The sequence below is a fragment of the Urocampus carinirostris genome, chromosome 3 (genome assembly GCF_059441175.1).
Source record: "Urocampus carinirostris isolate Australia breed hairy pipefish chromosome 3, RoL_Ucar_1.0, whole genome shotgun sequence".
Taxonomy (NCBI): domain Eukaryota; kingdom Metazoa; phylum Chordata; class Actinopteri; order Syngnathiformes; family Syngnathidae; genus Urocampus; species Urocampus carinirostris.
The window spans coordinates 23,912,613-24,138,606 of NC_142351.1; the positions used below are offsets into that span (position 1 = coordinate 23,912,613).

Below are 225,994 nucleotides of genomic sequence, written 5' to 3' on the forward strand. Positions count from 1 at the left end.
CTGTCCAAGGGACTATTGAGCCAATCACAATGCAGGACACGCATAATGAAGCAACACAACCAGGCAAGGGAAACTGCGTTATAGCAAGGGATTACTGTAATCTTGTTGGCCTGGAGAGGGATGGGCATCCCTGGCCTGTACATACGCTGCCCTACTTACGAACGATATCCGGACAATTGTTCGTAAGTTTAATTGTTTCTTAAGTTGCTATCATAAGTGCTAAATTTTGTATGTTTAAGGGTTATATAAGTATGTTTAAGGCTTGTATAAGTAACCTGTCTTGTTTTGTACTAAAAAAATAAACATTTCATAAAATAATATGCTCTATAAAAATAAATAAAGTGAGGTTTAACTTACTTTTGGAAGATGGGCTTCAAAGGTCCTTCTCCGTGGTAAAGAGTGAACAAAAAAAAAAGCGATCCAACCATTTTCTCAACCGCATCAAGCTTTCTTGTTTCACTTTCATTTCAAAAGAAACAGCTCGCCTTTTTCTTTACATTTTACACCAACCATATCCAATGGATGCATGAGACATTAAACAAATAAAAATATCAAAGTTCTTAGAGCACTGGAGATACATTACACAATGTTTACACACAAACTAGGACGAGGAAGCCGGATTTCTTCTTCGGGGTGAATGCTGGGTGACATCTAACAGCGCCACACGCCAGCAGAGCCGGAAAGAAGCTCTACAGTAATGTCCTGTACTTGGAAAAAGGTGCACACAATACAAAATCTATATTACAGCAATGTTCGGATATTTTTCGACATCCCCCTAAAAATGTTCGTATCTACCATTTTCCTTAAGTCGAATGGTCGTAAGTAGGGGAGCGTCTGTACTAATACTTACTCTCCTAAGGACAGGTGAGCCAATCGCAATGCAGAACACGCATGATGAAAATCTGTGAAACAGCACGACCGGGCAAGGTGAACTGCGTTATACCAAGGGATTACTGTAATCTTGTTGGCCTGGAGAGGGATGGGCACCACCAGGCTGTACTTGCCCAAGAAACACCACAGGTAATTGTTCCTCTACAACCCTTGCGGTTAAGGGATCCAGCCACCCAACCACATGTTCTTTGAAGTCATAAAAAATGATAGTGTATGTCAGTTACTGTCAAGATAAACCTGTTCGCTTTTTAAAAATCCCTTGTTTAGACTTCTGGAGATTATTTTAAGATATACAACCTGAATGATAATCTCTCAGGGGACAAAAAAACTTATTCTTTGACTTTTTTGTCTATTTTAAGCTGAAATGCTGGACTGCGTTTTGGCATCTGTATTAAAGATGACAGCAGATGTTAGCATTGATCTATTTTCGCTTACTTCTCGTTCCCATTCCAATGTAAATGTAATTGTCTTTAAAAAACAGAGTGATTTTGAAAGGCATTATTATTGAGTTTTGTCACTTTTTCACAACTCTGAACACTTAAAAGGAGTGGAAATCATTAAAAATACAAACCCAAAAGTTAAAGGGCTGCACTACTGACATTTCAGATTGAGAATTTTAATAAATGCATTTTAGATCAAAGAATTATTTTTAGAACACTGGGGACAGTTATCAACTGTTTGAATGTCAATAACATGCCATAACGCATGGAGTAAATTGCAAAATAAATGAATGAGTATGGTAGAGGAGTTTAAATACTAACAACATGATGTGTCACTGGTGTGAACTCAATTTAAGATTGATACATTTCCTGTTCTTTTAGTAATTATATTACAGAGCTCTGGGTAAAGATGCAACCGTATATTTTCCATGGCACAGATCTTGAACTTAGACGGAAGTTGTTGTTAAATTTGTGGGTGAGCAATTAAGTACAGTACAAGTAAATGGAGTGGTGTGCAAGGGAGGGCTGTACTGGAAAACTAGCGCATGAGCGACAGAGAGAAAAATCAAGCAGACGTTCGTGTGCCCTGCCGGATCTTACCTGAGAACTATAACAGCATCACACAGAGCGTTTTGGCTTTAAGTTATGGTAAGGTGCAATTTTTTACTACTTGCTTGCAAATTGTTCTTTAACAAGTCGGTTATATTGAAATTGCTCAATTTATTTTCCATTTTATACCAAATTCATTTTAGATTTACAGTGTAATTGATATATATGTACAGGATTAAGTCAAACAAACATTTACTTTTGCATGTAGAATCAATGTTTTCACTCATTTGTTTCATTTTCTTGATATTTTTATATAAAAAGTCATCAGTTTAAAAATTCGAGTTCAACAGTCATATAACTTGGATTTACATATGGAGAAAAAGTATTCAACAAGCCAAATAGGCATATTTGGGAGTGGAGCTGGAAGAGAGATTAAATGGGAGATTATCCACTAAAGCGCAGTGAAGGCGTACACACTGCTTAAAAAAATCCCTAGGTTTGAACCCAAAACTTTGTCACATTAGGATAATAGCCAATTGTGTCTCTTTGATACTAAACAGAAAATGGTGTTGTGCTGAATTAAATTTAATTTAAATGACTGATAATGATAATCATAATAATGAAAATCATAATAACATATATAATGATGGTGATGATAATCAGTGACATGCAGTGAGGTTGGGATTTGGTGAGGCACAGTCAGATTTACAAATAAATGAACCTGCATCTTATTCACCCTTTGATTGGCAGAGTGAGAAAGCAATATATAAACTTTAGTATTGAGAAAAACTTTATTGCTTTACATGAACACTAAATGAAGTCAGTGTGCTTTCCTTTTCAATAAAAGCATCAATAGATAGGGAATCCTCCAATATAAAAAAGTCCATGTAACAAGATAACAAACACTGGAGGGCTTGACCTAATGTTAGCTCGTTAATACTATCAATATCGATATATTTATTTGATGATTGGTGACGCTGTGCCTCACCTGCCTCCCTTGACTGCATGTCATTAATTATAATAATATATAAAATAGATTAAATTAAATAGTATAACATCTGCTGTACTTCCGGACATAGGTCTCTCCACATCACAACAAGGAGCAAATGCTATCAGCACACTTGTGAGCTAAAATACTCCCTGTTAATGTTGACAAATTTGCAGATCTCACCAACTAGATAGCCCAGGTTATACTGTGACAGTTTAAGATTATTACATTTTGTGTTATTTTTTTGGGATAATCTAGTTCTTATTGCAGTTCTAAAACTATATTTTTCTGATTTATTCTTCTATTTATTTCATTATTACTTACTTTTAAGGTTGTTGTTTTTTCAAATCATCAATGACGTTACACAATAAACAGCTTTTAGTTGTTTCAAGCAGAAATATGTCTGTCTTTAGGATCCTTTGTGGTACCAATGAAGATCAAAAGAATAATAACTGCCATCTTCAAACATGGAGAATTATACTGATGATCAGAACATCACCCAGGTTGTAAATATAACAAGAATGCCTCTGAACCCTCTGGAAGAGCAGTTGGTCACCATATTCCTGACACTTCTCATCTGTGGGGTAGGGATTGCTGGAAATATCATGGTCGTGTTGGTCGTGTTACGAGCCAAGCACATGGTGACCCCAACAAATTGCTACCTCGTCAGTCTGGCAGTAGCAGACCTCATCGTGCTCCTGACAGCGGGCCTACCTAACATCTCCGACGTTGTTGCCTTCTGGATATATGGCTACACGGGTTGCTTGTTTATCACTTACATGCAATACCTGGGAATCAATGTGTCTTCCTGCTCCATCACCGCCTTTACCATCGAGCGGTACCTCGCCATTTGTCACTCCATAAAGGCTCACTTTTTATGCACTGTGTCCCGAGCCAAAAGAATTATTGCCGGAGTTTGGGTCTTCACGTCGCTCTACTGCATTATGTGGTTCTTTTTGGTGGACATCAATGAAACCGTGTACACTGACGGCGTTGTGGTTACCTGTGGCTATCGTGTCTCCAGGAGCCTCTACATGCCAATCTACTTCCTGGACTTCACTTTGTTCTATGTAATTCCGCTTGTGGTGGCTACCGTGCTGTACTGTCTCATTGCCCGGATTCTCTTCATGAGCCCCATGCCTCCACATCTCAACGCTGCAGGCTCAGTTCATAAGGGTCGTTGCATTAGCAAAAAGAAAGGCAACATGGCGGTAGTGTCAGCAAGAAAGCAGGTAGGCCACATACCTTTATTGCTAAATGAAAAAGTATACCATACTCACTCCTCACTCAGCTCACTCCTTGGCGTGAGGGTGCTTTCCTTTGTAAACCCCTACTTTTCGGTTAGGATTATGACAGCTTTTTGGCAGTTTTAGTTACACACACAATTTGAGGCTGAAAAAAGCTGTTTTTTAGAGCCGTTAGGAGTCAGTCTAGGTTGTAGTGTGGATAAACCAGTAAATATTTGCTCTGTTGATATGCATACTGCATGTTACAGTAATTTATGTAGAAATAGGGTGCATGCAGTTCCTCTAACACAGCAAAAATTAGAACCAGGTTTACTGTGCAATATTGCACAACCCTTACGATACCAACGGTATCACGACAACACTGTATGTAACATCCCACATGCCGACATTTCTTGTGTAAATACCATGTAAATTATAACTATAGCCTTATCCCCCTTGTTTTATAACCTTATCTTCTCTGTTCCTTTATCTTCTTGGCTCATACCTCACTGTGAATGTGTGAAACTGGAGTGTCATGCCCAATTTCGTTGTCACAATATGTTAACCCATTTTGTAACAATGACAATAAAGGTATATTCTATTCTATTCTATCTCTATTCTATTCTATTTACAATAATGCAAACAGCCAGTAAAAATAAAATCCGAAAAATATGAGAAAATTCTCATGTATTTGACAAATGTATTACACATTTTATATGAAAATACAAAGTAACCAAAGGGAATCTTTGATTAACAAACAAGTTCCATTCCTATGCTGGCCATGCAGTCTGAATTTCAAAGTGAATCTTTTTGTGAAAATACATTGAATAAAAGACAGCTATATAATAGGTAGTAATAGTAATATACTGGACTGTCTCAGAAAATTAGAATATTGTGATGAAGTTCTTTATTTTCTCTAATGCAATTAAAAAAAAAATGTCATACATTCTGGATTCATTACACATCAACTGAACTATTTCAAGCCTTTTATTATTTTAATATTGCTGAATTTGGCCTAAAGTTTAAGAAAACTCAAAAATCCTATCTCAAAATATTAGAATATCATGAAAAAGTATACAAGTAGGCTATTCAACTAATCACCTGAATCATCTAATTAGCTCGAAACACCTTGCGAGGTTTCCTGAGCCTTAAAAACACTCAGCTTGGTTCAGTAAACTAAATCACAAGTATGGGAAGGACTGCTGATCTGACTGCTGTCCAGAGGACCATCATTGATACCCTCCATCAGGAGGGTAAGACACAAAAAGAAATTTCTCAAAGAGCAGGCTGTTCACAGAGTGCAGTTTCAAAGCATATCCACAAAAAGTCTGTTGGAAGGGAAAAATGTGGCCGGAAACGCTGCACAACCAAGAGAGATGACCGCAGCCTTAAGAAAATTGTGAAGAAGAGCCGCTTCCAGAATTTGGGGGAGCTTCAAAGACAGTGGGCTGAAGCTGGAGTCCAGGTATCAAAAGCCACAGTTCACAGACGTGTCCGGGAAATGGGCTACAATAGCCGTATTCCCATGGTCAAGCCACTTCTGAACTCAAGACAACGGAAGAAGCGTCTGACTTGGGCTATGGAGAAGAAGCACTGGACAGTTGCAGAGTGGTCCAAAGTCCTCTTTTCAGACGAAAGCAAGTTTTGCATTTCATTTGGAAGTCAAGGCGCCAGAGTCTGGAGAAAGGCTGGAGAGGAGCAAAATCCAAGTTGCTTGAAATCCAGTGTGAAGTTCCCACAGTCAGCAATGGTTTGGGGAGCCATGTCAGCTGCTGGTGTTGGTCCACTGTGTTTCATCAAGTCCAGAGTAAATGCAACTGTGTACCAAGAGATTTTAGAGCACTACATGCTTCCATCTGCTGAAAAGCTCTATGGAGATGAGGATTTCATTTTCCAGCATGATCTGGCACCTGCCAACAGTGCCAAAACCACCAGTAACTGGTGCACTGACCATGGCATCACTGTCCTTGATTGGCCTGCTAATTCCCCTGACCTGAACCCCATCGAGAATTTGTGGGGTATAGTTAAGAAGAAGATGAAAGACACCAGACCTGCAAATGCAAATGAGCTGAAGGCCGCTATCGAAGCATCCTGGGCATCAATAACACCTCAGCAATGCCACAGGCTGATTGCCTCCATGCCACGCCGGATTGATGCAGTAATCCGTGCAAAAGGATTCCCAACCAAGTACTGAGTGCATCAATGGACATTTTCAAATGTTTGATTTAGTTTTGCTGTTATAAAATTATTTTTTTACTTGGTCTGAGGAAGTATTCTAATATTTTGAGATAGGATTTTTGAGTTTTTTTCAGCTGTAAGCCAAAATCAGCAATATTCAAATAATAAAAGGCTTGAAATAGTTCAGTTGATGTGTAAGGAATCCAGAATGTATGACATTTTTGTTTTTTTAATTGCATTACAGAAAATAAAGAACTTTATCACAATATTCAAATTTTCTGAGACAGTCCAGTACATGAATCACAGTTTTCTAAGGATACATGCATGAACATTAAAAAAGACTACACTCCATTTTAGCACCACCAATTTTAATTGAAAGCGAAGAGTCTAGTTGCCAACGAAAAATAAGATCACGGCTTGTTTTCAGCATAGAAATAGAGGACGCTTGTTTATAGTATGGAAGATGATGATAGATTTTGGCGTAGAAGATGATCACATTTCTTTTCAACGTAGAAGATCAAGAGGCTTGTTCATGGTGTAGAAAAGATGCTAGTGGCCATCTCAGAAGAATATGGCACTTATTTTTAGCAGATAAGAAAGGATAAATGTTTGATCTGCTCAAAGCAAAATGTGGCACAACGTAGAATATTATCTCCCTCTTCCACTATGTTTAAGTAAAAGGCTATTCATCTGTCAAAACCAGGAGTTAACTTAAACTCCTGCCGGATAGCGTAGCATAATATAATTATGCAAATAATCTATTCTCTGGAAAATCTCTAGATTTACATTATTTATTTATTTTTTCTTGTTTTAAAACTCACATTCGTAGAAGTTGTAATGCAGCAGAGCTGATCATGAGCCAATACTGTACATCGCACAATGCTACCTACAGAATGTCAAAACTTCACAGGTCAAGTACGTCGTAAATCGAGCACTCCTGTTATATTCTCAGATATATAGTTTAAATAATTGAATGCGTTTGTTCAATTTGCTGTACCAATCCGAATTTCAATAGCTACATTACCGCATTTCATCTCCTTTGTGTGTACTTTTACAGATAACAAAGATGTTGGTTGCCGTTGTCATCCTCTTCGCCCTTCTGTGGATGCCCTACCGCACGCTAGTCGTGGTCAATTCTTTTTATGACCCTCCATCCCACAACCCCTGGTTCTTGCTCTTCTGCAGGATGTGCATCTACACCAACAGCGCCATCAACCCCATCATCTACAACCTCATGTCTCAGAAGTTCAGAAATGCATTTAAGAAGCTCTGCAAGTGTCCCTGCCAACACCAGGAGGAGGCGGCTCAGTACAGCATGCCTATGTACTACAGTGTTATCAAAGACTCTTCCCATGAGAGCAATGAGCCCGTAACAGAGCATGTGGAGTTTGCAAAAATAGACCTCCGAGATTCAGCAGAGGAGGACCCTTAATCAGGGCCTTGAGTGGGTGCATTTTTGATGACACTTATTCTGTCTTGTAGAAAGATGTATCAAGTGGAAATTGTATTTTATTCATATTACTCACCTTGACAACGTCGATGATGTTTACGTTCCATCAATGTTTTAGTCAAGGTCAGTTTCAACATTGTTGTCATACCTGAGGCCATAATCAAAGAGATTGTCCCATACACTTTAACATATTCTGTATCTTCTAAGATGAAGGAGTTGAAGGCAATCTGTTCCCACTTCACAATGGGCATCCGACAATGTTATTAATCATTCATAAGTGGATATTTTCTTGCAGCCTTTTACAAATACAGTGGAACCTCGGTTCTCGACCATAATCCGTTCCAGAACCCTGTTCGAAAACCGATTTGTTCGATCACCGAAATCATTTTTCCCATTAAAAATAATGTAAATCGTTTTAATCCGTTCCAACACCCTGAATGTTTACCTTGAATGTTTAATGTAAACATAAAGCTAACCCAGGCTAATCGTACGTCAGAGTTATCGTAATCTTCCGTACGAAAGATTACGCTAACATGAACGTGTAAAAATAAATAAAGTCAGGTCGTTTACAAGTCATTTAGCACCCGGGTCTCCACAACAAGTGGTGAGCGGTTCATTGGAAAGGGGGCTCCGTTCCAACACCCTGAAAGTTGGGCTTCGTTCCAACACCCTGAAAGTTGGGCTTCGTTGCAACACCCACATTCGCGTTATCGTAATCTTCCGTACAAAAGATTACACTAACATGAACGTGTAAGAATAAAAAAAAGGATAAAGAAAAGAATTATGGATAGGATTTCTTACCTTTGTGGTGGTCAGCAGAAGGCGCAGGTAGACGGCCGTTGCTTGCTTATAGCACTCACTCGCTTAGCCACATCACTAGATTTCACAGCCTCTTTATTCTTTAGTATTGTACTGATCGTAGATTTAGCCATGCTGTATTCCCTAGCAAGATCAGACACTCGCACACCTCCTTCATATTTTGCTATTATTTCTTCCTTAAATGCAATAGTTGTACACACTACTTTTCTTTTTTCACCTGTGGCAACTTTGCTGCTTGCCCTGACTTTCTTCGGAGGCATAATAAGGGGATAAAACACCCGTACGCCGCTCAGCATCGCACCCAAGCGTACGCACTCACGCATTACCGGCGGTAAAACTCAGATTTTTTGACCAAACAGAGAAGCAAGAATTTCTCGAAATTTTTGGTCGGACTCCGATTTGTTCGAACTGAGAGGCGTTCGAAAACCGAGGTTCCACTGTACAGTGAATAAGTGCTTCACTGCAGGGTATTCTCAGTTTTTGTTTCCAGTGGTTCGGTGTTTATGGTTGTGTATTGATTAGATATGGGATGTATTTGCTTTTGTGGGGGTTGTTTTATCTAAAGCTTTCTGTGTCAACAACGCCTGCTCACTTTACTGCACATGTATCCCATTTATGGGCCGATGTCTTATAATGGATATTTAGGATGGAATGCAAAAATGTCTGTAATTCATTGTAATTCACAGGGTTGGGTAGGGTTACTTTAACTGGATTACTTTCAATTACTTTTGGATTACTCCAATACCCTAAATATGCTAATAAAAGACAAAAGAAACTAAATATGAATAAAATTACTAAATTTTGTGCAGGCTTGGGCAGTAACATGGAACGGCAAAAATGATGTTGGCAAGCTGTTTGGATTTATTTTCATTTTGTTTCTGTCGCATTTTATGTTCGTTTTGCCGGAGATCAAAGAGATCAAAGCCAGGAGAGAAAGCTTACCACGTGTTGTGAGTCATAATTGTATTCATATTTAGTTTCTTTTGTCTTTTATTAGCATATTTGGTATTGGAGTAATCCAAAAGTAATTGAAAGTAATCAAGTGTAAGTAACCCTACCCAACCCTGGTAATTCAACCATGATAAACAACACCTTGACAAGGAATGATGGATTAGGTGTTAAATGAGATGTCATACTAAGATGATCTATTGTTCCGGAGGACCACTATCCGTATTGCGTGACTACAAGTGCCCTTCAGGTGATCAAAATGCATCAGGATACGAAGCTCATTGAGGGCTCATTACAATATTCTGGCAAAATGAAAAACACAGGTAACAACATCATCACTCTTCGAGCTCTTTCAGTAATATTTAATAAATAAATATCACTAGACTGAATTGTACATAACAATAACATAAATTATAATGTCTCTTGAATATTTCTAATGGCTTGTACTGCACATACAAATGAATTGCAGAAATAGTAGTGCCTCATTCGCAAAGAAAAACAAGGGTGGCGTGTTTAACTCAGAACTTTTTTCATTTGCATTCAGTGACAGTATCAGTAGACACTGTAATTATTACTCTAGACTTTATTTTCGATGTGTGAATGATTTCACTAAATCATTACACACCTGTATTATATTATATTATATTATATTATATTATATTATATTATATTATATTATATTATATTATATTATATTATATTATATTATATTATATTATATTATATTATATTATATTATATTATATTATATTATATTATATTATATTATATTATATTATATTAGAGCAGCCCAAAAGGGGGCCCTGTTGGGCCTTTGCGCCCATGGACAATAAAGGACAAAGGAGGCTGAAGCTGTGGGCCTTAACCCCTCGGCCAGGAAGCCTGGCGCACTCCAAGTGCTGGATTTTCCATGGATCGTTCTTTCCCTCACGGTCAGTCGAGTGAGAAGTGTGCAAGATCAGTGTCCAAAAAGGTAAAAATACCCGTTTTTCTTTATAGACCAGATGGCCCTCCCTCCCCTATGAAAGGTTTTAGAATCAAAAGTAAGCCAAGAAAGGATTCCACAACAAACTTTTTTTTTGTTTTTTGGGGTAAATATTTTATTTTGACACGCAATGAAATCATTTCTGATCATTGAAACAAGTGATCAATTGTTTCAATTATCAACAGTGTCCATTGTTTTTTTTTTTATAAGGTTTTCCTTGACCAGTAAATAAATCATAGTTTGTTCAGAACCAAACCACGTTGCATTATTTGTGTGTTTATATTTTTCCTCTGAATTGATAATTTATTATCAATATCAATGAACTGCCAAATTCATCATTTAAATCTAAAATTCAATATGCTTGGAGTATTGCTTCCTTAGAGATAAAGACTAGAGACGAATAAATTATTTTGGACTTTTTCCGATGGTGGATTGTCAGCCCCACCTAATGGGCGATCCGGTCACCAGCAAATCCAATTTAGAGTGAGTGATTTGTCTATCTCTGTGTGCCCTGCGACCGGCTGGCAAACAGTTAAGGATTTCTCCTGCCCACTGCCCGAAGATAGCACTGCACCAGCACTTCTGCGACCCTAGTAAGGATAAGTGACGTAGAAAATGGAACAATGGGTGGATATCATGTTATAATACAATATATCACACAATATTTGTGTCATGATTGCTGATTCGGGGCACCTGATAATGCACCATTGGCGCCAACAGCCCTAGTCGCTGATCGGCTCCCTGATCCTTTTTAAACCCCCGTCTTCCAAAAGGAAGCTGTCAGACCGTATGCGAACCTATGCTTTCACCTAGGCACGCTCCACACTATCCGACATTCTTCTGCCCTGTTTCCTGCCTGATAGCTGTTGCCGACCTCTTTTCTGGACTCGTTATTGCCCTTGCTCCTCCGTCCCGGCCATCGACCTGTTTTCCCGCTGCCTACAACTACCCTAGCTCGACACGGAAGTGCTACTTCCGCGTTCCCGCCACAAGCTACCCGTGTCCGACGATCAGCGGATCGTGGAGGCAAGCACTGCTCTCTCTTTATCAATAAAACTGAGTAAAACGAACGCTATTGGGTCCTGTCTCCATTTCTGGCTTGTGACAATTTGAGTACATTTCTAACAAAACTATGCAGACTACGCGAGTAGCCATGTAGCATGCACGTTGAAAAAGGGTGGCGGTGTCGCGCTCATTTCTGAAAAAACGCTCAAATTTAATCCTCGTACCTCTAATAATTACAAGGCGTTTGAGGCTCTTGTGATGCGGTCCTCTCTATTGTCAATTTATGTAATAACTTTCTATCGCGCACCTGGGCCATACACAACTTTCTTAGACGAATTTGCTGAACTTTTGTCTGAACTAGTAACCTATGCAGACAAAATTATAATTATGGGGGACTTTAACATTCATATGAACTCCCCACTCAGTTCACTTACTATTGCGTTTCGGTCTCTAATTGATGCATTTTAATCAACTGGTTGATTTGCCAACACATAAAGATGGAAACATGCTAGACTTGGTTCTGACTCGAGGAGTTTTAACCTCAAACATTATGGTGTTACCGTGTATTACCGTTATTTCGGATCATTATTTAGTTACATTTGAGGTGCTAGCTAAATGTAGTGCTAAAAAAGCTGAAGGATTTAGCGGACGCAATATAAGCACTGGCACCGTTTCTGAGCTCTTTGAACTCCTTCCCGGAGCAGTTGCGTCCTTTCCTTCATACAATGGCTCGATTGACTCACTCATGAATGAGTTCAATACTACCCTGACTAGTGTCCTGGATTCAATAGCGCCCATAAAGCTTAAATCACGTCCTAAAAGACGCACGCCTTGGTTTACTGATGAAACTAGAACCCTTAAACAAGAATGCAGGAAATTGGAAAGAAAATGGCGCGCTACCAAGCTTAAGGTTTTCCATCAAACCTGGTGTGACACCTTGTTAAAGTATAAAGCGGCCCTTGCCTCTGCAAAATCGGCCTACCTTTCGAAGGTGATTGCGTCTCAAAAGAACAATCCCAAAGTCCTTTTTGACACTGTAGCATCGCTTACAAGGCAACAGACTATCGCAGATAGTTCGACGCACTCTGCTCATGACTTAATGGTCTTCTTTACTAAGAAGATTCAATGCATACAGGAAGAAATTGCTAAAGACATTATTAATACCACACATATTAAAGGGCTGAAATCTACAGATGCACGACAGGGTGGCTATCCAGGGAAATTGTCCAGTTTTAGTGAACTGTCACTTGATGATCTCAAACAGGTGGTGAATGCGGCCAAACCGACAACTTGCCAGTTCGACCCGCTCCCAGGTTCACTTATTAAAAGTCTTTTTGGCGTCCTTGGACCTTCAGTTCTAAATATTATAAACATATCACTCTCCTCAGGTGTAGTTCCAGCAGCTTTTAAGTCCGCCGTTATTAAACCCACACTGAAACGACCCAACCCTGATCCAGAAATCTTATGTAATTATAGATCTGTGTCAACCCTACCTTTCCTTTCTAAAGTACTTGAAAAAGTAGTGGCACAGCAGCTGAATGATTTCATATCCGAGAATAACCTTTTTGAATCTATGCAATCAGGATTCAGGGCTAACCACTCTACTGAGACAGCTCTGATCAAGGTAACAAATGATCTCCTACTGGCAATGGATTCTGGCGCTTCATCACTTTTGCTGCTGCTGGATCTTAGTGCTGCTTTTGACACAGTGCACCACAATTTCCTACTAGAACGGTTGGAAAAATGGATTGGTCTCTCAGGAACCGTCCTCTCGTGGTTCAGGTCCTACCTCTCAGATAGGACGCACTGTTAAATATGGCGAAATGACATCTAAGCCCTTTAATGTTACCTGTGGGTTCAGTGCTTGGCCCCCTTCTTTTCAGCATTTACATGCTTCCATTAGGTGATATTATTCGCAAGTACAATATCAGCTTCCACTGCTACGCAGACGACACTCAACTATATCTTCCGTTGGAGGAATCTCCCACACTAAACTGTGGAAATTTGGAGGCCTGCCTCATTGAGATAAAAGAGTGGATGTCACTCAATTTATTGAGTCTTAACTCTGAAAAGACCGAAATGTTAGTCATTGGTCCATCTAAATGCCGTGACTTATTCTCAAAAACTGCTGTGAACATTGACAAATGTCACATCACACAGAGTGACTCAGTTAAAAATTTACGTGTCATATTTGACCCTGATCTATCTTTTGAAACGCATGTAAAGAAAATTACTAGAACCGCTTTCTTCCATCTTCGTAACATTGCTAAAATCCGTTCAATACTGTCTCAGTCGGATGCGGAAATTATAATTCATGCGTTTGTTACCTCCCGTCTCGATTACTGTAATGCACTACTCTCTGGTCTCCCGAAGTCTAGAATCAAGCCTCTTCAGCTGGTACAAAATGCCGCAGCGAGGCTTTTAACTAGGACAAAAAAGTACGATCACATAACACCGATTTTGGCTAACCTGCACTGGCTCCCAGTGAGCCAAAGATGTGACTTCAAGGTTCTCTTAGTATTATACAAAATCATACATGGACTTGCTCCCTCTTATCTTTCAGATCTGATTTCTCCCTATGTCCCGGTCCGAAGCCTACGATCTGAGAGTGCCGGTCTTCTGGTGATCCCAAGAGCAAAGAAGTGTTCTGCTGGTTCGAGAGTGTTCTCCATCCGGGCACCGGTGCTGTGGAATGCTCTTCCCCCTGAGATCCGATCTGCAACCTCAGTGGAAATGTTTAAATCTAAGCTTAAAACACACTTCTACTCCATAGCATATGAATAACCTACTCTTCTCGTCGGGTGAAAAATAGTCTGTGTAATATAGTGTAATAATCTGTGAAGCCCTTTGAGACTCTTTGTGATTTCGGGCTATACAAATAAAAATGACTCGACTTGACTTGACTTGAGGGGCTTCAGTTGTACAATATACAACAACAAAAGTTGAAGGTTATGATAATTTAATCGATACGTTTTTTTTAGGAGTTTCAGGTTGTAAACAAACAATGGAATTTTGTAGGCTTTAACTTCAAATGAAATTACCAGGGATAAACATATTTTTTTTAGCATCAGAAAATATTTGACCAAAAATAAGGAAAGTGCATTTTTGGCCAGAAGAAAAACTAAAACCGAATAAATGTCCCCAAAAAACAGTGTTGCGATCACATCACGTCAAATGTGAGACAAGACTTGCGAAGCCGGCTTCACCTGGGGAAGGTTTGTTCATGACACGGCTGCTTTTCATTTAGCACATGAAAAGGTAGAAGAAAGACCGCCGTCAAAACGAGAGTTCCACCAAGTTTTTACTAACATGACATTTCAAGTTTGTGTGTGTCCATATCCTTTCTGTCAGCCGCTTTTTAGACTAATGTTTACGTGCTATCACTACAGAGCTAACAATCTGCAATCGGCAGGTACATTTACTCAGTTACATTTACTTGAGTGAGTTTTGAGATTTTGTTCTTCCAGGACTATTTTTAAATACCTATACTTTTACTTGAGTACATTTGTGTAAAAAAAAATGGTACTTTTACTTGGCTATATTAGACAACATTGAAGTCGTTACTTCTTTACTTAATAAATCCCCTCCACGTAAGTACACGTCTGTCTGTCTCCGCCAAGGCGCATTTATTATAACGCATAACTCCGCCAGGCTCTACCATGTTTAACCCATCAAACGTAGCAGCCTCGTCACTTGACCATATTCAACTTCAGTGAAGGAAATTTTGTTTACGGATTAAACTGATCGAAAATGTCACTATGCAACACCGACTCGGAAAACCCAGAAGAGGAGGAGCACCCCTTGCACACATCAAAGGCACGTTCCCCTTAAGACACCAGCTACAATATGCAACATCTCCTTTGTTCGAGTTCATGGGCTAACTTGTTGTTCTGTAAGGATAGAAATGTGCTAATTGGGGCTACATGTGCTTAATTTATTTATTTGATATATACTATTTTTATTTTATTGTTTATTAAAGCACGTGAATTTAAGTTGATTATTTTAATCTACTTTTGAATGTAGTTTTCTGTTGATTGGATGGAATTTGAAAATTTGATGATATTAGTGTTTGTTTAAAAAGAAATATTACGTTGCTACAGTTACTCAGCACTTGAGTAAAGTTTTTGGATACTCTACCGACCTCTGACTATTGCGTATATATACGTGTGACTTGTTGCATTATGCTGCACCGACTTCAACACCATCATTTTCAGTTATTTATTTCTCCCATTTTTCCTGTCCAAGAAAAGCTAAAACGCCCCGAAAAAATATTGGGAGAGATAGACTGTTTAGTGCAGCAGCTTCACGTGATTTATTTCTCATCATAACCAACCACTTTACTGAAAGTAAAGCTAGGCTCCATCTAATCATTTTGTAAATGTTCCATTTGCAATCTGTTTGGCCTCAGCAAACATATTAACATTGATATGCAGTTATGACTTCCTACTTTGCTCCACTTCCTTGCACAATGGGTTATAGTTATTATTGATAGGTCTTAAAAGTGTTCAATGTAACAATTTCCCCTATATTAGAAATCCATTAATGAAAAAATATTTTAAGCAGGTATACAATTAGCTTGCAGATGTGGATAGAATAACCAAAAACAAGTAAAAGTACTGTTACTTCAGAATAATATGACTCAAGTAGAAGTAAAAGTAGTCATCCAAATACTTACTTGAGTAAAAGTAAAAAAGTACTTGCTGAAAAACTATTCTAAAAGTATTGAGTAACTGTAGCAACGTCGTATTTACTGATTTAATAAAAAAAACTGATCCGATTTTCAAATGATCAAAGTCCATCCAATTAACGAAAAAACACATTCAATTTAAAAGTAGATAAAAGTTATTTAATAAACAATAAAATAAAATAGTATGAATCAAATAAATACATTAAGCACATGAAGCACCAAGTAGCACATTTAAATCCCCAATTAACCATCTCTGCAAGCAGTGCAACAAGCGCGCTAGGGTTTCGCACCCTTTCAAAGTAAACATGCTTTTGATGTGAGGCCAGGGGTTCTCCTCCTTTTCTATGTTTTCACAATTGGTATTGCTAAGCGACATTTTCGATCTGTTTCATTCGTAAACAAAATTTCCCCCGCTGAAGTGGAATATGGTCACGTGACGAGGCTGCTATGTTTGATTGCTTAAATAGGTTAGAGCCTGGCAGAATTCTGCGTCAAAATAAAGGCGCCATAGCGGAGACAGACAGACGGACGCGTACTTACCTGGAGGAGATTTATTAAGTAAGGAAGTAACGATGTCAATGTTGCCTAAGGTAGCGGGGTAAAAGTACTGTCTTTTCTTCAAATATTTAAGTAAAAGTAAAAGTATTGGGATTTAAAAGTACTCCTAGAAGTACAAATTCTCTAAAAGTTACTCAAGTATATGTAACAGAGTAAATGTGCTTCGTTACTACCCACCTCCGATAGCGTGTATCCTAGGCAATTGGGACCACACCAAAAAGGGAGGTGAAAATAATCAAGAGTCTAAGCAAGCCAATATCGCTTAGAGAGCAAAAGTGGCCTTGTGTGGGAAAACAATGATAAGAGGCAACACTGTTAACTCTCCATTTGCGGTGCGATTCTCCTTAATCTATTTTAAACCATGCACCATTTAGCTCAAACTCAAGCTTACCTTGGAAGAGATATTTACACAAGTGTTCCTCAAGCACATCATTATCTCATCTCATTAACTTCACCGCTTATCCTCAGTAGGGTCGTGGGGGTGCTGGAGCCCATCCCAGCAATCATCGGGCAGTGGGCAGGGGACACCCTGAACTGGTTGCCAGCCAATCGCAGGGCACACAGGGACAGACAACTCGCTCACTCATTCACTCTTAGGGACAATTTGGACCGGCCAATCCACCTGAAATGCATGTCTTTGGAATGTGGGAGGTAACCGGAGTGCCCGGAGGAAACCCACGCAAGCACTGGGAGAACATACAAACTCCGCACAGGAAGTCCAGTAGCTGGATTTGAACCCACAGAGGAGGTTCCCAAGACCTTAGAACTGAGCCTGCACACGCGCTAACCACTGCGCCGCCGTGCTGCCCGCCACGGCACACCTCATCTCATCTCATCAGCCGTACCGCTTATCCTCATTAGGGTCGCGGGGGGGCTGGAGCCCATCCCAGCCATCTTCGGGCAGTGGGCAGGGGACACCCTGAACTGGTTGCCAGCCAATCGCAGGGCACACAGGGACAGACAACTCATTCGCTCATTCACACCTAGGGACAATTTGGACCGGCCGATTCACCTGAAATGCATCTTTTTGGAATGTGGGAGGAAACCGGAGTGCCCGGAGGAAACCCACGCAAGCACGGGGAGAACATACAAACTCCACACAGAAAGTCTGGAGCTGGATTTGAACCCACGACAGGTTCCCATGACATGAACTCTGCCGCACAAGCGTTAACCACTGTACACTGTGCTGCCCGCCACGGCACACATTTTACGAAAAAAAAATTCTTGACGCACACAGGCGTCAAATATTATCAAAGAATGATTTCATTAGTCTCATTTTTTTTTGTTCTGGGGTTGAAATTGTCATGTTTTCTAAATTGGCAGTTTTTTTAATCATTAAAGCCACAATGTGTAACATTTGACCACTAGTTAGAAGATAGATGTCTAATGCGAGCAATACCAGGTGCCACAGCAAGCAGAAAGACGCCAGGCCAACATGGCGGACTACCAGGTAACACCGAAATACACATTTCTTGACCTATGTTTTTTTTTCATTACATTGTTATGATAATTCATGTATGTTTACCTTGTATTCAAATCAATGTTTTTCTCTTTACCGAATAAAAAAATGTTTTGTACCTCGAGGAGGCACGAAAAATTACACACTGTCCATTTAATGGTCACTGTGGCTCACGTGAAAATACACATTATTTATTTTGGTTCATAATTTTGCTATAATTTTTTTTAATGAACTTTTTAACCTGTTATTCAAACTTTTACCATATATAAATTTTACTATGTTCTAACCAAGAAATAATAATTAAAATCACTGAAATTATGTTCCAGAGTTTTAATTTATTTGATTATTTCATAATTTTGCAGTGCAATCGAAAACAGCTTATTCCAAGAAAATAAGTTGTCAAATAAATTTTTGCGTACTACCTCATGAGAAGATAATTAGTAAATAAAATGAAGAAAAAAATAGTAATCTGCAGCCACCTACTGATATTGATGAACGATATTGTGATCATTAGAAGAAAGCAAAGATACTGTACAAGGGCATGTTTAAAATTTGGCAACTTCCTTTGGCATACTAGACAAGGTCTCACTGCACGCTAGTGTGTCCAGGTACACTGGTTGAAGAACCCACATTTAGAATTTCCCAAAGACAGTAAAGTTACCCAACCTTTGTCCTTTTTCATTTTAATTGGAGCAGTGGTGAAAGCTTTTTTTGCCCCTGACTGCACACCGTTCAAACATTTAATACTTAGACACTTCATGGTATCAAATTTCATTTGAGTCTAAAGTGCTTTGTGCATCCATCCATTACCCGCACCGCATATCCTCATTAGGGTCGCGGGGGTGGCTGGAGCCCATCCCAGCAATCTTCTGGCAGTGGCAGGGGACACCCTGAAATAGTTGTGCTTTGTGCATATAATTTCTAAATTAGATCAAAATAGACATGGGTGTTGTATTAATATGCTGGGAGACGTGTGCATGCATAGGTAAGTTTTTTCAACTGGAAAACCAGGAAGATACAAATATGAATAAAAATATTTTACATATTTTTCTATTTGACATGATGTCATATTACCTATCGAACTGGATAGCAGTTTCAGAGACATTTTGACTACTATCACACCGGTCATTTTTCTTCTGCTGTGTCGAAAATATTTATTTAGATCATGGTTAGCACATCCACCTTGCACGTGAAAGGTCCCCGGTTCAAGACCAAGTGGAAACATATGTTGGCCTGGAGTGGGATGGGTGCCACCAGGCTGTACTTGCCCAAGATACCCCACAATAAATGGTTCCCCCTACGACCCTAGTGGTGAAGGATCCAACCAACCAACAAAACAACCAACAGTATAGCTGTACAATCTAATTTCTTGAGAGAGACATGAAAATAAATTAGTTTGTCATTTTAAAGATTGCTGGAGAACGATTTGACTGCTGTGTGAAAAGTTTCACAGTTTTTTTGGCCTTTAAAGCAATCAAGAGGAAAGAACAAATGTATTTATGGCGCTGAATGGTTGCCGGAGATCAATATCTACGGCTGTTCATCAAAAACTATTGCACACACACAGGTCTTGCCAATCGACCGCCAGTGTTCACATTTCAAAGTGCAGCAGGTTCAGCGAGTGCATGGCTTAAACTACACCAATTGGGCATCAATGCTGGCAACAATGTTGGAATAATAACGCAGTGTGAAATGAAAGTATTGTACTCTTCACAAAAGTAAGACAACCCACTTGAGAGAACAAGAAAATATTTATTGATGTGTGAGAAGCATTATTGATGAACACACTCACGTGCACCCCACTCCAACAGGTAAGCAATCTAACCTTTGTAAACACAAGGTATGAGATGTAGAATTTAAATCAAATCCATAATAAAACATGTTGCTGTTGTTAGCTATTAAAATATGCTTTGATATTTGATTAAAACATATTGTAAATTTATATTTGTTATTATCTATTTTGTTTAATACTACCGATAAATCTTAAAAAACTGAGTTTATAGATTACTTTGAGGCAGCACTCTAGCGCTCTCAAGTGACAGCAGCCATTGGCGTACAAATTGGACAAACTGCAATGCATTCTCTTTCTGTAACTGGCAAGCTGTACCACCAATCAATCAATCATTCTATCAATCAATCAATCAATCAGTCAGTCAGTCAGTCCGTCTGTCTGTCTGTTTGTCTGTCCGTTAATATACCATTCAATTATCAATCAATATATCAATCTGTTTGTCTTTCAATTTGTTCTTTTATAGGTATGTTTTTTTCTTTTACTTTAGCCAAACTGTTATTTTATTTTATTTCTTGAGAGTATATTGTTAAAATATTTTTTCTTGTTTTTCAAAAAATATTCTTAAGACGAACAAAACTTATGGATGGTATATAATGGAATGGCAATTTTAAAAAGACACAGTTTCGACATATATCGGGAAAAGAATGAGCAAAACATTAAACCATCTAATAGATATGACAATTTCCTTTATCTTAAGTACAGAGATCCTTCGTTTTTTACGGTTAGTGCGGACCAAAACCACTTGTGAAAAGTGAAAATCCGCGAAGTAGCTTTGCACCTTCATAAAAGCACCCAAGGGGTTAAACTTACCTCGAGATGACGCCATTACCGACTGAGAGTACACGACTGTGACATAAAAATAATTATAGATCTACAAATAATAACAGAAAACAGATGACAGTAGTGTATGAATGGTTTTCTCATCTCATCTCATCTCATTAGCTGCACCGCTTATCCTCAGTAGGGTTGCGAGGGTGCTGGAGCCCATCCCAGCTATCTTTGGGCAGTGGGCAGGGGACACCCTGAACTGGTTGCCATCCAATCGCAGGGCACACAGGGACAGACAACTCGCTCGGTCATTCACACCTAGGGACAATTTGGACCGGCCAATCTACCTGAAATGCATGTCTTTGGAATGTTGTAGGAAACCGGAGTGCCCGGAGGAAATCCACGCAACATACAAACTCCGCACAGTAAGTCTGGTAGCTGGATTTGAACCCACACAGGAGGTTCCCAAGGCCTTAGAACTGTGCCGCACACGCGCTAACCACTGCGCCGCCGTGCTGCCCATGAATGATCGACCAAATCGGTTTTCGAACAGATTTCTGGAACGGATTATGGTCGAGAACTGAGGTTCCACTGTATAATAAAAAGAAGATATCTGTCCTGTATTTTCTGTAATACAAGCCGCTCTGGAGTATAAGTCGCACCAACCAAAAAAGTGCATAGTTAGGAAGAAAAAAACCTACATGAGTCACACAGGGAGTATTGATCACATTTTTAGAAGAAATGTATTTGATTAAATCCAACACCAAAAACATATGTCATCTTGAAAAATAATCTAAAATAAAAAATAAATTAGAGAACAACAGGCTGAATAAATGTACTGCATACTAACGTTATATGACTGACAAGTCTTGTAATGTCAGTGACAACGTAACATAATCAGTTATTCAGAAAACTCTTGCATATAGAACATGCTTACCAAACAGATCGTTTCACTCAAAATCAACTAATCCAATAAAATCTTCATCCCGTGTCACAGTAGATATGCCGCTTCCTCCTTCCACTTCTACATTGCTTACATCAGACTCTTTGTCACCTCCGCTCTCCTCGCTAACTCTGTTACCGTTTTTCTGATGCATAGTTCCCTATTTGCACCTTGTAATCTGCAAAATATGATTTTCATTTCAGTCCCATTTTTTCAGCTCTTCTCAGTTGTTTTTACAAATTACCAATGTTGTGCTAAAAATTATTTAGTGTAGACCCACTTCCACTGTATACTGGCAAGGTTGGTGGCCAACAAATTTAAAGTGGGGTCGTGGCCCCCCCTGGACACCCCTATTGTCCACCACCCCCTCATTAACATAACAGAAATCACTAAACTGGGAAAAAGGTGCATCAAGCAAAAAAACAAGGTTTTCACAAACATTGAAAACTCTAGAGCAAGGATGTTAAACACATTTTAGCTTGGGGGCCACATAGTAAAAAAGAAAACTTTCATGGGAGCCGGAAGAATATATTAAAGAGAGAAAGAGAGAACAGAGAAAGTGAGAAGAGAAAAAAAGAGTGGAAAAAGAGAAGAAGACATAATGAAAAAGAGAGAGATAGAGAAAGAAAGAGAGGAAAAAAGAGAGACAAAGAAAGGAAGGGGGAGTGAAAGAGAAGGGAAATAGAGAGAAAAGGCAAGACAGAGAGATAGAGGTAGAGAAAGAGAGAAAGAAAGAGAGGAAGGAGAGAGAATGAAAAAGTGAAAAGAGAGAAAAATATATAGAGACAGAGAAAAAAAAAAGATATATATATATATATATATAGCGCGCGAGAGAGAGAGAGAGACTGAGAGAGAGAGAGAGAGAGAGAGAGAGAGAGAGAGAGGGAGAGAGAGAGAGAGAGAGAGAGAGAGAGAGAGAGAGAGAGAGAGAGAGAGAGAGAGAGAGAGAGAGTAATATATTTCCAGTTGCTTTGCTAGTGGTGCCTGGCTTTGTCAACATCAAGTGGACATATTTCAAACTACAGCTGATTTTTCTCTTGTGCTTCTCTAGCTGTGGTCTCGCAGGCCAGATCTAGCCCGCCTGCCGCATGCTTGACCCATGTGCTCTCCAGTGAATCCGTTTCATTCACCGGAGGCAGAGTTGTGTTGAGGATTATGGGAGGTGAGATTTGAACTCTCTGTCAGCTTGGCCTCGGATTTTCCAGCAGAAGCTTGTCGCTGAGGGCAGATGGTGCCTCCTGAGAGTCCACCATGCACCTGAAATGCTTACAAATAAACACACGCTTGTGTTGAAGAAATTCCGGCTGTGACGATGATAATGAGCATGCCAAGGAGGATGAAACCTTATTTCAACTGCCACAGGTAGGTCACATGTACTTTTAGGATATATGTTGATCTATTCACTAACTCATAGTTTAGAATTTAGTACATCATTAGTTAACAGGTTTTAAAATACACATTATCAGTTTATTCCAGCAAATGTTGGAACTGTCAGAAAAAGTATGTTTCCAAACAAGAGGATTTTGCATTTGAGGATGGCTCACGTGTTAATGCCACTCTAATTCCATCTGGCGAAGGTCAGCTTTGCGTCAACAGCTTACCTGGATCTCTTCTTTTGGACACGAAAAACTGTCAGCGTGGTCCTCAGTGTATAAAGTTCAAACATTCTATTTGCACATGGCTTTGGTAGAGTTTTCTGCACGTGATAAGACCTTGTTTGTACTCATTCTTTTGGGTCACAGTGTCATCAGTATACCGAATATGTGAACAAATTGTTTAGAAGAAGTCAGATATCCTTTTGTTTTTTTCTGAGGGTTGCCAAATGACTCCATGCCATGCACGTTTATTTGTGGATCTAAAGCAAGGGTCGGGAAACTATGACTCGCGAGCATTACATGGTTCTTTTCATGAGTACATAAGTAAAATAGAACATGAGCACAGACGCTGCCCTACTTATGAACGAGAGCTCCGGACAATCGTTCGTAAGTTGAATTTGTTCGTAAGTTGCATGAGTGCTATATTTTGTATGTTTAAGGTTTATATAAGTATGTTTAAGGCTTGCATAAGTGACCTGTATTGTTTTGTACTAAAACAAAAAACCTTTCGTAAAATAATATGCTCTATACTGTAAAGTGAGGTTTAACTTAATCTTGGAAGATGCGCTTCAAGAGGTCCTCCTCTGTGGTAAAAAGTGGCTGAAAAAAAGTGTTCCGACCATTTTCTCAACCGCATTGAGCTTTCTTATTTCACTTTAATTTCAAAAGAAATGACTCGCCTCTTCATTACACTTCACACCAACCATATTTAATGGACACGAGATATAAAACTATAAAAATGTCAAAGTTCTTAGCGCCCTGGAGATAGTATAGAAATAGACAGTATAGAATGTTTACACACAAACTAGGAAGAAAAAGCAAATTTTTCTTCTTCCGGGTGGTTGCTGGGTGACCTCTGACAGCGCCACATGCCGGTAGCGACGGAAAGAAGCACTACAGTACTGTCCTGTACTCAGACAAAGGTGCAAACAATACAAAATGTAACTTACAGTAATGTCCGGATATTTTTCGACATCCCGTAAAAAATGTACGTATCTACCGTTTTTCGTAAGTGGAATGGTCGTAAGTAGGGGGGCGTCTGTAATTATTCGTTGTATTGCATCAAACTGAGCCAATTGTTGCTCATGCGAAGCCAAGACTACATTTGCGGGCGAGAAGTTTGGTCCAGTGTATACAGGACAGAGATTTAAATACAGTTTAGAGTCAAGGTGTCACACCAACAGACCCCGTTGTGGCTGTAAATCGCTAAATAATCCTTTATATAGAATCTCTTTGAACAATCTATGTTCATTGTAATGAAAAGCCACATAACAAACGTTTCACCCAGAAGCTCTAGCAAAGATCCTTTCCATCATTCATTTTCAGGCAGTTTATATTATTTGTGTACATAAATCATAACAGAATGCCTGAAAGCGAGTTGGACAAAGAACACATATTAAATCCCACCTCTTTTCTCTACTATACAAAACTTAAAGCAATTTCAATTAAATTTCCAGCAACTTTTGTTGAACTGATATTCCCAGCAGGTGCGAAACAAGTTTTTACAGGAGCAAACAATGGTTTTTGTAACAGAAGAAAACATAATTGTTTTACTACAGGTAACTGACCGATAATATTGTAGAGTCAAGTCAAGTCATTTTTATTCGTATTGGGTGAGCGGTAGGAATAGGCGGAGCTATACACACCACCTGAACTCATTTTCCCTTGCCCAGTGCCGTTTGCACCGAAGGTAAATACATTGGTACACTCAATTGCAATATTTTGTGACATTTTTACATAGGAACTTTGCTTGCACTTTGTTTTGAAAGCTTTAGCTCGGACAAAAATGGCAGTCAAAATCCGCGTCAACACTCCTAAGTAACTTCTGGAGGGAGACCAATTTTAAGTGGTATATTTATATTGATATGGAACCCAGGCTCTGGCATAATTATTTTTTCATAAATTTCATCGTATCATCTTCTGTCACACAGGGAAATGCAATGCGTCGAAAAATAAGGTTTTGCCTAAAGAGACGATTTGGTTGTTTTGTTGTATTTTGACCAAAAATATGTGGTGTGGCTCGTGAAAGTTCCTGACCCGTGGTGTATGCTTTACCTACATTGCACTCACATTTGATTTTATTTATTTAATTGCAGTTGCACTTCAATATAAAAACAAAGACAAACAATATGCAGGAGAGTTTTTACACCCTGGACGTCCTGGATTGCAGTCCACTGTGAGCAAGTTGGAGTTACAAGATGGCATTCAACATGACTGTGGGGCCTGTTATTGATGTGGACATATGCGCGTGGGAAATTAATAACAACCATGAGGTCATCCCATCCATTGTCTGCTCAATCTGCATTTCGTTTGGCCTCATCTACTGCTTCCTGGGTAGGTCACAACAGCACACTAATTACTGTGATTTTAAATACACACATACACACAAAAACGTGCTCATATTGGCAGGTATTACAGATAACACAAAATGTGTATGAATGGTTATTTCGTATTGAACAGTAACGGACAAACCTTGCCAAGATAGCTTCTCCTGGTGTGTGAACCTTGGCCACGTGGGGGCAGCATTCGTAAATATACTACATTGCATGACGTAATCACACCTGAGTAGTTTTTAATTTTATCGGCCGTTTATAAATAGTCATTTTTTAAATATTGAATCAATTTAGTCAATATAATTAGGTTTCGTATTGAGATTTGTTCATTAATAAGTCAAGACTTTTAGTCTCTATTTAGACCATTTTGCCCTACTGCAATTATATAATGAGTGTCTATACGTCAATTATAAACTAAATGACGTTTTCGTCTAGTTTTAATCAGGAAATGATTTTTCACGTTTTGAATATTTTTTTAGCATGCAACTCTAAAAATATCCATCTGATTAGAAGGTTAATTTATGAAAATTGGTCTCAGTAAATTGTGTTAGTTTATACATCCCAAAACGGCCATTTTGTTTTTTGTCTTTGTGGCAGATTCAAAACTTTTGAACAAAATCCTCTACTTTCTGTCTCGTCTTCATTTCTAAATAAAAAATTCTATTTTATAGTTCAATCCTCTGGTTACAAGCCTTAATTTTTGTAAGGGACTTTTGTTTTGTTTTGTCATGATCTGATTTTATCAGGTAAAAAAATGTGTTGCGAAAAATATTTCCATCTAATTTTTGCATATCACTGCACCACAGTAAGCAGTCGTAAAGTAAAGTAATGTTGTTATCAGAAAAGACCATACATATCTGTTGATATCTGTTATTATTTACTTAAAATATTTTAACATCACAATGGACAAGGTGTTTTCATAAAGCTCCATTCATAGTTTGTCACCATCTATAAGCATGAAGTTGAATTGAAGCGGAATGCAGTGTTGTACACACAAGAAAAATATGTTTGTTTTTGTTTTTTGTTCAACACTAACAATAGTTATTCACATAAATGTGATGTATGATATTGAACATTTAAAAGGCAGAAATGCAATTTTCAAATAAAATTCATTACTTTTAATCATTATCATTATTAATATTTTGCACCAGGACCAAAAAGGAGAACTCTTTCAAACCTGCAGATTTCTTCTTGGCTCTTGGGACCACTCGCAGGCCAGCGTTTTTCAAGCCATGGCCTTGAACAAGAACATTGGGGAAAATTGAATCTGAAAGATAACAGGAGACAAGTCCATGCGTTTGAATTAATATTGGGTTTTTTTTGTTTAATGAACGGAATGTATTCTACCACTCGGATGCGCTAAAAAATACACAACGTCCCTTCAACAATTTAAAGACAAGGGATTAATTCAACTGTGCCCAAAAGTGTGACAAGTTGCACCATTTTGGCCACACACAAGATAAACAAAAAAAAACACACTAAAACGTTAGAAGTAACTTAAATAGAGTGCTTGGAAAGCAGCCTTATAAATCAGAAGTTTTATCTGTTATAGGGTATCGCTGTTTTAGGATGGTCATATTCTTTGCCGGCTTCCTGTTTGGACTAACATTCGTCCTTTGGCTGTACCACAACGAGAGCACGCTGAAACTTCAGCCAGTGGCCCAGAGCAAAACCGGGCTGGTCCTAGCTGTGGGACTGCTGAGCGGCCTGGTGAGCCTCCTGGTGTCCTCGTTGGGTCTCCTCCTATGCGGCCTCCAGCTGGGCTGCTTGATCTCCTGCTCTGTCATGGTGGTCATCGGCCAGTTTTACAGCATCACGCCGACTTGGGTGCCCATCATCTCCATTATGGCTGCCAGCGTTGCCACAGCTGTGCTCACACTTCAGTGGCAGAAACTGTTTCTTATCATGTACACTTCTGTCTTTGGTGCAATCACTGTGATGCTGTGTGTGGACTACTTGGTGGGTGCATTTACGCTGCTCGATCAGGTTTATGATACTTTTTGTGACTGTCAAGCCCTGATCCCTCTCTGCTGGTTCAACTGGGTGATTACTGGAATTGGACTTATTTTAGGACTCACCGGCGTATTGGCACAGTGGAAGTTTACAGCCCAGGGCATCTCACATACAGAGGGTAAGAGATGCTATATTATACAGATCAGTCGTCAGCAACCAGTGGGCCACAGACCGGTACTGGGCCAGGGATTGTTTAAAACCAGGCCGCACAGTAATACATAAAGTTGACTTATTTTAGGGGAATAAGAGCTTCATTTTTTGTGTATAACGTATATAATTCGCATTTTTATTTTTACCCGATTATTACTTTAAGTAATAAGTATAAGTTTGGGTGCGTGTTATACACAAGTTTTACTATAGTATTTTACTGTATTTGAGCAATGATTGGTCAGTTAAAACATATCAGCAGCCTCATTTGATCATTATTGGATGCTATGGGAATCGAACAGAGATCACAGTGTTGAAAGCACCAAATCCCAACTGTTAAACCACTAGGGGTTCAATGAAACAGAAGAAGGCAATCGATGTTATCTCATCGTCACACTATTTTTTACTCACGGTACAACGTTGTTGAATACGTTGGACGATGGATAAAATCCTTTATTGACAACCTAAACTATGAACACAATACAAAAATACTATATGAAATGTATTTAATATCCTTCAAAGTCTGATTAATCATCAGAAACGCTAAAGATTGTTTTCTTGTTGTGCTTTTTTGTGTTTTTTTTTACATTTCAGGTCGACTTTCTGTTTTCTCCATTCTCTAGTCTAACATTCACCTCTGTAACTGCAAGTAAAAACGGTGTGATGATGAAATAAAACCGAATGCCTTTTCCAATGTCATTTAAATTCCTTGTGGTCTAATAATTACACAAACGATTTATTATTATTATTGTCGTAGTACAGGAAATGTTAATATTGGGCCAGACCGCAAGAATATTGTCAGACATTAAACCAGTCTGTGGTACAAAAAAGGTTGCGATCCACTGACATAGAAAATGCAATCTATTTACTTATGTATCTATGTATCTATCAATGCATTTAAGAATCTATTTAAACATGTATATATTTCGACCAAAATAACAAACAATAACAAAAATATTGTCATCATGTTCATATCACAATCATGTTTTTATTTCCCACAGCTGCGCACAAAAAAATGAAGAAGTACGCCAGAAAGCATAAATATGCTGAGTCTAGAAGAAGGCCTCTGCATTATCGTCAGCGTAGACCTCCACCCCTTAAGCGATATGCTGGGGACGTACTTGCACCGGTGAGTTTAAAAAAGAAAAAGAAAAACAGACAAAAAAAAAAAAAGACCAGAATGTATATATATATATATATATATATATATATATATATATATATATATATATATATTTGTATAGTGGTACCTCGGTCCTCAACCAGAATGCGTTTCTGGCTGTTGGTTGAGTACCGAAATTTTTTTTTCCCATAGGAAACAATGGTATGTATTTTAATCCGTTCCACCCATAAAAAAAATACCTAAAACATTAAGAAAACGTGTATGTAAACAACATTGAAGGTCATAGTACAACGTTACATTTACTACTTTTGAGATATTTAAAAATGTTTCACCTGTTAAGGTCTGAGTATATTTGGGGGCTGCTCTCTTTTTTTTCCCCATAGTACAACATTTTAAAGATGAAATCAAATAGTTTATACGATACAATTTACAATCATTTAAAGGGCATATTAAAAAAACAAGAAAAAAAGTCAAACGAATACTGTATGTGTCAAGAACCGGAACAGGAGGAGGACCCAGATGCGTTATGTTTCTCACATAAGATTTATTTTACGGGAAATGGGGCAGTCATGCACGTTATCCCAAACGCCTTTGATTCAGCGATCGTTGGGCGGAAGACGTAAGGCAGCAGTCTGGCGTGGAATGACAGGAAGCCAGAGGCCGACGAAATCGATACCAATTGCACAGGCAGATTTCGGACAGATAGGGTCAATACCGGACAAGACGGGGCAGACAGGATTGATATCAGGCACTGGAGACCCGAGTCCGATAACAAGCAGGACGAGATGGACGGAAACGATACTAGACCCTGGAGAACGAAATCAAACCGGACAAACTAGACTGGAACACTACCAGACACTGGAGATCCATAGCAAACAGAACAAAATAGCCGGGAACTAAACAGGAGATCGATATTAAACTGGACAAAATAGACGGGAACGATACCGGACAGGAAACAAGCAGGAACCCGGACAGAGTCAAAACTCACGTCTTGCGGGTGCAGAGGTTTGTTGACAGACTGACAAAGGGTGAGTGAGAGCACTGAGCTTAAATAGGAGGAAAGCCAATCAGTCAACGAGCCGGAGCTGGCGCCAAACGGGCAGGGCCAATTGGGCGCCATGGGCAACCGTGACAGTATGACAATGTCAACTGGACAACTAAAATACCTTTGATTGCAAAATATTTTGAAGATGAAGGCAAAGTCCAAATTGCGTAAACAATAAAATGTAAAAGCCCTTTAAAAGGCCAGTGTGTAATATTTTGTGGCCCGAGTGGTACAAAAAACTTTCATCTAGTAAAATATAATAAAAAACTAAACAATATGTACTGTATTTTCACGCCCATTTGGATCGAACACCCCCCTTTCCTCTTTTACTGTAAAAGTGGAATTCTACAAAATGTTGTGAGTAGTTCATATTTGCAAGTCCAAATTCTCCCTAGAAATGGGTAAACGTGTAAATGGTTGTCTCTGTGTGCCATGCAACTGGCTGGAAACCCCTGTCCACTGTCCGAAGTCTGCTGGGACAGGATCCAGCAACCCAGCGGCCTTCATAGGGACAAGCAGTTTGAGAATAAACAAATGATATAATTTTTTTTGTGTGTTATTTCCTCTTGCAGAGTTACCTGCGCAGCCTGCAGGAGCGCCAATTGGGGACAGGTTCATCAAGCAGCAGTTCCGGCACTGGAACCGACATTCTCATTGACTTTGACTTTATGACCGGCTCCATGGTGGAGCTCACTTCAAACTCACCAGTTTGTTTAGTATGACCCATGTGTTGAGCATTTTATTATATAAAAAAGGAATAGTTATCGTTACTCACTACTTCTTCCAAAATGTAACTGGGTCAGTAACTAAATCACTTTTAGAAACAGTATATGTACCAGGGAAAGTAACGATTTATGTGACTTTAAAAAGAAGTTGTATGTCAAATAATTTGAAATTTTCTGAGCAGTATTCGAGTCAATTGATTGTAGGACAGGTATTTGTGTCATAGCTCAGGAGGTAGAGCACTCGTCTTGGGATCAAGGGATCCCGGTTCGAATCCCGGCTCGTCTGTGTTACATGTCGAAGTGTCCTTGGGTAAGACACTGAACCCCTAATACCTTCAATAAGCAGGTTAGCGCCTTACATGGCTGCAAGGCCGCTATTGGGAAATGTGGAGCACATCGTAAAGCGCTTTGGGAAGTCATTGACTTGAAAAGCGCTATATAAATGCAAATCATTTCATTTATGCTACACTTGAAATGCAATAAAAATGAACGATGAACAACATAATGAAAAAACAATCAGCAGTAAACAATAAAAAGCGAGTTTAAAAAAAGTATATCTAACTCTCAAAACCTGAGACAACTGATCAAGTACATTTGCATCTGAACTTAAAATATTTTCGTTACAACAAAAGTCGATAGCAAAACAACATGACGTTTAGTGGAACAACTAAAACGCTGTTCGAAAAAGGTTACACAAGTTTTTTAAGTTTTAAAATATCCTCCTAACACTAATTTCAGAGTGTTAAAATGATAATCCAGTATTTTTGTAACTTGTATACTTGTTCATAAATTGTTTGAATAAATTGTATATTTGTTTAAAGAAAAATCGTTTTGTTTTTTTGAATATATTTTTAAAAAATTTTGCACATGTTGACATTGACAAGAAAGTTATCTGCGTGAAAATCGGTTGCAAAAAAGCAAGTTATGATTTCAATGTACATACACAGCTTTGACGTGGACCCGACCAACATGGCCGCCACAGATGCACACTAATTAATAGGCTGCGAAAGCACACTGACGTATCGCCTGTTCTATAGACATGTGTGTTAATACCGTTATGGTAGGTGGGCGCAAGCATTCCTTAACCACTAAGATCGTATGAGCACCATTTCTTGAGGTGTGTCTTGGGCAATAAAGCCTGGTGGCCTCCATCCCTCCCCAGGCTGACATTTTTTTTCCATCTGGTCTCGAACCGTGGACCTTTCACACCAACAAATTACGTGCGCCATCTCATGGACAAAACAAGAATAACAATGAATGACACATACATTTTGCTACCGATGGGCGCTATTATCGAACGTCCAGAGATGCCAGATAAACAGCAGAGTGGACTCGTTACAGCAAGCAGTTACTACCATTTATTACTTTAATTATTATTACTTATTACTTTAATGCACCACTTTTGACCATCATTGACGATATCGGCGTTGTAGCGACAGAAAAAGTAATGAGTCAGATAACCCCGATACGGAAAAATATAACGCTGTTACATTATTCCAACTACTACTACAAATCTAAATCCCTTTGACTGCAAAGTACAATAATATATACAGTATGTCAAAGTGGACTTAACATTGGAACAATCTAATCACCAATTGTAATGTCTGTTACTTTTGTTGCTGTTGTGTTCATGTATGAATCCCGTAAGATGGGAAGTGGCGCGAGGGAGGAGGGAAGCGACAGATGCCGATGGTTTGTACCAGTACTTTGAAGTCAGCTCTGAGTGTGCACGTGAACGGTGTGAGTTACGACCAACAGAAGCTCTTTTGTGAATTTTTATACCGTTTCTTACTTTGTTACTTATTTGGCGACAAGACTTAATCAGCGACTGGGTGCATCATTAACAGGGTTGGGTAGGATTACTTTAACTGGATTACTTTCAATTACTTTTGGATTACTCCAATACCAAATATGCTAATAAAAGACAAAATAAAATGAATATGAATAAAATGACTAAATTTTGTGCAGGCTTGGGGAGTAACGGAATACATGCAAAAATGATGTTGGCAAGCTGTTTGGATTTATTTTTATTTTGTTTCTGTCGCATTTTATGTTAGTTTTGCCGGAGATCAAAGCCAGGAGAGAAAGCTTACCACGTGTTGTGAGTCATAATTTTATTCATATTTATTTTCCTTTGTCTTTTATTAGCATATTTGGTATTGGAGTAATCCAAAAGTAATTGAAAGTAATCAAGTTAAAGTAACCCTACCCAACCCTGATACTAATAATTATTATAAAAAAGAAAAAAGAAACCATACCTGTAGCATAGTGTTGGTGTGAACGTGGGGCCGCTGCTAGGACACGTTTATTTCCGGCTTGTTTAATTTTTGTACAGTTTTTTTTTTTTTAATTCCAAACAGTCAGGTTTATTTATTTTACTTATTTATTTTCGGGTGTGTATATTTTGGATACCGTACATTTTATGTTGATTTAATGAAGTGCTTTAATTTTATTTACTTGAGTTGTATTAAAGTATATAACAAAATCTACTTCCTGGTTGTGTTGCCTTCAGGATGAATCAAGTAGCATAGACAGTGTTATTCATTAAACACATTGAGGGTCATCACACTATTCTAGTGCTGGGCATTAAGTAAACACTTTAATTTTTATTACGGTAATCTCACACCAATATCAGTGTTAATCTAAATTACTCTAAATCAACGCTTTGCCCACCGGCAGGAGGTAGCCCTTTAAAACCAACTGAGGAGCCCACAGACTGGTTCTGAAAATATATCATGGCTCATTGTGATTTTCGAGGAATTTGATTTCCAATTGGCATGATGTTTAGTGGTTGGCCAAGCCTATATTAATCTCAAATTATTACAACATGCTAATGATAAGGTAACAATATAGTAATAAAATGTTATTTTAGAAATTCATATCAAACTGGTAGCTCTTTTTTCTAATCAGTAATGAAAAAGTAGGTCTCCTCTTAAAAAAAGATTAGTGATCCCTGATCTAGATTGACATGCGTTACTTTAAATTTTGTATGCATTTTTTTTCAACTACGGTATATACAGGACTATCTCTGTAAACTAGAGTATCGTGATAATGTTTTCTTTATTTTCGATTGTTCTCAGCTTAGGGATGCTGCTGGAAAAGTGAATTTCCCTTCGGGGATGAATAAAGTATCTATCTATCTATCTATCTATTTTCTGTAATGCGTTTAAAAGAAACAAAAATGTCAGACGTTCTGGATTTATTCAAAATCAACTGTAATCATCTTGTTATTTTAATATTGTTGATTATGGTGTGGGCAGCACGGCGGCGCAGTGGTTAGCGCATGTGCGGCACAGTTCTGGGGTCGTGGGAACCTCCTACGTGGGTTCAAATCCAGCTCCCGGCCTTACTGTGCGGAGTTTGTATGTTCTCCCCGGTTTCCCCCCACATTCCAAAGACATGCATTTCAGGTGAATTGGCCGGTCCCTAGGTGTGACTGAGTGAGTTGTCTGTCCCCGTGTGCCCTGCGATTGGCTGGCAACCAGTTCAGGATGTCCCCTGCCCACTGCCCAATGATTGCTGGGATGGGCTCCAGCACCCCCGCGACCCTACTGAGGATAAGCGGTGCAGCGAATGAGAGATGAGAATGATTATAGTGTACAACCCAATGGTATACTTTTTCATATTTTAATATTTTGAGATAGGACATTTGGGAGTTTTCATCATAATCAGACTTAGGAGAATAACTGATGCCTTTTTGTTACTCCATGCTATATTTCAAAAAAATAAAAACCCTCACAAAATCATTTTTTATGTGTGTTTTTATTTTAGTTTAGAAGTATGATAACATTATAGTATACAGCGCCGGTATGTCACCAAAACGTAATATTGGAGAGCCCAGAGCTTGACTCAATTAATTCTTACTTTGTCAATATGTTTAATACATACAGTGGCTTGCGAAACTATTTGCCCCCCTTAAACTTTGTGACCTTTTGCCACATTTCAGACTTCAAACAAAGTTATAAAACTAATTTCTTGTGAAGAATCAATAATAAGTGGGACACGATCATGAAGTGGAACACACTTTATTGGATATTTTAAACTTTTTTTTAACAAATAAAAACGAAAAAGTGGGTGTGCAAAACTATTCAGCCCCATTGAGTTAATACTTTGAAGTGCCACCTTTTGCTGCAAGTCGCTTGGGGTATGTCTCTATCAGTTTTACACATCGAGAAACTGATATTTTCGCCAATTCCTCCTTGCAAAACAGCTCGAGCTCGGTGAGGTTGGATGGAAAGCGTTGGTGAACAGCAGTTTTCAGTTCTTTCCACAGATTCTCAATTGGATTGAGGTCTGGACTTTGACTTGGCCATTCTAAAACCTTGATGTTTTTTGATGAACCATTCCATTGTAGCTTTTGCTTTGTTTTAGATCATTGTCCCGTTTGAAGACAAAGACCTTTTGCGAACTCCATCAGGTTGTCTTCCAGAATGGTCCTGTATTTGGCTTCATCCATCTTCCCATCAATTTTAACCATATACCCTGTCCCTGCTGAAGAAAAGCAGGCCCAAACCATGATGCTGCCACCACCATGTTTGACTGTGGGGATGGTATGTTGAGGGTGATGAGCTGTGCTGCTTTTACGCCAAACATAACGTCTTGCATTGTAGCCAAAAAGTTCGATTTTGGTCTTATCTGAACAGAGCACCTGCTTCCACATGTTGGGTGTTTGTGTCCCACTTAATGTTGATGCTTCACGAGTAATTACAGTTTTATATTTTTATGTTTGAAGTCTGAAATGTGGCTGAAGGTCACAAAGTTCAAGGGGGCCAAATAGTTTTGCAAGCCACTGAATAATATTTATATAAAAATATGATAGTATTGGCAAAGGAATACAATCATCCAAAAATGTAGTGAATATGTTTGGAATCTTTATACAGCTGTCCAGGACAGAAAAGTAACATATAATGATAGAGATTAAGACACTTGTTTCCGGACTGCGCCCGCATCACTCGTTAATATTAATCAAGGAGCGAAATCAGAATATTATAACGAGGACGAAGTGCTTGAAATCTTTGAAAGACGTCGCATTCTCAGAGAATGTCACCATGTGGTCCCCAGTTATTTTTTTCCTAATGGCTGATAACACTATACTATGATGTCAGAGTTATCGGCCCAATACGTATCGTGCTTCCCTCATATCGGGTGAGCTTTTGGGCTTAAAGGGAAACAAAGCTGATAGGAACCGAAGAGACCTCATACGAGGCATCAACGTTAGTGTAGGAGTGTGTAGAACAGGTGGTCTCTAACGTGGTGCCCCCTAAAGACAGCGGAGATTCCCTCAGACCTGTTCTGAAATAGATCAGAGATAATAGGCTGATGAGTCGATTTATAGCCTGTTAATAACATAGTGAGACCACAGTAATTACATGTTATTTTAGAAATGCACATCTTACTGGATGCTCTTGGTGCTAAACAGTAGCATTAAGTTGCTCTCAGGTTGTAATAAGTTGAAGACCCCTGGTGTAGATGGTGACTTGAGGGGTTGATCGCATATTTATTCAAAAATTAAGTAGTCATCTAGCCTGAATACAACTGATCATGGCTCAAAGGAATGGAACGGCCATAACACCGTTCCACATTCCCTTTTGTTTTAGTTATATAATTGTTTAAACAAATGTTTTTCATACAATGAACATGCAACATTTCAATTTACTACTTCTATTGTGCACAGTGCAGGCCACTTGGGGGCAGTGCAACGCTTACACTAGACGTAAGATCTAGAGATAGAGCCCAACATGAAATTCGGTCATGTCCAAATCGTCAAACCTTACGTTCACATTCAGTTCGGCGTTCCCTTATGCTGCCCGTTTGAATTATCCACCAGTCATTGTTCTTTCTCTTTCCTTGTGGAGGATTTGTGCGATGGTTTCCATTCCCCTCTCACAAAGCGCAGCCCCGACCATGCGTTGTTTGCGCCATCGAGAAACAAGCCCTCCAGAGTCTTCACAAATAAAACATGAAAATTCGGGTTTGCTCTGGGTCTTTCCCTAAGCCAATTTGTTGGGGTCGGGCTTAAATACCCGCGGGCCCGGTTCAGGCTAGATTTTTTCATAACCTGATTTTACCTCTAGTGTACAAAAACAACACCTTGAGCTGTAGTAATGGTGGTAGTACTTATACTATACATAATAGATGCCTACAATTTCACTCTACATTGAAATATCTGCAAAATGACAATGACACTATCATTTTTACTGGGCTCATTAACAGTGTTTTGCATTGTTTGCCATCTTTAATCTTAAATGACGTTTCTAAGCTACAGCTGAACACTTATGAAATTGTATTCTGTGTCTTACAAACTGTCCCGATATTATGAAAGAGATCATTAGTTTGTATTATGTTACATTATATACGGCGGTTGGACAAACACAAAAGTCAACAAACGACTTTTAAAAATATTTTTAAGGTACAAAATGAAGGGAAAAAAATAGATCTAACATGGTATTTGTTTTGCTTGGAAAATGTTTAAAAATAAAACTCAGGGCCTAGCTGAGAGTGAAATTTAAAATTATTGTGCAGCTTTTGGCCTGAGATGCGAGTCACTGATGATCACGAAGATGTTAAATTGGAAAATGGAATCGACTTGACCAAGTCATTCTTTCTCACGAGTGGCCTTCCAGCTTCTCCAATTCTTCCCGCAGCATTTTTGCTCTCGCCAACTTTTCCAATTGATCCGGTGTTGGCTGTTTAAGTTCCCCTGAGTCCACTTTCTGCTGCAGTTCGTCTACCTGACGCAGCTTTTTCTTGATATTTTTTATCTTCTTAGCTTGTTCTGCTATGAGAGAATCATCCAGTCTCGCCGCTTCAGGCTTGTCTGGCTGCTTGCCGCTCGCCGAGATGGTCACGTTCTCGACCGCGTCGGAGAGAGACGCCACATCAGACACGTTCCCCTCGGATTCGTGCTGTTGCTGTTTTCGTTTTTCTTTACGTTTTAGGTTGCGTTTGGCCGACTTGGAGAGACTGGCAGCGTCCCCCTCCACACATCCCGGGATCTTGTGCTGCTTCTCCTTTGTGGACTCACTGTCAGATGCATTTAGGCCTGGGGGGAGACCCGGTTTGCTTTTGAAGAACTTCACATATTTGTTTTCATATCTAAAACATAAAAAGGAAATTCAATCAATTAATAAAACCAAATTTCATCCACAATCCCACACATCCCTAATGAAAAGATCGTGAAAGCATTTACTTACACTGGGACCTCTTCTTGAGGGACGTAGCCTTCTTTAACCCGCCGCGGTTTCCTCCATGTGCCGTCTGGTCGCTGTGTGGAGGCAATGTATTTTCCTAACACACATTGAATGGACAGTTAATAACATAACCAATACAAACCCAATTAAGTCAAGTGGATGATGTTTTAAGTTGCAAGATACATTTAATTATGATGAACAAAATACCCTTAACAGTCAAAGCCATCATCCACAAACTGAGAAAACTGGGAACAGTAGCAAACCTTCCGACGAGTGGTCAACCAACTAAGAGTACTATCAGTGCGACGAAGGCTCATACAGGAGGATACAAAAGAACCTCGAAAAACATCCAAGGAACTGCAGGCCTCAGTTGAGGTCAGTGTTCATGACTCCACTAGAGGAAAGACACTGGCCAAAAATGGCATCACTGACTGCTGTCACAAAAGAAAACTGACAGTTGTCTCAAAAAAGCATCTTGATTGCCCTAAAAAAATCATTTTGTGAACTAGTGGGTCAAAAATGTAACTTTTTGGAGGGTGTGCAGTCCATTACATCTGGCACAAAAATGGCACAGCATTTAACCAAAAGAACATAATCCCACCAGTAAACCATGGTGGTGGTAGTGTGATGGTCTGGGTCTGCTTTGCCTCTTCAAGACCAGGACAACTTGCTGTGGTTGACAGAATAATGAATTCTAGTGTTTACCAGAAAATCCTAAAAGAGAACATCCAGCCATCACTTTACACCGTCATATTCAAGCGCCCCGTGGATGATGTTTTAAGTTACAAGAAACATTTCATTGAGATAAACAAAATACACTAAACATGTCATGGGAAAATTTGGTAACAACAAAATACCCATCCAGCCTAAAAACCTAATTATTGTCAATTATATTCCAACTCATGACACATGGAAAATCAACATCTTCAATTTGAAATGTAATAAGTCTTTAGCTGCCTGATTGAGTGGGAACACAAAACTATTTGGCTTCCTGTCCCTAGAGCATTGTTTGCTGGCTAAAATGCAGAGTAGACATGACGTGAGCAATATAGGGGTATCCAAGATAATAACTAAGCAGCAGCAGAATACTAATACAAATCTTTAAATGAAAATAAATATGACTTTGATTTCTGGTAGAAAATAAAACAAATTCACCACTCATGTAAATCAAACTTAAATACTGCAACATGTTGTGAAAAAAATGCTTGCGTGAGTTTCCTCCGGGCACTCCAGTTTCCTCCCACATTCCAAACACATGCATGTCAGGTTAAGTGACCGGTCCAAATTGTCCCTAGGTGTGAATGAGCGAGTGAGTTGTCCGTCCCTGTGTAACCTGTGACTGGCTGGCAACCAGTTCAAGGTGTCCCCTGCCCACTGCCCAAAGATAGCTGGGGTGGGCTCCAGCACCCCCGCAGCCCTACTGAGGATAAGCGGTGCAGATAAAGGATGGATGGATGGATTTATTGCATACAATGCTTTAAAATTGTCATTTACTTCTTGTGTAAATGTGTTGAAAAACTATTTACAGCAAGCAGTTAAAATTACAGGTAGCTCGATCTTGTTTTACAAAAAACAAACAAACCGAAAGTCAACCTAATGGATTCCTCAAACAATATTATGCTGTTTGGGCCCTGACTCGTCCGAACATTGAATTTGGTGTTTGGTGAATGAGTTAAAAGACAAAAGCCAGCCTTTTATCATCCACATATATCTAAAGAGTCATTTTGAGAGTCTGTCTCAATGAATGATGACATGGATGTAGCTCAGGAGTCAACAAATGACCAATCATGGCTCAGTTTCAGGAATCCGGTGAAGTCAAGTCATGTAATGTTTATTTGTATAGTGCTTAATCACCGAGAGTCTCAAAGGGCTGCACAGACCACAGATTATTGCACCAGACTATTATTACACCATCCCCTGATCTAAAACCTACATCCGGGCAAGGGAAATCTCAAAGACCTCCACATGAGGAAAATGAAGAAACCTTGAGAAGGGATCACGTTTGGGTGTTAGCTGTGTTAGCAATGACATTCATTTTTAATAATTAGTTTTTTAATTTTATTGTCATGACACACGCATAACAAAAGTGGAAGGTTTCTCCTTTCAGTGCAAGTAAAACGAAGTTTAAAGGTAGAAAACGTTAAACAAGATCACGTTTCCATATAAAAAATATGTGTATATTTATGATTGATTGATTATTTAGTGTAGAATAAGAGCCCATACAGAACAATATTTTCCTATACAGTAATTATGTGGGTTCACTTGCTATATTCGATACTGTGCTTGACGTTATCAGGAACATGTGCATGGCAATATGATATGCATAAACATCGATACATTGGGGCTGAATTAAATAGAGGAAACCCACGCTTATACTTTGTACACTAGCATGGCGATAAAATGATGTGCCCTGTTGGTACTCAAAATTACCAAAGGCCGCCATTTCTCTCTGAAAGCAAGTTTCTCTGATGAATAACAGTGCGATAGCATCATGCTCGTCGCAGCTAGCAACAACAAGGTTTCAATGGCATGAAAGCAACGCACCATTGCAAGCACTGCAAACGTTGTAACTGCTGAACGCGCAGCTGTAGGGAATGCGATTTTGAACAACGACAGCAAAATGTTACGAAATAATATAAGAAGTTAATAAGCAATATGTCACACGCACCGAGCTTACCAGATTCATCAGTTACATAGGGGGTTGCCATTTTGAAGGTCTCAGATCCCTTGGGTATATCCAAACGTCCCTTAAGCACCGCACTCGTTTCTCCAGAACAGGCAGAGAGACTAAAACGGTATTGTTCGCATTATAGTTACCTTACCTTTTAACCGAAGTGGTATTCCTTACGACAATAATAAACGATTAGGCGAGGAGGAAAAGGGTATGTGTTGAAAAAAGAAGTAAGTCCTAAACATTCTGAATGTATCAATCGGTAGGTGGGAATTGACAAAACGAACGAACGCTTTAACCGACTGCGGAAGTGACGACACGGATTTAGGGTTGCCATGTGTAGGTGCAAATTGTGCACATCTGGAATAGCGCTAAATAAAATTAGCATTTTGTGTTTGAAAAAGGAAAAAGAAGAAAACATCCATTTTGACATTTATCTGGTGACTTGAATGCATTGAATCTCTTCTTACTTCCCAGTTAAAAGCATTGTGACAGTACTCAACTCATTCATCACTTGCTCACTCACTATTTCAAATCAAAAACAATAACCACCATGTTAGTCTCAAATCACTATTAAACTTTGATACAAACAGCATTCTTAATCCAACCGTAATTATATTTGTAAAGCACCTCAAGACAGCCGTACAAAGTGCTGAACAAGTGATGAAATCAGGCCATACAAAAAATGACTAAGGTTAACAATAAATATAAAATCATTAAAGGTTGCCACAAATTTGGTGTGATTCTGTAGTGTAGTGGTTAGCACTTATGCCTAACACACGTAAGGGCCTGGTTTGAGACCACTAGGCTGTACTTGCCCAAGACACACCACGGGAAATGGTGCCTCTACGACCCTAGTGGTTAAGGGATCCAACCAATCACGAAGCATCATTATATAATTTGATGTGAATATTCATGTATCTTAATAGTTTTCCTTTTATATTAAACATTTAGGCACAACAACATTCCCTAAATTCTCAATCATCAAGACAACGATGCATGCGTACACTCATACAGTGAACAAAATACGTATTTGAACACCCTGCTATTTTGCTCACTTAGAAATAATGGAGGGGTCTGAAATTTTCATCAAAGGTGCATGTCCACTGTGAGCGAGATAAACTAAAAAGAAAAATACAGAAATCACAATGCATGATTTTTTAACAATGTATGTTTTGTAATACACTGGCAAATAAGTATTTGAACCCTTGTGTATCATCTAGAATTCTGATCCTGAAAGACTTTTTAGTCCGCCCATCAGAGGTCCACCTGCACTCCATGTATCCTGAATCAGATGCACCTGTTTGAGGTCGTTAACTGCATAAAGACCACTGTCCACCCCATACAATCAGTAAGACTTGAACCTGTAACATGGCGAAGACCAAAGAGCTGTCTAAAGACACCAGAGACAAAATTGTATACTTTCACAAGAGTGGAAAGGGCTATGGAGCAATTTCCAAGCAGCTTGGTGGAAAAAGGTCCACTGCTGGAGCAATCATTAGAAAATGGAACAAGCTAAACATGACGGTCAATCTGAATCGGAGTGAAGCCCCATGGAAGATATCACCTCGTGGGGTCTCAATGATTCTAAGAAAGGTGAGGAATGACCTGAAAAGAGCTGGGACTACCGTTTCCAAAGTTACTGTAGGTAATACACTAAGACGTCATGATTTTAAATCATGCATGGCACGGAAGGTTCCCCTGCTTAAACCAGCACATGTCAAGGCCCATCTTAAGTTTGGATATAACCATTTGGATGATACAGAGGAGTCATGGGAGAAAGTTTTGTGGTCAGATGAGACTAAAATAGAACGTTTTGGTCATAACTCCACTAAGCGTGTTTGGAGAAAGAAGAATGAAGAGTACAATGCGAAGAACACCATCCCTACTCAGAAGCATGGGGGTGGTAGCATCATGCTTTAGGGGTGTTTTTCTACACATAGGACATGACGAGTGCAGTGCATTAACGAGACGATGACTGGGGCCGTGTATTGTAAGATTTCAGGGAACAACCTCCTTCCCTCAGTCAGAGCATTGAAGATAGGTCGTGGCTGGGTCTTCCAACACGACAACGTCCCGAAGCACACAGCCAGGAAAACCAAGGAGTGGCTCCGTAAGAAGCATATCAAGGTTTTAGCATGGCCCAGCCAGTCTCTGGACCTGAACCCAATCAAAAATCTTTGGAGGGAGCTCAAACTCCGTGTTTCTCAGCGACCGCCGAGAAACCTAACTGATCTAGAGAAGATCTGTGTGGAGTAGTGGGCCAAGATCCCTCCTGGAGTGTGCGCAAACCTGGTGAAAGACTACAGGAAACATTTGGCCTCTGTAATAGCAAACAAAAGCTACAGTACCAAATGTTAACATTCATTTTCTCAGGTCTTCGAATACTTCTTTGCAGCTGTATCACACAAAGAAATCGTTAAAAAATCATGCATTGTGATTTCTGGATTTTTCTTTTTAGTTTATCCGTCTCATAGTGAACATGCACAGATGATAAATACATATTTTCTTCACTGTACGTACAGACATTCGTACAAACACACAGTGTTCTCACAGACAAGTTGTGTCCAGCCCCATGTTCAATTTAACTTCTGGGATTCAGAGTACTTGGATGAAGATACAAGAGCTGAAGTGAGCAGTTCTGTTGAGGACTTTTATTACAAAGAAACAAAATCAGAAATAAAGAAAACATTCTGCCCTAATTGACAGGACAAAGTCCTCCCTGGGCAAGCATCGACAAAATGGCTGACCAATGTTTTAATAGGAAAGGGACGCCCCTTTCCCATGAAAACAAGAAGGGAAATTAACTGTAAGCAAAGAAGTCAAACATTCATCTTTTTGGATTTTTCAGGTGGTATGATAAGATTGAGGCAGAATCCCCAAAACACCACTTATAAACAATGCTGAAAAAATATAACCACTGAATAAATTGATACAGTGAAATGTCAACACTATCAGTAAATATTACATTCAAATATATGGATATACATTAGGTGAATTTCTTACAATTAAATAAATAATATTATTATTGTAACAGAATTTTCCAGGCAGAAATGACGTACAGGACAATGGCGTGTGGGATTCGCAAGTGCACTGTCACAATGACTGACCTTTACTTTAATACTAGGAGGGCAGTTCATGACGAAAACAAGTGTAGAGGTAGGTGAACAATCTCTACTTCACTTTTTAGACTATGTCTGGCAAGTACTGATAAAATTCAAGGCCTTCTTTCAACTGAAAACTTACTGTCTGAATGGATAAACCAAGAAGTCGAGTTATTAAGACCAAGATAATCAGATTTAAATCCATCATTCATCATGAAGTGCAATAATTATGATTAAAGAAGTGAATAAGTTATAAATGACCGAAATAGTAACGTAATTATGTACGAAAATAATTTTTTTTTAAAAATATTCCTCGAATATAAAATACAGAAAAACGATTAACATTTTCAATATACGGATTCCATCTTACGATAGTTGCTGGATTCCCAACAAAATACAATCATAAGCATACCTGTCAACCTGTTCGTTTTTGCCGTACAAAGTACGTTTATTATGCAATTTAAGACGTGTACGACGTACAACAAAATCTGTACGGAAAATGCAAATTTGTCAATTATGGGTACCATCCGGCAACGGCAAATCAATCAAGTCAAACGAGTTCGCTGCGGTAGCCTCTATCTTGGTATCGGTTTTTTTCCGTTGCAAACGAAGCGAGCGGTTTGATGCAACTGTGTGCATGCATCTGCCGCCTCGGATTTCATGTGGTGGTTATGTAGTGAAAGGAAGTCCGTCTCTTTGTAGAGAACCGGCTGTTTCGGCCCAACTCATTAAAGAGAGCCGGCTCTCAAACGGCTCACTTGCTTTGATGCATTATATTACGAATCGTTATTGTTGTACAAAGAAGTTAAGAAAACACTTTTTTTTTTTTTAATAAACCTCATTCATGTCGAGCAACTCAGTATCTCATAACCAGGGTTGGGTAGGGTTACTTTAACTTGATTACTCCAATACCAAATATGCTAATAAAAGACAAAATAGACTAAATATGAATACAATTATGACTCACAACACGCAGTAAGCTTTCTCTCCTGGCTTTGATCTCTTTGATCTCCGGCAAAACTAACATAAAATGCGACAGAAACAAAATGAAAATAAATCCAAACAGCTTGCCAACATCATTTTTGCCGTTCCATGTATTCGGTTACTCCCCAAGCCTGCACAAAATTTAGTAATTTTATTCATATTTAGTTTCTTTTGTCTCTCCAAAAGTAATTGAACGTAATCAAGTTAAAGTAACCCTACCCAACCCTGCTCACAACAATATTCAGTATAGCAGTGGCTCAGGAGGTAGAGCGCTCGTCTTGGGATCAAGAGATCCCAGTTCGAATCCCGGCTCCTCCGTGTTACATGTCGAAGTGTCCTTCGGTAAGACACTGAACCCCTAATACCCCCATTGGGCAGGTTAGCACCTTACATGGCATGTACAATATAACATGTTAAACTACATAAATAAACACGTTTGAAAAAAAATGGTGTAAGATTATTTTGTATTTTGCAAGGGAGATACAACATTTTGTAAGGGCATGGAGCCGTGGGGGTTGACAGGTATGCATAAACAAAATGTAAATGCATTTAACAGTGTTTGCAGTTAGAGGAGAAATAAAGGCGTTTTTGTGCTTCTCCAATCTGGCAACCCTCGAGGAGCCTGGAACAACCCTATTACAACAGAGTGCGCAGCTGAACACAGAGCGACTAAGGAGCTAAACAGACGGTTGACTGCTTGTTCACAAGTCTTTCGGAACTGCGGTCCCTCTGCCCCGATTATTCTATCCTAAAGCATCACAAAGTAGGTATTTTTCAAACAAACTTGCAGGGTTAGCCAAACGAATTATAACAAAGCTACTAAGAGAGTGACCTAAATCGGTGCCAAATAGAAAGCTAATAGACCAGATGTATTCAAAACAAAATACATGCAATCCAGTTGTATGCTACCTAGTGTATTTTAACGACGTGTATATTGAATTAAAATGGTAGTTGCGACTGCCTTCGTGTTTCAATTCAACGCTGGCGAGTTGCTGGAAATGTTGCGCCAGAGGCTAATAATTGTAGTTGTTAACATGCAGCTGTTTGATGCTAACGCTGCGTTAGGTAACGATAGCAAGCTAACCTTAGCCCCGGAGTTGGGCTGATGGTGGGAAGGGAGTAAGGATAGCGTGTCTGCTACATTTTGCAACCTTGCATATGTCTTGTCATCTAAATGCCGCGCTTTAGTTGCCTTAAATGTTTGTTGGAGTTAAAAAATGCGAGTATTTTCTTTTTGGAGCATTTTCACTTCTAGTTCCAAAGTGTGCCTGTTTAGCATTTGCGCAGCTCGATTGAATCCACTGGTTTCATTTCACTCTGAGGTTTGCCTGGTCTGAGCATCCCATTGACTTGCCTGCGTCACTGCGTGGTTTAAAGTGTTCAGTTGTGAAGTTGCATGTCAAGTCATTTTTATTTGTATAGCCCTTAATCACAATCCCCCTGATCTGGAACCAACATGAGGACAAGGAAAAACTCAAAAACCTCAGTATGAGGAAAATGAAGAAACCTTGAGAAGGGACCGCACATGTGGTATCCCCCTTTCAGGATTACCAGACATTAAAGGATGTTGCAATTACAAATAATGCAGAGATATTGTCCACAAAAAGTGTCTCTTAAAGTGCCTCTTTAACCCCTGGAAGCCCCCACCCACCCCCGTTTTAATGCTGCTGCTACTCAGCCATATAATTTGGGATGGTAAGATTTTAGCTAAAATTACACGCTGATCCTCATAATAAATATTTCAGTTTCTAGATTTACACAAATAAAACGACTGGGGGGGATTTGCAACAGATTTACAGGCATGATTTGACCAATTAACTTCCTGGTTTGGTTACAACCAGCTCAGTAGCCTAGATGGTAGTGTGCCCGCTTTGAGACTGGGAGGTCGCTGGTTCGCGCCTCGACCGAGACATACCTAATTGGTATAATGGCGGCGCCCTCTGGCTGCGGCTGCATCGACTCGCTACAACGGGTCAGGTGTATCGACATTTCGTTCTGTGTACATTGTTACAAAGAATGACAATACAAAGGAAATTATTATTATTATTATTATTAACTGACGTTTTAACAATCTACATTGTGCCGTTTGCATTTCGACATCTTTATTTCTTTACAAGGATGTCAAACTCAATTTGGCTCTAGGGCCAGATCCAGACTTTTTGCCCAGATCTGTAAAGGGATGTCAACTAATTTTTTTTATCTGCTTTTTGTATTATGCTCTCTCATATAGCCTACACTAGTAATCTAACCTACATATATTATAATCATGGATAGCAATGGATGAATCCTAAACACAGCACATTTATTCGCAAACATTGGGGAAAATGTTTTCACGTTTGGCATTGATTGGGTTAACTGGTTTATTTTAACAGTTGACTGAATGCAGTTTTGCACCTGAACCAACTCACCACGTTATATAAACCCAACACTGCCCTTGTTGCAGTCTGAGAGAAAATTTGGTTTGCATTTGTGTAAAAAAGAAAATCATACGTTGATAGAAATGACCTAGTTGCTTGCTTTCCTTTTACATACTCAGAAATTTATGGCTGGCAGAGTTAAATCATCCAACGATCCGGATCCAGCCTGAGGACTTTGTTTGACATACCTGACTTAGTGGATCTTCTGAGAGGGAAGAGGCCTCTTAGTCTGTAGAATAGTATAGTGGGAACATTTTCCTAGACCTTAACTGTAATCAATTTTCTTGTTCAGGCCACTTTTGTAGGATATAAAATGGGCAAAACCTATCTATAAGATTGTACTGTAGGACATTATTTATAATCATATCAAGTTTTACTAGTAAAGATTAAACTACCTTTCCGCTTCAATGTGAAAGTTCACCAAAAGTCAAATTTTCCTAAACTCAATGCAAGCACTGCATATTTTTGCATTGGTGACTGGAGGACTAGGTTGAGCTTTCATTTTCTTGTGAAAAGCAATCCGTTCTTGTTTTAAGGCCAATATGAAAAAAGCTTTATGGCTTTTAGGTCAATCTTTGGTATTTTGCTAGCAACTAAGCCTATCACTCTTGGTGATGCATGGTCATCGTATTTTGATTTTGTACTGTCACTGCAGAGTTTGTTTAAAGCCTCCTTTTGTAAGTAATCTAATTTTTAATTGCTACTGCCACATTTGACTGATAAGTAAAATCGTAAACTTCCTACTGCATGTACACATGCATGACGTCACAGGCAAAGACTTTAGGGCAGGAAATTTAAACCTAAATTCTCTATAACAGAACCATGCAGTTATATCCATTGTAAGCAGCTACGGTGTGAATAAATACATTGGAGAAACTTTGTATAATACATTATCAAATAAGACTTTTTTTGAAACGATTGTAAGGCCAAATTAGTATATTTAGCAGCTCTAACTACAAATACGAGGTTTTTTTTAGTAGGCCCGGGTAATATAACAATAATTATCATATAAATTTAGCCCTGATAAATTATATAAACATTCGAAGAAAGTCAATAATTTAAACTATAATTACCACTTGGCCATCGAAAAAATTGGGGCTCCAAAGACAAAGGGCATCCAGCAGACCCACTCAAAACAGGCTGAAAGAGTCACAAGCAGTAGAGGCCACTCATTTTCACTTGTTTGTAGGTATTTTGGCTACTAAGGGTCTGATAAAAAATAAAAAAAACAAAAAACAGAGCGGCGATATGCACTGCAAACTTCGCCGACTAAAACAGGCAGCACGACAAACTTAGTCCACCATTTAAAACAAAATTGCCTGCTAGAATATGCTGAAGGAAAAACAATTCAGCCCCAAACGAGTGCTAGAGGACTTTAAACAAGCACTGGGTCCCCTCAAAAAAGGTCAGTTAGCAAGGTGCCACCTGTAACCAGTTACCCCTCTGCGAAAGGCATTTACTTGTTTAATGTTCTTTTGTAGTTGTAAAAATTCTTTAATAGTTTTTCACCTTCCGTCTTTGTTCTGACATTAAACATTGATTTAAGCAGTATTGGATTTTCTCAACCTTTACTCAGGGACAAAAATTAGGCTTAAAATGTGAAACAAAAAATGAGATGATTATCGCGATAATTATCAATATCAATCGATAAATGTTTTGTCGTGATAATCATTTTTGTCATATCGCCTAGGCCCGGTCGTGAAAACTCTTCATAAAATAAAGAATAAACAAAGTATTTGTACTTCATTATTTCCTGCTCATGCTTACTAGTCAAACACAAAATTATCTACGCGCTGCTTAGAAAAAGTAATCTATGTACCAATCTTTAAAGTGCTCCAAAACAAACTCGAATATTTCACACTTGACTTGATATTCTTACATAACAAATGCGTTACAAGATAAGGATAGCTATAAATAAAGATTTGTCTAGTTTAGAGCAGCTACGAAGTTAGTTACAGGTCTCTTTACGTTTTAGTGTTTCTGTCTTGTCTGTCTTGAATTTTGGGAAACACTCAAATATTCTGTAAAGTCACTGTTTGCTTTCTGACTATCATCAGAAAGGTCACAGTCAAAAAATGTCCGTAAATTAAGGTTTTTAAGATGGCATGTGGATTTGTAACCATCACCTCTGTTTGCAGCCTTGTTGTTGTCTCTTATGATAATGTTGTGCAAAGTTTAAATGGAACACCAACCCCGAAAAGGGATGTACAATAATGCGTAGTGGTCCCAGTAGTCAATACTCAGCTTCAAAATAACCAATTTTGTGGATATGAAAAATAATCGACCCTGCTCTGAGTTGGCCATTTTTCACTTGCTGTCAACAACCAATATCTTCAAATGTTGAGTTTTGTAGGGCTCTGGTAAAAAGGCTTACCTCCTTTGGTCTTGTCAAGTGTTTGGTCACGCGACAGCACAACGTGGGCTTTACACACTATAATTTTCAGTAAAAAACAAGGGGGCAAATAGCTGCCACTCATATGGATGCAATTGGGTGTTTTTGCCTCTTAAATCATATTCAACCTACACAACAATAATAAAAACATGTTTTCAATGTTCTTGCGGTTGTCCCCCCTCAAAGACCAACATCACTGGTTCAGTTGTTTAAGGCCTAAAGCTGCAACAAAATTCATGAAAATTTTCTCTTGACAGATTAGTGTGGACCACAAGAAAGAGAAGTCACGTCAACCTCTCAGCTGACAGGCAACAGTTAGTCGGAATATTTTCCTACCCACTACTCGCAGCCCCCTTGGGAGTCTCCAGCTTTCTTCATCAGAGCACAGTCTCTGAGAAAAGCCCCCCAGAAAACATCTGGCCAACCTTTGGATAGGCCACTTGAACAATCGAGGGAGCACATTCAAGTCAACCTCTTGAGCAAGTTGCAGACTCCTCACCACACGGATTCTGAACTTCACAGCATGGCAAAGAAGAACCAAAAGGGTGAGTGTTTGCTGGGTTGACGCATTCATGGCGAAGTCATTTTCAATGTTTACTGTCACTTTAACCTCTTTTCCTATCTGTAAATGATCTGTTAGACTTTGAACTTCCTTCTTACAGTCTGCTGATTGGGAATCTTCTTCCCAAGCATGATAAGAGGAAATATCCCTCAAGAGTCTTTTTGTTTGACATATATAAACTAGTGTTTAGAACCGTTTAAAATGTTAAAAATGAAAATTCTAAACACAGATTTTTGAAGCCTGTTGTATTTTTCTGCTTTTTGTAGACACTTCTGGGGTGGTGTTTGACACGCGCTCAAAAATGGTCATGTCCCAAGGAGGTCCGCCGGAGAGGATGAAGGAAAAGGTAAGCTATGTATAAATATAATGAAGAGGAGTGTGTCAAGCATGCACTCACTCTCTCCCTACTATTTGCACATCGGTGCCTCCTTGAGAATTGTTTATCATTTTACATGTCACTTCACCTGAAGATTTGGAAATGCATACCAAGGGCTTTTATCATTCCATAAGCCTGAGGGGCTATTTTAAGATAACGTTTGGGAACCCCGCTCCTTTAATGTAATATTCTTATTTGTCAAGAAAAGCCATTTCGTGATACAGAACACTATCTATCTACTCTGGTCATATCGCTCGAGAGGGGTGACCGACGGCAAGACAAACATATACACAATAAAAAAAGGAAATACAAAAAGGGAAAAAGTAACAAAAAACGCACACATTTTTTGGGGACCATGGCCCAAACACTCAAACAAGTTAAGCACCTCGGCACCCAAGTTGGTCATGCTTTCGTCCCTCCAGATGAAACGGAACACGAGAAAGCAGCCATGTCGCTCGGGTCAGGGTGACACAACACACTCTTTTGTTCAACAGTAGGGCCTGAGAGCTTTCACTGGTTTACCCCTGCCGCATCACACATGTGCCCTGCCCATCCCTTAAGTCAAGTCAAGTCAAGTCAAATTTATTTATATAGCCCTTAATCACAAAAATGTCTCAAAGGACTGCACAGGATTACAGTTACAAAATTACACAATTACCTGATCTTAAACCAGCATGCGGGCAAGGAAAACTCAAAAACCTCAGTGTGAGGAGAAAAGATAAACCTTGAGAAAGGACCTCACATGTGGTAATCCCCCTTCCAGGATTGACCAGGGTGAATTACAATTAGCATTACTGTACACATAATAGTAAACATAAGGTAAGATGTTGAAAATTTCCGGGAAGTGCATGACATCAACGACGCCCCCAGCCTGCAAACCAGTCCAGAAAGTCTATGACGGCCACGACGCTGCCTCCCGTCTCTGCCAGCTGGTAAATGCAGGGGTTGACATGCTGCAGGTCAGACGCCGGTCCGCTGACCCATTCCAAATCATCCTTCTCCTTCGTATCAGCCAGGCAGGCGTCGGAAAAAGACAGGACAAAACAGAATATGAGGTGGGCATCAATCATATGCTTTGGAATAGAAGTGTGTCTTAAGCCTCGATTTAAAAACTTCCTTTGAGGTTGCAGATCTTATCTCCAGAGGCAGGGCGTTCCATAACACCGGGGCCCGGATGGAGAACGCTCTCGAGCCCGCAGACTTCTTGGCTCTCGGAGTCACAAGTAGACCGGCATTTTCCGAGCGCAAACTCCGTGCAGGAACATAGGGGGAAATCAAATCGGAGCGATAAGAGGGTGCAAGCCCATGCAAACATTTATATGTTAATAAGAGAACCTTAAAGTCACATCTTAAGTGGACTGGGAGCCAGTGCAAGTGGGCCAATACAGGAGTAATATGCTCAAACTTTTTGGTCTTAGTCAAAAGTCTAGCTGCCGCATTCTGAACCAGCTGCAAACTTTTAATGCTAGACATCGGGAGACCAGAAAGCAATACATTACAGTAATCAAGCCGAGAAGTAATAAACGCATGAATTAAAATCTCTGCATCTGATTGGGACAGCATCGAACGAATCTTCGCAATATTACGGAGGTGGTAGAAAGCTATTCTAGTAATATTTTTCACGTGTAACTGAAACGACAGATTAGGATCAAATATAACACCTAGATTTTTGACCGAGTCACTATGGGTGATATTACATTTGTCTAGGTTCAGGGTAGTGTTTGAAAACAACTGACGACAGTGAGCTGGACCAATAATCAACATTTCAGTTTTTTCTGGGTTAAGGCGTAAAAAATTATTTGACATCCATCTTTGAATCTCAGTAAGGCAAGCCTCCAGATTTCTAAAACTTAAATGTCCAGTTTTTTCCAGTGGCACATACAGTTGAGTGTCATCTGCATAGCAATGGAAACTAATATTATACTTGCGGATAATGTCACCAAGCGGGATCATATAAATACTAAAAAGAAGGGGGCCAAGTACAGAGCCTTGAGGAACACCACAAGGGACATTAGATTGTTTAGAGGTCAGATTGCCATAGTTAACACATTGCATCCTGTCTGACAGGTAGGACCTAAACCACGAGAGTACAGTTCCTGAGATACCAATGCGTTCTAGACGAACCAATAATATGTTGTGGTCGACCGTATCAAAAGCAGCGCTGAGATCCAGCAGCAGTAACATTGATGAGGCACCAGAATCTATTGTTAAAAGGAGATCATTGGTAACTTTAGCAAGGGCTGTCTCAGTAGAATGATTTGCCCTAAATGCTGACTGGACAGTTTCAAAAAGGTTATTTTCTGACATGAAGTCATTTAGCTGCTGTGCAACGACCTTTTCAAGTACTTTCGCAAAAAATGGCAGATTTGACACTGGCCTATAATTACCTAGGCTTTCTGGGTCAAGGTTAGGTCGCTTAAGCGTGGGTTTAATGACGGCAGACTTGAAGGCTACAGGAACAATACCCGAGGATAGCGATATATTAATAATATTTAAAACTGATGGTCCTAAGATCCCAAACAGATCCTTCACCAGTGAAGCTGGAAACGGATCAAGCAGGCACGTAGTTTGTTTGGCCCTACTGACCATCTGTGTTAGTTTATCAAGGGACAAATCATTGAAACTGGAGAATGTTTCTGAACAACCGCTGACACAGTCCATACCTAGCACCTCCACATCTTTGATATAGGAGGAGGAAACAGAGCGTTCTTTTAAAATTTCATTCCTGGTTAGTTGAATCTTTTTATTAAAAAATTCCATAATGTCATTAGCAGAATAAGTGCAACCATTTGGGTTAAGTTGTTGTCTGGTAAGTTTCGCCACTGTGTCAAACAGAAATTTCGGATTATTCTTATGTTCAACAATAATCTTAGAGAAATACGAAGCTTTAGCTGAGGCAAGAGCTACTTTATATTTCAGCAAACTGTCACACCAGGCCAGTCGAAAAACCTCCAGCTTAGTAGTGCGCCATTTTCGTTCAATTTTTCTGCAACTTTGTTTGAATAACCTAGTTTCTTCAGTAAACCAAGGTGTATTCTTCTTGGGTCGGAATTTATACTTTAGGGGCGCCACAGAATCAAGAACATTTACCAAAGCAGTATTGAAGTTGTTTGTAAGTGAGTCAACAGACCCAGTGTACGAAGGGAAGGCTGCAGTTACCGTAGGTAATAATTCTTTTAAGGCTAACACCGTTTTAGGGCGGATATTGCGACTGCTAAAGCCTAAATTTTCCTTATCACAGTAAACATTAAACAGCACCTCACATTTAACAAAATAGTGATCAGAGATGGCATTAGGATACGGTAACACTGTAACATTTGAGGCTACTACGCCACGGGTCAGGACAAGATCTAGAGTGTTCCCATCTTTATGAGTGGGCACATCAACTATTTGATTGAAACCAAATGTATCAATCAGTGACTTAAATGCAATTGCAAGTGAATTTGATGGGGAGTTTATGTGAACATTAAAATCACCAATAATTACAACATTGTCCGCATAAATTACTAAGTCTGTTAACAGTTCCGAAAATTCTTTCAAAAAATTTGAGTATGGTCCAGGTGGGCGATACACAACAACTAAATAAATTGGTGTTGACATTAAGGACCTCATAACAAGTGCTTCAAACATTTTAAAACTAGTAGGGGTATTAGAAGTAAATTTCAACCTATCTTCCGATATAAGAGCAACACCTCCACCTTTTTTGCATGGTCGTGCCAAGTGCGAACTCACAAAGTTAGGGGGAGAAGCCTCATTTAACACTACAAACTCATTTGGTTTTAACCAGGTCTCACAAAGGCCAATAAGGTTAAGATTGTGTTCATTAATAAGGTCATTGACAAGTAAAGCTTTGGAGGCTAGTGATCTAATATTAAGAAGGCCAAGCTTCAGCACTGTGGACTGAGCTGAAACCTTTCGCGAGTTTTGAACCTTAATGGCAACCTTAGTGGTAACCACCACAGGATTAGACTGCCGGTCCCGGGTCTTGTGCCTTGCATGACGGCAGATGCGGCCCGAATTCCATACCACAGGAATATTGTTGACAGGTGGAGTAGCAGGATGACTATTGGTAGAAAATAATGTTATTTCATCTCCCTCCTCACCTAACAAGGGAGAAACAGAGGTAAGAAGCGCAGAAGAAGATGCTATAGAAGAGTATAAATCAGGGTGTATGGTGCAGTCAGTAGAACGCTCTAAACTACAAAAACTATGTGAATTGCATGAATCTAGCATAGCGCTAGTTAGCTCTAGCATTACAGACTCCACACCCATGGTAACAGGTTCACTAATCACCCGTGACCTGGCCTGCACTAGTGTACCCTGTCATGTAAGGCTTAAACAGTAATCTATATTTTTAGAAAGAGTGAGAGCACCTTCCCAGTTAGGGTGAAGGCCGTCTCTCCTCAGCAGGTCAGGTCGGCCCCAGAAAGCAGGCCAGTTATCCACAAACCTAAATCCCTTCTGATTGCAAAAACTTGCCAGCCACCGGTTTAGCGAGACTAGTCTGCTAAACCTCTCATCATTGCCTCTCGCAGGCAAGGTGCCAGAGACAATTACTCGATGCCGACTCATCTTTCTGGCGAGATTACAGGCCCTAGCAAAACTTAGAACACGTCTATTTGGCTAAAAATGGCGAAAGTATTTTTCATTTACTTGTATCACTGTGTGCAGTTCTGAAAATTGTTTCCCAGTGATGGGTCATTGTGATTTAATTTTTTTTTTCTCGGTAATTTCAAAATATAATCGGTGGAAAAGATTTATAACATGCTTTTTTTAGTGGTAATATTTGTTTTCTGTAATGTGAACTCTTTAACATGATTAGTGCCTTTACATACATGATCATGTTTTTGAATTCAGCTTATCGATAACACGCAACTATGTACCGTATTTTCCGGACTATAAGGCACACTCAAAAACCGCAAGTTGGCTAAAAAATTGAGAGCCCTACAACCTAACCTCTAGACTACCATTAATACAGATGACATATGAGAATGCATTCGATTTTATTCTATCATCACGCTATTTTTACTCGCAATGTTATTGTAGAAAGGAGAAAACAGAAAGTGGTTTCGAATGATTTTAAGGGAACACTTATTACGATTTGTCATCAGATACACCCATGAGTTATTCCCCTCATTTTGTTGTTTTGCGTTTGATTATATATTTCAAGACGACTTTGTTCTCTCCATTAAATAACATCAGTTTCTGGCACAGTGAGTAAAAATAGTGTGATGAAGCGTTAACAGTAAATCTTTTTTTTTTTTTCCTCATCTGTCAAACTCGCGGTTAAGTTTTTGTGCCTCGATTCCCATTGTATACAACGATTTGTGATTTTGGTCAGTGACATTTTTCGATTGGTCAATCATTGTAATAATATGCGCAAAACACACAAATACAGTAGCTCTTACTGTAGTATCTATTCCATGCACCTTAAAGTTCAGTGAGTCTTACGAATAAAAATAGACTACAAAATACTTTTCTTTTCATTTCATTTCATTTCATATGGGGATGCATCTTATAATCCAGTGGGCCTTAGAGAGCGAAAAATACGTTAATTGCCAAGTGTCCTTTTTGGACACATCAGTTGAGTTGAGCGAGGGGCCTGGGAACCCCCTCCTCTGTATCAATCTCCCAGAAAGAGTCAGGAATGTGTTCTTGACTCTAGCCACCTCCCATTTGGGGGATATTGGCTCCGGTGTTTATATATATATATATATATATATATATATATATATATATATATATATATACACACATATATATATTATTGCGTGTTTTGGAGTGTGAAGATATTTTACACGGTTGGATTTACTACACTCACGGATGTAAGAGAACCATGGTTGTGTGTTCTTAATAAACGTGATGGCTGCGAGACGACTTTGGTGAGCTACCCCGGCTTTATATTTTCCCAGTATCTTGTTTCAGTCTGATCTTGATGTTTCTGTGATGAGTCTCTTCAATTCAAAGTGTTTGTCATATGCACAGTAAAGAACCAAGTTTCCCTGCACAATGAAATTCTTACTTTTCTGTCCAAACAGTTGTCAACGAAAAAGAAAATGGAAATTGAGATATGGTTGGCATTTCTTGAATCCCCAGATTTTAACCTTCCTAATGATATGTGGAATGACGCATTTGAGTGAATGGTGACATTGTACAGACACCGTGTCTGAGACACGTATTTGCATCTTTGCGAGCCGGCGGAATGTTAAGGGGTTAATAAGTTTGACTCAACTATCTGACTGTTTTGGTGACGTTCCCACTGTGGGGCCTTTTAGACCGGTGCGCCTTATGTATGGACGATATAGGACAAAAAAATATTTTTGGGAGGTGCGCTTTATAGTCGTAAAATTACAGTACTTGCTTTATTTTCTTTGTAAACTCCACCCTAATATTAAAAACGGCTTAATAATTTTAAAATCATATGAATATATAATTGGTTATCAATAATAGTTATCCCTACTCTCTTCAGAGTAATCATTGCACTTGTAGGACAGATGAATGAATCAACAGCCAATTTTTGAGCCAGATCTGAGCATGCCCGCAATTTCTTGATTTGTTGTCTGATTCTTCTTCTTCTTTTTTTTTTTTTTAAACTTTTCAATGTTGCTCGAAGAAAGTCGGTAATAAAGGCGTGCTTTCAAAGGCTTCCACAGGTGTGCCTCTAATGTGTTCAAATGTCAACCCTGTCATTGACTTTTAAAATGTTGTCATTTCAGAGTAACTTGTAATTTTGAAGAAAGCATTCAAACAATTACTTGGTAATCTTAATGAAGCCAGAACAGGGAAGGTTAGCTGGTCTATTATTATCATACAATTATAGGCACCGCTTTAGTGTTGTTTGTTGTCACCCGGCTGGATCTCTAGTTTGTTGTGATCGGGCCAATTGATTCCTAATACTGCATTTTTTTCCTATTCATTATATTTGTGACTATGTGATGCCATACTCCTTTGATTACATTTTCAACATAAGTAGAGCTAGTAAATCATCTCTAATTGTGCCGACTGCGTAACTTTTGTTGTTTTTTTTTACTTTAAACCTGTTCTTCATCCATTGTGTTGCAGATCAGCGCCGTCAGGGCCGTCGTCCCTAATAAAAGCAACAATGAGATTGTTCTGGTGTTGCAGCATTTTGAGAACTGCGTTGACAAGGCTGTTCAGGCATTCTTAGAAGGTATGAGGTTTTCTGTTGTTGACCTAGAAAGCGTGTCTATAAAACATTTACAAGCTAGTGTTGAGCTTATATTTCCCTTAAAAGCCCCAGCTCAGAAATGCCCTAAAGGCACCATATATGTACGTCACACATGACAGCGGCCACATTTGGAGGAGATTGCAATGTTTCTTTTAAGCAGTTCCACCTTCTTAGAGTTAAGTCAGTTGTGACCAACTATTTGGCAGCATAGTGGCACTTGTGTCTACGTGTGTTCTGTCTGTCTCGCACACACTTGGTCTATTTAGGGCATAAGGAACTCCTCTTTTTTTCATTTAAGTTACATTTTGACATCAGCAAGTATCTCTCAAGCTGTCTAAGTACATTGGAATGTTTTGGGCTCGCCTATTTCTAGGTAGCGCAGTGGAGATCCTGAAGGAGTGGAGTGTCACAGGCAAAAAGAAGGTAGGTGCAACCTCATCAGTTATAATTGGGTTCAAGATTTGGTCTTTACTTAAAAGTACTATTAACGTCTGTCAATTATTGGGGATTTCCAATGGGCTGGCCTGTGAATTGTGAACATTCCTATAACTGATGGTTGTTGAATAATAATAATAATAATAATTTCCTTGTATTGTCATTCTGTGTAACAATGTACACAGAACGAAATGTCGATTGCACCTGACCCGTTGTAGCGAGCCGATGCAGCCGCAGCCAACATAGGGCGCCGCCGACCACTTTTTAGGTCTTAGGAATGACTCGGCCGGGGCGCGAACCACCGACCTCCCAGTCTCAAAGCGGGCGCCTTACCATCTAGGCTACTGAGCTGGTATTGGATTAGTAGAAATCTACTACTACAGTGGGTTAAAATACTTATCTACTTTAAAATGTGATTCACGAATGAATCGTAAGAACAATCAATAGATTAATCGATTATTAAAATGATCGTTTGTTGCAGCCCTAAAGGCATTTGAAATCAACTCACATTAGACCAAGCATTAGTGAGGAAGGTGACATTATTACACTAGTACGTATATCCTAAATTAGATATAATAGAAATAATGGCCTTTTTCTTTATTCATGAATGAATAGCTACTATTAGTTTTTTGCGTGTCGCATTTCTCCTGTCCTTTTGATACTAAAAAAAAGAAAATGTCAACAAAGCTCCCCGACATTTATATCTTGATCTGCAGCCCAACAAGAAAAAGAAGCCCAAGCCCCAGCCCGAGCCTGCAGCAGAACCAAGCCCGTCCGAAGTCACACCACTTGATGACAGCAAGGATAAGAGCAACGGCTTCCACCCAAACGGCTCCTTCGCTGAGGGGGAGTCACTTGATTCCCTGAGCGAACATTTAGACTCCGCTTCCTTGGATGCGTTGGAGCTGGACTCTGAGTTAACCACGCAAATAACGGGTAATCACAAAAGATGCTTGTATATTGGTGCGCCTTCTCTTGTATTGCAGTCAGAAGTAAGATCGGGCCGAAAAAATACTGCCCCAACCCGGCCGAAATCTATTTACTTGTTTTGATTGACCAAGCCCTAAAGTACAACAGAAAAATTCTCAAAATTTACATTAAGTAAGACTCTGACACACTGTTTGCCATCACCCCTTGCATGTACAAGTGTGACTTTGTTTACTTGACAAACATGTTTTATTTTATGGCAAAACCGGCTTGTTTACAATTTACAAAATACATAATAAATACACTTGCATCTGTTAACTTTGATCTCACTAATATAAACAGACACAATATATGTTTACTAGGCTAGCAGTAAATTTGTTGGAGTTGTATAAAATGTTACAAGCAACCTACAAGGAACTTTTTTGACCCAAAGAGCCATGAAAGCAAAAATAATTAGATTTTCTCTTTTTGGAGGGAGAGAACCACACCATGTAATTTTAAATAGAATTCAATAAAACCGCCAAACCTCTCTCCAGACATAGGCTAATTCTTCAGGGCACTATATTTCACGGTGTAATGTCTGATGATTTAATAGATTTATCAAACAATAATAATGCTAGAGCCTGTGTCCCATATCAGCATAAATATATCACTTGAACGCCGGATGAACGAATATTATAAACTTATCAATGTCTTTTCAAGTCTTGAATGCCAAATTCACATCTTTTTATAAGAGCCAATATTAGTGTTTAGTTGGGTATTTCTCACATTGCTTTCTAAATTTTGGACCCACAACTAAATACATTTGATTCGATCATAAATGGTTACAGTTGAAGCATATCATTGTTATGCATGTCTGATTTGATTTGATGTATTTCCAGTCTAAAAGGCGCACCTGATAATAAGGAGGACTTTCTAATTTCTGGCAATTTTTTGCAGGTGTGCCATATTGTCTGGAAAATATGTTATTACAAAAAAATGTTTTTTATTAGACATTTTGATCTTAAGAAGGCCCAAGCACAATACAGATGGGAGTATGCTCTCACTTATCGAAAACAAATGTGGATGCATCAGTGCACCTAAATGAATATACAGCTGAGAATTGCGGTCCTCTCCTAGGTGCAGAAGCAGAGAGTTCTCACCGGAGAGGCACCAAATCACGTGATTCCCAGCGTCAGAATTTCTTTGCACACCCCGATGGGCAAAGTCAGATACGGTCAACTACAGGCAAAAAGATTGGTAGGCGCTTTGACTCAATGCCCAGATGTGCTACTACTGTTAAGTTGACAATATAAAAACGTACATGCCTAATTGCAGTAAGTACAAATTAAAAATAATTTTGCCCTTTGTTAGATTCAATTCATTAGTAACACTCTCATTTTGGATAAGTAAAAAACATTTACTAGTTTGTAGTTATAACTGCAGACCCTTGTGTGTGTATGTAGGTCCTTAAAGTCCTTCTCTTGTTCACTTGCAGCACCAAATATCGACCGCTCTGCAAAGGACTTGCAGCGATGCGCTGCTTCGCTGAATCACTACAGGATGCTTGTGAAGGAGGAGATGGAGTCGTCCATCAAAAAGATGAAGCAGACCTTTGCTGAGCTCCAGACCACGTAAGGGAATTTTAATGACTAATGACATAAGTTTCTCAAAATTACCGACTGCTGCGTAAATGTTGTTATAAAAAAAAAGAGACGAATCTTGTATCTGACACTCAAACAATTGGTGTACAACAGACTTGTCATGCAGACGGTTGCAGGCCGGAACTGGCAAATCCCAAGGTCATTTTTATCAAAATTCATCATTAAAAAAAAGCATGAAAATGCTCTCTCAGGCTGCTAGAGAACAGTAAATGTGTAAAAGTTGTTGTCCAGCATGCAGACTGAGCGAGTTAGTAGCAGTAAAGAGACATTCACGTTTGGCACTATACTGTGTCCATCTAGCAGAATGGCAAGGGCTTTAAACCCTGGTTGCGTACCCGATGAGTAGGTTTAGGTTCTCAGGGCGGCCAGATCGCGATGGGACCAAGGGGGGGTGGACAGGCTGCAGACTAAGCTAGGACAGGGTTGAAATTGGGGTTCGAGAAGACAGGTTGACTGGAGGTGAGCCGCTGCCATCGGAGGTGCGGAGGGATGGGGCTGAAAACGACACACATTGAGAGAACGGGTACCCCCAACGTTACGCACCAGGTGACGGATGAGTGGGATGGAGGGAATCTCTTTACCTCCCCCAGCTGGACTTTGTTAAAAGAGTGCATCTGAATTCATTCCAAGCAAAACCTTTCATACCTGTTTATAATGTCTGGACGTGATGAAATTATGTCAAACATTTGAACTGAAGACTATGTTGTAATTCGATTATCCATCCAGTATCGGCACCGCTTATCCTCAATAGGGTCGCAGGGCTCATGGAGCCCATCCCAGCTGTCTTTGGGCATTGGGCAGGGGACTCCCTGAATTGGTTGCTAACCAGTCACACAAAGACATACAATTCACCTGCTCATTTACACCTAGGGACAGTTTGGACCGGCCAATATGCATGATTTTGGAATGTTTGGAGGAAACCCAGACAGGCACGGAGAGAACATGCAAACTCCACACAGGAAGGCTGAAGTAGCTGGAATTGAACCCTGGACCTCCGCACTAACCACCCAATTATTTACAGTGATTTAATTATCTGGTAGCAACTGGGCGTGAGGTTTATCTGGTATATCCTAAAAGCACCAATGATCTTTGGGGCCAATCCCTCTTCTTGCTTTCAGCTAATTACCCAGAATAACTGCAGCTGTTTCTTAATTCATCTTTCTGGAATTTTTGTATGCAATCAAATTAAAGAAAACTGATCGTCATATCCTTTCCCTCTTTTTTTGCAGCCTGATGGACAGAGAAGTGACGCTGCTCGCCGAAATGGATAAAGTGAAAGCTGAGGCCAGTAAGTGCCCTCTTTGACAGTGCTTCATGGCTACGCCTGAGAGGACAAGACATCTGTTTTTTGGGAAAGATCATGTAAAAAGAATCGTCGCAGAAGAGCTATACACTCTCGTTTTTGAGAGAGTATAGCCTTCAGGGGTCCGACTATACCTGGGGCATTTCAATATCTACCTCTATGAAAAGTAAAAAATAATTACATATACGGTAATCAAGATTCGATGTTTGCACTAGTTGTCCTTTCTGCCTAACTGGTCCTTGATCAAGAGTGCCAGCAAAAACGTAATGGTGTCGGGTGTCAAGGGAGTCTCTTGGCACTATCGTCATGCACAGAAGCGTGGGAAAATGTCTTTCTGACTTTTAGCGTTAAGCTTTTCATTATTTTTCAATCCCGCACTATTTATTAGAAAAAAATATTTTTATTAGCTGTGTTAATTGAAAATATGCTACTATAAGTTGGTTTTTTAACAGTTTTTTTCCCATGAATGAATCTTCTCTTTACCATTATGGTTTAAGAAGCTTTGCTTTGTAAAGTAAGTCGAAATACAATTGCAATAGTGGCAGGTAGTTATTATTTTTTTTGTGTGTTTCTATTTTTTAATTGTTTTTAAATTACTAAACTAAGTTTTCCCTATTTCAGTTAATTCCCAAATTTTGCTATCTAATATAAGATAATGTTCCACTTTTAAAGGATTTTTTCTTCTAGAAAAGTAATTTTAAAATGAAATGACACCTAAATTAAGCATATGATTGTGTCAATAAGACATGAATGTTTTGTAGTAAAGATAAGAGAGCAAGTGCTGCTATTTTGAATTGATTGTGCATTTGAGATCGTTTGAAAGAATCTCTACAAGGACTTCGCTTTGAGGCAAATTGTTGACTAGGTTGAAATGGATCTTGATGGTGGGCTTGCTGAGACTGCTGTAAATATATGCAACCTTACTCACTTACTAATTGTTGCATATTCATTGAATCCTTTATCGTTTTTGAGGTGGATGTTACCAGACACCAGTGAAATTGTTTCCAGTCCGTCATGAATGCTGCAAAAGACAAACGTATACCGCAGAAATGTGTCATTATCCCTCGCATTGTATTTTCAGTGGTAAGTCTCAACGCCCGACAGAAGCGAGCCGAAGAGCTGCGCAGGCTGACGGATCAGTCTGCATCCATGTCCGAAGAGCAGCTGACCGAATTGCGGGCCGACATCAAGGTGCTTCACTCACACTATGAAGACTCGTTATCGCTGCTTTACTAGTGATCAATTTCTGTCATCGTTTTGTCTTTGCAGCACTTTGTGAGTGAGGGCAAATACGATAAGGACCTCGGTAAAGCGGTCAGATTTACATTCGAATTGGAACCGCTGAAGTCAAGCATAGAAGAATTTGGATCTGGTAATCTCTTTTGTTGGTGCTTCTCGAGTTTTGTTACCTTGAAATAACGGACAATTTTTCAATACACTCATGGAATTAAATTGTGCACTATTAGTTTTCTTAGTTGACGATCCAAGTGAGGAAAGAAAACATCAATGAATTTTTATCTTGCAAGAACAGAAGAGGATCCAGACCTGTCAACCTGCCCTTTTTATTAAATCTTCATGGTTACAAAAAGCAGAGCTGTCCTAAATCGTGTGGAACACAAAGAACCGCAACATTATTGGCCGATGTAACAAAGATGTTAATGGTGCATAGTAGTCAAAGTAACAAACAAATGGGAGCAATAATAGTCAAGCTAAAGAACTGACATACTATGCAATTTCCTTTCCAGCTGTACAATACAGACTAAAGTAGTCAGTTAATGTAATCAGTGCTTTCTTTTTCGTAGTGTCATTAAAAGTTACATTTTGAACTCTGGTTAACTCAAATTGGCTAAAAGGAAAGTAGCTGTTTAGGCAAGTTAAGGCAAGTTAAGGTGTCCAAGCCACTTTTAGTTAACTGGTGTAAAAGCTTTGACTCTTTTCCTAAACCCCCAAATTTCTTAAGCCTTTATTTGAGCAGCGTATGGCCCCCAGAATTCAGATTCAGATTCAGATTTACTTTATTGTCATTCGTGTACACGTGTATACAGAACGAAATGTCGATCTGACCCGCACAGGTTCTTTGAACGTCAGCCGGGATAGATAAGATTAACCATGTCTTCGTCAGAATTTTAGCGCAGCAGTTCGTCATCTCGCGGTTCGATGCCACTTCCAGTTGTTAAATGGTCCAGTTTATTGTCCAGAGAGCGAACGTTGGAGAGCCTTTAGCCTAGCTGTTAGCCCGGCCCGCTTCCTCGTCACGCCGCTGTCTTGCCACTCTGAATGAACTTGACTTGTCAAAGCGATACATTATTGATAACAATTGATGTAGTCCTCATTCAGTTTAGGGGGAGAATTGTTGTCCGCATTTAACTTTTAGAAAAAGCCAAAGAAATTTGAGTTACTGAAGGAAAAAAATGCATGCTTGACAGTCCCCGCCTACAATTGTGTATGGGGAAAGAGCCAATTGTACGTCTTAGGTTTACGCGCCATTTCTTTCGAATTCCCGTTGAAATACTGTAGTTTCAATATTAAGTACAAAATTAACTGAAGCATCTATACATGAGTTAATGTAAAAACATAACTTTCCTAAGAGTTTCTTATTAAACGTGCGCCCCCTCTACAGTTTACCGACCTCGGACGGGTTACTCGGATCGTTCCCGCTGCAACTCAACGTCTTCCTCAGTAGCCAGCCCAAATATCGTGGAGACGCCGCCTACCCAAACCCAAAGCTCGCCTCCCACACAATATCGACCGCCGCCAAACAAACAGGTAAGCCTCAAAAAAAAATTCCTCCTCTTCCTGGTAAGGATGGCCCAGGGGCAAATTTAACCGCTCCAAGAGTTAAGATTTGTTTCCAAGAATACGCGTCAGGACGCAATGGGAATGACAGATCATGGCGTGGAGTGCTCCGGATACTATCCACTAAACCACTAGAAAAACAGACGACACATGAAAAGTCTTATCCCAATTTTTTTAGCCACGGTGCCAAATTATTGTTGTTGTTGTTATTGGGCCGAGCTATGAAAATATTGTCGGACATCAAACGATAAAGACAACCTGCTGAGTTTTTACGGATCGCACAGGATTCTGAGCCGGATGGCATTTGGGGATGTGATTCAGTCGTTCTCAACTGAATGAAGAAAATGGCATTGTGGGAAGTCATTTGGTTGTCCTGCGAGGTACAAATGGCATGGCGGCACTTATTCAAAAGGTTTGTCACTTACAATTTTTAATTTGAGCAATATCTGAAACTCATGACAAAAAGTTACCGGACACCAGGCAACTTTATGGCTGGGCAGACAACTCTGAAAAGTTGCCTGCCCCATTTTCCACAACTTGAAACACAATAAGACAACTAAGCGCAAAAAAACCCGTAGTTGCAAAGTATTAAAGATTTATAATCAGAACATATAACAGAACAACACTTTAAAATTAAGTTCATTATAAATCTACTTATAACATTCATTGCATATTATCCATCTGCCATCAGTATGTACCTGTATTTACTCATCTTCATTCATGCAATGTTTGAGTTGCGTCGTCTGCTACAAGCCACGTGAACTCCTCTTCCCACGATGCTTTTAATGTACGTTTACGTTCTGTAGCGTCATCAATTCTCACTACACTGATATCTCGTACCGTCACTAAAAATAGTGTGGAAGTTAGATGAGACCTAAAGCCTTTTCATGTGTCTTCTGTATTCCTAGTGGTCTAGTGGATATAATCCCGCCACAATTTTATTCAATGTTATGAAATCGTGAACAAGTCTCAACGTCCCGAGCTGTGGTTAGGATTTTGTGCTCTTACCATCGCTGTCCATTCTATCCCCGTTGCCAATATTGTTATATGTTTGTGGTCAGTGATAACGTTTATTGACTGATCAATAATTGCACAAATATTGAGATGCTATTGGCCAGAAAATGTGGTACTTTTTGTCACTGATCAGCAAAAAGGCCACTATTTTGATACTGCATTGTTAAAATGACACATTTTCATGTGATTTAATCAGTAGACGTAGGGTTCAGATAGGCTCAGTTAACCACTAAAACCATGTCTGTTGGAAGATAAATTATTGGGAAATTACGTTGACCCATCCCTGGTAAGCCGTTTTCAGAACTGTACGCGGGCTGCTCAGGTGTTATTTTGGTCTGGCAGCATATTGGAGACCCCTGGTCTAGAAATAAATAGGGCTTGATTGTAATGGCATTCATAAATAATTAGACCTCAGCTAAACTTAGAACTCTTTCTGCGGTCCTCAGATATTCCAAGGCAACCGGCGCACCTTCTATGGACCCGGCTACCAGTCCGGCAGCCCGCGCTACCATAGCGGCTCCAACCACGACCGACACGCCGCCCGTCCCGATCAACGTTACCGCGGCGATGCCGGCCCTTCCAACGACTGTCGGGGCGGGCGGCCCCCCGCCGCCGCTTCCTCATCCAACCAAAACCGAGCTTCCCACAACGGTCTCCCTCAGAGGCTTCCTCGGATGCCCTGCCCTTGACACTGGGATGTCCCACACGCCGCCTCCCGTTTTCCCTGAGCCCCTTTACTTATCGACCTCGCGCTCCTCGAGCTTCCGCTCTCCATCCCTGAAAGAAGTTTACATATTTTCATCGTCGGCTGTGCACCAATATTTGGCCAGAGTAGTCCATTTCGTCGGGCTTCTCCTCGCCATCTCCCGTCCACCTTGCGAGCACTTCAGCGAAACTTGGCTTTCTTTTGTCCCGTCCTGTTTGATTCATAACTCCATATCGAAGATTAAATGAAGCGTAAAGCGCTGCTACAAAACAGGGAGAACGACTCCATTAACTTGAGCTAGCAAGTAGCCGGTAACACTGGTTTCAATGTAGAACTATGGCTATTTGCCATCATGGTGTCTCCAAACAACAAATGGGCCTGGGCTCCCAGTTATCACGGGAAATATGTCACAAAAACTATAGAAAAGTCCTCTAGATTGAATTCCCTCGAGTTTATGTTTGGCCCCTTTTTGTATAAATGACAACAGGCATGTCGTTTTTACCTCCTGCCATGTTGTGAAATTGAAGGTATTTTGCGCCAGTCACTGAGGTCGCTGGAAATTCTACACTACAGATGAGATCATTTTGTAGACACATTTTTTAGCTTATACGCTGCCATATGATTTTGAGCATCTGCCGTTTTGTGGCATCTTTGTGCCAAGACACGAATGTGGGCAGATGTTTTGCTGCCATCTTGTGGCAAGTGCTGGCAGTCGTAGATTTTCACGATAGATTTTTTTGGCGCTTTGGCTTCAGTGAGTAATTTTCAGACCAGTTCAAGTAAAATTGGGAGATGCAATGGACATACCACCTTGAAACGATAGGAAGTTAGCACACACGTTATCTGTTTAGATTATAAGAAGTACTAGCCATCCTTGTTTTTTTGTGTGTAAAATTTGAATTGGTATGTTGCAATGTTGAGGATACCTGACTTTATTCATTTGGGCTATTTGCTGTGATGCCTTATGTTGGACACACATTTTTACATTGTTCAGTTGAACGCATGATGATTTAAGTTTGTGATTATGATCAATCTGATAACGGAATGGGCTTTTTTTTCCAAATACGGACAATTTGTGTTTGTGGTGCACGAGTAAAGTTTCTAATTTTGCGTTGCCGGCCCAACGAACGTGAAAGAAGCTAAATGAAATACCTCATCGCAGGAGCCACAGTTTGGCCTGTAACCTGGGGGAAATATAAATGTAAAAAAAAAAAAAAGATTTTGTTTTTTTTATTCTGAATCTAAGTTGAATGTTGCCCTACTTGTGGAATATGGGTTTGTGTTGGGGGTTTTCCAGTTATTTGACAGGGGGAAATACTTTTGGAAGTGAATATTGTATAGTCTATCTTCCAATTAGCATCAAAGTAAGGTGATGGGCAAGCCTAACTAGCATCTCAAAGTTCACCAATTAAGCAGTTAATAGTTGTTTTCGCCTCCACTTTTCTGTACGCGCCTTCGTTAAAATATTGAGTGTTTTCTTCTGATGGCTTTAACAATAATTATTGTTAAGATTAGCGTGAGCTTTAACAAATGTTTTCTTAAAACATTTTTTGTCACCGACGGTGAAGTTTTCCTGTTTCGTCTTAACATGTTTTTTTAAATAATTGTCGGACGCAAATTGTAGTTTATGGCCAAAGACTTCAATCCCTGTTAAATATCCCACTTTCTTCAACGAAAATGTCATTGAGGGTTATGAATCCAAATGCAATGTCTTGTTTTTTCATGGCTCTATTTTCTGTGTATATTCATGTACATGTATGTATTTTGTATGTTAATCTCCACGTTCGGCATTATTATCCAGTCGCTGAAACCGCCGCAAACTCAAGTGCCTTTTCTTCTATTTTCGCCCACAACCACTACGAAACATCCCACTCACGAATGGACTTAATATTTGCTTTATGACCACCCAAGCATTACCCTTCTCTTCAATTCCTCATTGACCCGATGGCACACTTCATTTATCTTGAATAAACCCTTTGCAATATGGACCAAGAGAGCTTTGAATTACAACTATGTATTGAAAGTTATGAATAATAAGCATCAAAATCTGCATGTGCACAAATATTTTGACAAGTTTGTATTTTTTTTCCCCTTGCATTCAAGTTTTAGAACTAATCATATTTCACCCTAGTTAAATGTGAAAAACGTATTCATTTATAACCTATTTGACTAAAGGGGGCGTGGGGCACAAAATGTGTATGACTTAATGGCAGATTTATTTTTCAAATTTTTTTATATGCTAAAATCTATAGCATTATACTTAAAATAAGCAACATTTTATTCCATGGGATATTTGTGCTTATTTAATTTAACTAGAATTTCCCTAATGTCAACAAACTGGCTATTACTTAAAATCTGCCTCGCAACCCAGTGTGCATGTGTGCTCCCAGCAACTACTCATGTCGCCATCACAATTTAGAAACATGGAGGGGTACCAGCAAGATAGCGGGGAGGGCGCTGCAGCCATTGTTCAATCTGCCCAAAATAGACATTTTAGCAAAATCCACTAAGTCTTAGGATTTGTGGAAAGGAATCACCAGGAAAAAGTGGACACATTGGGCTATCTCTCTGTCTGCCATGCGCATTCCTGATTGTCAAAAGCGGATGTCGTTGGACCAGTTTTTTATAAATGTATATAATATAAATGACCTGGAATGTTTTTTCCATGCACATATGTTTTTACAATGTTAATACATGAGCACAGTAGTATATATTACTCAAACACTCATGTTAACGGTGGTCATACCCCATTTTTTTTATTTACATGCACCCAAAAACATTCTTAGGCAATGAAAAGAGATCAGAGCTTTATAAAAACATCACTTTTCTCAGAAGCATTTCCAACGTGAACTGAAATGATGATGAAATATCGATGACGATCGTTAAGATTATTGCTGATGACATTCATGTGGGCTCACATTCCGATGACAGACGGAAATCCCGCGGCAGCTGCAAGAGGAATAAATCAGCATGTGTATTTAAGCCCTAACAAAGTCGGCGCACACTTCTCTGCATAATTTTCGTACTTTTTGGGCTTCCTCGACCGTCCCCGGATTCCCCGCCCGGGACTTTCCAGTCCATTTGGCGGCCCTTCTCATAGAGTCCCTTCAGGACCTTCCTCACTTCGTCCGATCTGCCTCCACGACTCAGATCTAAATACTTCCTGTACAGCTGCAGAGCTGTGCGAGCGTCTTCTATGCTGTCATGGGTTTCCCCTTGGATGCTCAGATCTGGCAACAGGACGAAAGGACAAATGTTTTTATTTTTTGCTTCAAAGGAAACCTAACGAGAACATCTGACTAATGATCATTGAAAACATTTCAAGACAGTGCAATCAGCCTCTGTGAGTGGGAAAAATTGGCAGTGAAATAAACACTTGCAGGAAGAATAAGACCGTAAATGCCTATCAAACAAACATAACAAGATAAAACAAGAATATTTTCCCTGCTGTTCTCACAGAGGTTGAAAACAAACTTGTTTTGACACTTTACAATTGTGATCAATCTGAAAAAAAGAACACCAAAACAGGTGTTAGACTAAGTAAAACAGACCCATTTGAGAGATTTTGGTGCACAATTTTATTAACCATACTTTGTGAACTACAGACTGCACCCGATTATAAGCCGCACGCACAAATTCAAGAATGAATCTCACTTTTGCTTTCGTACGGGCCGCGCCCGAATTTAAGCCGCAGGCTAAGACAACCATAAAAACAAACTCATTTATTTCCATTTCTCACATTTACAATAAAATCTGAAAAGTAACGCATTTTGCCTCAAAAACACTCCTCCTTTGAGGACTCTGTCCATCTAAATCAACAAGTGCAGCAATCAGTATCAATTAAATTGGCATAAGCATATACGCAAGAGTGCATCAAAAATCATTACACATAAAGTACTAGAATACTAAAAGTGTATTAGTATCCTAAAAGTACACAGTACTGTGCTAGCATACTAAAACAAGCAGTGTGGGATGATTGAATACTTTAGTATGGCAACAGGTGACAACTTATCGGGTATGTTCTTACGATCGGGCTGAAAACTGATCCATGTTAGGGAAAATATAGCCGATAATTAGTCGCTTGCTGATCAATTCTCTGCACATTTCCCCACTGATTCTGCCAAGACCACGGTCTTACTCCATAGGGACCGTGGGAATCTCGCTCACCCGTTCATCCGCGTCACTAATTAGATGACAAGTCATTTGGCTACCAAAGGGAGTCATCGTTACTCACACCCTTTACCCATACCCATGACATTCAGAGCACTTGGCAGAAATAGCGATGCTGCTTTATTTAAATCTAACAACCAAATTTGACACAGCAGTTCTAAGCAAGCTGCTAGAGTCAATCCGCAGAGGACAAATGGTCCCAACAAGGCACCGCAGCTGTGGATATTACAGGATCAGCGGTTATCAAGCTAGCTACACCTACACCCCAAAAAGCATCTTCCATTGTTTAAGTCCGCTGGTGTGGTCACTTTAGAGCGTCTTGTTGACAAGCGTGCGTGCGTGCGTGCATGTCTGTTAAACAGGGACTATCAGCACCCTGCAGAGGAACGAAAACATTTATCTCAGGAGGTAGAGCACTCATCTTGGGATCAAGAGATTGCAGGTTCAATTTCTGGCTCCTCTGTGTTATATGTCGAAATGTACTTGGGCAAGACACTGAATCCCTAATGCCCACAATAAGCTGGTAGATGCCTTACAAGGCTGACTCCTTATTGGTGTGCGAGTGTGTGTGTGAATGGGTAAGTGTGAAGCACATTGTAAAGTGTTTTGGGAGGTCTTCATTGACCTGAAAAGCGCTATATAAACGCAGACCATTTACCATTTATCTAAAGTATGATGACATGGCCACATTAATTGTAGATCACTTCCTGCTGCAAGTCTATTATGAGACAATTCTGTGCCATGCTAAAGGTAATGTAAGCAACAGTAGTAAACACAAGAGTAGGTAGAACAAATATGAACTCAAAGGTCTTAAACAGTCTTACCGAGAAAGTACCAAGCGAGAAACCGCAGCGATATCATCCTCTTCCGAGGCAAATGGAAAATGTAGACTGTGTCGATGACTTGGTCTTTGAGCACCTTAGAAAAAGCCATCAGTCATCATTGCACCCCACCTAACTCGAAAATTGCATCCCACGAGACACATAGCAAAAGAATAGAGTGTACCAATAAATTGATGACTCGGAAGTCCTTCTGTAAGCCGTGACCGACAAAGCGGACTCCTGTGTCGATAAGGAAGCGCAGCTTCAGGTAGGTGGACTTGAGGGTGGTCAAATGCTTGGAAGAGATCTTGGCATCCAGGTCACCTGGTTTGATCCCCGAATACTGAGTCAAGTAGTCCACCACCTGCAGGAAGATCAACATTCAGCAGAGTTGTCACAAGGGGTGCAGTAAAATATTATTTCGTTACTATCGCGTCTTAATTTTCCAAGTGATGCAATTATTATTTAGGGTACCCTTTGAGTGTTTATTCCAGTGTTTTAATGTAATAAAAACACTTTGAGTGTCTTTGGCAGGGGTCGGGCACATTTTTGATTCAAATAGCCATAAAAGCGAAAAATTTAGATTTTAAGACAAAATTAAAGTTAAGGTGTGTAGTTTGAGGTGTATTTAAACAGTTTAAAGTTAAATATTTTCTATACTAAGTATGTGTTAACAATGCCCAACTGAGTTCAAAGAGCCTTTATACATCATTTCCCCACCGCGCCATTTTTATTTTACTGTTAGCATCTGTGTTTCGACCGCAAAGCGCATGACGCTGAAGGGAAGGAGGTGGGAGGAGGGATGGGGAATACGAAATGATATCACACGGCTTGTGCTCGTAGTTTTCTTTGATTCCAGGATGAAAATTGAGAAAATAACAAAAGGATTTTTTCCAATACAGTCCAAATGTCAACCTGAACACCCAAAAATATGAAAAATTGAAAAGTTTATTTGAACCCGTCTCAGAATTTCACATACTTGCACGTGCAACAAAAGGAGCCTCTAAAAAGCTGTCAAATCTGATCTACGGACAAAAACAATCTTCAGTGCATATGTTTTCTCTGTGTGACATTTGATGATTTCATAAAATATATGAAAAAATAATAATAATGCCAAAGGCCGTTTCCCATAACAACAAATATCCCACTTATGTGTCTCTCTCCTAGTGGTAGAAAAACAGAGTTGCACTAAATGCGTTAAACAATTACTCAAGAAAAGAGTCACACCGAGCTCGCAAGTGTTCATTTTTCAAATGCTGTTTTCAAACAGCTGCAGCTGAGATCTTTCCTCTTATTGAATAGGGCTGCAGCGATCCAATATTCTGTGATTTAAATATCTGTTAAGATATATAAATCTTTGATCCAGGAGATCAAAAAATATTTTTAACTCTATAACGAGGCACCAACTGGGTTTCATTTTTGGAAACTCTTTTTGCCAACCAACTAGCTGCTGATGCTGGCGTCTGAAACACAGCGTCAGTGAAGCGAGACGCTAATGCTAGCATCTATGTCAGTAAAGCCAAACACTAATGCTAGTCTTCATGACGCTAATGTTATTGACTGTGTGGCTAATAGTGCTGCGACAAAGAATCAACAAAATCAATTAAAATCGATGGTTAAAAGCGTTAGCAACTACTTAGATAACAGATTCGTTGTATCACGTGATTTTTGAGCCACCAAGAACGTTAAATCAATACAAATTAGAGTGCACACCATTTTATTATGACGCTGGGAATTGTAGTACCACTTTGGTCAGACAGAGGGGGCCAAGACAGTTTTAGTTAAAAAATTTTATGTACTACATTTCGAACATTGCATCATTTACAAACAAAATTTAAAGGAACGTTTCAACTTTGTGGTGTTTGACTGTCTCATCATTAAAAAAAATTTCAAGGGAACAGACAGAAATACAGAGTAAAATAATCAGAAAATATGTATAAAATAAAGTTAAAACAATAATAATGACATGTTTAACTCAATCCAAGGGGCAAATTCTTGAGCATATATAATTTTCATATTGGCAATATTTATCATATTCCAAAATTTAACCCCTAAAAACAAATTTGTTGACAACATTTTGAAAAGTGGTCTTGTTTAATTTTTTTTTATTAAAAAAAGAATCACAAATTGAAATGTATTGCTCTTTCATGATAAGTACAAATTTAATATGATCTGTGGATAAAGTGGTAGGAAATTTTACATATTTGCAGGTGTATAGCAAACATTTCTATGCTTTTTTTGTGATCAAGTTACTTGACACAGACATACAATATTTTTATTGTTTAATATCATGGAATATTTTGTTTTGCGCAAAACTTCAATATTTGAATAAATAGGAGGGAAATAAAAAAAATAATCGACCAATTCATCGATTATAAACTTTAAAATTGAAATTTGAAATTGATTTTATGGAAAGATAAAATTCCAGCGGCACACTAGACAAGGTCTCACGGCACACTAGTGTGCCCCAGCACACTGGTTGATAAAACACTGGTATAACTGACCTATTTATCTTCCACTATTCTTGTTCATCAATTAACTAAAATATGAATGTGAACAACATGTGGAAAGGCCTGTAGCCATTCTGACTTCAACTTTTTACCACAAGACTTAACCAGAATCAACCATTCTTCATCAACTATAAACTACAATCTAAATACAAGTAATATGGTCAGCTATTATACCATTCATCAATGATATCTTGTTGCAGAAAATATCAAAACTTGAAATAACAGCAGCAATGCAGAAGGCAGGCGCGCGCACACATACACACGCTTCTTTAAAATATTCGCCATCAGTCAATGGTTTTCCGTGCTTTGCTATTCAGTGAGCAATTTGTTAGATAGCTTCAGTGGTGGTGTTTTTAGCAGCGACAAAGGTTTTTAGGGTCTGTGTTTGTTTGCTACCTGGACACAGCGCGTTTTAATTTCTCCGCCTTGAATTCATGTTCATGTTTCGTCTCGTAATGACGTTTAACACTTGATGCGCGAGGTACAACGCTCTCGAGGCATAATGCACAAAACAGCACGGTCATTTTTTGCACACAGCCGCAGTCATCTGTCCACGCTGGCTGGAAAGAACGCGATGTTTTCGCTTGAGGAGCCGTCATGATTCGTTCATTTAACGCACGCGTGTGTTTCGTTGGCTGGGTTAAGACACGGAGCTGTCCTTTGCATGGCGCCGCGCAAACACGCGTTGACACACGGAGGGGTGCAAATGGTCTGCATTTATATAGCGCTTTTCAAGTAAAGCTTCTAAATAACACGGTGCGCAACTGAAAATGTCTAAATTTCAGGTAAATGCGCTTCAACGCCGCTACACAGAGACACGAAAGCCGGGGGGAATCGGAGAGGAGGCGGACTTGCTAACACGAGGTGGTGTATCCCTGGATTTTCACAAAGAAAAGATTTCCATCTGCCGCAGGGATGTCGAACTTTTGGACTAGCGTGACGTCATCCACTCCGCTACAAGCACCCCTAGGGCATCATGTTAATAAACAACGGGGTAGACTGCTGGAAGTGTGAATTTCCCTACGGGGATGATCTATCTATCTATCTTTAAAAAAATACATTTAAAAAAAATCATTATTATTTCGCTCGCATGCCACTGCTGGGACGCGTGTCATAGGTTGCCGACTCCTGCACTAGAGTATCGATACTACAAAATTTAAAAATCAAAATATCGCCATGTCCTAGTTAGATCAGTATTCTTTGACTTGTAACATGTACAAAAATGATGTGAGAATCCTTTACGTCTAAATAGCCCGATTCTTTTTTTCAAAATCATCTGCGTATAAAACAGTCGTGGGACATCACCTGCTCCTGCGTGGAGATGTAGTCGTCGATGAAAGGCACCCCCTCGTTGGGCCCCTGCCCCCGGACGCACGTGATCCTGGCCACGGACATCTGACTTGGCTTGATGGTCGACTTGGTGCCGTCACTGCGCAGCTCCGCCTCTTCCTGCGCACAGAAACGTCGTTCAAATCCTCAACGGGTTCTTTGAGGACATCTGGTGCTCACCTGGTTGAGCGTCACAAACTCTGCGTCCAGCCCCACCAGGTCGCCCGCTTGCGGCATCTCGCTGACCATCAGCGGGATGAAAGTGGCGTGACTCTTCCTCTGTTTGCGAGCCAGCGAAGCTTCCGTCAGCAGAACGCTCGCGTCGATGGGGTTTTTGACTGGAGGAGCGGACCAAAGCGAGAGACAACTATTAAGATGTTCTTAACCCTCCCTCCTCTTGTGTTAGAGTCGCCAGAGGCTCGTTTTGAGATTGTAATACAAACAAAAACTACATACATTTGTTTATAGCATTAAGGCTGATTTGAACAAAAATCAAGTTGGAAAAAACTCACTACATTATGAAATACTCTGAGATTGTTAGGGTCGTTTTGGACCCAGCTAGAAAAATAACTATATAAAAAATGATCAATGGCCAAGACTTAAATCATATGTGGACTAGACATATTGTGCATCAATTGCAAGTTAGATCACTGCAAACAAAAACACTGAAGGCGTTACCTTTTGGCCACACATACATCTTAACACATAAGGTACTTGCATGCATACTTAAGCATTTCCCCACAGAGACTTTCACTCCAATTTTGTATTTTTATTTGTTTTTGTAATTAACATCTTGATCCTTCTCAGGTGTTGTTCTTTGGATCTTTCAAATTTATATACTCTGTTCAATGAGTCTAAACCACGGGTCGGCAACCTATGACAAACGTGCCAGGACTGGCACGCGAGGGGTTAACCAGTGGCACGCGAGCGAACGGCAAAATAATATTTTATTTATTTTCTTTTTTTTAAATTTAAGCACATTTACCTGAAATTTAGACATTTTCAGTTGCGCACAGTGTAATTTAGAAGCTTTGCTTGAAAAGCCCTATATAAATACAGACCATTTACCATTTATGTTAGCGCCCCTGTGTGTCAGTGCGTGCTTGCGCGGCGCCTCGCAGAGGAGAGATCCGTGTTTTAACCCAGCCAACGAAACACCCCCACGCGATAAATGAACGAATCATGACGGCTCCTCGAGCGAAAACATCGCGTTCTTTCCAGCCAGTGTGGACAGATGACTGGGGCTTTGTGCAAAAAATTACCGTGCTGTTTTGTGCATTATGCCTCGAGAGCATTGTACCTCGCGCATCAAGTGTTAAACGTCATTACGAGACGAAACATGAACATGAGCATTAAAACGCGCTGTGTCCAGGTACTGCAAACAAACACAGACCCTAAAAACCTTTGTCGCTGCTAAAAACACCACTGATGCTATCTAACAAATTATTCCCTGAATAGCAAAGCACGGAAAACCATTTACTGCGCATGTGTGCGCGTGCGTGCCTTCTGCATTGCTGCTGTTATTTCAAGTTTTGATATTTTCTGCAACAAGATATCATTGATGAATGGTATAGTAGCTGACCATATCAGTTGTTTTTTGATTGTAGTTTATAGGTGATGAAGAATGGTTGATTCTGGTTAATTCTTTTGGTAAAAAGTTGAAGTCAGAATGGCTACAGGCCTTTCCACATGTTGTTCACATTCATATTTTAGTTAATTGATGAACAAGAATAGTGGAAGATAAATAGATCAGTTATACCAGTGTTTTTCAAACAGTGTGCCGGGGCACACTAGTGTGCCGTGAGACCTTGTCTAGTGTGCCGCTGGAATATGCCCAATTTTATCATTTCAAAAAAACATTATTCAGTATTTTTGCAATCTTCAGACGAGGAACTGTAATAGTCATCCATATCAGCAGGTGGCAGTAGATTCTTATATACTTTTTGTGTATTAATTATCTGCTCTTGTAGGACAGTACATTTAATGACTTAATTTGTTTAACAAAGCAGTTTAAGATTGCACTGTAAAAAATAAAAACAAAGCACATCATTCTTTTTTATTTTAAGTATTATTTTATTCTTTTTATATACTAATTATCTGCTTATGAGGTAGTACAGTGAAATATTTGACATAACTTCATTTTCAAACATTTTCAACGGACGGTGTGCCACGGAACTTTTTTTTTAAATAAAAGTGTACCTTGGTTCAAAAAGGCTTGAAAAACACTGAGTTATACGATTAAAATGTCTATCCATGTTGTATATTTGGACTGGTTTAAAATGACAGCTCTGTTTGATATTAAAAAAATGTTGTGCGAAGCATTAATCAAGTGTGGCACACTGATTTACAAGGAAATTTGAAAGTGGCACTCCGCAACGAAAAGGTTGCTGACCCCTGGTCTAAAATAACCCAAATAAATCTTATATAGTTAATAACATTAACATAAAGAAAAAAAATATTTAACAGGTGTTGCCATAGGGTTGTGTTTGTTACACTCATGTCGTATTAGGCCACAAAAACAACCTTTTATAAATTTATATAATTCTTTTGAGGTTTATTTGAACAATTTTCAAAATTGAGGGTTATAATGGCAGAGAAAAGGCCCAGAGACCCACAACAAAAATAGAAAAAAAACAATATTTTCATAGATAAAGAAGCCTAACAAAAACGAATGACCTATTGTACTATTGTTTCCTATGAACTGAACACCTGTCTTTTAAACGGGTCGCCACTGAATCGCTAACATGGAGCATGTTACCTAAAAAAACTAACACAAGAAGAAGGTTAAGGTTGGACGTGTTGCACGCGATGTGAAACTCACTGCGAAGATCATATTTGGTGTGGTAATTTCTCTTGGCATAGTACAGGATAGCTGGAACTTTCCAGCTCATGTCGAACTGAGCCGCTTCCGTCTGGGAGAATCATGTAAGAAACAGGGAGAGAAGAAAACTTATAACATGTTTTAACTCCATGATAGTGTCGCTCAACTTAATGTCACTCACTCTGTGGCATTTTTTTGTCAGTTTTAGTAACAGTGTTCCGCTGGGATTTTTCCATTCAAATTTAAGACTTTTTAAGACCTTTTCAAGACCACATCCAATAAAATTTAAGACCAATCTCGCAGTCGTGGAACCGAACCCCACCGGCGACGACCCCTTCGCCCCGACCCCTAAGGCCCACAAGCGTTCCCCGTCCTCTTAGGCGGGTGCGCGCCGAGGCGGGTGACTGTGTGGGGGCGAACCAAAACTTTCAGGGGTGGCGGAGCAGCACCCCGCCTTGACGGATTGTGGATGTCAACCGGACGAGCCCATGACCGAGGCCCACGCCCGACTGCCGCCGTTATCCCCACTGCGCCAGACGCCCTTTCCGCAAGAAATCTAGATTTCCCGACCAACACATTGTATTTATTTGTCAGAGATCAATAGTTGAAGAAAATTAAAAAATATTTTGTGACACATGGTTCCATACTTTTTTTTTACATATAAAACAAAAATTAAACATTTAATGCAGACAAGACAGTGAAAAGACATTTGATGGTTAACTTTAAAATTTGTAGCATATTTTCTCGAACATAGGTTGCACCGTGTTAAAAAGGGCAGTCTCTGGTAGCTGGTACTATTTCTGTATTTACCACATAGATAGGGCGCACTTGATTAGTGCCTGAGGGTGCCCTCTGCTGCGGCCGCCTTACAAAAATACTGACAAGCATACAAGTCTGAATATTAAAAAATACAGTGGGAGCAAAACGGAATTTAGTTTATTTATGTATTGATTAGAAATAAAAACACACGGATAAAACAACATGTTAAAAACGAGCACCGTAGTGATACGCACAACAGGGCCTAAGAAGTCTGTGTGCCTAATGGTCGTGAAAATACGGTGGACAAAATTTAAGACATTTTCAATGCCTTACTTTGTAGTTATCACAGTTAAGACATTGGGGCAACCCTGAATAATTACTGTATGTACTTGCATATGAACCAAATGTATAACCACAAAATACTGAAATCAGGGGGTCAGCTTATACACGCCTACAGGGGCCCTCTACATAAAAGCTAATCGACATACAAGAAATTCGATGCGCAAGATGTTTTTCGAGAAAAAATATTGCCCTACATACGAGAGAAAATCCAAGTTATGAGAATTTCCAGATACTACCACTAGAGACTGCTCAAGACCGCTTACCGCCAAAATTAGCTCTTCCCATTTAGCACATGCGTTTCCCGCCATACAGACCTTATCGCTCATACTTGTGTTGTTTCTTTTTCCCTGATAGCTTTCCAACGGATCGGTCCCCACCCTTTAAAATCCGGGCGCTGGGCGGGCGGGATAGAGAGAAGAAACAGTCCAGGGTGGCGACACGACAAGCAGACGACATTGAGTCGACCCCTTGGAACCTAAACCTAGCCGCAGAGTACGTAATACTTTCCCCGCTTCTGTAAAAGATTTAAAATCATTTTTTATTAAAATCTTTATCTTATTCCTTTATTTCTATGTTCAATTACTATTTAATGGGTTTTTAGTGATCAAGAAGATGTGTTTTATCACGTTATAGGTTTAACTCGGATGCTGTTGGAAGGCCGGGAACAGATTAGTTAGTTTTCATTTATTTTGTACCGAGGAAATTCGTTTGAGAAAAGAGAAATTCGAGATGCGAACAAGATCTGGGAATGAATTCATCTTGTATGTAGAGGTATCACTGTTTTTGGTTGCGTGCCATCAGTAACGAACCATAAGCAGCGGGTGAGAAAGGGGCGTGGCTTACAGAGGAACAGCAAACCAACGGGAAACCAATAATGCAAAGGTAAAAGTGTGCTGAATTGTAATCATTTCTGTTTTCTTTTTCTCTTTATTTTTTTGCAATACTCAACGTCGTACACTGACGTCAAGCTAAAAGTGATAAACAGAAGGAAAAAGCAACCGGAAAGCAGCGAGAAAGTTGGGTGTAGATGAAAATAATGTGCGAAGATCAAAAAAGGATACTTCACTGGATATTGCACATAAGGCCAAATGGGCGAACAGGTGATTTAAAATCATGGCCAATACCTAGAAATATAGAAGAATGTCTTTAAATGGTTTGAACAGGGACAAAATGGATATCGAGTGTCTTGGCTAAGTGTTCGTTTGTGATCGCTCAAGATTGCACAAACCAAGAAACATGAAGGGTTCACCGCTTCACAGGCATGTTTACATGTTTTCTTCTATTTCTTTGAGTATGTAGCTATTTCAAAAGGTTTTAGGGTATCAACCTAATCAACTGTTCTGATCATTAAAAAAGAAGGAGGTTGGCTTCACTATATAAGTATTCACCTTGTCGATGGGCTCAATGAGGAAATCGTTGAAAAGATACCACTGCTGGTGCGTGACTCCCTGAAACAGAGATTCTTTATGTGGTTTCACTTCGATCAAAGGAAAACATTCTTTGTGAGCTGCACGTTTCCCTCACCTCTTTTCTCTGATGATACGTTTCCCCCACTTTAATGTGTGCCACCAAGTTTCCACCCGTGCGGGCGTCAAGGATATGAGGCACGGTCACCACCAGGTCATAGAGGGACGCGCCGTCGGCCTCCTCCTTGCCGCTCAGCTAGTCGCAATTTGGACAACGACATCACCCACAATCAATGACAGCTCCTTCATTAAAAACGAACTCATAACTGACCTCCTCTCCTTCTGGCCAGCTGCTGATCTCCAGCCCTTGCGTTTTGCTGATAGACATCTTCAGTGTGAGCGGGATCCACATGTGTCTCAGGTCCTCTAAACGAGTAAAGCCCCCAGTGCTGCAAACATCTTCGCTACTGAAAAAGGTCAGGAGGTGGATAAAGTAAAGGTATGATCATTAAAGAAAAGGAAGACGTGCGTCTTACTTACTCCAGGCACCACTCAGTGGGCATGGATGGCGGTTCTTTCGGTATTGCAGGCTCTAATTTTTCTTTCTGCCTGGCTTTACTGTAGGCATACTAGGCAGAGAACCAAAACACAAGTAGGTGTTTAAGAGAATGCTCAAGGACTTGGTAAATATACACAGCTTTGATATGCATGCATGCTGCAGGGTATCATATTTGAACCCATGTCAGCATCATTTTAATGTACTGTTGCTGTTTTAAGATTGGAAACTACAAAAGCCCGTTAAAATCGAATCCCTTTAAGTAATGTGTAGAAACCAAATATGTAGACTGGAAATTGAATATTACTTTAATTTTTAGGAAGCAGCTATTGGATATTAGTTTGTTAGAGTATGAATATGTATCAAAAGTCCTGGTTACTTGTGTTTTTTACATTGGTATTACATTGTTCTCATCTGAAACTCTGGGTCCATCATAAAGTTTGTTTTAGAAGTTACATATAATAATAATAAAACTATTATTATAAGTAACTCCTAAAACAAACACTTTAAAGAAAAAGTAATGATACAATGCCCAATGAAATAGATCAATATTAAAGGGTTTTAGGAAACTAATAAACGGACAACTTTATGAACAAAGCTGAAAGCCAATGGTTTGACTTAAAAGTAGTTTTATCTGCTTAGCCAATGAACTCGAATTGTAATGCACTTCATGTTAACTTTCAAGCAAATGGATACCTTAGATGATTGGTTACTTTGATGCCAATGGATATATTCCGAAAGTGTCTGGGTTACCGTCTAATGCACTTAAGCCCACTTTCTAAATGGGCAGTACTAAATACCAGTAAATAATTGTTATTATGTAGAGCAGAGGGAGTGACAAGATGGGACTCAAATTCTGATTGAAAATGAATGGGACATAGGTAATATTCATTATTCAATTGTATGAAAACCATTAGTACATGAATTAAAAGCTAGAGTTTTTCTGGTGTGTGTGTAAATGCTGTTATTTCTCGTTGAATGCAAGTCAATGGACGCTTCTTAATATTCAAAACCTAATTTTACGGGAACTAAGTATGGCGGATAAAAGAAAGTTTCCAACAGAGTGGAATTCAAACGGTGTAAATCGAATATTTTACGAGGAATTTAGAGCACTGAGAGTTTGCATGATAGAAACAAAAAGACTAAGACTAAAACAAAAATGGCGAGAAATACCTCCGCCTGGACTTTCCAAAATTCTGCTTCCTTCGCACTGTTAACCTCACAGTTTATCACCAAAACATCCGGGAGACATCGGATGTTTCTGGTCTGTACCTGCCATAAGCAGACAACAGTGTCAAGAGTTCCACCACAGAATTTAGTCATTAAAGTGGGCCGGTCGTGGCACTCACTGTGGGTTGATACTTTTCACAGTTTTCACACCACGCCTGCGTGCTCTGCTCCAGACAGATGCTCTTCTTTATGATCTCAGCAAAGTCGTACTCCTTTATTGTTTTATCTGGTTAGTTGAGGGAGCAGCATTTCAAAAGCACTGTGTGCTGTATGGCGTGTTCTGTGTAGAATTCTGACTAATGTATCCAGCTTTGGAACAAGGTCAAATATTAAACACTTGCTCTCATTAATTTCAGGATGAACTATATATATTCTCTGACTTTTACATTATGGTGCCGAGGAGGTAAGAGGAACTTCTACACTCACCTTGAGAGTTCTGCTCTGGGTAGTGCATAGTGAAGAGCAATGTGAGTGAAGACCGTACAGTCTCTTTGCCGCAGCGACACATGCTGCAGTTTTCCACCTCGCATCCAAAAAGTTTCCCGACAGCAGATTCGCCAGCCGAGCCCAGTGAGCTGCAAGCCAAAAATTGTGTTTTGGTTTCACTTTCATTGGTGTTCCTTTAAGGATATTAATATTTGGGAAAAACATGACAAAAACACCTTCATGCCTTATCCCTAAAGCACTATTTGGATAGGTTACAGTGAATCCCCCCAAGATTACTCAAATAATAGGTACTGGTGTTTGTGGATAACGATCTGCCCCTGGTGATCTCATTCCCATTCCTCTTTTAGCTTTGTAAGATGAGTAGATGGATAGGGACCTCAATGAAATTGCTTCTGGTGAAACAAAAAAAGATGGCAAACCAGGGGAAGACCACACTTTTGCCTGAGCCAGCACCTCCTCCCCCCCAATTCTTTTTTTGCTGTTTTTCAGAATGCTGTGTTGCTTAGGATGGAGTCAGGTAGCACACTGTTACATCAACTATTCACCTCTGTGGTTTTCCTGACTACTTGAGTCAGTTAGGAGTTGAAAATACACGGGGAAGGCCGAAGCCTTATGAAGAGTTCTTCTAAAGAGCACGAATGCACGCACACACATACGTACGCGCACACAAACTTTAAAAGAAAAAGAAAAAAGTATTTTATGTTTGCTTGGAGAAAAAAAAAAAAAAAATAGTGGAAATTTTGTAGAGTGGAACCGCTCAAAAAATGACTTTTTCAATCAGGGTCACTACAGCTCAAGATAAGTTAGATTCAGGACTTTTTTAAAATGCTTTTTGAAATCAAATTTAAGACCAAGTCAACAAAAGAAAACAAACTTTTGTTTGACTTTTTTTCCCAAGCTTTCAACCCTGCAGCTTATGCATAGATGCGGCCAATTTATGCATTTATTTCTAACGGCCGCCCTATCAGTCAAAGTAAGAGTGACAAACTTCAAATAGATGTGTCGAGAAAGACACAAGTTTAATGTAACTTTGTGCTTTGTGCATAAATAAAACTAGCATGGACAAACACTGTAAATCGAAAGGGGAGCGCTTACGGTCATACATATCTGTTTATTTGTAAATGAAAATAATGTGGGGGAACGAACGTATAACAAGAAGCAACGTCCAATGAAGCAGAAATGTTCGAGGCGGATTCCTTTTTATCTGTCAGCGTTATTGTGTGTTTTGGAGTAAATATTTTACAGTTGGATTTTATCGATTGTCCTTGATGTACAAAGCCATTTTCTTGGACATTCAACGAAGTTGAAGATGGCCTAGGGGCCGTACTGTTGAGTTACGCCGGCTTTATAGTTTTCGGGTATCTTGTTTCAGACTGATCGTGATGTTTCTCTGATGAGTATATTTTGAAGTGGACATTAAATCTTGAATCCCAAATGTTTGCACTTTCCAGTGATATGTGGCATGACGTATTTCAGTGACTGACATACAGACACATATTTGTTTATCAAAAGTCTGGCAGCCCATGTTAAGGGCCTAATGAAGTTCCTATCTGACTGTTTCGTTGATGTTCCTACTGTAGAGCCTTACAGTCCATATATGACCAAAGCACTTTTCTGGGGGGCGCACTTTATAATCTGGTGCGCCTTATAATGCAGAAAATACGGTAATGTCTTTACCGATCCAATCAGTGGATGGCTCAATTTTTGACCCAACTGATTTCTAAGAGTGTCTTATGCCTCTGACCTGCTGCTGGCACCCCTGTAGGCCTGTGGCCCCTCCTGCTCTTGAGTCTCCTGGTGCAATTGTGTGAGAATAAAGCGGTTCCAACTTTGGATGAGGCGTCCCAGTCTGGCCTTTCCAGTTTGCTCGTCAGAATCCGCGAGGATCAGACCCAGTGCTGACGCTTCAGGGATGGTGCGAAAAGCACGTAGGAAGTTACTTGCCTTGATGAGGAGACAAAATAGGATACTGTAAAGCAGCGGATGCTTCCCAACATATTAATCTCTCTTCCCTGCAATAATGTATCAGATGTTATGCATTTAATTTAGATGTATTTTCTGGACAATATGTGACAGTTTTTTTTCATGGTTTGGCCGGGGGGGTGACTTATGTGAAAAATTATTAACACGTTATTATTCAATGTCACATGTTATTTGCACACCAAGTCTTGTGTGTGAATTTTTTAACAAATTATTATATCATTTCACATGTTATTTTACCGCTAACCCGGAATAGAGCGCTCTAGGCCTGAGTTGATCATTTCAACATTGCCTTTAATTTATAAAAACAACTGATAAGAATTGAACAAAGATGGCCCCGAAATTAAAATCATAATCTGCAGATTACACGCTGCAAATAGCGAAATATGCAACCAAATCAGTAATTGAGCAGCATAAATTTTGGGGGAGTTGGCGAGAAACGGACTTGGGAAAAGCGGAGGTGAGGATGAGTCTGACGTAAGCGACCTGGAAGAAGAAGCGGCACATCGTCTACCTACCCACTCGGGAGTTGTTTAAAAGTGACACTGTGGATGAAGATTAAATTGAATTTAGAGATTTGGAGTAAAACTGAGTTTAGTAAGCATGTTTTTTTATGTTAGAGTTATCTGAATAACTTTAAAGATGTTACGACCTTACTGACATAACCAGGCATGTCAATCATGTAACGTTGGTTCACCGTACACTTATTCAACCTATTGTTCTCTAGTTTATTTTAATTTTAAATTGCCTTTCCAGATGACATGTATGTTTTTGGTTTTTACCAAAGAAATGTCCCCAAAGAATGCATTTTATGTTTTTTCCTTCTTAATTAGGCAGTTATTGACTATTTATTATCCGGTTAGCAGTCTGGAAAATATAATAATTGTTTTTTTTTTGGGTGTGTTACTTTTGGACAGCAATAATTAAAAAGAGGCCTTTTTCATTTTTTATAAAGAAACCTATTCATCAAAGATCACAAGGCAGGACGATGCAAATCAAATGGAAGCAAAGCTGACCTGACATGGATCTCCTCGTGACAAATCCAACATGTGAAAGAGGAAGCCAAGTTCGCAGGCCAAGCAAAACTCCTTCTGACAAAGATGATTCTGCACTAGACAGCGAATCGGCTCCAGGAAATATAAAACCTAAAGACCCCAAAAATAGTTTTTAAAAAAGGTGAGGATTTAAAAAGAAAAAAGATGCTGTTAACAATAATCATAGGGAATGACAATATCTCACTTGGATCATGCAGTTACAGTATGCATTGGGAATGTGAGGCTCCAGGCCGGCAAACAACGTTTTGTTGTAGTGTTTGAAGTCAAAGTCCTCCAGTCCCAGTTTGGAATATTTAATAGTCACCTAGTCAGGAATAGGAATGATAATATGAAGTAAAAGAACAATGCCTTATAGAGAAATATCTTATCCCACCTTTCTATATTTTTTGGGCACCATGTAGAGATGTGGTTCTTCGTCACGGCCAAGTGGTGACTCCGGGACCTGGTTGTAGCTGTCAAAATCTTGCTCCACGTCTTTGATTTTGTACGGAACCTCAATGAAGAGAGAAAAAAATGTGAAACTGAAAGATACAAAAAAGAAAATCTATTATCGACATAAGCTTTTAACATACCTGGTTCCTGGGCCGAGCACGAGGGTTTGCTGCATATCCGATGAATCCGACAGTCTTCATTGTGCGCAGGATTTCTGGGTCGACGGGAGGGGCACGTCTACGCGACAAGAAAAAGAACATGAGGTGTTCAAAAATATATCTAATAGAAGGAAGAATTATTTTGCATAGCCTGGCTGCTGTCATTGTGGTTAACACTTTCACTTCTGTTGCTGACAACAGAAGTGAAACACTATTTTTAACTAGGCTGGCAATGAATTAATTAATGCTGAAAATCAATACCACTGTACCGGAAAATAAACTACAGATAAGGAGGGTTCCTAAATTCACTAGAATTTAATTACTTTTACTTGATCCTATATGATTAATTTCAGTTCACTTTAATCCACGATCTCAAATTTCAAAGACATGAGAACATCTTATTGCATACCCAATGACTTTGTGTGGAGGTACTTGTAGTTAAAAGATTTTGTTTATGTTTTAGATAATTGAATTTGAGTCAAGATGATTCAACTCCAAAGTTAATGTGGATTAATGCCAACTTAGCAGTTAGAGCTTTATTTTTGGCACCAAAACTGGACAATTAGTTTTTGTTTTTTTTTTAAATTAAAAAATCTATATTTTTAGGCGCTTTGTTAAATTATGCGAGTACTTTAAAATTTGTGTATACAGCAAATTACAAGATACAAAAAAGGCTTCATAAACATGTACAGAATGAAATGATCTGCATTTATATAGCGCTTTTCAAGTCAATACCGCCCCTACTTATGACCATTCGACTTACGAAAAACAGTAGATACGAATATTTTTTTCGTGATTTCAAAAAATATCCAGACATTGCTGTAAGTTAGGTTTTGTATTGCGCACATTTTTTTGAGTACATGACAGCATTGTAGTGCTTCTTTCCGCCGCTATCGGCGTGTGGCGCTGTGAAAGGTCATCCAGCATCCACCACGAAAAAGAAATCCGGCTTCTACTTCCTAGTTCGTGTGTAGACATACAGTACTACGTGTACTGTATCTAGTGCGCTAAGAAAGTTTGACTTCTTTTTTGTTCAATATCTTGTGCATCCATTCAATATGGTTGGTGTAAAGTGTAAAGAAGTGGCGAGCTGTTTCTTTGGAATTGAAAGAGGAATAATAAAGCTTGATGCGGTTGATAAAATGGTCTGAACTTTCCGCAACTTTTTACCACAGAGGAGGACCTTTTGAAGCGCATCTTCCAAAAGTAAGTTAAACTTAACTTTATTTATCTTTGTAGAGCATATTATTTTAGGAAATGTTTTTTTTAGTACAGGTTATTCATACAAGCCTTAAACATACTTATATAACCCTTAAACATACAAAATATAGCACTGAAGCAACTTACGAACAAATTCAACTTACGAACGATCGTTCGTATGTAGGGGAGCGTCTGTATTGGAAAATTAATCTTTGATTCATTTGTTGATTTATGAATTAAAACCGTATTAAGAAAAGAATGACATTGTTTACTCACTGCATTAATATCAATTTTTGTCAGAAAAACTGTTCTGTAAACAAAATGTTGATGACTTTATTGTGCAAAGACTTGATTGGCAATGTTATAATGCATCCATACAAAGTGCTAAATCATATTAGATTTTTACAAAATTCAAAATAACATTGGTGCACAATGACATTTACATTCAGCTTAATTTCAAGGTTCAACCAGCTTTTTAAAATATTTTTTGTAACTTTTTATCTGACTCTGTGATATATTTTATCAATATTGATTCCTTCTAAAATAAAAGGCTGATAAAAATACTTTTTGACAAATAAAGTAAAAGCAAATATAAATCAACTATTTGTACTGCTTGTCCAAAAAAAACTTTCCTACTTTTGTAATGTTACAGTTATTAAACTACAATGTGACGTTATGTTGAGACACTTTTTAGATTTTGATGAGACATCACAGATACAATCAATACTTACTTATCCACCATTGCTCATCAAAATGGGGGTGGATGACATGACTCAAAACAAGACTCACAGCTATTTGACCATGACTGCAGATAAGAGAACTGACTGAACTCCCACACTGTAAAAATTCACAATATTTCTCGGCAGTAAGTAAAGACAAGATACATCTCCTTTCTGGATGGAGTGAAAGTCAGTATCAGGCTCCACCCATTCTGACTTCCCCATCCACTGTGACTCATCCCACAAATTGCTAGCAGCTTTGTCTTTCTACACTTTCCAAATTAAAACAGGCCGGAGTTGAATATGTTGGTAAGTATTCCTGGGAGAATGACATTGATTTGATTATTACCATATGTTCCACACTATATAAACCGCAGCCCAGAAAAATAGCCTTTTGTCATTTATTTTTCATACATAAGGCGCACCTGACTATAAGCTGCATGACATTGAGACTACCGTAAGGACTCCTGTATGTACAGAACCGGGCACATATGATGTGCTGCTAACCCAAATCGCAAAACATTGTATGCAATGGGACTCGAACAGAGTAATGGTAGTGAGAGAGCAGACACATTACTACCAGACCACCAGTGGTACAGATGACTCGAGAAAAGGCATTGGAACTTATCTTAGCACTTTTTTCCATGGTACCTCAACCCTGTTTTGTCCATTGCATTCTGATAGGTTAAACAATTAATAAGTATCTCCACTTCTTCACCTGTGCGTCAATAATCTCTCGGTTTAATACATATGTATTCATAGCCAAAGTAACGCTAGTAGCATAAATGGTTCAGTCCAGTATATATAGAGAACAGTCCTCACTAGTTTACAGTCAAGCTGTCAAACTAACAGACCCTGTTTTGGCAGTACCTCGCTACAGAAACCCTTATATATATAAGCTCAATAAAAAAATGTACGCTAACTTTTGAGACATTTTATGGTGAAAACCCACAGAACAAACTGCAAACAACCAGGAACACCAGCCAAGCACACAGAGATTTGATTGGGGGAGCAGTAGGGATGGGTTGAGCTATGGACGCAGCGCACTTGTACATGCCCACGGCCGTCAGCACTGAAGGGAAATACGTCAGTCCCCTCGTTTCATTTTTTTGTGAAGTTTTTACAAAAGAACTGCATCTTGTTTTGAAACCATTGTTAATGAAAAAATGAAGGTCGAAATGAGCCTCATTGATCTTAAGTAATTGCGGAAGGGAGACAAGATTAAAGTTGTATATTTGTTAATATGGGACACAGGCTCTGGCATTGTTCTTATTTCATAATTTTTATCAAATCATCTAAAGTCACACAGTGAGATGAAATGCGCTGAAAAAAATGACTTTGTGAGTGGCTTTGCTGAAATTTATCTTAAAATATAATTCAATTTTTTTTTGCTATTGTGGCTCTTTGGGTCAAAAAGTTTCCCAACCCTGATATAAGGTCTAATGCCTTTTCATCTGTCATTTGTACAAGTGGTTGTTTAATTACCGTTGCATACAATTTTATGCAACTAAGGTCAGTGATGTTTATCGTATTTGATCAATCATTGTACAATGATTGCTCGAATTCGGCATTACCGTAAAGCCTTGTATGGTAGCACATACAAATGAATACTGTATGCATTTCCAATCGTATCCGCCGTAATCTGCAATATGAGGTCCACTGCGCCAAAAAGCGCACTTTCACATTTCTGGCCAAATTGTGGTTTTTCGGTTTGTCTTTTAGTTCGGAAAACACGGTACTCACAGTAAAACGTTGAGAACCGTTACCTGGGGCTTGGTGTTACTAGTGCAGTAGGCCAGTCCGATAGCAACGGTTCTGTGCTGGTGAGCGTCATGGGGATGAGAGACAGAGGCAGCAGGTCGTGGTTCCAATCCAGCTGAGGCATCGAGTCCACAAGGCAGGGCAGAGGAAAGTCTGTTTCCCGCGAGTAGTCGTTGAAGGAAACATCTGGAGCGTCTGACCACAGGTGCACGCATCCTCCCGAATCCCCGAAGGCTAAAGCTTGCTTGCTGGACGATACGTCGAAACTCATCAGCAGCTGGCCAACGGTGTTCACGTGAAATATGTCTGCCATGTTAGCCAATCCCGTGGGCTCACAAAACTGGCACTGACCTAGAAGGGAAACACTGGGAAGATCTTTGGCTACTAACTGCAGATGCAAGCATACCACTGCTTTCTCAATGAACCCTTCAATCTTAAACAACTGAATATACAGCCAATTTCTTTTTCACATTGGACCGGAGAGGCCCGGATTCTTTTGTGCCCTAATAAATGGATTCAACATTTTAAAACTGCAGTTTGTATTTTATTGGGTTGTCTCTGTGTGATATGAACTCATTCAGTGCCAGATGTTTAATCTCAAATGGGAGGCGCTGGTGCCAGCCAATTTTGGCCATTGTGACTCATTTTTTAAAGCCTCTAGAAAAAAAGAAAAACATACACAAAAAAACTCTATTTATACGATTTAGCCTTTAGGGACAATGCCTCCGAAAATATATTTATACATAATGGCATAATTGGCATTTAACACAACGCAAAACAAAAAAATAAAAAATAAGTTGAAAGTTAATATAAGTAATACATATAAAAAAGTACATTATATTATACATTTATCAGATATACATTTAAAACATATATATATATATATATATATATATATATATATATATATATATATATATATATATATATACAATAAATATGATATATAATAAATATAATGTATATAAAATGGTCAATGATTGCATCTTCACAGCGCTAAAGGTCCAGTTAAAATTCATTAAAAACAATTTTTTAAAAAAAAGGTAAAATAGAATTCTATTTATTTAAGTTGTTTTTTTGTCTTTGTTTGTTGTTTTTTTTTGTCTATACCATGGGCTAAAAAAATAGGTGGGTGGCGAGCCACAAATAGGCCTGTTAGGACACCATTGCTGTACACCAATAGATGTGCCACAATAATAATTTAAATTGTTGCAGAACCCTTTTCGTCAAATTAAATATCACAGAGTTTATAAACAAGCTCGGAGTCATTAACGCCTCTCCTTCCATTGTACAGTTTATAAAAAAATACAAATATAATGCTTGCTCATCAACTTCACGTCACTTTTCACCTATTTTTAGATGTTAACATCTACAGCATGTATCAGAAACACTTTTTATTTAGAGTTTCTGTGATTGAGTAAGATCTAAGACCAATCAGCACAGTCAAATTGTAACCAAAGCTGTACCTGTTTGTGAGATGATGGCCAAACGTGATGTGTACGTAGGAATGAAGCGCAAAAAGAGAGGGTCCACGTGTACTTGAAGCGGCGTGACCGCCCGCATCATCCGTAGGTCGTACACCATAAGGAATCGATCGCAGGCTAGCCCGTTCAATCCTCGGCTGGAGAAGCCGCAGGCCGCCAAAAGGTTACCGTGAACATCAAAATCTGACAGGCTGCCAGAGAAGGCGTCAAACTCATGCTCTGTCTTGAATGTGCGCAGATCTCGTAGTGTCACCTAGTTTTCATTGGAGGACATAATGACTATTTGAAATTGGAAATCAGATTTCACATATTTCCATTACCTTTCCTGAAGTGTGCCCGCAGAAAAAGAAGCGACTGGTTTGCCGCATGATTGCAACACCGGGGACTTCCACAGTGAACTTTTAGGCACATTAGAAGCAAGTTAAATAATCCAAGTAGTAAAGTGCAATGCATACAGAAATATGATCAGGAATTTCACCTTTTGAGTTTCCTGCAGTTTGTTTAAGTCAATTTCGGTTACATAGTTTTGTAATCCTCCCATTAGCAAAGTATTGTTTTCAGTCATCAGGACACTATGCATATCAGCACCTTCCTCCATCCTAAAATGACATCAGTCATCGAAATGTTATTGTGTCACATAATATATTGTCATAACTGAATTGAAAAGATCTTCTTACGGATAATCAAACATGATGAGGCCCCCACGTGTACAACACTTGAGGTTACTTTTCGAAAGGAAGAGCACGCCTGTCTCCAGACTCTGAATATGTCGAATGTCATCTGTTGCATGAACTTGAAAAGAAGAATAGCGACCCATCGTAGATCCAAAGAACGATGTAGCATGACCCTAAAAGCAAAGGGAATAAAATGCAAGCTGCATATTTCAAGAAATAAAGACCTTCAACAAAAATTGACGCTCACCCTGTGGTTTCCCATCCAAAGCATTTCTTCCTGCAGGTCGAAATGCGTGGCAGAAACAGGGACGCCGACTTCAGAAACAACACTGTGCAGCTCAGAAAACATTCCCTCCATGAGATGCACAGGTTCAGGGACTGTCACGGCCAAACCATCTGCATCAATCTCAACGCCCTGCAGGAGGTTGGGGTTGATGTGAGGATCCAGGGGGGGCTCCATCCCAGGATCCAGTGTCCCGTGAAGGCTCGCATAGTCCCCCATCCCGGTGTCAAGACCCTCGTAGTTCATCATGGGTTTGGCTAAAACAACCTGCAATCAAGCCACAATGTCTGCACATGAAATAGACGAAAGTCATGCTGACAAAAATGAGTGTTTGCGAAAATTCCCAGGATATAATGTGTTTCGTGAATGCTTACAGTTAGCTAGCTAATAATGAAGGGAGAATTTCAAACTGCAATGTTCGATGAATTTAGAAGCTGAAGCAAGCGTAAGATAAAATACGCGTATGTTAGTGTGGTACTTAATATACAATGTTAATGAGAATCAGTTAACTACGCTTAGTCGCTCGTTTGAACAGGTTAGCTTCTAGCTAAAAAGGGACATGCAGCTAAGATGCCGAATGTAGTTGGTTTGTTCCTTCGCAAAGGGCATAATAATTATTTTAAACTTGAACTCAGACACAAAGTTTACAATTTTAAATAATACCTTCTAGCCAACATGAAGTTCAGATTTAGGGTCCATAGTTTTAGCCCGAGTCAAAACAAAAACAATAACACGCGCGAAGACTGCCAAAGCATCCAGGGAAATGGTGCGTTCAAAGTCATTTGTAGAGCTCTGTTTCAAACATGCTTATTACCTTTCCAAAAAACAAACGCTTTTACTTACTCGAATAATGATTACTTATCTTTGTATTAAATGCGTATTTTTGTGCAGTTTTTATCTAATATACTGCTACGTATAATATGCAACACTAAATTATCTGCAATTGGCTGTATAAATAAGAACTAAAAATGCTAAAATAATTGTCTGTGTGGTTTATCTCATCGCATCTCATTAGCTGCACCGCTTATCCTCAGTAGGGTCGCGTGGGGTGCTGGAGCCCATCCCAGCAATCATCGGGCAGTGGGCAGGGGACACCTTGAACTGGTTGCCAGCCAATCGCAGGGCATGTGTGGTTTATTTGATAGATAAAATCAACTAGTTTTAAACCAGTTATCTTTGTTGCTATATACTTAGTCCGTCTTGCAATGAGTAAATAGGTGCTGCGGTATGTAAGGTATATTACCGTTTAACAAGGGGAATTGCAATTATCACACGGAGCGATTGACAGAGGTTGACAGGTACGGAACAAACGCATTTCTTAATACTAAGATTTTAATATAATTATTATTATCTAGATCTTATATATCTAGATAATATCTCTCTCTCTGTCTCTCTCTGTCTCTCTCTCTCTCTCTCTCTCTCTCTCTCTCTCTCTCTCTCTCTCTCTCTCTCTCTCTCTCTATATATATATATATATATATATATATATATATATATATATATATATATATATATATATATTTCATTCATTTCGTTTTAACCAACATAAAAAATATTTTGCTAAATTTTGAGGAAATCAAACACAAAATCTTTTGTGAATTTTCGAAAAATGTGCAATATTTAGTCTAATTGCCAAAAATAAAACCTGGAAATGTTGTACAGCACAGTGATGTTTTGTTGTAGATTACTGCTGTTCTACAGGGATACCAAATTAGTTTGGGCACTTGAGCATTTCTCAGAATTCAACTTTCGAGTTTCTTCATTTCTGGGACATGTTCTTTAAGCCCCAGCCTGAGTTTTGTGCAACAGTGATGGATTACCTCATGTGTAATCCCTTCTCAAGGTTTCTTCATTTTCCTCATGCCGAGGTTTTGAGTTTTTTCCTGCCCCTTAGATCATGGGATGTTGTAATAATAGTATCTAGTCTGTAATATTAGTCTGTATTCTGTAATAGTCTGTGGTCTGTACAGCCCTTTGAGACTTGTGTTTAATGGTTATACAAATAAACTTGACTTTTGTTGTGAACAAAATACTTTAAGTACAGGAGGTTATGTCTACTTGACCAGTTGTCTCATGTTGTAAGAGTTATATTTCATTTATTAAACTAGCTTTATATTGTTAACTGCTGATTGTTATTTTATCATATTGTTTATTGTTTATTTTTGTCGCACTTCTAGTGCAGGACAAATCTGTTGCTGGTGGGGTGCAATAAATAATACAATGTTCTGTAACACAAGTACATGTCTCTTCTTCTTCTACTGACTCAAATGCTGCTCAGAATTTTTTTTTGACATACAACTACTTGTTTTGAAAGTAATGTAAACAGTTACTTTCCCTGGTAACTAGTTACTGCGGTTCACAAGTATTTAATTTTGAAATGAGCACATTAAAAACAAACACATATTCAAATACTAAGATATTAATATGATTAATATCATTATTCACTAAAATTGACTTATATATTCAATTATATATATATATATATATATATATATATATATATATATATATATATATATATATATATATATATATATATATATATATATATATATATATATATACAGTGTATATATATATATATATTTATATATATATATATATATATATATATATATATATATATATATATATATACTGGACTGTCTCAGAAAATTAGAATATTGTGATAAAGTTCTTTATTTTCTGTAATGCAATTAAAAAAACAAAAATGTCATACATTCTGGATTCATTACACATCAACTGAACTATTTCAAGCCTTTTATTATTTTAATATTGCTGAATTTGGCTTACAGCTTAAGAAAACTCAAAAATCCCATCTCAAAATATTAGAATATCATGAAAAAGTATACAAGTAGGCTATTCAACTAATCACCTGAATCATCTAATTAACTCGAAACACCTTGCGAGGGTTTCCTGAGCCTTAAAAACACTCAGCTTGGTTCAGTAAACTAAATCACTGCTGATCTGACTGCTGTCCAGAGGACCATCATTGATACCCTCCATCAGGAGGGTAAGACACAAAAAGAAATTTCTCAAAGAGCAGGCTGTTCACAGAGTGCAGTTTCAAAGCATATCCACAAAAAGTCTGTTGGAAGGGAAAAATGTGGCTGGAAACGCTGCACAACCAAGAGAGATGACCTCAGCCTTAACAAAATTGTGAAGAAGAGCCGCTTCCAGAATTTGAGGGCGCTTCAAAGACAGTGGGCTGAAGCTGGAGTCCAGGTATCAAAAGCCACAGTTCACAGACGTGTCCGGGAAATGGGCTACAATAGCCGTATTCCCATGGTCAAGCCACTTCTGAACTCAAGACAACGGAAGAAGCGTCTGACTTGGGCTATGGAGAAGAAGCACTGGACAGTTGCAGAGTGGTCCAAAGTCCTCTTTTCAGACGAAAGCAAGTTTTGCATTCCATTTGGAAGTCAATGCGCCAGAGTCTGGAGAAAGGCTGGAGAAGAGCAAAATCCAAGTTGCTTGAAATCCAGTGTGAAGTTCCCACAGTCAGCAATGGTTTGGGGAGCCATGTCAGCTGCTGGTGTTGGTCAACTGTGTTTAATCAAGTCCAGAGTAAATGCAACTGTGTACTAGGAGATTTTAGAGCACTACATGCTTCCATCTGCTGAAAAGCTCTATGGAGATGAGTATTTCATTTTCCAGCATGCTCTGGCAGCTGCCCACAGTGCCAAAACCACCAGTAACTGGTGCACTGACCATGGCATCACTGTCCTTGATTGGCCTGCTAATTCCCCTGACCTGAACCCCATCGAGAATTTGTGGGGTATAGTTAAGAAGAAGATGAAAGACACCAGACCTACAAATGCAAATGAGCTGAAGGCCGCTATCGAAGCATCCTGGGCATCAATAACACCTCAGCAATGCCACAGGCTGATTGCCTCCATGCCACGCCGGATTGATGCAGTAATCCGTGCAAAAGGATTCCCAACCAAGTACTGAGTGCATCAATGGACATTTTCAAATGTTTGATTTAGTTTTGCTGTTATAAAATTATTTTTTTTACTTGGTCTGAGGAAGTATTCTAATATTTTGAGATAGGATTTTTGAGTTTTTTTCAGCTGTAAGCCAAAATCAGCAATATTCAAATAATAAAAGGCTTGAAATAGTTCAGTTGATGTGTAATGAATCCAGAATGTATGACATTTTTGTTTTTTTAATTGTATTACAGAAAATAAAGAACTTTATCACAATATTCTAATTTTCTGAGACAGTCCAGTATATATATATATATATATATATATATATATATATATATATATATATATATATATATATATATATATATATATATATATATATATATATATATATATATACAGGGTTGGGTAGGGTTACTTTAACTTGATTACTTTCAATTACTTTTGTATGACTCCCTTACCAAAATATGCTAATAAAAGAACAACAAGAAAAACAGCTTGCCAACATAATTTTTGCCGTTCCATGTATTCCGTTACTCCCCAAGCCTGCACAAAATTTTGTAATTTAATTCATATTTAGTTTCTTTTGTCTTTTATTAGCATATTTGGTATTGGAGTAATCCAAAAGTAATTGAAAGTAATCAAGTTAAAGCAACCCTACCCAACCGACATACTGTATTCAAGAGCAACCACAAAAAAATGGAAAAGGAGAGGGAGCCAGATTTACATTTAAATGAATCGTCAATTTTGTTAAAACAAATATGCAACGGACTGCAATCATACAATTATTTTTTGATCTTCTTGATAATATTGATTCATAGTTGTTGAAACTTTGACTTAAAAGTCACTGTTCTGTTTTATCACCTCGAGGGATGCCCATCGCGCAGGGAAATCCCTGTGAAGCTGACTCATTCTTGTTAATATAATATAAATGCTGTAGATCCAACAATGCTCATCGCTCAATCCCCCCAGTCCAAGGCACGAGGACATCAACATTTATACAAACAAAATCGACCATGGGTTTCTTTTGCCAAGCTTTTACTTATTTTTTATTGCTGTTATCCGTGACCGTTTGTTGGTGCGCTCCTGCGGGTCAGAAGAAAGACGCCTGTGCGGAGATGAAAAGCAAAGCTCTCCTACTGAATCAGCTGTCAAGGAGTGCCTCCTTACACGTACGTAGTTTTTTAATAACTTTGCAAAATAAAATAAATCCTAATTGAAAAGTGCATTTTAAACAAGAAATTTAATAAGAGAAAAAACGCAAAACTATCATTAAAGAGGCAATGATGATGTAGTACAAGATAAAATCATTGAAAGAGTGGAAAAAATCAGATATTTTTTTTTTTTAAAAACTAATGTGTCAATGCACCATATTTGTTTCAACAGGTGCGAAATGGATCTAAAGAGATAGCAAGGTTTACAGGCTTTTTATCTGAGTGGATGCAGGATGCAGATAAATGTGATCCCGAGACCTTGAGCCACAACCCTGCCGTAAGTAGCAAAACGGAAACGCAAAAACTCTACAAACATACGGTCCGCAGACTAGATCCAGTACACTGTATGATTCAATCCGGTCTCTCATAAATATTTAAGCATGTGGGAAAAAAAGAAATTCTCTGTTATTTTTAGCAAAAACTTTTGATTTTTTATAGAAATAAATTCAAACCAAATGTTCTCTCTGGCCGGTACAAGGATATATTCTCAGCTTTAGGAGCCGAGCCCAGAAGTTTGATCACATGTAGTCTAATCTTATTTCCATTCACTGCTAAAACGTTTATATTGTATATTTATATTGTGCAGTATGACAATATATATATATATATATATATATATATAAATATATATATATATATATATATATATATATATATATATATATATATATATATATATATATATATATATATATATATTTATATATATATATATATATATATATATATATATATATATATATATATATATATATATATATATATATATATATATATATTTATATATATATATATATATTATAATTTTTTTTTTTTTTCCCACAGCTCCTACTTGAGTTTGTATTGGGCGGTGTGTCGTTTAAGGTGTAAAACTGCATTCTCTCAACTGTAAAGAAAAACAGTTAAAGCAGTCAGTGTCGAACATAAAAATCATCGTATTGCTCTCAGTGTTCGGGAATAAATGTGTTATGCTTAGAAAAGATTCCTTTTCACCTTTGATTATAATATGTAGGTTAGGCTATTGACGTAGTCTAACTGATCAAGCGTAATACTGAAAAACAAAGCTAAGCATTTTAAGTTAAAAATCTTTTATTAATCATGTATCCAATTCAAGAGCCAAAATGAGTTTGACATCCCTGCACTACACTAACAGTTTGGTCGTACTAGTCGGAAGATAACTGGAATTTCACTGAAGGTTTACTGTTATTGAAATCTTTACTATTTATTCACTTTTTCCACAATAGCCGTGCGTCGAAAAGATTTTCAAGGTGTTGAGCAGCTATCAATCAGCACTAGACCTAGTCGCAAGCTCGACACATTGTTCAGAGTCCGTCTCTAAGTTGAAGCCTGCGTTGGGGTGTCTGCAGAAAAGTATGAGCACGTGCATGATGCTGAAAGAGGTGAGTGACCTCCAAAACCTTTTCATTAGCTTTGGAAATTAGACGTAAGAGTGACTGACGAGATGTTGCAGGACTTTGGTATGGAGGTGAAGGAGCACGGCGTACAAGATGAGTTGAAAAACGAACTGCTGTGCCGCTACACCTTGGACAGACTCTTCTCCTTCTCCGTTCTCATGGCTCGAGTCTTTGCGATGGGCCACCCGGCTCATTATGCTCAAAGTTCGACTCAAAAGTGTGCATAGAGAAGAACGAATGCATCTTGATCACACTGATCAAAATATTATAGTCACTTGTGACTACCCCTATCAATGTACATCAGGGGTTTCCATCCTTTTTCATGTTAAGAGCTACTTTTTGTTACTTATCAGCGCAAGGGTACCCTGTTTGATATGAATTTCTAACATAACAACTTAATTTGCTATTAAGACATTGTTATTACAAGGTTAGTTATTGGAAGTAGAGTTAAAAAGACTCAGTCAAGCACTCAAAATATAATTTCACTAGAAAAACAAAATCACCTGCAGGAACCACGTTGGAGACCCCTGATGTAAATGATAGATGTATGCAAATGTTGTAATTCCAAAGGAACTCCCCAAAACTTGTTTTTTTTACAAGTGTGATGTTTTTCTACATTATTTATGACTATTTATTTTTTTAATGGCCTTATACACCATGTCTTGAAGTTGCACATTAAATTCTTCTTTCAATACAACTTGTTTTTTGTTCTTTACAATTTGTTACACTTCCTACACGAATCAGAAAGAATTAAAGAGCAGAAATATTGTTGTGAATGACCTTTTGAGTCAATGATAACTTAAACAGCTGCTCGATGTGTGCAAAACGAAAAAAATAAATGAATAAAACCTATGGAAATTCGGTAGTTCCTCCAAAAAGCTAATATTTGATTTCAGAAATGTCCTTGAAACACTATGCACAAAGGTAAACATTAAACTGTTTTATAAATGAGTGGTAAACCACATCTAATTTCATTACGATTATTGGCAATGGGTGATACTGCAAGTTTGTAATAGGTGGTTATTTCATGGTTTGTGTACTTTCAATTTATTGTGATGTCATTATCAATGGTGGGCTAATAACACATACCCCTAGCACGCGCTACAACTTGCTCGTATGAATGATGAGCTGGGAGCGCAGTGCCATGTAGTTGTGCTAGGATGTCAGGCACCAACAACGTGGGGCCCACCACCTGTGGCCGTGCATTGATACATGTCAGAAAGTAAAGAAGGGATTTATTTTGTCCAAAACCCTCAATTTGTCTTTTACTCAGTCATATTCTTACTGGACGTCCAGCAATAAATTGTCCCACTACAAAAACCGACGTAGTCCAGTCTTATCAAGGGAAGGTTTATCAAGGCTGGGCGGTAACTCTCAATGCTTGTCTGGGCACGGACGGCATCCTCAAATTACCTCTCCCATGTGGCTAAAGGCTACAAACCATCCCCGCAAAATGGCGTCGGGAGGTCAACTTGGACACCACTTGTAGCTCTAGTCCAAGTGGCAGCCCTACCGTCCATGTCCATATCCATGTCCGAGTCTTCACAGTCCGTGTAGTCGTGGTAAACTTGCCCAAACATGCCACTCCACTGTACAGCTAGTAGGTTAGCTTAGCCAACTAGTGTGCTCAGTAAATTTCCCACAAAGGAAAAAATATCCTAAACAAAACCACCAATGTACTGTCGTGTGCCGTTTTGAAGAGGGGTTTTAGATCACTCCTCATAAGAGAAAAATCCAAATAAAACACATAGGGCTATTGTTTGGGAGAGCAACAATGTCAGCGCCCGTTTATTCAACGCACTGAACTTCCACCCACCAAATCCCGTGCAGAGACACACTATCATTCGTCGCTCTACTGATTCATTCATTCGGACCTCACATTCTGCGCCTACAGTATTGACACTTGGCATTTGCGAGCACTGGAGAGTTGAGGGCTTGTATGAGTAATGGTCTGGAGATAATTGGTTGCACATCAATAATTATAATAATTAAAAAAATAATCATAATAGTTATCATAATCATTGGAATAATTGTAATTAATTTGATTAGCACCAGTACTAGTTCTTTTGTTAGTATTACATCTAGGGATGCATGATATCACTTTTTAGGCTAAACAACACTCATTTGTGTAAGACCTTAACATACTGTGCTGGTATTAAGCACTCGTACTAATACTTACAGTGGCTCAATAGTTAGCGCATCTGCGGCACAGTACTGGGGTCATGGGCTTAAATCCAGCTACCAGCGTTCATGTGTGGAGTTTACAGTTTCCCCAGGCACTGTGGTTTCTTCCTACAGTACCAGACAAATGTATCTGCATTTGAAATCCAAATACAGACTCACTCAAGATACATGTCTGGTGGGTGTTTTACTTTCAATCATGTTCTGTTGGGTCTCACTGTTATTGCTAACTTGACCGTGGGAATCCCCCAAGAAGAGCCTCACATGGTTCCGAAAGGGGAGAACAGAAATCTTTCCCCCATAGAAAGTGGAATGCTAACTGTCATCACAATCAGAGTAATGTAGAGTTAATGATACATTTTTCAGCGTAAAGGAGAACACCCAGCTCCCTTTTCCCTATCAAAGATAGACGCAAACATGCTGACATAAGGAAGGTGTGTTTTCCAAAAATATTTCTGCTCTTATAAGGACCACAACTTCCCACTTAATTCTTTCCGAGCACGTTTATGATGCAATGCTAATTAAGTCTGTTTTTTTTGAGGAAGGTGTCAAGGGGAAGTAGCGGTGCCCATTCAGGAAAGTTTTCATTCAAACTTGAATGATGACGCACAACTCTATCAACAAATATTAAGACACGTGGCCATGGTGTGTTTGTTTTGACCAAATATAATTTTAATTAAAGTTCATTAGTATTTTTAGCCATGGGTGATACTGGGAGTTTGTATTATGTGATTATTTCAGGGTTGGTGTACTTTCAGTGTTGTATCGGCTGTCTTGCTTGTGGCTATTTGATCAGGAACCAATGTCATAAATGACTGCTGCCCATCACAATGTGTATTTTGTAAACAATTAGAAATTATTCAGCAAAATTAAAGTATGAGGTCGTTTGCTTTCTTTGGAAATATAGGTTTTTGTTCTGGATATATTATAATGTCCATTCATCTATTTTCTGCACCGCTTATCCTCACTAGTGTCGCGGGGGTGCTGGAGCCCATCACAGCTATCTTCGGGCAATGGGCAAGGAGCACCCTGAAACTGGTTTCCAGCCAGTCGCAGGGCACATAGAGACTGCATCACTCGCTAATTCCCATCTAAGGACAATTTGGATCGGCCAATCAACCTGACATGCATGTCTTTGGAATGTAGGAGGAAACCAGAGAACATGCAAACTCCACACGAAGGAAGCCGCGGTAGTTGAAATCTAACTCTGGACCTCCGCACTGTGGGGCTGCATGCTAACCAACCATCCGCCGTGCCGCCCACATTATAATGTATCAAATAATAATGGTATTGACACCTGGCATTTGTGAGCACTGCAGAGTTGAGAGCTTGTATGAGTAATGGTCTGGAAAAAATTGTAAGAACATGAGAATATTAAATCAAAATTAGAATAACAAAAAAATAGAATAGAATAGAATAGAATAGAATATACCTTTATTGTCATTGTTACAAAATGGGTTAACATATTGTGACAACGAAATTGGGCATGACACTCCAGTTTTACACATTCACAGTGAGGTATGAGCCAAGAAGATAAAGGAACAGAGAAGATAAGGTTATAAAACAAGGGGGATAAGGCTATAGTTATAATTTACATGGTATTTACACAAGAAATGTCGGCATGTGGGATGTTACATACAGTGTTGTCGTGATACCGTTGGTATCGTAAGGGTTGTGCAATATTGCATTTGGTGCAAAGTCATCATAGTGCAAAAAATAGTCAGCATATGCATTGGTGCAAACATAGACAACATAGTGCAGAAAAAAGGAAATGGTCAGACATTGTGCAAGGTGAGCAGTAAACGTAGTGCAGTCGACATGTGCAAGAACATAGACATTAGTACCATTATATTCGTATGAGGTAGTGTTGGCACAAGTTTTCAGGTTTTTTGTGCTGTGTCTGTTTTGAGCAGTGAACAAACATAGTGCAGACAGCATGTACGTGAGTACCATTTTACATTCGTGTGAGGTAGTTTTTTGCAACAGTTTTCAGTTTTTTTGTGCGGTGTCTGTTTAGGGTGGTAATGGCTGTGGGGAAGAAACTGTCTCTGAGTCTGTTTGTTTTTGCTTTGTGTGACCTGTAGCGCTTGCCGGAAGGCAGCAGGTCGAAGAGGTGGTGGCCGGGGTGAGAAAAGTCCATGATGATGTTTTCTGCTCTGCTGAGGTAGCGAGAGCAGGCAATGTCCTGCAGACTGGGCAGAGAGCAGCCGACGATTCTCTGGGCTGTTTTGATGATCCTCTGGAGCTTTTTCCTGTCTGCTGCTGTGCACCCAGCATACCACACCGTGATGCAGTATGTTAGGATGCTCTCCACTGTGGCTTTGTAGAAGGACACCTGCAGCTGCTGTTTTAGGTTATTTTTCCTGAGCAATCTCAGGAAGTGCAGTCGCTGCTGGGCCTTCCCTACCACCGCTCTGGTGTTTGCAGACCAGGAGAGGTCGTCGGATATGTGCACACCCAGAAATTTGAAAGAGTGGACTCTCTCTACACAGTCTCCTTTTATGGTGAGTGGTGCTGGATTCCTGCCATTCCTTCTGAAATCCAGAATCAGTTCTTTTGTTTTTGTGGTGTTCAATATGAGGTGGTTTTCCGAAGACCATGTTGAAAGTGACTCCACCTCATCCCTGTATGCCGCCTCGTCCCCTTCAGAGATGAGGCCGATCAAGGTGGTATCGTCAGCGAACTTAATTATAGTGTTTGTGGGGTGGGTCGGTGAGCAGTCGGAGCTGTAGAGGGTGAAAAGCAGAGGGCTCAGTGCACAACCTTGGGGGGAGCCAGTGTTCAGTGTTAGGGTGGGAGAGACGTGGGTACCGAGTTTCACCGACTGTGGGCGGTTGGAGAGGAAGTCCATTATCCAGTGGCAGATGGAGGGAGAGAGTCCTAGGTGTGCAAGTTTCTCCACCAGGATCTCCGGGATAATGGTGTTGAAGGCTGAGCTGAAGTCCAGAAAGAGCATCCTGACGTAGCTCCCCCGGTGGTCCAGGTGTTTCAGCACGGTGTGAAGTGCTGTGTTTATGGCGTCGTCAGTGGAGCGGTTTGCCCTGTAGGCAAACTGGTGGGGGTCCAGTGTGAGTGGCAGGGAGTTTTTGATGTGCCGGGACACTAACCTCTCGAAGCACTTCATGACCACAGGCGTAAGAGCTACAGGCCTGTAGTCGTTGAGGCTTTCCACTGCTGACTTTTTGGGGATGGGAATGATGGTGGAGGTTATAAATAAGCATGATATTAACTATATCTGCCTATAAATTCAAACAAATTACTTGGGAATACACTATAACGTTTTGTCTATAAGGAAAAAGTGACATAGAGAGGCAAACGCATCATGTTACTCGTTTTAATACTTTTTTGAGTTCAAATATTGAAAATACACGTTGAGTTTTAAAATAAAATTGTTGGACTTGTGCAGCAATTTGAAACTCTTTTGTCCAGTCTATTTTTTTATTGTATTTTATTTTTTCCAACTATGAAAGTTTGTGGACAAGCTAAATCATTTGGAAAATGAAGGGGTTTCTTTCAAAGTTGCTCTCTCAATAAATCGTCTTTGTTTTTGTATACAACAGTGACATCTGGCGGAAAACCTAAGCCAATTTAAAAGACGCACTGGACATCCTGATGCATCTTCAAACAAACCACACAAGTTTCGCGAAACAAACAGAAACTAACACAGAATTGTTACTTTTAACTCTCCAGTGTTGTCTTTGGGTTAACATGACCTGAGATTGTGTAATTTAAAAATACAGAATACTCTTTTGGATTATTTCATTTAACTTGAAGTGACATTTCGTAGGGCAGCACGGCGACGCAGTGGTTAGCTTGTGTGTGGTGGCACAGTTCTGGGGTCATGTGATCGAACCTCCCGTGTGGAGTTTGCATGCTCTCCCCGTGCTTGCATGGGTTTCCTCCAGGCTCTCTGGTTTCCTTCCACATTCCAAAAACATGCATGTTAGGTTAAGTGGCCAGTCCATATTGTCCCTAGGTGTGAATGAGCGGGCAAATTGTCTGTCCCTGTGTGCCCTGCGACTGGCTGGCAACCAGTTCAGGAGATTAGACACAGCACTCCAGGGTAAACATGCAATAAAGACTTTAAAGAGAAAAACAAGAAAAAGACTCTCAGAACAAAAAGGCGAACATATTTAAAACGTAGTTCTCAAAGACTGACTCAAGATAATATATTAACATCGTGTTGTGTTAGGAATTAGCACCTCTAACCATTGTTAGCGGGTTAATTTTGACCATAGGTCTCACTCAGTCCCGAGCACCAAGAAGAAAGGAGTATCGCTCAATAAAGTTAACAAACTATCCTAACAAACATTGTTTACATCCATAACTATGTACTGCATTCCCATTGTAATTTGATTTTATGGCTCTGAGACACATCAGTTATTACATATTGTAACCTTGAAACAGGTCACTGGAGACCCCAACACCACATAAAGATTAAAAGTGCAAAGCAAAAGAAGTGCATCGTAACAATAGTGCAATAACAAGGAGTGCAATAATATTTGCAGCAACAAAAAAATACCTAATAAATCTCGATCTTTATATATTTTCACAGTTTTGCATGCTAGTTTAGGGTGATGATGGCCCTGGGGAAGAAACTGTACCTGAGCCTTTTAGTCCTTTTTTAAAGGGACTTGTAGCGCTTACCACAGGGCATCAGGTCAAAAAGGGGGTGGCAGGGCTAAGAAGAGTTCCTTATCATGTTGATGGCTTGATCTTCCTCAGAACCTTCGGGAAGTGGAGTTGAATAAATAATTATATTAGGTGTAGGGATTTTTCTAGCTTTAATTTAGAAAATTATTAGGATTTAAACGAATTATTCTTTACTGTAATCAGTAAACGAATTTGCCTCTCGGTGTTGCTTGTGCTCCACTATAAATCTTTTTATCTCTCTGAAGGATGCTGGAATTTCCTAGACTGATAAAAAATTAAATCTGATTATTACTTTAAGTTCTAAGTTTTAAGTTCTGTTGAGAATTATTAATGCCAAGAAAATGGATTCAAAGAACCAGGCCAATTGAAATAGAACACACAATTTTTTAACACAGAGAATTAATGATAAAAAGGGAAGGGAAGGCGCTGGAGATTATGGGAGTTTTCGATCGTTTAAAGTAGCACAAAAAGAAAGTTTCCCGCTAAAATGCTGGTCGATTTGGGGAGATTCCCTTGTACAGAAAAAAAGCTCATTCCCAAGAACCAGCAAACATGGTGTTAAATCTGAAATTGTCCTCTTACTCGTGGTTGCGAAGAGCTTTGGTCTCGTGCTCCCTGTGGTCTCAACGTATGGCCCATGTGCTGGACCCTGGGCCGCAGTGCAGGCCCGCACTGCAGCAGAAAGAGGACGAGCTATCGATCAGCTCCTCTTTTTGTATGGACCAGGGATGCTTGACCAGATCATGGCTCTCTGGTCGTTGTCTTAGATATGGGATACTCTCAGTATCAGGGGGCGTTGTTTAAAATTGCTAAACTTGTTCGAAAGTCAAAGAAGTAAGAAATTTGCGTAATGTTCTGTACTTTACTGTACTCTTTTTTCCTCACGCTGAGGTTTTTGAGTTGTTTCTTGCCCGCATGCTGGTTTAAGAGCAGGTAATTGTGCAATTGTGTAAATGTAATCCTGTGCAGTCCTTTGAGACATTTGTGATTAAGGGCTATATAAATAAATGTGACTTGACTTGACTTGAACTAACCCTGAAAGGTCGCTAAATGTAATATGCAAGTCAACGTGCCATCGGTGAATGGTCACTCGCCAAAAGTATGGACAAAGTTCTTGTAAATGTAATGGCACAAGACCCGGTTTGCGAATACGTTATTTTTTGGTTGGCTACGGTTCCTTGGACCTCCCCCCTCCTCCTCCTCCTCCTCCTCGGTGTCACCCCTGTGACACTATGTCAACACCATGATGCACTTTAAGCTTCTTAGGCGCTAATGAAAGTGGGCACACATTGTGCATGAGACAGATGGCTCCTGTCTTGATTAAGTTCTCATTTTCTCGCCTGCAGATGCTTGCTGGCTTTGCCGGGCCAGCTTCATCCCCGAGGAGAGGAGTTCATGTGTGAAAGTGGAGCTTGCGGTCCTCGTTCTATCTTTTCGTTTTCTTCAGAATCATACGTTCTTTTTCCTTTATCGGGCAGTGCAACATGCTACAGTTCTGGTTTTCCAAATGCAAGGTGTTCATTTTTATGGATACAACTGAACAAAGATCACTTTGTTACTGAGGAACAGAGTGGGAAAGTAAGTAAAAGGCCACATTTCTTCTTCTTTTCGATACTATTTGTATGTTTAAATGTCTCAAATGATTTATAAATATCTATCTCTCTTTTTCTATCTCACTATATTTACTGTAAAAACTGTATACTTGGCAAAAACACATAATTACTCAACGCTGGCGGATTATTCAGTCAGTGCTTGTATAAACAATTAAATAGCAGAAGAAGCAGTTGTCGCCTGTCACAGAAATGTTTTAAGATTATATAATTTATTGCTTACAAATGGCAGATTATTTTGGTATTTTTGTGTTTCTTTGTGTAAATACTTATTTGTTCCTTTTTGTTAATTAGTGGTTGATGCTGTTTTTTGTGTGCCGTGCTCAAATAAACTTTCATTCATTCATTCATTCATTCATTCATTTGTAAATACTAGTTCTCACTTTTTAGACTATATTTGTAATCTTGCTTTTATAATGGGAAAATAATTGTCAAAAAATGAAACTGCTTATTTGAATTGGGTTTTGGTACATTTTATTTTACTGAAAATCTTAAAATTAAACTGTTAGGAAAGACATATAATGGTCAAAGTGAGCAAAATTGTCTGCTAGGTAATACAGTATGGTTCATTTTATTGAGCAAGATTATCATATTATCCATTTTCCTACTGTATTTTGCAATTTTTTTAAGCTGAATATTCTAAAATAATGTCAATAATACTAATATCAAAAATAACAATAATGATAAAAAAAGCATGAATCTAATTTGAATTCCCTGAACAGTGCGAGAACAGTTCATGTGAATGATGATGGTAATAATAATAAAACAGTAACAACAACAACAATAATAATAATTAGACGAAGAAGAAGAAGAAGAAGGAGATCGAGGAGAGCAAGAAGAACAAGGAGAACAAGAAGAACAAGAAGAACAAGAAGAACAAGAAGAACAAGATGAACAAGATGAACAAGATGAGCAAGAGGAACAAGAAGAACAAAAAGAACAAGAAGAACACAAAGAACAAGAAGAATGCAAAGAACGCAAAAAACGCAAAGAACGCAAAGAACAAGAAGAACACAAAGAACAAGAAGAACAAGAAGAACGCAAAGAACGCAAAGAACGCAAAGAACAAGAAGAACCAGAAGAAAAAGAAGAAACAGAAGAACAAGAAGAAACAGAAGAACAATAATAATAATAAATCCAAATCAGTGCATTCCTGCATGTGAAGGTTAGAGGTCAATTTTGCTCTCATATAAATGTTCTTGCTATAATCTGATGTGCTTTTTTTAGGTATGACAAGGTTTTTTTTTGCATTCTCTCAACTTCCTGATGGGAAAATAATCACGGAGCGCAACTCTCATATTATTTGTTTTTTTCCAATGTCCCTAAAATGTTCTTCATGTTTTTGTGCAGGCGAGATGACCCTGGAAATCGCTTTGGCGTGGCCGCTCCGTTGGGGTCTTCTCCTGTTTTGCGTATTGAGCTTGTGCGGGCGGCAAGGGTCTGCTGGCAACCAAAGCTCCAGAGGCCAGTCAGGTACGTGGCACACTGGTGGCTCCTGGGGCTCATTAGGGCAGCTGGTCACCTGTCTATGTGTTTTTTCCCCTATTTTTTTTTTTACTTTGAGCTTTCAATTCCCTTTGCATTCACATCACCTTCAAATAAGAGCAGTGCTTCTGCTTTTGATTACATGTGGGGCAGCAACAACGGCTCTGGAGCTGCATGCGGCTGTTTGGCGCTCCCTAGTGGCTCCCTGGTGCCTTTTAAAAAATGTCGGATAATGGAAAATTATACGGTTTCTGTAAGAGGACAAACATAATGCAAACAATCTTAACAATAAATATAGATATATTCACTACGTATATGCGGGATGTTTTGCCTTCTTTGCAAGACTAATATAAGCTTTATTTTTATGTGGCTTCAAACGTATCTTTTTTCTGTCTTTGGTCCGATATTGATTTTTCAACATTTTGAACCCCCTACCCCACCTTCTTTAACCCGAGGCCAGATCTATGGGGGGTGTTCCGGGTAGGGATGGCCAATCCAGATGCGAGTTGTGCCTACCAAACCAAAATATTGGGAAAATGTATTGTAGCGTGGCACTGGATACAGAAACAGACAAAGGAGCGTTGGTCTCACTCACTTTTTTATTGCAGGTTTAACTGATACTGTTGGCGGCAACCACACTAAACGAGCAATCACCAAAACAAGCAGCGTTTATAACCTTTTGTTAGCCACGCAATCCTCTCGCTCCTCCAAACACATACACACACTTGTCCGTCCATACCAAAGGCGTTCAGTGATGCTAGGAAAGGGATTACATGTATAGCAATAGAATTACGGGGTTATTACACTAAATATACGGTCACAATATCCAAAATAGCTTTACCATTACCATATGATCGGGTGGGCAGCCATTTCCCACCCAACAGGATATAGAAAAGTCTCCTGGTTCTGAGTCGCTTGCAGTTCAATGGACTGCTCGGAAAACAAGCAGACCAGAAGTGTGCAGCTCCTAGCACACAGATATGATGACACACAGATAGGCCAACAGACAAATATGACGATAGATAGACAGTGATACATGTTACATGATAGGTAGGTAGGTATATGCACAAAAAAAAATAAAAAATAAAAAAAAAAATTATTATTTGAATATTGCTGATTTTGGCTTACAGCTGAAAAAAACTCAAAAATCCTATCTCAAAATATTAGAATACTACCTCAGACCAAGTAAAAAAAATAATTTTATAACAGCAAAACTAAATCAAACATTTGAAAATGTCCATCGATGCACTCAGTACTTGGTTGGGAATCCTTTTGCACGGATTACTGCATCAATCCGACGTGGCATGGAGGCAATCAGCCTGTGGCATTGCTGAGGTGTTATTGATGCCCAGGATGCTTCGATAGCGGCCTTCAGCTCATTTGCATTTGTAGGTCTGGTGTCTTTCATCTTCTTCTTAACTATACCCCACAAATTCTCGATGGGGTTCAGGTCAGGGGAATTAGCAGGCCAATCAAGGACAGTGATGCCATGGTCAGTGCACCAGTTACTGGTGGTTTTGGCACTGCGGGCAGGTGCCAGATCATGCTGGAAAATGAAATCCTCATCTCCATAGAGCTTTTCAGCAGATGGAAGCATGTAGTGCTCTAAAATCTCTTGGTACACAATTGCATTTACTCTGGACTTGATGAAACACAGTGGACCAACACCAGCAGCTGACATGGCTCCCCAAACCATTGCTGACTGTGGGAACTTCACACTGGATTTCAAGCAACTTGGATTTTGCTCTTCTCCAGCCTTTCTCCAGACTCTGGCGCCTTGACTTCCAAATGAAATGCAAAACTTGCTTTCGTCTGAAAAGAGGACTTTGGACCACTCTGCAACTGTCCAGTGCTTCTTCTCCATAGCCCAAGTCAGACGCTTCTTCCGTTGTCTTGAGTTCAGAAGTGGCTTGACCATGGGAATACGGCTACTGTAGCCCATTTCCTGGACACGTCTGTGAACTGTGGCATTTGATACCTGGACTCCAGCTTCAGCCCACTGTCTTTGAAGCTCCCTCAAATTCTGGAAGCGGCTCTTCTTCACAATTTTGTTAAGGCTGCGGTCATCTCTCTTGGTTGTGCAGCGTTTCCGGCCACATTTTTCCCTTCCAACAGACTTTTTGTGGATATGCTTTGAAACTGCACTCTGTGAACAGCCTGCTCTTTGAGAAATTTCTTTTTGTGTCTTACCCTCCTGATGGAGGGTATCAATGATGGTCCTCTGGACAGCAGTCAGATCAGCAGTCTTCCCCATACTTGTGATTTAGTTTACTGAACCAAGCTGAGTGTTTTTAAGGCTCAGGAAACCCTCGCAAGGTGTTTCGAGTTAATTAGATGATTCAGGTGATTAGTTGAATAGCCTACTTGTATACTTTTTCATGATATTCTAATATTTTGAGATAGGATTTTTGAGTTTTCTTAAGCTGTAAGCCAAATTCAGCAATATTAAAATAATAAAAGGCTTGAAATAGTTCAGTTGATGTGTAATGAATCCAGAATGTATGACATTTTTGTTTTTTTAATTGCATTACAGAAAATAAAGAACTTTATCACAATATTCTAATTTTCTGAGACAGTATATATATATCTATATCTATCTATCTATCTATCTATCTATCTATCTATCTATCTATCTATCTATCTATCTATCTATCTATCTATCTATCTATCTATCTATCTATCTATCTATCTATCTATCTATCTATATATATATTTATATATATATATATATATATATATATATATATATATATATATATATATATATATATATATATATATATATATATATATATATATATATATATATATATATATATATATATATATATATATATATATATATATATATATATATATATATATATATATATATATATATATATATATGTCGAGTTTTCTGACTTGTGTGACAGATATGCAGGCAGGGGTCTCAGAATGAGGCGTGTGCTCGGCTGCCCAATTATTTAAAATCAGTTCAGCATGAAACCACACAACGCCTCTGTGGAGTAATCATCAAAAGCAGCTTCTGTTTATGAGTATCATGTGAGATGATTCACTTCAGTGTTCACTATTTTTCGTCTACATGAGCATTATTTTTATTCTGATGCACGGTAAAAAGGTCGTCTGCGCTCGGAGTGAATGACTGCTGGTATATTTCATCCACGTGGTGACGCTGCAGCTTTGAAAAACAGCTCGCGTACTAATTTGCATGCGCCGCATTAATCACTGCTTCCCGACCTTAAAATGAGGCAAAAGCCATAATCTCACAACACAAGGTAAAACAGAAAAAATGTCACAAAAATTCACAAAGGTCTGTTTAGTTAAAGAAAACAGCTGACTTGTAGGAAGTCATGGCTTATTGATGGAACGACATTTAATAGGATAATATCCGTTCCTGCAGGTAAAACAACAAAACCAGTGGCATAATTTTGATCATTTAAAATAATGTATCATTTTCATCAATGTATTTTTAACGTATTAATTGCATCTGCATTAGAATAATAATTAAATCAATAAAAACAATCATGGCATATAATTTTTACTGAATCAAAATATATTTGTATCATGTAATCACAAAATAAGTCTTAAAATGAAAATTTTAAAAAAGGTATTGTTTTAAATGATCAGTCATGTTGTTAAGTTCAAAGTTCGAAAGACACTCAAAATAAGGAGGGAAGACATCAATGAAATTCAAACTTGGAAAGGAAAGCAGGACAAAAGAACTTTGGATAGGAAAATGTTCTGCAGGTACCTCCAAAACCCTTTTTTGAATAAATCACAGAGGTTACAAAAGCAGATCCACCCTGAAGGGTGTGAGAATCAAAGAACACCAATATGATTGGCTGAATGTGACACTGATGTTAACAGTTCCTAATAGTAAAAACAACAAACAACAGCACGCAATAATTGTCAAAATAAAAAACTGGCATCCTATGAAATCTCCTTTGCAGATGTCCAATATTGAAAACAAAATAAAACTTATCTCATATCAATAATGTAAAGAGAAAAAAATACTTTTACTACTTTTTCTCGTAGTATAGATTGTTGCTAACAAGTCAGCCAATATGCCGCCATGTCGCTGCCTTAAACGTGTAAAACTATCTGATATGGCATACTTCTGATATTTTGCTTATTTAAGAATCACCCTGTTTAGGTATTAGTGCTTTCAATGCAAACCCTACTCTGTCCTCTACTCACTCACGCACAGTGTGTGCTTGAACTGTGCTAACTCCAAATTCTCCTTTTTTAAGGGCCATCGGAAGAGAGGACCGGGACTTGCGAAGTGGTTGCGGCTCATCGTTGTTGCAACAAGAACAAAATTGAAGAACGCTCTCAGACGGTCAAGTGTTCTTGCTTCCAAGGACATGTGGCTGGAACGACAAGGGCGCTGCCCTCTTGGTGGAAGGTCATTGCAAGGCTCGCCCTTTCTTGCTGCTATTTATATTGTTCAGGGATTTACATTGTCCTTATATCCTGGACATAAAGATTTTAATATCCATTCATCTCATGCAATAAAAACAATTATACAAAATTAGACGGAAGAAAAATTGTAACTTACTAATATGATGAGATTATTATCTGCACCACTTATCCTCACTAAGGTCGCGGGGGTGCTAGAACCTATTCTAGCAGTGGGCAGGGGAAGCCTAAAACTGGTTGCCAGCCAGTTGCAGGGCACAAAGAGACAGACAACTCACTCGCTCATTCACACCCAGGGACAATTTGGACCGGCAAATCAACCTGACATACATGTTTTTGGAATGTGGGAGGAAACCAGAGTGCCAGGGGCAAACCCACGCAAGAAGGGGGTGAACATGCAGACTCTGCACAGAAAGAATGGTAGCTGGATTTGAACCCGTGACCTCAGGAGTGTGCCATGGACATGCTTACCACTCAGCTAGCATGCAGCCATGATAAGATACAAAAATCAAAAATTGAATGCCTCACAAAATACTGAAGATAGTAAGATAACCTTTTGATTTGACTTGGAAAAAGGCTGTTTTTTTAGACAGGTTCCAATGCGTAGGGTTAAATCAAAGGGTGCTATTTTCACATATGCCTGGTCTTTTGAAATCTGCCACTCACTTAAAAAGTAGACTTTATAACACATTTTTGGAAAGGGCAATGTTATTAAATATGCTCAAAAATCCTTACTGTAGAACAGCGAGCGTCCTGAAAACACCATCACTTGTCCCCTTGTTACACAAGGAGTGCACAAGGATCCTTGTTTTGGTTCCATCATTTATGTCAAATACTCTCATCAGAACTTTCAGGCGCTTGTGACACTTCTTATCATTTGGATGATTACGTCTTTATACTCATTGATCCTTTTTTCAAGATGCTTTTAGTTTTGCAGGACGCAGTTCTACTAGTTGTCTTTTACATTTTACCAGCTTTTTCTGCCGAATGTCCACATTAAGTTCAAGTCATCACAAAGTGGAACTAATTCGTATGTGCATGCAAAGTTTTGTGTGAATTATAAGATTCGGCAAAAAAGTTGTCCAAAAATGTAGATATTTAATGAAATAAAATAATTTTCACGTAAGGTAGGTAAAACATGTATGTTAAACGAAAACAAGAGAGTAATCAACACAGCTCAGAAAATCATTGGCTTCTCTCTGCCCACCTTTTCCACCTAGGCTTAGGCGTTTAAAACAAGGACTAACAGGCCCAGAGACTGTTTCTTCATCAGAGACATCACCACCCAAAACAAGGGCACAAGACTGTAAAAATATACATCTTGCCAGTTGTATTGAAAAAAACGGGTAGTGAATAGAAAAATGGGTTATCATCATACCTTGTTAATCAACTTATTTGAGGGATTTGTTGCTGCTAAATGTTATAACACTAATTATCATTGCACTATTGTCGTTATTCACTATTTTTCATTGCATAATATTACAGAAGAAAATTGCTCAGACAACTTTGGCCAGTCTCCACGCACATCTTGTAAATATGTGTGCCTATTTCTCTTGTCATTATTTTATCTTCATTTTACCTTATAAGTTTTTGTTATATTATCTTGTTTATTCTCAAGTGCCATGTGTAATCTCATTGCAAACCTTCAATACGTTATAAATAACAATTGCTGAATTATTTCAATAGAAAATAATACGTACAGTATACATCAAAATCTTATAGGTTGACAGGTATGCTATACATAAAGGTGCAGTCCTGAAATTTACAGCGCTCAACCGGGAGCTCAAGATGGTTTTGAATTGTCCACATCACATATTTTGCAGTGAATCGGATTTTTGGTCAATCTCCACTCACTGAATTGCAGATACATCAATGAAGATAAGGCCAGCTACATCGATTTAATTTCTAAAAAATATCCGGCAAGTCTATCTGCAAATATGATTTGGTATGTAGTAATTATATGATAGGGTATCTATAAGATTCATTGATTAATAGCATTTCCATTCATTTTAATAAGCAAAAATTCATCCATCTACTTTGCGGGACTCATGAAACGAAAATATCAGTCTTTGAAGAAAACAAATTGACTGGTTGAAGTTGACCAGTACCATGTCAGATGCTGGAGGACACTTTTAAGCTCATAGTTTCCCCTCCATAATTATAGAAAAGTCTTGGGGACCAGTAAACTGTAATCGAGTATACTGTTTCCATGGCAACTCTACTGCCACTGAAAATAACAGCAAGATCCGAACAGAGACCTTATGTAGACCTTATGACAAAAAGACAAATCCTAACCCTTTTTTGTTTTTTTCTTTTATTTTCTTTGTTCACACCTCATTAAGTGGTGGACCAGCTAGAATATAGTATTATCAGATAAGTACATCTGTAAAAGAAAACCTGTTAAACCAACCAAGAGAATGTTTTCTGGTTCCGAATTAAGTCATACAACCATTACCATGATTACTGAATTATTTCCTGTGGTTCCAACAACCTGGAAAAGACACAAGTTCAGTCTATTACCCTAAAATGGTAAGAGAAGCACAACACATTGCACAGTTTTTAAGACATGTTTTTCCCCACCACCACTTTGCTTCATGGTCACTGCTTTCATTTAAAAATGTCTTTTCGTTGTGTCATATTTCCTGCAGCCTCCATCGTGCGTCACAAGTGGTGGTGTCGCATGAAGCCGTGCGTGGAAGGCGAAGAGTGCCGAGTACTTCCAGACCTGACTGGCTGGTCTTGTATCTCCGGGAACAAAGTTAAGACCACCAAGGTGAGGAGAAGGCAAGATAAAGAACAATAAATCGGTTTGCTTTCGACACGTTGGAGCTCACTGCAACGGAAAATCTCTTTTCCTTATTGCATTACTTGGAGGCTTAAGTCATTCGTAATACTTATTACACCATAAGCTCTCCTTTTGAAAGCGAAAGATCAGAGAGTAAAAGCGTGGTCACTGCTCCCGGTGGCCGCATTGGTTCACTCTAACAGACACACAGAAATGACTTTTATAATCTGCTGAACGACGAGGCCAAGGGAACAAGACAGGAGGAAAAAGCTGTAAACTAAAACTGGGCACTGAAAGCCGTGTAATTAAATCTGACGAGCTATGTAGGCTGCACCACGTTTAGAAATGCGCTTTCTCATAAATTGCCTTTTTGTTGAGCTGTTGTAGATTGTCTGGGAGCAGGCGAGGGCAGGCAGCATGCACGTGTTCATCAAAAGGGACCTACTTCTCTTGGTAATAAAATATAATAAAATAAAGGTATTGTCAATTTTATAATTTCGTTTACTCCCATCCTAGCTATGGTTATTAATTTAGTTTCATTCTTATTTGAACATTCATTAGGACAGAGCCTGCCGAACATGCCGAAAAGTGCTAGCATACGTACATCAAGAAAACAAGTAAAACACACAATTTTTCATGCAAAAATGTCCTTATTTGGAGCACTGACACATGTATTCTTAAAGCGATTTGCACATTTATAACATTTCACCATTAGATGCATAATGCAGAATTGATGCTTAGCCAAGGATTTGGACAAAAGTAATTCACGGAGATTACAATTAGCAAAGTTAGCAAATCTTCTTTACATACGTGATTTGACAGCCGGTGGGACTCCTGGCGAATGACATAGATGGGTGAGTTGGATTTACCTAAAACGGTTAACAGCCAACAGCCAAATTTGTCTCTGCGGCACGCTGGTATCCAAGCTAGCTATATTCAGCATTATCAATACTTGTGAGTTTGACCCATTCCACCAGCTGTGTAATGAATATAATTCAGCTATGCTGACATGTATCGTGTCATACCCAATGGATCACAGCTACAAAAGCTTGAGTCAAAAGGCCACTAATGCATTTTCGCCCAAATTGAATTTTAGCAACTGAAAAGGATTTTCTGTGGTTTAGGTGGGCCACACATTCTTGATCCCTGATATTGTCCTTGCATGCACCCTATAAGACCATAGATGGTGTCCTGGGGGACCTTATTCCAGCAATGCAACAGGGCATCTGAGAGCTCTTGGACAGTCTGAAGAGCAACCAAGTGGTGCCGTGTATAAACAGAATGTCCCAGAGGTATGATTGCTTCATCCTCCAGGCCCTGTCTGCGTACTGCAACAAGTATGTTGCCTTCCCCTTATTTGCCAGCTCATTTTACTTCAGCAGATGTAGTTTCACCGAGGTCAGTGCCTATCTTCCGAATAAATCTAGAGGAGGAATGAAAATAAAAATAGCAGAGGCAGATTGTTAGCCAAAGATACTAGTATCATCTGGATAATCTTAAATTATTTTCCCGAAACAAGGTGTGTGATGGTAGAGCGGAATTGTAAAAAAAACTTACATTCTAATCAAAAAGGGTGTAAAGGACAGGACAGCCCCTCTCTTATCCCCCTACCCAAGCAACTCCCTGAGGCTCCAGCACCACACGGGCACGCCAATTCTTCCTCGAGCAGCAGCACCTACCCGGGGCAACGCCAACAGGACAACCAGCCACCCTCAGCCCAGCGACGCGGCACGGGGCCGGACGACCCCCCACCGGCTCCAAAGTGTGAGGGCAAACTAGTGAGTGAGGAAGAGGCTTGATCAATAAGTCTCTCCCTGTCAAACTGAAGGAGCTATCCTCCCCGCCAACGACACCACAACAGCTAGGGGACGGGTGGCCTGAAAGACCCGCCGGCCCCGAACCACATCCAGGCCGAGAGGGGGATCCTCATCGAGAGAGGGCTCTTCATTGAGATGGGGCTCCTTCTTCAATCCAACACTTAATAGCAGTCAGGGTGCAATTGACTAACCTTTTGGGATTTGGCTGTGCTCATCCTGTTCCGACTTTGCAAAAAGGACCATATACGGAACTTTCTTAGGGTTGAAGGACCTTCCTGGACTGCACTCCTTCATTTGGTGCTGCCAAAAATCTCCTCAGACTGTCCAGGAGTTCAGTGATACCCTGGCCCAGATTTTAGAGGAGGTATCCAAGTATACTATCTTTGGTCTTATTAAGACATCTGGCGGCACATTAACTTCTCAGAATTATTTGGAATAATGACATTTTTGCAAAATGGACCAGTCTACTGCATCATTATTTCACTTTTGCATCTGGTGTGACATTGATTTCCCCCTTCTATACTAGTGTGATAATCTTCAATTCTATGAAGTTATGTGATGTCATGTTGTTACTAGTACATGATTTTATCATTAGCAGAAAATATGTTTAAAATAATTTCGCCTTTATTTTAAAAACATCTTTTTAAATCTTTCGTAGCGTGTCAGTAGACATGTTTGTATAAAAATGGCTGAAAACAAAAAGGTATGAGACCATTTATTTCAATGTAAAAAAGAAACTAGAAATACAGGTATGAATCATTTTTCATGAGGTTAATGTTATAATAGAATAAATAGAACCCGTGATACATGAAATCCATAAAGTACTCATCGCTATTTTATTACAATTGTTATACAAGAAAAAACAAAAAACAATCATTATAAAGGAACAAAACTTTTTTTACATGCTCAAACATTAGTATAACAAATAAAACTTCTGTCTGCTGTACCTTTCAACACTTATTTATTTATTCAGCAACAACTTCTCTCGAAGGGACAGCTTAGCCAAACAGATTGCAGAACACAATGCATGATGGAAATCCGTGAAAATCTTGGCCCTAAGATGAGGCTCATTTTGAGTTCACCTTGCGAACTGACTTCTCTACTAAAAGCAGAAACTATTAACAACTGTCTTCCAGGTCATCTGTAGCATCCCAGTCAAGGCTTTAGCATGGAGCAGCTCTCATTATTTTCTTTGTTGTCTGGCAGAAGCCAAATTTGTCTTTGTTTTCTTCAACAGTGTCCTTTAGGCGATAATCGAGAGAGATGAAAAACTAGTAGGGGGCAAGAGTTTTGACTGCAGTGCACCTGGAGCCTCGCAAATGTATCAGTTTTCCCATCTAGCAATATCACTTTGGCCACTGTGTTGTTTCCAAACATCCTTTATATTATTTCTACTATCTTATTTCTGTGTAGGGATTTGACAAGCACTGAGGATTTTCAGCATTTTGTCGCCATGAACACTGTTGAATGCTTCTCTAAAATCAATGAAGGTGATGATCGCACAGCGGTTGTTGGTCTTCACAGGTTCCAATCCGTGTGACAACAGGTTGTCCCGCTGTTGTTATCGTGGCATGGCTGATATCCTCTGCAGGTCAATTAGACACCTTGCATGTTCTATAAAAAAGTAAATAAACAATTAAATGGCATGGTTGCCATGGCGCCCAATTGTGTGTGTCACAATTGCCATGGTGCCCAATTGGCCCCGCCCGTGTGTGTCACGGTTGCCATGGTGCCCAATTGGCCCCGGCCCGTGTGGCGCCAGTTGCGGTTCGTTGAGAGATTGGCTTTCTTTCTATATAAAGCTCAGCGCTCTCTTGCTTCGGTAGTCAACCTGTCAAACGAACTTCTGCCCCACAAGATGTGGGGCCTGACTAGGTCCTCTTTTGCTGTTGGTATTTCAAGTCCGGTATTGTTCCCGTTTATTTTTTTCCCGTTTAATATCGGGTTCCAGTTTTGTTTCCGTCTGTTTTTGTCCTGTTTGTTAGTTTCTCCAGTTTTTGTTACCTTCTAGTTTCTCTTGTTTATTTTCATTATCGATCTCGTCGGTCCTTGGCTTGCCATCTTTCCAGGCCAGACCGGCTGCCTAACGTGCATGAGTCCCCATTCGCGCCTCGGCCGAGTCATACCTAAGACTTATAACATTGGTAATATGGCGGCGCCCTCTGTTGGCTGCGGCTGCATCGGCTCGCTACAACGGGTCAGGTGTATCGACATTTCGTTCTTACAAAGAATGACAATACAAAGGAAATTATTATTATTATTATTATTATTTCCCATAAAATAAAGGCTTGTGTGAGAACGTCACGCGATTGGGTCCTGATCCTGTTCTGGTTCATGACATTAAATTAATTATATTTTATGTTGTGTTGGCAGATTTTTTTCATTTTAAATACTTTTTAAACATCAACTAAAGATAGAATCTGAAAATAACTTGAATAATAAGTAATGCTTAAAATGATATAAATGTAAAAAATGCGTCGAAGATAATGATTTTCTTATTTTAATATATATTATGCATTTATATATACATATTTAAGAGTAGAGCAAAATCCTGTATGTGTGCTTTTCTCAGCGTCACACAATTTTTAACTTATAGTCTTCCGATTTTTCTACGATCGATATGATACCAAAATCACGATAAGACATCCATACCAGGACAAAGAACAACCATCATAAGTCTGTAAAAATTCCTTCCCTCAGCAAAAATTATAAATTGAAATTCCTTTGGTCAAATTTCCTTTGATTTGATCATTATTTTAATTGTATGTACCCGATCGTTAAAAGTCCCCTATAATGCAGCGGATCACCCTTTTAACGATTACAAATACCTTAAAAAAGGCTGATATCAAAATTGATATCTGGTATCGGCGCATGTCCAGTATATTTGTTTTTAGATTTAAGGGTGGACCCAAATGCAGGGAATTTCGAACAGAGGCAGGCCTCAAACAGAAAAACAGGCACAAAATTATAAAGCTTAAACAACTCAACACTGCTTACACAAAAGTGGCATGACGAACCCTGACAATTAGTTGCAGTTGGATTCTACGAAAATTATAAACATGTACGGAAGGGAATGCATTGAGGTGTTGTAATATTGATTTTCCACAGCAAATCCTAAATAATTATTGTGTCTCTTTTTTTGTAGGTGGCACGATAGAAAAAGCAACAGTTTATATCCGATCAAAGCCAAAACGTCCTCCTCGAGCAACTCTGGACCCCGATGATGCCAAAAAGAATGTACACCGTGGATTGAATAGAAACTTTTTTTACTCATTGTTATGTTTTGTCCGATTTACAGCAGTTGGGGTACCCAATCTACTGGCATATCTAATGTTTTTTTTACAGTATATACAGCGTAAGAATTGGGCTCCAAGAAGTTCTTGTCATATTGCCACAGGCTTCAAACTTAAAGATAAAAAACAAAGTGAAGTGGAACCAAATTATTACAAGTTTTTATACTTTATTTTCGATAAAAAAAACTGCTTCAGGGTGTCCTCTGCCCATTGCCCGAAATTAGCGTGGATGGGCTACAGCACACCAAGCAACACTACTGAGGATAAGCGGTGCAGATGATGGATGGATGGATGGATGGATGAAAAAAACTGGAAAGTAGGTGTTGGAAAAATATTTCTCCCCGGGTCTTTTAGAGTCCAGAAGTTCCCGAAAGACTTCTGAATGATTCAATATAACTTTGATGACTGACAATGACAAACAGAGTGCACTTGAGCGTTGTTAAGTCTTAGTTTAAATGCACCTCAACAGACAGCGAAGTAAAGCATTATTACAGCATTATGAAGAGCAAAGAACACACCAGGCTGGTACAGGATAAAGTTGTGAAAAACGTCAAAGCAGCAATGGGATACATAAGATTTTGCAACATTTGCACATCTTCCTGAGGACTGTCTTAGCAATAATTTCAAAAATGGAGGGAGCATAAAACCACTGCAACCTACCAAAACCTTGCAGTTCATCTCAACCTTCAGCGCAAACAAGGAGAAAACAAATCAAAGAAGCAACCAAGAGACCCACGATCATAGTCGATGACTGGCATACAGAGCTAAGGTGGGACAATTTGTGAAAAGACAACTTCTAGTCGCATAAATCTGCCCTTTATGCATAAAAAGTATTTTCTAAAGGAAACCTTAAGGCACTGTTTTGTAGGGAAGAATAGTCCAGTATGTCTGTTTCAAGTTGTGCAAAACTTATAGAGACGTACCCAAAAAGACTTACGGCTAGGATCGCAGCGAAAAGGAGATTGTAAACAGTCCTAACTCGAAGGGGAGGCGCAACATTTTTGCATGACCTACTTTTCAATTTCTTATTTGTTAGCGCAATGTAAAACATTGGATGAATTTTGTTTGTTTTGACGATTGTGTGTCACATGTTTTAATACTTCGAAAAGATATTGACTTCTTTAAGTTTTGAGCCTGAAAGCCTGAAATCTGACGATGTCCCGATTTCAGGCTCCTGTTTCATGGACAAGGATGAAACACATTTTTAAAAGCCCCAACACAGGCACGCATGGGCTGCTGATCAGACGGCCCCCAAGACAAGCAGGCAGATGTTCCTGCTATGAACAACCAGAACTGTTCTAAATGCTAATCATGGAGAGCAAAACCACAAGGAGCTTCTTCATCGTTGAGTGTATTTACACCACGCTTTTGTTTATCTCGCAATACTCCTGCATCGGAAATGTCGCTTACTGTAATAGCAGTGGCCGACATGGAAGACTTTATGCCTCGGAGCAAAGTGTAGCTACCAACAATGTTTTCTGTTATTACCATTTTATCTTCTTGACGAATAATGTTATCATTATCCTTGTCGTATCTGGGGAGTTTTACCACTGTGTTGGCCTTTTACATTTTCAGAGACGATGTAGTAATAATACTATACCCAAATACTTTACTCCGTTTGCTAGCAGAGACATTTTGATAAAAAAATGTTTTAATTATATAGAGCTGAATCACTAAAAGGCAAGTCTTCAGTCTCATTTTTAATTCTTTTAAGATTGCAGAATATTTGAATTGCTCACCTAAGGAAAGTCAAGGAATCATAAGAAATAGTCTAGCTTGTTAGAAAACAGAAATCCATGTTTTATATATATTTTGGAATAATTCACACCCGAGTTACTATTTCTGTCATCTGAGAGCGTAAGATATTTTGACTTCCTTTTCTTTTTTTTACAACTAAAAAAAACAACAAAAAACAACACAAGAATGTGACTGTTATTCATCAGGCTTGATGCATTCCACTGTTTCAAGTAAAAGCCACATAAAATACAACGAAGTAGGTGCAAAAAGAAAACAACTCCATAGCACTTCCAAATTATGGTTGTATTAAAAGTAAGAATTACTTTGAAAATTAAAATAGAATGAACCAGTAGGAGCGATTAAAATGGAAGCTATTCCAAAATTCAGATTCTTGACTGTAGCATTTTGCGCACAAGGATAAGGATGATTGTGACCGCTATGGCAATATTTTTTTTATGGAGAAAAATAAAGTTTAAGTTCTTTTAACATGATAACATTCAAAACCATGTATACCATGGAGCTATGTTAATAATTTGAGGGAGTTATAGCAGTTTGAATATTGTCATATTAGAATCTTTGGTTTTAAGAAAATAGCAACGTATCACTCGGCAAAGATTGTTTGTCCATAAATCTTTAAAAATGTTATGTACGGATTACAACGTGGCTTTTGTAAAACAATGATACAAGTATTAAGGAGTGAATTTTAAAACGTTTGATAAATCCACATTTCTAGCTTCAAGCCTATACTTTGGTCCATAACACAAACTTTCACTCTCCAACGGGAGGGTGTCCTGGCATAATTAGTTCACAAATGATCCGGGACTTTGGAGAGATCAATGAATTTAAAATAATGTTCATGTTATCTTTTTAATTTTGATTTTATCACATATTCTCTCCATACCTGTCAACCTCAGACAGCTGCTCCTCTTTGATTGCTATGACTAACCTTACAAACAAAGCGCGTCACCTATTTACTCATAGCAAGACAGACTATGTAGAGAAAAACAAAGATAATTTGTGTAAAGACGTTTATTTTATTTAGAAAATAAATTTCTTAGTTATTTCTTCACCTGCAATAAATTTAGTGTGGCTTGATATATGAAGCAGTATATAAGGTTTTTTTACCGTACAAAATTTTTTGTATGGCGAGCACAATTTGAAATAATCAAAAAACGGGGAAAATGTTTATGTTTATGGGTATCTCTCTCGGACAGCACGGCGGCCGAGTGGTGAGTGCTTCCGCGGCACAATTCTGAGGTCATTAGATCGAACCTTCCTGTGTGGAGTTTGCGTGGGTTTCCTCCGGGCACGCCGGTTTTCTCCCACATTCCAAAAACAGCGAGTGAGTTGTCTGTCTCTGTGTGCCTGCAACTGGCTGGCAACCAGTTCAGAGTATCCCCTGCCCACTGCCTGAAGATGGTACCAGCACCCCCGCGACCCTACTGAGGATAAGCGGCCCGACCCGAGTCACAGGTATATAAACCCGAACCCACCCAAACCCAACTTATTAACTTGATTTTATAACCGAGCCTGAAATAAACCCAAAATTTTAATTTGCCGCCAAAGTATGTCACGAGGCGTGGTGGCGTGGAAGGGAAGACCGGACCAGAACAGAGGCAGGAGGCATGAAGGGAGAACTCAAATGCGTTGACGATCCATAGGTTTTATTTAATAAAATAAAAGTCGCCCAATACTCCGAGGCAAAACAGAACAATACAGAGTTCCTCCGGCACGAACTCAACAGGACAAGGCATAACAGACTAAAACAGGACAAGGCATAACAGACCGGGATTGTGAATAATGAGTAATGAACCAGCACCCGCCAAACCCAAAATCCAGCCTTAAATAGCAGAACAGCAATCAGCTGATCTGCTTCAGCTTGAGTTCGGGGGCGTGGCATACTGGTCGTCATGGCGACCGTGACAGAGCCCCCCTCTTAAGGGACAGCTCCCGAGGTCCCAAAAAAGAAAATTACTACCTCGCGCCCCGGAATGTTGACGATCGCGATTGGGGCAACCCTGCTCCCTCCTCCGAACACGCAGGAACGGGGAGAGGCAGGCGCCATCTGCGTCGGGCGGATCGGAATCGGCGCTCGGCAGGGGGGGTCTGGTGGCCAACTGGACAGGGGATGACAGACAGGCAGAACCGACGAGAACAGGACAGACAGGCAGAACCGACGAGAACAGGACAGATAAACAGGACAGGCAAAATCAGAACAGGTAAACAGGACAGGCCGATGCAGAAGAGTCGCACTCAGGACAGGCCGATGCAGAAGAGTCGCACTCAGGACAGGCCGATGCAGAAGAGTCGCACTCAGGACAGGCCGATGCAGAAGAGTCGCACTCAGGACAGGCCGATGCAGAAGAGTCGCACTCAGGACAGGCCGATGCAGAAGAGTCGCACTCAGGTCAGGCCGATGCAGAAGAGTCGCACTCAGGGGGGGTCAGATGCAGAAGAGTCGCACTCAGGGGGGGTCAGATTCAGAAGAGTCGCACTCAGGGGGGGTCAGATTCAGAAGAGTCGCACTCAGGGGGGGTCAGATTCAGAAGAGTCGCACTCAGGGGGGGTCAGATTCAGAAGAGTCGCACTCAGGGGGGGTCAGATTCAGAAGTGGCGATTCAGACAGGACAGGCGGAATCAGAACAGGCAAGACATGAGAGGGTCAAAATCAAAACAGACAAGACATAAGAGAGTCAAAATCAGAACAGACAAGACATGAGAGAGTCAAAATCAGAACAGACAAGACATGAGAGAGTCAAAATCAGAACCGGCAAAACAGGAGGAGCGGAGTCGGGCTGTCAGGCAGCGGAGTCGGAGTCGGCCCGACGGGCAGCGGAGTCGGAGTCGGCCCGACGGGCAGCAGAGTCGGAGTCGGGCTGGCACGCAGGGGAGACGGAATAGCAGGCAATCGGCACGGGAGTCGGGCAGGCAGGCATGAGAGTCGAACAGGCAGGCGTCAATTCTTCCCGGGACCCCATTCGAGGCACAGCAAGGGCCACGACGGGCGGGGCCGTGGTTCGAACGGGCAGGGAAGGCCAACTCAGTAGGCGCCTGCCGAACTGCGCTCTCCAGCTCTCCCAAGTCGTGCTGGGATCGTTCGCTGAGTTCTATTTGTTGGCTGGTTCATTCTGTCACGAGGCGTGGTGGCGTGGAAGGGAAGACCGGACCAGAACAGAGGCAGGAGGCATGAAGGGAGAACTCAAATGCGTTGACGATCCATAGGTTTTATTTAATAAAATAAAAGTCGCCCAATACTCCGAGGCAAAACAGAACAATACAGAGTTCCTCCGGCACGAACTCAACAGGACAAGGCATAACAGACTAAAACAGGACAAGGCATAACAGACCGGGATTGTGAATAATGAGTAATGAACCAGCACCCGCCAAACCCAAAATCCAGCCTTAAATAGCAGAACAGCAATCAGCTGATCTGCTTCAGCTTGAGTTCGGGGGCGTGGCATACTGGTCGTCATGGCGACCGTGACAAAGTAAACACAAAACTTTGCTTTAGCCATGCTTACTTCAGCGCAGTACTGTGCTATTCAGCTGAACTACGCAGTTTGAGGTTTACTTGAGGCCGAGTGCCTCAAATCAAGTGTGCACTGCAAGTGCAATGCCAAAATGAATGGTGCAGCGCCGAAGTGCGCATTTCGGTGACGTGCAGTGAACAAAAGTGAAACAGAACAAAATGACACCGAAAAGAAAATCTTATTCTGCAGATTACAAGCTGTAAATGGCGAAAGATTTGGCCAAAAGGCAGAAAGAAAGTTTGAAAAGCTTGCAAGCTATTGGCAAGAAGCAGAAATCAAGTCGGACTTGAGGGAGGTAGAAGGAGGAAGCAGTGCATTTTTTATCCTCACACAGAGGAGGAAACTTTCTTTGGATTTTGGGATTTGGAGTTTATTAAGCATTCTCTTTATGTCAATGATTACTTGAGTAAAAGTAAGTGAATGCTGTGCACATCCCCAACGAAGGGGGGAAAGAAAAATGAAAAACAAAAAACGGCGAGAAGGAAGCCCGGCTGGCCTGACTTAATGATTGCCATTTGAAGCCCGACCCTGCATTCAGGCCAGGGATCAGGTCGGATCTGGGCCTGAGCCTGGGCCCGGGCCCAAGTTCTTGTCTCTATGGCACGATGACAATATGAATAATATTAAAGGATGTGTGAGTATTGGTATCAAGAATCGTTACAAGTGCAGGCTTTATTTTTTTAAGTATCAACACTGATGAAATTAGCTGATCCTGGCTGCCTTCTGGTGCCTATTAAACAATCAGAGCCTGAAATTGTAGGAATGGCATATTGCCATAGAATAAATGCAATATAAATTTATATTAATATCGTGCTTCAATTTTAAGATACATTTTTGATAATATTTTCCAAGTGGTGTGCAAGTAGCTGGCTAAGGACACTATGCAGTTGCTGCTAATAGAAAATGAAGTGTCTGGGGGCTCATGAAGAACATAATGAAAGTTAGGCTGACTTTCCCTTCATTGAGTTTTCCCATCTGTACTGCCCATAAAAAATGTCAATGGAAGTCGCACAAAGTCCCTCTCAGTCTGCGTATGCTGAAGAGTTTGTGTGAATTAAATGAGGGACCCTTTACTGCAGGCGGGTCCAGCACAATAAAATGAATGCAGTTTGGTCATGGCTGAAAGGCTTTGTCATTATGCACACAAGCTTAGGTTGTGTTGCCCGCTTAATTAAAACAGAGACAAGCAATTACACTTCAAGAATAAACATTAATTGAACAGTATTATTCTCCCGGTGAGGTACACTCACATGCATGTGCACCTCATGACACCAGCTTAATGAAAATGAAACATTAGCCGATTTGAATAAGGATGAGAGAGCAATGTAGGAAATAATGATCCCTTCATCCAAACTCATTGTTTTAAAGTAAAAATAAAACTTGTCAAGGCACTACTTTTTCCCCACCTTGACAAAGTAAAACATGTCTATTAAAATAAATTATCAACTGAGCAAAACCCAACATGCTGTAAGCCTGATAACTGGAACATACAAAATCCTTCAAGATTGTATTGAACCCACGGTTGCTTTTTGTGACACATGAAAATGGGTCAAGATTTAAAAAGTCTAATTATTGGCAACTAGACGGGAGAGGGGATGGCACGGCGACTGGGTGGTTAGCGTGCAGCCCCATAGTGCAGAGGTTCGGGGTTTAAGACCAGCTACCATAACCTCCCCGTGTGGAGTTTGCATGTTCTCCCTGTGCCTACGTGGGTTTCCAGCGGGCACTCCGGTTTCCTCACACATTCTAAAACATGCATTCCAGGTTAACTGGCTGGTTTAAATTGTCCCTAGGTGTGAATTAGCGAGTTAGTCGTATGTCTCTATGTGCCCTGCGACTGGTCCCTTGGGGCTCAAGCACCCTTGCGACCCTAGTGAGGATAAGCAGTGCTGATAATGGATAATAATTGGTATCGGTACTTTTCCATCACTAAATATTCAATGCCATTGATTGCTACAGAAGTGAAACCATAATTTTTAATTTAAGTGGTCATGCAGTGAATTATTTTTATTTCAGATACAGTACCAGGCGATTGTATCCGCATGTCTAATCCAAATACAGACCATCAGTCAAGGTTTAGGCCCGGCGGGTGTTTTATTTTCAATCATGTTTTGTTGGGTCTCACTGTTATTGCTAACTTGACCGTGGGAGTGCCCCAGCAGAATAAAAGAGACTCACATGGTTCCCCAAAGGGGTAAATAGAAATCTTTCCTCCATAGAAAGCAGAATGAGAGGTATGTAGAGTTAACAATACATTTTTCAGCGTAAAGCAAAACACCCAGCTCCCTCTTCTTGGCTGGGATGGGCTCCAGCACACCTGCGACCCTACTGCAGATAATGGATGGATGAATGGATAGACGGAACAATACCAATAACAGGTACCAGTATTTGTGCGGATGCCAACCCTTTTTTAGCAAACATTCATTACGACATTGGTCGGAACCAGTATTAGCTGCCTTCTCGTTGCAGTTCAATCCCTCCCTCAATCACTAACTATAATCAAGAGGAATAATACATTATTTCATCCATGCATATGTAGGGTATTCAACGTTTGTTGAGAATCCTGTTTTGCAATGTCAGAAAATGATCAAACAATGTCAAAACATGTGAGGTGAATACTGTGTTTTAAGTCAATCACAGTCCATCCAAATGGTGCCAGTTTAAGTTCTCAACCTCTAGTTGTCTTTATTTTATTTTCTTATTAGTGTTTTGTGTTCTATTCAAGCTTCACCTAAAGTGTGAGTAGCCACCCTTCGGAATAACTAAACAAGGTTTTTTTACGCGTTTTCCTGATATAATGATCTAAAAACATACGTGGTGCTCCAAAAAGGCGAGACGAGTTTTGAAAAGAATAAACTCGGCTCTTTTATTTAATTGGTCAATAAAATATTTCTTAGAATGATTTATTTACCACCCATATTCGCTACACATAGCAAATAAGTCGGTCGATTACACCAAACCCATTGTGATCTTCAACACATTTTTTACGTTGTTGATAGTGATTGCGCAGCTTAAAAACTAAGATTTTCAATAAATCGGAGCACAGGTTTGGGAGCTACAGGCTACAGAGTTTTCAAATCCTCTATGTTGTGCAACCAACTAAATACACGCACTAAGTACAATGTTAGTATTAAGTATCAAAAGATACATTTTTAAGAATAGAAACCTAATGTAAAAGTTGTGGGCTGTGCAACCCTTCCAAAAGTAGATTAGTCAATTCCCTAAAATGTGAAAAAGTAATTTAGCATTTCCACAAATTCAGCAAAGCGAAATTTGATTTGATCTGATGGTTTTGGACATGCTTCATTGATGTTGCTTGCCTTTGTTCCAAGCGACGTGCACGGATTTTCTGTGATTGCTCAGACCCGTGGAAGCTTAGAGGGAACGCTGCCCAGGACCTCTGAACTGTGAGGCCTACCAGTCATCCACAGTGCGTCTGATTTGATATTGACATTTACTGTAGAAAAAAATCATGACTGTATTTAAAGGTGATTATTTAAAAACTCTCAGCTTTTACAGAAAAAAAAGAACGTTATAGAGGAGTTGTATCTATACTTGGTATCCGTAGAAGTTATTACTCTATTGTTAGGTATCGGTATTACGCTGAAAAAAAAGTGGTATTGAACATCCCTATTAACATCATTATTTAGCCTTGGTAACGGTCTTGTTAGACTTGTTTTTATCTTAATTTCATCTTAATTAAAATGTCAGTCAAAGCTTTAAGGTTACATTTTACCAAGACTATGTTAGTGCCAGGCAGTGAGGTGAGCAATGATTAAGTGTTTTCGACGCGCCAGATCGTAGGAGGGAAGTCAACAGACAATGGTAACAGTTGTTTAGCCTGATTGGCTATTAACTTGCAAATTAGCCCTCAACACAAAAAATGAAGTGACCACACCAGGTAAACAGCAAGGAAAAGGATTTTACCATTACCGGTCCGTGGTCCAGAAAAGTTGCTGTCCACTGCTGTAATTAATGACAAGCTTTATTGGAGGGGTGCTGAGTAAATATTGAGACTGCAATATAAGCTTCTTACAGTAGTTTGCAAACTAATGACACATTGGTCTGCAGTGGGTTTCAACCAGTGCAATGGACAAATGGAAAATAAGGTAATACCGGTATGTTTGTAGAAGTTCTGTTCCCTTTTTTACCTGAAGAACATTGACTGCCATAAGGGGTAAGATAGTCAAATAGAGATTGCCATAAAACAGCAGTGAATGTCTGACTTGCATCCACGTTTCTATTCATTGTGTGTTTAAATGCGAGCACTAATCCAAACAGGGTTTGTTTGTATTTTTACGCTCGAATGCAAAACCATTATTCCTCGTATCTGGATTAGTAATGATCTGCGTTACCAATTTGGTTTTGTGACTGCATACTAGACCCAGAAACTCAGCTGGGGATACAAGTCGATAAGCTACAGGTACGTGTAGACCAGTTTGGGGTACAAGTTTGGTATGCAAATTATGATGACGTCATGTAAACTACAGGCAGACAACAGGGGAAACTATTTGAGTCGCCGTGAGTTTCTGAAGTACATAAAACAAAGAAAGGCACTCCATATTTTAACAGAGATCTTAAAGCTGTTTCAAAGACAGAGCTGAAACCAAACTAAATTGCCCTCCAGCCGTAGGCAACGTCTTCGTGCCTGGAATAATCTGATTAAGGCAGCTGAATTTCTTAATCTATATTTAAATGTCTAGAGTGTGCAATTGTGACTTAGTGTCAGTGTCGCTTAGAGAAAAACATGCAGCTAAGGAGCAAATGGTGAGAGAAGAAAACAACCTACAGCAAGGCTGCAGTCGGCCCTAGTTGGTTGCTGCTCATTTCACCTCGGATGACAGATGACGGCCACATTATATCATCCGGTGCTCGCTTAACTCAGCTCACTGTGTATCTAAAGCGCGCCAGAGATATCACAGGGATTCAAAAGATAATTATCTTAACAAGGACATTTAATAATCAATATAATATTGACTCTTATAATAAAAGACAGCTTGTCCCCGTTCTGAATAACCATAGGTTAAATCAGCTCACAAACCAACAATAGCCAAATTGTAATAAAATTGTTGTCTTCAGTCTGTAAGGCAGGGGGCACCAACCAAAGAGCTACTTTCTGTTACTGATTGGCGCGAAGGGCTACAATATTTATGTATGGTGATCCTTGGGATTTCACGGTTAATGGGGACTGGAACCACTGGCGAAAACTGACTTGCCAACTTATTGACAGAGAGAGAGAGAGAGAAAGAGAGAGAGAGAGAGAGAGAGGGAAGGAGGGAGGGAGAAAGAGAGAGAGAGTTATGCCTCACCCCTGCCAAGAACCCTGTCCTTCCTCCTTATTCCTGGCCCAACCTTTTACCTGGACCAGCACAGGTGGACAGAATCACGATTAAGGTGGCAGCCTTTAAAAAATTGCTCGAGACAAGCAACCAGTGCTGGAACGTAGACCAATGTGGTTCATAGAAACAGATCCATGTTTTCATTAACATTTCGGACTCTGATTTTTTAAGTCCTTTATCGTTGCCTATGCCTCCTGTGACCCACTGCGATTCACTTTCGCTTCTAGACTCCCTTCATACTAGAAGATCTCGAGTTTCACGCTCCTCATTGCATTCATCAAAACTTCCCTCTGATTCTGGCGTCTCACATCCTCTATTCAGTAGATCTAAGTAAATTCTGCCATGTGACATTGTGGTCTTTGGGTATGTTTTTTAGGTACCTTGCACATTTGGCTACTTATTTTGGTTGGGCCTAACAGGTAGAGAGAACGGATTGAAACCCAGTACGTAGCGATTTTATTTTTGTTTTTTCATGTGATATGCTGAATACAGGGTTGGGTAGGGTTACTTTAACTTGATTACTTTCAATTACTTTTGGATTACTCCAATACCAAATATGCCAATAAAAGACAAAATAAACTAAATATGAATAAAATTACTTAATTTTGTGCAGGCTTGGGGAGTAACGGAATACATGGAACGGCAAAAATGATGTTGGCAAGCTGTTTGGATTTATTTACATTTTGTTTCTGTCGCATTTTATGTTAGTTTTGCCGGAGATCAAAGAGATCAAAGCCATGAGAGAAAGCTTACCACGTGTTGTGAGTCATAATTGTATTCATATTTAGTTTCTTTTGTCTTTTATTAGCATATTTGGTACTGGAGTAATCCAAAAGTAATTGAAAGTAGTCAAGTTAAAGTAACTCTACCCAACCCTGGCTGAATATTATGAATACATACCTGTCAACCTGTACGGTTTTGCCGTACAAAGTACGTTTTTTATGCATTTTAAGACGAGTACGACGTACAAGGAAATCTGTACGGAAAACACAAATTTGTCAATCGCATGCATCTGCCGCATGGGGATTTCCCATCATGCATCATTACAAAAAAAAAATATGGTGTACGATTATTTTGTATTTGTACGGGAAAATACGACAGTTTGTACGGGCATGGAGCCGTGGAGGTTGACAGGTATGTTAATAGGGATAGGGTATTAGTGTACTGAGCATCTGCAGATGCAGAGTGAGGCACGTAATTCTCTTGCCTCATAGCAGACGGCACTAGTGAGAACAAGGATTCCGATTTGGCCCCAAACAATAGAACAATAAGGTTAGTTATACTTTAAGCAAGCTAACAGCACGTCAAGCCATACCGTTTTAACTTTCTTGTATAGAATTTTTTTTTTGACAATTGAGGATTACTATATATGAATGCTTTTATTCAAAAAGAGCAGTGCATAGATTTCACTTATCATTAAGGTGAGAAAATAAAACAAGTTTTTCAATGCTGCAGTTTATATATTGCTTTCCTGCTCTGCCAATAAGATGATGAATAAGAAGTTTAAATCTAGGCTTAAAACACACTTTTATGCTCTAGCCCAGGGGTGTCAAACTCATTTTAACTCGTCATGAGAGAGGGGGAAAAGAAAGGGAGATGAAGAAAGAAATCCAAAGAGAAATAGAAAGACAGAAGGAGAGAAAAGAGAGAAAAGAGAAAAGAAAGCGTGAAGGGTATGAAGAGAGAAAGAGAAAAGGAAAAAACAAAGTTAGAACTAAAGAGGTTAAAAGACACAGAAAGAGAAAGAGACAAAAAGCAACAAAGGAAGAGAAAAAGAGAGACACAGAGAGTGAAAGAGACAGAGTGGGAGAAAAGGTTTGGAAAAGAAAGAGAGAAAGAGTGAGAGAGAGAGAGAGAGAGAGAGAGAGAGAGAGAGAGAGAGAGAGAGAGAGAGAGAGAGAGAGAGAAATAAATACAAGTACAGTGTCTTTGTGAGAGGCACCAGGCTTTGGCAACATCAAGTTGACAAATTTCATCCTGCAGCTTGATTTTCTTCTCTGAGTGTTGTCTCGCGGGCCGGTTTCAATCCCTAAGCGGGCCTGTTTGACACCTGTGCTCTAGCCTATGATTTACCTATGATTCTTGATTGGATCCAACATGGCGGCGCATGGATACATGCTTGCGGCTCGTTGTCCAGCTAATCTTCTATTTATTGCCGTTCTCTTGTCTTTTTTGCTTTCACTTTTGGACACATGTGTGGCCAAAAATACTTACAGTAGGGACGAACTTATTCGGTTGGGTGGGCGTCTAAATTTCGACTTTTCGGGCACTTTTTATACCGCCTATGATATACCGTGCGAACTTCAAAGAGACCCGGCATCTTTGTGGACGGCTATTCCGCTTACTAAACGACGGCAACGGCGCCGTAAGGACAGAAAACAGAAGCGTGGTTGCCGTGCAGGTAGATGTGTGAAGCGTGCGAAGTCTAAGCAGCAAGATGGACGCGAGGAAGGACGCGAGGATGTAATTAATTCCACCATTCATCCCTCGCCGGACAACTGAAGCTTTACACTCAGCGCGCACGAAAAGCAACAACCGCGGCAGCTTTTGAAGATCTCGACAAAGACTACAAAGAGCTCAGCTAAGTCAAATGATTCAGCAAAGCTGAAATTTGGTCTGTTAAATATTAGATCGCTTGCTCCAAAAGCTTTACTTGTTGATAACATTATTCGTGATTATAAACTTAACTATGGGTCTGTGTGAAACTTGGTTACGCCCGGATGAGTATTTAGCGCTAAATTATGCTTCTCCCCCAGACTACGAGAGTAGCCATATAGCACGCACGTTGAAAAGGGGTGGTGGTGTTGCGGTAAATTCTGAAAAATCGCTCAAATTTAATCCACGTACCTCTAATAATTACAAGGCGTTTGAGGCTCTTGTGATGCGGTCCTCTCTATTGTCAATTTATGTAATAACTATCTATCGTGCACCTGGGCCATACACAACTTTCTTAGATGAATTTGCTGAACTTTTATCTGAACTAGTAACATATGCGGACACAATTATAATTATGGGAGACTTTAACATTCATATGAACTCCCCACTCAATTCACTTACCATTGCGTTTAGGTCTCTAATTGATGCATTTGGCTTTAATCAACTGGTTGATTTGCCAACCCATAAAAATGGGAACACGCTAGACTTGATTCTGACTCGAGGAGTTTTAACATCAAACATTATGGTGTTACCGTGTACTACCGTTATCTCGGATCATTATTTAGTTACATTTGAGGTGCTAGCTAAGTGTAGTGTTAAAAAAGCTGAAGTATTTAGCGGACGCAATATAAGCACTGGCACAGTTTCTGAGCTCTTTGAACTCCTTCCTGGAGCAGTTGCGTCCTTTCCTACATACAATGGCTCGATTGACTCACTCATGAATGAGTTCAATACCACCCTGACTAGTGTGCTGGATTCAATAGCGCCCATAAAACTAAAATCACGTCCTAAAAGACGCACGCCTTGGTTTACTGATGAAACTAGAACCCTTAAACAAGAATGCAGGAAATTGGAAAGAAAATGGCGCGCTACCAAGCTTGAGGTTTTCCATCAAACCTGGTGTGACAGCTTGTTAAAGTATAAAGCGGCCCTTGCCTCTGCAAAATCGGCCTACCTTTCGAAGGTGATTGCGTCTCAAAAGAACAACCCCAAAGCCCTTTGTGACACTGTAGCATCGCTTACAAGGCAACAGACTATCGCAGATAGTTCGACACACTCTGCTCAGGACTTAATGGTCTTCTTTACTAAGAAGATTCAATGCATACAGGAAGAAATTGCTAAAGAAATTATTAATACCACACATATTAAAGGACTGAAATTTACAGATGCACGACAGGGTGGCTGCCTTGGGAAAATGGCCGGTTTTAGTGAACTGTCACTTGATGATCTCAAACAGGTGGTAAATGCGGCCAAACCGACAACTTGCCAGTTCGACCCACTCCCAGGTTCACTTATTAAAAGTCTTTTTGGCGTCCTTGGACCTTCAGTTCTAAATATTATAAACATATCACTCTCCTCAGGTGTAGTTCCAGCAGCTTTTAAGTCCGCCGTTATTAAACCCACACTGAAACGACCCAACCTTGATCCAGAAATATTAAGTAATTACAGACCTGTGTCAAACCTACCTTTCCTCTCTAAAGTACTCGAAAAAGTAGTGGCACAGCAGCTGAATGCTTTCATATCCGAGAATAACCTTTTTGAATCCATGCAATCAGGATTCAGGGCTAACCACTCTACTGAGACAGTTCTGATCAAGGTAACAAATGATCTCCTAATGTCAATGGATTCTGGCGCTTCATCACTTTTGCTGCTGCTGGATCTTAGTGCTGCTTTTGACACAGTGCACCACAATATCCTACTAGAACGGTTGGAAAAATGGATTGGTCTCTCAGGAACCGTCCTCTCGTGGTTCAGATCCTACCTCTCAGATAGGACGCACTGTGTTAAATATGGTGAAATTACATCTGAGCCCTTTAACGTTACCTGCGGTGTTCCGCAGGGTTCAGTGCTTGGCCCCCTTCTTTTCAACATTTACATGCTTCCATTAGGTGACATTATTCGCAAGTACAATATCAGCTTCCACTGCTACGCAGACGACACTCAACTCTATCTTCCGTTGGAGGAATCTTCCACACTAAACTGTGGAAATTTGGAGGCCTGCCTCACTGAGATAAAAGAGTGGATGTCACTCAATTTCTTGCGTCTTAACTCTGAAAAGACCGAAATGTTAGTCATTGGTCCATCTAAATGCCGTGACTTATTCTCAAAAACTGCTGTGAACATTGACAAATGTCACATCACACAGAGTGACTCAGTTAAAAATTTAGGTGTCATATTTGACCCTGATCTAACCTTTGAGATGCATGTAAAGAAAATTACTAGAACCGCTTTCTTCCATCTTCGTAACATTGCCAAAATCCGTTCAATACTGTCTCAGTCTGATGCGGAAACTATAATTCATGCATTTGTTACCTCCCGTCTCGATTACTGTAATGCACTACTCTCCGGTCTCCCGAAGTCCAGAATCAAGTCTCTTCAGCTAGTACAAAATGCCGCAGCGAGGCTTTTAACTAGGACAAAAAAGTACGATCACATAACACCGATTTTGGCTAACTTGCACTGGCTCCCAGTGAGCCAAAGATGTGACTTCAAGGTTCTCTTAGTATTGTACAAAATCATACATGGACTTGCTCCCTCTTATCTTTCAGATCTGATCTGCCCCTATGTCCCGGTCCGAAGCCTACGATCTGAGAGTGCCGGTCTTCTGGTGATCCCGAGAGCAAAGAAGTGTTCTGCTGGATCGAGAGCGTTCTCCATCCGGGCACCGGTGCTGTGGAATGCTCTTCCCCCTGAGATCCGATCTGCAACCTCAGTGGAAATGTTTAAATCTAAACTTAAAACTCACTTCTACTCCATTGCATATGAATAATAACCTACTCTTCTTGTCGGCTGAAAAATAGTCTGTGTAACATAGTGTACTAATCTGTGAAGCCCTTAGAGACTTATTGTTATTAAGGGCTATACAAATAAACATGACTTGAATTGACTTGACATGCCGGTTTGTTAAATCTGACCACTAATCACCAGACACGAACCCCCATGCACGACACTGCTTTACAGGAAACTCAACTGTCTTGTACACAGTTCCACATAGCTAAAATAATAACTTAAGTGGAAGTGTCCAAAGGGAAGCAACAAAACAATGAGGTGCCACTTTGTAGCCTGGTGACATAAAATGAAATTTTGCGAGATGCAGGTTTGCACATCTATTACTCTTCTGCATTCCCTGTATACAGTAGGATGAACACTTCCACTCAAATGTTTGTGGTCACCTGACTGTTTTGTCCATTCATCAAATGATTTGTCAGATGTCTGTGCCCTTTGCCCGTATTAATCTCTTCCTTTTGTTGGCCAGTGTCAGATATGGCATTTTCTTTGCCACTCTGCTCTGAAGGCAAGCATTTTGGATTCGCATATTCAATGTAGATCAGGGGTGGCCAACCCGGTCCTCGAAAGCCCCATGTCCTGCATGTGTTTGGAATTTCTCTGCTCCAATACCGGTGATCCCAATCAATAACAAGCTGAAAATTGGCATCACCTGTGTTGGAGCAGTGAAACCTCCAAAAAATGCAAGACATGCAGCTCTCAAGGACTGGGTTGGCCTTCCCTGCTGTAGATGATGTGTTTTGCTTTTGTATTTAGCTGCTAGTTGAGGACCTGTAAGGCGTCGATTTCTCAAACTACAGACTCTAATGTACTTGACCTCTCGCTGGGTAACAAGGCCTCCTACTTTGTTTTTTTCTCTCTCTTTCGAATAGAGTAGTACACATAGCTGTTTTAGACCTTCAGTTTCTTGGCAATTACACGGATGACATAACCTTAATTTCTTAGAAAAAGAATAGACTGCCAAGTTTCTCATGAAAGTTCTCTTTTTCGGGCAATTTTGATGGTTTAATTACACCCACTAATGTGATGCTCCAGATACTTGACGAGCTCAAAAAAGGCGAGTTTTAAAGCTTCTCCAACCAGCTATACGAATTTCAGTTGTGCGAACCTTATCGCACATTGAGTTTTAAACACAATTAGTAAACACAATGTACTATTTGAACACTCAAGTACTGGTTGCTGGAACTGGTCCGCTATACACCCATGTAAGTATTTCATTTGAAACCAGACATTTTTAGCTAAACTTTTTATGTACAATGTTTAGTTTGTCCATCCATCCATCCATTATCTGCACCGCTTATCCTCAGTAGGGTCGCGGGGGTGCTGGAGCCCATCCCAACTATCTTCGGGCAGTGGGCAGGGGATACCCTGAACCGGTTGCCAGCCAGTCGCAGGGCACACAGGGACAGACAATTCGCTCGCTTATTCACACCTAGGGACACTTTCGACCGGCCAATTAACCTGACATGCATGTTTTTGGAATGTGGGAGGAAAGCGCAGTGCCCGGAGGAAACCCATGCAACCACGGGGAGAACATGCAAACTCCGCACAGGAAGGTTCGTAGCTGGATTTGAACCCATCACCTCAGAACTGTGCCGCACACGCGCTAACAACTGCTCCGCCGTGCTGCCCATGTTTTGTATGTATTGGGTGTATTTCTGATTGAGTTATTGTTATTTTCAAGGAAAAATAAGCAGTGCTTTTTGTTACAAAAATAAGGTCATTAATGAAGAACTCCAAACGTTTGGATGGTAACGTACTTTAAATGTATATCATATGTATAAAAGGAATTCTCACACATGTCAAACGCAATCAGAATTCCTTCTTATTGTGGAAATGTATTAGCAGCTCACACTTAGTGTTCAGGAGCCTCAAATTATTTTCACAACAGTATGAGCAACCCGTGCCCTGCGACTGGCTGGCAACCAGTTCAGGGTGTCCCCTGCTCTCTGCCCAAAGACAGCTGGAATGAGATTCAGCACCCCGCGACCCTACTAAGGATAAGCAGAGCAGATAATGGATGGATGGATGAGCATCCTGCAGAATTTAGAAATTGCCCATCTTCCAGCTGCATGTTGTTCACCTTAAGTTTACAAAAGACAGGCATGGCTCATTTTTTATTCACGGCAACCTTTGTCACATCACGCGCTTATGTAAGATAAAAAAAAGCCACAATTTTTCATCCATGTACTCAGCGATTGTGTGGCCTTTACCTGCATGCAGCTCACTTGATGAGAGTAATTTGATGTTCTGCTTTTGTTCACTTCTGCGAGCGGCGTCGAGTGGCACTGATCCACGAGCGCCACGTCAGTTTTCTAGTGTTGCCGTTGTACCCATCATGGCCAACGTTTTCCCCTTTCAACAGTTAACTGACCCTTTCCCAAGAACTATACCTCCATGATGCCCTGCTATTTTATTGTATTTCTATTTTTAGCCTCCTTATTCTATTCACACTCAACACTCCTCCCAGTGATGATTCGAAAAAATGAGCCAAGCGCCTTCGCATGGGTCTGCCTTGATTTGATGCGAGACAGTGGTGTCACTGTAAATCTGTCTGTGCTTGCTTTTTGCCGTCTCGTTGTTATTCCTTTGTGAGGTCCTAACTGCATGAAAGGCCCGCTGTTCTCGGCATGAATCATTTAGATGAAAGCCTGTGGTGGAGAAGGGAAGCAGCACGAGGCACCTGATGTCAACTTTAATTACAATTCATTATAGCCCGCGTTACCTTGAATTTCAAATGCCACCGCCCCGCCATACAATCACGTTGGACTCCTTCGTCGCGGTCTTGAAGAGGAAACGAGTGAGCGCTTCTTTTGTTTATTTGTTATCTGGGACGATCAACTTTTAATTGAGTGTTTTACCTCACTGTGCGTGTTTGTTCTTTGTCTGTCGCCCACCCTTGCTCTTTGTTTTTAAGAGTAGCGAATACGTGACGCTCTTTCAGACATTGATCTTTGCTCAAGCAGATAATTACTAGCGTGCGGGGAGTTTACGTTTCGTTATATCACACTGAGAGCACTTTATCATCTCAACGGATCCTGTTGATTAAGGCTGTTCTTCATAGAAAGTGGGACTGTAATCGGAAGCGCAAAGCGAGACTTGACTTTTTAATAATTTCAATGAGCGCTCTTTTCCCGCGGAACTCGTGGGGACCCTGCGTTTGCAGGACGTCCCTGGTGTGTCATACTAAGAAGTCAGGCCACATCACCATCACTTGCGTCTCATTTCTCACTGTTCCACAGTTTGAATGTAAGACATCAGAGCGTTCATCTGCAGCCCCAGGAGCAAAACGGAACACTGAAACTGGGACAGTGCCTATTGACATATTACACACATTAGTCCCGTTTAGCTAACGGAATCTTGAACTGCCAGTGCCTGGAGCAAAACCAGGCTGTATCTAAACATTATTTTCATCCTGTCGTAAGAACTACAATAGTGGTAACTCTTAGTAATAATACCGCTTCTACCATCCCTCCCCCACAAAAAGAAAGTCCTTCTGCAGTACATGATGAAACAAAGAGTAATTTTAGAATGATGGATTAAAGACAGTTGAATAAGATAAATAAAGCAGATAGAGTGAAATTGAGTATGACTACCAGTGCCGGAGTGGCCCCCCTTTTCAGCCCAGGAGTTTTCTACCCAAAACTGATCTACTTAGCTATGGAGCAGGAATTTGAATGAATTATTGGGAAAAAATTCAGGTACCGTAAATTCCGGAATATAGAGCGCACCTGATTATAAGCTGCACTCACCACATTTCGGGAGGAAAACCGATTTTGTACATACACAAGCCGCACCTGTATATTGGCCGCATGCGCCCACATTGAAAATACGCAATAAGGGGGGTTTTGGGGTTTTTAAGGGTTATTGATCTATTTTCGTTATTCATTATCCATTATCCGTTATCGGTCAGTTCATAATACGCTACAAAGCCTAGGAGCCGGGACACTTACTCTCAGCCAAAAGGCCAAGCTAAAAACATGAAATTAACCCATACCAAAAACACAGCCGGCAAAATGAACGGAAAATGTTACCGGTACTTAAGATTTAATGCAGACCTGCAGAGTCCAAGTGCCCGTTGAAAGTAATCCAAGGAAAAAAGTGTATATTTTCAAAGGTAAGGGTGGGAAAAATATATCCACTATTGTCGGCCGCGTCCACAAACACGTCTCACCTTTACTCCACTTCCCGTCAGCCCGCGTTCGCCCCGCCCCTTCTTTCTCATTTGCTCGTTCAAAACATATCAGAATAAGTTTCTAAAATAAATACATTACAAAAATGTACAGTTGCAAATACATATTATACATGGTTACACATATTTACAAAGAAAGACGGTACACCAAGAGAGTATTCAAAGCTTTAATAATAATATTATAACTTTCATCCCAAACCGTGCCTGTGAAGGGTAGCAAAACGCTACTAGCAACACGCTTGCAACACAGTAGACAGCTCTGTTAAAACAGCTTACCGTGCTTGTAATAAGCATGGTAAACCATCCTCATCTGCCTCTTTACGACTGACGTCATCAAAGTCGTCTTCCCACAGTACGGAAAGAGGCTTTGTCATATAGACGTCGTCCCATGCTCTCCCTTTTATCAAAAACACGCTACCGTCACGCTCGCAAGGTAAAGTTTACGTGCGGTAGCTCTGTTTCCTTCTATATCGGACTGCTCGATTGCGTTCAACTTGAAAGTTGCGTCATGTGCCTTTCTTTCTGCAATTTGCATAATGAGAATATGTCTACGGTGATTAAATTTGTGCACAAGCTAAGAGGTTGCAGTCTAAATCTTACCTTTTGTTCTCGAGTGCCGCTGGCGGCCGTTAGAAGAATTACATAAATCTGCCCCATCACTGAATAAGCCGCAGGGTTGAAAGTTTGGGAAAAAAGTAACGGCTTATAGTCCGGAATTTACGGTATATGTTGATAACAGAAAACGCTTTACCATTTTAGTTTAAATGAAAATTATGTAAATATATATATAAAGAAACCCATTTACTTACTGTATGTACAGTATCGGTCATTTGAAATCTAAATTGTATTTGCCACACATTTTAAGAAGGCTACTTAAAACATCAAAATTCTCGTAGGCAAAGCGCTGGCCTCCTTAACTTTGGTGATGACAATGCCATTGTCTATAAGACATGATCATTTCCTTTTCAGTGTACATCAACATGAAGACAGTAAGAGAAGCTCCTCTCACATATAAACTGAGTACAGGTAAGGCTCAACGGGAACTTACTGTATATGCCAGCCTAAAAAATGGTAAGGAGTGAGGAAGTTATATTGTGAGAGGACCTGCTTTTTCTTTTTCATTTCAATTTTTTCCCAATCTTTTTTCTAGTATTTTTGCTCTTTGTGTTATTTTTCCTGCTTTTCCTTCTATCCTTTTACTTTTTTTCACTCCCTTTATTACAGTTTCTTCTTTTTTTTCTCTTTTTTTGCCTTTGGTTTATTTTTTCTTCTTTTGTTGTTTCTTTATTCATTGTTTTTTTTAAGGTTATTTGTCCCTCTGAAGTAATGTTGTGCATAATTTTACCTAATGAGTTTCATTACATGGATATAAAGAACAAAAACAGTCTGAGGCTTTTGGTAGCTGAAAGAGTCCCTTTTTGAAAGAAAAAAAAAACGGACTTCTCATCACGACAAGCTTATTTTCGAGGATTTACCCGGGAAAGCCAGTTACGACAGATGAGAGGCAAAAAGTGCGAGATGAGTGAAATTTAATGATAGCAGTCCTTGTTTTAACGCATTTCTTTTTCTTCTCCTGCCTTTTTCGTCTCCGCCTAGCACCTTCCTGTCTTTCATCGTACCTGCCTCACATCATTCGAGCTGGTTCTGTGTTCACTTTACCGCTACAGATGAGTGGTGGTGTACTAAACCAACTCCAAATTTGAAAGCGGAGAATTCACCGAGATGGTAAAACTCAGCTGATCTGTTACGCTGAATGTGGCTAAATTTCTGATTAGAGAATAAATGCATGAGTAAGTGCAAGTGACAGATACATGTTCAAATGACTTTTCTCATGCGGCCACCTCAAACTCTACCTTGACATGAGCCAGCCCTTCGGGATATCTCCCGTTCTCTCTGATTAGCCACTCCGGCATTGACAACTATTACAAGTCCTGCATTGTAGAAATAGGTTTCACCCCATCACAGGAAATTATTTGTACTTTACTTAGTGATCGATGAGTAATGATTGATATGAGTGCTTTTTTAAAGACACTAGTGATTGTAGCCAATGCCATTATTTACTGTCTTGTGGTGGTCTATTAATTGTCATGAACCTGAAATTAAAGGAAGAATTAATTGGCATTAAATGAATGCAAAATCAAACATACAGTAATCCTTTGGTTATCACGTAATAGAGATCAGGACCCCCGTGAAAAGCGAACACCTGTGAAGAAACGCGCACCTTCATAAAAGCCCCCAATGGTCAAATTACCTACAGGTGACATCCTTACTGACTTAGAGTATATAACTCTAACAAAATAACAACTATAGATCTACAAATAAAAACACACAACACGAAATTGCAGTTGAATGAATGCTCTTAATGGTTACTATACCAAAGTACAACAAAATTTGAGTTTCTTCTTTCAGTGCAAGAAAGCAATTTAGAGAGCTGCTGGCTAGCTACATTAAGCCAGGTCCCTGTGATCAACTCGAATGTAGCAGTTTCCCACGAGTTGCAGCTCCAGCTCATCCGTTTCATGTGTAATGGGTCTGGGGTTGGTGAGATATATGCTCGATAGGGGTGGCTTAAAAGAGCTTTTAGCCCAGCCGTAGCAGTAGGCTGGACCTGCAGCCTCTTGTCTTCTCCCTCGCCGCATCAATTGCTTGCCAGGCCAGATAACAATTCACAGAACACCTGCTGAGGATCACCATTTCTTTGCGCTCTTTTGACTTTCCTTGAGTCCAATTTAATAGATTCATTAATATTCAATGTAATGGTCAGCGAAAAGCTAGCGGTCGCCATGGTTTCTAGTTTGTTTTGGGTGGAGACATTGACTTGTGCGCCCACCCTGCAGCCTATCACAGTCCCGCAAGCACAGTTTCCCCGCCCAACACATATAGCCCTCCCTAACTTGCCCTCATGATAGCATTTGCTGTGTGCTGTCTGCTCAGTCAGAACACAATGTACGTTCATATCAACAACAATAAAGACAATTCAATTTAATTTAGAATCCACGAAGCAGTGAACTAGCAATAACTTAAGCGCAAATTAGTTTCTGTAGTGCATTTCTTTATAATAAATCTCACATTTTTGCAGTGGGAATGAAAACGTTTTTTTAAATTATAATTTTCTTTTACACATGACTATTCTACCACAAAATAATAATTTTAATCATCAGGAAAAATAGAAGTAAAGAGAGACTGTTTAGCTGACACAATGCATATAAATTTATACATTTATGGCCAATCGCACATTTGTCAAATCCCAATCCTCGAGCTCCATAGAGGATTCACTTTTAAAATAACATCATTAAGATTGGCAGGAAGTTCTTCACATGATCAGTTCTTCACATGTTGACTAATTTACACTGTAGAGTTAATTATTATTATTATTATTATTATTATTATTGTTGTTGTTGTTGTTGTTGTTGTTGTTGTTGTTATTAGGAGAAAAAAAAGGTTAAAGATGATTCAACGTCCTAGAAAAAACACATTTCACATTTTGCATCAAACATCTAGCATTATAACTATTAAGTTTATCAAGTCAAGCCATGTTTATTTTTATAGCCCTTGATCACAAGGAGTCTCAAAGGGCTGCACAAACCACAGATGATTGCAAATATTATTACACCATCCCCTGATCAAAATCGTATATGAGGGCAAGGAAAAACTCAACAACCTTAAGAAGGGACCGCACATGAGGTAATCCCCCTTCCAGGATGACGAGGCTGCAACGGATGTTGCAAAAACAAATAATACACAGATATTGTCAACATGAAATATAGGTATTTCATAAACTATAGAATAGAAGTCTGTTTTAAGCCTAGATTTAAACAGTTCCCCTAAGGTTGCAGATCAAATCTCAGGAGGCAGAGCATTCCACAGCACAGGGGCCCAAATGGAGAACGCTTTCGAACCTGTGTATCTCTTCTTGGCTCTTGGGGTCAATGGTAGACCAGCATTTTCAGAGCGAAGGCTCCGGACCGGAACATTGTCGAATAGCATCGATTGATTTGGAATTTTTTACTTCATTGATGTAATTGTTGTTGTGCAAGCATCATATAATTGAGTATAATGTGGCTCAAGTATTAGTTTTACAAACACAAATATATGTGTAAAAGATGTCAGTCATATAATGCAGAAATCCTAATTGCACCATTTTTTACAAATCACTCTCCCACATACTGAAATCAATCAATTTATTTTTACTTTGATCACCACTGCTGCTTTTTGCAAATACTGTATGTCTTGCAAAGAGCACGATGTGACATTTGGCTTTCAAATGTTCCTCATTAACACATTCATCAACACAAACATTTTATTTCACATTAGTCTGTGAAGAAAAACCGAGAATAAACTTTGCCTTTCGATGACGTTAGAGAGTCAGCTTGTGAATGGCCGTTGATGCTATTTTTGGAGGGGAGAGTAAATGCCAAATCATTTTCAAATAAAAAAAAAAAATTTAGTCATTAATCAGATGCCGACACTTTACCAGCTTAATGAATTTGAATCCTTTATGACTTCAAGGTTATGTCGTGCACTGTATCAATGATTTAACAGAGTCGATATTTTATGTGTGACTTCCTGAGATCTGAGAAAAAATGCGACTGAAATTAATCACTTTGTTATTTTAACAGGGAGTTTTCTAATCTTCAAACTAATAACAAAAAGCCCAATTCAATTTTTGGTCAAAATGATTTGACACATTTTTTGCTTAATCAATACAAAGCTGAACAACTGCACAATTGTCGGTCAACCAATTATATTTTGTAAATTTCTTTTGCACATGGAGAGACTGAGATTCTATGGCATTCTTCCTTGCATAACAGCTTGAGCTCTGTGAGGTTAGGAGAGAGAGCATTTATAGACTGCAGTCTTCAACTCTGTCCACAATTATCAATCGGATTTGAGACTGGACTATGTCATTCTAACACCTGTGATACGTCAGTTCCATTGTAGATTTGGCTTTATGTTTTAGATCATTCTCAATGGATCTGATTTTAAGGTCTTTTGCCGACACCAACAGGTTTTTTTCCGCAACGGTCCTATATTTGGCTCCATTTATTTTCCAATCATTTCCTAGTTTGACTTCGGGAATCCTAGCATTATATTTATTCCTGGAAAATAACAGCAGGTTGTCTGAGCAAAGGGAAGACAGACTGCTGATAAGATTCGTAAGTGACTAAAATTTAACAAGGTTTTTTCACTTTTAATTCATTGCATAGCGTTCCCGGCCCTCCCAAAACAAACTGATAAGGCTTAAACCAAACCTATTTTATCATTATTATGAGCTTTGAAACTGTACTAATAATAGCTTAGTGCAGCTAGTTTGTCCAAGATAGGCACTTCTTAAAACTGTGTCTTGACTTTACTCATCAGATACCTGTCAATTTGTACATGTCCCCCGTAGTTTTTTCTTTGATCGTTTTGGATTGTGTACCCCGTATAACAATTTTTGTACGGGAATAAAATCTATACTGCTAAGTAATGTCACGGTTGCGAATGGCGCGCAATTGGCCCCGCCCGTTTGGTGCCAGCTTCGGCTAGTTTACATATTGGCTTCCCTCCTATCTAAGGTCAGTGCTCTCACTCACCCTTTGTCTGTCCGTCAATGAACCTCTGCACCCGCAAGACGTGTCATTTCACTCTGACCAGTATCCTATTTGTGTATCCTGTCCGGTATCGATCCCGTCTATTTCGCCCTGTTTCTATATCAGTCTCGAGTCTCCAGTGTCTGGTATCCTTCCCGTCTGATCTCTGTCTCCAGTCTCCTATATCTGTTATCAATCCTGTCAGTCCCGTTCTGCCCGGTATCGACACCATCTGTCCGGTATCGGCTCGTGTAACTGTTATCGATCTCGTTGGTCTCTGGCTTCCTGTTGTTCCACACCATGTCACGGACCAGGGCAGGAACCAGGATTTAGAACCCACTCACAATTTATTAGGGAGAGGAGAAATGCGCGCACACTTGATCCGGGGATCGATGGTCGCAGAACAAAAGCGTGGTAAAACTCAAACAAATCAGGCCAAAAAACAAAACAGGATCAAACACAGGCAAATTCACAGACTAGGCATTTCACAGAGTTTAACAGGAGTCTTGCAGATGTTTCACAGAAGTATCACAGATGCTCAGACAACTAACGGCTCAAAGGACCGCGTTTTAGTACTCCCAAGGAGCAATCAGTTAACGTTTCTTAGCCGCTGTCCATTGGCGGGGCCAATTGGCCGTCGTGGCAACCGCGAAAGAACCCGGCGCCAGCCACCCGGCTGGGACCAATTGGGCGCCATGGCAACCGTGACACGCCAGACTTCTGTCTTTCTTCTTCTACCCAGCGATTGCCGAATTACTGGCGTTTGCGTTAATGTGCATGACTGCACCATTCCCGTACAAAAAAGATTGTGTGAGAAACGTTTCGCATCTGGGTCCTCCTCCTGTTCCGGTTCATGACACGTATAATAAGCAAGCGGGAAAATAAATAAGATGCTGACAGAATTGTTTGAATTGTTTACTTGGCAAATAAAATAATTATGCTCACAAAATGTATCTTTCTTTTATTTCGCATTGTATGTCTTGCTGTGAGTAAATAGGTGCTAAATTGTGTTTGTAGGGTTCATTATCGTCTAATATGGGGTATTGCAATTATTAAAAGGGGAGCAACTGGTTGAGGTTGACAGGTATGTCATCGTGTTTGTTAGTGCATGCCAACCGGAAGCACGATTTTGGCATGTAAAATAGGAAAGTGAAATGGTTCAATATTCAAATCTCTCAGTTTGATCATTGTTATTTTCCCTCATGACTTCATTCGGAAAAAGAATAAAAAACTTTGTGGCTCCTTAAGCTCTGTTTCAATCCATGAGCAAATCATGCACCAGATAATATAATTTCAATAAATATAAACCAAACAAGCGCTTCTCAACCTTGAGAAATCTTTTTTTTTCGAGTATTAATTGAAATAATTTTTCACTATGAATCATATCAATGTAGTGACACAACTGACATACAAAGTGAAGGTTATAGTTTTGAACGCTTCTGAATCCAAGAGACTGACTCATTGAATCCCTTGGGGTAAGATCAAACCTAAATGGAACAGCTTAACTGAGTTTAAGTTGCGCAAGGCAATATATAATTAAAAATAGCCCCCACCTCAATTGTAAAGTAATTGGATAACACTAATACTCAACGCAAACAGAACCCCTCTTAAAGGGACGGTGTCTATTATTTTGCGCCTCCTAGTGGAAAAATAACTTAATTCGTTAAAACAAAAACAATTATAGTTTGAATAGTAAGCAAAAATACATGACGTATCATATAAATGTGCATTTTTTTCCAAAAATGTGTCTTTATTTGACAAAGCATGAGGCTCCCTTAGAGGGAGACGACATTATTGTCTGCCGTCTTGCTGCTACGGGTTCCCCAGAGAACAAGACCTGGTATTTTTTTTCCTCTTTTTTTTTTTTTACCTTTTCTCTTTTTTTTTTTTTCTATTTTTTGTTTTCTTGTGCATTTTCTTTTTTATCTTAAGTCCCTTCATTTTTCTTGGATTCTTTTTTTTTGCAAAAGGCTGTGAAAAACAATTTAAAAAAAATTGCTCACTGGAGTTTGAAGTCTTCCTTGCAGTTGTTTTGTTTTTCTTTTTTTTTGTTTCTTCAGTGTTTCCTTATGGGGGTGGGGCTCCACATTGGTAGGTTGTGATGAGCTGGCAAAGAAAAAAAATCCTTCCTTTGGCCATCTGCGACCATTCCTATCAGTATGGATGAGTTTCCCTCAGGTCATTTTCCTCACATGGTTACTAAATGCCTTGCCGTCATTATATTTTAATTCACTTAAAATTTATTTTGTTTTTATTTTATTTTAAACATTGTGTGTGACTGTGTATTAGGCGTTCCAGGTTGTTGAGTAGCAAAAAAGGAGAGGATTTTATTATCTCATTGTAAACTGAATTTTTTTTATACAGCATTTTGAGTGGCAAATCCTTGTCTTAACAAATTTGTTAGATTTTATTTGTGCTTGTACTACACAACACAGTGACATCTCGTGGTCAAATATTACACATTGAAAATGAATGCAAGCCATTTTGAGCTGAGGGAATAAGCACTGTTCCTGTTTAAGATTTTGTTACTCTTGTTCAAGAACCTAAGCTTGCCTCTTCCCGCCAACGCTCACGTCTCAATGTTAATCTGAGAGAGGCATTAACCATATCAAACCGATAATCTACAGCATTTTCTGGCAACAATGGGGAAAAGAATGCTCCATCTGCAGCAAGTGTCAACCTATTTCTGGAAAGCAAAAGTCTTGGTATTTTGAGAGGCCTGCTAAGGCAATCCTATCCAAAAACTTGCTGGTATTCATCTACAGGAACAATGACTTTAATGAGACCTCATCACATATTCACATATGGCTTCATATGTACAATATCACCGTGTGAATGCTTTGACACAAATAAGGCATTTCAAGTATTGAAAACAACCTACAGGAATCACATATTTGGCAAGTCAAGGTCATTATCATGGACTCTGACAACAGTTTACCAAGTTTGCCTGGTAAAGCTGCTGAAGAGGAGGTCAAAGGCATACAGGGACAAATAAAATGTACGCATCAAGAAACATGGGTTTCATTTAAAGTAGGGCATGTCCTTTCACAAAGAAAATGTCCTGCTATTCCTATTGGGCTTTTCACACTTTGGCTGCATCCAGGGCTCCAAACCGCCAGACAAAAAACTCTTGTACACAGTAAAAGACAAACAGTTTGTGCATGAAAAAAGGGAAATAAAACCCAGAGGGGCTGTCGGCTTTTTTAGCGACTCCTTCGTGGCCCCCGGGCTTGGTTGTAGATGCCTGTCGACTGGCGTCTGAAATGTCTGTGAATTGCCAGAAGAGCTCCTGATTTGACGTCCCATCACAAAGCTTTGAAAAAAGTGATGCAATTATATTTGTAACAATGTTAAGACGATGATGATGATGATGATCCCAAAGGCAGGCCAGAGCATCTGTAGAGTCAGCAGCCTTGAACAGGATGTGCATTATGTATTCTACAACTTTTTACACTTGAGTCTGAGAAGTGTTCACGTCATTGATCGGCTGAAAGTTCGTTAGATGGTTGGTTCTTGGTCCTTTGATAGTGCTGGAAGAAGAAGGACAAATATTGTAAATGATTAGAAACTTCTCATCAATGATGCTTGCTTTGGTCACTTTCCCGACCATAGGAACACTTTTTAGTGAAGAATGAGTAATTGTGGGAGTATCTTCAGCGTTATAAAATGCATAGTGTGATATTTTAAAAAAATGTCTTCTCCTATAAAATACAATTTCAAAAAGACAATATGTAATGAAATGTATCAAAGCACACTACTGCCTTATACAAATAAAATCAAACAGATACAAATAAATCACCTTAAAGTAGAAAAAAGCATTATGCAATTCATGTTTGTTTGTAAGAAGTCCATTTCCACTACTGTTCAACTGGCAGATGTAACAATCATACAACAGAAAATCTAAATAAATTAATAAATAAATGCTCATCTGAAAAATGTTTTAATTGTAGGGAAATAAACATACATAATAAAAAAACAGATAATCTGCAGTTAGATATGGTCTTGAAACTTAATAAATAGTTATATTGTAATAAGCCAATTCCCACAACCGGTAATCCGTCAGACAGAATAATGTTTATAGAATAAAAATGAATAAATGCTCAAATGAAACATTTCAATTTCAGGAAAAAACATACATAACGAACAAAATCAAATTCTCTGCAAATAGAGATAGGCGTAGTACAATACATTTTTAAAAATGATTGTCAGATATGTTATTATTAAAAAAAAACACTAACACTAATAAATATAACAATGTGTGAAACATGTTTGGAAAACAAATGTAATACATTTAAAATAAATAAATCCATAAATAAATCCAGGAGAAAGCTCTTTACTCTTAATATTTTCAACTGAAATCGTCCATCCTAACAACAGGACTAGTTAAAAACCTACATAAATGCTATAGTTTGCGGCAAGATGGTGGACACTCATGTCATCTCCCTTTAGGCGAGCCTCGTGTTATATAAAATGAATACAAGTTTCCTGACACATTGTAAAAAATTCACACTTGCATGATAGTTATTCTATTTTTGCTTGTAATTCAAATATTTTTTGTTTTACCATCAGGAGGTGCTAAATATTACAAACTGTCCCTTTAGATCATCATGGTGTTCCATTAAACAGCTAAAATCATCTTTGTTGAACTTGCTCACTCTGTGCCAGACTGATGCTAGTTGAGAGATGAGTTAATTTTACTCCAGCTATACTGCGCCTATCTTAAATTTGCCATCGCAAGAAACCACTACACTCTAATTTCATACATGAATTATAGTATTGTGATTTTTACCTGCAATTCAAGCCCCGCACCAAAGTTCAAACGCGAGCCTCCCGCAATCCTCAGTACGAAGCTGGCGTTGTGTATGGCTGAGTGTTCTGAGTGGGGAGAAAGAAAAAAAGCACGGGACCACATCCGCATTGGTTAGACTGTGATATCCGCCGGTAGTATTCAACGCTAAAGCATTTTTCTGGCAGAGGCACATTTCTCTGCCTTAACGTCTTGTTTCCCGCGGTCAAGCTAGGTTATCTTACCCTGGTGGTTTTGATCTTGTTGCCTGCATAGCACATCCAGCCCGAGTTGTCGGGAAGTGTCTTGCATTCTTCTCCCTCCAGGCAAGGCTCCATCTCACACCACCACTTGCCAATTACTATGGACGCTACGGGCAGCAAAGACAAGAGAGACAGCAACGTAGGTGTCTGACAAACTGAAAATCCAGCTTCAATACATAATGCATTTCAATACTTTTTTTCTCTCCTTCACAAGTCATCAGGCTAGAATTTTGTTCTTGCGACGTGCGTACATTAAAAAAAAAACGCCAACCTTCATATTCTTTCTTGATTACCTGTAGCTTTAATTAATGTGTGGATAGGTGAGTGTGGTGCTTTCCAGATAATGAGAGGTGGTTGAAAGAAGAAACCAGCCTACATTGGTGGGGGAATAGGGGGAGAAAATTGCCTTAAATACAGGGCCATTTGACAGTAAATGGGTCATAAAATGCTATGGTTAGAATCTGTCAAAGCTTAGATTGACACACTAGCGAATGCTGCACCCATTTGCTGCCCTCATGAATATTTGCGTAAAGGACTAATGATGCAAACTGAAGGTGAGAGCTTTGACAGTCCAGTGTGGGCCCCTTCTGTGTTGATTGCGTAATTAAAGTTTGGCAAAAGCATTTACAGCAAGCACCAATGCATTAAAAAAAAAGAAAACATGATTTCAATGATTGTGATATAAATATATCTACTGTAAAGGTTGATACAATAAATACATTTTGGGACCTTGCTGTCATAAATGTGTACATTTGTGTACCCTTTTAACATAATTATTAACACTGTGTGGCTAGCTGCTCAAAACACATGTGATATTTAGGTTTTCGCGGGAGTAAATCCATAGTCTTCCATTGGGTGTTTTTCTTCATATGGTCTTTCTTTGCCCTATCATGTATTTTTTTTTTTTTTTTTTAGAAAACTCATTCATTTTTAATATTGGACACCCGCTAAAGAGATTTCATAGGATGCTAGTTTTTTTTTTTCACTATTGTTGCTCACTGTTTATTGTTTCGACTATAATGAATAGACCAATCATCTTGCTATTCTTTGAGTCCCACACCTTTTAGTGTCATGGTTACTCATTACATTCATCTGTGCCCACTCGTTTGGCGCCAGCTGCTGCTGGTTACCTGATTGGTTCACCCTCCTATTTAAGCTCAATACTTTCGATTTCCCTTCGTCAGTTCGTCAGCGAACCTCTGTTTACACAAGGCAAGCATTTTGACTCTGACTCCCGTCAGTCCAGTTTTGTCACCCGTATCCCACTCATCTGTTCCTGATTCCCGGACCACGTTCTCATCTCCCATCCCGGCTAAGGACCCGTTTTTGACCATCAACCACGTTCTGATCAGCCGTCCTGGCTAACGACCCGTTTTTGACCCCCGACCACTTTCTGATCTCCCGTCCGGCTAATGATCCGCTGGTTTTCCTCTTTATAGCAATAAAACTTGTGATTAAATGTTACGCATCTGGGTCCTCCTCTTGTTCTGGTCTTGACATTTAAGGTGGACGTGCTTTTGTAACCTAAGAGATGTAATAAAAAGAAAGGGCGGCTCTGGGGAGGGCATTTAGAACAGGTTGAACTTTCTTATCTGAATTCTTCCCTCGCTGCCCTCCATACAAGTTCAAAATATATGTATATGATGTTTTCCCTCCTTATTTTTATTTTCGCACATCACATTGGGTATTTGTATATTGTATTCCTTTTGCTTTATTATTGTATTGTTCTCAGCGAAGGCATGCTGCTGGAATTGTGAATCTATCTATCTATCTATCTATCTATCTATCTATCTATCTATCTATCTATCTATCTATCTATCTATCTATCTATCTATCTATCTATCTATCTATCTATCTATCTATCTATCTATCTATCTATCTATCTATCTATCTATCTATCTATCTATCTATCTATCTATCTATCTATCTATCTATCTATCTATCTATCTATCTATCTATCTATCTATCTATCTATCTATCTATCTATCTATCTATCTATCTATCTATCTATCTATCTATCTATCTATCTATCTATCTATCTATCTATCTATCTATCTATCTATCTATCTATCTATCTATATATCTATCTATCTTGATTGTCTACTAAACTTTATAATAATTATTTACGTTTTTTTTGCCTCACATGTTTTTCTTGGGCCTGCCTCTTTTTTGCACATTTCTCAGTTGTTTTTTGCACACAAAAAAACCCTAACCGGGAAATCTTCTGATTTGCAAAATTACTTTTTGCGTTTTGATTTTAAGTCTCATTGTGAAATTTTTAAGATACATTTACTTTTTTCTATTTGACAACAAGAAAATATACCCAAAATTAGAGATGCAACTAACATATTTCGGGCCTAAATTAGCAAGACAGCATTTACTGTTTTGGCTGAAAGAAATATAAAACCAGCGAAAAACGTCTCGAGAAACGTGAGGCGAGCCTTGCGAAGTTGGCTTTCACTCATGGGGAGTAAGACACGGCTACTTTTTATTTATCAGGACGAGTTTGAGCAAGACAGGATACTTATTTTTCATGTTACACATAAGAAGCATCAAAATTGGAGCTCTGCCAAACATTTAGCAACAATATTTTCCTTTTTTGTGTTTCCTTCTGCTCATTTTATTTCCGGTAGCTGCTAGGCAGACTTTGGCTAATGTTTACATGCTAACACTACGTTGCTAAATTACTACTGTTGACTTGTTTTAATCCATAAACACATACTTCATGTGTGACATTCGGTCCATTTGCTGACCAGACATAGGTCCCTGTTTTACATAGATAGATAGAAACTTTATTCATCCCCGCAGGGAAATTCACAATTCTATTAAATTCACTGTTTTATTCTGAAATTGAAGAAAAATAGATACACCCTGCATTTGTATCCCTCTTATTTGACATAATTTAGTTGGTTGTTAAAGCATGGGTATTATAAAAATGACGGCAGATTTTGGATCTATGCGTTTATCCTACTCACCATCAACACACGAAGGTCTGTTCCTCGTTGTTCCGGCCACCTTCCCCGGCAGGCACGAACACTTGACTGTTTGTGAACGCTCTTCAATACGATTCTTATTACAGCATCGGTGAGCAGCAATTACTTCACATGTGCCCCCCTCTGATAAGGAAAAAAAACAGTACGTTAGGTTGGTTTCTCAAGGGGGTGAACTAAAACAACATTCCAGTTACCCAAGGCTCTTATTTGGGTTGGCTTTTTATTCATCCATTTAATCATATTTGTCCTCATGTTGGAGTTTCTATCATTTGGGTGAACGGTATTCATCCACAAATCCCTATACTTGAATCATTTATAATAACATCCTAATTTCATGCAACAAGAACACTACAAAATATCACCATAAACATGAATAATAAGTCTGCGCCGTGCGCTTTTTGAGGAGCTGAAAGCCCCTGCAGCTTATTGACGTGGAGTGATGATGAAGAGCTGTGTGTGCGCGTGCAGGAAAAAAAAGTCCTATTAGTGGGAGAAGAGGTCTGCTTCAGGGTCATCATGAATATGAACGCTGGCTCCACCATGCAATTATCACCAAGCTACGAATTGCGCCCCACTGGACAGGAAGCCTGGACTGAGTGGAGTCCACCCACCTCTACCTGGAGGGGGCTCACCCACCCAAAGCGTTCAGACTCTCCACTCCAGAGAGTAGCTCCGCAAAAAAGACGATGTGACAATTACAGCCACCAGCGTGACACAAGATCAAGGGGGCTATCAAGAGAATGAGGTGACGGTGGTCCAAATTTGTCACTGGTATATTGCCAGCAATGGGATGTTTGACAGTGAGCTTTGTTGAATATGGGGCTAGTTTGATTGAATTTGAATGCTATTCTTTTTTGAAACTTGTTCAGATACAGAAGACTTTCCTCGAAGCAGATGAAACATCAGTCTTAATCTTATGTATTCATTTCACGAAGTTGCTTGATTCATTTAGTCCCTTTAGTGCATGCTTATTCCACTCAGGGTCACATAAAAGCTGGAGTCTATCCCAACGGTTGAGGGTGTCCTTGGACTGCCTTCAACTCAAAAGGCACAGCAGTATCAAACACAAATCAAACCTATACTGAACGTATATGTTACTTACTATATAATGTCTGACTTGAATGAAGTTTGTTTGATTTTATTCCTGAGGATTCAGCATTATAGCGTATTTATCTCATCTCAAAAATGAATTATTTATTGTTAAAAAAAATTGTCAGCCACAGTATTAAACATTCATTGATTCATTCATTATCTACACCGCTTATCCTCAGTATGGTCGCGGGGGTGCTGGAGCCCATCCCAGCTATTTTCGGGCAGTGGGCAGGGGACACCCTGAACCGGTTGCTAGCCAGTCGCAGGGCACACAGAGACAGACAACTCACTTGGTCATTCACACCTAGAGACAATTTGGACCGGCCAATTGACCTGACTTTTTGGAAAATGGGAGGAAACCGGAGTGCCCAGAGGAAACTTACGCCATCACGAGGAGAACAGGCAAACTCTACACAGGAACAGTGGTAGCTGGATTTGAACCCATGACCTCAGAACTGTGCCGCGGCCGCGCTAACCACTCATCCGCCGTGCTGCCCGTATCTATCATAATAACAACATTTCCTATTGTTGCTCATTGTCACAACTGATTGCTTTATGGTGTCTGTTGTCCACCATCCAAAGTATCTTTGAAATTGCTGCTAGAGGGGGGCCATCCCCAAGCAGCAGGATCACCCATTACTAAGTGTCCTGAACTAACAATGACTAACTTTACATGCAGAGAATGGTCTGACTGGAATCGGAATTCATAATAATGGAGTAATGCTAAAACATTGTCTACCTGCCGTTTGCGGGCAATGCGGTCAAGGGAAAAAGCGTGAGTAATGTCACAACGCAAACGGACGTCATTTCCGCATTTGACTCTTGAAATTAAATAACAGTTTTCATTTATTTCATTCACTAAATTCAAAAATGTACTGAGCTTGTTTCTTTTACGCTCCAAAAGCTAAGTCCATTGCTGTACTGAATTCCATTGTTTTACACATTGCACTTGTGTGTGGGTTGCCAGACAGTGGATTTACACTATATATGGACTGACACAACAGTGGCATTTTTAAAGTGGGGGCGGAAAACAAAATAGAGAAATACTTCAATACACATGAGACTTTTTTTTGAGTTAGCCACAGATTGCGTCTTACATTTTTATCTGCACTAAAAGTCCAGTTTTTTGCGATAGGAATTGTCCCTGAAGGATGGAAACTGTGTACGCAGTTCTGCGCACAAGAAAACGGGTTATTTGAACAAGTATACCGGGACAAGTGTCATATTTTCACGCCCATAAGACGCACACAAAAGTCTCATATTTCATTCAAAATATGAGCCGCGCCCTTTCACACAGCGCGTTTTTTTTTCCGGCGAATCTGACAGAGGACAGCAGTGTGGGATTCCCTGCGAAAAATTTAATTGTGGTCGTCGCTGCCAAACATTGTCATTATTTTTCTTTTTACTTCCATCCATCCATCCATCCATCCATCCATCCATCCATCCATTACCTGCAAAGCTTATCCTCATGGGTGTCGCGGGGGTGCTGGTGCCCTACTCAGCTGTCCTCGGGCAGTGGGCAGGGTACACCCTGAACTGGTTGCAGACATTCTTTTTACTTTATTTCATTTACTTATATTCAGTTTTTCTCTGTATTTCTGTAGTACTGTTTGTTCCCATTTGTTTCACGATGAAACAGTCAAGCACTACAAAGCCTTCGCTCTGAAAATGATGGTCTACTAGTGATCCCATCAGGCAAGAAGAGATACACAGGTTCAAGAGCGTTCTCCATTCGGGCCCCGGTGCTGTGGAATGCTCTTCCCCCTGAGATTCGATCTGCAACCTCAGTGGAAATGTTTAAATCTTAGCTTAAAACACACTTCCATTCTATAGCATCTGAATAACTTATATTCAGGGTTGGGTAGGGTTACTTTAACTTGATTACTGTCAATTACTTTTGGATTACTCCAATACCAAATATGCTAATAAAAGACAAAATAAACTAAATACGAATAAAATTACTCAATTTTGTGCAGGCTTGGGGAGTAACGGAATACATGGAATGGCAAAAATGATGTTGGCAAGCTGTTTGGATCTATTTTCATTTTGTTTCTGATGCATTTTATGTTAGTTTTGCCGGAGATCAAAGAGATCAAAGCCAGGAGAGAAAGCTTACCACGTGTTGTGAGTCATACTTGTATTCATATTTTGTTTCTTTTGTCTTTTATTAGCATATTTGGTATTGGAGTACTCCAAAAGTAATTGAAAGTAATCAAGGTAAAGTAACCCTACACAACCCTGCTTATATTTTATGTTGACAATATCTGTGTGTTATTTGCTCATGTAGGTTTTAGATCAGGGGATGGTGTCATAATAGTCTGTAGTTTGCAATAGTCTTTGAACTGTGCAGCCCTTTGAGACTCTTTGCGATTAAGGGCTATACAAATAAACATGACTTGACTTGACTACAAAGTTGAAGTTTTCATGCTAATTTTGTTTATAAGTGAGGCAATGTTCAATGTTTAGGATTTAAAAAAAATAACATAATTTTTATAAAACATGAGTTTCTGCTCGGACTGTCGTTCGAGCGGTTTCAAAAGCTGGCTCGGAAAATGAAGCTTTGGCGGAGCTTTTTGTGTCCGAGACGGAGGATGAAGAGTTTGAGGGCTTTTTGCAAAAATGTGAGTACCAAACTGTTTGGTCTTTTTTTTTTTTTTTTTTTACAATTTTGTTGTCCGCTGGTGTTTTACTTTGTGATGTATACTTAATAAACCCCAATCAAACTCAGTTTTGTTCCCAGTGCTTTTCTTTGATACTCAAACTTGTTGTACTATTAAACATGGCCGCGTGAGACTCACGTCTAATAGGCGCCATATGAGCCGACAAAAAATGTTTTGAACCATGTAGAGTGGGCCCTTTAAAACAGAGCGCCTTATAGGTGTGGAAATACGGTAATCGGAAAATTAAATGACGAATCCAAATATTTTATCAGGACTACTTGCGGTCAGACTAATACAATCATATTTCTATATCCGTAATATTCTGATTTAAATCAGACCCAAAGACCCAACAAGAGAAAACAGTAAACTAAGAACTAAGTAGAGTTACGTTGAACTCATAAGAGTGGGAGACACCGGACAAAACAAAATACATGAAAACTGAAATCCAATAAGACTTGTTTAAAGAAACAGCTCACGTTATTAGACTTTTGGTTGGCAAACAAAACCCTGACATGATGGGGACACAAGCTTGGACCAAAAATCCTCTCCTTTTGGTATACTTTAATTTACATTTTAATGTTGTAAGGTTTATAGGTAGTTGTTTTGTGACGGAAGTAAGAGCAAACCAACAATGAACACCCTCTAATCGTATTTGGGGTTCCTCCCATTTTATTTCTTTTTTAGCACTTTTAGAATATTTGAACAAACCACAAAAAAAAAAAAAAAAAGAAAAAATGGCCAAAAACCATTGCTTTATTTCCAACAGCTTTAATTTCTAAAACAATAATTACGCCATCATGTGAGCTCCTGTGGAGATCAGCACTTGACCTGCAGGATTGAAGTAGATATCTCGAGTTTTATGCACTTGATTCCATCATTCTCCACACTTATCAAGCTATTAGGATGAACTCCATGTGGCTAATAGGAGGACTTGTTATTCCAGAAGCAGGTTTCCCCCAGGATCTTTCCATTCAGATTCAAGAATGTTTAAGACCTTTTCTAGACCACAAGACCACATCCAATGAAATTTAAAACCAGTCTCGCACCTATTCTGGCATACAGATATGAGAGGGCGGCGCTGAGTCGTCACGGACCTTTGCTACAGACGCCACCTGGCTGCGACGGTGAGGTTTCTAAAGCCCTATCCCGTGCCACAGCCGCTAAGAGGAGAGGAAAGAGTACGGGGCCCAGGCCCTCAGCCAGGGGAATGTTGTAGAATGCGATGGACCCAGGGGATGATGTGGTAAACATGCTGTGGAACCAAACCCCACCAGCGACGACCCTGCGACACCGGAACACGCTCGCAGTCTTTTTAGGGTTCGGGCAGACGGAGGTATGTGACTGTGGAGTGGTGGACTGAAACTGTTCAGGGCGCCCGAGCGAGAAGCCGCCGCAACGGGGTCAAGACGTCAGCTCTGAGACCCTCGGACAGAGGTTTGCGCCTGACTGCTGCCGTTACCCACGCAACGGGTTCAGGCACCAGCTGAACGACCTTTCCCACTTATTCCCTGGTACAGACAGAACCCAGTAAGAATTTAAATCGCTCAACCACAATGGGTTAAATCTACAGTTTCCTATTCCAAAGTTACTCCGTTGACGACAACGGGTTGGAGACTGACAGTACGTAAAGCTCCAACGTAATGCTGCATTTTTAAAAACACAGAAATCTGGATTTTTGATTCACACATTGCATTTTTGGTCAGCTATTGTTAAAGTCGGAGTAAATGAAAGATTATTTTACAACACATTGTTCCATACATGTTAGTTTACTTATTATACAGTCATTAACTGCAGATAAGACAGGGGAAATTTAGAGTTAACTATAAGACTTTCAAAATGAATTTAAAACATTTTCAAGGCCATTATTTACCGTTATCAAATGTTTTCAAGTTTTTAAGACGGATGTGTGGATGTTTGTAAATAGAAAAGAATAAAGGATTTCTATAAGTTCTGCTTTATGTTTTCATATCTACCACTTTTTCCCGTGCTGATTTGGCAATGGAATGCATTGGTCTATATCAGTGCTTTTCAATTATTTCCTGTCATGATTCCCCTGGAAAGAAAAAACATTACACGCCCCCCTCAACGTCCCCAGAATCTAAAAGATAGTATAATTTGCCATGTCAATTTTTATCAAATGCACTTCTGCATAAAACTTTATCCTTATTAACGTATACAACAAAACTTTACCACTGATCGCACACAATGTGAGCGTTAATCCCCCCTTGTGAAAAAAAAGTTGGGAAAAAAAATCTTCCTTACTATTCCTTTGAGAAGAACTGGTCTATGTCAACCTCTCACCGCAGTGTTTCTTAACAAGTGTACCGTGGCAGAATTGTGTGCCGTGAAACCTTGTTCAGTGTGCCACAGAAAAATGTCCAGACAGAACAATACTTACCATGAGAAAAATTACCTACTTTATCTACCATTGCCCAATTCGAGACAATGATTGATGATTACGTACTGTATAGGACAATTATCTGCTCAGTAGGTACTACAGCTGAATGAATACAGTTACTAATCAATTATTTTTGAGATAATGTTCGAGTTTATGTATTCTGAAAAAAATGATAATGTTCCAATGACCTATAATTGTACTCATTTGAAGTATTATTTTTGCGACTTAAAAATATTACATCAAAAATATAAGAATAACTACTGATGTATTTTTTATTCATAATTCAATGTAAGCTATATTTCCTGTCTCAACTATTTAAATATTACAAAACTGAATTATTTCATGTTTTAAAATTCCACCAAGTCGCTTCATTAAGTATTTTCTACCATGTGGTCTTGTCTGTTTACCTCTAAAAGGACCGATTTCCTTGGTGTTGCGTTAGACACCGCTGATGAAGGCCCAGTCGTCCACTCACATAGTAGTCGTATTCTTTCCCTCCTCTCTTGGTTTTGAGGTGGCAGGGGAATTCCTTAAGTCAGCTGTTTGCGGCTCTTGGGTTATTTGTGTTCCAAGGATGGCTCAAGGGGATGGTCTCTGCAGGACCTCAACGACCACATCAATGTGCTGGAACTACCTGCTACTAATGCCATTCTTCCCGTAACTGAAGGAAGGCACGTGTTTTCATACAAAACACCTATTGTCTTTAATTTGAACCAGTGAGGGGCAATGCTATCTGCCCAGCTGTTACAACAAGTATACCATCTTCTCAGATGGGATGCCCTCCATCCGGCCATTTTGAGGACTGTGTACCTGTCCGTCGATCTGAATTCGCTGGCTTAGTTTCCCCTGTTGCCTAGGCTCTGCTTCGACGATACATGGTCTCTCCCCATCAGGCAGGTTCAGCTGTCCCTTCATGTTGGGCAGGTTAGACATCCTGATCTGAATGGTTGTATCCATAATGTTGGAACATCCTTCCTAATGTCAGGGCGCACGCCAACAGCTGGAAGTTGTATAGCTTATGGCCTAGTGGCCGTTGGGAAAACCTGGTGTCCTGCTTGGTTCCTGCATTTTTGAGTTTCCTGCAGTCCTTCAGGATGAAGCCTGGGCTTTGTCAACCCTGAAGGTCCATGTTCGACAAGTTTGTATGTGTCTCTGTGGGGAGCCAAGACCTGGTGTCTTCGTTCCTTCGGGCGCTCGGCTGCTGTATCCCCATTCTGCGCCTCGGGTCCTGTCTTGGGATCTCCAGGTGGTGCTGGATGGCCTGTACTGGCATCCCTTAGAGCCACTTTCGGGAACGGGCTATCAGTTTGTGTTCTGTAAGACCACATTATTTGCTGGCCTTGACCTCTGATATTGTGTCGGTGAACTACACACCTTGTCTGTTGGCCCTGCCTGCCTGTGGTGGAACTCAGATGGTCTGACAGTCAGATGGTTAAATTCTGCATTTTACCCCAAGTTTCTTTCTGTTCCTGTTGAAAAAGGCCACTAGGACTTGCACGTTACACTCTTTCTTTGGGTTAGAGTTGGTACATCTCAAATGAGGGCGGGTACATGCCGGAGCTCCTGTGTCCTGTGCATGTGTCGCGCTGCTACCTTCATGTGACGCCTGATTTTTGTTCAATCAACTTATTTACTATGGCGGCTAATTGAGAGGTTCTGCTCTGTCCAAGCAGTCCCTTTCCCACTGGATGTTGGATGTAATTCGCCAGTCCTGTGCCACTTCTGACCACCCTTTACTTCTGGACATACGTTGTTATTTGCATGAGGCTGTAGCCGCTTGTTGGGTGTCCTTGGGGACATCTGTCTGAGTGACTCCTATGTATCGGTGGTCTCTTTTCCGAGGTTCTAGATTGCCGATGTGGCCTGCTCCCTACTTATTCTTTGGTTCTTGGAGGTCTTATAAATGAGGGTTATTTTTTCTCTGTTTTTCCTCGTGACCACGCATGTTTTGATCATTCAGTGCTTGAAGTACAGCCTCTGGCGGTCAGGAGGGACGAAATAGAATGAAGTTGAGTTTGAAACTTTTTTTTGTGTGTCATGGATGACCACCAGAGCGTCCTGTCAACTAGAATTCTTGTCTTCATGTGATAAAATTTGGTAGGATACCAACTAGTAGGGACACCGGAACTCATACATATTCTTGTGCTTGTTGCTGCTGCTAATCTTTATTTTGCACATGCGAAGAAAAGAGCTGGAGGTAAAAACAAGAGCCGTTGTAAGCTTTTACCAATAAGGGAGTTTATAAAAAATGAATGTTTACCTCTGATTCCATGTTTTCGTTTGCCGTCAGCTGGGGTTCTGTTAATGTTTACATGCTAACACTATAACGCTTACTATTCACATTTGTTCAGTTTTTATTCATAATAATGTAGTTTGTGTGAGACATTCAATCCATTCATCAGTCGATTGGGACACTAAGCCATGCGCAAGGAGAAAAACTTATTCTGATGAATATGGAAGTGTGACTTGTTTATTGCTGCGACTGACTGGCAACCAGTTCAGGGTGTCCCCTGCCCACTCTCCGAAGATAGCTGGGATGGGCTCCAGAACCCCCGCGACCCTACTGAAGATAAGCGGTGCAGATAATGGATGGATTGATGGACATGTTTATTGTATTAGACTCTGCTGAGTACACCACCATTATTTTTTTTTTGTGTGATTCATTTTGGTGTTGCTGCTTTTGTCTTTTGGCCAAGGGCTCTGCATTTTTGGATAAATACTCCAAATCTTCATTTTGATGTATCCTTAAAAAGCCTGTCATTGTATAGGTTTATAGATTTGGAAATTATTTTTAAAACATAAAAAAAATACTCATCCAGTCATTTTTGCCTGGATTTGAATCGATGCCAAAAAGGTGGAAGAGATTGGGCATTCCCTAGTGGAAACCATTGAAAACGGTTAATGATATTACTGCTAAAAGCGGGGCGTTTGCGTGCCTGCAGCAAGTTGCATTCAAATACTGTGTAAAGTGACATCAATTTTGATACATTTTAATAGGTGCTGGTAAGAAGAAGACATATTTGTTTTTTTTATGAATAAGCATAAAATATTGATAGAATATTGACATTATATGTTTGCATATAGACTGGTCTGGAAAGACGACCCCACTGAGTTGAAGTTTTGGATCCAGTCATGCAAAATTTTTCTGGCTGTCTGATGCATTCAACAAAAGGGCACGCATAAGCAACGTTAATCGTGATGTACCAGCGGAAGCAGTGGGGCATCATTTGAAAACAACAGCCCACAGGGGTTTGTTCTTCTTAATGCATTGCCGTAATTGCAGAAGACAGCCCCAGATTTCTTCTTTGATCTATTAAAAAACATGCAGCTCCACAGAATTAACTTGCGTTGCTTGTCAGCGTCAAACAGAGCAAAGATAACTATATTTGGAAATCATCACCTCCGAAGAATACATTAAAATCAAGCGATAATGCTCATCAGCATAGTACATGCAGCAGGTACAACCGCCACATTTAGACTGAAATGTTGTTTTTCTGCTGGAACGTTGTAGTAAATGTTTCACATGGAGGAGGTGAACGTTACACATGGTAAGTAGTGGACTTGACGATTGGCGCTATGTGAGATTATAATTGTCTTCACAGTGTGTGTGTGTGTGTACACGAGAAGATTTTGATTGACGGCGTCTCGCAGAAATTTTCATGCGCCGGGTCAGAGTTGGTGGAAAAGGTCTCAAACGAGGCTGTTCTGTTTCTGGTGCAGCCATCTTCATTACGCCGAGGTGGGAAACCGGCAGGTAACAAGGCCATCCCACACAACGCTGCACCTTACTCTCATTTACACCTCTGAAAAAGTCATATTTTGCTAAAGCGAGCTCCTGGTTTCCTCGGCTGGTTTGCTGCTTGCTTGCTTTCTGAGTATATTCTACAAAATCTAGTTTATTGATCCAAAAATCAAAAGGTGTAGGAAAATATACTGTAAAATCGGGCTACAGAGAGCATTCTGGTCGAAAGCAGCATGCTCAAATTTAAGAACAAAACTCAATATTTGCTGATACTTAAAATTTAGAAAATGTTCCCAGTGATTCAGAATAAGATATCAGTATTGTCAAGTAAATGAGAGCGGGGTGACGCTGTACACCAAAAACAACGGCGACTAGGTAATGAAGGTGCTGTATCTGAATCAGACCAGCAGGCTTCTCATGCTACTATTAACTATGAAAACAAGTACTATATGTTTCATGTGGAGGAGCGAACCCCTCGCTCCCCCAAAAAACAGTCTGGAGAAAGATGGGCACCACCAGACATGACCTGCCCAAGAAACACCACAGGAAGTGGTCCCCCTACGACCCTGGCGGTTAGGGGATCCGTGAGCCGTTAGCTGAACAGGCCACACAGAATTTAAAGCCTGGCATTCTTCATACTGTTGTTTTTTATTTGATATTTTGTCAAACCTTCATTGAATGTTTATCCTAGAGTGCCATGTTTAGTCTCGTTACAAACAATGTTCACTACGTTGTTCTTAATGACAATAAAGTCAATTGTTATCATAACTCCAAAGATCCCCTCCCATTCAAGCAATTTATAATTCGATTCCTAAGAGACATTTAAACTAAAAAGTGATTGATATGGCGATATTAATCATCAGAGTTTAAATGGATTGAGATCTTCAAAATGTTAGATATTAAAGTTGTATATTTATACAGTGTATTTATTAATATATTTATTTTCGTATTTCGTTGAGTTGCTAAATATTGGTGATTTATTTATTCACTTATTTAAAAGTAGATTGGAATATATAGCTGTGACAAAGTGTACAAGTATGCCAAAGGCCATTGTGCTTGCCTGCAAATCATGCAGAAATCATCTTTCACACTCATTTCACCATTATATCTACAACAATTAGGACAACAGACGATATATAGCGACAGAAAAAAATTCTGTACGCCTTGAAAAATGAGCCAAAATGGCAAAAAATTCCTTGCACTTGTACGTTTTATTTGAGAGAAACGTCTGGCATTGAATCCCTACATTCCTTTCATCCATTCATCCATCCATGCCTCTGTCCTTCCATCCGTCTGTCCAGTCATCCATTTATCCATTCATCCATCCAAGCTCTCAATGCAGAGGAGCAGCTGCTCTATATTGAGTCCCTCCAAGATGACCGAGCTTCTGACCCTATTTCTGTGGCTAGAAATTCTGTCCATTAATGTTATGAACAGAATCAGTGACAACAGGCAGCTTGGGCGGAGTCCAACTCCCACTGGAAACGAATCCAACCTATTTCCGGAGAGGTGGACCAGACTCTGAGACCAAACAACCCGGATAAGACTGTCTGGTATCCCATACTCCCGAAGCCCGAAAACCCCCAAACAGGGTTTCCCCCGAGGAACATGGTCGAATGCCTTCTCGAAGTGCACAAAACACGTGTAGACCGGATGGGCAAACTACCATGAACCCTAAAGGGTCCTGCAGTGTGTATAGAGCTGGTCCAGTGTTCCACAGCCCAGATGAAAACCACAATACTCATCCTGAATCTGAGATTTGAGATCCTGATGGACCCTCCTCTCCAGTACCCCCAAATGGAACCTCTCAACCACACACACTAGTTTGGGCTCCTTCCACGCCAGAGAGGTGACATTCCATGTCCTAAAAGCCAGCCTCTGTAGCCAGGGACCCCCTCCTTGGGCTGCCACCCTGCTCTCTATGCACCTGACCCTTTTAGCCCCTCCTACAGGTGGTGAGTTTATAGGAAGGGGGATCCACTTCATCCCTTTGGGCTGAGCCCGGCCGGACCTGTTAGTGTAAGCCCGACTACCAGGGGCTTGCCAGCAGACCTCACCTCCCAAGGGAAAAATCCTGTTCCAATGTTTTTTCTCAATACAGGGGGTCTGAGAGCTACGGTTCATCTGGCATACTAAATTAATATAGTGATTTTTTTTAATATATTTTGTTTTCCCATATCGATACTTCGTCAAAATTTAATGTGATTTTTTTTTTACTTTTATTCTTCATGCCAAATGTATCATAGCTTAATATTAACCATGACAAGGCTTTTTATAGCAGGATGCCTCTCATCTCCTTTAACTGAGGTCAAATAGCAACTTTGATGCTTAAACGGTGAGGTAATTCAATTTCATTCCCTGCGCAAATGCATCTGCATTATTTCAGAGCAGCGAGCAGATTTTTCTGACATCAGAAAAATATAATTTTCACATTTTCACATCAAAGAATTCATTACCTCGTGTGATAGTGACATGGCTTCCAAGTCGATGCCTTCTTATGATTTTCAAATCGCTTTGGGTCTCTTCGCGTTACATAAATTATCTACCAGGAACTGAAACAATAAAAGGGCAAAAAGACTTGAAATGGTCCCAACATTATTGTGACATTTTGAGTCATGTCAGACATATTTCTTGTCCTTTGTTATGTTTGACTCCATCTCAAAGCGGCAGTTTTGTTATGGCTGCACATCAAGACGGAACTGCGTCCTGACAGTTTGTGTAAAATATGTTTTAATAATGCCAGAGGCACAAAACGCAACGGCATGTTTTCAAATCTTTTTGGTTTTATAGTCGCAATTGGCTCAGTACATGAAAATATGTCAGATTTATTTAATAAGCCCATTTTTACATTTTGAAATGCTTTTGGATGAAGAGGGTTGGAAAAAAATACTCAACGTTATATACAATTCTATTTATCGGTCTCTAATTTTTCTCATAGAAAGATTTGAATGTAGCCGCATCCAACTTAATCAACCACAGAGACCTTTAAACCAAATGATATCCCTGTGAAAAGTATAATGGAAGCGATGCCGACTGATTTTTTTTATGTAAACATTTGTAAAGATTGTGTAAAGTAATGACAGATGAGGTACACAAAGAATTGGTGAATTAGCATCGCAAGCTAACCTATAATTAATAAAATAGCATTATCTCGGTAAACAAAGCCACTTAAAAAGGTTCTCAATCTGCATTGATCAGGATTCATACAGGTGTTTGTACTTGAAAACGGTTGAATTTTAATAATGTATTTTCAAGGTTTGAAAAGTGCTTGGAGTTTGCATTAAGTGCTTGTTAATGCATAAAATTGTTTAAACGTTTCTCTGCAGTCAGACTTGATAGACTACGCATAAAATGAAGATGTGTATTAATGCATGGATAAGGTATAAATTATTATATTTTTCTATGGGCTCTGCAAAAAAAGGAAGTAGCGTTTCTCAGTGGTACATTGTATAGATGGATAGATAGATAGATGGATACTTTATTCATCCCCGCAGGGAAATTCATACTTCCAACAGCATCCCTGCGCTGGAGAAGAAAACAATAATAAAGCAAAAAGAATACAATACACAAATACCAAATGTGACGTGTTAGTACCCAATGTAGCGTGTTATACAGAGTATCTAGATAGTGCTACACAGTATACACACTGCAATAAAAATACGGTAATATGCAATGTGGGGGGTGTGGTTTAATGTGGGCCTTTACTCTGCCGGGTGGAGTTAAAGAGCCTCATGACATGAGGAAGAAAAGTTCTCCTCAGTCTGTCCGTGGTACAAGACTGTGACAGCAGTCTGTCGCTGAAGCTGCTCTTCTGTCTGGATATGATGCTGTGTAGTTGATGTGATTAATTGTCCATGATTGACCGCAGCTTTTCCAGTGCCCGTCTCTCAGCTACTGTTGTCAGACTGTCCAGCTCTGTGCCCACAACAGAACTCGCTTTCCTCGCCAGTTTATTGAGACAAGAGGCATCCTTCTTCATGACGCTGCCTCCCCAACACGCTGCCGCATAGAAGAGGGTGCTTGCCACAACAGTCTCATAGAATATTTTCAGGAGCTTTTTGCAACTGTTGAAAGACGCCAGCCTTCTGAGGGAGTAAAGTCGTCTTTGACCTTTCCTACATAGAGCTTCAGTGTTGGCAGTTATTTTATTGTCCAGCTGCACACCCAGGTATTTGTAGGTCTGGACCAACTCTACACATTCTACACATTGATAGTTATAGGAACCGGGTGAGTTCTAGTTCTCCTGAAGTCCACCACCATCTCCCTGGTCTTGGTGGTGTTCAGGTGCAGGTGGTTTGCATCGCTCCATTGGAGAAAGTCCTGAATCAATTTCCTGTACTCCTCCTCCTGCCTACTTCTGATCCATCCCACGATAGCAGTATCATTAGCTAACTTCTGCACATGGCAAGACTCAGAGTTGTACTGAAAGTCCGACGTATACAGGGTGAATAGGAACGGAGGGAGCACGGTCCCCTGCGGAGATCCTGTGCTGCTAACCACAGTGTCCGATTTACAGCCCCCCTGTTTCACATACTGGGGTCTGCCTGTCAGGTAGTCCGTAATCCATTCTACAAGGTGTGAGCTAACTTCCTGCAACTAAAACAGTAAGCAACATAATACCTACAATTTACCAAATACCTATATGGGGAGAGATTTGTCTCAAACATATCTATACACGTATAAAATCCACAAATATGTTCAGGATTTACCCAAGATCTAAAAATCACGTCTTAGTAAATGCCTCGATTAAAAATTGCCTATGTAAATTGCAGATATATTTTTGGATCTGCAAAATGCATCAAACCAGATTTTTTTTTATTTTAACTATACTGGAGATATTGGAAAATTAGCTATTTCCTTAAAAGGGTGCTTGGCCATGAAAAAGGTGTACAAAACCTGATTTATTCAAATGTAACGTAAAAAAAAAGAGAAATATACATTCAGACAATGGAAGGTGTCCAAAAATGTTGTTCAGCTTACACCTGGGGTGGGCGGATACATATATCGATATTATAGAAATTAAGCAAGAACTTGAATCTTTACCCCTTCACCAATTTCCTCAAAGTGCTGCTTCTATAGGTAGCTTAGTCCATTTATCTCTTACCCAGTGCCCCCAGCCACTTGCTAAGTTATGCCTGTTTGTGTGACTGACAGGCACACTCGTAGCACTTCTCCCTACCTGGCCTGCTGCAGCATCTTGCCTGCCAGGCAGAAAAGAAGGCTAAGTCCATGTGTGCACCCTTATCAGAAGCAAAATTTAACAGAGGCAAACAGGAAGCGGAGTGGAGTGTGGAATTCGTTTTTATCAACAGCAGAAAAGTACAATGCTAGGTATAATTTGTGTGGTAAAGTTGTCTGCTACTGCGGAGAATTAACATGAACACGTGAAACAAGGTAACCCCACAGAGAGGAATAAGCTGAAACCAAAAATGTAAACATGTTACTGTTCCTGAACAAAAACCTGTGGATCTGCTGTCACTATGGCAACAGAGCCAAAAGGGCTTGTTTGTTACATTGCTGATTTTCCATTGGACTCCCTTGAGTTTTGCTCTGTCACAATTGTTGTTGTATAACTGTTTTATTTTTGGATACTGTTAAAGTTTTTTTAGATTTTATTGTTCACACTATTTGCAGTAATTGACTTTACTTTCGCAGCACGGCGGCGCAGTGGTTAGCGCTTGTGCGGCACAGTTCATGTCATGGGAACCTGTCGTGGGTTCAAATCCAGCTCCAGACTTTCTGTGCGGAGTTTGTATGTTCTCCCCGTGCTTGCGTGGGTTTCCTCCGGGCACTCCGGTTTCCTCCCACATTCCAAAAACATGCATTTCAGGTGAAGTGGCCGGTCCAAATTGTCCCTAGGTGTGAATGAGCGAATGAGTTGTCTGTCCCCGTGTGCCCTGCGATTGGCTGGCAACCAGTTCAGGGTGTCCCCTGCCCACTGCCCGAAGATGGCTGGGATGGGCTCCAGCCCCCCCCCCGCGACCCTAATGAGGATAAGCGGTACGGCTAATGAGATGAGATGAGACTTTACTTTCAAAACATTGTTAAATGGAAGGTATAGTTGACATGTTGGACATATTTGTATTTTTATTGCATGACTTCTTTTTTTATTTGAGTCTTGTTTTTTTGTCTGATACAGTTGTAATAAAAATATATCTATTTTTCTGTTACTTAATAAGAATTTAAATATTTTAGGGCCTAAAATCTTTGTGCTGTGTTCATATCAACTAACTCAAGTGCCGCGACCTTACTTATTTCATGATCACGACATCTCCAAGCAAATTTTATCAGTATTGGATCAGTATCGATCGATACTATGATGAATCTACATGGATCGGATCAATGCTAAAAATCTAAAAATCACAGTAAAGCTCACCCCTACACTACACCCCGAAATAAAATAATTTAATTAATAAAAAGATTGTAGGCTTGAATAGGTCCATATTTCTCTCTCGGAGAAGGTGTTCAAGAGGTGTTTATTATTTTTTTTTTTTTTTCAAAATTTTGGCAACCCTAGTTACAAGTATGGCCACAGAACTAACTGAACTCATATCTCAAGGTACACACCCAGGGTACACTAAAGTACACTTAACTGATGAATTTACATGGTAAATATTAAAAAAAAAAAAGTTTTTTGCATCCATATGTGTTATAAGCCTTCTGAAGTCCATTCTAATCATTCAGATGACTAAATATTGGAGTAATCAGGTATTTATCGTCGGCTCTCCTTTATTATCTTCTAACAATCTAAACATGGCAATCAGATTACCGTAAAATCCGGACTATAGAGCGCACCTGATTATAAGCCGCACCCACCACATTCTAAGAGGATAACCGCTTTTGTACTTACAAAAGCCGCACCCGTATATAAGCCACATGCGCCCACATTAAAACATGTAACACAATCACAAAAGTAACCCAAACCCGACTTCAAGTCCCGCGATTGTGACTAAATATAAAGTACTCAGACCAAAAAACACAACCTGCAAAATAAACGGAAAATGATACCGGTACTTAAGGTTTGATGCAGACCTGCAGAGTCCGGGTCCTGTTGAAAGTAATCCAAGGAAAAAAAGTTTATATTTCCAAAGGTAAGGGTGGGAAAAAAATATATCGACTATTGTCGGCCGCATCCACAAACACGTCTCACCTTTACTCCACTTCCCGTCAGTCCGCGTTTGCCCCGCCCCTTTTTCTCATTTGCTCGTGCAAAACATATCAGAACAAGTTTAAAAAATAAATACATTACAAAAATATACAGTTACAAATACATATTATACATGATTACACATATTTACAAAAAAAGACGGTACACTGAGAGAGTTTTCAAAGCTTTAATAATAATAATATAACTTTCATCCCAAACCGTGACTGTGACAGGTAGCAACACGCTACTAGCAACACGCTCGCAAAACAGTAAACGGATCTGTCAAAATAATGTACCGTACTTGTAAAAATCACGGTAAACCGTCGGCATCTTCCGCCTTTTAACTGACGCCATCAAAGTCGTCTTCCTCAGGATAGGAAAGAAACTGTGTCATGTAGACGTCATCCAACGCTCCCTTATTCTAAAACACGCTAGCAATATGGTCGCAAAGTAAAGTTTACGTGCAATAGCTCTTTTTCCTTGGTTATCGGATTGCTCGATTGCTTTTAGCTTGAAAGCTGCTTCATGTGCCTTTCTATTTGCAATTTGCATGATGAGGGTAACTTTACTCTAATTTAATTTGTGTACAAGCTAAAAAGTTGCAGTCTTCCTCGGCGCATACATTCCAGCGGTCTAAATCTTACCTTTTGTACTCGAGCGCCGCTGGCGGCCGTTAGGAGAATTACATAAATTGGCCGCATCGCTGAATAAGCCCCAGGGTTGAACGTTTGGGAAACATTAGCGGCTTATAGTCCGGAATTTACGGTAATATCGTCATGGTTTGAACGATGTGAGGTTTGAACAATTTTTCTCAACACTTTTAACTTCACCATCTTCAAATGATCTCAGAACCACCATTTTACTACTTGATTGAGAAGGACACCAGAGTTTATCAGGGCTCAGGTAACAACCAATCGTTCAGAAAAGCAGTGATGGAACATGCTCCCGAATTGCAATGGCTTCTATAGGGACATGTAGATGGCCCTTCAAATAGTACAAAACACAGCAAAGAGTGAGGCAAATTGGCCAGTCTACTGCAATGGAAATACCACAATGCAATGAGTTGGTGTCTAGAATAATGAGGCCAGACTCTGCGGGTATCTCTGGAGAGACTCATAGCTACTGTTTGAAAAGCAAACACTTCCCCTGCAAGAGAAACACGCCAAATGAATATGTTTTACCTGTATGGGTGGCTCAAATATCGTGAACAGTATAACTTAATAATCCAAGTATGAATTAAATGAGCGAGTGTGCAGCACTGACTGTTCATTGCATGTATGGCCTCAGAGAAGGAATGTGGAAACCTGCTTCTCAGTCCTGCCTTTGGGTAAAGCTGATTGGTTGCCCCTCACTACTGTATTTTCAAGCTTTTTTAACAGTAGAACGATATCATTTTAATGCATAAGAAATAGTTTATCTCAAATACCCAAGCTTTGAAATATGAAGAAGGATTGTGGATTCTGATCTTGTCCTTCGTGTATTCATTGCATTTCGTGAGGAGAATTTTAGCAAATTAAGAGGCTGGAGATAAACTACTTCTCAAGAAGTTTTTATTGGCATGCAGGATATATTCTGGAACCACCGCAAAACAAGTCTTTAATCGGACAATCTTAGCAATAGTCTCTCTATGACTTTTTGAAGCAAGATTTTTTAAAAACTTTTTTCAGGCGTTGTGTAGGGCCACATGAAACCGCAAAACCGTTTTCTGTTCGCCATCGTTCGCACATTTTTGTGTAATTCTCAAAATCTCAGTTAGTTTTTTGAGGCATTGTATAGTTCAACAGGAAACCACAACTTCAGTGTTCAGCTTGCACCTTGGTCTCGGGGTTTCTTGACATCAGGCTGAACTTTGATCCTTTGCTTAAAGTTTCTGACATTACTTTGAACTTGTAGTTTGCATTGAAAATATCAATTTTCAATAAAAGCTGATATACTTCATGTAAAATAGGTCTAAAGATACCAGTTATTATTTTCAAGTCCTCACATTAAAAAAAATAACTTTTTCTTTTTCATTTTTACATTTTAAACAATATTTTGAATTTGGGGAAATAATTGAAAGTTCTCTTTTGTATCACAATGATTTTCGCAGATATGGACAAAATCCTGAGGCTAATGTTTTATTGTTTTATAATTGTAATTCGCTTTTGTGCAATGTAAATGGCTGGCCACTGTTCTATTAAAAATGGGACATACAGGTACCCTAATTTACAAGGTTCTATAACTCAGATTGAATGAAATTTCTTAATTTTAACACAATTTTCTCCAAAGCTCATTTTGCCCTTGGCCACGATTGTTTTTTAAAAATGTGTTGTTTTTTTTCCAGAGCGTTTTTAAAATACATGAACAGATCGGGCTGATTTCATTTTGTTATCAGTATTGATACAGGCACTGTTAGAAAATAAAGTTAAGGTATAATAATAAATCCCTAAAAGGACACTGCGTAAAATTTGATCATTGTACGTCCTGTATTGTGTAGTGCAGGGGTGTCAAACTCATTCTGCTTGGGGCCCACAAGGTGGATAAACGTTTTTTTTGGGGGGGCAACTAGCACAAAAAGCATGTCTTAGCTGGAGGGCTGGGTGCCTGTTGGGAGGCTCACAATTATGATAAAAGTATGATTCAGGGATGCAAGCTTTGATTGCAAAACAAATATTATGTTTTTTTTCCCCCACATTTTTTTCCTTTGACAGAAATGTAATCTCTTGTAGTGTTTATCAACTGTGCATTCGTGAAAAAAAGCAAAACACCTTGAAATAATTTCCACTTTTACAGACGCTCCCCTACTTATGACCATTCGACTTCCGAAAAACGGTGAATACGAACTTTGATGTTTTTATTGTTTAATATCTCGTGCATCCATTCAATATGGTTAGGGTGAAAGTGGAATAAGAAAGATTGATGGGGTTGAGAAAAATCGCTTTTTTTGCCCACTTTCTACCACAAGGGAGAAAGTAGCCTTACTCTTGAAGCCCATCTTCCACAAGTAAGTTACATTTCACTTTATTTATCTTTTAGAGCATATTATTTTATAGAATGTTTATTTTTTAGTACAAAATAACGCAGGTTACGTAAACAAGCCAAAAACATACTTATATAAACCTTTAATATACAAAATATAGCACAGAAGCAACTTACGAATGAAATTAACCTACAAAAGGTCGTCCGGAATCTCGTTTGTGAATAGAGCAACTTCTGTACTCGTAAACACATGGAGACTGGAAAGTGAAAAAAATAGCACACAAGCACTGATTTAAATAATTGATTCATAGATTTAAAAGTCGTTGTGTTTTTTTTTGATGAAAATGTTTACCTGAATGTGGGAACTTTGCTGTTAGTTTTCATTAAAAACAAAACAAACCCAAAAAATTCTTTAAACTTCTGCAACAACACCCAGGAGCTATTTTATCAATGTTGTGTTTTTTGTATTGCTTTAAAAACCGTGTAGAGGGAATTGGTTTAATTTCAATTTTTTGAATTTCGAATGTAACTTTGTGGTAACCAAATTAGCAACCAGTGGGTGCTAGGGGTCTACCACAAGAATTGGCTTAAAATAATCTGTTTTTATTCTTTATTTCTTTAAATTATTCTTTATGTCAAGATCATTATTCTAAAGGAGCAAACCCTCAATACATATATTGAATCTTTACTTTTATTTGATCAATTTTACAGTTCATTGACTTTGTGATAAAATTGATTAATCCAAAGGAAAACTGTGGACTCAAACAGAATGCATTTGTGGTATGTATCTAAAAAAACGACTATCTATTTATACATGGCAAAAAAATCAATACAACAAAAAAACATTGTGAGAAGACGAACTCACGCGCATCCTATTAAACGAATCGTGAAATGTGGGAAAGAGCAGAACAATTATGCAAATAATTCAGTCCAAAAGACATAGAATCGTCTGATCTCCTCAAATATATTTCTCCTTATACCTTCGGGGACCATGGCTGATTTGTTGTATCAATCTGTCTGTCTGTCTGTCTGTCTGTCTGTCTGTCTGTCTGTCGGTCTGTCTGTCTGTCGGTCTGTCGGTCTGTCGGTCTGTCGGTCTGTCTGTCTGTCTGTCTGTCTGTCTGTCTGTCTGTCTGTCTGTCTGTTTGTCTGTCTGTCTGTCTGTCTGTCTGTCTGTCTGTCTGTCTGTCCGCCCGTCTTTCTTTTTGCCACTTTGAGCCGCGTGCCTAAGCTAGTTGGGTCAAAGAATCAGAATCTTCTAGTACACGTGGACAAAGCAAAAAAATTGAAAAGAGAATGGTGGCTTGTTGTGCTTTTTATGGATATACATATGGATGCACTCAAAGCCGTATCATAAAGTAATGAAAAACAAGAACAAACTCTCATAAATAAAAATGTTTTTGGCTCTATTTTTTCATAATTCAATCTTGTTGAGTTTCATTAGCGCTATAGTCCTGGGCGAGTACCACAGGAGCCTGAAGTCACCTGCTTTGTCCGAGAGAAAACTGGCACAAAGGATGTCTTTTCGCTTGGGGATCACATGTAGGACACTCAATTTGGCATTGACAACCACCTTGGTGGCTTACATTGTTTTAATGTTTGTTCAAAAAAAGGCCTGCACCATATTGCCAGACTGACTTCCCTTGATGTAAAAGAAAAAAATATCTTTCTGGAACCATACTGTGACCATACTGTGTATCAGGGGTTTAGGAACCTTTTCGACTCCTCTTGCACTATCGGCACTATGGTAAAATACTATACGTAGCCATAATACAATACAACTTTTACTTATATCTGTACATTCAAGGAAACTGTGTGGGTCAGATGTATCGACATTTCGTTCTGTATACACGTGTACTAGAATGACAATAAAGTAGATCTGAATCTGATCTGAATCTGAATCTGAATAAAAACAAAATCGTTTAGATATTTTTTTGAGAGAGCCACACCATACCAGCTCAGTAGCCTAGATGGTAAGGCGCCCGCTTTGAGACTGGGAGGTCGGTGGTTCGCGCCCCGGCCGAGTCATTCCTAAGACTTAAAAAGTGGTCGGCGGCGCCCTCTGTTGGCTGCGGCTGCATCGGCTCGCTACAACGGGTCAGGTGCAATCGACATTTCGTTCTGTGTACATTGTTACACAGAATGACAATACAAGGAAATTATTATTATTATTATTATATTATTATTATATATTGTAAGACAAAATTCAACAAAACTGCCAAATCCAGCTAATTCTTCAGCACATTTTTTTTCCACTGTGTGATATTTGTTGATTTGAAAAATGTTGTGAAATAGTAATAACGCGAAGGCTGTGTCCCATATCAATAGAAGTATACCACTTAAAATTACTGGCCTGGCCAGCTTTCGTTCTTAACTCATACGAGCTCCTGGATAAAATGTAATGTCTATTCCATACATTTTTACAGCACTGGAAAATGGTAAAACGTGTTTGTCCCTCTATAGAAACCGTATTTAAAAAAAAAAAGATTTTCCTCTCCAATCTTTTTAAATGTGCGCCAATGCTCCACGTGCGTGTAGCCAAAACCTGCTTTAGTTGGAAAAACACCACATGGAGTCAGGTGTGTTTAAAAACTCTTTCGCTCTTTCTGTTAGTCTCATCACGTGGTGATCACAGCAGGGAGACAGAGAGAGACAGTAAGAGACAGAGAGAGACAGGGACAGACGGATACAAAGACAGAGACAGAGATAGACAAAGAGAGAGAGAGAAAGAGAGAGAGGGGGGGTAGAAAGAGAGAGAAAGAGAGAGGAAAAGAGAGAGAGAGAGACAGACAATGAGAGAGAGAGAGAGAGAGAGAGAGAGAGAGAGAGAGAGAGAGAGAGAGAGAGAGAGAGAGAGAGAGAGAGAGAGAGAGATAAAGAGAGAGAGAGAGAGATAGGAGAGAAAGAGAGCTACAGAGCATGGCCTGCTTTGGCACCCAGTTTCGTAAAAAAAAGGGGGCGAGCAGACGCTGGTATGTACATTTAAATACTCAGTGACGTTGTCGACCACCAGGGGCGAGTCATGTTATGCCTGTTTCGAAAATTCCTGCTGTTTACAAAATAAAGTTATCTGGGCGCCAAATTGATTGATTAATAGGCAATTCCATCCAAACATGAAATAAAATAATCAAGCATGAATTATGACAACATAAAAAAAAATCCAAATAATATTCTGAATACAAGCTGAACCTTTGGTAGTTTGAGCCTTTATCATATATTTGGAGTGATCCCAGTGTACACTGGTCTGCACTTTTCTTTTGAAGCTGTCCGTCGCGGGCATAGAAAGACTGGCAGTAAAGTATAATCCAATCCTCCAAGAGGAAACAAAATTGAGAAAGGGGAAATGAAAAGATCTTGACGAATTATGAGCTCTGGTTGATTAATGGTTAATCTCATCTCATCTCATTAGCTGCACCACTTATCCTCAGTAGGTTCGCGGGGCTGCTGGAGCCCATCCCAGCAATCATCGGGCAGTGGGCAGGGGACACCTTTAACTGGTTGCCAGCCAGTCGCAAGGCACATAGAGACAGACATCTCACTCACTCATTCACACCTAGGGACAATTTGGACCGGCCAATCCACCTGAAATGCATGTCTTTGGAATGTGGGAGGAAACCGGAGTGCCCGGAGGAAACCCAAGCAAGCACGGAGAGAACATACAAACTCCGCACAGGAAGCCCTGACTAATGGTTGTCAGCAAATAAAGCTACAGTGGATACTTTGTAAGTGGCGCCTTGCTTTGGCGACATCAGGTTGATATATTTAAAACTGCGGGTCCTTGTTTCTTAATTTTTCCCTTGTGGTTGGACATATTTGGCCTGCACGCCGTGATTTTGAAACATCTGGTGAAGTATAACCGAAAACGAGCGCCACAAAGCACAAAGGAGAATACAGGCCACAGAGATTTAAAGAGACCAAACCGATCCTTGTTTACCTTATTTTTCTGTCCAGCCTTTTACTTTTTTATGAAGCACCCAAAGCAGCAAGATGGCAGATAATCATATCAGCTCCCTTAAAGGGAGACTTATATTATGTAAAATAAATAGAAATGTATCGAACTAGGAGTATTTTAATAAAAAACCCATTTATGTGATAGTTCATGTATTTTGGCTTTTCAAACAATATTGTTCTTTTTTATGGATGAAGTTTTTTTCTTTTCACTAAGAGGTGCTAAACAATGCACAATGTCCCTTTAATGTCTATATGTGAAGAAAATATGTCTTATGTTACAACGTGGACACCTGTGGTTTATTTTACAATGCAGTTTATGTATGTAGAAAATGTATTCGCTTTTAAAAATTTATGGGTGAGTCTTCTTTTTAGGCGTTTTGTTATGTCTATTAATTAGTTATTGGCCAACTGTGAATTATCTGGAAAATACCGTAAACTCAGTAGAGTAAATGTGGCTGTGACATCCAAGTGTTCTGCGTGACTCCACACAAAGTCGAGGCCTGTGTGACCCTGCGGTTAATTATTTTCCTTTTGAAAGACATTTAATAAGAGACAGCGGGTTTCGATTTTCGGACAACTGTGGTCTGCGTTTCTGAGCAACACCCCTGTCACCTTTTAATGAGAATCGCAACCAAGGTGACCCGTAATAGGCTCAGCTTCCTCCACAAGCCAGCGGGTGACTGGGGCTCTGCCAGCAGAAAGTCAAATGTATGCAGATGCAGGAACAAAATATGTGACTGCGCGTTGTTGAGTTATTTTCTCCCTGTCACCGGTAAAAACATAAATCCCTGTAGTGCTATTGTTGTTCCGCAGCGCAAGCCGAGTGACACATTGCTCGATAAACTGTGAGACAAATTAGTTTTGAAGCAGGGGAAAAAAAAACTTGGGACGGCACACACGTTGGAGTAAACAATTAAAGGGGAGAGTTAGAGTGTATCTGACAACTGAAGTCAAAGCGAAGGCTTGAGATGAATTCCAGATTAGGAGCATGTCGAAATAAGGCACGAGATGGATATAGAAAAATCAGATCATGTTACCAGCAAAGATAAACTCTCCCTTGCTGACAAAAGCACACTATGAGGCACACGTTCACAAATTTCCCAACATCATGTTATGAGAATAAATCAAAATGGAGATTTTTCAAATGCTCAGATGGAGCAATGATGGTGCATTTTCATTTTTTCCACACTGTCAAGTCTAATCAAATGGCGGAGAACACAGTGAGTGAGAGGACATTTGCAGTAATAACAGATAGCTTTTTTGACTTCCAATAAAACACACATACGAAAATACACTTTCCACCTTCATCCTCTTCAGCCACAATTTTTAAAGGTTTCAATTCGTCCTCTGTCCTCGCAATGGGGCTACCTTCTAAATGTCAAGCTGCACGCGTCTGTCTATCAGAATCTTTTTTTCCCCACCCGTCGTGCGTCCACGACTGTTATTTCAGTTTTGTGAGGTGGCCGGCTCTGAAGTAGGCGCAGTAATCAAAAAGGAGAAAAGGAATCTCCCGTCAGAAAGCAGCTCATCTGACTGATGCTCTACACTGTCTGTCAGGTGCCGGCCAACGTCAAGTAAACTGTGTAAAAATGCATAATTACAATGGCCCGATGACATCTGACGCCCGATAGCATATGCTATGATAAGACAGCCAAGATGTTGCTTTACTTGCGGCCTTTAAAAATTGAACGCGTGCTATCGTGTGAAGTTTACATTCTCGTCATCTATTGCGCCTCCCGTGCGGTCCAATAATACCACTTTATCTCTAATTTATGAAGGATTTGAGAGGATCCTACCACTCCTGCATTACGTTTGGTGTCCCCTGTTAGCATTGTTTTGCTGAATTCAAACAGCTTTAAATGTCACTGGAAGAGAATAATATCAAAGACAGACGCTGTCCTACCTACGAACGATCGTTCGTAAGTTTAATTTTGTAAGTTGCTTCTGTGTTCTATTTTGTATGAAATGTATGTTTAAGGTTTATATAAGAATGTTTAAGGCTTGGATAAGTGACTTTTATAGTTTTTTACAAAAAATAAACATTTCATAAAATAATATGCTCTATAAAGATAAATAAAGTTAAGTTTCAACACCAGAACAGAGACAGGACCCACTTGCGTTACGTTTCTCTCAGTTTTATTGAGAAGAAAGGAAAGGATTGCACCCACGATCCAGTGATTGCTGGTCGGGGGAAGCAGGTCGCTCTGAACGCGGAAGTGGCACTTACGTGGCGATCGATGACGGTGTCGGGAACGGAAAAGACGGGTCAGTAGCCGGGAAAGGAGACCAAAAAACGTGGTCGGGATCAGCAACAAGTCGAAAGCCAGGAGAGGAGAGTAGACGTGGTCAAGATCAAAAAACGGGTCTTAGCCGGGTAACAGACGGGAGCAAAAACAGGAGTGAGTGAGGGTCAAAAAAGCTTGCCTAGAGTAAACTGAGGTTCGCAGACGGACTGACAACAGGTGACAAAAAGGAGTGGGTTTAAATAGGGACAGGGAGCCAATCAGAGTCCGAAGCATTTGGCGCCAAAGGAGCGGGCAGAGGTGTTTCACATCAGTAATTATGACAATAAGCTTTTAGAGGTCCTCCTCTGTGGTAAAAAGTGGCCGACAAAAAGCGATCCAACCATTTTCTCAACTGCATCAAGGTTTCTTAATCCACTTTCGTTTCAAAAGTAACTGCTCGCCTCTTCTTTACACTTTACACCAACCATATCGAATGGATGCACGAGATGTTAAACAATAAAAATGTCAAAGTTATTAGCGCGCTGGAGATACAGTATGGAATGTTTACACAGGAACCAGGAAGAGGAAGCATATTTTTTTCTTTGGGGTGGATGCTGGGTGACCTCTCAGAGCACCACCACACGGCGGTAGCGGCGTAAAGAAGCAGTACAGTACTATCCTGTACTCGAAAAAGGTGCAGACAATACTAAATCTAACTTACAGCAACGTCCGGATATGTTTCGACATCCCGAATTTTTTTTTTGTACCTACCGTTTATCGTAAATCGAATGGTAGTAGGGGAGGAGCGTCTGAACAAGCAACAACAAATGCTTGTACATGGTACAATCGTATAGTTTTTTTTTTAACATTTACAATGAATTCAACATATTTTTCTTTTAGTCTGAATTTTAACCAACATCATCCTTTTTTATATATATGAGAAAATAGAAATAAGAACAATAATAAGTATAAAAACGGATACAATTTACCTGCAGATGAAATGAGTCACAACATTAGCTTCTCTGCTGGCTTTGATCTTTTTGATCTCTATAAGGGGAATTAACATTTTAAAATAAATCCAAACAGCTTGACAACATCAATCACATTACTGCCGCAGCGAGGCTTTTAACTAGGACAAAAAAGTCTGATCACATCACGCCGATTTTGGCTAACCTGCATTGGCTCCCTGTTAGTCTAAGATGTGATTTCAAGGTTCTCTTAGTATTATACAAAATCATACGTGGTCTTGCTCCCTCATATCTTTCAGATCTGATTTCTCCCTATGTTCCGGTCCGAAGCCTGCGTTCTGGGAGCGCCGGTCTTCTGGTGATCCCAAGAGAAAAAAATAGTCTGTGTAATAACCTGTGAAGCCCTTTGAGACTCTTTGTGATTAAGGGCTATACAAATAAAAATGACTTGACTTGACTTGTTTCAAACTCAAAGTTCATAAAATATCAGCTCTAAAAGCTGATTAAAGAGGAACACATCTAGATGGACCACATATATATTTGACTATACAAAGGTATGACAGTCAAGTATACTAATAAAGAACATTGTGGCACAAGACTACAATCAAGATGGTCCTTCCAACAGGATTTTCTTTGTGAATTAAATTGGCTTTAATCCACATTTAAACCTGTTTATTTACAAATTTGCATATGATCCTGATATAAAAAAAACAAATATTCCCACATTACTAAATTTTCACGAGGTATGAATGAGCGTGTGTATGGATTTTCTGTGTCTGTGTCCCCTACGACCAATTGTAGCATTAAACGCATTAAAAAGGAACACGTTCCTGGTACGCAACTACTTTTCTCGGTTAAGAGTACTTTCACGCGTTTTGAATACAATTTTGTTACTTTAATGTTGTTACTAACTTGGTGCAGTTCCACATTGTTTTATGAATTCAGATCATGAATTATAGTGTCCTCTGATTTTTAAGTACTCCTGCTCCATTAAGTTGCCCAAAACCTCCCTTGATCAACTAGTGCCAACTTTGTAGGGAGTTTTATATCTACCTACAAAATTGAACTGAATATAGTTATGATGGTGCGGTCTCAAGCACAGAGTACAAGAACGCTGAATTTCTTCACATGTAGATGTCTTCCCTACCGTAAAATATTCACATTTAAGCCAAATATACAACTATAAAATAAAACATTCAAATCAGGGGGGCAGTTAATATGCACATATTTGATTGTGTGTCACCAATAGCAAATGGATATTGAGTATCTCAGCTAAAAGTTAGTTTTCAAGTTCTCAAGATTGCACAAGCAAATAAACGTAAATGCTACACTGCTTCACAGGTTGATGTACACGTTTTCTTTTACTTATTTTAGTACTGTGGATGCATAGTTACCTTTAGAGAAACGCACTGTGTTTGGTGTTAGTAATCTGGGGTTTAACTGAATTACCTTTTTAAATAAATCAAGTAGTAACTAATTTATTTTGTCAGTAACACGCCAACACTGCTTACAACTGTATGGTAACCAGTTCTGCGAGATTCTTCCCATGGCCTGATGTCAACAGGGATGAGCTGCAGCAACCCCTCGTGAGGACAAGTTGGGAAATAAAACACACGGTGGTAGGATTAGATTGTGAATTGTGATCCCCTATTTTGATTTTAACTTCAAATATCATTTGTTTTTCCTGGAAATAATATTGTACAGTATTTATTAAAAGATCATAAGTAAGAGTTTTAATGATTGAAAACCAAATACTTTTGTTTTTATAATGAAGATAGCCTGTAAACCTCAACGTTTACGGATCCTGAGCTCAATTCCCGGTACTAGCCCACATGTGTAGAGTCTGCTTGTTCTCCCTGTGCTTGGGTGGTATTTTTTCTGGACACTCTGGTTTACACTTACATCACAAAATAATTATCCAAGAGTCCAAATCACCCCTATGAGTATATCGGTATGTGCATGTGTGAATGGTTGTCTGCGTGTACACTGTCATTAGCTAGCAACCAGTTGAAGGTGTCCTCTGTCGACTCCTTATGGTCAGTTGTCTGTCCATCCATCCATCCAACCATCCAATCTTCCTCCCAAAAATGAAATAAACAAACTCCTTTACCAGTTTTATTCTACTTGCTGGGTATAGACAGTTTGCCACTGAGCTTTGTTTCCATTTCGAGGGGTTTTATATTGACATGACCCTCACCACGATGACAAAAATGTTGAAAATAATTTAAGGAAATATCAACTTCATGCACAGTAACACATTCTGAATGGATATTGAATTCCTTAGCCTCTGATATATTTACGTAAATTATTAAAGCCTTGTGGCCCACATACACTAGAAACACTCTCCATTTGACTAATGGGGTGGAATGTATTCAGAGAAGATCAAGATTATTCGGATCCATTTTCAGCTTCAAAACATCAGAATTGGATATTTCAATCTGCAGATTGGGTAAATAGGATCTGAAATCCAAATCTATTTAATCTGGATTCACATTTCTTTTTTACATGGCACTCGGGTTTTAAGGCTTGGTTATTACCAGGTAATTAATTACACAACTTTTTTTTTTCTTTTCAGTATGTTTGTTTAGTATGTTTGCATTATTTTTATAGTGAGCTGAACTAGTTGTTTTTCTTTAATTGCAAAATGAAACACCTTTTAAAAATTCAAGGACAGGATGAAGGGTGACGCCCAGTAGCTCCACAACAGTGATTGGAGGAAAAACCATAAGATGTTTATTTATTCATCATTACCTTTTGTTTCTAGTAAAATGAGAAAAACAATACCGTATATCAGAAAAATGATGTTGTCATGATTACTAATGTGATTCACCTGTGCCCGCTCGTGTGGCGCCAGCTGCCGCTCGTTGACAGATTGGCTTCCCTGCTATTTAAACCCAGTCCTGTCTCTCTTCTTTTGTCAGTCCGTCTGCGAATCTCCGTGTATACTAGGCAAGCCTTTTTCGACGCCTGTCCCGTTTTTGCTCCTGTTTGTCCCTGGCTACGACCCTTTTGATCCTAAATACGTCTGCTCTCCCGTCCCGGCTTACGACCCCTTTTGTCCCCGACCACGTCTTGCTCTTCCAGTCCCGGCTACCGATCAGTTTTTCCGTCCCCGACACCGCCATCGCTCGCTGCAGAAGATCCACTTCCGTATTCGGATCACAATCCGAGTACGAGAACGACTTGCTTCCCGCCTAAAGCAGTACGGGATCGTGGGCGCAGCCCTTCCTTTTTCCTTCAATAAAACTTGCGGTAAATGTTACACTATTGGGTCCTGTTTCCGTTCTGGTCCTGACAGACGTGATATGAGAGAAACCATATAATGTTTCCCATTTTACGTTTTAGGTAGCAATATTGTTTAAATTTACAATACTATTGCAGTGTTCATTTTACCTGTGAAAAGTGATTCGTCCCGGGGACTCGCATGCTCAAAAATCTATGGGTCCCAACCAGTGTTCACTCCAAGCTGCGCGCGTGCGCAATTGCGCACTGCTCGAACATTCTTAGCGCACAAGAAAATCTAGCCAGCGCACAAAAATGAGGGCTCAAAATTACTTATTAAGAAGCGACTTAAGTCAAAGATACAGTGCATGAAGGTAGAAATACACGGGTTCCCCTGACGTTGTGTCCTAAATGCGGTATTTTGAAGTCGAACGAAGTTGAGTAAAGTTAGTAGAGTATGTCGAGAACCGGCTTCTTCGGCTCGGCTCACTAAAAAGGAACCAACATGACCAAATATTAAGTAAAATTATGCACAAATTGACTTAAAGGAAGGGGTGAATAGAACAAAAAAGAAAAAAAATACCAAAATGAAAAAGTAGTGAAGAGCTGAGAAAAAAAGGAACAAAAGGAAGACAAAAAAGAAGGAAACATTTTGAAAAAAGCCAGAAAAAAAGAAAAGAAAGAAATGTAGGAAAAAAGGAAATAGACAAAAAAAAGAAAAAAGTAACAGCTCGGAAAAAATAAACACAATGAGATTTTTTTCAAAGGAATTAAAAAAAGGAGAAAAAACACACTGAAAAAAAGAATAAAAAGTTTGTGCTCCATTCAAATAATTTCCAATTACTGTATATCAAGTGAATCTTGTTGACATCATTGTATTTCCACTAAAAAATGTGATTAAGTACAGTTCTGTATCTTACAACCGACTAAATAAGCCCCCAAAAATGTTAATATTATGCGACAAAATACATCAGGAAATAAAAAGAAATGGATATCTTGTGAAAGAATTGTAAGAACAAACGACGTTTGTAGGCCGTACAAGCTTTGCAATAGTACATGAGTCAATTCATTCAAAAGAGAAAAATAATTTTGCATTGCCGGAAACTTGATGTCAAGTTTTGAACATGTTTGATAATTAATTATCTTGCCACACTTGGGATTATGGTGGCTCACTGTTGTTTCAAGCGTGGCTCACCGACTTTGTGTGAACGCTCAGACCCGTGGAAAATTAGAGGGAACATTGGTCCCAACAGAGATCTATGGGTCCCCAAAATTTTGTGTTATCGAGGTTGACATTGCAAATCAGCGACAAATATATAATATAATTCTATATATTCATTCAGTTTTAATCATCACAGTTTATTGGTGATATAAATCAGTTATCACTTCAAGATTTATCAGTTCACAACAATATTGCACGATATTCAAAATAATATTGCTGAAATAATTATATTCATCTTTATTTTCATTTAGTTTTAATCATCACAGTTATTTGAGAATACAAAGCAGTTATCACTTCAGATTTTTCACTTCACAAAAATATTTACACTATACAAAATAATATTGCTGAAATATTAGTCCATATATTCGTGCAGTTTTAATCATCACAGTTAATTGGTAATACAAATCACTTCAGATTTTCCAATTCATATATTCTTTGTGGTTCGCTGTCCCGCCACAGTTGTAATGCCTTCTCAAGGTCCAATCCATTATCATCCTCCTCATAGTGTAACCAGGAATATAATTGAGTTCATTTTGGCAGAACAGTCCTTGCTAGGAGTATTCTTTTGTTTGTTTTCTTTCGTTGAATTGTTGGCTTTAACACATGTGTTTTCCTTGCCTTTGCGACCTTCCAAAGAATTTCTCTGCCGTTTTTTCGTGCCGGAATTATTGCTGTTGTTATCACTTTCTGCATTAAGTTTCGACTTACTACTGACACTGAAGAAATTACCGATTTTGTGTTGATTTTCACCTAATACTAACTTTATTCGAAGGCATACTTAGCCTTCACCTTCCCTCGACAACAACCACCACAACAATGACGTAATCTCAAAACAACGAGATCTTGTTTGCCGGGATCGGCGTGCAGACGAAAACTCGAACTGCGAGACCAAAACAACAATGGCGGATCTGTCTGATGAAAAGTTTGGAGTGCGATGAATCTGTGTTTAAAAAAAAATGTAATCGTGTAAAAATGACAATTTTGTGTCGAAAAAGTTGCGTCCCGGGGACGCACGTTGACTTGACACTATGAAAAATGATGCGTCTAGGACGCAGGGACGCGGGCAAACGAGGACACTGCTATTGGAAACAATGTACTTTTTTACCTTTTGACTCTGCATCCGTGACTGCAGTCTGCTAAATTCCATTTTCATACCATCATACCAATGCTCATCGACAACATTCCACCATTGTCTCAGCAATCCATGAAAAGACCACATATGTAAAATTTACAAAGAGTTAGCCAAACTAATCATGAAGCAGAAGATACAAAAGGACAAATCCAAACAAAGCCAGAAAAGAAACCCTAAAATGGCTTGACTGTAAAGTACCTCTTAAAAATATTGCAAGAGCAAATCAAGTGCAGTTGTTCCCCTTGCAGGGGGGATCTGCTTGATCACTTGCCTGGAATAATCCTGAGCGCACTAGACAAGAAGGTCGGAAGTGCGTGATAGAATATTTAGAAACAGGGGAACTCAATATTATCATTAATTTAACAGTAGCTTTTGTTCCCACAGCAGGAATGTTGAATTAAATAGGAACAATGTTTCCACATAAAGCCACACAGGTGTGCATGGAAAAACACTGCTAGTAATTTATTGAGGGTGTACTGCAAATTCCAATATTAACAGTGGATATAAGACACACCTTTCCAACAGCTATGTTGGGAATTTATTATAACCACTGACCGTTACAAAGGAGACATTGATGCATTCTGTCTTTCCTGTAAGCCAGCAGCTTCTATTGAGTGACCACAAATGTAGCTACCGGTAGCTAATGTACAAAATTGTGCTGCAGAACTTCCTGTCCCTGTCTTACACAATTTAGACTAATTAAAGTTTAATACTAATTACATCTTACAGTTGCCATTACAGACGAATTAATATAAAAAATTCATGATGTGCTGTTAACTCTGTTTAAAAACCACTGATTCATTCTCAGCTTCTAATGTTTGTAAGGCACCCCCCTCAAAAAATGGAGCAATATAATGGGAAACACACGTATTTAGCTTGCAAACAGCCGAACAATGGTATTGCTAATAGTTTGCTAGTGTACAGTAAGAAGGCTGAGCTCTATGACACGTTTAGAAAAGTGATACTGGCCAAGAAAAAAAAATCCTGATAATAGCACGGAGAGGATGTTTTTTTTACCTGTCAAGGGTAAAGTACATAGGAAAGTCTTTCATTAAATTTAGGATTATTCGCTACTTGGCTTGGGGCTCCAACTCAAATAGAAGAATATAAGGGGTGGGGCTAGAGTCAGGAGGGATTTTAATAATGGTTGCATCAAAATGAAAATTTGGGGCTGAAACCGAGAATATGTAACCCTTGGCATAGAGACCCAAACAGCAACAACGAAAGAATTTGCAAACAAACAAAACAGATAAAATAAGACAGTTAATTTGCACTGACCTAAAAAAAATATGTAGATATAAAATTATAAATAACTGACTGGTATATTACTAACTGCTGACTTTAAATGCTTTTACTAAGGGGCCGGTCACACAGACATTTGCGGCTGAATCACGGCCAGAAATTTCTGACTTTGAGGCGGACGCTATAGGACGCATTGAGATCGCCATTCAGACGAGTTACGGCAGTGCATAACACGAGGTCGGAAATTCGCGCGCGGGTGGCAGCGCGAGAAAATTTTGCGCTGTTCAATTCTTGAGAGCGCGTGGACACAGCCTTTCACGAGTTTAACGAGGCTGGACCGCGGCCGTAAACTTCTGGCCGTGAAGCAGATGTCGTTGGGCGCTGTTGGACGTTTTGAGACCGCCATATAGACGAGATAGAGCAGTGCTTTACTCGCGGTCGGAAATTTTCACGTGGTTGGCCGGGTTCAAAACTTTTGAGCTGCTCAAAAGTTTGAGCACGTGTTAAACCGCGTGCCGCACACGTGGTCAACACGAGGTAATGACGCGGAAATGACGCGGAACGACGTGCTCTGGCCGCGGCCAGGGCGTAGTTACACATGGGTAGGACGGGAAATTTCAGCGGGTAATCGTGGGCGGAGCATGGTAATAGCATGTTCTGCGCCTGTATCGCGGTGTTATTACGTGAAATTAGCGTGTTACGCGTGTGACAGTCAAACGCCTTTCGCCGCGTATATACAGCGCGATTTGCCGATCACACCATTGTGCTCGTGACGTCAAGGGGGTGAACATGGATCACCGTCAGCGTAGTTTCTCTTCATTTCGAATAAATCTTTCGGTGCATTATCAATGGTCGTAGCAAGGCTTTGATGCTAGGTCCTTAGCTTGGCATGCTAGCTTGGCCTTTTGGCTGAGAGTAAGTGTCCCGGCTCCTAGGCTTTGTAGCGTATTATGAACTGACCGATAACGGATAATGGATAATGAATGACGAAGATAGAACAATAACCCTTAAAAACCCCCCCGCTTAGATACTAGGTCCTTAGCTTGGCCCCAGATGGAATAGGAGCTTGCTCTGCAGTACCTCCGGGAACGGTGCATTCGCAATGATCGCAGCAAGGCTTAAGGGCTAGGACCTTAGCTTGGCCTTTTGGCTAAGAGTAAGTGTCCCGGCTCCTAGGCTTTGTAGCGTATTATGAACTGACCGATAACGGATAATGGATAATGAATAACGAAGATAGAACAATAACCCTTAAAAACCCCTTTTGGCCGAGAGTAAGAGTCCCGGCTCCTAGGCTTTGTAACGTGAAATGAACTGATCGATAATGAATATTTAGAAAAATAGATAAAACAATTACCCTCAATAAACCCCTCCCCGTCAGCGTAGTGATCTCGTCTTAACCCATATTTATTTCTTGACATTTCTTTTCAAGATAATAAAATAAATATGATGCCATAGCTTGAAATCTTAGCTTGGCCTTTGCTGTTGGTGTCGGTGGATTTGTTCAGACCGAGGACAATCGACTTTGGCCTGGACGGATCTATTGACACTAACAAAGATGTTATATAATGAAATTATGAATATGTTTGATTTTCCAGAAGGTTTGTTCAAACCTCACTTTGTGTTTCCTGTTCAAAACGTAATATTGGAATATAATATTGTGAATGTGCTTAGTTGCTGTTGAGATTGTCATGATTGTTTTCTGTTTTTAGTGTCAATAAATTTGTTCAAACCAAAAAAAAAAAAAAAAGCTTGGCCTTTGGCCTTGATGCTAAGTCCTTAGCTTGGCCTTTTGTGTACTTACTATGAAGTCACTATCTTTGATTTTTGCATTTCGGAGATGGAATATGAGCTTGCTCTGTCCACTCCACGCATCGGCCCGGTATTGCAGTACCTCCGGGAACGGTGCATTCGCAATGATCGCAGTAAGGCTTTAGGGCCAGGACCTTAGCTTGGCCTTTTGGCTGAAAGTAAGTGTCCCGGCTCCTAGGCTTTGTAGCGTATTATGAACTGACCGATAACGGATAATGGATAATGAATAACGAAGATAGATCAATAACCCTTAAAAACCCCAAAACCCCATATTCACGGGACTGTGTCTAGAGCGTTTATGAATTCTACAGCCCGATAAATACATTCCTGCCGAGATTTGCATTTCCTCGCTTCTCCAACTATTTATACCTCGTTTTATCTCACTTATAGGAAATGTAATGGCGAACATGTAACCAAATTCACTTCGTCTTGCAATCGTTGGGAATGTAATACAACATAATCCATTCCGTCTTTATTTTTGTTGTGAACGTAATCGAACGGTAAATCCTTCCCCCCTCGCGTGAACGCGCATTCTGCTGCGCTTTCATCAGAAGCGATCGTATTCTATATTAAACGCTTATTAAAACAATAAAGCGAGCTAATTATAATAATTGGGAGATCCTAGTCTATATAACGCGTTTATTTAAACAATAAAGTGCGATCGTATTCTACAAAATGCGTTTGTTAACGCGGATGAAAAGGCCAAAAGCGATCGTAGCAGAATGCGCGTTCACGCGAGGGTCGGGGGGGCGGGGGGTTGTTGCGTAGGAGTCGGATTTGGGCACAACACCGGCTCGGGAGCTTTTATACCCGTGGTCCACACGAGAAAATGACGCAGAAATGACGCGATGAGGAAGCGGAACAGTCGCCGGCGTCTTTTTTCCGGCCATACCACAGACGAACGGCGGGTTTTCAAATTTTGCGCATTTTCCATCCCGGGCAACCACGGGCAAAAAAAAAACGCAAAATTTTAGCCGTGATTCAGCCGCAAATGTCTGTGTGACCGGCCCCTAAGTTCCCATAAATAAAGCATTGATGGGCTTTAAAAAACGCCCGGTCAGACAACAAAGTATAGCACATGAAGTCATTGTACTTTACAACTTTGAGTAAAATGGCTGGTTATGATGGAAAATAGTTATTGAATCTGGCACTGAACAGTCTATCCGTCCCTTTTTTGGCAAGTGCATATTTTTGGGGCATTTTAGCTTTTTAATGAACAGGACCACGAATAATGAGTGTGCAACCTGGGAAGATAAAACACTAGACATTATGTATAGCACCATCAAATCTGCAGACAGAGCTGCCACCCACCCTGACCCAATTGGCTCTAATTGTCTATGCTTTTTTTGACCCCCAAATATTCACGCCTGAGAAGAACTACGAAGTGCCAAGGAAAATTTGAATGTGGCCTGAGGGCGCTCTTTCTCAGCTGCAGGACTTCTTTCAACAAACTTGCTGGAAGGCTTCTGTCTTCCAGGTTCACACACTGTATTATCTTACAATAAACCCGTGTAGAGAATATCGCTTTAAATTATATTTGTTTGGTTCGGAATACAATTCGGTGGTAACTGATTCAGCCAGCAGGAGGTGCTCATTTCCATCCAAATTAATTTGAAATAGCCTCATATTGTGTCAAGCATTTATCATGTTGGAAGTAATACTCTAAACATTTTTCTTTTTTTGCTTTAAACTATCCTTTTTCAGTTCATTGATCTGGATAAAGATTGAACAATCCAGAAGGAAAATAGTAAAGACACACAAATAAATAATGCAAGTGGTTGGATTCTAACAAACTATCTTTTATTTACATGACAAAGAAAATTGGATCACACAAAAGAATAAAGAACATTGTTTACAAGAGAAACTCGCATTTCTTATTAACAGAGGCAAAACCGTGTGGGAAAAAGGGAGTTGAGTAAAGATGGCAGCGTTCAAATTTCTTAGAGAAAAACATGATTCTATATTGTTGTGCCTAATTTGCACCCCAATATATAGGGCAGCATGGTTGAGAGCCATCGCATCTTCCTCGCCCACAGGAAATACCGAAAGAGAGGCATCAACCTTTTATAGCATGACTTGAATCCACCCACGTGGGTGATGGTGGGGTGCTTTCCCAGGTGCCCGTCCCTGGCGAGAGCACAGCCATAGATTGATTTAAATACAATGAAAACTTTGGTAGTCGGCTCCAGGAATTCAATCAACATGAGTAACCCAACCAGTTACAGCAAAGGGCTCTATAGACGGAATGCAAACAAGGGAGAAGTTTCTGTTGCAGGAGGGGTTTCTGTATTCAGTCAGAGAATATCTCTCCACCTTTATGGACAGTGTCACAGCAATTAAAATAAACGGGGTTTTCCAGCCAAAAACTCTGGATGACTTGCGAAGTTCATACTCTCCTCCAACATTGGGGATGAGGTTATTTACTGCACGGCCAAGATTGACCTGAAGAGAGGCATTCGGGTCCCTATGTGATGAGGATTGTGGGTCACTTTACTGGAAAAGACTCAAGGGAGAATGTGGCAGGGGCAGGGAAAAATACAAACTTCACGGGGAACAAACTGATGATTGTTGGGACTGATGCTTCGCCAAATCGCTTATCTGCCCTTTTTAATGATTACAGGCCACCAGCAGCCGCACCATATCCACTAACAACCAAAAGGACTAAGTAAGTTGTGTAAATCTTTGAACCCTAGAAATTGAGCGACTCCAAATGGGCTATGTGGAAGAGTACAGATGGAATACTAAGGTGAGGGCTTCTCCATCATCCTCAACTAGTACCTGTTACAAACTAAGATCCCATCATCCCACCATCAAAACACCATTATCCCCATCCCCAAAAGTTAGTGTTCAGCTTTAATGACTACAGGCCTGTCACACTTATACCTGCAGTCATGAAGTGCTTTTAAAAGTTGGTGTTCAAGCATATCAAAGACTCCGTACCCTCCCATACCAGACTTTCATCAGTTCGTCCAAAGGGAAAATTGTTCACTGATGACGGCTTAAGACACAAACTTCACACTGCGCTGAACCACTTGGAGTACTGCATCAGCTATGTAAGGATGCACTTCCTGGACTTTAGCTTTATGGTAAACACAATCATCTCGAGATCCTGTTGGAAAAACTCACCTAGAGCTCTCCTTCTCCATCTGCCAATGGATTATGGACTTTCTTTCTACCCTAAAAAGCAATAACAACCTAAAAATATGATGGTGTTAAAGCTGGTGCCCGTAAATCTAATATATTCCACTTGCTGACGCTATCTTCTTTCTAAAAGGATCATTGTCAGGCTGCTAGTATAGGTCATACACGTACGTGTCTCTCTTAGACACACTTTAATAAATTATTCTTTTTCCATCTTTTGGGGGGTTTGGATTGGCATTTATTTTGTATCTGAATGCTCTTTCTTTTGCTTTTTTCTCATTAGCCATTTTTATCCTAGAATAAAAGAAAAACTCAAACACGCGTGTTAAATCACTCTCCCTCCCCAGGCCTCCTTGCCTCCAGCGTAATGCTTTCGGTGGCCGGAACATCGAATGATTAAAAGTGAGATAAAAGCAGATAAGCAATATGAAAAAAATGTATAAATGCTCTTTGGGCATTAGCAACACATACTTGACTATCAATAGTACACATACCGAATGCATGCAATAGTTCTAATAATGCACAGGAGCGACCTACAATCACGTAAATATATTGATACACTAATGCACATACAGATTCAACAAATTTGTTCATAAACACTTATTCAGTTCTCTTTGCACTGACAATTAGCGCACAACTAAGATGTATGTGACCTAATACATGCCCGAATAAAACTCTACGGCACTAATTAAGGCAATTGTGGGCGCTGGAACTGGACAAATGGAAAACTACGTGGACTTTAAAAAAAATGTTGCATTTAACATGAAAACATGACTTTGAGTAAACTGTGGCAGTTTTAATATCGCAAAATTAAAATATTGTCAGATATTTTTTCATTATCAGCATTTCTATACATGGTTAGCTTTCCCTCTATGTCCTAACATGATTTTATATAAATATACAGTACATACAATGAACATAGATATCAGTATGTAGAGATACCTGTTTGTTTTTGGCGAGTGCCAAAAAGGAGCATAACAAAAAACAACGATTTGATTTGAGAGGATTTTTATGGCAGACAGTCTAAACAAGAGGATGCGCCTAGAGCACCTGGCGAGGCGTTTTACTCCCAAAAAGTCGAGGATGAGGCTGTCTCAGAGGTCGCAAGGATGACACATAACTACCCGCCTCATACTCATATCCTAAATGCTGCATTTACTGCTTTTTTCTCATGAGCTTGTTTGAGCAAAAAGCTCAAAGAGCAATTGCACACTAAAGGAAACCTGAGGACAAAGTCAAACCTACGAACAACAATACTCCCACAAATGTACGTTGTTTTTTTTAAGTGAAGTTTTAAGTTTGAATTGAATTAATGTAGTTCAGTTTTATGTGGATGCCTGCATGGAAGTGTTGAAATAATTCAGTTTTTTGCTTGGCTTGAGACGGGGGCCAATCATTGTAAAGAAGGGTGAAACGTCACCTACCTGCATCACGTTGTAGAAAACCTTATGGGAGCTGGAAGCAATACACGATCATGTAAACAAAGATGTGGCAATACAAAAAAAAGCGAGGGATGACATTTCGTGCACGAAAAACGCCATCTTTCTCTAGTTTTTTTGGGGGAAAAGAATATTTTCAACAAACTACTTTCAAGGTTAGATTATTCTTTTCTGAACAAAAAAAAGTTAGAAACGTAATTTTTCAATTAGGGATGAGGTTTGAAGCTTTCTTCTCATATGTCCTACGCCTATGTAGCTACAGAACAAAGGTTTCCATAGGCCTTCAAAAATGAGTCAAAATAGCAAAAACTGCCTTGCACCGGATCTTCCCATTTGAGAGAAAAATATGCAATTGAATGAGTTAAGAATACTTAAGGCAAGGACATCTAGACTTGCTTTGTGGCCTTAAATAATGATTATGCAATTTAGTATTGCATGCAAGCTCAATGGTTGTGGTTTTTAATTTCTATGTTTTTAATCTTATTTGTAGGAATTTTTTGAAAGGTCATGATTTATTGTTAGTAAGCAGTTTCTCTTTTCCAAATACAGCAAAATACAATTAAATGCACTTGTGAATTGATAGTCAAGTTATTCTTGTTTGAACATCCGTCAAACTACCTAAGACAATGTAAAAACAAGCAGAAAAAATGGGAGCCTTTTTCTTTCACACCATTGAATAAGTAAAACTCTCTTGTTTTGCTAAAGCTGCAAAATGTCCAGTTGAAAAACAGTAGTTGCCTGGCAGATTTATCTTGCTCATATTAAATATGATTTAAATTTTTGATTTGTTTAAGGATTATTTTTTAGTAAAGTAGATTTGAATTGATCAAATTAGTTATTTAGGATTAATTTTAACAATTACTTTTCTAAAAATGCTCATCATTAAAATGAGCTCAATCTCCTAGTACTTATTTTACAACAAAACACACACACACACCAGTGTGAAAAGTGATGGGTCCCGGGGACTCGCATGCTCAAAAATCTATGCGTCCCAACAGAGATCTATGGGTCCCCAAAATTTAGTGTGCTCCATGCAATTACAAACTGTCGTATTTTCCCTTACAAAATACAAAAAAAAAAAAGATTTTTTTTTCAAACATGTTTATTTATGTAGTTTAACATGTTATATTGTACATGCGTTTGAACATTTTGTTGCAGGACACTGAGTTGCTCGACATGAATGAGGTTTACTATAAAAAAAAAGGTAAAAAATGAAGTCGCTTGGACATTCACTGTAGAAGGAAAAAATACATGCAAATATAATTAAGTAGAATAATACGTTTTCTTATTCAAATTATTCATTCATTTTCTGCATTAAATTATTGTTGGTAATATAGTGATTAAAAGGGATCACCACAAACCTGTCTTTTTTTCATTTTCTCCTTTTATACTTCCTTTTTTTCTTAACTTCTTTATACAACAAAATCATTCGTAATATAATGCATCAAAACAAGTGAGCCGTTTGAGAGCCGGCTCTCTTTAATGAGTTAAGCCGAAAAAGCCGGTTCTCTAAAAAGAAACAGACTTTCACTACACAACTCGAACTGGAGATCGGCGTGCAGACGAAAACTCGAACCGCGAGACCAAAACAACAATGGCGGATCTGCCTCACGAAAAGTTTGGAGTGCGGTAAATCTTAAAAAATGATCATGACAATTTCGTTTAAAAAAAGTTGCGTCCCGGGGACGCACATTGATTTGACACGATGTGTCCCCAGCAAAAATAATGCATCTAGCACGCAGGGACGCGGAGCACTGACACACACACACACACACACACACACACACACACACACACACACACACACACACACACACACACACACACACACACACACACACACACACACACACACACACACACACATACACATTGGATTGACAAATAATAGACAAAAAAGCCACACAAGATAAATACTGTCTCTTGAAAGTGTAAGTCATTGTTAGAATCACTGAAGTAAATCAGAAACATTGATGGAAATGTGTAATTCATGGAGCAGATGAAAACCACTGGTAATTAAGCATACCTTAAGTAAAGAACATGGAAGAATTTACATTGTGGTCGAGTAGTCTGGTGACTCATATGATTCGTAATCTCTGGAGTTGTTTGAACACAATCACATGCCCCCATCCCACTTGTACATCGTTGCAGCAAAACACAACAGTGCCATTTAAAATATATACCAAATGTTTTTTTCAAATGTTCTCTTAAAACCATGCATATGCTCTCTCTATATGTTTCAAAGTAAAACATTTTCACATTTCAAGACCATAGAACACATATGTCAAAGTCAAGGCCCGTAGGCCAAATGTGGCTCGTAAGAACGGTTTCTACGGCCCCTGAGATTGTCTGTATTCACTATTGTATCATACACCAAGAATGGTTGAGTATTTTTTTCACTGTGTGTTGAAGAAAGTGTTATTCATGGTTAACTTATTTTTTCACTTTATTTCAATCCGATTATATTTAGAAAGATTAACATTTTTTTGACTGAATCATAGAAAATGTCTATTATCATTTTTTAATATGTAGTAAATTCTACCACTTTTTCTGTGGGGTACTGTGATCCCTGAATTATGCAAGCTTCTTTCATGTATTCAGGGTTTGTGCACCTTTTTAATGGCTGAATCCAACATATTTTTTAAACACTTTCAAAGCCAATCTACCAATTTATCCAGTGCCCGGCATTTTGGTCTCCACTTGCCCTCTTGGACGCGTAGGGGCGCAATGACGTTTGACATGACAACGCCATTCAAACTAATGCCAGCTGCCGTTGTCACAACAGAAGAATTGCAATGGCAAAGAAAATCCACCCCCGAGCAGGCGTGTCGGCATCCTTTTAAGGGACACTTGATTCATTTTTCTTCATTTAATTTGTGGTCTATCGAGGCAGAGAGTCAGAAAAGATGGCGACAATTTCAAGCATTTACAAGCACTTCACCCAAAATTGAAGCCCTTTTCAAACTTTGAAAACACAACAGTAAAATTCAAGCATTTTCAAGGATTTCAAGCACCCATACGAACGCTGTTAATTGTTTATGTCATGGCGATTTTTAGAAGAAAATTGTCTTTTGTGCATGTGGAAATTTAAAATTAGTGACAGAACCATTCACTAATGTTGCTTTATTTGTATGATATTATCGGAATATGTGTATTGGGTTTTCAGTTAGTTCAATTAGGTCCACTAGACTGTATGGGTCTTTTCCAAAATGTTCAACTTTCCATCAATCCGACCCTAGACTTGTAGTCAGGTCAAGCCACATTTATTTGTATAGCTCTCGATCACAAAATGTCTCAAAGGACTGCGCAGGTTACAATAACACCATCCCCTGATCTTAAACCAACATGCAGGCAAGGAAAAACAGAAAACCTCAACGAATGGAAAACAACAAACTTTGAGAAGGGTCCTAACAAGTGGTAATCCCCTTCCAGTATGACCAGGATGCAATAGATTCTGCATTAGATAGTAATAGACGAAAAATAGTAAACATCAATAAGAAAAAACATGGGTAAGATGTTAACATTTGTAGCCATTTTTTTTAATCTATTTGTCCCTCCGTCCATTTGACTGTGACACCTCTGCCTTAAAACTCAGAACCCTTAAGGGCAGCGGTTAAACTTATCAAAGAACATTTATGTTGAGCAGTAAAATAAATTCAGTTATTGACTTTAGAACCCTTCTTTAATACCCACACATCGTGTGTAGGGCTGGCGCCGTCCGGCACAGAAGCCTGCTAATTAATTAAGCTGTGGGCAAGTAAAATTCATTTTGCAAAGAAGCCTTAGCCCCTACACACTGGCAAACAAACTTCAATTAAACAGGCTGGTTATACGAATATCTACAAGCTTAAAGAAGCACTCTTATGTTTTATTCATAAACCCAAAGACCAATATAAGGCAGACTGAAATATGCAAAAGCTATTTGTAACAATAAGCATGCAATAAAAAGTAGACCTTTTCTCGTTAGATTAATTAACTCCTGAAGAATAAGACACATTTTTTATTGAAGGAAATCTTCAGAAATTATCCAATAAGAAAAAAGGGAGGCCGACATTTAGAATCTATGCTGTTGGGCAGAAAGAAGAAAAGCTACTGGAGTCGTTCTAGGTTTGATGAGTTGTAAAAATTATAGAGGATACATCAGAGTCAAAATCAATTTGATAAGTAGACCATATTTAAAATGAATTAATGTAAAATAACACTCTTATTTGGTTTAAGGTGTTAGATGATAAATCCTAAATATGGTTAATCTTAGTCAACTAACCGTGTTTTATTTTAATTATAGTTTTATTAAGGGTCATCTGCTCTACTTTGGCTGATGAACCTATTGCAGCTGTCTTTTTTTCTTTGTCCTAGGGACAGATGATGTGCCCGCGGACCTATTCTGAAAATGGCCCGCCAGTGCTAGGTCATTGTGATTTTCTAATAAAATGATTCTTTTAGTGGTTGACTGAGGGCTACTTTTTGTTACCATTTAGCGCAAAGGGCACCCAATTTGGTAGGAATTGCTGAAATAGGAACTTTGCTAGAAGGCTTGCTAAATAGCTAAAAAAGTAGCTTGATCGTTTGCGAGAAGGGTATACAGTAAAAAAGACTACAAGGGAGCTAGCTAAAAGAGTAAAACACAATCTAAATAGTCGGATAGAAAGCTAAAAACAAAGCTAGCTAGCTAGCTAGAAAGGAGCTCAAAATAAAGCTTGAAAACTCGCAAAAAAAGTAAAATGTTAGTTAAATAGCTTACTAAATATCTAAAAAGGTTTATTGATAATTGGCTATAAAGGTAAATAGGTAAAAAGCTAAAAGGAAGGTAGATAGGTAAAACAGTAAAACACCGATTAGACAGCCACATAGAAAGCTAAAAAGCTAGGTAGCTAGCTAGAAAGAAGGCCAAAATTTCGCTTGATATCTAGCAAAAAAAAGGAAATTTTGGAATTTATTTTGTTGTATAACCTGTAAAATGAATGAATAATTAGGTGAATAAATACATTCAATTACTACACAAATCCATTCTCATTCCACTCTCTTAATTGTTTAAAAATGATTATCAATACTTGGATTTATTTTTTAGTCCATGATGCCCACGAACTGGAATATATATATATATATATTAGAATTTCTACAATAACAAATTATCATATTATCACTGTTTTTGCTATGTTATTATGTGGTAAATTATTAAAAATATCGGTTAAATAGATTCAGTCAACCAACAACAAAAAATAATTTTACAAGAAAATCACATTGGTGAGCTATTTTCAAAACTGTGCTTGGGGGGCACCCTGGTGCCTGCGCTCATTACGTTGGAGACCACTGATGTAGATCAGTCTTACTCTTTGGCTTTTCCATTCTCATGTGCCACGGATCATGCCAAAAAGGCATATACTACCCATAAGGGCTACACGTAGCAATGCGGGAATGCTCTAATGGCGCACTGCCATTCTAGTTGTGTCACAGTATCAAATATTTACTACAATATGCTTCCTTTCAAATTTCAATAACACATTTAAATGTCCAGTCACTCTTTTATTTATTCAGTTCAAACGCGGTTTTTATAACGTTTTTTCGCAGGGGAACACAAATCTTCATAAATTATCCAATTGGAAACAAGCAGGCCGCACAGTATGCAAAAGACAGCGCCTGCAGAAGTGTCGTCGCCCCTTGCACCAAGTAATGGAAATTATTTCTGATAAGGAAACATTGCAACTTCCCCATGCGCCACAAAAGGGTCAGTGGTCTCCCGCCAGAGTGGCATGTGCAAAAAAAAACGGCCAAACAAAACAGATAGGCGCCGTTGCAGATGTGGCAAGGCCGGCGGCTAAGGAGGCACGACACTTCCCTTTGGTGCTGCGGAAACGGCCTTGACGGAACGGAAAGTACGGATGAGAGGAGGTCTGGAGAAGGAAGGAAGGAAGGAAAAAAGGGGGCTGATGTGTGTCAAACTAATGTGCCTCCAGGATGCATTATATAAGGCTATTAAATTGTCAGTGTCTAAAACATTGCGCAGAGGATATAACCTTTGTTTGTGACAGCCGAATATCCATTTTTCATGTCACTGTGAGCAGCCAGTGGCTTCTTTTCCTGGGGCAAACTAAACACAAACGAAACAAAGGATCTCCATTAAACCTCGTGAAAGGATGAGGGATTCAAGTCATATGCCGATGTGTAAATCATGGGAATATACCGCTAATTGATGTATTTGGATGAATGAGTGTTTTTTTTTTTAAACCTACATTATTTTTATTTTTTGTATATGTAATTCAACTGCATCCTATAATACCACATTTTAGTCAAGTCAAGTCAGGTAATGTTTATTTTTATAGCCCTGAATCAAAAGGAGTCTCAAAGGGCTGCACAGGCCACAGATGATTGCAAACCACAGACTATTATTTCACCATCCCCTGATCTAAAACCTACATGAGGGCAAGGAAAAACTCAAAGACCTCAACATGAGGAAAATGAAGAAAAACTGAGAAGACCGCACATGTGGTAATCCCCCTTTTAGGATGACCAGGCTGCAATGGATGTTGCAATAACAAACAATACACAGATATTGTCAACATGAAAGATAGGTCATTCATAAGCTATAGAATAGAAGTGTTCCACTGAGTTCCAGATCGAATCTCAGGGGACAGAGCATTTCACAACATCGGGGATCGAATGGAGAACGCTCTTGAACCTGCGGTTCACTTCTTGGCTCTTTAAGAAATATATCTGTAATACCAATTTTTGTTTCAGTTCATTGGTCTTTGTGCTGCTTTTCCTGGGATATTCCTTTATGAAATTGGGAATATGCCACAAAAAAAAAAAATCAGTTATAATCTATTCTTCACTTGTTTTTGTTGTATTTCAAAATTTATTACTTTTGAAAAATGAGAAAAAAATAATGCTTAATATTTTTGCTAGATTTAAAATTGATTTTGTTATTCCAGAAAAAATGTATACTTCAAGATAAATGTTTTAAACTTAAACTTTTTCGCTATGGCTAAAATGTAATTTGTTCAAGGCCTGATGTGTAATTGTGTGCTATCAATATTTGTGTTTTTTGTTTTGTTTGTTTCAAGGCATTAAACAAGTCCTAAAAACTCTTGAAATTTAACTTGTCTTCAGCCATAGGAACCCTGTTACCCTCCTGAGAGCAACAAGCTGAATCAAAAAAGGTAAAAACGTTACTGTTCCAGAACAAAAGCCTGTAAATCAGTTCTCACAATGGGAACAGAGCCCATAAGACTATTGACACTTCATTTGCATTACTGACTTTTTCTGTCTTTCAAAATGCTGTGTAATTGAAGATATTATTGTTGTCTTAATGACATTGTTAAGTAGTATTTGTATTTACGTTACATTGCTGCTTTTCTGGGTTGGACCAAATTGTTCTGAAAGAGTTGTAATATCTTTAAAATACTTAAATACTAAAAATAAAAGCATTTTGTTTTGTGTTTGGGAGTAATCATTTAAACAGACTCCATGTATTATTTAATCACTAGAAGTCACTGTAAAGTGTAGTGCATCCAAAACGGAGTGCTACGAAGCTCAAGGAAGAATACAACTATGGAGACTTAAAGCGACCAAGCCGCACCATTTTTTGTCATTTTTCTACCCAGCCTTTCACAAGGTTATTGTTTTTTTTTGTGGTAACCTTGGCAGTAAGATGGCAGGCAATGTCAGCTCCCTGATAATATGTAAGCCTAAGATAAATACACATTTAAAAATGCACGTTTATATGATAGCCCATGTACAGTGGGGCAAATATGTATTTAGTCAACCACTAATTGTGCAAGTTCTCCCTCTTAAAAAAATTGGAAAGGCCCGTAATAATTAACATGATTAAACCATGAGAGAGAATGTGCGAAAAAAAACCAGACCATCGCATTGTTGCATTTTTAAATAATTTGTTTGCCAATCATGGTGGAAAATAAGTACTTAGTCGATACCAAAATTTCATCTCAATACTTCATTATGTACCCATTGTTGGTGATAACGGAGGCCCAATGTTTTCTGTTGCTGGTATTTTGGCCCAGTCCTCCATGCAGATCTCCTCTAGAGCAGTGATGTTTTGGGACTGGTGCGGGGCAACACAAACTTTCAACTTCTTCCACAGATTTTCTATGGGGTTCAGATCTGTAGACTGGGTAGACCACTCCAGGACCTATAAATGCTTTTCACGTAGCCACTATTTTGTTACTCTGGCTGTGTGCTTAGGATCATTGTCATGCTGAAGGACCCAGGCACATCTTATTTTCAATGCCTATGCTGATGGAAGGATATTTTCTCTCAAAATCTCTAGATATATGGCCCTACTGACAAAAATCAGTTGTCCTGGTCCCTTTGCAGAAAACAGCCTCATAGCATGATGTTTACACCACCATGCTTCACAGTGGGTGTGGTGTTTTTCAGATGCAATCTATTGTTCTTTCTCCTCCAAACATGAGAACTTAACCATAACACTTCACTCCAAGTTCTCTACTGGATCATCCAAGTGAACCTCTAGTGAACCACAGACGGGCCTTGACCTGTACTGGTTTCAACAGCAGGACAAGTCCGGCAATATAATATTTGAGTCCCTGGCGGCGCACTGTGTTACTGATAGCAACTTTTGTTCCTGTGATCACAGCCTTCTATAGGTTATTCACTAGGTCCTCCCGTGTGGTTCTGGGATTTTTTGCTCACCAATCTCGTTATCGTTTTGACACCACGGGGTGAGATCTTGCATGGAGCCCCAGATTGAGGGAGATTATCAGAGAACTAGTATGTCTTTCATTTTCTAATAAATGCTTCCACAGTCGATTTCTTGACACCAAGCGTTTTACCTATTGCAGATTCCCTATTCTCAGCCTGATGCAGGTCTCTAATTTTGTCTATGGTGTCTGTCGACAGCTCTATAGTTTCGGCCATAGTGGAGTTTGGAGGGAGACTGACTGAGGTTGTGGACAAGTATTTTTTAAACCGAAAATTAGATGATATAGGTTCCATTAATAAAGCTAACGAGCGGAGCTTTGTTAGACTTCCTTAGACCCTATTAGACCTCGTTGAAATAAGTTACAACCCTTGACAGCCAGAAATCGAACTTGTTTGTAGGTGACAGAATACTTATTTTACTCTCTAATCAGGGAATAGATTTTTTAAAAATCAATTAATGTGATTTTCAGTTTTCTTTTAAAATTCTGTATTTCATGGTTAAGGTTTAACCTATGTTGACAATTACAGGCCTCTCTACTCTACAAGTGGGGTGGATAACGTATACAATTAGTGGTTGACTAAATACTTGTTTGCCCCCACTTTTGGCTCATTAATCAATATTTATTCAATTATTTTTTTACCTCTAGGAAAAAAAGGCTTTCCCTCCTTTTTTTTCCAGGCTTTCTTGTGTCCTGTTTCATCTGGAAGGACGAAAGCATGACCACCCTTAAGTGCTGAGGTGCCTAACCTGTTTGGGTGTTTGGGCATTTAGTTAGCCATGGTCCAAAATGTTTGTGTGTGTGTTTTTTGTTATTTTTACGTTTTTTATTTTCTCTGTTATTGTATGTGTTTGTCTTGCTGTCGGTCACCCCTTTTGAGGGATATGACCAATGTAGATCGATAGACCTCTAGGAAGAGCTAAATAGCACACAATGTCCCTTTAAAGGGGAAATGGTTTTCAGTGGCAAATGGTGAGCAAGCATGGTGCAAGTTCAGTCTCATGAGCTGCAATATGTGTGTCTTGACTATTGACTGTGGTCATGCTAAAGATTAAGTTCTTAATCTCGGGGCAATGCTTCAAAAATAAAAAGTCTTTTTGTTTTTTTATGATAGCCTTAGACAAATGATTGTGTGTATAGCTCTTGGAAGAACACAATGGCAATGAAGCAAAGCCAATACATTCATTCAATTACTATTCTTCCCCGTGGTGAGAAATGCTGACCAGTTTCCGAGAGTAGATGTAGTCGGTCAACCATGCTGGTTTCAGTGTCAACCCTGATGCATGTCCCTCAACACTGCTTGCCAAAATCATTGACTAAAGCCAAGGTGACTGAAGCATCTTTTACAATATCACGGCCTCAAGTGAATGAGAGCAATACAGTGTAGTGCAAGATGTATCACACTTTGTAAAAGATTTATGATTTTTATCTGAATAAATAATATACGTTCTTACAAGCGAGTTATTTCTGTGTGTACACCCACACTCTTTCCTTTGCGCAACTCAACTTGTTAGACAGGAATAGTGAGAGACCGTTGGCGGAGTGATGACAATAGACGACCTTTCAGGTGTGCACAGCGTGATTCGGCCCAACTGACATATGGTGGGAGGGAGTTCAGCACGGTGCAAGACCACCTCGGGCACCTTTGGCTACACTTTGTCCCTCCGCATAATGTAATGGCTCACACCAAGAATTGTACAGATACATTTTTGTAGCTCTACACAGTAGGGGTGGGCGGATCGATCCAAATATCAATATTACCAACACTACGCAAGTACTTGGATCAGACCTATACTATTGTCCTGGGAACAATACTTGATCCTTATACCAATTTTCTCAAAGCGCTGCTTCTCTCTGGAGTTAGCGCGGTCCTTTTCTCTCTCATCCAGCGCCCTCAGCCACTCTCTAATTCTATGCTTGTTTATGTGACTGACAGGCACACTTTTAGCACCTCTCCCTACCTGGCCAGCCTTCCGTACCAGGCAGAAGAGAGGGCCGAATCCAAACGTGCACCTTTATCAGAAGCTAAATACAACAGAGGAAAATGGAGAGCAGAGCACGGTGAGGAAATATTTTCAACTACAGGATCGATACTACAGTCTTCCCATTTTAACCATCACAATAATATTCTTGTTAGTGGGTCGTAAGATTAAACAAATGTTATGAAGTTCAAATTTCATTCAATTGTGATTACACTTTATTAGCATCACTGACTTTATTTTCAAAGTTTTGTGTAATGGAGGAAATTTTAGGTGACTTATTGATATTGTTATACAGTACAGTGTTCGTATTTTTGCTTATCAGGAGACTGACTCTCTTGATTTTTTTTTTAGTAGTGGTATTTCTTTTACAGTGTTAAAGGTTCTTTACATTGTCTTGTTTACACGTTTTGCACTTTCTGACTTTTTTTGATGTGCAATTGAAGATATTATACTTGTCATGTTGACATTGTTATATTCGTATTTTAGTTACACTGCTGTTCTTTTTTGGGTTCGACTCTCTTGACTTGACTTTGCTCTGTAACAGTACAAGAAGTATTTAATTTTTTCACATTGTTCAAGGTTTTTGGATTGTATTGTCGACACTATTTGCACTTCCTGGCTTTATTTTCGAAATGGTGTGCAATGGAAGATATAGTTGACATGTTGACATTGTTGCATTTGTATTTTCGTTTTTATTGCTGCTTTTTTATTTCACCCTCCTGGCTTTTGTTGTTAAACAGTTGTAATAGAAAAAATACTCCTATTATTTTTTTTTAATCTGTTAACGTTTAAATTGTACTTATTTAAATTTTTTTAGTGCTAAAATATTTTTTCTGTGTTTATTGTAAATATAAACTAATGTTCAATGATTCAATAATCATGACATTCTTAAACAAAAAATATCTGTATTAGATCGGTATCGATCGATTAATACCACCATGTATTTACTTAGATTGGATCGATGCTAAAATTCCCAGTATCGCCCACCCCTACTAGAAAGGCTAGACTCCAGAAATTTTGGTACCTCATAATTAATTATTGGAGGTTATCCATCCATTTTGGTAAAAATACTTTTATTATGCAACCATATATTTTATGCGGGAAAAGCTTCCGTAGAGACAGCAGGATTTATGATACATTTATTGGTCGACAAGACAGGTGCAGGGATTCTGTCTGCCTTTTTTTGTCAGGAGACCTCCTATGCGCGTGCAGTTTTGGGTGCTGCAGCCGTGCGTAGATTTCATCAGTGGCCTATTTAAGTCTGGTGACGACTTACTACTTACGCCTATTGTTTTCCATTTTGACTATATGTTTATGTGTAATTCTTTCACATTACTTTTTATTGTTGTATTTGTTGCTGGTCTAGACTGTTTCATGTCACTGTGGCTATTGTTGCAATTTTTAATTATTTAGTTTACCTCCTTGCCTTTTGCAAGAGATTTTTGTTATTCCACGTTTTCCTGGCTTTGACCATCGTTCTCTGTCTGGTTTTCGGCCCTGCAACTTCAGGGTGATCTTTCATTTTACTTTTCAGCTCTTTAACTTATACAGCATAACATTATTTATTTATTATTGCTGCCCATAATACTTTTACTATTATTCTCAGTTCACGGTTAGCGGATCACTTAACCGCATAGGTCATCGGGGCACCAATGATGCGACTCTGGAAAGCTTTCTACACTGTTGACTGTTCCTGGCCTGTTTTAGGGTCGTGGTGAAGTTGGCACCAGTCCATTCCTCAATGCGAGGTGACCATACCACTTAGGTTTCCGTCTGCGCACAGTTGACAACAGTTCTTCTTAGGGTCCTCTGATGGTGTTGTGCACTGTTTTGTTTGTCACATGGGCTAAGTAGCTGATGCCTAGATGCAACACATCTCCAAGGCCAGGATTTTTTTTCCCCAGTTTTGCTGTGAGAGTCCATATCTCGCAAGCGTAGAGGAAGAAGGAAGTAACTAGCACTTGCATCAGTCTGAGCTTTGATTTCAATGCTATGTTTGTGTCCCTGAAGATGTATGTAAGCCGGGCAAATGAGGCTGTAGTTTGAAATATCCTGGCCATGATTTCTGGTTCTGACACCTCTTCTGATACTGTACTTAAATCTGTTGACAGGTTCTCGCTCTCTGTGGTTAATGGTAATGTTTGTGGTAATACCTTGGGGATTGTTGCTCGTTAATTTTGTTTTTTTCTGTGCTGATTTCCATCCCATACTGGCTTGGTGCTTTTTCCCAGCAGTGGACCAGATCTCTGAGTTCCTGTTTGTCTCCTGCCAATCCGCCAATATCATCAGCAAAACAGAGGTTAGTGATGTTGTGTCCACCAACACAGACTTTCCCATTATATTTTTTTTACTATTTTAATAGTTAATTTATTGCTTTTTATTTAAATTACTAGACGTAGAAACCAATACAGTATCTTTAATCACAGTGAATATACTGTATATTCACAATGTGCTTTGAAAGATTTTTGATAAATCTAAAGATATTATTACCTGGATCTTCACCCTATTTATTGAAGGCTTTATACTAGCACTCACTGAATACACTTTAGTTTGACTGTTTTTTTTTTGTATTTTATACAGATAAAGCAATTGTTCCTCAGCTAAAGAAAAAGTAAGGATCCCCAAAAAGCTCGAGTTTTGCAAAATAAAATAACAGCGATGTAACATAAAAATGGAACCCTTGATCTCATTATGACACGGAATATACTTGAAAGCTTCCGTCCATAGAAGAAGCGATGCCGGTCTGTGTAACATGTTAAACATGGCAGCCAATGTGTTTTTAGTTTCTAGTTTTCATTTTTAGTTTTCATCACAAAAATAGGCTGGATAATCTCAAACATTTTAATACTACTACTACATGTTCTAAAGATTGAAAATGTTGTGGGGACCTTTTTTATATTAGGCCAAAGGTTAACAGCTTATCGTCATTGCCATTTTTCACAATACATCAAAGTTTGTAGGTCGAGGCTTTCCCAGTTCTTCGTTTTCAATCTTTGTTCGCGCGTGCCATTCTAGATACCTAATCCAGTCTAAACCCACCATAAAAACTTGATAGAACTTTGTTTATCTAACGATGCACCCTTGTTAATTGTAAATAAGATATTGTTTCTACAAACGTGACCACTTCAAATGCAAAGTTCATGATTTGCAGACAGAAATATATACCAGGTTTATTTATGATCGCTAGGTGTAAGTTTTTATGATTAAAAATTTGTTTGTTTTTGGGGTAATCTATAGTTGCTATCTATTATGATGCTGTTGTTTTATGATAAGATTTTTATGATTAAAAAAAAAATCCTATATGGCATTCGGTTGTTTGACATTTTGAGAGATTGGCTGCTTTGGAACTGCCTTTGACATTGATGAACCTTTGTTGGTGGCGTATAAGATTTTTAGTGTAAATTTTTTATGAGGTAAAGAATAGCAATAATTCCAGAAATTTTTTTGTGAAAAAATATCTAAACAACAGAATATTTCCTGTCATTAATGTTCTATAGAGAAGAACACGCCCAGTAGGTCAGAGTGCTGATTACACATCATCACAGTGTTACACAGTGTTATTGTTCAGTGTTATTGTTCTGTTTACCTGACTTGTTTACCTGACTGCCCATTTTGCACATCTGGTTGGCTACTCCTCTTGCACTATTTGCGCTACTGTAAAATACTATACATAGCCATAATTATTTAGTATATTATTAGCACTCAATACTACAACTCAATACAACATTTTATTATATATATCTGTACATTCAAGGAAACTGTGCGGGTCAGATGTATCGACATTTCGTTCTGTATACACGTGTACTAGAATGACAATAAAGTAGATCTGAATCTGAATCTGAATCTGAATCATGTTATCCCGGGTCTAAAGATTGTTCGGTTACATATGTCTATAATAATTATCAAGCAATACAGTAAATTACGATCAGGATTACCCATTTTTTTTAATTGGGAAGACAAGCAAGTGCCCACACCCCTACAATTGACTCAACAAGCCCCTCACGTTCACCAAACTTGAATGGTAATTCATACCAAACACACCCATTTTAAAATCCGCTGACCACTTTTCGTAAGAAACGGTCTGATGAACTGATTTTTTTCAACTGATGTTGGCTTTTTTTTTTTGCTTTGACGAGTCAATGATTTTGGCTAGAAAATTTATCCTCTGGACACTATTGCGAGGTCAAAAATACATGACCCGAAAAGCATCAATCCGCCACAGCGCTCTACAGCTGCACAACCAACACAATCTGTTCTCTCCGGTGCACTATTCATGCTCTTTGCACCAAATAAATGCACACCTTATGAATCATAGGCTTGAGTGAGATACTGTCTGCCTACCAGGAAAACAAGCTCTAAACATAATGGGGCAGTAAAAGTAGAACTGTGGGTAGTAGGAAACATGTTGTAAAAATCGTCCGTATTCTGTATATTTTTTCAGGATATAAACACCCAGTATGAAAAATTACGAACTTTAAAGATCTGCCTATCTTAATCATTTAAACAGGCAAAGGCAGTAAAATCTACAGGGAGAGAGGGAAAAGGTTCAATAATGGTTTAATGTGATATCTCCACAAATAAGTATTTCATATCCGAGTGATTTCATGTTTTCATGCTTTTTTCATCTTCCTTTGGAGTTGGGTTTAGCATTTGGAAACAAGCATTTTCTTACTTTCACCATTTTCATGCTACACTAAAAAACTGCGATGAGGAGCATAAAGTCATTCTTCAGTCTATCCTTAGTTATGCAGGCCACTTTTCAAATGCTAGAAGGATTTCAATTTCCATCCAAGTTGACAGGAGCGATCTGTCCTCCTGCTTAATCTCGATTTCCCCCAGTAATACTGGCCATGTTGAACTTATGGCATTTTGCCGTCTTTAATGATTGGCCCACTGCTCTCCATCCACTGGCCTTCTTGCCACCAATTGGTGACCCGTCAACCCCAATCGTCCTACCAATCCAACAGGCGCACAACACAGAGCACAGAACAAATGTCTCAGTGTCAGGATCAATCTGGACGGGCAGCCCATCGTCTGCTCATAAAACTGGCATCTCATTCATCCAAGAGCGCGGGCTAGCCACGCCATCCTAAATAGAATAGCGGCATATCTTCACATTTAGCAGCCAAGCGCGCTGACAAATACAAATCATTTGTCCTACGTAATCACCACGATTTTCCTGCCATGATAAGTGAGATGGAATACAGAGCGCAACAGAAGGAAAATACAGTCTTCTTTTAAAATGGTGACACAGTCATCTCCCAGTCTGGGGATGGGAAATATTTTTTTATGCAAAACTTCACAACAGCGTTTTGGTCATTTGCTATTCAAATCAATTTCACAAGGTGTGCTGTCGCTATTGCTGAGCAAATTGAGTGGAGGCAATGTAGCATGAATATCAGTTGCAGACTCAAGGAGGGAATTGCAAAACGGACCGAATATTTCAAGGATCCTCACTAAGGAACCAAATCTAATTAAGGATGTATATTAATGAAAACTAGTCAGTGGAAAATGTGTCATTACAAACAACATCAACCTGGGATAGAATATTCATGAATCTTAAAATCAATCAATCATTTTAAGTTGGGTTCACTACCAATTTTGTCCCACATTGTTTATTTATAAGTACCAGGTACAGACGCTGCCCTACTTATGAACGAGATACATTCCGGACGATCGTTCATAAGTTGAATTTGTTTGTAAGTTGCTTCAGTACTATATTTTGTATGTTTAAAGTTTATATGAAGATGTTAATGCTTGAACAAGAAACGTGTATTGTTTTGAAACTGAAAAAAAAAAAAAAGCTCTATAATGTTACAAAGCAGGCTGAATGATAAAGCATAGTACTGAAAAACAAAGCTAAACATTAGGCATTGACATTCTGTGGTCTGTGCAGGCCTTTGAGACTCCTTGTGATTAAGGGCTATACTTGACTATAAAGATGAATAAAGTTAGGTTTAACTTACTATTGAAAGATTTAGGCGACTTCCTCCTCCGTGGACGCAAAAAAAGCGATCCAACCATTTTGTCAACCACATCAAGCTTTCTTATTCCACTTTCATTTCAAAAGAGATGGCTCGCCACTTCTTTACACTTTGCACCAACCGTATCTAATGTATGTACAAGATATTAAACAGTAAAAATGTCAAAGTTCTAAGCGCCCTAGAGATACAGTGCAGTGTGTTTACACACGAACTAGGAAGCAGAAGACGGATTTCTTCATCGGGGTGGATCCTGGGTCCCTCTCACAGCGCCTCACGCTGGTAGTGGCAGAAAGAAGCGCTACTGTACTGTCTTGAACTCAGAAAAAGGTGCACAATACAAAATCTAACTTATAGCAATATCTAGACATTTTTCGACATCCCGAAAAAAATGTTCGTATTTGCCATTTTTCGTAACTCGAATGTCAATAAGTAGGGGAGCGTCTGTACTCTTTGGGATTGAAAAAGTAATCACAGCTTATATAGCACATTCCATGCCCACAACATCTCAACACACGCCATATGCTGTATTGTAATCTTATTTTAAGAAACTATTGCACAAGGACATTTAAAAACAAAATACAAACACATGGCAGAACAGTGCTCGAATAGTTAGCATATCCGTTAAAGGTGGGCGGATCGATCCGTATATCGATATTATAAATACATAGCGAATACTTGGATTGAATCGATACTATTGTCCCAAAAACGGCACTGTCTTCCCATTTTACCTATACTTCAATACGATTGTTAGAGTGTCTTAAGATTACACAATACATACGTTATAAAATTACAATTTGATCCAATTATGGTTAAAGTATCCCCTTGTGACCAAATTTTCAAAAATGTATAAGACTCATCAAGCTGTGAAATTAAAACTGAGTATAAAAAACTTGTAACATAAAACAGGGGTGGCCTAACTTTTTGTGCATGCGAGCTACTAATAAAATGGCCATGCCAAAATGAAATAGCAATTCTAGACTGGTGGGCAAACACATTTTGAATATGACATTGCGAAAACAAAATCCTCCTCCAACTCCGTATGGAAATGGTAGATTTTTGGCTTCTTATTTGGTCCTACTCTCCTCACTCATTTTTTTTTTTTTAAATATTTTCTTGAATTTTGAAGGAATACATCGGAGGCTAAGTAGGAACATCCGTAGCAGACTGTTCGTTAACTCCAACGTTGTTGGTGTAGTTGTATGCACATGTGTGGGGACCCTTGTGTCAGAAATGATCAAATATCAGATTGGTTTCCTGTATGTCAATCAAGTGACATATTTTATAATGAGATGATAGGCTGACATTTATGTTGCTGTTGCCAGGCTGCACTTGCGTTGCTTCGGAGCTGCAACCACACGCCAGCGATATTGTTCTCAGGCCGAGAACAATATGTCATGTTTTGACCACGTCATGATCACTTTTGATCACTAAACTTTCATTCCAACCAAACTAACGGAGAGTCCTTCATTGCCTCATGATCCACCCACACTGTGGCTGCGATCAACTAGTATATAGCGGTCGACGTATCGGGAAACCTGACTTGGAACTTAACTATTCGGAATCTGGTTTCACTAAACTGAATTGATTCATTCATAGATGTTTACTTTATGTAGAAGCATTTTGTTATGATTATGCATTCTCGAATGTACTAACCTAATTCCCAGCTTTTTAAAAGGTGCACTGGACTAAAAGGTACACTTTTAAATATCTGGCAAATTTGTCATTTGGAGGCAACCTTGTAGCCCGAAATATATGATATTTTAGTGGTTTTGTTGGCATTGTTATACAGTGTTAGTATTTTTTTTTTGCATTGCTGTTTTTTTAGTTTGATTCTCCTGACCATTGATGTGAAACTGTATTTTAATTTTATACTGTTAAAGGTTTTTACAATTTATTGTTTACACTATTCTCACTTTGACTTTTATCGTAAATATAAACTAACTCAAGGAGGGAGGAGTTCATTTATTTAATGATCATGAGACTATTATCCGCCTCATAGTTCATAATTCTGTATTTAGTCCCAACAATCAGTCTTCTTTCAATGGCTGAGTAGATTTTCTCTAGGCATACACGCATTACATGGACATGCGTGGCAGGTTGATTGGTGAATTCAAACTCTCTAGGTATGAATGCTTGTAGATGGTTGTCTGTGTGTGCCCTGAGGTTGATTTGCAACTGGTCCAGGGTATCCCCTTGTCCACTCATTCAACTCTAATGGAACAGATTCGAGTATTGCCAGCGATTGGACAATACATCAATGAAAATAGAAAACTAAAATGTTAGCCCACGAACATTTTGAAAAAGAAAATATCACCAATATTTTTGAACACATCAATGATAAATATAGTAAAAGAGCATTTACCCTTTACAATGATGAATTCCCATTTTTTGCTCTGATAATAAATTTGTCAGCACAAAAGCAGGGAGTAGAAAGCAGGGATTGACTGTTTTTAAGGTGGAATTGTGTTTTAAGGTTGCCCACAGGTGGGTGCTATTCAATAGGGGAATTGATTGTTTTAGGTTGTCTTTGTAAAAACAGGCTGTCAGCATCTTTCAGATTTTTTAAACTTATTTAATTGTATTTATCTGTTTCACTGAACTTAAGAAGTTTCAGTCAAAAGTCCCCATTTAGATTGTTACCATATTAGAGAAACCTCCACATTCACACCATACTTTTTGTCACATTAAATAGTGTTCAAATGATTGCATGAGAATTAATACCTTTATGGTTTACTTAAGTATTGCAATTGGTTGACGTGCGTAGTAGCAAGCAGGGTCAATTATGTTTGATCAACGGCTGCTGTGAAAATAAATACAGAATGAACTCCCTTCCGCCAAACAGTTCCTGTGACACGCACAAAAAAGAAAATCACAGTCTGTGGCACAAGGGGCATCGTACCGATATGTAATGAAACACATGAAAATACCGCCATTGATTTTGCTGCAGGTTTGAGAAATACAATTTCCAATGGAGATAACGGAATGAACTAGAAGGAAATCGAAGTCACTCTCCGCTGGCTCGCAACAATCTAATTAAAAGTGAGCAGCCAGACCAGTTGCAAAGGCCTCGGTACTTTTTGTTCTATAAGAGGTACGAGCTTACGCCGAAGCCCAAATTTCGGGCTAACCCGGACCTAAAATGTCAATCATTACATTGGTGTCGGGCCGGGCTTCTCTTTTACTGCTGTTTTTTTTTTTTTAAATTATCCCCTTGTCATTGTTCTTCTTTGTGTCTCTGCCGCTATCTATCTCAAAAAGCCGCACTAGATTCATAAGGACATGGTGCTACTGTGGTTTAAAGCCCAATTTTCAACCAGCTAAAATGTCACATGGGCTTAAAATTTTAAACTCTTAGAAAAAATCTGTCAGTGATAGAAAATTAACAGTTAATGTAACCCCTGCAGGCACATAATATAAAATAAATGTAAATGTTTAAACAGTATGTTAAACATAGATTCCATTACAAAAAAATGTGTTTCTTAGTCAAATTACAGCACTTTTAAGGATTTTCAAAGCCAATTTTTAAATTTCTTCAGTACCAGAAAAGGAAGAAATCTGGTGTGAATCGTGTATTTAGCAGAGCCACAAGTATATCTGTGATTTTCATATGTGTTTTTAATCTTGTTTATGCATTTGTAAAGACATATGGTTTTTCGACTTGATAAAATCACAAATACATTTGCGGATCTGAATAATTTGTGTGTAAATATTTTTAAGGCCAATCTCTCCTTATATAGATGTTGGGTAATAAGTAATATGTAGCGTACATTTTCATTTGCATTAAGTTCTTTCTATTACTATTTACCACTGGCAAACATTACCTTATTTACTGCATGGCTCTTGATAAATGTCTATAATGGATACGAAATTCTTGCAGTAATACACATTTCATAGTGACCTGATTAGGTGTAGCAAGCCCCTGTCCTCTTGGGCACGACCTGAAGTGGCCGATGAGACTTCATAAGACAATTCCATACAAACTAATGACAGCTGCTGTCAATCATAAGGCAAGAAAGGCAATGGCAAAGCGAAGCCACCAACGTCATTTTGAAGCAGACTTGTTGTGAAACATGGGAACAATTCCAATATTTATATAAAGTCAAGCAATTCTTAATCCTCAAAAAACACAACAATAAAATTCAAGCATTTTCAAGGATTTCAAGCACCCATATTAACTTTGCATAAATCACACCACCTCCTTCCAAGTGCTCACACAAATAAGATGTGAAATTTTGTGTTTTCATTGGGTTCGGTCCTGCAAATTGAGTTAATTGGTTGGGATGGGGCTGGGTCAGGCTTTAGTACCCCTGGGCCTGGGTTGGTCTGGATATTTTAGGCCCGATCTTACCTCTGATAATTCTTAAGAGAATAGAAACGAGAAGGGCTCACCAATCATGTGGATGGTGGTGCGCCCGGGCCTGCTGTTTTGCTGCTGCTGCTGCTGCACGGCATCATGGAAGGTGGCCTGGCACAGCTGGATTGCCATCACGCTGACCCAGAGGCGCAGGCAGAGCAGCCAGGACATGACAGGACACATCTGCTGGGAATCATGTTGACAATCCGTGACGTTAGCGGACATACATGGACACACTCCCGTCCCAGTTTTTTCTTTCTTTGCTGCCCTTACGGCCAAACAGTATGTTCTAGAATTCCTTACCAGTCGAAACTCTGCATTCTTGTTCAACTACAAAATTCTCAATTAATATTTGCCAAATATAGATATTACTCGGCAAGTACTGTATTTTCTTGACTATGAAGCACACCTAAAAACCCAAATCTGGCCAGAAATTTAAAAGTGTACTTATAACCTTATGTGCCTTATATACAGCCGAATATGACGGATAAGATCAAAAATGCATACAGTAATTATATTTATGTGTTACTATACGTGGTTTGATGGTAATAGTGACCTAAATTGCAAAACATTTTATGCAACGAAATCAAACCCAAAAAGTGCCAGTGAAACCACCAGTGGTTCAGATGTCATGTCACAAGTCATTAAACCTGATCACATTATCACACTATTTTTACCGTGCCAGGAACACTAATTGTAGTCTCTCCACCTATTCCCCAATGAATATTAGAGAATGGAGAAAAGAGAAAGTCTTTCTACGGACTAATATACAAACTATTTTTCATACGCAGGTATTAAACCAAGTTGTTATTGATGCACAAGTGAAGAAGTGGAGAGACTGATCAACCTAATAGAATGCGTTGTGCAAATAAGTATTTGTGGCACAGTAGAAATTGTGTGATAATTGGTTAGGGTCTAATGTTGTTTTGTATGCTATCTGTACCACTGATGGTCTAGCGGTTTTGTGAAAGTGCTCTCTTCACCACTATTCGGTTTCGAATCCAATTACCTACAATGTTTTGCGATTTTGGTCAGCAGCACCCATTGATGCATTGTGTTAACACATTAATACCAAAACACACGGACGCTCTTTCTGTAGTCTCAATTTCATATTACTGATAGTCAGGTGCGCCTGGTTTATGAAAAATATATACAATAGACTTTCAGAGGTGCACTTTATAATCTGGTACGCCTTATAGAGCAGAAAATACGGTACATGGATCAAATCGATACTCCTTTCCTGGGATCGATACAGTCTTCCCATTTTAACCATCACAATAATGATGTTGTCAGTGGGTCGTAAGATTATACCTACATTATATCGTTCAAATTGGATCCAATAGTGTTTGCATTTTATTTGCAAGACTGACTTGTGTAATGGAGGATATTTTATTTTTCTTGTTGACTTTGTTATACAGTACAGTATTTTTTGTTACATTGCAGCTTTTTGACTCTTTTGACTTTTGTTCTGAATGGTTTTTTTTAGTGGAAGTATTTTCTTTTAGAGTCTTAATGGTTTTTTACATTGTCTTGTTTACACTGTTTGCACTTTCTGACTTTATTTTCAAAATAATGTCCAACGGAAGATATCAGATTTGTTAAGTTAACATTGTTATTTTTGTATTTTAGTTACGTTGCTAGTTGTCTGGGTGTTTGACATTCTTGACTTTTCTTCTGAAATAGTTGTCATAGAAAAACATTTTTCTACTGTTAAATCAGCATGATCGTTATTTAATAAATAAAACATTCTTAAAGCCTTAAGTGTTTGTACTGCATGAATTAACAAGGGGTGGGGGTCAACTATTATCAAATTGTATGGAACGATACTGATAGGATTATTGTAAATGTATAATGCATTAGCTACAAATATAGAGCATTACAGAGACCCTTGAAGTCTAGTATTTCCCTTTTTCAAATAGTCTTATCGCCTTGTGAACCACTCAACTATTTGCCTGAGGAGAACAGCTGCATTGTCATGTTTGTTTTACTCCCTTTGATGTTCCTTGTTTCACGATGGTGACCCCTTCGATATGTTGGACTTTCTTCCCGCAACCACGCTGTGACTGAATTGCTTGTAATAAAATAGAGGAGCAGCTGAGGTTCCGGTCAGATGAAAATCAGGCTGTGAACTGACCCCATCTCTTCATAAGCAATATTCATGTCTCCTTTTCCTATTGAGTGTTTTATTCATAGATGTAAGGTAATAGACCAAACAAAGACTAATTTTTATTTGCTTAGATCGGGTCGATACCAAAATTCCAAGTATTGTCCAACCCTAATATTTGCTTTGAACTTCTCCAAATGGTATTTGGCCAAAGACCAATCCATACATACATCTTTAGGATCTTTAACACCCACCCGCTATGTACATTAAAAGCAACGTTGCTAATTACTGCCTCAAAAAAGGACGCATTGACTTTCCTGTGACACTTGCAAAAATAATCTCTCTTGCCCCTGGTGGTTAGGAAGTCATGAAACAAAATGTATTCGTCTCCTGACTCATCCAACAAGCTTGTGCACCAGTAGTCATGAAAATGCATTTACAGCCATTCAGGTTTTTCATATTTTACTATTTTTCCCGACTATTTTTAGTTTCCAATTGTCTGTGACGGCAAATAGTAGATAATTTTATTAATTTATTAAGCTTTATAGAAAATAATTATTAAACCGATAGTAAGATCTACCATTAACTATATGAAAACATGTTACTCATAAGTGTAATATTTTGTTATCTGTCTTAGTAGAAGAACTTATCTCTCTTGTTTTTTATTCTGCAAAAAAGGAATGCTTAAAATAACAACAACAACAACTATGAAGGATGAAAAATGGAGATACGTATTTTTGGAAACAAGAGCAAGCAACAAGGTATAAACAACATAAAATAGCAAAATGTTCTTCAAACACTCCGAGAATGTATTTTTCGCGGTTCAGGATTAATGGTAGGAGTCAAAGTGCCAAAAAGAGCCATTTTAATGCCTACCTAGTGCAATTCTTTAAACTCCGATTTGTGATCTCAAAGATGTAACCAATTTTTGTCGTTTAGAACCTTTACACATTTTAAAAAGTTGGTAAACTAGGATGCACCTCAAGTAGCCCAAAATATGGCACCATATACCCAAAGTGTTATTTTGTGTTATATGCTGATGCTTTATAAATCAGTAAAAGCGTTCTGGTCAGTTTCTTTCTATACATGTCTTCTACTCACCAAATGGGTGATAATGAAAAAAAAACATAAATAGTACTGTACTCTGGGAAAATAGTACAGCAAAACTAGGATATACTGTATAAAATTAGTGAATGTGCTACAATTGGCATATTCATATTCACATTACAATAATTCAGGAATTATTTTTTGTGCCATTTTGAAACTATAAATGTTTTAACAATCTAAGTCAAATCTCAGCTTCCTGTATTTTTTGTTTTTTTTTGTTTTGATTTTTCGTTGATTTATTATTGTAAATGGTGATCATTTGACCCAGTACTCCCAATGAATCAATATTGTGTTTTATCCATCTTTTATGGTGGCCATTTTTTCCACTTGCAGTCAGATTTACTCAGGGCTTTGGGGAAAAAAAGCAAATCACGGTTCAATTTTAGACAACAGGTCAGCTACGAATGGATACCTGAGCAAATTCTATCTCATTTTCTGTCAAAAAACACATTTGCAAAATGGCTTACCCACAACATGAAGACACTCGAGTGGATTCTATTTCTTAAATCATATTCCACCAACAATTTTATATAGACATTTTATAAACTCTTTGGGTTGACTTTTTCCTTTTTAGATGCCATTTATGATACTGTTATTTTGAAGCTGAAAGAGATTTCATGCATCAATCTTTTTACATTTAAAATTGTCCAAACTATGTAGAGAATGATGTCACTAGTAATATTGTGACCCTGTTAAAATGTTAATATTCAGACACTTTAAAGGGAGACATTGAAGACCAATAAATACACAAATCAATGGCTTTTATAGACAAAACATTTATGCCAATGACTTACTCTCCTAGTCCTAAACTTTGTTCATGAAAATTTGGTTTTGTGGAAGATGGACGATATTGTCCTGGCATACAAATTCCAGGTTTAAGTTGAATGCAAACAAACAGTAAATGTTTGGACAGAATTTCTGTTTGTTGTTGAAGGTTTTGAAAGAACAGAAATGCCATTATTGATAACCCTTCAATTGTTCTTTTATATTATTTATGTCTTTCCAGTGAAAAAAATACTTTTTTGTTTGGTAAAGCACATTTATTCCTCATTATTCTGTTGTACTAAGGAAAATACGATTTCAGCAATCTGACTGCCTTCAGTCTGATGGAAGAAGAAGTGATATTCATTTTGTGTTTCCATAGAAACATAGTCTGAAAAGTTTGAACAATCCAGCTCTTCACACATTGAAAAAAAAAGGAACGTTATTTACTTAGGAAGGTAACATTAACCATCCAACATAACTATGGTGTTCTAAGGTGAAGAATTTTGGATCTCTGAGGCTAGGTTAACACTGCAGGGAAATCTATTTTTTTTCCACGTACGAAACCTGTATTCGATCTGTTGCAGACCGTCTGAAAGGCCCTTATCTGATTTTTCCACACCAGAGCCAGGCCACTTCCATATGTGGTCCTGAATCTAAAGCATGCAAGTGACCCGTACGTCGTTGATACGCGGCAGGAAGCGGATAAATCAACAACCCCAATAGACGAAAACAGGGAGAGCATTCAATTGAGAAAAAGTGAGGTTTTGGATTTAATTAATATTTTGGGGGGAAACACTGGTCAACCTCCTGTAGCATAAGGACTTTCAAATACCTAGATACCCTCCATGAGTACTTGCGCATGAGTACTTCCGCAAACAGTAAACGCATAGCATTTGACGTCACAAGTCCTCTTGTGCGCATGCTGACACTTGTGGCATTCACACAGGAGATCGCATACAAGTTGCATTTAGTTGGAAATACGAACAATCTAAAAAAAAAAGATCGGATTTTGGCCCCAAAAATCAGAATTGAGCATAAACTGCTGCGGTTTGAACCGGACCTAAATCTAATTTTCATAACATTCCTCATTCAAAATTAAGTTGTTGGTTTTTGTTGTTGTTGTTGTTGTTGTTAATGCTGTTGCCATATGCATCAAAAGCGGTGCAAGGCTTCCTGATCATTGTCGAAAAAATCGGGAAATAAAAACTAAAAATGAGGAAGCTACATAAACCACAAAATGAAGTAATAAAAAACAAATTAAAGTTGTTGTGTTTACTTCACCCAGTGCTATTACATTAAAATATGGTACATTATCACATTCAATTAATTGATCATTACTTTTATTTAAATGACGTAGGATTTAATTTGCCAAATTTCCAGTATCTTGAATTTACAGCCAACACGTTTGTGTAGAATTCAACACTTTGTTGCAGCACTTGTTGATAGTGATAAAAATCTTAATAAATCATTTTGTTTTATCTTAGCAAACTCACTGTACAATGAATTCATGTTATCCGATGACACACAAAGAAAGAAGTGGCATCAAACATGCGACTTTGGTTCACTGAATGACCGTTTTGCTCTTGAGCCATTGCGACCTCAGTGTTGGCTTGAAAGACTCGTGTGCCCACGCAATCCCCTGTGACAAGCATTATACACAGTGTACTACATGCTGGGCAAATGGTATCCAGGATCAGACACAATAAATGTCTTGACTAACTTTTTAAAATTTGACTCATATTTAATTCATTGAATTCATTGCATTTTCCTTAAAATATTTTTATCAATAAACTGAAACACAATTGCATTTTTTTTATCTAACAGTTAATAGATTGGCTTGTAAAATAATGACAACTGTTTATTTAACTAAAAATAAATTACTTTACCTGTAAAACATTAGCCATTTCCAACTAAAAGGGAAATTCTTAATTCATTTCAAAATATGAAATTTGTATTTAATTAAAAGCACCGATGTTCCGATTTTTCAAGTGCAGTACAACCTATAACACATCAAATGTCAACAAAGTCTAGGGTCATGGTGTCATATTGTGACCATGGATCAACAGGTACTATGCCTCCCTAGTAATATATCATTGATATTTTCTAGGAAACTTGAAAAAACTATGGAAAAAAAAAATCAGAATTAAGTATTGCAAAATGGCTTTGAAGCTCTTGACTCGACATATATAAACCAGGGTTGTCACTTTTGGAGTAATCAATCGGCGCTCTTTTTTTAGGCTATTTTCTCTAATTCACGTAGTTAATGAATTTGTTTTCTTTAGCTTCCTTAGTTCTGATAAAGCATCAAGAGAAACCACTTTCCTATATTATTCAATGCATTAGGGTTGTTTTTTGATGTATTAGTCTTTTGTGTTCGTTTTCGTTTATATTTAAATGCTATTTAGGTATATCAAGACCTCATATTTGCATCTTTTAGATATTTGGTGACTGCATGAAATAGCTGTCAGCTTCAAAATGCATAAACCTTCTTCAGAACTTTTTTTACTCTTTTTAAATTGACATCACTTCCAAATAATTAATGCAACTATAATCACCGCATTATGCATTAAATTACTTCTTGATGGCTAGTCTCCTGGGCTCCCCATGTGTTCTTCCAGTTTGACGAAGCTGCGAATACAGTACGTTCCCCAGGGATTTTTTTTTCTTCCCTTCCCATGCAGCAGATTCCCTCTGACAGACTGATTTGCATCCACTCCTGACCAGTGTCTCAGTCTCTAAAGCAAAGTCAGGATTCAAGACAGACGATTTTTCTAGCAGAAGACTTCCAAAGCTTTTCTGTGTCCGTCACAATAATGTGACGTGACAAAACAGAACGATAACTGAAAAGCTGTTGCGCTACATTGTTTTGGGAAAGAACAAGAGAACCTTACACAGGAATTACATTTTTAAAACCCTGGTTAAAAAAAGAAGGACTTCAATCAAGGGATGTGCCCTTCTTAGTGGAAAGCTTTCTGGCATACGAAATATAGTATACTAGGAGCACAGCAGTGGGCAGGAAAAACATACAGAGAGTAATCAACACCACCCAGAAGAGCATTAGCCTATCCTTGCCCAGTCTGGAGGACATTGCTGTCTTTAGATACCGCAGCAGAACCATTAACATAATAAAAGTCCCTTCCCATGCCGTCCACTACTTCTTTGACCTGTTGCCCACTGGTAGGTGCTACAGATCCCCTTAAACAAGGACAGACCGGCTCGGAGACAGTTTCTTCCCCAGGGCCACGGCCACCCTAAACAGGTGCGCAAAATTGTGAAGATATTTATCTTGTGACTTATTTGGGAATGTTTGTTGCTTCTAAATGTTATTGTACAACTTCTCATTGCATTTTAATGCATTATTTTTCCATTTAACTTTTATTCTAATTCGGGCCATTCTCCAAGCAATGCCTTGTAGGTATTTTTGTCGTCTTTAAAGTCATTATATGTATTTATATAGGCTACATGTTTATTCTAGAGAGCCATGTCCAATTTTGTTCCATACACTGTTTCACAACATTGATGTCAATGAAAATAAAGACAATTCTATTCTATTCAATCAACATTCCGGAACTACAGTTTGAACTTTGACTGATCTAAACTTATCACTCATTTACACTCTCGCGTTCGAACTTTTAGACATTTTTTTTTACGTTGTCCTTTTATGCTGAGTAAGAGCATCTCACCTGAACAACTGGTCCACGCTGATATACTAGAGAGCTCAACAAAAAGGCGTAAATCCATCCATGGTGCCGCTCCTATCGATCCCACCCGCTAACTCAGCTGGAAGGCACAACTCCGCTCACTCTCCTCCTTCCTTCCCGCTGCTCCACTCCTTAGATGCAGCAACCCAGTGACTCAGAAAGGAGCCAAGGTGGAGGAGGAGAGAACCAGAGCTCTCAACTGTTCTTTTGAGTCCACGTCTGAGAAACCGCTGCCGCCACTTCAAGAATGTCTCCCGATGAATTCATTCACGCGTGTGTCGGCGTCCTTGTTCAAGTGTAGTGGAATCTCTCTCCTCCCTCCGTCTGCATCCTCTTAGTAAGAGCGAAAGGCTCGAACTGCCCCCCCCCTCCAAAATTACTCTCCCGCCCCACATCCAGCGCAAATGCTTTCGTGCAGCCTGGTGGACTCCCGAGGCACTTAACAGGCACCATAAAGGTGGGGTGCGTAGTTGAAGGTGTTCATAAAAGTTTAGAATTAAATATTATTTCTCTTAAATATGTTTAACAATACCCAACCGAGTTCAAAGAGCCTTCATAAATATTTTTCCACCGCTCCTATCTGCTTTTATCTTACTTTTATCTTCGGTGCAGGAGGAAAGGAGGCAGTGGGGGGTCTGTGTTGAATTTGAGAGTTGATAGGGGAAGGAGACATATTTCATGCGCGTGCTTCATCTTTCATTCTAGGATAAAAATGGTGAAAGTGAAAAAAGGACTGTGCATTAGCTCAGGGGGTAGAGCTCTCGTCTTGGGATCAAGAGATCGCAGATTCGAATCCGGGCTCCTCTGTGTTACATGGGTAGGAAACTTAATCCATAATGCCCCCAATAAGCAGGTTGGCGCCTTGCATGGCTGCACGGCCGCTATTGCTGTGTGTGAATGGGTAAATGTGAAGCACATTGTAAAGCGCTTTGGGAAATCTTCATTGACTTGAAAAGCGCTATATAAATGCGGATCATTTCATTATTTAAGCATATATATATATATATATATATATAAAATTTCACAGTGATTTCCAATTATTATCTTGTCTTTGATTCCTGAGATGTGACATCACGTGAGGAACACCAGCACCCTAGCAAGCCAGCCAGCCACCATTTCTTATCTCTCATCAGCCGTACCGCTTATCCTCATTAGGGTCGCGGGGGGGCTTGAGCCCATCCCAGCCATCTCCGGGCAGTGGGCAGGGGACACCCTTAACTGGTTGCCAGCCAATCGCAGGGCACACGGGGACAGACAACTCACTCGCTCATTCACACCTAGGGACAAATTGGACCGGCCAATTCACCTGAAATGTATGTTTTTGGAATGTGGGAGGAAACCGGAGTGCCCGGAGGAAACCCACACAAGCACGGGGAGAACATACAAACGCCGCACAGGAAGTCTGGAGCTGGATTTGAACCCACGCAGGAGGTTCCCATGACATGAACTGTGCCGCACAAGCGCTAACCACTGCGCCGCCGTGCTGCCCGCCAGCCACCATATTAGTTTAATTAGTCGAAGCAGTTACAAGTTTTCAAGCAAAATTTTGGTAGTATATGTGGAGAATGCCTCGATGTTGTGTTGCAGGTTGCTGGTACAACAAAGGGCAAGGACCCAAAAAGAGGCTATTTGGCAAAAATGACATAAGGAGAGCTAATGGGGGCTAATTAGGACTGATCAGCGAAAAGCGGCCACAGCCTCTGCGTAAAAATGTGAGGCTGGCCAACGAATAAACCCACATGAGCAGCCAAGCTAACCAGGAACCAAAAAGGAAAAACCATGGTGACAAATGCAAAGCG

At 39.3% G+C, this 225,994-nt stretch overlaps 7 protein-coding genes and 1 pseudogene across 12 annotated transcripts; 5 read left to right on the forward strand and 3 right to left on the reverse strand.

Annotated features, from left to right (window-relative positions):
- The first annotated feature begins 1,944 nt into the window (after window positions 1–1,944).
- Window positions 1,945–8,187, forward strand: LOC148369241 (thyrotropin-releasing hormone receptor). Of its 2 annotated transcripts, none has more exons than XM_088329912.1 (3): window positions 1,945–1,979; window positions 3,282–4,100; window positions 7,330–8,187. In XM_088329912.1, the coding sequence occupies exons 2-3, from the start codon at window positions 3,336–3,338 to the stop codon at window positions 7,702–7,704; spliced, it is 1,140 nt and encodes a 379-aa protein (XP_088186038.1). In that variant the 5' UTR covers window positions 1,945–1,979; window positions 3,282–3,335; the 3' UTR covers window positions 7,705–8,187. The 2 variants fall into 2 exon arrangements, with proteins under 2 accessions (XP_088186038.1, XP_088186039.1); XM_088329913.1 differs by lacking the exon at window positions 1,945–1,979 and having other exon boundaries at window positions 3,274–3,371; window positions 3,457–4,100.
- A 14,668-nt stretch (window positions 8,188–22,855) lies between these two features.
- Window positions 22,856–30,884, forward strand: LOC148369242 (transmembrane protein 198-like). Its single transcript, XM_088329914.1, has 5 exons — window positions 22,856–23,048; window positions 25,378–25,615; window positions 27,167–27,745; window positions 28,776–28,903; window positions 30,515–30,884. The coding sequence occupies exons 2-5, from the start codon at window positions 25,480–25,482 to the stop codon at window positions 30,662–30,664; spliced, it is 993 nt and encodes a 330-aa protein (XP_088186040.1). The 5' UTR covers window positions 22,856–23,048; window positions 25,378–25,479; the 3' UTR covers window positions 30,665–30,884.
- A 6,171-nt stretch (window positions 30,885–37,055) lies between these two features.
- pym1 (PYM homolog 1, exon junction complex associated factor) lies at window positions 37,056–40,829 on the reverse strand. 3 transcript variants are annotated; one of them, XM_088331187.1, is made up of 4 exons: window positions 40,680–40,803; window positions 40,526–40,583; window positions 37,861–37,954; window positions 37,056–37,762 (listed from the first exon to the last, which is right to left on the reverse strand). In XM_088331187.1, exons 2-4 carry the CDS (start codon window positions 40,563–40,565, stop codon window positions 37,273–37,275), a joined length of 624 nt encoding a protein of 207 aa, XP_088187313.1. In that variant the 5' UTR covers window positions 40,566–40,583; window positions 40,680–40,803; the 3' UTR covers window positions 37,056–37,272. The 3 variants fall into 3 exon arrangements, with proteins under 3 accessions (XP_088187313.1, XP_088187314.1, XP_088187312.1); XM_088331188.1 differs by having other exon boundaries at window positions 40,535–40,583; window positions 40,680–40,801; XM_088331186.1 differs by having other exon boundaries at window positions 40,526–40,829.
- A 4,401-nt stretch (window positions 40,830–45,230) lies between these two features.
- Window positions 45,231–68,364, forward strand: spats2 (spermatogenesis associated serine rich 2). Of its 2 annotated transcripts, XM_088331190.1 has the most exons (13): window positions 45,231–45,379; window positions 49,683–49,970; window positions 50,254–50,333; window positions 57,426–57,534; window positions 57,926–57,975; window positions 58,704–58,923; window positions 60,034–60,153; window positions 60,392–60,527; window positions 61,787–61,845; window positions 62,942–63,051; window positions 63,130–63,232; window positions 64,481–64,626; window positions 66,117–68,364. In XM_088331190.1, exons 2-13 carry the CDS (start codon window positions 49,949–49,951, stop codon window positions 66,357–66,359), a joined length of 1,398 nt encoding a protein of 465 aa, XP_088187316.1. In that variant the 5' UTR covers window positions 45,231–45,379; window positions 49,683–49,948; the 3' UTR covers window positions 66,360–68,364. The 2 variants fall into 2 exon arrangements, with proteins under 2 accessions (XP_088187316.1, XP_088187317.1); XM_088331191.1 differs by lacking the exon at window positions 60,034–60,153.
- Window positions 68,365–69,106: 742 nt separating this feature from the next.
- Window positions 69,107–93,283, reverse strand: pan2 (poly(A) specific ribonuclease subunit PAN2). Its single transcript, XM_088331189.1, has 26 exons — window positions 93,177–93,283; window positions 92,478–92,780; window positions 92,234–92,403; window positions 92,035–92,155; window positions 91,877–91,954; window positions 91,539–91,809; window positions 90,078–90,423; window positions 86,375–86,471; window positions 86,176–86,295; window positions 85,987–86,106; window positions 85,764–85,892; window positions 84,512–84,711; window positions 82,747–82,895; window positions 82,440–82,546; window positions 82,264–82,362; window positions 81,075–81,163; window positions 80,866–81,001; window positions 80,653–80,790; window positions 80,517–80,576; window positions 78,028–78,118; window positions 75,387–75,544; window positions 75,183–75,326; window positions 71,552–71,731; window positions 71,371–71,464; window positions 69,403–69,606; window positions 69,107–69,325 (listed from the first exon to the last, which is right to left on the reverse strand). The coding sequence occupies exons 2-26, from the start codon at window positions 92,760–92,762 to the stop codon at window positions 69,291–69,293; spliced, it is 3,621 nt and encodes a 1,206-aa protein (XP_088187315.1). The 5' UTR covers window positions 92,763–92,780; window positions 93,177–93,283; the 3' UTR covers window positions 69,107–69,290.
- A 13,953-nt stretch (window positions 93,284–107,236) lies between these two features.
- Window positions 107,237–120,126, forward strand: LOC148369246 (chemokine-like protein TAFA-4). The gene is made up of 5 exons (XM_088329730.1): window positions 107,237–107,486; window positions 108,869–108,991; window positions 113,257–113,451; window positions 115,990–116,198; window positions 119,265–120,126. The coding sequence occupies exons 2-5, from the start codon at window positions 108,874–108,876 to the stop codon at window positions 119,292–119,294; spliced, it is 552 nt and encodes a 183-aa protein (XP_088185856.1). The 5' UTR covers window positions 107,237–107,486; window positions 108,869–108,873; the 3' UTR covers window positions 119,295–120,126.
- Window positions 120,127–149,893: 29,767 nt separating this feature from the next.
- LOC148369247 (chemokine-like protein TAFA-1) lies at window positions 149,894–224,528 on the reverse strand. 2 transcript variants are annotated; one of them, XM_088331192.1, is made up of 6 exons: window positions 224,178–224,528; window positions 216,554–216,701; window positions 155,158–155,298; window positions 152,165–152,289; window positions 151,923–152,008; window positions 149,894–150,663 (listed from the first exon to the last, which is right to left on the reverse strand). In XM_088331192.1, exons 2-5 carry the CDS (start codon window positions 216,699–216,701, stop codon window positions 151,973–151,975), a joined length of 450 nt encoding a protein of 149 aa, XP_088187318.1. In that variant the 5' UTR covers window positions 224,178–224,528; the 3' UTR covers window positions 149,894–150,663; window positions 151,923–151,972. The 2 variants fall into 2 exon arrangements, with proteins under 2 accessions (XP_088187318.1, XP_088187319.1); XM_088331193.1 differs by having other exon boundaries at window positions 216,554–216,704.
- On the forward strand, window positions 190,879–191,047 carry LOC148369248 (U2 spliceosomal RNA; annotated as a pseudogene).
- Window positions 224,529–225,994: the final 1,466 nt, after the last annotated feature.

What these genes read in the sequence shown, in the direction of transcription:
- LOC148369241 (XM_088329912.1), top strand. Translation starts at nt 3,336, where the DNA reads ATGGAGAATTATACTGATGATCAGAACATCACCCAGGTTGTAAATATA. An exon ending in TAGTGTCAGCAAGAAAGCAG is followed by an intron (nt 4,101 to 7,329) that starts GTAGGCCACATA and finishes GTACTTTTACAG; the next exon opens with ATAACAAAGATGTTGGTTGC.
- LOC148369242 (XM_088329914.1), top strand. Translation starts at nt 25,480, where the DNA reads ATGGCATTCAACATGACTGTGGGGCCTGTTATTGATGTGGACATATGC. An exon ending in CCTCATCTACTGCTTCCTGG is followed by an intron (nt 25,616 to 27,166) that starts GTAGGTCACAAC and finishes TATCTGTTATAG; the next exon opens with GGTATCGCTGTTTTAGGATG. An exon ending in GGGCATCTCACATACAGAGG is followed by an intron (nt 27,746 to 28,775) that starts GTAAGAGATGCT and finishes TATTTCCCACAG; the next exon opens with CTGCGCACAAAAAAATGAAG.
- pym1 (XM_088331186.1), bottom strand. Translation starts at nt 40,565, where the DNA reads ATGGCAACCCCCTATGTAACTGATGAATCTGGTAAGCTCG. An exon ending in TGATGAATCTGGTAAGCTCG is followed by an intron (nt 37,955 to 40,525) that starts GTGCGTGTGACA and finishes AATGTGTGTTAG; the next exon opens with GAAAATACATTGCCTCCACA. An exon ending in CCTCAAGAAGAGGTCCCAGT is followed by an intron (nt 37,763 to 37,860) that starts GTAAGTAAATGC and finishes TTTATGTTTTAG; the next exon opens with ATATGAAAACAAATATGTGA.
- spats2 (XM_088331190.1), top strand. Translation starts at nt 49,949, where the DNA reads ATGGCAAAGAAGAACCAAAAGG. An exon ending in GGCAAAGAAGAACCAAAAGG is followed by an intron (nt 49,971 to 50,253) that starts GTGAGTGTTTGC and finishes TGCTTTTTGTAG; the next exon opens with ACACTTCTGGGGTGGTGTTT. An exon ending in CGGAGAGGATGAAGGAAAAG is followed by an intron (nt 50,334 to 57,425) that starts GTAAGCTATGTA and finishes ATTGTGTTGCAG; the next exon opens with ATCAGCGCCGTCAGGGCCGT.
- pan2 (XM_088331189.1), bottom strand. Translation starts at nt 92,762, where the DNA reads ATGATGAACTACGAGGGTCTTGACACCGGGATGGGGGACTATGCGAGC. An exon ending in CCCAGAGCAGAACTCTCAAG is followed by an intron (nt 82,547 to 82,746) that starts GTGAGTGTAGAA and finishes TCAACTAACCAG; the next exon opens with ATAAAACAATAAAGGAGTAC. An exon ending in CACCAAATATGATCTTCGCA is followed by an intron (nt 75,545 to 78,027) that starts GTGAGTTTCACA and finishes CCGCTCCTCCAG; the next exon opens with TCAAAAACCCCATCGACGCG.
- LOC148369246 (XM_088329730.1), top strand. Translation starts at nt 108,874, where the DNA reads ATGACCCTGGAAATCGCTTTGGCGTGGCCGCTCCGTTGGGGTCTTCTC. An exon ending in TTCTTGCTGCTATTTATATT is followed by an intron (nt 113,452 to 115,989) that starts GTTCAGGGATTT and finishes ACAGTTTTTAAG; the next exon opens with ACATGTTTTTCCCCACCACC. An exon ending in ACAAAGTTAAGACCACCAAG is followed by an intron (nt 116,199 to 119,264) that starts GTGAGGAGAAGG and finishes TTTCTTCAACAG; the next exon opens with TGTCCTTTAGGCGATAATCG.
- LOC148369247 (XM_088331192.1), bottom strand. Translation starts at nt 216,701, where the DNA reads ATGTGTCCTGTCATGTCCTGGCTGCTCTGCCTGCGCCTCTGGGTCAGC. An exon ending in CACCACCATCCACATGATTG is followed by an intron (nt 155,299 to 216,553) that starts GTGAGCCCTTCT and finishes TTTCCTTATCAG; the next exon opens with AGGGGGGCACATGTGAAGTA. An exon ending in CAGACCTTCGTGTGTTGATG is followed by an intron (nt 152,290 to 155,157) that starts GTGAGTAGGATA and finishes TGCTGCCCGTAG; the next exon opens with CGTCCATAGTAATTGGCAAG.